The sequence below is a fragment of the Neolamprologus multifasciatus genome, chromosome 12 (assembly GCF_963576455.1).
Source record: "Neolamprologus multifasciatus chromosome 12, fNeoMul1.2, whole genome shotgun sequence".
NCBI classification, from domain to species: domain Eukaryota; kingdom Metazoa; phylum Chordata; class Actinopteri; order Cichliformes; family Cichlidae; genus Neolamprologus; species Neolamprologus multifasciatus.
The window spans coordinates 10,316,624-10,597,684 of record NC_140450.1 but is presented as its reverse complement, the minus strand read 5'-3'; the positions used below and the strand labels follow the sequence as shown (position 1 = coordinate 10,597,684).

At 39.1% G+C, this 281,061-nt stretch overlaps 21 protein-coding genes, 1 long non-coding RNA gene and 1 other non-coding gene across 35 annotated transcripts; 10 read left to right on the top strand and 13 right to left on the bottom strand.

Moving 5' to 3' along the window:
* Positions 1-2,312: 2,312 nt before the first annotated feature.
* trnar-ucg (transfer RNA arginine (anticodon UCG)) lies at positions 2,313-2,385 on the bottom strand. Its single transcript has one exon. It is a non-coding gene; the product is annotated as a tRNA-Arg (tRNA).
* An 883-nt stretch (positions 2,386-3,268) lies between these two features.
* Positions 3,269-4,586, bottom strand: LOC146506466 (uncharacterized). Its single transcript, XR_014877251.1, has 2 exons — positions 4,371-4,586; positions 3,269-3,610 (listed from the first exon to the last, which is right to left on the bottom strand). It is a non-coding gene; the product is annotated as an uncharacterized LOC146506466 (long non-coding RNA).
* A 29,390-nt stretch (positions 4,587-33,976) lies between these two features.
* lipg (lipase, endothelial) lies at positions 33,977-39,550 on the bottom strand. Its single transcript, XM_085180789.1, has 10 exons — positions 39,103-39,550; positions 37,977-38,167; positions 37,576-37,755; positions 36,711-36,822; positions 36,401-36,619; positions 36,035-36,277; positions 35,684-35,804; positions 35,005-35,232; positions 34,800-34,904; positions 33,977-34,690 (listed from the first exon to the last, which is right to left on the bottom strand). The coding sequence occupies exons 1-10, from the start codon at positions 39,191-39,193 to the stop codon at positions 34,678-34,680; spliced, it is 1,503 nt and encodes a 500-aa protein (XP_085036915.1). The 5' UTR covers positions 39,194-39,550; the 3' UTR covers positions 33,977-34,677.
* A 3,416-nt stretch (positions 39,551-42,966) lies between these two features.
* Positions 42,967-58,858, top strand: LOC146506464 (E3 ubiquitin-protein ligase KCMF1-like). Its single transcript, XM_085179890.1, has 7 exons — positions 42,967-43,264; positions 45,042-45,209; positions 47,803-47,942; positions 49,629-49,730; positions 51,422-51,602; positions 52,963-53,281; positions 53,706-58,858. The coding sequence occupies exons 1-7, from the start codon at positions 43,030-43,032 to the stop codon at positions 54,031-54,033; spliced, it is 1,473 nt and encodes a 490-aa protein (XP_085036016.1). The 5' UTR covers positions 42,967-43,029; the 3' UTR covers positions 54,034-58,858.
* slc20a2 (solute carrier family 20 member 2) lies at positions 57,928-106,084 on the bottom strand. Of its 9 annotated transcripts, XR_014877168.1 has the most exons (12): positions 105,761-106,081; positions 79,772-80,354; positions 74,379-74,519; positions 73,749-73,834; positions 72,927-73,023; positions 72,632-72,751; positions 71,271-71,504; positions 70,477-71,095; positions 70,137-70,322; positions 67,139-67,223; positions 65,711-65,795; positions 62,700-62,814 (listed from the first exon to the last, which is right to left on the bottom strand). XR_014877168.1 is itself a non-coding variant. In XM_085179884.1 (11 exons), exons 2-11 carry the CDS (start codon positions 80,058-80,060, stop codon positions 62,650-62,652), a joined length of 2,022 nt encoding a protein of 673 aa, XP_085036010.1. In that variant the 5' UTR covers positions 80,061-80,354; positions 105,761-106,084; the 3' UTR covers positions 57,928-62,649. The 9 variants fall into 9 exon arrangements, 8 of the variants coding, with proteins under 8 accessions (XP_085036010.1, XP_085036007.1, XP_085036009.1 ...); XM_085179884.1 differs by lacking the exon at positions 67,139-67,223 and having other exon boundaries at positions 57,928-62,814; positions 105,761-106,084; XM_085179881.1 differs by lacking the exon at positions 65,711-65,795 and having other exon boundaries at positions 57,928-62,814; positions 105,761-106,082.
* A 5,925-nt stretch (positions 106,085-112,009) lies between these two features.
* mthfd2l (methylenetetrahydrofolate dehydrogenase (NADP+ dependent) 2 like) lies at positions 112,010-125,291 on the top strand. Of its 2 annotated transcripts, XM_085180841.1 has the most exons (8): positions 112,017-113,000; positions 114,218-114,402; positions 114,660-114,782; positions 115,280-115,432; positions 117,819-117,926; positions 121,675-121,767; positions 124,831-124,956; positions 125,091-125,291. In XM_085180841.1, exons 1-8 carry the CDS (start codon positions 112,858-112,860, stop codon positions 125,204-125,206), a joined length of 1,047 nt encoding a protein of 348 aa, XP_085036967.1. In that variant the 5' UTR covers positions 112,017-112,857; the 3' UTR covers positions 125,207-125,291. The 2 variants fall into 2 exon arrangements, 1 of the variants encoding a protein (XP_085036967.1); XR_014877285.1 differs by lacking the exons at positions 124,831-124,956; positions 125,091-125,291 and adding an exon at positions 123,345-124,824 and having other exon boundaries at positions 112,010-113,000; positions 121,675-122,699.
* Positions 125,292-127,883: 2,592 nt separating this feature from the next.
* On the top strand, positions 127,884-130,625 carry epgn (epithelial mitogen homolog (mouse)). The gene is made up of 5 exons (XM_085180712.1): positions 127,884-128,131; positions 128,383-128,511; positions 128,808-128,928; positions 129,055-129,210; positions 129,302-130,625. The coding sequence occupies exons 1-5, from the start codon at positions 128,098-128,100 to the stop codon at positions 129,354-129,356; spliced, it is 495 nt and encodes a 164-aa protein (XP_085036838.1). The 5' UTR covers positions 127,884-128,097; the 3' UTR covers positions 129,357-130,625.
* Positions 130,626-130,734: 109 nt separating this feature from the next.
* On the top strand, positions 130,735-137,548 carry LOC146506460 (proepiregulin-like). Its single transcript, XM_085180711.1, has 5 exons — positions 130,735-131,030; positions 133,985-134,068; positions 134,679-134,805; positions 135,330-135,476; positions 136,050-137,548. Exons 1-5 carry the CDS (start codon positions 130,856-130,858, stop codon positions 136,114-136,116), a joined length of 600 nt encoding a protein of 199 aa, XP_085036837.1. The 5' UTR covers positions 130,735-130,855; the 3' UTR covers positions 136,117-137,548.
* Positions 137,549-137,664: 116 nt separating this feature from the next.
* On the top strand, positions 137,665-153,749 carry areg (amphiregulin). Of its 2 annotated transcripts, none has more exons than XM_085180709.1 (6): positions 137,665-139,958; positions 140,634-140,804; positions 141,015-141,243; positions 141,561-141,731; positions 143,158-143,271; positions 144,423-153,749. In XM_085180709.1, the coding sequence occupies exons 1-5, from the start codon at positions 139,922-139,924 to the stop codon at positions 143,249-143,251; spliced, it is 702 nt and encodes a 233-aa protein (XP_085036835.1). In that variant the 5' UTR covers positions 137,665-139,921; the 3' UTR covers positions 143,252-143,271; positions 144,423-153,749. The 2 variants fall into 2 exon arrangements, with proteins under 2 accessions (XP_085036835.1, XP_085036836.1); XM_085180710.1 differs by having other exon boundaries at positions 140,634-140,780; positions 144,423-153,748.
* Positions 153,750-153,823: 74 nt separating this feature from the next.
* On the bottom strand, positions 153,824-159,025 carry LOC146506458 (granzyme A-like). The gene is made up of 5 exons (XM_085180708.1): positions 158,603-159,025; positions 158,277-158,418; positions 156,913-157,051; positions 155,860-156,129; positions 153,824-155,775 (listed from the first exon to the last, which is right to left on the bottom strand). The coding sequence occupies exons 1-5, from the start codon at positions 158,664-158,666 to the stop codon at positions 155,623-155,625; spliced, it is 768 nt and encodes a 255-aa protein (XP_085036834.1). The 5' UTR covers positions 158,667-159,025; the 3' UTR covers positions 153,824-155,622.
* A 4,388-nt stretch (positions 159,026-163,413) lies between these two features.
* On the bottom strand, positions 163,414-167,009 carry LOC146506457 (granzyme K-like). The gene is made up of 5 exons (XM_085180838.1): positions 166,823-167,009; positions 166,496-166,637; positions 165,724-165,871; positions 164,603-164,872; positions 163,414-164,077 (listed from the first exon to the last, which is right to left on the bottom strand). Exons 1-5 carry the CDS (start codon positions 166,884-166,886, stop codon positions 163,916-163,918), a joined length of 786 nt encoding a protein of 261 aa, XP_085036964.1. The 5' UTR covers positions 166,887-167,009; the 3' UTR covers positions 163,414-163,915.
* A 2,823-nt stretch (positions 167,010-169,832) lies between these two features.
* LOC146506456 (granzyme A-like) lies at positions 169,833-174,889 on the bottom strand. The gene is made up of 5 exons (XM_085180837.1): positions 173,137-174,889; positions 172,812-172,953; positions 171,805-171,943; positions 170,457-170,726; positions 169,833-170,321 (listed from the first exon to the last, which is right to left on the bottom strand). Exons 1-5 carry the CDS (start codon positions 173,198-173,200, stop codon positions 170,160-170,162), a joined length of 777 nt encoding a protein of 258 aa, XP_085036963.1. The 5' UTR covers positions 173,201-174,889; the 3' UTR covers positions 169,833-170,159.
* Positions 174,890-177,941: 3,052 nt separating this feature from the next.
* LOC146506455 (granzyme A-like) lies at positions 177,942-180,470 on the bottom strand. The gene is made up of 4 exons (XM_085180863.1): positions 180,407-180,470; positions 179,928-180,069; positions 179,515-179,647; positions 177,942-178,761 (listed from the first exon to the last, which is right to left on the bottom strand). Exons 1-4 carry the CDS (start codon positions 180,468-180,470, stop codon positions 178,453-178,455), a joined length of 648 nt encoding a protein of 215 aa, XP_085036989.1. The 3' UTR covers positions 177,942-178,452.
* Positions 180,471-181,341: 871 nt separating this feature from the next.
* LOC146506454 (granzyme A-like) lies at positions 181,342-184,635 on the bottom strand. Its single transcript, XM_085180836.1, has 5 exons — positions 184,461-184,635; positions 184,097-184,238; positions 183,633-183,771; positions 183,122-183,397; positions 181,342-183,026 (listed from the first exon to the last, which is right to left on the bottom strand). Exons 1-5 carry the CDS (start codon positions 184,522-184,524, stop codon positions 182,865-182,867), a joined length of 783 nt encoding a protein of 260 aa, XP_085036962.1. The 5' UTR covers positions 184,525-184,635; the 3' UTR covers positions 181,342-182,864.
* A 3,943-nt stretch (positions 184,636-188,578) lies between these two features.
* LOC146506453 (uncharacterized) lies at positions 188,579-193,068 on the bottom strand. The gene is made up of 5 exons (XM_085180452.1): positions 192,325-193,068; positions 191,441-191,809; positions 189,937-190,245; positions 189,670-189,762; positions 188,579-189,577 (listed from the first exon to the last, which is right to left on the bottom strand). Exons 1-5 carry the CDS (start codon positions 192,368-192,370, stop codon positions 189,474-189,476), a joined length of 921 nt encoding a protein of 306 aa, XP_085036578.1. The 5' UTR covers positions 192,371-193,068; the 3' UTR covers positions 188,579-189,473.
* A 2,500-nt stretch (positions 193,069-195,568) lies between these two features.
* Positions 195,569-208,155, bottom strand: LOC146506451 (cell division cycle protein 20 homolog B-like). The gene is made up of 11 exons (XM_085180455.1): positions 207,315-208,155; positions 202,853-203,069; positions 201,099-201,208; positions 200,487-200,538; positions 199,862-199,978; positions 198,838-199,049; positions 198,606-198,700; positions 198,130-198,358; positions 197,795-197,920; positions 197,584-197,707; positions 195,569-196,364 (listed from the first exon to the last, which is right to left on the bottom strand). The coding sequence occupies exons 1-11, from the start codon at positions 207,369-207,371 to the stop codon at positions 196,267-196,269; spliced, it is 1,437 nt and encodes a 478-aa protein (XP_085036581.1). The 5' UTR covers positions 207,372-208,155; the 3' UTR covers positions 195,569-196,266.
* Positions 203,805-206,348, top strand: gpx8 (glutathione peroxidase 8 (putative)). Its single transcript, XM_085180453.1, has 3 exons — positions 203,805-204,034; positions 204,186-204,447; positions 205,739-206,348. The coding sequence occupies exons 1-3, from the start codon at positions 203,828-203,830 to the stop codon at positions 205,900-205,902; spliced, it is 633 nt and encodes a 210-aa protein (XP_085036579.1). The 5' UTR covers positions 203,805-203,827; the 3' UTR covers positions 205,903-206,348.
* Positions 208,156-210,891: 2,736 nt separating the features above from the next.
* Positions 210,892-214,550, bottom strand: mcidas (multiciliate differentiation and DNA synthesis associated cell cycle protein). The gene is made up of 7 exons (XM_085180450.1): positions 213,550-214,550; positions 213,396-213,468; positions 213,212-213,291; positions 212,668-212,722; positions 212,304-212,530; positions 211,813-211,923; positions 210,892-211,672 (listed from the first exon to the last, which is right to left on the bottom strand). Exons 1-7 carry the CDS (start codon positions 213,631-213,633, stop codon positions 211,229-211,231), a joined length of 1,074 nt encoding a protein of 357 aa, XP_085036576.1. The 5' UTR covers positions 213,634-214,550; the 3' UTR covers positions 210,892-211,228.
* A 528-nt stretch (positions 214,551-215,078) lies between these two features.
* Positions 215,079-217,534, bottom strand: ccno (cyclin O). The gene is made up of 3 exons (XM_085180449.1): positions 216,767-217,534; positions 216,196-216,381; positions 215,079-216,116 (listed from the first exon to the last, which is right to left on the bottom strand). Exons 1-3 carry the CDS (start codon positions 217,118-217,120, stop codon positions 215,505-215,507), a joined length of 1,152 nt encoding a protein of 383 aa, XP_085036575.1. The 5' UTR covers positions 217,121-217,534; the 3' UTR covers positions 215,079-215,504.
* A 180-nt stretch (positions 217,535-217,714) lies between these two features.
* Positions 217,715-230,758, top strand: tut7 (terminal uridylyl transferase 7). 3 transcript variants are annotated; one of them, XM_085180448.1, is made up of 29 exons: positions 217,715-217,847; positions 218,783-219,208; positions 219,328-219,482; positions 219,602-219,718; positions 219,839-220,016; positions 220,114-220,202; positions 220,611-220,662; positions 220,779-220,848; positions 220,989-221,115; positions 221,236-221,355; positions 221,493-221,627; positions 221,803-221,980; positions 222,465-223,165; positions 223,309-223,459; positions 224,346-224,432; positions 224,547-224,647; positions 224,926-224,983; positions 225,249-225,352; positions 225,442-225,531; positions 225,628-225,741; positions 225,975-226,049; positions 226,151-226,328; positions 226,467-226,514; positions 226,628-226,719; positions 226,820-226,935; positions 227,043-227,242; positions 227,329-227,396; positions 227,489-227,555; positions 229,003-230,758. In XM_085180448.1, the coding sequence occupies exons 2-29, from the start codon at positions 218,803-218,805 to the stop codon at positions 229,059-229,061; spliced, it is 3,936 nt and encodes a 1,311-aa protein (XP_085036574.1). In that variant the 5' UTR covers positions 217,715-217,847; positions 218,783-218,802; the 3' UTR covers positions 229,062-230,758. The 3 variants fall into 3 exon arrangements, with proteins under 3 accessions (XP_085036574.1, XP_085036572.1, XP_085036573.1); XM_085180446.1 differs by lacking the exon at positions 229,003-230,758 and adding an exon at positions 228,636-228,924; XM_085180447.1 differs by lacking the exons at positions 217,715-217,847; positions 229,003-230,758 and adding exons at positions 217,861-218,187; positions 228,636-228,924.
* Positions 230,759-231,422: 664 nt separating this feature from the next.
* On the top strand, positions 231,423-236,242 carry isca1 (iron-sulfur cluster assembly 1). The gene is made up of 4 exons (XM_085180454.1): positions 231,423-231,551; positions 233,237-233,290; positions 234,427-234,532; positions 235,215-236,242. The coding sequence occupies exons 1-4, from the start codon at positions 231,471-231,473 to the stop codon at positions 235,361-235,363; spliced, it is 390 nt and encodes a 129-aa protein (XP_085036580.1). The 5' UTR covers positions 231,423-231,470; the 3' UTR covers positions 235,364-236,242.
* A 64-nt stretch (positions 236,243-236,306) lies between these two features.
* kiss1rb (KISS1 receptor b) lies at positions 236,307-245,506 on the top strand. The gene is given in 10 exon segments (XM_085180456.1): positions 236,307-236,418; positions 236,519-236,579; positions 236,990-237,449; positions 238,020-240,232; positions 242,139-242,150; positions 242,510-242,716; positions 243,371-243,395; positions 243,397-243,598; positions 243,694-243,861; positions 244,583-245,506. Coding segments are annotated over 7 exon segments (1,071 nt in total). The 5' UTR covers positions 236,307-236,418; positions 236,519-236,579; positions 236,990-237,449; positions 238,020-240,012; the 3' UTR covers positions 244,820-245,506.
* Positions 245,507-250,188: 4,682 nt separating this feature from the next.
* psat1 (phosphoserine aminotransferase 1) lies at positions 250,189-259,313 on the top strand. The gene is made up of 9 exons (XM_085180876.1): positions 250,189-250,376; positions 252,227-252,287; positions 252,635-252,704; positions 253,191-253,396; positions 254,937-255,109; positions 255,378-255,547; positions 255,652-255,780; positions 256,525-256,662; positions 257,085-259,313. Exons 1-9 carry the CDS (start codon positions 250,320-250,322, stop codon positions 257,185-257,187), a joined length of 1,107 nt encoding a protein of 368 aa, XP_085037002.1. The 5' UTR covers positions 250,189-250,319; the 3' UTR covers positions 257,188-259,313.
* Positions 259,314-281,061: the final 21,748 nt, after the last annotated feature.

The following is a 281,061-nucleotide window of genomic DNA, read 5'->3' as shown; positions in this document are numbered from 1 at the left end:
AAAAAAAAAAAAAAATTTTAAGCGTCTGCATGACTATGCTAAACCTCCCTAAAAAATTTCAATTATTATGTTTGATTGCACCTCTTGTTCTGACTGCACATGACAGACATTTACCTCAGTTTGATTTTAGCTTCATTACATCCTACTCAACCATTACATCCTTTCCATTCCTGCAGAGGTTTACTCACCCAGAACAATCAACACAATGAAGTTGTGTTAGAAAAACCTGTATAACTGTATTAGGCTTTTAACACCTTTTTTTTTAGGTCTTTTTTTCTTGTTTCAAACCCAAAGTTTTAAACTTAAAAAAGGGGCTTTTCTTGGCAGCATCACGTGATCAGATTGTCATTCATATTAGGTCATCTCTTGTTGGTAGAAACAGTACACCTCGTTGGTCTGGAAGAACTCCGCCCCAGCCCATCACCTGATCCTTCTTCTTGTCCAACTGCCGCTCGTTCTCTCTATTTCACCATGTGTGCACCACTCCCTTCCTCTGAATTATTTGTTTCTTACAGTAACTGTCACTGATTTCCAGTTGGCCCCTCTGAATTATGTAATCTGTGTTCTGGGAACATTTTAAAGAACTAATTTGAAATGTTATTGTTGTTTCAAAAAACTACGAGATGCTAGGCTGATGATTTTTTTTTAAATTTCTTTAATTTACTTGAATATAAAAGTTTACCTCCAGACAATAGACACGAGCGCTTGCAACTATATTAAAAGGAATTCTAAGTCCAGCTATTGTCCGCAACCACATGAGGACAATGATGACGCTGTTGTCTCAACTGTGGTTACAGACTGAGTCAATTTCTGAGAATTTAACAGTGATACTAGCAAGATGGGGTTTTTTCTACACATAACATCTCAGAAATGCTGGAGGAGCTTGAAGTTTCACAAAATTAAAAACAAAAGTGTATAAATATTTCCAAAGAGGCATTAAACGACATGGGCAGATTAAAGGTTTAATGAACACAGTAATCATCATAACAAAAAAACCCACAAGAACCACACCATGTAAATTGAAATCAATAGTTTCAGGCTGGTCTTATCCAGAGGGTCAAGTACAAAAGCAAAGCTGTGTATTATTCATCTCTGATATGTGTTGTAGTACAACGGCTCAATACAGTGGTGCAGCTGTTGGTGGGGACTTCCTGACTTCCAACTGGTGAGAGGTGGCGTGATGTGGATGAGGTGACTGCAGTGTGTGTATGTGTGTGTGTGTCTGTGTGTTTGTTTGGAGTTAGCTGGAGTTTTCAGGCGGGCTTTGCATTATCTAATTAAAGGGCAGACAGAGACAGTGGTGTGATATCAAGCCTATCTTTCAGATGGGTGAACACACTCACACCCATTTGCTTGCTCTGATAAACAGCCTCCTGGGAACTCTCGTCCGAAGCCAAACTTTTTGTTGCACAGAACAAAAGTGTAAGCCAGAACAGTCTGATCTGATGAGTACATTCCTTTCTGCTGCGGTTACTGCCTTCATTGTATTACTGAGGACAAATTAACTTATAAAATTTAGCAGTGTAAATATTAAATTCATCATCTTTTTTTCTGTCTACATATATCTTGCTTATCTTTAATAATGGAGACATACTGTTATCGGAAATTCAAGCAGAACCCAAATGCAGACAAAAAAGGCTGACTGCAAGGTTGGAAAATGATAAGCTTTCTTTTTTTGAAGTACAGAATAGATAATAACATGTGTATGGAAGGTTAAGCTGACTTATATCACCAGATGATTATTCAGCGACGTGTTATAAGAATAACACGTCTGAGGATGCTACAGGAATGTGTTACGAGGTCAGTGAGGGAGGAACAAACCGATAACAAGCAACAAGGTAAGCACTGAATAAGAACACAGAATATGAAACAAATAATGAACCAAGCAGCAGCTGCTGGGGCTGAAAAAGTGAAGCCATTCAGTGGAAGTGTCAAAAACTGCAGTTCCTCTAGTGGATACATGGCTGAATCTAAAAATGAGTCTGTTTCTGTTTCCGTTTTGCATGGTGAAATTCTACTGCTGCATTAGTATGTTACTTAGCACTAATTAGCAGTTATTTAGTGTTTGTGGATTGTGGAATGCTCTAACCTTAGCTGATTACGCCATTAATTACATTGTTCATTTACATTCACTGTGAAAGGAGACACATGAGCAAAGTTTTTAAACAATTTAATCACAAAATAGAACAAGGAACTATAGACAATGATATAGAAGAGTACGAGAAAAGAGAAGGAAATGAACCCATTAAATTTGATAAAGTTTTAATAATGTGTCGGGTGGGTTCCTCCGGGAAAATTTGTAGACATATAACTAACCACGAAGGGACTCGAACCCTCAATCTTCTGATCCGAAGTCAGACGCCTTATCCATTAGGCCACGTGGTCTGCTTTGGGTGAGACGCTCTTCAATTAGACCACTTGGTCATTGACACAAAAACAAAGGACGGCTGACTCTAACACCTCTAGCTATTGTGTGTTTATATATATTAATGCATTTCATGCCTCTACAAGAGAATTCTTTTTTTAAATACACTGTCTTATATTTTATATTTGAATGCTCTCTTTTTAGCGCAACTAAGTCAGTTCCTGCAAGAGCTGAGCTGATAGCCTGAGCATGGTTGTTGCATCCCTTTAGTGCTGCATTTTTCCTGTTTGTCTTTAGTCTCCCCAGGAAGAGGACAGGAAGTTGATTGGGGAAAAGGATGTTTGAGCTTTCTCAGCTGTGTTCCAGGTGATCTAAAACCAAAGTGACTGTCCTTTGGTCCACATGGCAAATGTCACCTTTCCTTCAGGCGGAAGTAGCCAGGCATTGTTTACCATGCAGTTATTGTGAAATTTCTCTCCTGTGTATTATAGCACTGAAGAAAACACCAGGAGCTCAAAGTGCATGCATTAACCTTAATGAGGTCTGTCGCCTGTATGTTTGCATTTTGGTTAGATCTACCTGCATGTGATAGTGCATGATGTAAGAATGAACTCTACACTTCATATAAACCCTCTCAGTTTATCTCATTCACTTCTAAACACGTGGTGACATTTGTAAAATCAACATGGATTAAAATGATAATACTTCAAACGTAACTGGTAACATTCTTTAACATTGTGAATGTTCGCAGGTTTGTGGTTGTACATGTGAATGTGTGCTGAAAGATTTTTTTTTTTTTGTTGTTGCACATGAAGATCCAGTGTTACTCGCTCTGCCACTATTTTCAGTTAGTCTTTCGTTCCAGTTAAACATTTGCTAACTTTTTTTACTCATGACTTTGAGACAGGGGCGATTTTAGCCCATTTTGGGGGGTGCTTCAGCACCCCCAAAATGAATCAAAGCACCCCCAAAGATTTATTACTTTTTTTTGACAATATTTGCTGTTTGTGTGACACACTACTAAAAATATAAAAAGCATACAGTACTGTACTTGTTTGAGACGTAACATTTTAACAACAAAAGTATAGATAACCCCTCCTCCCAAAATGGTTTGTTCCAGCTCTCCCCTGCTCTGGCTCTAGCGCTCTTGCTGCCAGAGCGATGGTGGCTGAGACACAGCGGAGCGAAGGTGTAAGTGCCTGGCTTAAAACAGGACATATTAGCTGCATTTAACCTTCAGTTACTCTTTATATCGTTAGGTAGGAGTCAGACCATGTTTCTTTTAGCTGAAAAACATTACACCAGGTAACCTGCAGTGTTGAAAACGTGTTTTCCGACAATGTTTGCTACCCTACAATCCGTCCTGCTCTGTAGTAAATTCAGCGACATTTCACCGTCCTGTTCCTCCCATTGAAATGTATACAGCCTATTTAAAAATCTAAAACTTTAAATTTTCCGTAGCCTAAAGTTGTTACCACTGTCCTGTTTTAAATGGATACTAACTAGCTAACTGACTGGATGCCCATTAACCTTATAATTCCTGTTGTGCGTGTGTGCGTGTGTGTGTGCGTACAGAGAGACAGCCAGGTTCATAATGGATATGAGGAAGTTTTTTCAAAAAAAAGGAGCCACATTCAGGTAAAAGTGTAAAATCAAATGATCCGTCAATCAAGAATAATGTTGGATCAGTGTTTCAATATGTATATCTTTTATTAGATGTTCATGTGGTTTGGTTATTTGCCTTTTGGTTGAAAGTACACTGAGAGAGGACTTTTTTATTAGTGATCTTAATAGTATTTTTTCATATTAATTTAATTTTCATCTAATTGAATGCAATCTATTTGTGTATGATTGTCAGTCCAAAGAGGGAGAGAGGAAAGAGGGGAACGTGAGGAGAAAGGGCAAGGTCAGGAAGAACCAGGTAAGAAAACAGACAGGGAACAGTGACGGGCACAACAGAAACTGTTAAACTGACAAAGAAAAAAAAAACTGATTTTACTCACACAATCTGGAAGTTGTGTCCTCCCTATATTAAAGCTGCTATACAGAATCTGCAAAACAAACTGGGTTGAAACATTTTGACCCTCTTTAACAACATTCCAACATAACATTATAATTGATTGGGGAGATTAAAAGTAATGATATATTTTTACAACTTTACAACTTTACTAAAACCTCAGCCAGTAATAGGTAGGCCAGCTTTTGGACCGTCCAGTTGTCTGTATGTCTGTCGCAGTACGTACATCACATTTGCACGCTATCAGAAAGTGCCAAACAGCCCTGGTGGAGTGAGGAGCTGTAAAGAGAAGCAGAGTGCTCTGTTTATATTCTAAAAATGTTTTAAGCTTGTTTCAAAGATTCTGTACAGCAGCTTTAAATGTTTTCCAAAAGCACACATACACTTCTCAGTGTTTCTCAAACTTTTTACAGTGTGTACCACCTGATAAAATGTCAAGCTCTCCTAAGTACCACTATGAAAGCATGAAACTCATAAATCTTACAACAGAAAATTAGTATTATTAAATTAGTAAAATTAGTATCTGCATACATTTTACACATTGTATACATTCTACCACAGGCAAAGTTGCCTCCATTTTTATAGTTTTTATTAATATTATGTAATAATTTATTTGTAACAATTTATTCTGTTTCGGGAGTGTTTTTTATGTATCTGTGTTATATTATACATACACATTAAAAGTGAATCTCTGTCCAAAAAATGCACTCAGTTTACTTCTTACTCACTATGAGCATCATTCATTATTCTCACCCAGTAATTAAGGTTAGGATATATATTTTTTTTATTCCAATCCAGTCTTCTTTAGCAGCATTTAAATAATCTTGATCAGATTTGATGGTTTTGTTACAGACGTTTCAAAAAAGTGTTTTGCTTTTCTTTCACAAATGTGGGGATTCAATTGTGTTAAAATGTACAAAACAGTGATGTCATGTTTTGTGACGAGGACCCAGGCACAGAGAGACTTGATGAATTTAAGAATCTTATGATTTAATAAAGAAATTTGCAGACTTACACAGAGATGGTAAAATTATGATGACTGATAATGGAGATGAATACAACAGACGATGAGGACAGGGAGGAACAGGGGTTTAAATGCACCAAAGTGACAGTCAGAGAGAACTCGGGACAACATTTAAGGATGCAGGGACTGACAGAGACAGGTTTATCTTGCCTGGCTGGGCAGCTCTCTGGGTGCTCAGCACCCCCAAAGCTCTGATTCTAGAATCGCCCCTGCTTTGAGATATTTCTGTCATTTACAAGCAGTACCTCTATTGGAATGGAAAATGAAGCCAATGCGGACATGCCAGAAACTACTTCCTCTAGAGGTGTTCAAGCATGCTAACAGATGCAGCTGGTCTGCTAGCCCTGATCTCTGATAACTGGAGTCACTGAACTGGATCCCCATTTCGGATCATCTCATTTTGGAGCAGTTCCTTTGAATTATCTGACGTCTGATATGGCTTGCTGTGAGTCAGCCTGTCTAAAACATTTGCATTTTATTTTGGTTTGTTTCTGTTTTAAATTACATAAAACTCTCTATACATATAAACTTGTAGTGTTTCACTAAACAGGGTGGATGAGTTACATTCTGTGGATTTACAAAGAAGCCAGAACATTTATAACAATCAAGTTTTTTTTACATGTTGTTATTACTTGAGTATTTTGACTGTTGTTTCTTCTCCATGCAGCTAGGAAGATGGCAAAGTTAGTCTAATTCAGTAGGCATTCCAGTAATGCCTATTACTTTTTCCCCCCAACCCTTTAAAATGTTTTAAAATGTTAGCAACTTACTGATTGGCCATTATCAATTATAATAATCCCCATATTCACACATATCACACAACAACTGTATTCATTTGCGTTATCTGGGAAGCTTTCTGTTAATCGTTAATTAGAAAAGGGTGTTTATTTTCTGTATCTGTGGAAGTGATTAGAACTGTTAATGGCCATTCAACGGCATGATAAGGACTGAAGCGCTGGTTGTGTATTGACCTACAGCTACACTAGCAGATAGGAGTGACAGGGTTTAAGTACCTGATGCAACTTCAAACTAAAGTGGCCCCTTTCATGACAAAAGGCTTTTTTGAATAGAGCTTTGACACCTTATTATGTGTTTGTTTGCATTCTTGGACAAGTTAAGACATCTTCCTGCAATACTGGCTCCCGAAGTGGATCCAAAGGGCTGTGAAGTCCAAGTCTGTGACTGAATTGCTCTCAAACAAAAGATTTCTGACGTCATTCAGTGTGTTTAAGGGTCTCCCCATTGTAAATGAATGAACAAAATGCTGTATGAAGTTCAGTTTCCTGTTCACTGACTCGTTATCCCACCTAAGCAGCTGTGAGTGTAGCTTTATTTCCTTACTATGTTTCTTTTGTTGCATACATGGGGCTTTCACGGTAAAGATGGATGTAATGCTAAAGTAATGCTTTAATCATGTAAGAACATTTCCTTCTGGGCATGCAGAAAGCTCAGCTAGTCCCCTTTCCACATGCCCAGGAGGAAAGCTGCAAATAGCTGATCCTTTTTGTACTGCTTTTTTTTTTTTTTAGCACCATCTGTTTGTTGAAGTGTGTGTTCGTGTGTGAAATGTGGGGATCATTCATATGCAGAGATCGGCAGCAGCAGGCTGTCTAACTGTGCTGTCTAGCTCCCCCTGAAAGGTCCTGCAGCTCTCTCTAAACTTCAGATGACATCCTGACATCAAACACTCTTCGCATTTTCACACATAGGTGTGTTGATGTTTGAATCACTGGGTATGCGTGCTACACTACAGGATCACGTTTGCCTGCACGAGCCCAGTCCTTGTAAAGACATCCTGTTTGTGCGGGATTCTTGTGTATCATGGGAAATACCCCAGACCAAGATGTGTGTAAAACAGTGATTTTCTTTGGTAATTTGAGGAGGGGGGCAATAAACCAAATTATGGATTATTTCAAGGGTTATCTTTTTGGATTAGGGTTTGTTTATTATCGAATAAAAATAAGCCTTGGGTAAATTTGAGCCTATGCTTCAGTGTTCGCTTTCAGTTTTGAAGGAAACATTGATGTTTGATATTATGGCTTCAGGCAAGTAAATTTTTTCTTTACAACTGTTGGCACGATTCAACTTGCATTGAAGATTGTGTTATTTCAGAGTCATCTTACAAGCATCTTGGAGAAGATCCATCTGAAGTGGACTATGTTCCTGTTGCTTTTGAGACATAGTCCACTTCAGAGTCTTCACGTGTGAAGCGTGGTCAGATAAGCTTCACTTTTTAAGGATTTGAAGCCTTCATAGACATGTCAGGAAGTCTGAAAATCTGCAAACCTGTGGTTTAAGTTCTTCCCCTAACCTGAAGTTACCCAATCAGTTTAGAATGCAGCACAGGTGTTTGGAAGAGATCCACTATCTATGGCTTACACATGGCACAAGTTTTTACAAACGGTCACGTTAAAAGAATTGTGAAAGCGATTTGATGAGCACCACATGGTCACACCTAAAACATGCCTGTAACTGCAAATTTATTGACTAATAGTTCCGATCTGAGATAATTGTGGGTAGAATAGCACGGCATCTTTGGTAAAGATGTGCTGTTGGATAATGGTGATCTCGCAATTTGCAGAAGAATGTAGCTGCCTTGCAAGGCAAAAGCTTCACCCTATAATACACCACTGAGGTGTTTCTCAACAGTAGAGCTCCTATTTTGCTTTGCTTGTTCAAGCCCCCCACATTGCAAATGCACGTATATGTGCACACAGCTGATGCAACACAGTTTCTCACCAATAGTGTCGCACAATTTCTGTGGCATCTGGCACTGCATCAAAATACAACACTGTGCCAGTAGAAGTAGGTCAGAAGAAGGCTACAAGCTAGTTCACATGCAAGTAAACAATGCAGGTTTCAACTGGCAGGAAAACCAGATTTCCAAATATTTTTTAAGGGCACCTTTAGCCAAGGATAATTAGAATCTTATTAAATTATCATCACCACCAAAAAACAGAAAAACACTGTTTGAGTAGCTACTACTGTAATCTAGATGTGTGTGTAGCTTTTTTCTGACTGCAATCTTTTGCTACCCACCCCCAAACCCACCCCTACCAGAAAAACAAGGAAGAAAGAAAAAGCCACACAACAAACACAGCAAGAAGCCTTTTTGATTGTCCACGTATCATAAAGCACTTCTCAAAAGGATGAAAAGACTGACAACAGATTCCTTACAAAGTTCATAAAACAATAAAAATATATTTTCATATAATTTATATATTTATAAAAAGGCAGGCAGGTTGATGGGCATCAATATCAACATATCAGGACATTTTTTGTTTGAAATGTGTTTTTTATTTTAGTTTTCAGTGCACATGTAAAGTATTATTTTTTAAAGAGTAAACAGCATTATGTTGTTATTTGGATACTAGCTTGCCATCTGTTTTTCTTATGTAGTAAAGTCAAGTCATTGTGGTCTCAAGTGTTCACCATCTGCAATATAAAATGATCATATTTCCATTGTTAAAAGGTCCCACAAAACCAACAAAACAATGTGCTCAAGAACATCTTGACAACAGCTGACGTCTTTCTCAGTAACATTTTTTTTAAATCATATTCTGCCGTGCTGTTGTTATATGCTCTGTTCACAATGTGAGCTAAAAGTTTAACGGCCGAGGACAAAGGTTTTACTCTGAAACAGTGCCCAGTGATTCATTGTTGAACTTCTTTCTCGAGCAGTCACGCTACATTTTTCTGTAAGTTTTGAGATAAAAAAAAAAGGTTTGGTGGGGAAATAACTGATCACAGCCACTTTCCCACCACGCACTCCAGTTAGATATAACACAAAGTCCCTTTGTTTGACCAAGTGCCACATATTCAATGGCTAACATTCAGAGGGAGCACGATGTCACAGCTCCCGGATTAGGGTCATTTCAAAAGTTGGATGGAGGAGCGAGAGGGTTAAGGGGGTTAAGGTTAGAATTGGCATGGGGGGTTGGCTCGACTACACAGAGCAGGAATGCGTATATGCCTACAAATGAATTTAGCCTGAATGCTGTTTTTATGGTCCCTTGGTAGTGTTTTCCTAGTGATTAGCTTCCTTGCCATTGCTGATCTCTCTGACACATGGTCAGTCACGTTTGAGTGCCTGATAGGGCAGATGAGAGAGAGGTTGTCTGTGAAACAAGAGAACAGGGGGCATCACACTGTCTTAATCTAAAGATTAATGTGATTTTTTTTATTATTATTTTATTACTTAATCAGAGTTTCAGGAAAATAAGTAACTGTTTGTACTGGATGTATGATGAAACAAGACGGGCATATAATAGTGAGTAAATATTCAGGTATGAACTGATCAACGTTTGCACATGCCACAATGATTGTTGCTTATGAGAATGGCATGTCTTTGTAGTGAATGTAGGTTCTCAGCCACACCAACACACACGAAATCTCAATGTCAATGAACTGGAGTAACCCTCTTTCAAGGTGAGGCCATACCTCTCAGCCAATCACAGCGGGTCTAGGATCAGGCACCCTGCACTCAGCCAATCAACACACTTGTGTTTTTTTCTCTCCCACTTTTCTCTGGTTCTTTGTCATTCTTTTAGAAATAGTATTTTATGACTAACAACTAAACGCCCTAGCGGAAATCGTTACCATTTTTTTGGTGTCTGCCACTCAGGCAGTTTTTTTCCTCCTTGTTCTTATGCCTCTTAAGCTTGCATGCCATTGTATGGTCTCTGCTACTCATTCATTGACAAAGTAGACAATACAAAGGGGAAATCCCTAAGTCTGTTGCTGATGACCATGTCTGTGTTTTCAGTGGACAGACATTTATTCCATTTGATCATTTCGTTTTTGGAGAAGTTTAGGAGCTGTGTGTGAGTGCGAGTGTACAGAGGCATGTGTGCAGACGTCCTTAGTAAGGTGTAATTTGAGGCTGGGACACCGTCATCTGACATCAGCCGTTGCATAAACCATGTCAAGTAAAGACAAGACTGCTTCTTACTCTGCACAGATTCCCACAGAATACCATAACATGCAGTGAAAGCTCAGGTGGTCTGTTCCCATATGTCAGGATGATGGGAATGTTGTAAGATGAGCTTCTCCTAATAATAAGTCATTGTTTTAGTTGAAGGAGCTCTTTGGGATAAAATAATGTTTTTGTAATAAGTATTTTAATCTGATACAGATGCAAGAACTTGTGGTGGGGAAAAATAAGAACAAAGAAAAAGCCGAGTCCGGTTTACTTAATGAGATTTGCAAGATATACATTTGCCTTATAGCTTTACAATTTCGAAAATACATCTTGCATTTGCTTGTATTCATTCATAGTTTACTTTTTAAGCATACTGTATAACCTTTGGTAATTGTGATCTTTTCCAAAAAGATCACAATTACTTTTCCAAAAGTCTACATCCTATTTTCATTTAAGTTAACTACAATGTTTTTTCCACACCTTTTTATTTAATTTTTTTTTACTGCAGTTTTAGTAAACTATAATGACCTTGGTGTACTGCTTGGGTGAGTGATTTCTTTTTTATTTTAGTTTTTTTTTTTTAAGTTAAATCTAATCTGATGAAATTCTTCAACTCGGGATGCACTGTTGGATACTCTGGTCATGGATGAGCACAGTAGAGAAAGAGATAATGCTACAGGGTAGAAAACTGAAGCCTGCAATAAAATGCCAAAAAATGCAGGCTTTGTAGTTTTTCTCCAAAGCTAGTCAAGCATTGATCCCATCCCATGTTACAGAAGCTTTACAGCAGAAATAAACAAAATCTGATAATAATAGTAATTTTAAAAAAAGGTCTTTGGTCTCTGTATCTTATTTCCATTTCATGACAACTTTACTGCTGCTAGTGAAATGAATTTTTATACACTTTTTCAACTGTATTTCAGCTTTGATTTATGCATAATAATAGAAGGCGTCTGACCTTTGAGTGACAGATGGGTATTGTTTTGTCTTGCCAGTTCCAACCACGATCTACAGACTCCTCCAAATTGGACATTCCTTTGAAACTCATTAATTAAAAAACTGCATGTGCTGGCTGCCGGCAGAGCCCGCGGGCACGTCACTGCAGCCCCCCTCTGGCTTCTGCCCCATGGCTGCTGGGTGACCCATCGTCTGAGGCTTTCCTCAGCTCTTCCCAGGAGGGTGGCACGGATGCCCCTCTGGTGGTCCTCCTTGGGCTCTCACACTCTGGGGCCTCTGGATGTCTGGGGACTGGATCTCCTCCATTAATGCTTCATGTCCTGGGGGCATAGGGGTAGGGAACTCCAGGCCTCGAGAGCCGGTGTCCTGCAGGTTTTAGATGTGTCCTTGATCCAACACAGATGATTTAAATGGCTAAATTGCCTGCTCAACATGTCTTGAAGTTCTCCAGAGGCCTGGTAATGAACTAATCATTTGATTTAGGTGTGTTGACCAAGGGTGATATCTAAAACCTGCAGGACACCACCTCTCAAGGCCTGGCGTTCCCTACCCCTGCTCTAGCAGATAGTTACATGGAGAAACCTTTTGAATACAAGCGCGCTGATCCACATGGGTGTGCACACAGGTGTTCACTGTTCATAGAAACAAACTACATTTTTCTTGGCTGCTACCTCAAAGCACATTGTGCGCTGTCAGTCTTGCGTGCTGCACAACAACATTCAATATTAAGTATTTACTGTTATTTACACTTAGCTAGATTAATGCAATGGTGTTGTGTTTATTATGTTGCACTCTTTTCTTGCTTGTTATGATCCACTTGTTAAAGCAAATCCGTTGGGTATCTTTGTTGGCCTTCAGACGTCAGTTCTGATGCATTTTCAATTTTTCTTTGCTATCTGGGCTGATTGGGACCTGATGAATATAAAAACAAAGAACTACCAGATTTTTTTTTTTTACCTAATTTTTTGTTTCTGAGAAAAATTAGATCAACATATGAGGACATTTGTTTTAAATTTTGATAGAACAGTGGCAGTATAATGTCCTCGTAAGTGGATATCAGGCCCTTGTAGAGAAAAATTAAGTATTTTGGTCTAGACATCCCAAAATGTGATGTCCACATATGTGGACGCCACGTCCTAGGAGGTTAAGACATACTGGGACAGTGAGAAAATGCTTGAGGAATGGAGGAGTGTACTGGTACCAGTTTTTGAGAACAAGAGAGATGTGCAGAGCTGTAGTAACTACAAGAGGATAAAGTTGATGAGCCATACCATGGGCCATAAGGGGAAGTCTTTTTAAAACTAGGCTAAGAAGAGTGCTGACAAGCAGTAAGCACAGTATGGCTTCATGCTATAGATGTGATGTTTGGGTTGAGAGTGTTGATTGTAAAGTAAGAGAAGATCAAAGGGAGTTATGCTGTGACTTTGTGTATCTGTTTAGAGAGCGCATTTGATAGGGTGCCAAGAGAGGAACGGTGGGAATGCATGAGGAAGTCTCGAGTTGCAGAGAAGCTTGTGAGGATGTGCAGGACATGTATGAGGTCAGTGAGACAGTGGTTAGGTGTGCAGTATGAGTGACGAATGTGTTCAAGGGGAGGGTCAGCTTACGTCAGGGATGTGCTCTGAGTCCCTGCTTATTTCCAATGATCATGGACAAATTGACTGGGGAGATCAGGCAGGGTGGATTATGTGGATTATGATGTTTGCAGATGATCTGTAGTAAGAGCAGCTGGAAGAGGGCTCGGAGAGGTGGAGATATACTCTGGAGAGAAGAGCAATGAAAGTCAGGAGAAACACAACAGAATGAAAGTTTCCCTGAAGCAGCAAAGGTAAGGAAGGTGGATGAGTTGCCAGGCAGGAGGGGAAAAAAACACCACAGATGAGAGAAATGAATGTAGTGAAGGAAGAAATGCAGAGGGTTGTTGTAAGGGTGAGGTGGAGTCAGAGGTTGCCACATTTTCTGCTTCATCCCTATTCCTTTTCACTTTTGATGTGTATGTCATACCATAAATAGTTGGTGTCAGAAGGAAATGTAAGAAAATATCACTGTAAAACTCCATATATATGTTTGTTTTTTGGTGTCTTTTCTTCTTTGATAATTCACAGTCATCATTACAAAATACCCATTTACAAAAATATTAGTGTATGTAAAATGCGGCTCTAAAATACGTTGTGAATATTGATGAAGAAGATTCACTGGAAAGCAAACAATGAGCTTTAATTCATCTTCAAAACTTCAGCTTTTCATGTCAAGACAGCTCCAAAAATGCCACTCTTCCATGAACTGAGTTCCAAAACTGCAGTGTCTGCCCTCCTAGAAATGCCTTAGGTTAAACTGAAAATTCGTTTTGAATCTCGTAAAAACATTTTAACAAGACAACAGATAAGACAGCAAATTCCACAGTTTTTATAGGGTAAGTACTCAGTGTGTCTGTGCTCCATTAACAAGGTTTGAGTTTTGTGTGTTCATGATTTATTTTTGGGTTTATGAAGTCATTTATGTTCTACTTCTATATCCTTTCATTCTTTGAGTATATGAGTATAGTACTATTTCCCAGCACTTCTGAGTTTTGCTAATTGCGTTTCTAGTTCTCAGTTCTTGGTTGATGTGAATTCTCTTTTGTGTCCAGACTGTCCTGGTCTTATCTCTGTGGTTGAACCTTATGTCTCCTGTATGAAGTCAGTCTTGTCTCTGTGTGTTTTACTTTCTGTCTTTGTGTCAAGTCTGCATTTCTGTTGCTGTGTTCTGTTACTTCCTATTGTATTTTGGCAGTCGGTAATTAGATTCTGTTCACCTGTGTCTCGTTTTCCCCAACTGTGTCTTCTCTCTTTAAATACTCATGCACATATTTAACCCTCAGTTTTCTCAGGTTTTTGTTGTGTCCGAGTATTCTGGTTTCCCCTTTAATTTCCTAGTGTGTCTTCAGCCCAGCTTTATTTTGATAAGTTCCAGCAATAAAGATTCTGAGTTTAGTTCTGCTTTGGAGTCCTGAATTTGGGTCCACACCCTGTCTGTCTGGAGTTTGTAGTGGTTAACATCTTTGGACTTTTAATGACCTGGCTGATGGGTATATATAAAAGAACAAAAGCCTGAGTGAGCAGCACCAAGAATTGTGTTTATAATGGAAAAAACACATTTTGATCATAAGTTTCCCACATGTTCCTATGCTTCTGATTAAGGCAAGCAGCCCAGGAAATACGGGATGATGGTGATTAATTTTTGGGGGAGAAATTTAGAGCAGATGTTTTTTCTTCTTCTTTAATTCAGTGATAATTGTTACCATTTTATCATCAAAGGTACCCTTTACATGGCCTTTTCCTTCTTGTTTGATCTGCTGTGAAACCACCAAATAAGATTAAGTTCTTGTGAAACTGATACCAATGCTAATCTTGTATTTGGCTGTTGGGCTATTGCTCATCCGTTATGGACTAATAAGAATTACTGTTGGTAAAAGATATGACCTCACTTCACGATAAGAGGATGTTTGGAAAGACAGTAGTTTCTTTGGGAGAACAGAAAACCTTGTATCTAACATCCCTTAGTAAATTACTTTATTTTACATCTGTTTAAATTCCTCGCACAGAACAGTCTGAACAGACAACCTGTTTTAAAATGTCCTAAATCAGTTATTAATTAGTTTGAGACAAAAACACAACCTCAGGGGTCACAAGCTAGTCTACTCCTCATGCTGGTCTCAAGCCTGACTCAATGGGTTGGTTGTGTCAGGAAAGGCATCTGGGTAGAGGTCTGTGCCAAAACAACCATGCACATCAGTCCACTGTGGTGACTCCTTGGGAAATAAGGGAGCAGCTGAAAATACCCATCTGTCTCTGTCTGCTGATTCACATGTAATATTTGTTTATGTGTTTTTTAGTTCATATGTTTGCTGTGAGGATTTATGCAAGTGAGTTTCTATTGCATTTTGTGAAATTTAGCCTCAATAGCTTAACTTTTTTTTTTTTTATGACATTTCCACTAAATAAATACAGTGTCCTAACCTTCATATGTCAGTTTTGATCAACCTTCATAAACAGACTCACACTTGCTACTTCATTGTGTACACATGTTAAAAACTGATTGTTAATGCAAATATCCAGTCAGCCAATCACATGGCCATGAGCTGGAGTTCTCGGGGTGAAACTAAATGCCTTGTTGATGTCAGAAGAAAATTGCCAGACTGCTTCGACCTGATAGGATGGTTACAGCAATTCAAATAACTGCTTGAATAACCAAGAAGAGCATCTGTAAATGACTCTATGGCGTGGTGTGGTTTGTGGCTCAGCTGCAGGGGAGGGGTGGAGCAGTGGGTTGAGGGTGTGGTGTCTGACTCACACACCTGACCCCATCATCTAATCATGTCTCCCCTGTCAAAGATGTTGCTGGCACCTGAGAGCTTTGTGTTGTGTCCGCCACAGAAGAGGAGCAGCTGGAAAGCTGCATGTTGGAAAGCCAGCCAATAAAAATGTGTAAACCTGCAACACTGCTGTTGTCGGGTCCTTTCCCACAGACTCTAAAGGACAACACTGACTTTCCCATAGTTTTCCCGAAAATAAAACTGGTTCTGGGCTGGATCTGGATCTGGATCAACTGTGTGAAACCCAGTTCTACCAAAGTGTACCTAATAACGTGGTTAGGCAGAGCATTTGTGTAGCTTTTTGTCCTACATAAGTCTAGCATTGCATAGTGTAGTTTAGTATAGTTGCTGTGATGTAAGAACCACAAGGCATTTTACTGACTCATTACAAATTCCCCCATAATTTAAGAGTAATTATATAGTAATTGTTAGAAAACAACACTATATATTGTAAGGTCTGTTATGCTATGTTCACTCAGAAGGACGCTGAAACAAAATGTAAAACGAACTGTACAAACCTAAATAAACAATAGGAAGGTGGAGCCATGCATTAAAAATATAATGAAATCCTTGATTTGAGTTTCCACATGTTAAGGATTTTGCCTTTTATAGATGGATTTAGTGCCCCTGCGGACTGTCTTCCCCAAGAGAAAAAAAAACGTGATTCATTGGTATTAAAAGATTAACAGTAAATCCTCATTCCACAGCAGGGCAGCTCTGATGAAAAGTGACGCTCCCTTTGAGGTTGGTTTTGTCTGCTGCTGCAGAGAGCTCAGCTGAGACAGTGTAGTGTATTTGATCTACTGTACAAATCAATCTTCAAATCATATGATTCAAACCATGTGACTTCAAAGCCAAATACCTTCACATACAATACAAGGACTCGGCTCAGCAACAACACGATGGCCGAAATCTTTTTTTTTTTTTTGGCTGAAATCTTTACAATAAAACACCAAAAAGCATTTTCCAAAATGCTTTTTTTTTGTTTGTTTGTTTGTTTTTAATATAGAACAATGCAATGCATGTGTTATTTAACTTGTCTACCAATGCTGATTATATTAAAGTAAAAAACTAAAGGGTATTTTAGGTGTCATGTTTGATTGTGTTATGCAGGCAAAGAGGTGTGGTAATCATGTAAGCAGTGAATAGGTCATGTGCACACAGCTATTAAAAGAAGTGACTGGTCTTAAATAACCCAAGCACTGTTGTATAACTATATAGCAAACTTGTGGCATCAGTGACATTATTCTACGAGTGACCAACAGTTAAAAAGCTGTTAAGGCTGATGTATGGATACACACCCACTTAGATAAGTCCAACTGCAGCTTGTCTTCCCAAAACTACAAACAAGTATATAAATCTAAAAAATTCCCAAAAACCTTCAAAAGAAAAACCATGAGTATTGCCACAGTCAAAAATAATGATTTTGCCATGTAGTTTGATTATAAACGAAACTAACTGCTTTATCATATCCATATGTCATTTGTGACTTTAACTGTATAAACCAATCCCAGACGTTGTCTGAGAAATAAGGCCAAATCAGAATGTTGATTCTTAACATTCAGACCTTATATCCTTTTGTAACATGAAAGAATTACATAAGTCCCATTGTCTGCAGATTATGGTTGTTTTTCTACGTTCCTTCAGCTAGAAGGGTATTTTTGTGGCTCCGTCACACTTGTCTGGCTCATTCCCACGAGAACTTGTGAGCCTACACTTCTGACACCATAAAATATGGGAACACAAGAAACGACCAGCTTCAGAGGCTATTTGTGTGTCCCAACAGAGTGAATCTGTGTTTTTAATCAAATATAATTCAAATAACCCTCTCAGGCTCAAATTAAATTTTTGTTGCTAATGCACAACCAAGTCCTGCAGTGGTACTACTGACTAAAACAAACTCATAAAATATGTATGTGGGGTAATCAGGTTGCAAATCGGCAACGCCTGCCTTGAGAGGGTTGAAGTGAAATTCTCAGAAATAGAAATCGAAAGAAAGAAGCATGTGTGTTCTGGAGAAGACCAGTTTAACTGAAATATATTGTCTTACTGATGCAAATCTTGAAAGGTCAAGATCTGCACTTGTACTTCCTTCTTCAAAAGGCTTTTCAAAGGTTAAGACCTGGTTAAATTTAAGATGATTAAGATTAGAATTCCACTAAGGTTAAAAAGTTTTTAGTTGGACCTGTACTTGCAGTGGTGCGGTAAAGGCTTAATCTTAGGCAAGGCAAGTTTATTTGTATAGCACAATTCAACAACAAGGTGATTCAAAGTGCTTTACAGAGACATGAGAAACAAAAACAAATAAAAAGCATGATTTAAAATTGATTAAAACAAGCAAACAAACAAACAAACTAATTAACAAACAAACAAACAAACGGTGACGTTTGTTTGTTTATAAATATCAATAATTACAAACAATAATATTAAAAAAAAATCTCTACTTGGTCGGAGGACGTTTAGTCAACCTAAAAGGCTTGTGTGTGTATTTAGACTCTTCAGAATATAATATAATAGAATAGTCATTTATTGTCATTGATGTTGTCAAGTTCTTTGCAGTCTGAATAGCCTAAAATGTTTGTGAGTCTGGAGGTGTTTCATCAAAAGAAAAATTAGTTCCAAAGTTTATCAGATGCAGCATAACGGAACGTGATGATGCTGCTCGACAATAATCATAAGCATCAAAATAAAACTATTGCATAATGGCGGTTAGACCGCAAACATGAACAAAAACAAATCTAAATCAATTAGCTGTTCATCTTAGATGTCCTAAAAATATGGCTGAGATGAAACAGATTTGTAGAGATTCCTTGTGAATGTTGCACACGTCTCATCTGTAGTTACTGGAAGCGGTTTGCGGCCAGAAGAGCTAAAACCAGTTTTCAAATTCAAGGGTTCACTATCTTTTATCAGCAACACTGGTGATGGTGTGTTCAGTAAAGACTTGAAGGATTATGTGTAAAGAGTATTTGATTTAAATGTATTTGTGTTAATCCTACAACATCATGCTTTGGTTGCTCTTACTATGACTAACTGAATGTATGAAAAATAAGTGATATGAAGAAAGATAAAGTCTACATCATTTCTGCAGGCTCCCACTGACATTTTAAATAACTATTAAAGTTACTGTTTGAAATCTGGACTTCTAAATCTCAGTGTGTCCTTGTGTAACAATTGTTGTTTATTTATACATGTTTGCTTAATGGCTGTGTGTGTTTTGCTGACTGTAGAACAATTTGCTGATCTGTGATAAAGATATCACTGATCCTTGACCCATGACATTATGATGAAGTTGCCACAGAGAAACAGTTGAAACATGGGACTTTACCCAGAAGCACATGTGGTGGTTGGGGTTTCTGTTCAGTGTTAAACCAAAACTAAAGGCTCAGATATTTTTAGACTACTACATTTTTCTCTCCTTTTCCTTATTTTAGGTTTTCATTCACAGTTTGGCTAGATTTAGACAACAAAAGTATTTCTTTTGATTTGGGATAATATCGAGGTTTAGATTAAATTAGACTCTTGCACAAGCCACCATGTGTTAAGTATTACGCACACAGGACTAGTGTTGATTCCAGTCATTTGTAAAAGATTTCAAATGTCATTAATGATATTAACTTCAACGGAACAAATGTTATGTAGCAGATGTAACAGCTATGCTTGTAACTACCAGTCACAGATGTCAGTGAAATAAAACACAGATTTTTCTTACTTCATGAGAATTCTGCTCATGAGAGAGTCGTTCCCCTGGTAACACTAATCCTGTGTGAGTAAGGTTCAGAAATATTTCTATCAGAAAGGATATGAGGCAGATAACCCTGAAGGTTAACTACACTGACTCACAAAGCTCTGAATAACATACATTATGAGCTGTAGGAACAACATTAACACGCATATTGTTAGCTTAAATGTGTGTTTGTGTGTATGTGTGTTTTACACAGATCACATTACAATTATTTTCCATATTCTACTCGGGTCTGGTTTAATAATTGAATCCTTATAAAGGCAACATTTGAATTGAGAGATGTTTTCTGGCAAGTGCTTCATCATATCGAAACATTGCCTTTTAAAGAATGTTTTATGAATGTTTTGTGAATTATTGATGAGACTTCTGGTACATTGGACATGCTTACTACAAGTACTGTGCAGATAAAGTTAACTTTCACATTTTTCTAAAGTCCATCCATCCATCCATTCATCCATCTATTTTTGCCCTGTTGTTATAGGGTGAAGGATGAGGTACCAAAGGTTTATTTTCTAAAGCCTGTTTACAATGATTTTCCACAGTTAATAGTTAGTTATTGTTTTGAGTCCATTGAACTAATAATTTGGTGAGTACTAAAATGTTTGCTGGGTAAAATAATAAACTTTTTTAGTTGTCATAGAACTACAAATTCAAGTTGTAAAAAGTGTCAGTAGTGTCAGTAGCCTCAGATATACTCAATGACCAGGCAAGCTGATTTTCCTTGCTTATCAGTTTTTATGTTAAGCCACACCAACTAATCCTGAAAGACAGATATGATGATCTAAGTACACCAATTCAATTCAATTCAATTCAATTCAAATTATATGGCACCAATTCATAACAACAGCTTTCTCAAAGTGCTTTATATTGTAGGGTAAAGATGCTACAATATTAGAAAGAAACCCAAACAATCATACAACCCCTGCAAGAACCTGGTGACAGTGGGAAGGAAAAACTCCCTTTTAACAGGAAGAAACCTTTGGCAGAACCAGGTTCGGGGAGAGGCAGCCATCTGCCATTGCAGTTTGGGAATGAGGGGGAACAGAAGACAGCAGGGAGAGAACTCTTTAAACGAGAAAAGAGAATTGAACTTTATGAAGATGTGCAAATCAGCAGAAATAAGCATACAAAAGATATAACTTCCTGGTTCATTAGAACTCTTGAAACAGCTTTGCTGACACTGAGCTTTAACAGTAAATAACCTCTGATGTTGGATTTCCCCTTAAAAAAGAAAGGCCTGCAATTTAGTTATTAAGATGTTTCACTGTAAAACTGATCCAGTCCCATAGTTTATTATATCTTTCCATTGTTCAAAATCCTGTTTGTAAGATCATTTGGCACTACTTCAGAAGTCGTGGCAAATATGTGACATTCAGACACAGCTGATTATTATTTTCCTTCCAACGGGAGTTTCCATGAGAAAAGGGGATGAGAACTGAAGCTGATTCGGCTCACAGTTGATGAGGTCGGAAGAGTTCATTGATGTCAGTTCCAACACCGCTGGCTCACCATTTTTGCTTATGCTGGCACTTGATTCTAAATTTCCTGAGAATGTAAGTGGCCAATGGTTGTTTGTATCTATGTGATAGCCATGTAACTTATCACTTCAGGGTTATTTTCCTGCAACCAGGATAAAGATGGGAGGATTAGCTGTTGTAGATCCATTTGATGCTGAACATTATGTAATATGAAGACAACATGTAGTATATAAGTGACCAAGTAGTATTGGGGTAAAAGTTATTGAATAGTGTTGAAATAAAATGACAAAATTGTGAAGGATTAAAATATTCCAAGAGCTCAACTTACTTCATCTAAACATGTTTCAATCGCATTTTATGAACACAAAATGCACAGGTTTGTGAATACGAAAAAGTTATATTGATTTAACTCAGTTGTTTAAGTTTCTGCCAAAGCAAAACATTTGTGTGCAACCAATGTCCACTATTGAATTAAGTAAATCCAACATGGCCTTTTTTTCATTGTAGGATCATGGTGATAACTGCACATTGTTTATTTAGTAACTCATCATCTGAGAGGGCAGTGAGGACACAAGTCCAGCTGTGTTGGAGCTCTGCATTAGGACAATGACCCGAAGCCTAACCTGACCATCTTCGTCCATTTCCATTTCATATAACTGATGAGTGATGACTACAGAAATATGTAGTGCTCAAAAACAGTTAAGGGAATACTCTGACAATCTAACCTTGACTTCTGGTGGGATTTAGAATACAGCACTCTGAGGATAGATTATTTTGGTATCCACTGGCCATTGTTATGGGATTTTGTTCTTAACAAACTATAACATGCACGGCAGAAAGATTGTCAACTTGATTATTTTGTTCTTCAAAATCCAATTACTGATTTGAGTGTTCTCTTAATTGTTTGCACTAGTTATTGTTTGCACTAGTTTGCACTAGTATATATATATATATATATATATATATACAGTGGGGCAAAAAAGTATTTAGTCAGCCACCGATTGTGCAAGTTCCCCCACTTAAAATGATGACAGAGGTCAGTAATTTGCACCAGAGGTACACTTCAACTGTGAGAGACAGAATGTGAAAAAAAAAATCCATGAATTCACATGGTAGGATTTGTAAAGAATTTATTCGTAAATCAGGGTGGAAAATAAGTATTTGGTCACCTCAAACAAGGAAAATCCCTGGCTCTCACAGACCTGTAACGTCTTCTGTAAGAAGCTTTTCTGTCCCCCACTCGTTACCTGTATGAATGGCACCTGTTTGACCTATCATCTGTATAAAAGACACCTGTCCACAGCCTCAACCAGTCAGACTCCAAACTCCGCCATGGCCAAGACCAAAGAGCTTTCGAAGGACACCAGGAAAAGAATTGTAGACCTGCACCAGACTGGGAAGAGTGAATCTACAATAGGCAAGCAGCTTGGTGTGAAAAAATCAACCGTGGGAGCAATCATCAGAAAATGGAAGACATACAAGACCACTGATAATCTCCCTCGATCTGGGGCTCCACGCAAGATCTCATCCCGTGGGGTCAAAATGATCATGAGAACGGTGAGCAAAGATCCCAGAACCACACGGGGGGACCTGGTGAATGACCTGCAGAGAGGTGGGACCAAAGTAACAAAGGTCACCATCAGTAACACACTACAACGGCAGGGAATCAAATCCCGCAGTGCCAGACGTGTTCCGCTGCTGAAGCCAGTGCATGTCCAGGCCCGTCTGAAGTTTGCCAGAGAGCACATGGATGATACAGCAGAGGATTGGGAGAATGTCATGTGGTCAGATGAAACCAAAGTAGAACTTTTTGGTATAAACTCAACTCGTCGTGTTTGGAGGAAGAAGAATACTGAGTTGCATCCCAAGAACACCATACCTACTGTGAAGCATGGGGGTGGAAACATCATGCTATGGGGCTGTTTTTCTGCCAAGGGGACAGGACGACTGATCCGTGTTAAGGACAGAATGAATGGGGCCAAGTATCGTGAGATTTTGAGCCAAAACCTCCTTCCATCAGTGAGAATTTTGAAGATGAAACGAGGCTGGGTCTTCCAACATGACAATGATCCAAAACACACCGCCCGGGCAACAAAGGAGTGGCTCCGTAAGAAGCATTTGAAAGTCCTGGAGTGGCCTAGCCAGTCTCCAGACCTCAACCCCATAGAAAATCTGTGGCGGGAGTTGAAAGTCCGTGTTGCTCGGCGACAGCCCCAAAACATCACTGCTCTTGAGAAGATCTGCATGGAGGAATGGGCCAAAATACCAGCTACTGTGTGTGCAAACCTGGTAAAGACCTATAGTAAACGTTTGACCTCTGTTATTGCCAACAAAGGTTATGTTACAAAGTATTGAGTTGTATTTTTGTTATTGACCAAATACTTATTTTCCACCCTGATTTACGAATAAATTCTTTACAAATCCTACCATGTGAATTCATGGATTTTTTTTCACATTCTGTCTCTCACAGTTGAAGTGTACCTCTGGTGCAAATTACTGACCTCTGTCATCATTTTAAGTGGGGGAACTTGCACAATCGGTGGCTGACTAAATACTTTTTTGCCCCACTATATATATATATATAGGGATGGGTATCGTTTAGGTTTTATCTGATACCGGTGCCAAACCGGTACTTTTGAAACGGTACCGGTGCTTAAACGGTGCTCGAACTGGTGCTTAAAGAATGGAGAACACAAAATTGGTCCAAAAACCTCTCATGTTCAGCTGTTTTTTTTGTAAAAAGATAACAATGTTAGCCTTTTCTGCAGCTATAGGGCATATATGGTATCACTCTTGGCTGGAAGCAGTGCTTTAACAATGGAAAAAACAAAAACTTTATCCAAAAACCTCTCATGTTTAACTGTTTCCCACTTTTTATTTGGTCATTTTTGCCTTTTTGGCCAGGGTGAAGGGAGTATCTGCCATCAAACAAGAAGACAGCCGCATGTAGCTATGATGGTGTTTGCTAGTTCACCTTAGATACATTAATGTAATAACGTGGTTAGCCTACTCAACGTAAATTATACACGAACAACATTAAGCTACTCACGCAGAGAAGAACGGCTGCTGCTGCCATCATCATCCTCATCATTTCTGCTACACTGGCAGGGCTAGGGGCCAGGACTCTCCTCTTCAGCTTTTTGGGGGATGTTGCTAACTCTTCGTCCGATAACAGGCACCACACCTGCAGTAGATGCGCTCGGTGTGAGGTCTCGCAGCAAGCTATCAAATACGGCGCATTTTTCGGCTTTTAAAAAAAACGCTATGCGTCGCCAGGTGTTTCATCGGATTTCAGGTGTTACCTCCTTTCCACAGTATCACCTTAAAGCACTTGTTGCAGGCTGCTGAGTTTGCATCTTTTGCTGTGAAGTACAGCAAGACTTTTGACCGCTTCGCCTTGGGCATTTTTAATCTGTAGCTCTGCTCTAAAAGAACGTACGTACCTGGACCCGCCTACTATCCCCGGAAACGTAAAATGATTGGCTAGAATTCAAAGTGTATCACATCTCAGGAAAAAAAAGCACCGAAATAAAGCACCGAAATGTGCGCTGCTTTTCGGTCTGGTTACTACCGTTTATGTCAGAACCGGTGCCATCATGGCACCGGATACCGGTACCCATCCCTATATATATATATACACTACAAATCTGATTACAGAATGATTTTAGCTAAAATACACAATACGACTTGTAGCGACAACTGAATTGTTGAGGAGCCAAAATATTATTTCAAGCAAAACGAACAGAGTGCTGTTAAAAGAAGTGATGATGCAGCACAAAATGCCACTTCACAATTTCTTTTGGATGTGCTGCTGGTATTAAATAAAAAGTGAGCATATACTATAAAGTACTGGTCAAAATCCTTGAGCCATGTATTTTTCTTAAAAAATAGGAAAAAGTTGCAAACATATATCGAAACATCTGCAAACATTAAAACACAGTACATAAGGCAATATCAGAGTTTGCACAAATGTAACAAGCTTAAAAGTCAATATTTGGTATGATGACCATAATTCCATCAATTTTCACAAGCTCTCCATGTGCACCTGGCTGAATTACATCTCCAAACAGTAGAAAGATCAGTTGAAGGGCCACATGCAGCTTTTAAGCTTTGTGTCAGGTATTTGCTGGATTATTTCCTATTTCTTAAGGACATGACTTTGCAAATAATACAAGTGTTCTCCACTTGTCCAGTTTGCAAAAATTGTTTAAGGACACACTGCACAACATACAGAAATATGCCAAGTTTTCAGCTAATAGCTCTGGGGAAATCAATTTGCTGGTGCAAAAATACTATTAGAAACAAAATATAAAGAAATGGTGGATGGCTCAAGACGTTTGCGAATTTTGTATTTTAAAAAAGGAATATGTTATTGGTTATTCTGATTTTAACCAGCCAGGCCATGTCACAATCCTGGGTCTGTTGACCCAGCGTTTGGAGTTTTAGTTTATTTTCATGTTTTTGGTTTATAGTTAAGTCCTTTAGGTTTTTTGAGTTGATTCTGTTATGCCCAAGTTGCCATTATAGTTTCTTAGATTCCGCTTGTGTCTTCTACCCCTGTGTTTAATTTTCCCTTTCCCGTTATGTGTTTCATGTCTGGGTGTCTTATATTGTCGAGTTTGTGTTGTCATGTCTGGGTTCCATGCTGTTTCCTGTTTTATTGTGAAAGTCCCTGTCCTGTATGCAGTGTCTAGTTTTGCTTCCCCTTGTCTCGTTAGGTCTGATTTGTCCCAGCTATGTTCCCACCTGTTCCCCATCCCCGTATTATCTTTCTGTGTACTTAAGTCCTCTGTCCTCCTTTGTTCAGTGTCAAGTCGTCTGTTGTCTTTTGCGCTATGTCTCCATGTACAGGGTGTCTTTGTAGCCACGCCAGGTTTCATGTTTAGGGTTTTGTTTATCTTTAGATTCCTCACTTTAGATTATTGTTTATTCTCGTCTTTGCTTGCCTTATGCGTTATTTTGTATTTCTGCTTCAGGGACATTAAACGGCTCCCTTTTTGCAAATTCAAGTTTTTGTTCCACGTTCCTTCGTGTCTGCATTTTGGGTCCACTATTCACTATTCATTTTCTCACACCACTACTCAAAAAATACATCTTGAAAAGTATTTGATATATGAAGCTAAAATTTCTTTGTAGCATAACATTTTCATATAAATTGGAGATGGTTTCATGGGGGAAAGCTCTCAGAAGTGGACAAAATGATCCAAATAAGATTTGAATAGTGTGCAACTCACTTTTATTTGAAATTAGTGAGTGTAAAAACATCTTAAAAAAGAGTAAAATGATCCTGGAGATAAAACCTGCCCACATAAATTTACTGAGAATCACTTGAAATCCGTGCTGGGGCTCTGGCTGGGCCTTGGGGGCTTCGGTCCTCGTCGGTGTGTCGCCGAGGTTGTGGGCGGGTGGGTGCACGGGGGCTCAGCCCTGGTGCAGGGGGCCTCTTGTGCATCGGCCTAACCGGGGGGCTCTTGAACTGGCAGGGAGGTTGTTCCATCTTTGCAGGAGTCCACTCTGCAGGTGGGGGAGAGACATAGGAGAGGTGGAGAATAAACTTAACCTGGGTGTCTGTGTCTTGTGTAGTCTGGGAGATGATTGAATGTTGGGGTGGGTACAGTTTCCTCTGCGGTGGGGTGGGGTGGGCTGCCCCGGGTCCTGTGGGGCTTGGCGGTGCTGCTGCCGTAGGCCCCGGTCTGGATGGGCCTGGGCTCCCTTGCCTTGGTGGATACCAGAGGATGGGGGTGCATATTGGGGTCAGCGGGGGAGCTGGCCCTAGGGAGGGACACCCTCCCCTCCCTTCTTTTCCTCCCCATCCCCGGCTGCCTCCCTCTTCCCGCTCCACCACACCCACCCACACAGGTAGGGCTTTGGGGTGCGGGTGTGTCACCAGGGTGCAGGGGAGACATTCCCCCCCCCTCTGTCCTCTTCTGGCCACCTGTGCCTCAATTTTATCTCACAACTTAGACATCCACATTACTTACACTCTCATAACACACACACATATATATATATATAGGGCCTTGAGGGTGGGCACGTTAACGGCGTCCAGTAGACGGTCTGTGTATTCAAACCTACCTCTGGCGCCGGTGCCCACCTCTCAATTTTAAATCCATGTAGACATTGAGGGTTCTCGGGAGGGGCCGTGCTAACACCTGCTGCTCTCTGGCAGCAGCACCATGCTCTCCCTTGTTTTAAATACACTTTAGAGCAACACGCAGCAACACTACACTTGAGCGGGAGGAGGGAGGTATGGGGTCTTAACACACCCCCGTTCTCTGCTAGCCATCGGGGCGGGGGGGCTGGGAAGAGATGCTGGCTGTCCGATTGGCCTCCCTGCTGCTGCGGAGCCTGGGGCGGTCTGCTTGCCTCCACCCCGGAGGGAAGGGTAACATCTCTTGGGTCTGGGTGCCGTTTCCATCTCTGGGGGTGAGGATACCTGGACCCGGGGTATAGAGTATGTTTGGGGAGTGTGATTGTGTGTACATGTCCATTTACGTTTATTCCTACGTTGGGTGAGTGCTGAGTGTTTGTATATGTGTGCATGAGGGTGGGAATGCATGTCTGTGTCTGTGTGTGCCTGTTTGTCTGTGTCTATATGTCAGGTCGGGTCTTAGACTCCACCTCTCTGGGAACTCCAAGGCCCTCCAAAGTGTGGAGGCCTATCTCCCCTCACCACACTCCCTGCCGGTGACTGATGCCCTCAGGGGTCGGTGCATTGTTGGTTCTTGGTGTCCAGGGCTGGGCGCTCAGGTCATGTGCCAGCTCACTCCCGGTGGCTACTTGGCGGGGCCTGGCGCCTGCTGCTCGGTCAGGCCTCTTCCGGGGCGCGGGGGGCCCTCGGGCCTCCGGCCTCTGTGCCTGCGGCTCGGTTCACTCTGGCACAGCTGGCTGCCGGCGGAGCCGGCGGGCACGCCGGTGCAGCCCCCTCTAGCTTCTGCCCGGTGGCTACTGGGTGACCCCTCATCTGGGGATCCTCAGCCCTTCCCATGAAGGTGGCACGGATGCCCCTCTGGTGGTCCTCCTTGGGCTCTTGCACTCTGGGGCCTCTGGATGTCTGGGGCCTGGATCTCCTCCATGCCTGCTTCATGCCCTGGGGGACGGGGCTATGGCTCTCTACATCCTCTAGCAGACCATTACATGGGGAAACCATTTGAATACAAGCGCGCCGATCCACACAGGTGTGCACATGGGTGTTCACTGTTCGTAGACTTAAATCACACCTTTCTTGGCTGCTACTTCAAAGCACATTGTGCGCTGTCTGTCCTGCGTGCTGCACAACAACATTCAATATTTAGTATTTACTGCTGTTTACACTTAGCTAGATTAATGCGATGGTGTTGTGTATAGTATGTTGCTTTGTTTTGTTTTTTTTGCTTGTTTTCTATTCTTTTTCTCTCAACAGGTGATCCCGGAGATATTTTTTCTTCCCCCCTTTCTCACTGTCCCTCTCCCCTTCTGTTTTTCTTTTCCTTCCTCTTTCTTTCTCCCTTTCCTATCCCTCACTCATGTCTGTCCCGTCTGTAACAACTGAAAATAAAATAAATAATAAAAACAAAGGTCGATCAAATGGACCAATACGGCAATGCCATGATGATCCATTTGGCAAAATAAATCCATTGGGTATCCTTGTTGGTCTTCAGACAACAATTCTGACGGCTAAAGAACCAAATGGGACAGGCGGGAGAAAAAAAAAAAAAAAAAAAAAAAGAATCACTTGAAATCACAGGTGACTAATAACCCTCAAAATGCTCTTGGTCTGTCACAACATGGCATAACGGTGCTGATGCCACCCACACATGCTCAAGTACTAGAAGGAGACTTGTGGAAAATTCCCCCCATCACACCAGCCCCATCCTACACACACACACACACACACACATATCAACATAGGGACCGGGGTATATACTTACAGCCTCTTAAACAAACTTGTTATGTACCTGCAAAGCATAAACACTGAACTTAAACCATGTAGCCCCTGGGTGCTCAGGCAATTTATGATAGGCATAGTGGGTGGCACCTTCCCACCCACAAACAACACTTTCCTCTTGTATGTGAACACGTTTTTCCATCTGACGTCAATATATTTAGCATGTGCACAACACGCACCACTGTCCACGGGCAAAACAATAAATACAGCAAGAAGATGATTTTGGGGAAAGTAGCTTTGTACTTATTGTCACCACAATTCTGCTGACTGTCATAATGCTCTAAACTGGAACCAAGGAAGATCACATTTATTATTGAAGAAGGAGAAAGAAGTAAAAACACTTTATTTATCACAAAAGTTGGGAAATTACTGTTTTACAAAATTTTAAACATAAAAAAATTTATCCGATAAATCTCAATGAAAACAATTTACAAATATTCACGTTCTCTTCCAGCATTAAAGATATGATCATATGAAGTCCTGTACAGTCCTGTGAAGAACACCACTGCATGTTAATTTGAAAGTAAGTAGAAGCCGGTTGCTATGCCACATTGCTCCTTGCACTATAAAAGCAGAGGTTTTTGGACTTTGCTGGTCTGGGGCATTCATGTATGACAGTATTGCAACATTCCTGGGAGTGGACATTCCATCAAATTTGTCGTTTTTAAATACTAGCAGCTAGATGACAGTAAGTTTCTGTAAAAATAATTTACAGCAACTTTTCTGCAATATCATTTACATCAAAAAGTGTTGCTGTTAATTCGTTTACAGTGAGGTTTTTGTAAATAAAATTACAGCAGCCATTATCGTAATGCTAATAACCATGTCATTAACTTTGACATTAAACATGTCGATCCTAGTATCTACTACTGTAACCTGAAGATGGCACTACATGCAAAAAACCAAAGGTCACTAAAATCATAAAAGACAACCTAAAGTCTGGACCACAGTCTTCATAATCCATCTCATAACTACAGTGTCTATGTCACCATAGAAACAAAGATGGTAACGATCTAACACAAATCAGCTTTGTTGTGTTTGCAGTGTCACTTCAGAATGTCAGCTTTCTATCAGGTCAACTGGCAGCAAAAACACAAACAAAAAAATAGTTATTTGTGTTGTACATTTCAGCAACTTTCTCCATAACCGCTTCTTGAGACACAGTAAGGTAATTGTCATCTTTCTGGGGTTGATCTGGGATTTGGTTCAGGGATATAAGAGTTCATTGTCTCTTTGAACCTGCAAGCACACTGTAATAAGAAAAGGGGTTAAAAGCAGTTCAAAAAGCTGCAATGAACGCTCAGTCACAGCTTCCCCTCATTGCTTAGTCAGCCAGAGGGCTGACTAAGCATAGCACTTGAGAATAATCTTGATTTTCTGTTTGATAAGGTGGGAAAATAAAATTTAGCCTATTTCATAACAAACAAAAAAAATGTGTCTTTCATACAAGGCACCAGCTGTAATCAAGTAAATATCCCTCCATCTTCACTTCACTTTGTTGTATTATGGCCAAAAGTGAAAACAAACTGCAAGTTTGTCACAGGTAAAGTAAAGAATATTTTATGGCTGTCTAATCCAGTTTAACCTGCCAGCCTCTTATTATAGCATCTTCAACAAAAAACATTTTTCTCACATTAAATACGTAGACAATTACTTGTTCGGATATGGTACAGCTTTAGGCCCAACTTCACCAACTTTGTAACATCTCCTAGAAAATGTAGCAGATGTCTTCCTTGGAAACAGAGTTAGTACATGTGATCTCAGAGTGCTTTCCACTCATGCCAGGCTGGCTTGCCAAAACCACTCAGCCGTCAGCACACTTTGTACCGTAAACCCAGAGAGGTCAACATTCATTTCTGCTCAAAGTGTCTCTAATTGACCACTGTGATGTCATTGAACGCCCTAGAAACAAGGTTAAAGTGGTTCCTCCCTCCTGGCTATAGGATCGTGTGAGGTGAACTCCCCTGCTTCCCTCCACCACTCTGTGCTATTGATCGCACTGCAGTCACTGGTATAGTGCCAACAACATAACATGTGGCAATGTACGCACAGCCACCCTTTAATCTGCAAGGCACGTGGCTCCAGGGCAACCAACAACACAGGACAGCTCATGTTGTGTTGCTGGGAGAAACTACAGAGCCACTGCTTGCAGTGCAATAAAAATATTTAGATTTAGATTTTCCAGGACATGCACAAATGAATTACAGCTGGACTGCAAATGTAGGACAAGTTTGCCTAAAACCTATTTTAATCACATTTCTGCTTCAGAGACCAGGCCCCGTTTAAACAAGCATACACTGGCGAAATATAAACACACACATAAAGCATGTGGTCTGTGGCTGATTATTCATCTTGTTCTGCTATTTCTTGTTGAGTCTTTTAATTTCATGACAGTAGAACAGCTTTGTATTTAAAAATGCTGTGAAATTTGGAAGAGATTCCCCCAAATCCCGCTGACTTTGGTGATCCTCTGACTTTACGTTCAAGGTTATGAGTGACAGTTTTTAATAGTTAGAGAGTGGATAAACACAAACTTGGTGCATACATTGATGTTCTCATCCAAATGCCGGGAAACATGCCAACATGCTTAATAAGGTATTCACTGACATAACATTAACCTGGTACCACTGTCACTGTGATCATGCTTGGTTACATTTCTGCACTTTTGAAGAAACCAGCTTGATATCTGTCACCGCTTAGATGTGACAGATATCAAACCCAGAGAAGGTATCTGTCATAGCATAATGTACTTAGCTGCCAATCACATTATTTTGTTTTGGTGTAGAGGAGAGGAGGTGTATGAGGAAATGAAAAGCAAATTTTAATTTTTCATTTTCTCGCTACTTTAACCAGTTAAAGTGGCTTTGTGAGGTAGTATGTAATCTGCCTGTATGCTTATTTGGAAGGCCATGTCCGATGTCAAATAGCTGTGGGGAAGCTGTGTCTGAATGTTTCTGTAACTTATACTTTGTGGAAACAGTATGGATCCAGAACTTTTTCTCAATAGTCCTGTATAAAGTCTCAAAAACATCATTGCAAAACACTCACTGCATGGAAGTGGCTTATTGGGAGTTTCGTGTTCTGAGAATAATGGTTTCAGTTTTGTAAGTGGAAAATCCCCTGAATTGTGGTATTTATTTGACGATATCGGGTACAAGCATGCTAACGTTAAGTACATTTCATGGAAATTGTAAACACTTGATACTTTCAGAAACAGCATCTACAGACAAAGATGATAAAGTTCGAAGAAAAAGAAAATCTCTTTTTTGCTAGTTGGCACGTGCATACACTCACAAGTGCATTATATGGTAGCAGATTCACTTTTCGAAATGACTTTCGTTTGCAAATTTCTCATAACGAAGGGTCGTGCAGGAGTTTCAAATGTGCGTGTGAAGTACTTGTTTCGATGCCTTAATCCAAACATTCAGTAAATATCTGGATTAACTAAACATCAAAGAGAATCCTCAGGTTCAATTGTTTTAAAACTTCTATATCACGGGTTGTTACGGCTCCACCATTCCTCATGTGATGGTGAAAATTGGCGGACACAAAATGACAGAAATAAAACTGACAGTTTTTTTAATCATTAAATTAAATTAACTTAAATAAAAATTGAATAAAACACATCAGTTTACAAAACACCAAGAAAGCTTAAAGCTTAAAGCTTAACCGCCACAAGGTTTGTTTGGCATTTTATATTTAACCATCAGAGGTTTTGAAAATGTTCTGTCTGTACTGAGGTTAAGATTCCTTTGCATTTTCATCATTTCTGAATAAGTCAAGATGCCAATAAGTTCCAGTTATAGAAATGACATGTTTCAGACAGTGGCTAAAAGCTAAAGGCTATGGCTTGTTTTCCATTCTAGAGGCAGACGACATTAATGGCATTAAAATACCCTCTGACTATGAAACTGGAGTGAGTCACTGAAACAATATTGTGCGGTCAGCTTAGCGTGGTGGTAAAACCAGCTTCATGCCTTTAACCACAGACATTTTCTAAGCAGATGTTTTTTGTCTTGGTGAAAATGGGTCAGCAGAGTTGTACACGGGCAAAAGTAACCACTGAAGATAGCGATCAGACAGCAGAACAGGAAAACAATTCAAACTTTGACAGAGATAGAAAGTCTTGATATAGATTATACGTAAATAGCTGCCAGACAGCAGTGACAATCACAAGGACCCATCTCACGTTACATACAGCACAACTGAAAGCATTACTAGACCTAGAAATCTTCAAGTATACTATTTCACACACACCTGTCAGCTTATTACACTCTTTTTCCATGTTTAGTCAAGGCAACCGAGCGATATCAAGTGTCTAGATGTATTCAAAGAATTTCAGTGAAACATCACAGGATAGCAGTTGTGACGTAGATGTTTGTGAAGGAGTAATATGAGGGGAAAAAAGTGAGTGAGTGAGTGTGTTTGTGTTTGTGTTTGGGGGCGGGTCCTGCTCCAGTAAATGGAGGTCTCATTAAAGACTGGGAAAGCTTGTTGAAGGAACACATCCAGTTGGATATTAACTGCGTGTTGTGTTACAGCAGAATAAAGTGAATCAACATGTATACAAGAAACCAACAGAGAAAAAAAACTCCGCTCAGCTCAACCTATGCCATGGTTGAACCATGCCACTGTATGCTATGAACCATGAAGTATCATAGGTTTTCCTGTTTATTCAGAAACTATAGCTTAGAGGAAGCAATGCTGAAGTTTCTCCTGACATCTTTCAAGGCCTGAGAAGAAACAAATTTTACAAGCAGAGCAGAAATCAGAGTGTACTACACTGCAAATTTACCCCATGACATTCAACCATTTCTTCTAGTTTCTCAGAATAGCATCAAACTCATTTTGTAATGAAAGGTGTTCAGCTTATATTTCAAATATAAAGTGCATCCTCACAGGAGGTAACAGGCGCACTTGAAGTTCAAGCATCAGTTGCAGTGTGAGCTGTAAAAGCATGTTCTCACAAGCAGTAGTGGAGTCATTTTCAGAAAACATTCACTTTCAGCGTTCTCCTAAAGTTGAGTCCTATAGAAATTTCACATGAACATGAGGGTGTGACAAATATACATGCTCAGATTACTGAAAAATAAAAGTGAATCTTCAGGTTAAATAGTTTCACCTTCTATGTTGTGAGTAGGCCACAACACCGATTTAATCGTGAAATGATGGACAAGGCACAAGCTGCTACAAACAAAAGGTGAATTTATTTCTCCAAAAGAAACAAATGTATTTACATTATGTACAGGCACATCCCCTCAAACGTAAGCCACATACAGTAACTACACACAAAAGCACAGAAAGGTAGGATCCAATAAGACTGACATCTCCTTCAATTAAACAGTGTATCAGTAATCTCTTTCAGCAGAAAGGCACACTTCACAGGTACAAACACGCACATATTAATACACAAATACTGCATCTCGAAGAAACTCATTCAACATGCGCTCCATTATGGGGTGTGCTCTGATAAATAAGGTTGGTCTTGCAGTGCTTTCATTTTTTCATAAATAAATATTTTGAAAATTGTACAGTACAGTGACTATAACTGCTGGTGTGTCCACTGGCAGAAATCTCTACTTCACTAGTCCACACAGAGGAACTTTCTGTAACTTCTCAGGCAACCCACACAGTTGAGAGTGCCACCACTTCCAGGCTGTGCACCATTTTGCAGCCACCGCATGCTGAGAGAAACCCATCGTTCTTATTTTCAGAAGTCAGTGGAAACCTTCCACTAGAGCTGAAGCCCCCCGCCCACTTCCCCCTTCACCACGTGCTGATTAAGCCTAAGTGCTCAAAGTGCTCAAATACAGAGGGCACGGCTTCTTTCTGATTCATGTTGGATTCCCCCATGGTGATGGTGCATTGGTTGTTGGGAGAGCTGAATTGTTACATGGGCACCCTGTTGATCAGAAAGAGCAGAATAATTACATACACCATAAACACAACTTTAAGTTACAGGACCAGGTAATGATCAATTTGAATTTTTCCAGTTTTTCAACTTTTCATACCGTTTTTTCGGTTTTGCATCCCAGCCATCAGGGCATTTAACAAAATTTATGTATTCCCCTGGAGAGATTTCTGTTTTTGAAGAGTCTTCGGCACAGAAAGCATACCTGTAACACCACAAAGCATTAGTCAGTGTCTGTATAGATTAATTAAAATTAATTCTGCACCATTAAGACTGGCAACTGCAGTTTTGACCCTTCAGCTCACTTTTTCTGTGATTCTCCAGCTTTCACACGCATCCGACGAACTTCAAGCACGGGTTTGGAAGGGTTGGCGTTCCAGCCCCAGAACTTCTTCTTGATGTTTATCCACATAGAGCTCCAGGAGTCTGATTCTCCTTCCCAACTCAGACGGATCCTGAGCACTTCACCGATCTCTTCCTCGGCAAAAACCAGGAAGGTGTTTGTCATGTTCAGACCAATGGCGTTATTGTGGCTGCACAAATAGTAAGAAAAAGGTTTTTGGTTTTTTTTTTCGTTTTTTAAATAACACGTTAAAAGGAAGCTGTGCTCAAGTCCACCATTTTTTAACATCAAGCATTTGCAACTAAAGTAGACATCTAAAATAAACAGTCTTCAGAGAGCTGTCATATTGCCCTGGCACGCTTGTATATTTATGAAAACTGCTGTTCGCTTCAGTCTGCCACCGAATTTGTTGTACAACCCAAGACCACTTTGAAAAAATTCAGAACAAGCACTCGAGTTGAAAATCCAAAATATATAGAAATAATCTGCTTGTTTCTCAGTACAACATTCAGTCAAACACAACTACCGCACTGTGCATACAGAAGGACTTTAACTAAGCCGTTAGCGATTTACACGTCGTCATGTTGAGACATTGTGAAAGAAGACTGGTTTGGCAGGAAGGGTTTAGGTTTTGAACTTACACGTCAACAAACATATCAGCTGTGTCCTTGTGCTCGCCATACAACTTGACATTAAAGATGGGATCAGCGTCATCAGACTGTTTTTTGTTGAACACGTGCATCTTCATCTGGTAGTGGTAGCCTTGAACAAAAAGCAAGAGTTAATATTTGATCTAGTGTAGGGGTGTGTACAGTAGTAGTTTACACTGCAACTGTAAAATCATAAAACAAGTTAGATATAGAGGTTAAAGATATGAAAACAGATTGGGTTATAGTACTTGCTTATCACTTTTGCTCTAGGAAGTACACGTCATAATATTGGATAAAATTGACTGCAGTGCATTTGCACATTTCATTCTTCTTGTATCTCACCTGCGAAAGGTGTGTCAGCCCGGGTTTTCAGATACATTTTACTGTTACGCCTCTTGCGCATTTTTGTGGCATTGTAGCCAATTTTGTTGCAGCGGTTTTTGCGACAGCTCAGGCAGATTCCCTTCTTGAAGCGGTCGGGCCCAGTGCACTGGAAGGCATAGCTCAGGTGCTCCTTGTTCATCAGAGAGTCCACAAACAAGTGCACAGCACGCTCGTGTTCACACTTCATCACCTCCATGAAATCTAGAAGAGTTGAGTATAGTAGATTATAGTTTAAAGGTCAGTAGGATTTTTAAAAAAAAACAAAAAAAAAAACATAGGGGATACATGCAAAAGTAAAGACTTTAAAGACTTTCAGCCACTTACTTCCTGCCACTGCCAGCACGTCACCAAGTCCACAGCCCGGCTGCACGTCACCGCCATTAGGATAGATATCAATGTCCCCAATTGGCTGCTGGATTCCAATGCTCACACCCAAAGCCTCCCGAGTGTATGTGTGCAGAACATCCACAAAGTCGGCATCATCTGGTGAGAGGCGCTTCTCCTTCTCCACGCCCTCAAACATTGGTCCTGCTGGGTCTAGACCTACGAAGAACAAAGATTACAAAGGTCAAGCAAATGAGGCAACCCTCAAATTAAAGGGTTAGTTTTCTGGCCAATATTGCTTCCAACTTACCAGTGATTCTGCCAATGGTTCCTTGTACATGCATTCCTGCGTAGCCTGCCACATGAGCACCTAAACTATAACCAATCAGGTGGACATTCTCCAGAGGGAGCTGGTGCTCATCCTGTTTCAGGAAACAATAAAAAAAATAAAAATAAAGATGTCAGCTGCTGCCACAGTGGCCTACAATGGACAGAGCCTGGATTTCAGCCAATGATGAGTTCTGCCTGCAGCTGAGCCAAGCTCAGTTAACCCGAACAGAATCCACTGATAGTTCCTTCCATGGAGCAGCGCCTCCACCATCTGTCTCAGTGACACTCTTTGTCTACATTTACAACTACATGGCAGGATGCCTGAACTCTTTCTGAATTGCCTTTCATTTACTGATAAAATTTTGTGACAGTCCCACTGAATGGGAATTGTTGTCTTTGCCTTAGAAGTGCTAAATGCACTGATCTTATTTGGAAACTGGGAAAACAAACCATACAAAAAAAAAAAAAAAAAAAAAAAAGTACTCAAAGCAAAAAACAAAAACAAGTATATTACGTTAAAAAAAAAAAAAAAAAAAAAAAATTCAGAAATGGAGCGACCATGTTGTACTATATCAGAAGCACAATGTTACACTTTAAGGCTATGATGAAAGCCATTTATACATCAGTTCTGCAAATGAAGCCATTTTGCCTTTGATAAAGTTATGCACGAGTGCACCTTGGTGTCCAGTGGGATGTTACAGTTAAGTAGTTGCACATCAGTTTTCACTTTCTATAGTTTAAAAAAAGAAAGGCTGAATAGAAACCCACTGAAGCATTACTAATATTTGAATGTTTAGTTTTGGTACTCTGGGTGGGTGGGAGCTTCTGTAAATTACTGTACATACCTGAAGCCAGTTGAGCAGTGCTGCAATATCAAGGCCAACACCATAAGTGTGGTTGACTGCATCAGGGTATAGCTGCTGGGCCCTTGATATCCAATCAACAATCACCACGTTGGCTTCACTTTCACGTTGCATTAATGCAGAGACGAGCTTGTGCATCCAGTGTTCAAACATCCCGCTCATCTAAGAGGAAAGGACAGCAGAAGTCAGTCATTGGTCAGACTGTTAACTATGCAAGCATCTTTCTGCTACCTCCAACAATCAAAAATAAACAGTTAAAACATTTAAGCTTGCTTCACTCTGAAGTCAGTGTGAAGAAAGTGACCTAGGAAGCCAAAGAAATCAACCTAAACTACACAGAGATGCTTATTAACAGATAGATATAAATTATCATTCATATGTACCGTCCAGCCATGGATGATGAAGATCGTCTTGGCTGTAGCATTGAAGCCACATTTCTCTAGACAATCATTCTTGCCAGTTTTCAGGTAGCAGCCCTCCTGCTCCAGATCTAAGCTCTTTCGCATGTTGTACTTGATGATGCCAGCAACAGAGTGGCTGTCTGTTGAGAAGTCATTCTGCCCACTGTCTTCACCTGAGGAGAAAAATGCACAATGAATATAAAAATTGACTGTTTATATTGTCTTTGTTTCAGCCTTTAGGGGCTGAACAACAAAATAAACCTGCTTTTGCTGCCAAGATCTGCTCTTGAACAACGGTTAGGTGCAAGCTGGACTCAAGAAGCAGTAAAGTCACCGCTATGCTTCTTCAGTTCATCTTTTTCACAAATCTGCAGCTACAGCTCATAATTATGCCACAACTTAGCATACCTGTCTCAAGCCTGAGATTAAAACGCTGCAATTACATGTGCCTGATGAAAGAAGCTGACTGTTTCCAAGTTTAAAAATAATTGCAGCAGTGCTTGATTTTAAAGATGTACAGTCCGGACTGGTTTTGAATAGGACTTTTAATTTAGTCTCATTGCGTTACGCTCTTAATGAACCGAATGAAGTCTGGTTTACCCTCGCAGCAAGTAAAGATCAGTTTTAGTTATAGCCAACATCGCACATCTGTGTCAAGGAACTTCACAGTGTGCTCAACATGAACTCAACGCCCCACACAGACCAAAATGATTTCAGCTGAGCTGGGTAATAAAAACGATCTCGTGAGGTCTGCAGTAAAACGCGGATTCAGCAGGACATCCATCGCAGGGCAGCGCACAGACGTGGCGTTGTGTCCTGGCTCTACTCGAAGACTCCTTCCAAAAAGGACACGTCGCCCTCGTGTCCCTTAAGTCCATTCCAGTTTTTCTACTTTGCTCTGCCCGCGACACTTGTTCACATGTGTAATTTAGTCTAAAAATGACGCGCATTAATCAAGCAGGACGTGGGAGAATTTTAGATTTTTCTCAGGCGTATGATGTATACCCCGCTGTATGCTAGACGTGAGGTTTTCACCCTCTCCCTTTATTTTAGAGAGCAGTTAGCGAATGAATAGACAAAAAAAAAAAAAAAAAAAGCAATTTCTTACCTTTAAGAACGGTGTTTTCCTCAGTTGCTGATGAAAAAAGCGGATAAGCACATAGTAGGAAAATCCTGATCAAAATGCTTTTATGATTCATTTCTCAGCCACAGATGAGTGTGGACGAAATGGAAGCTTTCTTAGGATATAAAATGTTTTTTGGTAGTACTGCCGGGAACGAGGTGCGCTGGTGAGCGATTGAAATTCAGTGGTAACAAAAGAGCCGGTGGTGCGTTTTCGTGTGCGCCTGTTAAGAACCGGCTCCAGAAATGTGTAAGCTGTGAATGAAGCGTGTCATTACAGTTTTAAATAGTTTCTCCTTTCGGTCATCTGATCATCGGCTGATCTATGGCGGATCTTATTGGTCAAGCCCCCATTTGTTTACGTTGAGGGCGTGGAAAGGTTGAATGAATCGTAGTAGCCTATCTCACTTTAACCCTTAAAGGGTGTGTAGGCGTCAGACGCAATTAATTGTTTTGTATTGGTCTGAAGATCATACAATTCGTGTCTTTGTTTTCTTACCGGACGGATGAGGGTAAAAATAGGCAACATATGACAAAAGACGCGAAAGGAATATGCAGACAAAAATTCAAGAAAACTCCAAGATACCCAAAGAGAATGCTAAAATACACTTTCTTTTTTTTAAATTATTTTTTATGTTTTGCTCATCCAGAGAGCACTTCAAATAGAAATGTTCCAGGAATCCAGGAGGCGCTACTTCTCAAAAAAGAAACAAGCAAGCAAACAAACAAAAACAAAAAACTGTTGAACGCTGAAAGACGTACTGAAAGGAGAGGGCGTGTTTACAATAACAACATAAAAAAAAATCCAGTCATACAAAGAATATCCAATGGGAGCTCTTATAGGAATATTTAAAAGGCTGCTGGTTGTATGGAGAAGGAAGGGGTCTCTCTCCCCCTGCCTGGCATGCTGCCAAATCATCAGCTTAGCTCGCAAACCAGTTTCAGTTGATGAGACGAAGAATGGGTGCACTCACGCAAAGGTCCCTGTTAAAGTGACACCACTGTTTTTGTGTGCACACATCACCAGCTGGAAGTGTCATCTGCTACCCCAACAGCGCCTGATATCTGACATCTAAACAGCACTATAACTACACAGATCCTATCTGTCTATCTATCTGTCTGTCTGTCTGTCTGTCTAAGATGTCACTGCGTGTGTAATCTATCACATCGTGCAATCAAATGAGGGTACACACAGTACAGCTTTACATTAATGAAAAACTAACAATGAGCCATCAGTGCACTGAAACAAGCAGTGATGGATGCCAATGCCAATAACCCATATTCTTCATAGTGCTTCACTGCACTAATTGACCAAGAAATTATGTCCTTTTAAAAAAAATTTTTTACAATTTTGAAAAAAATCAGAAGACACACTAAAATGTATTCTTGAATGGAGGAGCGTGACACTGTGTGACAAAGGGCAGTCCAAAGAAACTTTTCGTATTTTTTACACCCATTTATATAAAAATGTATAGGAAAGTGCATGTTTTGATTTCAGTAGGGCACTAAAGTTCAACTGATAAGATGAGACAATGCACCTGACTGACTCAATACTACATTACTTGATCTCCTGAGGGTCTAGGCCACTACTCCATCACAGGGCATGTTGTGTATTCACAATTTTGAAACACTGGAAAAGCTTTGAGGAAATAATGACAAAATTGCAGATAGGGAAAGTCAGGTGTTGTTCCAACATGCTAGGGCCAAGACTAACTTCTTGGGTCCAACATGAATTAAATGTTATGAAATATAACTGATGCAGATTAGTCACACTTTCAGTAATAAGGTTATTATATATATATATATATATATATATATATATATATATATATATATATATATATAATAGTGTTTCACATTATTAGATATAGGGAATCCTTAATGAAATGTAATCATACCGATTATAATAAATGTTGTGCTAGGTGCCTTTCAAAACATTCAAGGTTACCTTATAACAAAAAAAAATTCACTGTCTTTGTGAGTCATAACCTGGAGGTGGCAAAGCTGAAGATGCTAAGATTTCACCTGAAAGTGACAAGAATGGACAGGATCAGAAATGATTATATCAGAGGGCTAGCTTAAGTTGAGCGCTTTGATGACAAAGTTAAAAAAGACAAGGCCAAAACGGTCTGAAGTTTAGGAGCAGAATCTTGTATTAGATGCGTTCGGGAATGGGGAGCCAGCAACGCTGGATGTGAATAGATATAATATGATTGGTGGACTTCAGGTGCATGTGATGAGTCTGGCTGGAATTATGTTGTTAAGTTGTTTGGTAAGACTGGAGACATAGATATGCAGATCTGCAAAGTATTTATTTACTTTCCAGGCCTATACACTGTGCTAATATAGATATCACACTGTGCTGTGTGCGATCTATGTGGAAAAAAAGGCGTGGGTCAGATGATTACCTCTGTGACGTCTGTGCATGTTTGGAAACTTTCCAGTGGTAGAGCATTGCCCTGTGTTCTTTCACCTCTGGCAAATAAGTAAATATGAGATACAATTTCATGGGGTATTATAGAGTTCCCCAAGGTGTTTGAGGTCTAAAACTAAACCTTTCTCTGTATGCTGTGGAAATAATAAAATTAGAAAGATTGTAGTTTAGAGGTCAACATATGTTTTACCAGATAAACTTGTTTTTTTCTGCTTCTTATTAAAAATTTTAAAAAAAGAAAAGAAAAGAAAAGCTTGTGGACTTCCCAGAATCAAGCTGATGTTGGACATTTGCGTCAAATTTAAAATAGCTTTGCATGCACAATTAAAGTTATTCTTTCCATCCACATACCTCAGCAAGCTGCCAAATGTGTGAGCCAGTTTGATTCTGCACTTTGCTGACCTGTCTTGATTTCGCTCTACAAGGTCTGCCTGGCAAGAAGCAACAATGAGGCACTGTGAAATACAAAAATAATCAGCAGTTCTCCAGTATAATTTAAACATCTTCATCTAGTGCAGCCGTCACTCCTTCCTTAAATTACTGTCAAAAACTTCAATTTTGAGCAATGAAGTTAGAACAAAGCTTGCAGTGTTGGCAGACCACTGAGATGACATCCTGGCAGCAGCAGCTTCTCAGCAGAACTCACACACAAAGCTTTTAGATGTCTCATTCTTGGTGTGTTGAATAAAAATAAATGACTAAATAACAAACTTCCAAGATTCAATACCTTTTGATGTTATGCGTGGTCATCCTTGGTTTGGTCTGGGGAGTAGATCCCTTTAGAGTTGCATCAGGAACAACACCTGGTGTATAAACGTCTGCCAAATCATCATGCTGAGCAACCCGCTGTGGTGACCATTTGTGAATAAGGGAGCATCTGACAGTAGCTGACATGATCAAATCAAGCCTCCCGACTAATATTGTATGTATGATCTGGGGGCGTTGGAAGTGGATTCTTTGAGATTTGGATCTGGTTTTGTGGGAGCAGATTATTCCACCTGATATCCTGACCCAGCATAACATTTCATTGTAAGGCAATGATGAAAATTCACCTAATCTGTCAGTTATTCTAATGCTGTGGCTATTTGATGATGCTAAAAATTAAATAAAGTGGGTAGAACTGGGATGGGCAATAATTAGAGGTCACCACACCTCATCTGCATCCATCTCAAACTATCCCTAACACCCAGTAATCTGTCACACCAACCCGCTCAATGTTCTCCTTTACTACATTCATGAACCTGCTCAACCGGAGCTCTCCCTCACTTTAATCCCGTCCTTCCTGGTCACACAATGAAAATCTCATTATCTTCAACTGTTCCAACTCCAGTTGCACCTCCTGTTTAATGATTTAAAAAAAACACTTCTGAGAATTTTCAATGCTGAAATTCACGGTAAATTAAAAACGTGGGAACTAAGGTCACTATAGTTCATCCACAAGCGACCCAAAGCAGCGTTTGCCGTAAAAAATAAAATAAAATGGAACAACAGCGCCACCGTGTGCACAGAGTGACAATGCACCGGACAGTGACACAGCAGGAGGCGGAGGGAGAAGGAGAGGGAGGGGGAAGCGAGCCAGACCGGATCCTTCATGAGGGAAGAGGCCAGGGAGAGCCAGCCAGCCCCGGCTTCTCTTCTCTTCACTCATATTATTTTGCATTGCAAGGCGAGGGAGCCCGAGCAAGGGGCTGTGCTAGGATGTCCCGTCATGAAGGTAAGAAGGTGCTTTAGCACGGAGGTGGAAGCAGAGACGGGATTTGCTATTAAAAACGATGACAGCTCACCGCTAGCTAATGTTAGCTAGCCGAGAATTCCTTAGTTTGCAGCTCATCCTAGCTAACGTAGGCTAGTGTTAGCAGCGAGGTTGCAGTGAAATTTCGTGGGGGCACATTATGGCTGCCGGGAGAATTGGTGTCTTATCATAACGGACTCTTGGAGTTAGTCTTCTCTCTTCAGAACATATGCACTACTCTGTTTTAGCTGACCAAAACAACGCTGACATATAAGCGGAAGGAGCTCATTATCTTTAGCTAAGTGTGCTAGCTAGCCTGGGAGATGGGTAATGTAGGTTAACCTTAACGAGCCGGGGAGCGAGGGGAGTGTCGAGAATAGGAAACAGAAGCGTGGAGCGCGACCCAGATGGCGTTATGGGTTTGAAACTTGTATGTCGTTAACGTTAGCTAGTTTCAGCCTCCTTCCTGGTCATTGCTGGCCTGCTGAATCAAGTTTCGCAAGCTAACATTTAGCAAAGTAACATTCACGTCGTCCTTGTGGCCAACCTTGTTAGTTATTAGTGTTGAGTAGATGTCTTGCAGTGTTGTTAGAAGACGTTTCTGATCACAAACAGGCAAAAAGTTGACTTGGGTAAAGTCTACCATTGATGACTTGCCTGTGAGCTAAGAGTTAAGTTGTTAAATTGTTAGCCGGTTGCGAAGGTTAGGCCGGGCGGCCTTTACATGCCATGCCTGTGTTGTTGTTGTTTTTAACTTTGCTGTCAGTCAAGGTGTTTGTGCCTGAGTTATATAATGAAGGGTTACCGTTATCGCACTCGTTTATATACCTTTTTACAGCTTCATAGTTATGAATGGAGATATTAGGGGGGTTACACAAACCAGTGTCATGCCATACGTACACGGTGTCTGTACGACTGTCGTAGTCAATCAAAAAGTGCCCGGACTTGACCACAGTCCATCTCACATGGCGCATTACATATATGTAGGTACTGAAATGAAGACAGTGGTAATTAGTAAATGGAGGAGCTCACTGTTGTGAATGGAGTTTTTACTTAAACATTGATGGGACTTGGACTAAGTGTAACACAGTAACACTTTATTTATAAATTGTGCAATAAATAAACACTTGTAAGGAACATAGCAAAAAATCTACTCCAAGTCACCTATGCCCACCACAACACAAGCAAATATTGAACAAAACGCTTAGCCAACTACAACAAAACAAATGCACAAGAAAGTAATGCAATCCAGTATGTTACCACAAGAGTCGACTTCTCTCAAAGCCCCAGTTCAGACTAAACAGTGCTGTCTGTGCACTTAATATTTATTATAAATTATCTTAATGAAAATTGAATTATCTCGATTGTGTTAGTTTTAATTATAATGTTCAGGCAGGAATTCTGTAGCGATCTGCGATATTCTGGCTCAGGACTGAAAAATCAATTGAATATCCATTAGTTTAAAATCTTCCAACCAGACAATATGTAGTGGTAATGTTTCTGTAAATTTCCAATGTAGGTATGTTTTGAATATTATTCACTGCAGTTTAACTGAAGTGAACATACAAGGAAAAAATATCAGTTGTAATCCAGTGAACCTAATGGCAACAGAGAAACTGATAAATTGTATCCAGTAATAAATCTGGCAATCCTTAAAAGATGAAGTTTTCGATTACTTGATTTTGAAAATTAATTAAAAAGTTGATTAACTGTCACATCTTCTAACTTTTCTCTTTTCTGTTCTCCTGTCTTCACTCAGGTGTGAGCTGTGATGCATGTTTAAAGGGTAACTTCAGAGGACGACGTTACAAATGTTTAATTTGCTACGACTATGATCTTTGCGCATCGTGCTACGAGAGCGGCGCAACTACAACCAGACACACGACAGAGCATCCCATGCAGTGTATATTAACCCGTGTTGACTTTGGTAAGTAAAGATGATATGCATGTCATCCATGTCAACAGACAGTCAGCTAAAACCAGGAAGGAGAATGGAGTGTAGTTGAGTTTATGAACATTTCTCCATTAGTTGAAATACTGAGCCTCAAACTACAGACAGTGTCTGTAAGCCAGTTCTCATAGAGGGTAATTGCCTGTTGTATTTCACTGTCGAGTCAACTGAGGGACTGTAAACTGTCAAGCAATCAAACATGAACTTATCAGCTGTTAAAGAGGGATGATGTGTATGCTCATATGGTGTGTTGAGTGATAGTCCAGGTATGGGCCAGGTGTATGAGGGAAAGGGGGGGGGGGGGAGGCGACAAAAGATGGAGAAATTTTGAGCTGCTTTCAAACTTGGTGCAGTGGTATTTTTTTTTTTTTTCCTTTAAAATGTGACAAATGCTAAAGAACTGAATTGTCTTGGGATGGTCACGACTGCCAGTTAGGGCAGAGCGGTAATACTGGCAGTTTTTTTTTTTTTGTTTTTTTTTTTTAAACTTCCCTTCACTAGATTTTATAAGATTGCAAAAGTGCAATGTCGTATGTTATCTTTTCCTGGCACTGGCTCTTGTTTTCAGATGGGAGGGAAGGCTGCTCCCAAATGGCTTAACAGTGACGGATTTGACTCAGCCTGAGGAGTTTTTGGGAGTGTGTTGTTGGCCTTCTGGGTTTGATTTATCACTGCATAACTGGAATATTTTATATTGGCAGCATTAAGGATTAAACGTCTCCAAATCTTTTAATATTTTTAATTCTTTAATTAAGCATTCGGGTAAGCATGGTACAATCTAAATATAGTATAATTGTGGTTTTTTGTTTTTGTTTTTGTTTTTTTTGATTAAATGGGCCATTTGTCTTCTTTTTGGATGACTGCTTCTGTTATTACTTCTTGTCTTGGTGTTGTGAAATATGTTACCGTTCAGCTTTTCACACATTGAAGATGCTCTTTTTCAGCCTGGTGAAAAAACAAATACAAACAGCAACTGTTGCTGAAAACACAACAGAAGGTGCAAGCTTAATAAGAGGTTTTCATTTTTTTTGGCAGTGATATTTTATTGACTTTTTGCAAGCATTTTCAGTGAGCCTGCTGGTTTTCCACCAACTGAGCTATGTCTAAAAAAAATAATTGATGATTAGAATTATTTTGATTATTTGGGGAAATGAGACACCTGCCATGAGTTGTTGTCATACATGTAGCTAGTAATAGGTGATTTCATTCTCTTTAAAAAAAAAAAAAAAAAGCGATTTGAAAGAAAAGGTGTGCTATAAATTGGTCTCTGTGAAATGACCCGTATCAGCAGCTTTTCTCAGCACCTCTATAGAACTATTCAGGGTATGTGAACATTTAAATTTTCTGGTATCGTTTTAGCGTTGTGCTCAGTTTCTTTTTCTTTTTTTCAGAGCTGAAACTTTCACACCAGGTCTAGAGTCAAATCAAGATGGTGGGGTTTTTTTTTCCCCACACATGTTTGTAAAGACCAAATTTAAAAAGAAAAAGCTTCCAAAGATAATTTAAAAACCAACATAATCAAGAAAAAGCGATGACTTATTTGCATTCAACCTAGTCCAGCTGTCATGGGGCAAATCCTGGACAGGTTGCCAGTCTACCACAGGGTTAACACAGAGACAGGCAACCACACTCACATTAACACCTTGAGCCAATTTGTTTGACGTGTTGCTGCCCAATTCAGGCCAGTGATGGTTTTTCTTCCAGTCACAGTTTTTAAGTTTACTTGCAAACCAAACTGCCTAAAGCAGCTCAGAAGTACCTTTTTTTTTTTTTTTTTTTTAAATTTAACCTATGCTCACATTAAGGAAGAATTTGAAGTAGCAGTGGTGTTGCTGGACAACACAAGTGTTGATTTAAAAAAAGATGGTATTATGGACTGTAGAATGAATATAGATGAGCATGCATCTATAAATGCATGTTTTCATTGCTTTTCATTGATTATCCCTGAAGACTCGTGGCAAGGAACACATCTTTAAAATTTTTAGTTCAATAAATATCAAATCTTTAAGTTTATGATTAGCTGTGTTAAACAGTTGACATTAACCAATATTAATCAAGGTTTATATATTAATGAATATTAACTGTATTAAACACCATTTTGAGGGGGGAGGGGGTTTGTTATTTGCGAGTGTTAACTATGACAGTAGGAAAAGTGAAATTTGCACTTATATTTAACTCAAACATAACCCCAAAGTTAATGCTAATGTTGTTGTATGTGTTTTTTCTGTTGTTGTTGGTGGTGGGTTTTTGTTGTTGTTGTTGTTTTGTTTTTTTAAACAGCTAATCAAGTGCTGAGTAGATCTCTCATTAGGAGCGAAATGTTCTTCTTAAATGGACTGTTGTAGTTTGTGACTATGTCTGTAGATGGCCTACTTGCTGATGGTTTCATGTGCATGGGTTTATTTGTTTCCTGGTATATGTAAAGGGTAAAAATACTGTAGTTAACACAGAGTATCTTTAATTGTGTTTACACTTTATAACATACTTATAGCTTTAACTTAAACTCTTGCATTTAAATGTTGCCACATAACTGACACTACATGGAATGTGGGTGTTTATTCCCTCCCAGACTTGTACTATGGTGGTGAAGCCTTCTCAGTGGAGCAGCCCCAAGCCTTCACATGTCCCTACTGTGGCAGAATGGGCTACACAGAGATGTCCCTGCAGGAGCATGTGGCTGCAGAGCATACAGAGACCTCCACAGAAGTGGTAAGTTGGTGCTCCATGAAATTTAAACTTGATGTTTGTGCAGATATTAACAGCTGCATTTCCTTCAATATTATCTTAACTAAGCAAACTGAATCAGTGTCTGAGTGGGCCTCACATTGCAGGATCTTGTTGGGTTTGTCAGCATGCATTTATGTCATATTTATTGTCTTGGTTCACAGTATTATAGTTGAAAGTCCTTGAGTCAGTTTCGGAGTCTGAAATAAGAATCAAATTGCAAGTCATGGCAGACTTTGCAGCTCTATTTATAGCTTATTCTTTTTGTACAGTCAATGAAAACACCACCACCACTGGCTTATACGGCTGAGACTGTACGTGAGCTTTCCAAGCTGTTGACTTAAAATGATTTTTCAGTTATGGCTTTATATTTGTTTTCTCATTCTAAGAAGGGGAGAACTAGTTTTCTATGTGTGCAATTTGTGAGAAAGGCACACGAGCAGACAGGGAGACTGAGAAAGTACCGGCTAGGCACAATCTGTCCAGGAACACCAGATGAAACTTAGTATATTAATTGTTAAAAGTCATACAGTCCCCTTAGATACCATATAAGGCCAAGAACATATGTAGCTAAAGGTGTTCTCAATAAGTTTTTATTTGAAAATGAATGAAATTTAACAGTATGTATTCCCCACAGGTGCAGACAGCCATTGTGTAAAAACACTGTTAATGTCTCCTTATGTTTGCAAGTGACACAAAATCCTTGTTCTTTGAATATATGAGGAATTACCTACCTGCTCTGGTTAAATCAACACTGCAGCTTAGCTTGGATAATTTGAATTTTCTTCCTTTTTAAATGTACAAACAAAAATTTATCACATTGTGGAAATTTCTAATGTGATTACCTTGTGAAAAACATTTCCCTGGGGGAAAAAAAATATCACAACATTGAATAAACAAATTTTTATAGATAAATTTTAAAGATAAATATAACTTAACAAGTGAGGAAGATGGCACTGTGAACGATTAGGAGTCGTGACCGGGCACTGGTGTCTAAATTAATACAGAGAAACCTTCGTTCGTTACTGGTCTATCTTTAGAATCACCAGCCAAATTCTGATTTAAACCCCCTTTTTATAATGACTGTAAACACATCTGATACACACACACACACACACAGATAACAATCCTAGTATGACAGCTCTAGGCTGGGATCATAGTGGGTAAATATCTCTGCTGGGGAAAACTGCTTAGTGCAACACCATGATTGGCTCTTTGGGGACAGAGCTGCCATTCTTTCTGTCATGAAACTCTCCCATAGATATCTCTCATTATAAAGTCTCAGGTGTCAGCTCCTGTCAGACGACAGCGTGAGAAAGCACAGCAGGTATTGGCCTGTCACTACTGCAGAAAATTGGCATTGAAACCTTCTTAAATAGTCAGAGTTTACAAGGTATTAAAATATTGATGTTTTTATTAATATCATTGTTACAGCCAGTGCTGTGCAGCATTCTGATGTTTTGATGGCAGTCTGTGCCTTTTAAATTAATTTCTGTTGGATATTTTCCTTTCACATGCAGGTTTCGCTTTACTGATATTACATTTCTTCGTGTTTAAGCACAGTGTTTGTTTAAGAGGATTTAATACCTCATGGTGATTGTTGAGTGTGAGGTGAAGTGTGTGTGTGTGTTGTGAAAACTAATGTGCACACTCTGTTTTTCTGTCATTTAGATCTGCCCCATATGTGCAGCACTTCCTGGTGGTGACCCAAATCATGTGACAGATGACTTTGCTGCTCATCTAACACTTGAACACAGAGCACCCAGAGACTTGATATCCTTTTGAAGTACTTTAAGTACCATCTCTGCAGATATGAAGTGACATTAGCTGCATTTTAATGTACAGTTTAATGCTTTGTGAAAGAAATGCTGCGTTTCATGTCATTGAAGTAGCCTTGTCTATTTAAAGATCATTGCACCAAGGAGGCATCTGTTCACTGGAACTGACATTTGTTGATATTTTGCTTACAGTATTAAAGCCTACTCTGCATGACAAGCCATTTTAACATTAACATTTTCTTTATGTTAATAAAATGTTTAGCAGTTTGCTGGTGATCTGGTGCATAGACAATGCACGACAGTGAAGGCACATGGACTAATTGTCATGCCTGAAAAACAAAAAGATGAACACATGATTAAGTGGTAAATTAATAGCATGAGGAAATGTGGCTAAAACAGACCAGTGGCACTTGTGTTTTTTTCCCTACTTTTTTTGTTATTTGGCTGTTTCAGGTTGTCATAGGGTTTTCCACTGATTTTGATGCCTAGTGGCATTGTCATTGATATTTGCTCAGGATGTATCAATATAATCTGGATCCTTATTGATACTGATATTGTAAATTCTGTACTGTACTGTTTTCCTCTACTGGTTACTTTTATTATGTCTCATTTTATATAAATCCATGGAGCCAAAAGCTGTAGTTTTTTCTACTCTTGGCTCTGTAAGATGCCAGAAAAGAGATGAAGAAAAAAGTGCTGATGGACAGAAATATTACAGTAGATTTGTTTTATGAGAGAGGAAAAAATGTGCAATGGAAACACTGATTTGCATTGTTTTATCACCTGATTTAGATTTTTGTTGATGATATAACTGCAGAAGGCAGTAACATGTTAGTGGATTAGAAATCAGTGCAGGAAATAAGACCAGAGTACTTCATTCACTTAAGCATTATCTGGGAAATTTCTCTACTCAAAAAAAATTAAGTAGTCTTAGGAGTGCTCTTATCTGATCGGTTACTTGATTGCTATTAAACTTTGCATAAACCCAAGGCTCTGTGAAGGCATTTTAGCTAATTAGATTCCAGAAATGCATGCTTATCTCCTTCATTCCTTTGAGGATAAAAATGCAGACACATTGTAACTTAAATGAGTAAATGACCACTTGTGCAAAGGTCAAAGAAGCTCTCACCTCCTCCCAAAAAGGGACATTCATTAAATTGAGCTAATTGTCTAAATGGCTAAAATGTGATTGTGTACTTAGCCTGTCAGAAATCAGCTGAAAAGCACACTCGTGTATAGACTTGGACTGACAACAGCAGTCTGGCTGCCTATTTATAGCGTACTTTGAATGGGTGCAGTGAAGAAAACCACAAATGCAAAAATATAGTTGAATGAAACGTAGCTCAAACAAGTCCTTTGACAGCTTCACAGATGAGCCGTAGCTTTTGATTGCGGGTCAGCAAAGTTCATTGTCTTCTGTGTTCATGTTGACGTGAGAGCTTTATGCAGGTATTGATTGCAGATGGCTCATTAAAAGTCCTGGGAAGCATTTAGAGGCGTGGCAGCGATAGTTTTGAGCTACATCTCGCTTATTAACTGTTAATTTTAAAAAAAGCAATTTTATAAGAAAGAAATATCTGTTATTCACAATCAGGCACATTTTGAGGTTTATGGATTATTTTTAATTTTGACTTTTAGTTGTAGCAATATTATGCTCTTGTTTTGTTCCTTGACGGCAAGCATCACGATGAGTCCAGTGGCGTGCGGCATGTGAGGAGGATGTTTCACCCTGGGCGTGGGTTAGGGGGCCCGCGAGCCCGCAGGTCTAACATGCATTTTACCAGCAGCACCACAGGGGGGCTTTCCACCAGTCAGAGTTCATCACAGAGCTCCAACTACAGCAGAGAGGCCATGGACCCCATAGCAGGTTAGTCACACATACACTCATACTGAAGAAATCATCAGGCACTTTCTGAATCCAGTAAAAAAAAAAAAAATATATATATATATATATATATATATATATATATATATATATATATATATATATATATATATATATATATATATATATATATATATATATATATATTTTTTTTTTTTTTTTTTTTTTTTTTTTTACAACAATAACATTTTATTTTTACTGGATTCAGGAAGTGCCTGATGATTTCTTCAGTATGAGTATGCAAGAACGGTTCCAGTACCCAAGCCGTTTCAGGGTAATTTTTAGTTCCTCTTCCATGATGGGTAATCTCCCAGCACGACAGTAAACAATGAGTGACGTATGTTGCGCTGACTTAAAATGTAAATGCCGCACCAGAAACTGTTTTTTTTTTTTTTTTAAAAAAAGGGGGGAAATATCCTGGTAGCTCTGTGAACGATGTGTTTTAACTTTACGAAAAGCCTTGGAAATCCAGGCTTTATTGAGCTTAACTTTACTACATTTGATGCAGTTTTTAAATAGTCTGAACCCACCAACCAGTAATGTCACCTCACCAAGGTTCAAATGCTGCTCCCCAGTGTGTAGTTTTCCCTTAGTCCCCAGTCCCAACCACCTGTTATTACAGGCTTCCTGTGGGGCACATAATTGTAGAGCAAGAAGCTGCAGAGCCAGGTACAAGTCCGATTAAATTAAACAAATTATTACAGTAAGACACAAAAGGATTAATTTATCTTTATTGTTATGTGCATTATCATATAGGTCTGACAGGGAAAGAAAAAGTGTGCTCAATACTAAATCAGGTGTGGCATGTTTATTAGACTTTCTTTAATATATTTTCCTCCTCACAAAAAAGGGGTAAACTAACTGCTGTAGCTTGGGTATTACAAACCATTGCTACTTGTGTCTGCATGCACTTAAATGTTGTGTAGATGGTAAAGAAATGTGTGGGCAGAGTTGTTGCTGTAGCAATTCCTTGATTATCCTGTTCCCAATTTGAGTGTGGTTCAGTGCTTGGCATTCGCCATGTCAGCTCCAGCTGTGCCATAATGAGGGACCCTGTTCAGTCTGCCTCACACACGGGCACCAGCCGCCTCTCTAATGACCCACTATACCTGCTGAGCCCTTGATCCAGCTCATCGAGTTTTAGCCCTGAAAATCACATTTGTCTTTTGATTTGGTGTGCTGGTGACAGTATAACTAATCAGTGCATATTTTGAGGGATAAAACGCTTGACCGACTTGATATATTATTTTGAAAATAATAAAATATTGCCATCTTTTAAGTGTAGTTAGTACGATCAGCTTTAATGCTTTACACTGATCACTGTTGTTTTCTGTTCCTCCAGAGCTTCTGTCTCAGTTGTCGGGAGTACGGCGTTCAGCAGGAGGTCAGCTCAGCTCGGGCCCGTCTGCCTCCCAGCTCCAGCAGCTTCAGATGCAACTCCAGCTGGAACGCCAGCAGGCCCAGGCAGCACGTCAACAGCTGGAGACTGCCCGAAATGCCACCAGAGGTGGCGGCCGAGCCAATGCAATTCTAAATACCAATTCAGCCGCTGCAAACCCCAACCCAAGCGCCAACCATAATACCAACCCAAGCCCTAACCCAGGCCCACCCGAGCCCAACACACAGCATACTGCACATAGCTCCCAGTTTCTACTCAGCAGGTGTGCCAGTTTTAAATGTTTTTATTTTCAAGTTTCTCTTGTTTTTCTTTTTTAAATGCGTTTTACTTATTACCTGTGTTTAGAAATTCTTTCTATGCAGAGAACGTGGAAATTGAGTGGAAAAATTAGCAACAACCACGTGCATGCTCGTTTGAGTATGTATGTGTGATCCACTCTTAAAAACATTGCTTCACAGCTTAACATGTGATCAGAAACTCCTTTTAAATCTTAGTTTAAGGCAGTTATCTGCAAGCATTACGTTTGGCCCCTTTGTGGAAATTTAAAAACCTCTAAATCTTGTGTCCAGTAGTAGACGTTTTAATAAAGGTCTTGGATTTTTCAGTGCGGAATAAGTAGTAACAGGATTTTTATGTTACAAATAAATTTCTTATTCTCATCACTCCTTCTGTCTCTCTCTGTGCAGGCTGAACGAACCACGGCTGTCTGAGGCAGAGCGCCAGGCGTGCGAGGCCCAGTGGGCCGACAGGAGCCTGTTCGTGACGGAGCTGCTGCTGTCCACACTGTTACCAGACGAGGACGCCTCAGCCTCCTCCTCCGAGGACGAGGATGACTGTCACGGTTCGTTGCGGAATTTCGCTGACTTCGAGGCCATGGGTTGTGTTGAGGTCATGACCTTAGACGTGGCACTGGAGAACCTCAACCTGAAGGAGACGACCCCAGCTACCAAGACGACGAAGACGACAACTAAAACGGCACCAACGAAGAAAGAGCCTCCTCCGCCGCCTCTTTGATGACATGGCCCTTCCCTCCCCTCAAAACCACCATTGTAACTGGCTGACTGCAGCGTCAGTCCAACTGCCAATGGATGACAAAAAGACTGCAGTTCTTCTTGGCTTTTTTTTTTTCTCTCAGTGATCATATGTCATTTCAGCTCTGTTGCTCCCCACTCCACCCCATGTTTTATGTTGTGTCCATGGAATAAAAGTAGTGAGACGAGAGAATGTGAAAGCAAGAGTGGTGGCTGCGTGAGAGAAAGGAAAAATAACTATATAAATATATTATAGAAAAATCTATATGAAAGTTGATAATCAAATCCACATAACCCGTGTTTCCTTTAGCAGATGAGCAAAGCGTAGTTAGCCGTTTTAAGAGACAAACTTGTCACACACTCCACTCACCAAGAGAGAGGAGCAGACAGAAGCCTCTCTGGTAAAAACGCTGCTGTGTATTTATAGTTATAAATTAAAGAAGTGCTTGGATGGTTTACCACAACTTAAGCATGAGCTTAAATCACCATGTGCCCATTTTTAACTGCACAGTCACTAGACGGGGAGGTCTTTCTCTTTTTGTTCGTACACCTGAGTAACTGTACATTAATGGTGCTGAGTGCCGCATCGCCGGCACTTCACCTCACACACTAGACACACACACACACGAACACACAGACTGATGATGGCGTTTGGTTACCTTCAAGTCCAATCTCACCCTCCTCCCTCCCCTTTGTGTGACATCACCTGTTTTGGGTCATGTGACCTTGCTTTCTATCAACTGTGGGCACTTTGGTTTTGAATTGCATATCCAGTGTCCATTTGTGTACACTACAGATGCTCTACATAAAAGCGATACACAACTTGGAGGCAACCAGAGATGAAACAATCTCAGCAGTGTGACCGTTTTCAGGCCTTTTCTAACATGGAAGAAACACAACCCTGTTCTTCATGTGGTTGGATTTTTTTGTTTGTTTTTGTTTTTCATCTTCTCCCTCCTTTCTCTCTTAATGAAGATCAGATGCTACTTTCTCAAGCTTCCAGTGATCTGAGATTAATCTACTCTCCATTACTCATGAATGCAAAGATTACTCATCATGTGACTTGAAGGAGAGAATCCTGTATTGCTCTTTCCATTAATTTCTCTCACTCAAAACGATCTTTGTATGCCTCCACTGCTACCTGAGGAAATGCAATGTATGTTTTTTGGCTTATCAAAGAAGCCAAATCACAGGGTAAACCTTTCAGTTTGGAGGACAATAAAAAATGTTTTTGGATGGAAATGAACTAACTCAATCCTGCTCTCTGGTTTGTTTGTTTGTTTGGTTTTTTTACTTTCTTTTTTCTCAGTTGCTAACTTCTTGGCGAGCATGTACAGAACATGGTTACAAAAAAAAAAGAAGAAAAGAATAAACGTATATTACAGGTCAAGGCATTCTCAGTCGGTCTTCTCCTGTCCTCATTCACAGCAGCAGATTGACACACTGGACTAAACTGAGTGTGGGTTATTTTTTTTAATAACAAAAAAAGATTTCACCTTGAGTTCTGACATTGTGTAACTCACAAAGAGTGAGGCACATCTGTCAGTGTGGAATGGCTTTTATTACTGAGCTCTCTCTGACAGAAACGAGAACAAGGGTATGAGTCTCTTCGGTTATCCTTGAGATTATAGTGGCGCTAATGAAATTGAGTTTTATGCCCTGGTTTTTGACTTGCAGGCCAGCTCAGCTGTTCTTGTATTTTCACAGTTAAATTAAGTTTGGGAAAAATAAACAGCATGATAATTTCAAATTTACAAAAATGATCTTTATAAAAGTTGATTTCCTTGGGATTAATTACCTACCGGGGGGTGCATGTGCACAGTTTGACAACCACTGGACTAACTTGGGTCATTAAAATGTAGTGGAAGCTTAACTGGGGAAAATTTCCCCAGTTTTTCTATGCACAGTTAGAAAAAAACCCAACACATTAACTATTAAAGGCACAAATACTCCAGTGTTTTTTTGCTCACATTATGGCAGCTGCACTTTCCTCCCCACATGAACACGCACAAATCCAGATGAATATCTGGTATGCTTCACTGTGAACTTATACCAATACCAATATAGAACAAAAATTAGCCGTATCTCCAGCCTGTCTGCCATGTGTCATGTGAGCAGACCATCTAGGGCCAAAGAATCTCAAACATCAAGGGAACAGTGGACAATATGTCTGGAATAACACACAAAATAAACACGTCTTGGTTTTTAAAGCACATAGGTGTCATTCTTAACCTTTGTTTCTAAATATAATGACGTCACTGCTGCAGAATGGAACAGTGGACAATTTTTAGCATCTAAAAATTCCAATCGATGGCAATGCCAGGACTGGGACTTTTTAAGAATCATGTAGTTGAAAATGAAGGCTAATTCTTTACAGCTTTACTGAAAAGACTGCAAGGTACACACACTACTGTGACATACTTTCATCATCGTCATCTGGAAACATACAGCGTTTCAAGAACAACTTGAAAACAAGGTCTTTATAGAAAATTGATTCACAGAAAGACACATCTGCAACATACTACAAACAAATTATACTTGGTGTTTGAAGTTAAGCATTCAAACCAGTGGTTGAAGACAGAAAGGAGAAGGTCAGGGGCTTAAAATGAAGTGAACCTCCACCCTGAACCCTGATGAGATTTTTACTGCAGTGCAGGAGCCACATTTCATCACAGCTGAAGGGTTGTCTGTTGTCAATTAAGATGAGGACGAGAACCACACATAAGTGGACAAATACCATTCACAAAGCACGCAGGCTGTGTGTTACTGAAACACTGCAGAGAGGTTATGGTTTCCATTTCTTGTTGGTTACTGATTTAACCGATGTGAAATGGAAACCATTATCCCTCTGAACGCAAATGGTGTCACTTGCTGTGTGCCAGCATCAAACCAGCATTTTTCATCGTTACTGTAGAGACGTATTAAATGAAACCCAGCTCAGACAGCAATGCTGCTGAGAACTTAAAGTGCAATCTGAGCCAAGTCAGTGAATTATTATTCCAGTTCAAAACCCTAAATAAGAGCAGCCTGAAAAGATCTGGCAGATTCATTTGGTCTTTAAAGAGGTCGGTTGCTGCAGGAAACCAAATGCATGCAAAGTGGGGGGAAATGAGAAGAGACACAGCATGAGCAGAAGTTCATATTAGATGCAGTGGAAACTACACATTGTATAAAGCAAGTTGCCGTTGTTGGGTTCATAATCCCAGAGATGGATAAAAAAACCCAAAAAAACCCCCACTAACTGTATATCAAAAGTTGGTTTTTTTTGTCTCTTTATTCACTTAAATAAGCTAAATAAGGGGTGGGGTGTTATTGTTTTTACCTTGTGAGTTTTGTACTGCAACAGGAACTGCCACAGAGGTGGTTTTTGAATACTTTATCAGGTGTTTCTGTCTCTGTGGTTACATTTTATCAGCATGCCATGATAACGCTGGACCTAAAACCAGTCACAAAACTTTACAATGTTAACTACATTCCTGTAATCACAGTCAAGAGGTTGGGTGTGGTCTAACACTACTAAATGGAAGTAGGGGCCCAAAGGTCCTGTGGCTCCTTTCCACTGTTGGATTTTTAATCCTAACATGAGACATCTTTATCTCGTATAAAAGGAAACAAAATGGTGTGGTTCAAGAACTCGCTAGCATCAACGATGGTCTGATCCCATTGCCAGATGTTCTCTAGCTTACCCATAATGCAAAAAAATAAATAAACACTATGTGAAATAAACAATGTGGTAACTTGTCTTAAATATGCGTCTCTTGTGCCTACTATGCAATAAAGCCATTCAGTGTTTAATTATACACTTTCCCAGCTTTCCTTATGCAGCATACAAACACATACCACACACCTTTACAAAAGTAAGACACAACTCAGTGGATTTTAGGTACTCTTTGTAATTTTAATTCCCATAATTTAGTTTAAATGCAGACATTTTCTCACTAAATCTTAAATAAAACATTATAGTACGATATATGCAAATCAGAAGAGCTTTAAGATTTTGTAGAAGCAGGCTACAGTTTCTTTAGATTTTTTTTATTTTATTTTTTTTAATTTATTCATTTGTATTCATATATATATGCATCTTATTTCTGAAGGACCGGACAGTTAAGTAGCAGTAAACAGTAAAGAGACATCACAGAGCTGTAAAACCTGCAGGCCAGCCAAGGAGCACATTCTATTACAAAACAGACCCGACAACTAGGAGACAGCACGCCACATCCAGATGAAAGTCTGAGCTGATGCCGCTCCGCCTTTGGGAGGCGGTGCTAGTCCCACACACACAGGAGAGGGCGCTATTACACCAGGGCAGGTGGAGCTACACACGACCACTAAAGTGACGGCAATGTAGTTGCACCTTCACGAGAAACGGCTTGTATTGCACATTCAGGGAGAAAGAATTGGCACATTCTGTTTCGTTTTTTGTCTACGAAAAGGTTGATAAACAGTTGAAATGCGGCAGAAGCACAGCAGCTCCCTCAATGGCAATTCAACCAATCGTTGAAACAGTCCGTCTAAAATGCTGTCCCTCTCTACGGGGAGGGAACGTGTCAAACTGCGCCCTCTAGGGGCCGTGGTCATCCCTACGCCCAATCTTCTTTTTTTTTTTTGCGTTTGTGATCAAATTTGAAAGTGTTTGGATTTTACAGGGAACCACGTTAGATGTATATATTTCCTGTTGCCGGCTCATGATGTAGCCCTTTCTCTCAGATACTTAAAGCTGCCAGCAGAAGGCGATTTTCACTTTCCCTCCCCATCTTGAGCAGTGCATCCCTTTTGGCCTATCAGGACTGAGAATGCATGGAAAACAATAAAGAAAATGACAGTGTGAGTTACAAAGGGGGGGCTGCAGCAGAGGATGGTGACGCTGCACAAATCAAACACGCGATGCATGCCGGCTGACCTCAGTCCATTCACAAATAAACCTCCTAATGCATGAAGGAAATAAAGTTTTTTTTCCGGCTCGTTATATTGTTTAGTAAATCTTGCACCAGAGCAACAAACTTCCACAAGCCTCAGAGTAGAAAGCTGGCCAATGAAAGAGTCTTTCTTCAGCTTCTGACTTCATATTATGAATATAGATTTTTAAGGTTTAAACTGTGCTTTTATTTCAGCAGTTATAAATGCCATAGTATAAAATGCTAACTCTTCGGTCCTAGAATCCAAAGAAATAAAATAGCACAAAATGCTATCTTCACGACTGCATGAGAGATTTAAAAAATTTTGAGGCTACCGTCTGCTTTTGCAAATTTTTGTCATTTGGTGCCATTTGCTTGAGGCCAGAGTGCCTCAGCTGTTTAGCAATTAGAGGTTGGCCGTTACACTGGCTTGCTTTAAAGACAAAGGGAAAAAAAAACATCCATGAAAACTTCAGATCTCTGCTGCGTATTTTCCTGGGTGGGGGGGAAAGGCTAAATGTTTTGTGTCATCACAAAATTCCTTTGAAATATTCTTCCTCCGGGCATCAGAGAACAAACGCAAGAGGATTTGAACACACCGGCTCTGTGCAGCCCCCCTGAACAACACACAGCCTGTGGAAAAGTAGAAGGCCATGAGCTTCAACAGCGCTAACCTGCCAAAAAACAAGGAAACAAATTTCCTCACAATCAAGTTTCCAGATACCACTCATTGCATTCATCTTCATCAGGGCAGTCCTACACAATGGTTTTCTGGCACGGTGCTGTGCTGCTCTTGAAGCTCGTGGCCAAAGCAGTAGGGAAACAAAATTACAAAGTGTTTTCATCAAAAATTCAAAAATAAAAATGGTAATTTAAAAATCTGATCTACTGGCAACCGACACATCAGTCTATATGTTAGAGGAACCCACCGGGCTGAGAGGAAGTGTGGCACATGGCACCCTGAAATAAGACCATTTCTCAGTATTGCTGCGATTACAGTCTTACAACAACTAATCCCAATTGGCCAGAATTTACCATCAGCCCCACAGAGTGTCCTCCAAAGTGTCCGGAAGCTCATCCCGGTTAAAACTCAGATATGGTAGAAAAATATAGTTCTGATGAAATTTCTCTAGTTATCCTCTTTATTACTGAATTGCACCCATACATGTAGTGTTAATGCATTGTAGTAGCAGTGTAAGGTGACGGGGGTCAGGATTAGCGCTACCGCTACAAGAAACAAAATGAAAAACGAGTCACTGCGCACACACTTGCTCTCGCTCTCTTTCTCTCTAGACACTTCTGGTTATTTTTTTATTTTTTTTTACTTGCACTTAAAAACTCACGGTTAATAGTTTGTCTTTCATTGGCATCATTAGGCAACAGTTGTTTTTTTGTGGGTTTTTTGTTTTTCAGATAACTCTACAATATGGTTACGATGTAAACACCACAGTACATAATTAGTTTACTTTTTCTGCACAAAGTAAAACACAAAGTTACAAGGCAAGTGGCTACTTAAGCATAGATTGGTTCATGAGAGAGAGAGAGAAAGAAAACAAACAAACAAACAAACAAACAAACAAAACAAGAAATGAGGAAACACACCACAAGAACAAAAACAACTTGCGACACCTGGCATCGAGTTTGTTCAAATTAAAAGAAGAAAAAAAAGACTTTGTTCATCTACAGGTCAGGTGACCGTTTTAAAAAGCTGGTGATGATCAGTTCTACCTCCGAATACAACCTTAAGTCCTAAGACAAAAGTCTTGTGATATTTTTGTGGCATGAGCAGCCTTGAAACCCTCACCGGGCTGTGATTCACACACCTCATGACATGGCGCTTAGACTGAATCAGAGGTGATTGAGAGACTAAATGCTTCTCTGCTCCAAACAACACCTGCCCATTTTGAGGAGCTACTCGTGTGGCTTGGATTGAGTCCTCTTCCTTTCGACATCTGCATAACGTTTTACAATTTAAGTATTCGATATGACAGATCACAAGGCCTTAGCTTTTTGCATGTCTCACTCTGTTAGATTTGAAACCTGGACTCGGATAATCTCGGATAACCGCGGTGCGAGATCTGTAATGATCTGAATGTGAAAAAAATGTAAAGGTTCATCAGTGAGCAGGGAGCCTTTGATATAAGGAAGTGACTCCTGCTTTATCCAAAGTCAAAGGCATATGGATGATGATATGCAAACATTTTTACTAAACTTAATCAGTGCTTTATTTTTTGTACATCTGATCAGTTTTGGCATCTGCTGTACCTCATTTATCTGGCATACAGACATGGTGACAACAACTTACTTTGGCATGGTTCTGCTCTCTAAAGAGCAACCTCACTCTCCCTCGCTATCTGCGTATCTCCTCGAGGAGGGAGCCGTTAACGAAAGAACCTTCTGTCAATACTGTTCAATTCACCCAGGCAATAAAACAGTGAATGCAACGGCAACTCTCACTTCCTCTGCTGTGGATGGGTTTGGTAAAGCAAAAACACTTTGTTCTAATCAATATTCTTCTGCCAACTTCAGAAAAACCTGCCAAGTGTTCATCGGTGGGAGTTTCCTATGAGCCGCGGGGGTTGAAACTAACCGTGAATTCTGACATCATTATGAGGTGAAGAGGCCCCCCCACCCACCCACCCACTTTTCCGAAACCATTCACACTCGCACGCACGCATCCCCAATCCCCCATCCTAGACCCCCACATCCAAACTCTTAAAGGACATTATTTACAGTACAAATTACAGTATAATACATCATTAAAAAATATGAGATCTCTAAAAACATACAGGAGCTCCTGACAAAAAAACCCAAAAAATCAACTCTTTAGTAAATTAGGTTCCTATGGTATCATGTGAAAAATAATAATAATAAAAAAACAAAAGCAGAGTGACAGTCTCACCGCTCCTCTCTGAGGCGTCCGTTCCGTTTGGCCCCAGTTGTACCTGGCTAGCATGTTGAAAGTGAGATGACGGATGGGTTTGGTTGACCACGCGCACATCTTTTCTTCTTTTGTTTGAAAGCAAGCCGCAATACAACGAATCACACTCGACCCAATATCACAATATGTACAGTTTTGTTTCGTTTTTTTGTTGTTATTTTCACCCCTGGCATTTTGGAACAATGATAACGATAATAAAAAGTAAGCACTTGACCGATTGTGCTGCCTAGAATTTCAGGCAGAAGGATATGGATTTACTGCAGGCGAGTCTGCTGGCTTATGTTAGCAGAGTAAGCTGCTTTTTGATCATTTTTATTTCTGTATTTTTTATATTTACGTGGTTTTGTTTTTTTTAAGGAGACTGTCACATGTTTTGTTAGAAGTTACCAGTAAGTCCCCTGTTATTGTCTTATGTACAGCAGATTGAATGGTACACTAGTTACACTTTTGTTTTTTAATCAATCCCACCAAAAAGAAAGAGAATAAATAAAAACCGATTGGGAACTCAAATGAGTCAAAAAGATCTCTGGACTACGGAGCCAGGCAGCATGTGAACCAACCCTCCTCACATCTACAGTACAACCAAGTCCACCTGTAAACCATCCTCCCTTCTTCCTCGTCACCCTTGTGCGTCGACTCTCTTCCTTCTCTTCTATCTGCAACCCACACATTCGAGATATGACATCTACCCAAGTTTCCCCTTCTCTCTCTCTCCCCCCGACTCTCTTTTTCCTCCTCTGCTCTCCCTCCCGGCGTTGCGCCCTCAGACGTAGGGCAGGATGCCGTAGACAAACAGGGCCATGACGGCGGCGCTGAACAGGCCGGCCACAGGCACCGTGACAAACCACGCCAGGAAGATGTTCCTGAAGAGGCGCCAGTCCACTGCTTTCTGGGAGCGGATCCAACCCACAGCCACAACTGAGCCCACCTGGAAGCCGCAGCAAGGAGGGAAGAAAGAAAAATAATCAGCAGCAGCACAGAACAAAACGTTCAACGCAGCAAAGCCAAAGTCAGTATAAAGAGCTACAGGTTGTCCACGCTTTTCTCTTGATGGAAGTTTCTCCAAGATTGTTTTGCAGTCAGATTACGTCAGCTATTTTTAAGGCATGTTTTGCAATGCTTAACTCTTCTCTTGTGCATTAAGTGGTTAATTGTCTAATCAACCCTATTGGACAGAAAAGATAACAGCAACAGCTGATTAATTAAATTGCAGATGGTGATTGGTGGAAATTATGTGTTAGTCTCCTCTAACAGTATCAGTCAGCACTTGAAGAAGTCCTCAAATTCTTCTGCAATAACAACAATAATAAGTTTAATATTAAATATTCTATTTAACGGCACCTTTTATGGTTTTCCTAATTTGCTCCCACATAAAACACTGCATGCTTATTTAGAACACGAGCAAAGTTTCAAAAAACGAGGACAGCGTATGTAAAGATAATCTCTATGAGCTAAAGCTCAGGCTTCAGACTACGTTTTTTTCTACTCTTGTCCTGAGATGACATCACCTCGGCATGGATGTCCTTACATGGTCATTTTAAGCACAAACAGAAGCACTAGGTTGAAAACATGGGGCTAAAAAGAATCAAATTCCTGTTTGTGGAAGTCGGGCAAGAAGAAGCCAGTTAGTAGAGTGTGGTCAGCAACTTTTTAGACAGGGGGCGAGCTAACATGCTTCACAGAGGGACAGTATAAGAAAAATATGTACATACATACTCAATTCCATTTTCATACTATATGGACTCTTACAAAAAATACTTTGATACTTTGAATTTAATGTAATTGATATTGATACTGGTAGTAATTGGTATATTAATTGTATCTAAAAGTTGTACTGAGCAACAACAAAAAAAACTTCCACCAAAGAGTACGGCCAGAAAGACACACGAACAAAAGGTGATAACATATCAACAGGTCAGCAGAAAGGCCATGTGCAACCTGCAGCTCTTCAAAATCAGATCAGTTTTCAGTGTCTGTGTTAGTGACTGCAAGCAGATTATAGAGGTTATCACAGAATAAATTAAATTTGGTATCCGTGGAAGCCTGAAATCAGCAGCTCTAGAGTAGCAACAGTCTTTTATTTACTTATTATTAGCATGTAAATATCAAAAAGCACTAAACCTGAGAGCTAGTTAGCTTTTGCGAGTCTGTCTGCAAATTTCAGACTTCCACTTCTTTCTTTTGACAGAAATAACTTCAGAATACAAAAGAGATTTTTGACTAATCCATGTTCAAAGACTCAAAGCGACACACACACAAGCGAGTGTTGGAGTAACGTGCAGTGAGTGGTTTCAGCTCTTAGTGACGCTACAGGTGGGCGGGAGTTAAACCGCGTTTCCCTGCTCTTATATGGCCGCAGCAACATGAGACACCGTCTGTCACACGCTGACTAAATGTGGAAAGTCGGGCCAACAGAGTCCAGCCTGTTCTTTTGGTTTACTAGTCAGTCTTAATAAGACTAAGCTCTACTAGACTCACAAAAATATCTCCCAGAAAAGACATTCAGGTCATGTAGCCTCTCTACTTAGACGCAAGATACTTTGATGTAGCATTTCTTGAATTCTCCTCTTTCCAAAGCAGGGTGTGCATGTGTTGAACAATATTTAACTCAGTGGTCACATTGTTTGTTTGATGGTTTTAGTACCTCAAGCACGGAGCAACAAATTCTGAACTCGGTGTGACCTCAGTGTTCGTATTGTTTTTGAGCTTTTGAAACGAGTCACTGCACATTACCATACCACACCGACCCACACACCCATCCATTCGGTTTAACTTCCACACCCACAGACACACACAAAAAAGACCTGAAAAGAAAAATTATCACTCATACACAACAGAACTTCACTGAAACCGAATGGATGCCAGTGACACAAATACAGACTCTCTCTCACACACGCACGCACACGCGCACACACACACACACACACACACACACAGTGAAGATGTTGACAGATGTTGCTGGCTACTTTCTGAAAACCAAACAATTTAAAATGTCAAAGAGCTGCAAGTCTTGCTAGTGTTTTTTTTTTTTAGTCCAGCATCATCTGTGGACCATCTCCATATTTAAAATAAACAAATAAATAAGAATCACTAAATCATTCAAATCACCACCACGATTATATACCTCTAACCATCAGTAGATTTAGCATTTTAGCAGAGCAGTTGATTATCCAAGGCTTTTAGGAAGGAAACGCGATGGCATTTGGAGGTGAGAAATGAAGATAAGGTATGGATGGCGATGATATTGATGTTTAGACAAATAGATCACCAGTAACTTAAACCCAGTTTTGAGTCTTGTGCAGTTTCCCTTCAGTGGAGCTAACATTTTTGCGTTCCTGTTTTCACTGATTATTGCACGTATGATCTTATATAAGCTAAAAACAAACATTTCAGGTGTTTCATCCAGCTTCAGCTTTACAAGTAGCTAAGAGGCTAACGGCAATAGCTTAATATTTAGTGATATCAATATTATCATCAAACTCTCTACTTGTGTATTTGTTTAACAAATATTCCTAGTTTTTCATCTATTAAAAAAAAACTTTTACTACTAATTTAATAAACAAAAAACAATAAATAAATAAAGATGATATCTATGTATTTGCTGTATGTCTAATAAACATGCACGTAACTGCTTGATAACATTCTTTAATCTAACAAAGCTACCTTTCAGTCAAACTTGGGGTTGTGTTGCTGAAGGAAAACTGCACGAGAAATCAAAACGTCAACTTCGGGAGTTGTGATTGGCTTTGGCGATTGACAGCTACAGGTGAAGCGATGAAGGCGAGCTCCCGGAGGGCTCTCTAGGATGACTTCACTACCAATACCTTGCAGTGGGTGGAGCTTATTGGGATGCCCACATTTGATGCAACAAGCACTGTTAGCGCACTCATTACTTCAATGCAAAATCCGCTGTGAAGATAGATGAGTAGAGAGACAGACAGAGAAAGATGGAGAGGTAAAAAAAAGTGGAAAACAAGTGCGACAGGTTCGGGGGGGGAGGATGGTAGGTATTTGGGAGGTTGAGGTCTGCTTGCGGACAAGCACAGCAGGGTCGAGAACCCACACACCAAACCATGCCAGTGCTAAGAGGGCAAAATGGAAGAGACTTGGTGGAAATGAAACAGAGAATGAGACACCGTGTTGATGGGGGCGGGCAGGGGAGGATTGGGACTGGTGGGGTCCGTCTCAAATTCCTGCCTCGATCTGCTGTTCCTGAAAAGAGCAGGGGAGAGGGGCTGCACACTGCTGCCTGGGGCTGGTTGTAGCGGGCTGGACATGGATTCGTTTTGATCTTCTCATGCACCTCAAAGATTGGTTATCAGTTCCTGCGGAGGATAAGTCTTGTTTATGAGAAAATGAGTGGTATTTACATCGTTTTGACAACAATTTCTACTAACGATGCTGTTACTGTGATCACTGTGGGAAACACTTTACCAAAAAGCAAAGAACTTTAATAATTCCCCTGACTCGTAACTACAGAACTGGAAATATTAGGGTTCATTTTTCATACTCATGAGGATGGAAATGATAGGAATGGCAAATCGGAGCAAAAACAATTAAGCAGAGCTTCTTCTGCTATTTGAAAAGCTGCCTGGAGCGCCCTGTAATAATTAAAGGCAACTCCGACTTACGAGAATTTTTATCGCCTGGATTTCAGTAAATCAGCTAGAGGATAATGTTTAAAGAGATTTTAATGATAAAATTAAAATGTAACCGTAAAACTGGCATTAGGAAATTTAACCGAGTCAGGCTCCCTGCTGATTTCCACAGGAAAATACTTTCTTGCTTTTTTTTCCCCACAACACACCCGACAGTAGGGCCCGTGTTACTGACTTTGTTGGACTAATGTTGCCGTGCTCACGGCTTTCAGCCTAGCTTGTACAAGTGATCACAACAGACAGAAAAGAAGGTCAAAACTAATAAATAAGACCCACATTTTCATAAACTGCAATTATCCTTTTTGTTTTCCTGCCAAAATAATCTGAGCTTTGATTTCTGTGGAGAAATTTAACTAAGAAGCAGAGCACTTGTAGGGAGGTAGGCATAAAATTATAGTAAACTAAAACAGATTTTAGCTAATTATCTCACAACATGACTAAGCACTAATTATAGCTAAAGTGGTGTGTGTGTGTGTGTGTGTGCGATTCTAGCTCAGTCCAGCCCGGCGGCCTGGGAGGCAGTGTGAGGTCCCTGTCCCCTGGAAATGCCTGAAAGGGAGTTGAGAGGCCAGCTGGAAGGCCACTCAGTCATACCTTGCAGTGTGTGGTACTGACAGGGATTCCGATATTGGAAGCGAACACGACTGTGAGTGCAGAAGCCAGTTCAATAGTGAATCCACTGTGGAAGGAAGGGAAGGGAGAGGAAGGGAAGGGGGGAGGGAGCAAAGAGACATTCTTCATTGTGATGTCTTGGATGTTGCTCATGATGGCACGATCTCACTGGCATCCACATATAAAACCATTGCAGAGCGTTCAGCAGTTCTTTAAAGTATACCCAGCACACATTTGAAAAACAGAAATAATATTAAATATCTGACAATGACACACACACACACACACACACACACACACCATTTCTACCAGGTATTACACACCACCAGTGTGTTATTCATAAATGATAGTTTCAGTATGTGATATACAAACAGGCCTTTGTGTTGGTGTGTTTCTGTGCTGCCTTGTGCTTACTAAAAGACAGTTTTTCTAAAGCCACCAGCTGCCTTCAGGACACACACAGAGAAGACATTAGACAATAGAATAAACTTCCAAATCATGAAAGAGGGGAAAAAAATTAAACTAAATGCGTGAAAATACAACTTAAAAAGAGAAAAATGTGGCCTTTTTCTTACTAGATGGCAGCCAATAACATTCGTCAGAAACACTGAGCTAAGGTTCCAGATGAAGATACGACTGAAATTTAAATGTCACTGCAGGCGGAGTGCGGAGTGGTCGAGCAGCAGGAGCCAATCTCTAAGACAGCAGAGCACCAGTGATGTCACCTGATTAATCTTGAACCCAATGGCCACTTGGCCCTAACTCTGTCTGTAGACATGGCCTACAGAAACTGATAGCCATTAGGCAAATGTTAACTGTATTACTTAGACCTGTGCTTTCCCCCAGCTCATGTCAGAATGTAGGAGTAGAGGGTCTTGCAAGAAAGCTACAGAAAAAATTCCCTCCACCTCTCAACAGCAACAATAAACTATACACAACAGGACAAGTGTGCCATATCGACTCATCACAAAGAGATGATGAGTGTTTCTCTATGTTTCTCTGAGTGTTTCTCTGAGTTCTGCTGGTTAAGCTTTGCAGAGCCTGCTAGATCTCCAGCAATCTGTCCCCGTGGTTCTTCAACACCAGAGCTGGGCAGAAGGATGAAAATCCATACTTCAAGTTTCAAAAGTTTTTTTTACTGCTGTGATACATTGCACTTTTTAGGTGTTCGCTGCGGCTGCTAAAATATATTCCCGGGCACATAGACCGCAGACACACATATAAACACTTCCGTGTCCTTGCCCCAAACAAACTTCTTTTCAGAGTGATGCATGGAAACAGACACTGGAGGAAATCAAATCTTTAGAATGGTGAACCAGTGCAAATTTGTCTTTGGGTCCTGGCAAAAAGTCTAAGCTGGTGATGGAAGGAGGGAGATTAAGAGAGAAAGGAGACAGACAAAGAAGAGAGAGCACAAACAAAAAGAGGAGAAATGAGGGAAGGGAAAATAATGAGATGGCGTAGGCGTGAGCGTGAGAAAGAGACTTCAGGGAAAAGGGGAGAAAGAGAAAGAGAAAGAGAGAGAAAGCTCTTTAGGTGAGACGTAAAAAAAAAAAAGATGTAAAGGAATGAAGAAAAAGAAAAAAGCAGGGCACTGAGAAGAAGAAGAGGGTTAACCACAAAAATAGTGATTTACAGGAGTGGGTAGGAAGGAGAAAGGAGGACGGGAGGAAAAGAAAAGTGCAAGAGTCAGACTGGCGTCCCTCCCTGCGGTTGGAGAAGAGAGGCTACGGTTCCCACTGTGGCCCTCCCTCACCCCTCCTGCTCTACTTCTCTTCACCCAGAATGCCAAACAGCTTCCTGCAACCCTGTGTGATGTTCCTGCCAGGCAACAAAACACAGCCACACACACACACACACACACACACACACACACACACACACACACACACACCTCAAAACGCCTTGCTGGAACAATTAGACCCTAATGTGCATGCATGCTCGGACACATACAGTACATTCAATGCAGGGTGACTTGCAGAGTTCGGTTTCCTCAGCACACAAACAACTCTGTGGTATGCACAGACACACACGCGGGCACGCACGCACACACACACGCAAACCCTTCATCTTATGCGTGGGAAGAGAAGAGAGAGAGGAAGAAGGAGACTGAAGTCAAGGACAGAGCAACAGCACGGGTTTGTGGATGTGAGACGTCTACTGCTCAGGTTATCAGACAGCCAGTGTCCTAAGGCTTTGTTTGTTGTGGTCCGAAAGTCTACTTGTTTATTCATAATCTTTATGTAATAGGTCAAAAAAATCTGAGAAAAAAAATGCACTACTATTTCACTCCCCAGGCACCATTAAGATACTATTATTAAAGCAGATTTCTGTAAAAAAGTAGTAAGAATTATTTCTAGCAAAGTCTGGGATGATTCCCAAAATCATAAATAGCGTGCTTAATGCTGAGATCAAGATTTATTTATCACCAAATTTTTATTTATACGTTTATAGCAGGAAAAAGTAATAAAAAAAAAAATCCATTCAGTCTTTGTATTTTACCTAATAAACTCAAACGTAATGGATTTGAACACACAGATCTTTTCACTTAAACGATCTGTCTGACCTCTGATGATAAACATGAGTACACATCAACACTGTGTGTGCAGGTCACTCCCTGGCAGACAGTGAGGGAAAATCAGAACATTCATGAGTTACACAACAGACAAACTGCTTTATGCATTTTGCTGTCTGCACATGGAGTACTAAGTATCTTCTGATTGTTCATTTGCCCTTTACTGCCCTTAAGACATTGTGCATAAGCATTCTAATACGGCTGTGGGAAAGTAAGTACTCACCATGGAGGCTGGGAGCCCTCTATGAACTTGTTTGTGTCAGCGGGTTGAGGCTCTTTGGAGCGCGTAAAACCCAAGCATGGTGGATAGTTCACCTCTGCAGCACAACTCTCCTTCAAACGCACCCAACCGCATCCACAGACACGCACATGTGCACTCACTCTCCTGTGAGGTGACTTTCTCACCTTGAGGGGGTGATGGGCGTGAGGTCCTTCCCCATGGTCTGGATGACACGGCGGCCCCATACCCACAGGCCGGCACAGATGCCTATACCACCGTAAAACAGCAGCCAGATAGGAGTGGCAGCATCCTGCATCACACCGCCCTGTTCATAGATCATCCACAGTGCCACCAAAGGCCCAATGGCATTACTACAAACAAGAAAATAGATAAAAACCTTATTCGGGCATTATATACTCAAGTCCAAAGAGCAGCGTGAAGATGATTTTTATATTTAGTTGACAGAGAAATGTACTCTGGACCATAAAGGTCGCTATCTGTCATGCAACACGTAGGGGGCAGCACCTGACATCGTTGCCTCCGTGGGCGAAAGAACCGAAGCAGGCGGTGAGGATCTGCAAGAAGTGGAAAAGCAGAAACACCTCAGGTTTGTCCTTCTCCTCCTGATCCTCCAAGTCGTCTGGCCCTGGAGGTGCAGCCCCTTCTTCCTCCACCCCTTCCAGGTCTGTGGCAAGCTTCATCTCCACTCCGCCCTCCTCGGCCTCGATCTCAGCCTCGGCCACGGCGTTACAGTACGATGAGTAGCTGTCGTAGCGTATCCGCTTTTTGGAGTAAGACACGCTGTTGCTCCTGCCGCCTCCCTCACCAACCAGCTTTTCACTGTCCTCGCGTGATTCGGAGCGCATCGGCTGGACGGGCATGCCGCATATTGCCGCTGTGTAGCAGGTGTAGCTGTTGTTGCGGCGCAGCAGGCGGTAATTGTTGTCAGGCGGGCCGGCGTTGGAGCGCTCGCTGTCATCCATGCGGCCCAGGTGGATTTTGTGAAGCAGGTCTTTGTACAGACCCGAGTCTTTGTGCACCGTGTGGTACACCTGGCCATCGCTACGCATGTGGCCATCGAAGCTGAAGCTGCCGTTAGAGATGGGGGATTTGAGGCTGCCGTTCGTCATTGAGTGTGTCCGACCTGGAAGACAGACGGTTAATGAAAAGTCTGCGTGGGAGCAGGATATTAATGATGATGACCGACGAGTTTGATCTCCATTAATGGCAAGTTTATTTATGCTAATAAGTATTAGCGTATAAATAAAGCTATAGTTACTCCCCTCTTATCAAATATTATTATAAATGTCCAGTTGTACCATACACCCTGCCGTTTGGCAGGATAGTGCCTCCATTCGCCAGGTTGGTGAGCTCGCTGCTGGATTCGCGGGTGACCCGGTCACTGCTGCCGCCTGTGAGCGGCATCACAGCCTCATCTGTGCCCTTCGCCCCTGGTAACTCTTTGAAGACGGGGCTCTCCTCCTCCTCTTCAGGGATCTTGTCCAGGCTCTCATCAGAAATCCTCGACAGAGCCTGCTCTTTCTTTAAACGACCTGGAGGAGATCAAGCAGCAGTTGAAAGAGCACCGAGTTAGGACATTTTTGAAGGTTGTTTTAAATCCATCATGAAAGGAAGGCCACAACTGTATTGTGGCAGCCTTTTATTATTAAAGGATTTCAAGAAAACCAATCTGGATGGCAGCCAGTTAAGGAAGCAAAAAAGGGGAAAAAAAAAAGATTAGAATTTATTTGTAACTTTTCACGCTTAAAAAAAGCTGTTGCTTCTGCTTTCAGGTTCAGGAGACAAAACTTCTGACAAGAAACAGATGATCTAAATTATTCCAGTGCCTACCCGACTCTTTGAATACCCTAGTGGAGAAAAAAAAAACCCAATCAGAGTTATGACCTGTTTTATTTAAGTGGATGCAGTAATATCCAGATTAGCACCAATAATTTTACCTGTAATCCTCGCAGGCATTAGGGGGTTCATGACACGGTCACACAAACCATGAGTCAATGGAAAAAAACATTTATTTTTTTGGCCTAAACATAGATATTATTTTTCATGGCTTATAAATACCACTCGGCTTCTTATTAAATTTTATTTATATTTCTTTATAGTGCAAAGCATTTCTGACATCAATCAGATTTTTGGATCAAGTGTTTGAGCTCTTACACAAAGAACCTTTTATTTATCCAGCACAACGTTAAAATAAACAGAGCTGTGCCTTGTCTTTAGCCACCACTGTCTACTTTTTCCAATGTTTTAATTTTCTGTGTCATGAGTTTTACAGCGCTGCCTGCTTTGCTGTGGGCTGGTTTTCCCATTAGGGAAACAATTCCCAGCCCTGATCCTGAAAGCTTTCTACACTGCAGGCCACGATCTTAGCCTCTTTCATCTGACCAAGTAGCTCTACGCCCAAAATCTAAGTGGAGCACTGGAGAGTTCACAGGGATTTTTCTGGTGGCTTTAGTGCCTCTGGCAGAGGCCAACAAGAAAGCACATGCCCTGGCTTCCGTTGTTTGGTGTCAGAGCGTTTTCACATGGCGTGAGAGAGACAGACTGGACACACACACACACACTTGTATGGATATCCTTGTGAGGACATTCATTTACATAAAACCAAAAGCCTAAACACAACACTTACCCTAACCCTAAACCAAATTTAACAAATACTTACTTGCAATCTTTCTCCTCATCCAGGGACAGACCAATATCCAGACCAGAGCTGCGCAGACCAGCGAGCCAGCTAAAGTGATGAGAAAGATGGCCCACACCGGTAGCATCTCCAACCCAAGTACTGCAGTTAATGAACACACATTAAAATAAATAAATAAATAAATCATGTACTGACATCACACATTCAAGAGGAATTTTGAGCAAACTAACAAGCGCTTCCATCCCCGAGGTGATAATTTGATCATACACTGGTGTCAGGTTAAATAATCAGAGATATACTGGGAATAAGCACTTACATGGAGCTCCAGTATACATGATGGAGAATGTGTTGATACCAATGGTGGAGGCGTAGAAGAGGGGCAATGCTCGCAATCCGTTTGGAACAGAGTCATCCTGTGAAGTCAAAAAGGAAATGCAACAATAATGATAATAAATCATAAAACAAAACATGTACAACACAATAAAATATTAGCTAAAATGAGAACACGATCATATGCAGTCAACGATAGGAGAGCATCTTCTGGCTAAAAGTTTAGCTCAGGTCAATTTAAAGGTGTGGAGTAATATTCCATCTTGCACAACCATGGCTTGCTTTTATCCGAAGGTTAATAATTAATATGACTAAAGAGGCAGGTGAAATGTAAAATGACACTAAATGGGATGTGGATTTTACAGAAGTAACAAATCTCAACCCTGCAAACACAAAACAGAAAGATTGAATATTCGGATGCAAATAGCCTGCAGACGCAAAAATGAACTCATTCCTAATTTGACCCATCTATGCAGTAACACCGGCCCAAACGGCAAATCGTCCCGTGACTCACTCATATATAATCCTGCAGTCGTGACCCTCGGATGATCTGCAGCACTTCCTAGTCTGCCAGAGCTTTCCCATTACATAACAAATACGCGGGTGTTGCCATATCAAATGGGTTTTTATCTGTGCTCAAGTTCTTTCAGACAAGTTGGGCGTACACGTGTAAGTCTGTCTCCAATTTCTTATATTAAAATTACCAGATTGGCAGCTAAGTGTGAGTGCGGACAGTGCAACGGCTGCAAATGCAAGGGCAGCGTCACAAAACTGAACACAGCATTAGTTGAAAGTGATGTGCGCCTACCTTGTTGAGGATGAAGTGTCTGATGAGCATAAAGAGAAGTCCAGACATGATTCCAGAGAGCAAGGGGGAGATGAACCAAGATGCCACTGAAGAAGAATTGAAAAATGTTAATGAGGAAACGACAGGAGAGCCTTGCCAACTCTCTACAACTAGAAATTCTGTGTTTTAATAGTTTTTTGTGTTTTTAGCCATCAGTTCTCTTCCTAAAATGAATTCCAAGTCATTTCATTTATGCGTTATGTATTTAAGTATGACAATAAATCCCAATAACCAGTTTTATGGTGACGTGAGAGTTTATTATTCTTTAAAGTATGCATTATTATTGGATGCTGAGCTCGAGGATGCTGTATGATGTATGACAGAGGCTCTTAACAAGGAAGAAATAGGTTTATCTGCCTAAACTAAACTCAATAAAGTACTGGGTATAAAGTGAGTCATGTACTTGGAAACACAATCTGAAGATTGTTGTTTACTAAAAACCTAGAAACCTTTCTAAAAATCTAACTCCACTGGGCATATCTCAGAGTAGTTTCTATTCCATCAGGTTTCACTGGAAAATGGGGCAGTTATTATAGGCACGCACACAGACACACAGACACACACTACTTTGATACAATCTTCTGTCATTACCAATCTTGACAAGCTGCATCCACTGTACTCCCTTTGTGCCGATGGCTACCATAGAGAAGCCGATGGTGGCGCCAACGATGCAGTGAGTCCCAGAGATGGGGAGCTTGAGGAAGGAGGCGATTAGCTGCCAGACGGCTGACCCTGTGACCAAAACAGAGACAAAAATCTAACGTTTAGCTTAGTTTATTTATTTGTCCGCCTCCATGCACAAAAACAATCTCTTAGGAAAATTAGCAGTTAATTCCCATCTGCAGTTTGTGTGACATCATGTAACATCTTAAATGAGGGCCTGAGAGTGCCATTGGAAATTCCAAATGACTCCCTTAAGTTTGCAGTGTTTATAGAAGCTGGGACAAAAGTATAATCTGAAAACTACACTAGGCTTTGTTTACCCCTCCTTTAACAAAGACTGCTATTCAAAAATTGCTCAATGATGTGAGTAATTGCAGTGTTTGTGACATAGAAGATTATATATATTTAAAAAAAGGAATATTTTAAGATCCAGTCGTGAGAAAAAGTTTCGAAATAATCACTCAAATATGTCTTCTAAATCACTACATTCATTAGAGACAAATATTTTAACTAAACCAATAACACAGACAAAGTTCAACACAGAGAGTAGTTACTCATGGCCCAAGCTGGAAACCCGAAAAGAACATCTGAGACTAAGACTTTAAAAAGCTCATTAAAATCAGGAAAAACTGGAAGTGTGGGTTTATAGAGGTACCTCTGTCTATAAATAAAGTCATAAAATGTGTGTAGTGAAAGAGCACCCCGTCAAATCACTGAGGAAACAGTGAATTTGAAAATTACAAGATAACTTTAGGGGCAGCAGATCATGACCTGCAGCTCTGGAGATTTTGGGTGATGTAAGCAGACAAGAACCCAAAGCGCACAGAGTGAAACAACAACAACAGAGCTGCTGAAAAAAGAAAATTTGTTGCCGAGGCTAAGCCAGAGCCTTAACCTTAATCTAACTGAGATGCTGTGGCATAACCTGAAGGGGGCTGAGGACAGGAATTAAGAGGGGCTGAAACAGTTTTACAGCAGAGGTATTATATGAGGGATGACACAACCTGCCTCCAAAGAGCCAGTCAAAAGCTGAACCAGGAAACTGCACTGACTCATGCACACAGCTGAGGTTCACAACAGTTTCAGCCGAGTGGCGCTAGGGAATGTGTATGTGTAGAAAAATGTGTACCATTTCTCTCGGCTTACATTTCCATAAATTGAGTTAGCATGGTGTCTGTTCAGTGCTCCGGTAAGTAGAGCTAGAAACACTCATTGAGTTAGCTGTTAAGTACTGTTTTGGGTGTACATAGTACACTTATAACCTGCAGGGGGGGGGGGGGGGGGGAGGCAACCTTTTAAAAACTTATTTTGGCTGGAGATTTTATACATGCGGTTGTTTTCATTATCCTAGAGAATAATAATAGGACAAATCATTGTCAGCCCTAAATTAGACTTTAAACTCCAGCAAAACACCAAAGCCTCCAGTACACAAGAAGCACTGGAGGAAGTTTTAACAATAGGTTAAAACTTCTTTAATTATGCATGAACAATATGCCAGTTAAAATGTTTCTCCAACAGTGACCTGTGGCAGCCAGCCACACCTGAATTTTCATCTCCTTGGGAATCCCCTGTGCATAATGCTGCCCTTTTTAAATCAACATTTGCCAGCAGTCTGTCATCAAAATGGTATTGTCCTAATGGGAGACCCATTGTTTTCTGCTTTTACTGAAATGGTGGTGTGCGAGTCTCCAGTTGATACTCAACAATTCCTCTTTATGTTTCACTTCGAGAGTTTTGTTTTCCTGCGGCTCTTAGGAAATACTTACAATGCTGCAAGGTTAGCTAACATTTGCAAAGCCCCAATAAAATTTGATCTGAAAATACATTAAAAAAAAAAAAAAAACTTTGTGCAGTGCCTTTCATGTACAGTAAGAAAGTGAGTGAGGTGCACTGCTTAATAACAGTAATTATGATACATACATGAGGATTGGTGCATGTCACAAGTACCAGCTGAGCCCAGGATAATATATAGAGCTGGGCGATATAAGATTTTTTCATATCACGATATGTTTTTTTCATTTCAGGCGATAACGATATATATTGCGATATAAGCCAAATAACTATATTTGTAAAATTTAAATGTGCCGTTGCTCACAAGTAAAATGTGAAATAATCTGCAGCTTGTTTTGATTTAAATATTTATTTCCCATAATACGTTTACAGTGTGCGCTACTCTGTTTTTTGTCAGGCTTGAAATAGCCGAAATACCTTCACACTACGGAACTTCTATGGCTCTTCCGTTCGACAATCTCTCCGGCAATGGAATCCGGCATCATCTGTTTTCTCTTCGGTAACCTTTGGTCACACTCTCGGTTGATTTTCCTCTAGTCGGCACACTCATTTCCTCCATTACCCGGGTGGCACGGTGGCTGGCTGCTTCCCAAACAAATACACATGCGCGGCTTGGCACTTGTGCTGTACGTAACAAGTCACGTGACGTGACGCTGCGGCTGTGATTGGTTCGGCTCCGCGCTACTTAATTTGGATTGGCTGTCCTTTTTTTTTTTTTCTAAGAGGACAAGAGCGGCGAGGTCTATAGTAGTGATGGTAAATTTGATTCTTTTTACTGAATCGAGTTGTAATGAGTCACTCACCAAAGTGAATCGGGTTTTTTGAGTCATTTGATTCACTGAGTCAGTTGACCAGAGAGTGCAAAAAATTTACATTTTCACTCAAACTTAATTTGTTTCTCTTTTCATGTAAATCCCACTGCTAAGATGAATGATTCTAAAAAAACAACAACTATTTTATAGAGCAAAAAAGAGCAAAAACATTTCTAAAATTAAGCAATTTCCTATCAAAATTGCTTAATAAACATTTATTTTGTTTATTTGTATTTTATTAGTATTTTCCTTAAATGTGTTAAATATATATTTTCTCATCTAAATGTCCACTGAGCTGTGAGCCAGGGGGCGGTAATGCACCTTAACATTGGTTGCCAACCAAGAAGAAGAAGAAGCTGTGAGCCAGGAGGGAGGGGGTGAGTGAGTGATTCGTTCGCTCGCTCTATGATTCAGCACAGGAGGGAGGGGGTGAGCGAGTCCTGAGTGATTCGCTTACGCTTACGATTCAGCACAGGAGGGAGGGGGTTAGTGAGTCCTGAGTGATTCGTTCCTCTATGATTCAGCACAGGAGGTAGGGGGTGAGCGTGTCCTGAGTGATTCGCTTACGCTTACGATTCAGCACAGGAGGGAGGGGGTGAGTGAGTGAGTGATTCGTTCGCTCGCTCTATGATTCAGCACAGGAGGGAGGGGGTGAGCGAGTCCTGAGTGATTCGCTTACGCTTACGATTCAGCACAGGAGGGAGGGGGTTAGTGAGTCCTGAGTGATTCGTTCGCTCTATGATTCAGCACAGGAGGGAGGGGGTGAGCGAGTCCTGAGTGATTCGTTCGCTCTATGATTCAGCACAGGAGGGAGGGGGTGAGCGAGTCCTGAGTGATTCGTTCGCTCTATGATTCAGCACAGGAGGGAGGGGGTGAGCGAGTCCTGAGTGATTCGCTTACGCTTACGATTCAGCACAGGAGGGAGGGGGTTAGTGAGTCCTGAGTGATTCGTTCGCTCTATGATTCAGCACAGGAGGGAGGGGGTGAGCGAGTCCTGAGTGATTTGCTTACGCTTACGATTCAGCACAGGAAGGGAGGGGGTGAGTAGCTCAAATGTGCTGTTAGCATGTTAGCAGAGCGATGCTACTGTGAACCGAGGAGCTATTTTCTTGATGTGAGCTTCTACTCAGGGTTTTTTCTTCCAGTTCAGAGCAGAAATGCTTTTGTTAAGAAACTGGCTGTTGTTTCCCCCCCCCCCCCCCCCCCACAATTTTAATTATAAGCTAGATATATTTCTACTAAGCGAATTAGTTTGCTAACAGAAACAGGGATGAGTCAGTGAGTCAGTTGGGCTTGTGAATCATGATTCACGAGTCAGTAAAGTGATTCTCGAGTATTGAACGATTCGTTCACGAATCGAACATCACTAGTCTATAGCAATAGTTTAATTTTTCTATCAGAAAAAGTTATTTCGCAATACATATCGTTATCGTTCTATCGCCCAGCTCTAATAATATACATAACATTATTGTTAAATTCAAATTCATTTCTAAGCCTTTTATAAAGTTCTATGTCTGCATTAAGCTATACAGAGTTTTTAAAGATCAAAAGTGGATTTCGGGAGGATTAGCAGGGCCTAATTTGTGACATGGTAAATATTGAACAATACATATCAAAGTAGTTTATATGAGGTAATAAATAAGACATTGTTGAAGTTTAAAAGTTTATTTTACAACTTGACAGGTGAAACTGAAGCATTTCTTCTTTAATATATACCATATATTACTGCAATGTGCAAATCTTTTAGGCATGTGAGAAAGATTTCTAAAGTAAAGAGCTTTTATTTATTATTTCACTAGGAAAAAGCATGTGTTGTTGTAATCCTAGACGGACAGGATGATGTTGACATCAGGAAAACTGCTGTAGGAATACTTGATCGTGTGGCTGAATGGCTGAAAATAGATCTTTGGCTCTGTGTGACCCTTCGCTGGATAAGGATCTAAACTTGTAGTGCCTAAAACACTGGAGTGATGGGGGGAGGGGGGCACCTTTGGTAACACATTTTTCATCTATGGAGTGAAAGTCGCAGGAGTTTCTCTTGGCTGCAACTAGCATCACAACTAATATTAGCAAATGAATCAACTTTTAAAGATTTCTTTTCTCGTTGAAAATTTTCAGGAAAAAAAAGATCGCCGATGCAACAAAGTCAAATGTCTCTCTTCCATCGTGGCTCATTCAAAAGCCTTTTAACAGTCTTAGAAGACAGAAAAGAAAAATACATTTAAGCATCTCTAATAAAAAGCATTTACAGACTGTTTTCAGAGCTACTGACAACTATTATTCTTATTTCCAGTCTCATGGTTGTTTCCTGTTTGTTAACAGTTGTTTAGCAGCTATAACATCAAAAAGTCAAACATGTTCTCCACTTATCGTGTTTGTTACAAGTTTTGATGAAGTCTGATGTGATTTGTAAAGGATTAAATAAAATAATGAATCCTAAATTTCATCAACATCCAAGTTTTTTTTGCACATTCAAGTTACTTCAAACTTCATTCAGACATGCGACAGGTTCCAAATATTACAAAAAAAAAACAATCACTGGGTCTATTTAGTAGAAGTGCTATTGTGGCTTTTACATTAAATTGACTCTGGTGCTTATTCCAGCATGGCCTAAAACTGTCCATCAGATAAACATAAGGATTTGCATGTCTAAAATGAGGCTTAAGACATTAGCGGCAACTGCATCACTCAGTGGATGTAAGAGCAAATTCAACTTACCAACCATGGCGCTGACCTCGCCTGCCATGAGCACGGGCACCGTGTCATTGTAGAGGCTGACATCTATGATGCCCTTCCGAATCGTCTCTCCCACTTTGGCCCCGAGCAACATTGAACCCAGCGTCTCAAAGATGGATGCCAGGATGCAGGCCTGCTTCAGAGTGACCACGCCGGATCCCACTGCTGTGCCAAATGAATTGGCCACATCATTAGCTCCAACTGAAAATGCCAGGACGAAGGCAATGATGAAGCCAATAACCACCATCCACAGATACGACTCCAGATCCATCTTGATATGATTTCAGGTGAGAAAAATATGCAAAGAAACAAAAATCCTGCTTAAAATATCTACAAAAAAAGAAGAAGAAAAAAAAAAAAGATGAAGTGCTCTGTGCGTTTTTAGCGGAGGACTTGGTAAGCCCACACCTTCTCTTCGTCCCCTGGTTATAAAGAGTCTGAGGGGAGAAGCACAGCCGCTAACTAAGCGTTTGGAGCTCAGTCCAAAGATTGGAGGTTAGTGATGGTGGGAGCAGAGAGCATTCCATAGCTTAGTGTGAGACAGTCGGTCTGCACGTTCTTTCACCTGCCGGAGAAAAGAGAGAGAGGAGAGACAGAAACAGATTAGTGTCATAAGCTATGATTACTCTTTTTCAACACCTCCTGACAACACCTCCCTGTGACTTCCTCAGAAAACCAAAAACAAAGAAGTCTGGGTGGGACTAGGAGAGAGGGGAGGGGAGACGCACATAAATGAAAGATTCAGGATAGATGATGATGAAGCAGAACTGGCTTTGATGAAACAATGATAGCACTCCAGTGCACTCCAGTGAGAAAAGCTGAGGACATCTCAGATATCTACAATAGGAAATCACAGTCTGCACTTCAAAGGAATCAAATCAGATCGTGCAGAGGGTTTGCTGTCAGCACTGACACTATAAAAAGATCACCGTTTCCAGAATGAGACATGAGCAATGCTCCGAACATTAGAAAGGATAGTATCATTTTATCACCGCGCACCAGGGCAGCTGACAACCTTTGCCACACATTCAGACAATCTCAGATAGGAGTTTACAATTTACTTAGTTTTAATGTTCAACCACACAAAAAAAGAAAAATCACACCATCTGTTATTATTTTAATCCGACACAGTGATGCCAACAGTGAAAACAGAATTTTTAAGTATTCTATGAAACGTAGAACCCATTAAAACAGAAATGTTAGTCATAAAGTTGCTTCCGTGGCAGCCCCGTAGATGTTTTCTTGCCAGATTTACATTATAATTGGCTTCCAATCTGTGCTCCTTTAGCCTCAGCGTCACTATAGTTGTGCTTGCCGGGCAACACTGAAAGGTACACGAGTTTTGTAACCAGCTTTGGAGTACAAGTTCAAACAGAACCAAATGCTCTGGTGCAGCGCAAAAAAGAAAAACGTGGTGCGTTTAAGTTAAGACTGCAATGCAGCAACAGCATCTGCGCTGATGTTCTACTGCTGCTCGAGGTGGGAGTAGTTCACAACATTGCACCTTTGCAGGTCAGATAGCAATTTATAATACATTTCTTGAGCGGACTTACAAGACTCTTCTTTTCTGATGTGAATAACTATAAAATAAAACTATTAAGCCCATATTTCCTAATTTCTCTCTAAAATAAAAAGTATCGTTCTGGGGGTGAGGTGGGGGCGGGGTGTTTTCACAGTTAACCTCAAACAGTCTGGAACAGTTTCATTTTTTCTCTCTTCTGTTTTTTTGTAGCCGTAACAGTTTTAATTGTGAGCTGTATTTCAATAATTGGATTTGTTACACTACTAAAAGTCATTTAAAAAGAATTTTTGTTTGTGGATGATCAGGTGCTGATGATGTTTACCTGTTAAAAAGCCGATCGCATCCACTTAAAGCTGGCCTCACCACTGTTCCCCAAGGCTTACACACAACAACAACAACAGCGACATGCTTTAAAATCAGATGATGAGGCCACCTACTACGAAGCCTCCTAAGAGGCCTCTATGCCGCAAATGACTTTGCTTGGGTTTTTAAGTTTGTATCTTCATGGGGACCAATGACAGCCTACTTCCTTCTATGGTTAAACCTGGGGGGGGGGGGGGGGGGGGTGTTCTTTTATGGGGAAGCATTAAATGTAAACAGCTCTTGGCATAAACCGACTGCATTCTCCTTGGGTGGGGGGCAAGCAGCTCCTTTCTAAATAGCCTGTGGCCAGTTACGGCTCCCTCCTCCCGACCGAGAACTCCATCTGGAACAGTCGGTGTCACGCACTCTTAGCCTTTATCCTTTGCAGAACCACAACAAACACATAAAAACATGATAATTTGTCTTTTGATCAAGACCTCCTGGAATAGGGATCCATTAGTGACACTAAAAATGATTACGTCGCTGCTGATTTGAAAAATAAGTGGACACATTTCTTGGTTTTCTCACAGCAAAATCACAGAAGTGAAGGTGAGGAGAGCTCAGAGGCTGCCAAATCTCAAACATAATGAGTAAACAATGACTTGATGATGTACTGACCCCCGAGGTGAAATCCTCTCCAGTGAGAGAAACACATCTGAGCACAAGTTCAGTGCGTCTTGGCCAAATTTTTATGTATTATTGTAGGGTCTACCTTACAATATAAAGTGCCTTGAAGTGACTGTTGTTGTGATTTGGCGCTGTATAAATAAAACTGAATTGAATGAATTAAAAAGTTAAAGAAACCAAGCTCGTGGACTTGTGTCCATCGGCATAACGAATGAAAATTAATAATGAACGATAAAAAAAGGCAATATAATGTGGGGCATGATTTTATCTCTGATTACTTAATTGCTTCCCGACTCATATCTGCTGCTTGTAATTATGTCAATTCATAATAAAAGGCAGTTTAATAAAGGCCGCACCAATATGAAAAGCTACCCTAAACTGATTTCTCACCGAATCTTTATTGAATAAGTTAAAGAATCCATGTGTGGCAGCTTGTTTCATGCCATTGAGTAGCGCTCTCTAAAAATGTTTTCTGCAGTCAATGTATTGACTCTGGCAAAGTCTGCAGGACTAACAGGAGACTGTGTAAATGTTTATTCCGGGGAGCACTGCTGCCACAAGACGACCACATCACACACCAGAGTCAAACACGAGCGTCCAGCAACACACAGAGCCAGGCAATGCTCAGAAGAGATGTGCAGCCAAACACATCTGCAGCAAAAGCAGACTGAACGTCCTGTGCCTTAGGGTGACATGGAAGAAAGTTAAGAGAGTGATTTGAGCGCGGGTGTGATCTCTAGGTCAGCTTGTCATAATTTTATTGAGTATGTTCTAAAAGAAGAAACTCAACATGACCGACCCTTAGACTGAAGTTCACACACAGCCACTCCTAGCTGTGTATATAAAATCTAAAAACAACGACACTTTGTGATGTCCGTGACAACACCCGCTAAAAATGACCAAAGTACAGCGCATTTCCAGAACAAACACCTCCCTGTTGCTCTCCATGTCTGATTTCTCACCTGTGACATTTGACGGCAGCGAAATCTGCACTGAACATCTAAGACGCGGGGCAGGAACGATCACGCTTTTTCCCAGATGACCCCACGTCCTTGAACACAACTCAATAATCCTACCACGACCTGGAGTATGCATTGATTTGGACCCAGCCACTTCAGTTTCATATTCATGTGTGTGATTCAAGCTAAATGGACTGTCTGGCTACATGACCTTCAGAATGAATCTTTACAGTTTTTGCCTGAAAGCAAAATAAAAACCGCTGCACGGTGTGTCATACAACCTGCTATCTTTCCATTTCATTGCCATTTACCAAGAGCGGCCCTTCGGTAATTCACTTGTAACAATCAATGAATAATTCATGTAAAATATGCGCTCAGTATTAGCGGAATAAAATAGAAGCAAGGACGGAGCAGAACCACAATGCAAATTGATGCACTGCAAATGTAATTGCAATTGCTTTTTGCTACCTGGATAAGAATGAACTCCGTGACGTTTCTATTTTGCAGGTCATTGGGATGCAGGGAAGTAACTAGGTGATGAAACAGTAGCATACAGAATTTAATTTGAAAATTGGCAGCAGAGACAGGAAATCATATAACTGTTCAAACAACTTAGAAGAAATGTTTGAGATAAGGTGCACACAGGAAGGAGTCTGACCCGCTTTGTTAAGGAAACTAATGCACAGGTGCCATTTTGATAAAAACACTGAGTCCGTTTAAAACAACAAAAACTTGGAAGTCCAGCTCATATTTATATGATGTGATTTTTATCTGCCAAAATGAAGCATCCTGTTTCCAACACAGCTCAGGTGAATCATTTAAAAACTTTAAAAACTGTGCCGCTGCCGCTCTCCAAGGTGCTGATCCTGAGACCACCAGGGATGACTGAGGTGACTTTGATAGGTTTTTTAAGAGCAAGAGCAATATTCAGGTCACGATTAATGTGCCTGAGAAATGCTGGAATTATAAGGGAAAATTCGGGATACAGTGGCCCTGAATAGTTTCAGATGAGTATGAAGAGTTGATTAACAGGCACCATTTCCACAAAGGATGTTGTATGTTCGATATAACGATATATATCGGATGACGATATAAAAACATCTATCGTTTCATTTTACGCTATGTTTGTTTTGTGGTGTCGCAAAATAAACTGTTTACGGCAATATTTTTTCATCGTTTTTGATGGTCACTGTAGTGGCTATATTAATTTCTTAAAGTTCTCTCTTTCTCTTATATTTTATATAACCACACTATGGACGGACAAGCGCCTGCTTTTGTGCGTTGTGGTTAGCAACAACCACAGTAACAGCATCGCATGTCCGCTTGTTTATGTTCCCCATAAACCTTTCACAATAAAGCTCAAGATCCTGTTGAGACTTTTCAAAATAAACTGAATCACGCGAAAGAGCAGATAATTTACGGATGAGAATTAAAAAAGAGCCGCCAGGTGCTAAAAAATAAACCTTAGACTCAAACGTTAGAACAGGCTTTTCCCCGCAGCACACCGTGTAATAAATACTCACAAAGAAAACGGCGGTCGTTACAACTTATGTCTAAAAATGTATAGTTTCATGCATCGGTTAAAACACTCGACTCCAGCTACAACACTTCCCGCAAGTCGAGCTGCCCGAGATTCACAGAATTTACAGGAAATGTTACATTTTTGTGATTTATATCGTAATTGGACGATAGAATTCTTATATCAGGATATGAGATTTTGGCCATATCACACAGCCCTATATCATATGTATAATACCTTCATTTTGTTTGTTTTGTCTGTTGAAATTTATCATTTTTTGCATCAAAATGTTTCCAGTTGGTACATGGCCATACTTAAGCCTAGTTTATGGTCACCCACACTCACATTTACCTAAGGGCAATTTAGAATTACCAATTAACCTAACTCCACTAACTAAAGCCAGAGAACCCACACAAACACCGAGAAAAACTTCCCACACAAAGACCCTGATGGTGGAAATGAACTGAACAGTCAGCTACAGTGCTAACCACTGCAACACTTTCATACGCTTGAAAAATATCTGAAATAACTGAAATAACAAGGACATTGGTACATTTGGAGACACTGCCTTAATTTTCAAAAATACATCACAAACTAATAAGAGTTCAGATATTTTTCTGGATCCAGGGTCAGTCCAAGGAGATGAACCGGCAGTTCCTCCTGAACATGGAAAATTGGAAATTAATAGAATTTTTAAATATCAAGGTAAAATATTCTTTAAAAAAATAAACCCCACACTCCACATCTTATTATAAACAACACCAGTTCTGCACTTCAATCGTCTATTTAACCTTTATTTCCAAAATCTGTTTGTAAATTGGGGGCCTTCCTTGTTTGTCCGCTAACAGTTTGAGGTTTTATCTTTGAGCGACTGTGTAATTGTTCCCAAAGAGCAAACCACAGCCTTGCACAGCAACGGTGCGCCAAGAGTACCTAAGAAAGCAACACTAAATAAAAACACTGGAAAGTGACTCCGTAAAGCAACCTGCTCTTGAGGATTATTTCTGGCAGACTCATTTTCTTCCTGTGGATGTGGGTTGCCAAACAGTATCCATAATGAGAGCACTGACACAGACACACATGCACAAACTCAGAAATGACACAACATGGGCAAACAAGGCTAAACTGGGTCTTCGTGTTGTCTGTGCAGAAAAAAATTAAGCAAAGTAGAAACATTTAAACCTGAAAATGTTTTTTTCTGGAATATTTATTTTTAAACCAGTCCAGCAATTACAGAGCAGCAGCATCATTCTTGGGGAGGCTAGATGCCAATTCACTCTCGCTTAGCTCCACTTCTTGGCCTCTATCAATTCTTGACACCTAATCTTACATTTGCAGGTGTACAGTGGGTTTCTATTCAATAGCTGCCATCTGTAGCCAAAACTGTACTCCTTCACACATCTGATACATTCTTATAAACATATGGATGATAGCTGTTTAATAAAATATTGATTTTTAGACTTTTTATTGACCCCAAAAAATGCAGAGACTACCAGCTAACCTGTAACACTACTAGAGTGTTTCACCTGTTACAGCATCGGCCGCACGTGTTGTGTGCCATGGACTGTAACACGAAGCCTCTGTGAAAACTACTTCTAGTGATTAGTTTAACTGTTTGTTATCACTGCTGAACAGTGATCATTAATCCGCCGGAGATGCCAATGCACCACAGCCACAGCTGGTGCAAAACACTGTGTCACGAGCTACAGTCTGCATTGACACGCGGCTCCTCTATGCTCACACTGATTCAGCCCCCTCCCCTTCCTCTCATCCTGTCTAGGCACATGCTGAATGAAACAGAACTAGAACATACATCTAGTGTCAAGATGATGACTCACAGCAGCATCCTACTAGCCGGCTAATTGTTATACCTGAAGCATACGCAACTGCAGTGCCTCCAAGGACACCGGATGCTCGCATCTACCAGATGGCTCAGTAAGTTAAGAGAAGGAGAGAGATTGTATTTAATACCACAGAACTATGAGAAACAGGAAGCCAAGTACAGAAAGATCAAATCCTTTAAAACAGCACCACTCACCTTCATGACTCTTCACATCAAGAGGAGATGGGACAGTGGTGGAAATGAATAAACGTCAAAGACGAAATGTATTTTTTTGAGGAGAGGTAGAGGGGGACAGAGGGAAATGGCAGTATGGAAAAGAAAACAGACTGGGAAATAGAGTGGCGAGTGATTGATCAGAAATAAAATTACACAGAGAGATGGGAAGAAAACTGATGATGAACGAGGAGAGGGGAAGAGAAGGAGCAGAAGAGTCTTACTGAGGAATCGGCAGGTTGTGGTGGTGTTGCAGGAGAGAGGACGGCACGAGCTAACCACCAAGAGCGAGGGAGATAAAGAGAGAGAGAGAGAGACAGCAGCACAGCCAGCTGAGTCTAGACTGCCTCTTAAAGGAATTTATCTGCATTCACAGCACACATCAACCAATGACAAATGTCGTAGAAGAAGAGGTGTACCACTGACTGGTTATCTGAGTGCAGAGAGGATGGACAGACAGGAGGGAGGCGGCCAATGTCTGTGGAGGAGGACAGCCAGCAATAGGGGGGGAGAAGAAGAGGAGGTGAACCTGCGTGGATATGTTTTACAGCCAGGAAAAAGCATTCAGACAGATGAAGGGCATTCAGAGCACTTCCCTCTCCTTCATCACTCTGATCCCAACGCAAGTAGCAGACCGATTCATATAATCATAATAATATTATGCACGCATACTAGAAAACGATGCACAGATGAACGCACACTGTCATCTCTAGCTGTTGTTATTGCAGAATAATCAGTATAATGAAATGAACTAAGGCAGGACTACTTTTCTTTGTAATACAGAAGCCTATCACACAAGAGCGCACAGCATTTCAGCACCATTATTTGGCTGGAGCCCACCCATCACTTTCTCTGCCTTTCTCTCTCTGCCACAATTGTTCCTTTCAAAGACACGCCGAACAGTGCGTCTTTATGTCACTTGACTTGTGCGGGCAGAGATAGGGGCTCTCGTCGACACAATGAAGAGCCCAGGCCAGCGCTGATGTAGGCGACAAAATGCAAAGCCACAGAGTTCGCATCTCTTCAGCAGTTCCTCAACACGTCACTGACAATTAAACAAGAGGAATGGCAAGAAAAATCCTATACTTGAGATGACTTTACAGGGAAACAAACTCTAATTGGCTACGACCAGCAAGGTTTTTGTTCTAAACTTATTGGAGATTTGGCTCGACAATAAACTACCTGCTTCATAAAAAGTTTCTCTTTTAACCTTCACAAAATCTTTTGTGTGGATTTTTTTCTTTGTTTTTTTTAATCATTACTCACATGCGCCATTGAAGCCAAGAATAAGTCAGATGCCTCCACAGCACACTCTGGGTCCTGTTCCCTTCCTCCTCACATACTGTCCAAGGGCTAAAAACACAGTGACCTCATCTATCCAGTTCTGTTCAAAGGTCTGATGTTGTATTTGTTTGAGCTTTCTCTTCTATCGCCTCTCAGCTCATTCTCTCCCTTTCTGTCCCCCAAACTGGCCCTGCCTGCTAAAAGCCAATCTGCGTCAGCTGCACCTGCTGCCTCTGACTCTGTACTTCGCAGCAGGGAGGCGCTGTCTCTTAGAACCCAAACACGCACACATACACACACATGCTACAGTCCTATGATCAGTCAGCGTCGATGGGCAGGAGGGGGGTCGCTTAAGAATGACAACAACAGCGCATGTCGCTCTCAGCACCATCTTCAAAAGGTTCACCACACACACACACACTTTCATAAATCCTCTCACTAAGTCTATTTATTTTCTCCCCTGCATTGCAGCACTAAGTCCGGTTGTTAAGAAGTGAATAACTCTTCAGATTGCTTCTGATGAAAACACACGGGCAATCTGTCAAAAATTTAGGCAAGCACACAGCTAAATAAATAGTCTCCAGTAGAGATTTTTGCTAGATTTACTTTTGTAGAGATCCTGCTATCTCCGCACAATGACTAAAGTCTCAAGATAGACTGCTTTGAAATAAAATCCCCTCTTAACTTTGTTTCTTTCCAAATGTAAAAATATGTTCATTTTCTCTTTATTTCACTATTACATAATTACTCGGTTACAGTAAAGTATTTTGTTGAAAGGGGGACTGCTTTTATGGGGCATTCAACACACTGCAAAGATGACTCATGAATGGATTTTGTGACATTAACACAGCGTTGCCACGAACAACAAAAAGTCTATAGTAATAAATCCCTCAGAGTTAACCTTTAACCTCAATTGAATGTGGATATCCGCTGCAAAATGTACCACAAAACGATTACTCCAACGATTTAGCACATAGAGCTATTTTAAATGCTGATAAGCCTTTTTTTTTTTTTAAAGTGCCAAAATTCTTACAGCAGAACCAACGATTCTCCACACATTTCTTCAATGTCAAACTTTGGTATTTAGGTTTCCCGCAATGCAACCAGGAACATTTTCTGAACATTGGGTGTGCTATCCTCTAGCTAATGGCTGTAGTCTCAACCCACAACCATCAAGCAGAGATGAGACGCACGCTAAAGAGGTCTGACAGACCTCTTTTTGCACTTGGTTTTAAAATATGTATCTGCGGACAGCAGAGGCACATCGTCATTTAAACCTGTGCCACTTGTGTTTGGATCTCATTAATGTCAAAGGGTCCAGTGCACCATTATTACATGCATCTGTCACCAGTGAAGAAACAGATTATATTTTAGCAAGTGCTAGCACAATGTTTCAAGGACTAATATACATGTATGAGGTGTTTCAGCTGTTGAGAATGACAGGGCAAAGTCATTCACAGGTTGCAAAAAGGGTAGAGGACAAGATAAAGGACCATGTCCTTTCTCGGGACATCTTTTCTTCTTATGTCCATGTTGACGATGCATTTGTAGTTTATACACCAGGTAGTCATATGCAACAACTTCAGCAAGTGTTTTGACTTCATGCGCTGAAATGAGTCAGGGTGGTCATTTACACTTATTTAGCACTTTCCACTGTAATCTGATATCCCAAGGTGTATTTTAAAACCAGGTGTAAATAGGAACATACAGTTCTGTGCAAAGGTCTTTAGTCACCCTTCGTTCCTCTATATTTTGCCAGGAAAATTGGAAACAGGTGCAGTGAATTATTGAAACATGTCCAAACATACATAGAAATACAATAAATACGACAAAAACAGAGTTTCTACAATTCTATCAACCTTGAAAGTTAATATTAAGTATGACTAACATTATCCCTCGACACTGTCTGAACTTTCCAAGGCAGGCTTTCTTAACCCTTTAAGACCTACCATAGAACCAAGTCCGCCAGAGCTCTTTATATTTTTACATGCTGTGGTGCCATTTTTGGGAGCATTTCAAGTTGCTATACATCAATACAACCATTATAGCCCAAATATTAATAATATGTATGCATTAAGTCAATAGAAACTACATAAATTGCAAAAGAATGCAATAAACTACAAAAACGACCTTTTCCACGAAAATGACATCACTTCGGTTTCGGGCAGGTAATGGCGGACATACGATAGTTCGCGCTGATGTCTATTCCAACCTAGGAAGTGTTATGAACAGCTGATCTGATTGGCAAAGCGTGTTTCTGGAATATTATGTTTTTGTTGCTGCAAGTGCTTTTTAGGCAATTTTTGCAAAGCTATATGTGGAAGGAAACCATGACCTAGGACAAGCTAATGGCATAACATGTAAGTACAACTCCTCCGGTTTCATATGCAAAAAAAATAATATTGCGCTACCTTAAGTGGTTCCAGTTCTACAGAGATTTAAAAATAGTTACGCAAAACGGAGCGTGCCCGCTCCGACCGGTTTTAAAGGGTTAAACTAGTCTTCATTAATAGTTCTCCAGTCTTCTTGAAGGACTTTAAAAGATCCCACAGTGCTTCAAAAATGTAGAGGTTCAAGCTCTGGGGAGGCCAGTCCATGGCTAAAAGTGCACCATTGTGTGTTTTTCTATCCAGGTGTGCTTTACTGCAAAGGAAGGGTGTTTGGGATCATTGTCATGCTGGAAAATAAAGCTGCTGTCAATCAGATGCTTTTCAGATGCTATTGCATGTTGGATCGAAATCTGACGGTACTTTCATGTGTACATAACATAAATTTTGACACAATCTCCAACAACATTGTTTGAAATACAGCCGCATTGGAAAGACCTGTCACCACTGATTTTCAGTCTTGTTCTTGCATAATTTGGGATACCTCAACCTTTTCTCTCCCTTCTTTAGGAATGCCTTCTTGATAGCGACCCTTCTTCCGCCAAGACCATTTTCTGATGAGGCTTCAGTGAACACCAGATGGAGCAACTGAAGGGTCAGATACATCTGCCAGGTCCTGTGTCAAGTCTTTGCTGGATTTATTCCTATTCCTTCAGGACATGGCTTTCAGATATTCATCTACAATGGATATTTTATAGTCTGACATTTCAGTTTTTGTCCTCCACTCCACTGTTCGGTTTCCTTGTTTAAGGACACACTGCACATCATGGGGATTTGCATTTTTCATAGATTCGTCTAAAGAAATTGGAACAAATTTTGTGTTTTTGTGACTGACTGATAGTAACAGAGTACCTAAAGATACAATTTGGGTTCTTTGCCAAGTTGTCTGCTATGTATGGGCACAAAAAAAGCCTGGACAACTATTACTCATGTGGTAGTACTGAGACTCTCAGACCAATTACCCCAAAAGTATCGAATACATTTCCTGCACTATCAGAAGAGAAAGAAACTAAATTTTCATCACAGTCTCTAATAAGGCCTCTGTTACCGTTGGATTTGGATCTGTGTTATGAAAGCTTTTGCCGCTTAATTACCTTTGGCTAACCCTCAGACAGCAATTATCTTCGATACAGTTTTAAAATGACATTCTCATGCACCTAACAAATATCCAAGCCTTTATCAATGCTAAACTGAGCTCTGGTGCAAGAGCAAACAATTGAGCCCCACTGTGGCTTTCAATGTTGTGTAAGGCTTAGGTTTAAATACTCTTAAGGTCAGCTCTCTCTGGTTTCAGTGGAGACTATGCATGGGTTTGACACCCTTACTGAGAAATGGCAAACCAAGTAAAGCGACTCATCCCTATTTAAGCGTCTGTATGACTGTTTTAAATATCAGACAGACACACTGCACAGAACCTAACACTGCTCGCCCTTGTTGAGGTTTTTAAGGCATCCAAATAAGGAAATTAACTTAGATCAATAAAATCAGTGTATTTAAAGGAAATACTGACTGAATGCATAAAAAAAACTAGAAAACGTCATAATAACTTCAATAATTATACTTTCTATACTTGTTGAAGTTCATAAATTTGGGACTTTAAAGCCAAGAACACACACAATAACCCATGTACCCAATGCCCAAAAAGCACCAAGGCTAAAATAGCAGCTCACAAAGGATGGAGTGCTCAGAATAATGCTTTTAGGCAAGCAGAAACTATTAGTCACCTCTGAGAATAACCCATGCACACAAGTGGGATCTTAGTAGACCAATCAAACAGTGCCGCAAAGAAGGAAAAAAAGAGCCAACAATTTATTACTAACAATAAGAGGGCCAGTTATTCAGGCAAGCCCTCCTATCATGTGACTGACACAATTAGGCTTGGTACCTACCAACTATTTGGGGCTTTTTTGAGGCTGCAGTCTGGCTTTTTTCACTTTCTGCCATCTGTGTCCAAGTTCCTCAGTGTAGGAGTCATCTTACCCCTGACCCTTTCTCCGTTTTCCCCTCCTTGCTCCCTCCCTTCCGTACTTAGTTTTGTCCAAACAGCTCCAGTTCTTTTCCACGAATCAGCATAGGTACCCAAATGCAAAAAAACAATTCCCCTTCAGCCCTGTCCTTGCTTCCTTCTTCACTCCTGTGCCGACCCCCTGCCACCCTCTCCTGGTGTGGAAGCAGAACAATTTTGATCTGGCTCTGTACTCACATAGTACTGCCAGGACCTCCAGCCTACCTACCTTTTTCTTGACCGCTGAGACTGATAATCTACTGCTGGCATGTTCTGTGGTATTAAACTGTGTTACTGGGACAAAGTGGGTGCCGGTATTAGTGAGTGCTGGAAATGTAGGGCAAAAATGGCAAAAGAGTCCAGTGAAAAATGAGACATACCAACATGATTAAATTATGTTTTGGTCCATGTTTACACCAGTGGGAATAAAGCATGTTGTCGCCTCAGTATTTTGTCTACACTAAAGCTGCCAAGTGACCCATGAAACTTCAAATGGTCTCCAAAGTGGAGATCTAAAACCTCTGGGATTGTTATGTAATGCGAAAAGACAAATATGAGGCCTTTTAAGCAAATGCTGACATAGGATTTCGTGGTCCTGAGTGCCACAAGATCCAGAACAATATTCACTATAAAGCTCTTTGCTTGGGAGGGGAGAATGATTTTTCCCTCCAATTTTGTTTACCGTTTATGTTTGAATTTCTCTTACTTTCTCTGTGTCCTAATAAAAAGTATGAGAACATATGTGTAGAACACAAGCACAACAAAATGATTCACCTAACATGCTCATATTTGTGATGTTTTTGGTAGTGCTAGCTGTTCAGGAAAGTTCTATGTGGTGCTAGTGTCCCGCCAGTGGAACAGTGTGTGGTAGAAAGGTTAAAGGAGGACACTATTGGATACATAAACAGTACGTGTACGTGCGGATACTTTAAGCTGTGGGTACTTTTGTTTTTAGCAAAAGGATTATGAAAGCGCTTTGTTTTGTTTCACATTAAATCTATAGTATTTGTAGTATAACACACTTCAGTGACCTTGGATGGCTGCAGCCACCGCATGTGAGGTTAAACGTAAGTATAAAACAAAGCCAGAGAGAGACAGAGCAAAAAGAGAATGAGAGAGAATGGCTCCTACTAAGCTGCATCTAGTGGCCGTGCCCTCTTGCTCTTAATCCTGGCTTCCAGCACATGACACAGCTAACACTATTACAGAGTGCTTTGATTAGGCCTGCTGCTGCGCGCACGTAGTGACAGACGTAGCGGTGGCGGGGGTACGTGGGGTCCTGTACTTTGGCACCACTTTACAGGAATGCGAGGCCTCTGCATAGATGCATGTACAGCCACACAGTGTCGACCCAAGCGTACACGGCTTACACACAATCGAAGAAAAGGCACGAGGCCTGACAGATTACATCTGCAAGTCAGTGAATTGGTGGATTACCCTATTACTGTCATTCTGAAAACTGAGAGTAATGCTCAACAATGTGCTGTTAGCATTAGCCATGGCTAATGTCTTTGTCCTAAGAATGAGTTGCAGCAATGGCACTTAGATTGTTTACAACAGGGAGGGGATTTTCACATGACGACTTCAGCAGCAGGCTTTAATCGCATCAAGGGGTTTAAAAAAAACTATTTTTATAAACTAAGAGGAAAAAAGCTAACTGAGGACGTAACTTTTAAGTTTGCAGACAGGAAAATAAATGCTAAATTAGAGAAAAAAGGTCAGTCCATCATCAGTCGAGAATTTGCAGTCAGATTTATCAAAATCAGATTTCTTTATTTATGTCTGAATATTTGGTTTTCTGTTTTTTAAATACATAAATGAAGTGTATCCTCACTAAAACCATGGCGATATATTAGTGACTGCACTGAATCTCAATTGTCTTAGTTAAGGGGAGCTGAGGACACAGCAGATCCAGACTCAGACGTTTCTGAACTACAAATACTCTGTTTATCTCCTGGAATGATTGATGACAACAGAGACGGAACAGTCCACAGGCAGGCCGCTGCCAGTGAACAAATGCGTGCATAAACAAAATCACAATCACGAATCCAGGACTGTCAACAGAGCACTGCATGGCAGGAGATGTTGGTCTACGTTGCTACGTCTGTGAAAGAACAAATGGCTTAATCTGAAAATTACACAGTAAACACAGTGTGGCCAGTGTTATCACATATTCAAGCTGCACCGCACATTCATGGCACATGGCGTCCACACACAGACACAGTGCACTTTTCAACTTTAAGGAGGTGTGTTCAATTTTGCAATATAAGTGAAAGAATTTCAGCCCTAGCGTTCTGACTAAATGCAGAACCTGCAATCAAAACTGATAACAATTCGCTACACAAATGTGCAAATTATCCATCTGTCCTGATATGCGCAGCCTTCTCAGAATATTTCACACAATATTTTGATACAGCTGCCGTGCACACTCCAGGGAGCGATATTTTTGGGGGCAGCATCCTTGGAGGCTGTGTGTGACATGCGCTACTTTCTCTGTGTGTGAATGCTGTCACAGCATGCCTGGTGCTGAAGGAAAGCCATTGTGACAAGTGGTCTGCTGGTGTTTCGGTGATGGAGGGTAGGATGGGGAGGAGGGCCGCTCTGCCTGGGTCACCTCTAATCTTGTTGGTATAACTCATTTCTTCGAGACTTTTCCATCCATGGCTTCAGATTAGAACATCATCTTGCCCAACCAGTAGGGGGTGCAATGAAGCTGAAATCCCCCCCCCCCCCCCCCCCCCACTCTCAGTTTTCTTGAGTAGGAGAATTTTAAATACTTTGAGTAAGTTTTTCAACTACTAGCTTCAATGGCAACTTACCATGCTTGTGAATCAGGGATTTCAGTTAAACAAAAGTCCTCTTGACTATACACTTGACTGAACAAATATAATTAGGTTATAAAATTGCCCAAGTAAGAACGCCAAAGTGCTGATAAGTCCCATTTCTGCACATTAACTGTTTAAGCAAACATCTCCCAAACGCCAGCAGGACTCAAAAAGAGGGCTTTAAAGGAGCTGATCTCACAGCCATGCTTTGATGTGTTTACAAGTTTAACTCTGACATTCAGACATTTGTATCAGTGGTCTATTCCTTAAAAAGTTGCCTACCACCTTTTAGGAAAAAAAAATATAACCCTGTCTTTTATCAAAATCAAATATTCTTAAGCTCAAAATGTACTTTAGATTATACAGATTATATACGGCCCTAGACACCTAGTAAACATTTTATAATATCATATACGGTATTCTGAAAGATGCCGTGTTTATGTGTAAAGATTATGTAGACAGGTTTGTTGATGTAAGCCTTCTAAGTATTAGTAGGCTGCTGGCCATAGCGGTTACTTGCTGTATACCCAGGGCAGGGCTGGAATGTGATAAACATTAAGAAGATGTCATCACCTGTTCAGTATAGCGGACCCTCCGAGTTGTTCAATCACATTTAATCCTAACCTCCTGTAGTTTACTGCAGCGGTCCCCAACCCCCGGGCCTCGGACCAGTACCGGTCCGTGAGTCGTTTGGTACCGGGCCACGAGAGTTGAGGCTCGGGTGTGAAATGTATGGTTTTATCGGTTTTCAGCGTTATTTTGTTATCGTTTTTATCGTTTTTATCATTAACTCGGTTTTCCTGGGTCTTTTCACGTGTGTTATGAATAAATCTTCTTTTTTTTTGGTACCGGTACTAGTTTTATTTTGTTGCATTTATCCGCGACACCTTAAAGGCTGGTCCGTAAAAAAAATATTGTCGGGCATAAACCGGTCCGTGGCGCAAAAAAGGTTGGGGACCGCTGGTTTACTGGACTGATATCAGGTTTACTTCACAATAGGAGTGTATTCTGTGCCCACACTCTGTTCCAAAATTATCTCGTTTCTGTCACACATCTAAAGAAGACCCAATTATACAACTAACCATTATTAAAAATAACAGACTTGTATTAGACCGACAATCATATCCTCCACTCCGTTTGAATACTCTGATTAATTCGTCCGTAAAGTGTACAAAATGCCACCTAACATTGTAATGGGTAGTCTCAGCTTGTGAGAGCTTAATGGTATGATTCAGTGAAATTATATGTGATCACAACAGTACTCCCTCGGTACTATTTTAGACTTAAAAATGATGCATATGGCAGTAAATTGGTGCTTACCGTGGAACAAATCATTGAGTAAAATGACTGGATAAAAATATGATTAAAATTTGGGATTTGTTGATAATTTTTGTCACTACTAGACTTGCAACATGCAGCTTGAGAGTCCAGTTAACTCACACAAATCCTCATCGTTTTCTATACTGTACCAAGAACACCTGTGCATGAGCAAACACAGGAAATTTTGCATTTACCATCACGTGAATGAAATGCAAAACATAAACAGGAATCACAAGATGACAGCAAACCTTAATGGCACAATGTGCAAAATATCATTAATAGATGTCAGTTGACTGATCGGAATCAATTGAGTTCTATTTTCTAACATCTTACAATTCAAGTACATAATTAGAATAAACAACTCTGGCCACCATTCATCTCAGTGTGACCGTCAGTCTGCTGTTTACCTCAGCTGTAAATATGCTAGGCATACAAGTCTATTTATGCTGGAGGAGGCTGCAAAACCTTATGAAAGGAGCCCAATAAGAGTCAATGAAGTTTACTTCTGTCCGATGACAGTGATACCGAGGTGAACTGTGGAAGTTATCCTGAACTTTTGTGTCCATAAGAGCTGCCTTTTTTGCCCCTTTAAGCTACTGTTAGTTATTTTTAGCTACTGTTAGTTATTATTAGCTACTGTTAGCTACTGTTAGCTACTGTTAGCTGGCATTAGTGAAACTTTCTTTGAAGTTGATTCAACATCGTTTGATTTCATCTTCATTGGGAATCTAATCAAACTGTTTATCAGAGGGAAAGTGTGATTGTTAGGACACTTGACCCTAACATTAGCTGGCATGATGTTAGTTTATAACCAGCTGTTTGTGTTTAGCTGGCTGTCAGCTATCGAGAGAGAGGAGGGTCACATCTTATCTGCTGACAGTAAGTAATTACAAAAATATCGGGAATAAATAAGCATGTTTATGCATGTTTTCATGTATTAGAGCCCTGGCTTCAATTCAGGAAATGAGGCTAGGTGAGAAAGAAGAGAATGAAGTGGACATGAGGTAAAAGAGAGAGCAGTGGAGGAGGAGAATGACATAATGAGAAACACAAATCTTTTGTACAAATGTTACAGTCATATATAGTTTGAAAGATTGATTTTTGAGATTTAAATTTATAGTAACTCATAAGGTACTACTTATGTGGCCGGTCTCTAGCCACGTACATAAAGCCCCATTTGGCGCTTTACCATGGCTACTGTATTCAAGATAGCAACATGGTGGCTTCCAAACCAATGTATATGTAGTGTATTGTTAATGGATTAGTTCTAAGCTTATGAGAATCCAGCTATTAAATGTAAATATTGAATCTAATATTGCTGTCTGTGAAAGACAGCAATATTAGCACAGAAAGCAATAAATGATGAAGCATCTATTAAGACATCACATTCAATACAACAACCTATCCAAGTGGCACTGAAGTTGAGAAATGACATTGAACAACAAACAGACTTAGATTCTGAAAGGTTTTTTAAGTAAGCAGCAGAAGTGATCAATCACCTTATATCTTGACATCTTCCCAACAGGAACGTTGGATGTGTGTCAACCAACAATTCATGTGTTTATTTCCATCGTGCCCAGTGACATGTGCAATCGCTGTCTGACAAATTACAACTTTGTGGCAACAGTCTGAACCTGTTCCGACCACATACCTTTACTTCAGTCTTCTACTGAAGACATTCAATTGGCCATCAAGTCACGTCTTACCTAGCTTATCCCCATCCCACAAAGTGGCCTCTGGATAGATACCACTGGACTATGACGACTGCCCCCACCTTCTAACCTCACGGCTTCCTGAGGTGTCACGTATCCACCACTTGCTCTTGCACTTGCTAGAGGCAGCAGGGAGGAGGAATGATTTGGCTAGAAATAGCCGTGTCACATGAGCGTATGCAGTAACCAGTCTGCCAGCTGCTCAACCTTACATGGAGCCCTGCCTCATTCGTACAGTCAAATACAAATAAGTGGCAACATTATAGACACAACAGCAATAACCAGGACATGTACACGTTTCTCATTCATATCTGAGACCTCTTACACATTTCGCCACACAGTAGAGTAAAATGGAGAAAACTGCAATACACTACCACAAGAGGTGACCTGTTTAAATCAAATACAATATGCAATACAATATAAATTATTTAAAATAAAATTGTGCAACCAACATAAATCTGCCAATTCTCAATAATTTTACCCAGTTTGTCACAGACACATTACCTCAAAATAACAAAAATAGATTTCCCTAAGCGCTGTGCCAACAAACATTTTCCAAAATTTCAAACTGGCCTCCAGGCTTAGTGGCAAAATGATTTCACATTAATGTCAAGCAAGCCCCACTGTGCTCCTGAGAAACATACATGAGTGAAAAGAAGAGAAAAATGCATACTTTCCATAAATAGAACCGCAAGGCCTCACAGTTTAGCAGTAAGCCTGTCATGCTATGCCATTAGCATAGTTAACACAAGGCCAACATCCGAACAAGAGAAGCTCTGTGTGACGCCGCTTTGATACAGACCCTGCCGCTTACAGAAGGCCACCAGAAAGACTACAAAACTGCTCTTATGGGCAGAGTGGAGTGCACAAACAGGGCCAAAAAAGCACACAACAGGACTGAGGAAAATGATACAGCTATCGTAAAATACCAGAGTGTAATATATGGCTAACTGTTTTGTTGTTTGATGGAATGGCTTACATTTCTCATGGGAAGACTCTAAAGGTTCAGGAGGCAATAACTTCTTGTAAGCACCACCCTTAACAATTTAAACGAGAGATTCCAGCTTTAAAGAAACCAAAACAGGAAAACTAACAGGAAGCCTACGGCTGGCAGCACGATTAAAGAAGTGAGTCAGTAAATGCTGATATTTGTGAAGAAGACCGAGGAAACCTTCAAAAATACCACAATCGTCGTGTTACGAGTTCTCGGAAAAAAAATTTCAGCATTAAGAGCTATTAAGGTTAACTTATGGTTTCTAAGAATGAAGGTCTACATGACAGCAGTAAAAGGCGAATAGATGAGCATTATGGCTCTAAACTTGGCAGGAGACAGAAGTTCCCTGAAACCAGCTGCATACATATACATGTGTACTAGCCACAAATATTTAAACGTATAATTGCAGCCTCAAGTATTTTTGCGTCCTGATAGTTAAAATCTGGTTAAGTACTGAGGTAAAACCGAACTGATGGTTGTAAAATAGTCCAAGAGCTGAAATGGTTTGGGTTATTATCCCAAGCTTTAATGGCCCCCTGACCCTAAGGCACAGCTTAAATTAAACAATTTAAAAAAAGGCAAGTTTGAAGTTTGCTCGATCTGTTTTTGTCTTCTTTCTCCATTGCTGATAGCTAGCAGATTCCCTAAAGTCTGCTTTGCTCTGTGTCCACTTAAAACACTTGCATGCAAACCTTTCCGTCATCTTCTGTCCTACGCATGTTATGACCTTAGCTAAAAAAAAATAAGAAGACACGTGATTGATGATATGCTTAACCAGGTTTTTAGCAATAACATGGATTAAGCAATACTGGCATAAGCAGGCATGTAGTGCACGCATACACACACACAGCATGAAGATTCTCGCTCTTTCAGTGCTATCATGTGATGTTGCCATGGCGAAGGAGGGTTCAGACATAACAGGGTGATTGTGCTCGGAGGGCGAGGTGGGCTGATCAGAAAGACAGACTGTTCTCTGACTGTGAAGCTGCCAGCCCCGGTGCCAACTGCCCTTCTGCCCACAGCGACGCAGACACACCCACTGGCAGAAGGGCCGGACTGCAAGGTGGGCAGCCATCGCTGAAAGGAGGCGAGCACCTTTTCCTATCATTGTCTTTTATTCCAGGTCATCTTGACACACAAGGTCAAACTAATTTAGTCTTTTTATGTAAGAAAATCCAAATTAAATCTGAGATAATTCAGAATTCTGATAGCTGTGTGTAACTGTCATCAATGTATACAATATTAACACGGTACATTAGGGCTGTTTGATATAACGATATATATCGGATGACGATATAAAAACATCTATCGTTTCATTTTACGCTATCGTTTGTTTCGTGGTGTCGCAAAATAAACTGTTTACGGCAATATTTTTTCATCGTTCTGATGGTCACTGTAGTGGCTCTGAGACCACCAGGGATGACTGAGGTGACTTTGATAGGTTTTTTAAGAGCAAGAGCAATATTCAGGTCACGATTAATGTGCCTGAGAAATGCTGGAATTATAAGGGAAAATTCGGGATACAGTGGCCCTGAATAGTTTCAGATGAGTATGAAGAGTTGATTAACAGGCACCATTTCCACAAAGGATGTTGTATGTTCGATATAACGATATATATCGGATGACGATATAAAAACATCTATCGTTTCATTTTACGCTATGTTTGTTTTGTGGTGTCGCAAAATAAACTGTTTACGGCAATATTTTTTCATCGTTTTTGATGGTCACTGTAGTGGCTATATTAATTTCTTAAAGTTCTCTCTTTCCCTTATATTTTATATAACCACACTACGGATGGACAAGCGCCTGCTTTTATGCGTTGTGGTTAGCAACAACTACCGCTTGTTTATGTTCCACATAAACTTTTCACAATAAAGCTCAAGATCCTGTTGAGACTTTTCAAAATAAACTGAATCACGCGAAAGAGCAGATTATTTATGGATGAGAAGTAAAAAAGAGCTGCCAGGTGCTAAAAAATAAACCTTAGACTCAAACGTTAGAACAGGCTTTTCCCCGCAGCACGCAGTGTAATAAATATTCACAAAGAAAACGGCGGCCTTTACAACTTATGTCTAAAAATGTATAGTTTCATGCATCGGTTAAAACACTCGACTCCAGGTACATGATGCGCAGCTGGAAACACTTCCCGCAAGACGAGCTGCCCGAGATTCACAGAGTTTACAGAAAATGTTACATTTTTGTGATTTATATCGTTATCGGGATGATAGAATTCTTATATCGGGATATGAGATTTTGGTCATATCGCACAGCCCTACGGTACATCTTTATTTTATTCTAGTAATAAGAAATTATAATTTCAAAAAATTTGGGTTAGATTATTTGTTTAAGAATTTTAATTTAAAGTTTTTTCCTTTGTCTTCTTTGACATCATAATAAAATAATAAAAACTGCTTGGTTTCAGACTGCTATTAACAATGTGCCACTGGAGGCCCTGCAAAATTCTGATTCACTATCCTCTGCAATACATATGAGCAAAAACATTTCTTGGGAAAATAACCTTCAGATTAATTAATAATTAAAAAAAATATTTTGCTTTAGTTGTACTCCAGCTGTAATATTGCTAATCATAGGGTGAGGTTCTTGGAAACACTCCTTATCACAGTTTGTCAACCAGAGGACACTGACGAATCTTAAAATGTCCCAGTTAGGACATTTATTGTTATTTAGTAGATGTTTTCCCCCAAAGTAATTGTTAATGACATGTAAAATATGAGGATTTTGCTATTCTGAACACTTAAACAAAGTAACTGTTATAGCTGAAACAAGCTGTCAGCACAACAGTGACAACTCTGCAGCAATTTGTATATTAACCAAGACCATTGTGCATCTCAAAAGCAGTCACTATTTTAACAAGATAAGACTTCACCTAAATTTTTTTAAAAACCCCACTTGATTCAAATTTAGTGCTTCTCCCCTTCAACAACGCCTCCTTGTGCAGCCCTGCATCACTACCAGAGCTGCCACGACACTTAAATCACTCCCTCTAGGTTCACTGTTGACCTCAAATATGTACATAAAACAAAATCTCAAATGTTGTGTCACTCTGACCCAAATTTAATATAAAATGTCATCATTAGTGACAAGAATTGGGTCACCAGTTGGTGGCCAAACATTAGTAGAAGGATACTCAAAGTATCCAAGGTAAAAGAACACACAAGTCTTTTTCTACTGCGAATGTATCCACCAGGCAGGACCGTCAGTACCGATTAACCTGTGACGCACTGAGGCATCGGACAGAGAACATTCAGTCCAAACAGCCTTAACTTTATCACATATCATTAGGCTTTTTTTGGCACAATTCCTCTGCTTTGGCTTCCTTTGACAGCACCTAGCTTCCCCAATGAAATGAAATGATAAGAAATGTTTTTTGACACAGTTTATTCACATCCTGTGAATATCCCTGCAAGTGGGCAGAGTGGGACTTCAAGTGAGCGATCCTAACAAAACAGGAGCAATCTGAACGTGCATTTCTACGACATGGAAGTACACTTGAAGGGAAAACCAGCCAAATTTAAATCAGGTTTGGTTTTTGCTTTAAAAAACAAAACAAAAAACAATCTAACAAAAAAATCTCAGAGTTTTATCACACCTTCAATCAAAACACATGAAGGTCTCCTCCATGAAGAGAGACTATAATATGAAGTGCTGTAGCCTGCCTGCTGACAGAAAATATTTTTGTGTAATTGCGAGAGCCCTCAGGGGAAAATAACATTGAACCGGAACTAAAAGCAAAGTCGCAGAGGGCAGAAAGTTCTTAGAAACGACAAACTGTACAGAACACACACTTTAAAAGTACAGCCACGAAAACCAGTCTGCTCACTCAGCGTACTGTTGAACATGAAAACATTACGCAATGTACACATACCTCTTCCATGCATAAAAACTCGGCTCACCCCCCGCCCTCCTTCACTGATGGCTAATTTCCACACAAAAGTTCTACTAAACAAGGTTTAGCTGCAAGGCTTAAATATGAGGTGCTCAGTGTCTGTCATGGAGCATTTGGGTAACCATTAGAAGAGAGACTATTGAGCATGTGGTCTAGGCTGTGGTTGCACCCTGTCACCACGGAACTGGCAATTTAGTGTGAATCATTTTGGTTTGATTGGTTTTTTTTCTCAAAAAGATTACACTCACAAAAGGCAGGTCAAAGTACAGTCAAACATAAACACAGTGGACCGTAATGTTTCCGTGAACGCACCTTAACTCGACTAGATAGTGGTGGAACTCTTTAATAAAGGCTTCGTCAAAAGAAGTCCAACCACACTAACATGTTTTCTTCTCTCCAAAGCTGTCAAGTAAATAAGTACAAAAAAAAGAAAGAAAAAAAGCTGACGCTCAAACACAGAAGTTGAACTGAAATGTTCCCTGTGTCAGTAAATCAGACTGCTTTAAAGCAGCAGATTACCCACAGCTGAAGGTGTAAGGACTTTACGTTTTAAAATCCCTGCATAACTGCGCGAAAGCCAGTGAGCCCAGCTTAGGTAGACTGGCTACTGTTCATGTTATTAAAAAAGTTAATCCAAGACACAAAAATGGCCGGATGGTGTAAAGAGAAGCAAACAAATTCTACTACCATTTCATTATTACCATATGGGTGCAAACGCCCTGAACAGCAAGTCCCAAGCCAAACCGTTACCTAACACCCTTCCCTGCTCTGTACCATATTTGTTAGCATTCTCCACCCTGTAGTTAAGAAAAACAAACAAACAAATAAATAAATAACTTTAGCTCACTACAGGGACATTTAGGTTGGTTGTGCTTTTGTTTACAAACAGGATAAAAGTGTAGAAAAACAGGGAGGTCATTAATCTGCGTATCTTATCATTCTGCACTTCCATATCTGTCTTAATGCCGATAAAGCGAGAATAGACACAGCAATCAAAGCATTTTATTCTCCCAGGTTACAACCCCTACTGTGCGAAGCACTGATCTAATATTTTATTACCAAAAACATATATGAGAAAAAGCAGAGAATGGAAAACGCGTACGGTAGTGGCAGATCCTGATATTTTTGCCCCTTTCTCACCACTGCTTATCATAGCACGCAGACTAATGATTAACTAGAAAACTGCATCGTGGGTCCATAAGTAATATGTGACTTCCACTTCCTATGCAAGCAGTAGGAACAGATATCATTAACGTAGTGAAATATTGTTAAAGAAGACAAGATGACAACTGGATTTGCCTAGAACATGACAATCAGCACTTTTTATTAACTATGAAAATAGCTAAGTGCATACACTTTGGTGCCCAACTTAGGTACTTGAAATTTACTTGTATTTGTTTTCACATACACTTAAAATAGTTCACGTAAAAAAAAAAAACGAGCCTAGCCAAAATATATTACCAGGGACTTTTTATTTGGCACTCCTACCTCTGAGTATTTGCATAATGTTTGCTTACTATCTTACTTTGACTTGCGTGACATTTCAGTACTTTTGTGATGGCGTATTTTTACACTGTGATATTTTTGTTCTGAGCAGTCTGTAGCGTTTTGCCCAGTTCATTCTGTTATTCTTCCCACACCCCTGTGATATTTCTCTTTGGAAAATAGTCATCATGGTGACAATGAGGCTTGCCCTGAGCTACAGAGCTTGCCATCACAGATTCATTTCTGCTTGTGAATAACAGGATCTGCTTTATTTGCTTGTGCTGCCCGACTCACTCGCCTGATGTTCCACTCAATAATCGTTCTGTCAACAAACCGGAGAAGCGACCCGATGCTCTTTTGAGACGTGCAGGACAGACTACTACTACTCTCAACTGATTAATATTATAGGTCAAAGGGGGCGGTAGTGCGCATGCCCAGTGGAGACCACCGTTGTCCTCAGCGTTTGGTCTGCTCACGAAAAGCCCTGAGAGAAATGCGCGCGTGTGATTAACAACTAAATGATTTATTAGGCACTGAAAGCAGCTCTCGGATTCAAATTCAAGCAATGGCCGGGTACGATGGTTCAGAGCGGACAGTCAATAAGCTGGTGACTCTCAGATGTGGAGTCACACACACGTGTAGCTTCATTCACTGGTTTTGTCGCGTGCGATCAGCAGCAACAACAGGAACGAGCGCACAGAAATAAAACAAAAATGTTGCCACTCACGGTAAAATGTGACGTTCACGGCGCTGTCCGTTAACGTAACACGAGTACAATTCGGATTCACCGTAGCGTGCCCGTGAGCTGCTGCAGCCCATTTTAATGCACACACATGCCTCTTTGCCGTTATATTGCTACTTACCAGGCCTCTTCTTCCTTAAACGCAGCCGCGGGGACGCAGACCACAACAAACGCGCAGGGAAAGTGGCGAAACGAGACACGAGTCCCGTGGAAGAGGAAAAGGCACATGTGCAGCGGTTTTTTTAATGGGCAAAATGTACTTACCAACGAAATAGGACACCGCAAGAGGAGGGGGGGAACGCGCCGCTCCTCTTCGCCTCCACGCCTCTGTCTCTGTCTGAATTTTTCCCACAGCGATCTACGTGGGTTGCGTCGAAAATTTTCAGATTCCTGCACTCGCTGTCGTCCCCCCCGGACTGGTTGCCTTCCAGTCGGTCGACTCATGCGACTGTGTTGCCCTGAATGTCGCCTGCCGCTCTCATCCGGGCGTTTAGGGATTGAGCCGTCGACTCAGTACCGCTCAGGATGACAGCTTTTAGATGAAGGAGGGGGGAATAACGTGAGACAGGGAAGGAAAGGGAGAGAGAGAGAGTGGTGGTCAGTCTAGTGGTGGTACCATATGAGGGGTGAGAGGGGGGAATTACAACAATACGATTAATATGCGCATAATTTACATCTCTAAATGTGGTTTAAAATGTTTTTTTTTATTCAGAAGATATCCGAGTGATCATCCAATCGCATTCATTTTTTATTTTATTTTTTTAATTAACATTTTCAACTAGTGTATGAACTTTGCTTTAAATCAGTGTTTGCTCACTGCCCTCTTGAGATAAATGCCAGGAGCCCCATCGAATAATGCCCGTTCAATGCATTTTTCCTGGTAAGGATGACACAACCAACAACCGGTCACGCTGAACTGAGTGTACCCTCAGATCGAGTTAAGAGCAAACACACTGTCCTGTTCAGTCCCTGGATTGGTTTTTATGGTCGGGACTGGACGGATGAGTGCGAGCTCCTCGGTAGAAAATCGATTAATTGGCCACAGCGTTCATTGACCCCACTCTTATCCTGTGCCTTAGAGGTGAAATGCGGACTGTTTGGTTTCAGGGGTGGATGGTAATGTTTAATCCGTCCACATATTGTCATTTATAATGACTGTAGCCACGTGCGCAAGGCATAAATGTGTTACATAACCGGCCAAGCCAGTCAACAACAGTGGGTGGAAGAGAGGGGGGGGGGTCGTTTGGAGGGTAATTAAACCTCAATTCAGGGATTTCTTAGACACATGGATATATTGAATATTTAGAAAAATTGAAAAAAGAAACTCCTCCCAATGTGATCTCTTGCACCACACCTTCCCAGTTTATACCTTTGAAGGGTGCCATCAAAGTTTTATAGAATCACACTCTGAGTTTCCAAAATCCCTGTAGCCATGATGTCTGAGTAGCGGTGTGCATAATCTGAGAAATAATTTCTCTTTTCATTTATACAAATGCTGGCTCTTGCTGAAACATGCTTCTGCTTCATTCAACCTCTGTTGGGAAGGGACAACTGACTCTACCTTCTCTTCAGTTTCACCCACACCTTGTTATGTCAGCGTTATTATTCCACCCATCTCATCTTAACCCCATATTAACTATGAGAACCTACACAACACCACAGCCTGACAGACAAAACCAAAGCTTACTGGCCAGATCCTCCCATAGATACTCCTAAGGACACAACAAAATGGGCTTTTCCTGTTTTCATCCTTTGAATTATATAAGGTCTCAGGGCAGCTTCACGGAAATACAGCCATTTATTACTTTATTAATACTTAACACAAGATAGAGATTAGATTAGATTAGACAGATTACAGTTGTCATAAATGAAACATTGTGGTCAATGTGATGAAAAGGTCATAGCACTGGATGGTGCTTTATAGGATAAAGCAAGTTATCTCATGTTTCACCAACTTTTTACTGTAAAATTTTAAACATTTTTGTTATTATCCCTAGCATCCCTATTATATGGTGGTACTGTGGTTTGCAGTGTCACCTTGCAGCAAAAAGTTCCTGTGTTTGACTCCAGACAGGGGCCTTTATGTGTGGAGTCTGCATGCTCTCGATGTTTCTGAGTGGGCTTCTTCTGGATACTCTAGCTTCCTCCCACCACCCAGAGACACGTATGATTGGTTAGCTGACTATTCTAAATTGGTTGTAGGCATGAATGTCTGTCTCTCTCCATTACCCCTGCAACAGACTGGTGACCTGCCCAGGGTGTACCCACCATGACCTTGAACAGAAGACAAAGAAATTAATGAGGATTTATATTATATTATATTATATTATATTATATTATATTATATTATATTATATTATATTATATTATATTATATTATATTATATTATATTTTTTCTTTTAACATTCTATTGTATTCTAGTTAGATTTTTTAAACTTATGGAACACCATCTTTTTTCTTCTTAATAAACCACTTTCTTTTACCATATTTTATTTTAGTGAGTTATTCTATTTTATTTGATCTAATCACAGCAATTTCCCAGCTTAGGGGCAATTAAAATATATTTTATCTTTTAAAATGGAGTTCGTACTTATTTTATGCATTGGATTAAGTTGTGTTTAACATGAGTCATCCCAGTGAATGATACCCATGTCTTGAGCCTTTGAACAAAGCAACTTTAATGTTGGGGTTATTTTCTTCATTTGGGTTCACGCCACAACTTGTCATCCTAATAAAAAGCAGTCATCCTCTTGTGCGTCAGCTGTGCTGTCTATTCTTTAACTGTCACATATCAAATATAATGTCTACATCAGAGTAATATGATAATTGAACCTTTTTGTTTAAGTTATATTTGGTTAACAACCAAACAGTCTCAGTTATTGCAGTAAAAAGAATATAATAGCAAACTTCAGGATTCGCAAACAGATCATGTACGTAAAAGCCAGCGAGTAAACCACAGCTTAGCGTTTGTCACACTGGATATTGTGCACATTCTCACAAGTCTCATGTCCAGGCAGGCTTGGTTGGGTGTGGTGTTTACCACATTGTCTGAATTCATTCCCACCACTCACACAAACCTTTATGCTAAAAATGCGTCATGCGTTGTGTAATAGTCATGTTTTCTCCAAATAAACAACCTGTTTTCGTAATATTAACAGCCATACTGATCAGTGTGACTCAAGACTGCACGTTATACATACAGTTATCTTTTGTTATAAGCCAGGACTTCCCAAAGTGTGGGGCCCCATTGCGAGGGTGAAAAGGGAAAAAAAAACAACGCTTGGACACTGCTAGCAGGCCACACAAACGCAAAGCAGGAGATAAAGCATAGCTGAATATGTTTCCAAACCAACTTCATTCTAAGCCAAAGACTAGAAAATACGGTGAAGCATATCTTCCCTTTGGCTTCACCGGCACAAGTGCCAAGGTAGGTCTCCCCTGCATAATTGGTTTTCCCTTTGTCGGGAGCAGCGCTGGGCTTTTGGAGATGTCAGCTCTTTATACAGTAAAGTTACAGCAGGATACAAATAATATCAGGTTGATCCTGCCAGGATTTGTTCCCTCTGTCTAAATCACGGACAAACAGTATCCCACAGCTGTTTATGTTTTTAAACCCATTTTGCACAGAGAGGCATTTTTTTGAAAAATGTATTGATAGCAATGTTGAATATTATTACACAGGAAAAAAACAACTACATGTAAAATAATTACACCGTGAGGCCTCTGCCTTTGTAAATAGAGGGACATTAACTGCGTGTGTATGTAAGCGTGTAAAACCTGAAGATAGTCAGATTAACAGTATTTTGTCTCTATCTGCCATTCTGCAATTCATCTCACGTAAACAATAACGTGGCGCACAGCTGACGTGAAAAAAGGCACATAAATTTGACTTTGCGTGATGAACTCTGTATTCCTCCTCCACACGTAAACCAAAAAAGGAGTTTTAAACAAATCTCCGTTTTCGGTGATTCGAAACGCCGTTTACGTGTGGACGAAACAGCTGCGTTTTCAAAAGGTGTGGACTTAGCGTAAAACAGTTAGTAGTTTATTTCCTTACTACCTGTAATTTATTGCATGTTTACTTAATGTTTGAGGTGTGAAATATACCGCAAAGTTTGGGAACCACTGTTATAAGCTATATTTTGGTTACTTTAAAAAAATAATAAATTATAGTACCAACATGCTTGAATCCATTTGTAGTATGCGCACTAAAGTGAACTACATTTATTTGAATGGTTACCATAGTGTTGTCAGGTCACACACTGGAAAGATTATAATTTTTTTGTGTGTCTGAGAAACAACACAATAATAAAGTTACCTCTGACATGATACCAATATAAAGATGTTAAATAAGAGTAGCATCAAGACTATAGACTGGAAAATTGGTCACCTAATGTTGGTCTAAAGAGCACAGTTCTGAGTGAAAAATCACTGGAATATTATATGTTAAATATTTGCACACATCCATCATACATGTATGTAAATATTTATTCTTTGTGTTGTATTTTTGTATGCAGGAAGTTTTATGTATTTATGGTCCTGGTAACGCTGAAGTGGTGTCTCAATCCTGCAGCAAGGAAGGTATATAATGTAGCTGCTCTCACTGTGGTGTGTTTGATGAGGATAACTGACATGAGACCACCACCATACTCCAGTTACACTGAATATATATTTTTATATGTAATTGTATTTGTAATCTTTCTTCCAGCAAGGCAAAATGTCATGGAAATTAGTACTGTGACATCACAGCAAGGAGGCCCTGGGTTTTAATCTGCCTCTCTTGTTTACATTGTCCCTGTATACTCCATCTTTCCCCCACAGTTCAGACATATGTAAATGGTCTGTATTTGTGTAGTGCTTTACACATCCAGTCATCCACCCATTCACACACACATTCACACACTGGTGATGGCAAGCTACATTGTAGCCACAGCCACCCTGGGGCGCACTGACAGAGGCGAGGCTGCTGAACACTGGCGCCACCGGGCCCTCTGACACAATGGGTGACGTGTCTTGCCCAAGGACACAACGACCAAGACTGTCCAAGCCAGGGCTCCAACCGGCAACCTTCCGATTACAAGGCGAATTCCCAACTCTAACCCAACAGGTTACATGTTGGGTTAATTAAAATGTAAGTGGCTGTGCCGTCCAGGGTGTATTCCCTTCCCCCACATATGACAGTTGGACAGCTGGGATAGGCTCCAGCCCCACCATGACCCTGAATTGAATAAGTGCAAGAAAATGGATGGATGTGAAATGCTGGCATATGCTAAACGTCCACTTCTCTGCTGTTTATGTTGCAAAACCAACATGTGCTTTAGGACAGCTGATAATTATGGTCTTGAATAAATACTGCAAAAAGTAAACAGTAGCATAAAGCATGGGGGGGGGGGGGGGGATGGGAAAACCCTTAGTGCTGAAGTTATGTGCAAACACTGTACAATGAGCACCTTTATCTTAGCGTCCTCTCGATTAAGAGCAGACAGTGAGGCTTTCTTCTTGACTACTATGGACTCTAGACACCTATCATCAGTTCTAGATGTTCATACTGTCAGGTACTGCACACAGATTGGACAATTTAATTCTTACATTTTTAGCTATTTTAATTTAACAAAGAGATAGATTAATATAGCAGATATTTGCTGCCATCTAGTGGAAAAACAGGACATATTTCACTGACGATGGCTGTTACAAAAAGTTGATTCAGTTGGCTATGTTGTGTCCAAATGAACAGAATCAGCTTTTTGGGATTTCCTTACCTGGGATGATTCAGCATGCATCAAGACTAACAATGGTTGCTTATCTTTTTTGGTCATCATTTCCTTTATTGCACTATCTTCATAGCTGTATGTGTACGGTACCTGTGGAACCACACACCTTTCTTTTGACAAGGATGTACGAAATAGAGATTTTTATCTATTCTGGGAATGTAGAGGCACTACAATGATTTTATAATTATGGTAAATGGACTGGTTCTTACATAGTGCTTTTCTACTCTTCTGAGCACTCAAAGCACTTTAGACAACTTGCGCATTCACCCAAGTACATTTTCTTAGTGCTTTCTAACTAACATTCACACACACATTCATACTCCGATGGATGCATTGGAGAGCAATTTGGGGTTAGTATCTTACCCAAGGATATTTGGCATGCAGACTAGGGGAAGCCAGGAATCGAACCACCAATCAATAGAAGACCTGCTCTGCCGCCTGAGCTATAGCCACCCACAATTAAATGATGCCTCACAGCAAGAAAGTCGTACGTTCGTATCCACTTGATGGCTGAGGTCTTTCTATGTGGAGTTTTCATGCTCTCTCTGTGCCTGTGCAGGTTCAGGACAGACAAAAGACCAGCCTTTCCATCATTTCAAGTCTTTGTGTTAAGTTAAGCTACTCAGGTGTTGATGGTAGCTTAATATTTACCATACAGACATGAGATTGGTATGGATCACTTCACCTAACAGCCAAGACGGAAAAAAAAACCCCAAAACAAAACAACTGAACAATTGTGAACACCTGACTCTCTCTAGAAGCATGTGGTCGAAAAAGAGATGTGCTGATTGATAGTGTGGAAGATGATTACCAGAGTTTGATCTGTTAAAGCTCTACATAAAGGGCTCAGTGCTAACGGTGGTTAGCACTGTTGCTATCACTGCTGCCTCACAGGAACGAGGTCCTCGGTTCAAATCTGCCATGTGGAAGGGGCCTCTCTGTGTGGAGTTTACAAGTTCTCACCCTAGCAGCATGGGTTCACTCCAGCTTCCTCCCACAGTCCAAAAACATTCAGTTAGTGGGGCTAAGTTAATTGCTGATTCTAAAACATCTGTCTGTGTGTTAACCCTGTGGCAGACTGGGCTCCAGGACAGCTGGGATAGGCTTCAGGCCCCTGTGACCCTGAACTGTATAAGTGGAAGATAATGGATGGATGGAATATGAGTGTACAAAGACTATGGCTTGAGACTATACATACTTTAGCTCATATGTGCTTATTGCAATCAGATAAATTACAGCATATTCGTTTTCCCTATACTTAAACTCTAACCTGTATAACTTTTGTGAGCTTTTAGCCAAACATTTATCAAAATTTCAGACTACACACACCACTCCATTATGGCACAACCACACTCTTTGACCCTCATCTAGTTTATTGGGCTCTGGCCTTCCTGCTCACATATGGGCCGTGTTTACCATTACAGTTGCAGCTCATTTCATGAATGCATTCCCAGGCAGTGCACACAATAAAGGAGGCCAGCTCTTCCTCATAAGCCAAAAGATGTGTAGTGTGTAATGCAGAGTATCATTCATCATCGTCTACACGTTTCCCTGCCCCCTCTCGCACACACACACACACACACACAAACATGGCGGCCTCTGTTTCACCGCTACGCTCCTCCTTCAGGATTTGTAGCCCATTAACGTTACACCATCACTGCTGCCGGGCCAAACTGCGGATGCACAGAAAATGCGAGAGTCAAAAGAGACATCTACACGAGTCGGCGACGAGGTAAAACGCAGCACGTATAAAACAACGCTGGTTTTTCTTTTATTATACGGCATTACTTTGCGCAGGGCTGAGCGACGCTTCAGGTCCGGCGAAGGCGTGCGCAGCGTCACGTGTCGGTGGGTGGTGATTGACAGCCTGTTTCGCCGTTCACGAAACCTGCGAGTGTAGATTACGGTACAAATTGCAACCATATTTAAAGGGACTATTTTTTTCAAAAGACGTGACAGAGTTACATAACCGTCTCACAGCCTCGCCGGCTAAACACAACGCGCTCTATGTAATGTGGACTGTAGCTGATGGAGAGGGCTGTCACCTATGGTTATACCATATTTAGCATATTTATAGCACATTTAAGAACACATAAAATTGTAGTCAAAATAATAAGTAGAGATTTTGCTTCATATTGACCGGAGAGCATCACAGAGTTGCTGCACATCCATGATGCAACACTCCTCATCTCAAAGTTGCATTATTGGACTGAAAGCAGTGACTGTGGAGGCTATCTGGCTATCTGAGCCACTGACTCACTGTCATGTTCAAGAAACCAGTTTGAGATGATTAAAGGGTAGTTACGGATGTACATAGTCAGCAACAATGCTCTGGTTGGCTGTGGTGTTTAAAGAATATTCAGTTGGTATTAAGAGGGCAAAGTTTGTCAAGGAAATATCCCTCACACCTTTACATCACTGGAAGCATTCTGAACTGTTGAGACGAGGCAGGATGGATGCATGCTTTAGTGTTGTTTATGCCAGGTTCTGACCCTACCATTGACTGTTTTCAATCTACAGTTGTCCAATTTTGGTGAGCCAGTGTGAATTTCAGCCTCAGTTTCCTCATCTTAGCTACAGGAGAGAAACCGGCTGTGGTCTTATAAGCTATGTTACCGGAAGTATTCACTCACTTAGCCAAATTACTAAATTCAGGTGTCCCTATCACCTTTGTGGCGACAGGGGTATAAAATGTCAGGTCATGGGTAGTAGCTGTCAGTAATACGAATTTAAAACCAACAATATCCAAAAGTAGATTCTGGTCTTCTGGATGAAGCGTTTTCAGTGGGAGAAACGTTTCGTCACTCATCCAAGTGAGTTCTTCAGTCTCAGCTGACTGCAGGTCAACTTGAAAAGTGAAAAGTGAATTTGTCTCTGTTAAATTCATCTTTCATCTTTTCCGCAGTGTATTAGTGCATTAATTCATGTGTTTTCCCTTTATCTTTCCAGGCATGCCGCTGTGGTGATTTCCGGAACAGAGTTAGCTCGTCAGCTCCACAGAGAAATCCAGCGTGATGTGGAAGAGCTGGTAGCTCAGGGCAACATGAGACCACACCTAGGTGTGGTCTTAGTGGGTGACAACCCAGCCAGTCACACCTACGTTAAGAACAAGACCCGCGCAGCCAGCATCCTGGGTCAGATATGAGCAGCGCATGCATTCTTAAACGTGTATTCATAAAGTATTACATGCATATCTAAAAACAATAAATATAACTAAAGTAGCACATATTTTATGCATACACAGATACATATGTTCAGACGCACTTGCTTAAACAAAAGCAACATACATTTAAAATAATCAAAAATAAAACAATGTGTATTTAAAATAATCATGCAAAAGTACACAACTACATCTTCATGGTTTAGGTATATGTGTTTATGTGTTCTCCAGGTATTTCCAGTGATACAGTGGTGCGGCCCAGCACAGTGTCTCAGGAGGAGCTGCTGGAGCTGATTGACAAGATGAACCGTGACTGGAGGGTCAGTGGCTTATTGGTGCAGCTCCCACTTCCAGGTGAACAAAGGCACCACTGCTCCAGAGGTGTCCTCCATGACATCATGTTAACTGGTCTTTATAGTTGTGGTGATTCTGCTTCCATAGTCGATGGATATTGTGTGCATAAAATTTTATACATACAGAATATGTATTGGAGTGATTTCTGGTGACTGTGGAGCCCACATGACTGCAGTGAAGTCATTATCATTTTTAAGAAACTAGTTTGAGATTATTTAAACTTTGTGACGTGACACATAATCCTGCTGGAAGCAGCAATCAGATGATGGGTACACTGTAGTCATAAAGGGATGGTCAGACTACCCAGGTAGGCTATATAGTGTTTAAACAATGCTCTGATACTAAGGGGCTCATGTCGAGTTCTGACCTTATTATCTGAATGCTGAACAGGTGTACCTAGCAAAGTCACTTGTGAGTCTATTATGTTTCAGTTCTTTGTACAGTTCTTCACATGATATACAGTACCTGAGCTTATGTTCTGCTCCCTCTGATTTTAGAGCACATAAATGAGAGAGCAGTATGCAACGCCATCGCTCCAGAGAAGGATGTGGATGGCTTCCATATTGTGAACATCGGTAAGCTGTGCCTGGACCAGAGATCCATGGTGCCAGCCACTCCTGCAGCTGTCTGGGAGATCATCAAAAGAGCAGGTATGCCTCCCAGTATTCTCCAAAGCATTTACTCAACTTAATATCTATAAACGTTTGTCATGGCTATTTTTAGCCTTGCCATTCGCTCTGTTTTTTGAACCTACGATGGCATGATCCCTAAATTTGAACTGAATGTTCAGTTCCAAAGAATGTAAAGTTAACTCTAGAAGCAATAGCAGAAGTAGGTATTATATGTCCATTTCTATGCATCTCAGATCCACTAGGTGGCGCCCAATATCCTTTCTTCCATTAAAATCTAAATTTCATCTGTTCTTTGACTTTCATTAGTTTTAACATGAAATAAAACTATAATGTTTCAGAGTTTTCTGAAAAAGTGTGAAAGTTATTTGAAGTAATGTGTGTAAAACTTTATATTTAACAGATGTTGTTATTAAAACATTATTTGAATAAAATAGTAGGACATTGGTTCTTAAAATAAAACTATTACTGTGATGTGAGAACAGTGTCTAGAATGGCAAGAAACCCCTTGGTTAACATACAAAAGGAGTGGGGGATGGAGGTGCGGCTAAGCCTTGGCTAGGAATGCTTAAGGGTTTTATATCATCATGAAATCAGCTTATCGGCTGTGACAGAACTTCTGGAATCCTCCATCCTACATAGTGCTGAAGCAGATATCCCTTTATAGATTACATTGAGAGCTGAAGGATGAAGGGTTTGGTGTAATTCATTTGTCTGTCTGAATGACTGGAATGTTTCAAACACTAAGTTATGGAAATACACAATTCTGATGAACTTGAACACTATACACTATGTGTATATAATTATTTGAGCTTGGTTTTGGTTTCAAAGGTGAAAATGGTCTGAGACAAGTGTGACTGAATTCTTTAAGCCTTGTAACAAACCTTTCTGCTGGGTCTATCGACCTGGCAAAGGCAATGCAAGCGAAAACAGATGCAAGTTTTTAATAATTACTGTATTCATAGAAGCTAAAATATTATCCAGTGCCCCAAATCACCGGTTTAAAAAGTAATGGCTCCTGTTAAATAGTTATCCATAGAGTCATAAAAAAATAAGGTTTTCACAGGACTCTATGCTGTCATTAAATGTGGCATTGTGCATTTGCCATTATTCCAGAAATCTTGTGGTTTGTTGACAAGTAAGAGGCTTTCTCCTGATAAACATTCCAGACAAGCTAGTTATGTTCAGTCTTTTGTTAACTGAAAGGTCATGAACTTTAACATTTAACACAGTAACTAAAGTCTGTAGAGCCTGAAATGCAGGTCTTGAGTTTTTACAGTTTCTCTGAGCACTGCATGGTCTGACTATGGGGTGAATTTACTGGGATATACTGTGAATAATGTGGTATTATACACCTCAATTCTGCTTTTATAGAGGTCATCACACTTGTTGATGAAGTGCATTTGATTAGGTACCTGTTTGCTATTTACCTTCTTAATTCCTATTAAACCAGTGGGGATGCATTTAGTTTATCACAGGACTGCAAGGAGTCCTTCAGAAACAAGTCATACAATATCAGAGATGTAAAGCTTGAGTTTTTATATTCTTCTGAAAGGTTTTAGGGATTTCAAGATACATTATTGCAAAATTTGGAGAAGCCTTGAGGTTTCTCTGGAGTTAGTAGTGTTTTTACTTGCCAGCCTTCTGTGCACATCATTTACGCCCAGTATCTGTTGGATTGTGGAGTTACCGAAAGAGATACTAGATGACACAAAGACCAAGGAAGGAAGGAAGGAAGGAAGGAAAAAATCCCATGAATCTTTTTCTTGTAACTTTTTTGACATCATAGGATGATTCATTGTTGTACTCTTTGGGATATTTTGAAACTCTGGAAGGATTTCAAACTTTATAGACTTATCTGGCTTAATATTCTTCTTCCTTGTCACTTCTGAAATTTCTGGTCGTTACCACATATTGTGCTGCTGGTAATTCCTTTTAGGCAACTTCACACTTCTGAAAATTGTTTTTAAGCCATGATTTCAGGCCTGGGTGTGTCCAGTCCAGCTGCAGACGGTTATCAGCTTTTTTTTGACTACGAGGGCAAAAATCTTTTTTTCTCACATATACTTTGTAATATTAAATATTCTTTCTCCTTCTATACTTAGATTTGTTATTTCAAACTATCACTACACAACAAGCATGCTCAGGTTGACTTTTTAAAAATTGGACAGAATTTGGTATGACATAAAAAAACAAATAGAAAACAAGAAGGGTTTAGATCAGGTTTAGCAGCATAATTGGTATTTAATACAAATTTCATCAGTACATTGTGATATTGGCCTAATTGATGACACCTATATTAACTTTTTAATAGTTTTTGCATGACAATTTAGCTTCAAGGAGAGTCAGTTTCTCTCTACTTGAGCAGTACAGTGAATCTAGCATACTTTATCATTTCTCTGTGCAGGTATTGAGACTGTGGGGAAGAATGTCCTTGTCGCTGGTCGCTCCAAAAATGTTGGAATGCCCATTGCAATGTTGCTGCATACTGATCGCCATCATGAGCGTCCTGGAGGTAAGAAAATGCATTTGGATGTCTGTGTGGCTTTATCTGCAATCTGAGTCAACATTGTAATAAGATTGGCGTGCTGCTCTTTGTAGGACTGGTGTTTCACCATTGTGGCTTTCCCTGAAGGATGTTTGAGCTTTTGCCAGGATGTGAGCAATAAATTAAAGCTTTATTGTTTCCTCACCTTTTTAATCAAACAAAAAACTGCTGATGAATGTCCTGCTGAGGAAGAAAGAAAGAAATCTGGGAGTGTGAACGAAAATCACAGGGTGAGACTTTTGGCACTGGAAGACAGATCAGCACCTTATAAGGGTGCAGGAAGAAGGGATTGGATTTGGAAATGTATTGCATGTTCAGATGAAGCAACAAGATGTGCTTAACATTTCAAAGTAAAGTGTTATTGCAGGTCAGAACAACACAAATGGGAACATAACTCACTCAAAGCTGCATACCAAAGAAAAATTAGGAGATCAAAACACTGCAGTTGTCCCTAAAGTCATCGCTAAAAGGACAAAACGTTCTTTATTCACATCAAATTAGGTCAGGGGACTGAAATATGCTATACAATTTCTGAAAGTAAATGATTGAGACCCAGTCCATGTCTTTCCAAACTATGTCGTGTGGTACATATTGCAAATTGAAAACCATTTTTAAGTTTTTGAAATCAGTAAAAGAACACGCTATTTTGAAATTTGAGTCTTTTAAAAGCTCTTAATGGCTACTACTGACTTTGTAGCTGAAATTGGTTGCATTGTTAAAACCTATGAGTTGTAATGAGTTGCTTGGAAACATCTATGCCAGGGTTTTAGTAATGCACTATGCAAAAACAAACTTAAAAGCAGGTATAACTTTATGGAAATGGTGTTTTACAGGATAATAAGAGTTATCTTTTGAAACTGTACATATTTGTTTAACTTTACCTTTTACCTTTAGAATCACTTGGAACTGCACCAATGCTATTTGTTTATTTAGTTAAACATAAGCATAATCCTAATTAATTTCAGGTATGTTGTGCCATCCTTATGTAAAAAATCTTTTAGTTTTACATTATATTATTATTGTAAAGCCCATAACAGAAAACTGTATTGTTTATTCTATTGGTAGCTGCGTCATCTATTACCAAGTTTTGTCAGTTTATTAATCATCAGTGATTCCTGGATGATGGATGGTGTAAATAGTTAATGAGAACTTATAATCTGTAAGAACTTGTTCTTACAGATACTTGGCAATCTTTAAGATTGAACTTATGAACTGGTGCAGCCAGTTCCAGGTCTTCTGAGCCTTACACCCAGATCAAGATTAACAAATATTTGTGAGGCACGTGACATGGACAGAAGAAATAGAAAGTCCTTGGTCATAAGACGATATTAAGGAGAGGAGAAGAGAGCAAACATCAATGTATCAATAACTACTCATATGTCATAAACTCCAGCTTCCTCCCATGGTTCAAAGACAATTGGTCAGTAGGGTTTGGTTAACTGGTGAATCTAAATTGCCCATAGGTGTGAATGTGAACGGTTGTCTGTCTCTACGAGTTACGCTTGTGTTTCTGTTTGGAAATCTGATCAATGAGTCTGGGTTTTGCGGTTGCGAGGAGAACGGTACTTGTCTGACTGCTTTGTGGTGTGCGATTGTTTTTCAGGAGTTGGGCTTGGCCACTTAGTTTCAGTGAAACGCTTTATCATTTTGTGGGAACAGTTTGGGGATGGCTCTTTCCTGTTCCAGCATAACTGCGCACCAGTGCACAAATCAAGGCCCAGAAAGACATAGATGAGCGAGTTCGATGTGGAAGAACTTGAATGGCCTTCAGAAAGTCCAGACCTCAACCCGATAGAAGACCTTTGGGCTGAATTAGAGCGGAGACCCCAAACTTGTCCTTCAAAATCAGTGTCTAGAAGCATAAATGTGCAAAAATGTACATGCACATATCTTCAGGTAATGTCAGGAATTTATAAATCATTTCAAAGAGTCAAAAAGAAGCATGGAGAGGCTCAGAATCTATGGTATTTGAGTTCCATTGGAATGTTTGCACAGTGTGGGATGACTTGAGTTTCCCTGTCTTACCTGAAACACAAAGAATCTTTTAAAGCATTGTCACAAGGAGGAAGAGACACATCCGGCGCAAAAAGAAACTGATAGTCTCCATATAATACCACACGGATGCCTTAAGTTGTGGTAAAACACTCCCAACCAAATATTGAGTGCATAAATGTACAGATTTTTCAGAGGTTGGACATTTTTGTATTGAAAATGTTTTTTTAATGATCTTATTTTAATGTTCTAACTATTCTGATAATGCCAGATACTGGATTTTTGATTTTGAAGAGCTATAAGCCATAGTCAATAAAATTATAACAAAAAAAGTAATGAATATCTGATAAATGAAAAAAAAAAAAGAAATTTCTGAATCAAATTACAAGACTTCAAAAAGACTAAATCTGGTCAATGAGGTACCAGAACTTTTTCTGTAACTTTAAAAATGTATTTCTTACAATTTAAGTCAGATTTCTTTCAGCAGCTTTTTGTTTACCATGTAGAAATACAGTTAAATATGTAATTTCTTTACACTGTCAGAAAGGGGAGTTTCACTAGGCCGAAACACTGAAGATCAAAGTCGGCTATATGTGGCCCGCGACGCTCCTCTTGTACTTGTTATTTCCGGTGTATGCATTTTATCAGAACGTGACACTAAGGTGGACTAACTAGTTCTTGAAAACTAAGTTTGCAAAGAATGGCAACTGAATGTGTGCTATGTAACTGGATATTAAACTGCAAATATACAATAAGGCTAAAAACAAACTTTCCTATTTTAAAAATCTTCAGTCCCCAGTGTTTTTTTTTTTTTTAATTCCAAAGGGAAGTAGAATAACCACATTGTTCATAGGTTTATTTCCCACAACACGAGTTGTACAGCTTCACACACATTTCTTCTGGTATGCGATATGCAGGTTTGATGTGCTGTGACTTGCCTTTTCTTCCCTCTCGTTCTTATCTTCGCAGAATACCTCCGTGGATTACAGCAACAATACTGGTCCTAATACAGTTATGACTTTGCAAGTTGCTCTGACACACCTAAACGGAGATTAAAGTTACTATCACGCATGCTGCATTTCCTCATTGTGTAATGTCTGACTTAGGGTGTCCTTCCCCCACCACTGTCTCATCTTTTTTTGTAAAGCTGTAAGAGAACAACAGGTCTCACAGTAATGAAGCAGAAAGAAGAGAATATTTACACTTTAAATGTATAAAAACACTGCTTAGCAGAATCAATATTCTTCATTCCCACAGGAGAACCTTAATTGAATTAATTAATTGAAGGTTAGGTTTTGGCCACATTAACTGTTTGCTGATGATTAACATTAGCACTTATTACCCCCAAAATGCACCTCCTGTCAGTACCTGAAGAATGATAGACTGGGTAATAACTTGAAATATTCATATTGAGTAAAAGAAATCTTGCTTCTGGCACTTTGAGCATGTAGAGACACCAGCCTTAGAACAGTTTAAAGGAATGTCATTGACAGGATAACCTTCACTATCAGCATTTTTAGAAGTATTGAAAGATGTCCTTTCATGGTTCATTTGCCATGTTTTGGCTACGTAAGTTTTTATACATATTTTTAAAACCCTGATGTGGCATTTTATTCATATACATTGAATGTAGCAGGTGATGTAGGTGATAGATATCTCCGAGACCAAGAAGTGTAAACCAAGAAGTGGTGGATTAACCACAACGTGTCCTTTTTCCTCTTAGGTGATGCCACAGTGACCATTACCCACAGATGTACTCCAAAGGAAAGGCTCAAAGAGCTAACCCGCCTGGCTGACATCATTATTGCAGCAGCAGGTAAACGTATCAGGGCAACAGTAAAACATATCTGTCAGTTTTTTCCACAACTAAAGAACTACCGAAGTGACATATGTCATACTGAACAAAAACGTCTTTCAAATTAATGGAGTGACACGTGCAAACTGGTTCAGGCAGGCGGTTTGGGTTGTCCTGCATCTTGCATTCATGGGAACTCTCACGTTCGTCACATAATTCGTCACATAATTTGTCACATAATTTGTCACCATTTACTTCATTCAATTTAAGCGGAAAAATTTCCAGTGTTACCCTGTGTTGTGTCACTGTCACTGCTGCCATGCATCACTGGCTGTTATTTCATCACCAGCGTCTAGCTGTAGGCTCCAGCGTAATGTTTATGAGCTGCTGCTGTAATAAATCAACAGTTCCTGGTGTGAGTTGTCATACTAACTGTATTAAGTATTGCAAAACAATTCATAGGAGTTAACATCACATCAACTGGCTGTACGGTTACAACCAACCATTACTGTCATAATTTGCTAATCTGCCAAGGCATTTCTCAGTCAAAGTTTTGGTTGAATAATGTCACTGTTTTTGAAAAATTGACATCGGTGATGTCATTTTTGTCCAAACAAGAGTCAAAACTAGGAACTTGGGATCACCTGATTTTCCTCAAACAATTAGTACATTTTCACTCATTATTCAAGTTGTGCTATTCGTTATTTTGCCCACTAAAAATTGTACAGCGTGTACTGCAAAGAAATGTATCTACAGTCATGTGAAAATTAAAGATTTATAGGATTTGCAATCCTGTGAGAAACCAAGTACGCCCTTAGTGCTTCCACAGGAATTAGTACTAATCACTTGCTCATCATCATCAGTGTGATCAGCTCTGTAAAAGCAGAATTGATGAGTGTAATAACAGTGCCGCAATCGTCACAGGAGTGCATGTCCCAGTAAATTCACCCCAAGTTCAGACCATGCACAAAAGAAACTGCAAAACACTACAGAGCTACACCTCAGACTCTGCAGGTCTCAGTTAGCATGTTATATGTCATTGTTGTACAATTAGAAAAAGACTGAACAAGCATGGTTTGTTTGGAAGGGTTGCCAGTAGGAAGGCTCTTCTCCCTGAAATGAACATGGCTGCACAGCTTAGGTTTGCAAATCTGAATCTGAACAAACCAAAAGGTTTCTGGAACAATGTTCTTTGGACAGATGAGACTAAACTGGAGATGTTTGGACATAATCCACAGCAGAAAATTAAAAGAAAACCTAATCAGCACAACACCTCGTATCAGGTAGAGGTCTGATGATTTTGGTTTGTTTTGCAGCAAAATGACCTGGGCACATTATAGTCCTTGAGATGACCGTAAACTTTCTATACTAAAGTATTCTAGGGTGTATGAAACCATCTGGCTGACCGCTAAAGCTTTGCCCAAACTGGGTATTACAATAAGACAGTGATCCCAAGCACAGCAGCATATCTAAAACTGACTGAAAATGAAAATAATCAAGGTGTTGTGTATGAATGGTAGTTAGAAAGCACTTCAAAGCATAGAAGACATTGCCTTTATGAATGGGTGAATGTAGCTTGTTGTAAAGAGTGCTTTGAGTAATCAGGGAGAGTAGAAAAGTGCTATATAAGAATCAGTCCATTTATCAACTAAAGCAATGTTGTACATAAGAGTGGGACAAAATTCTGACACAACAATGTGAGAGACTGAGAGTCATTCAGAAATAATGACTTCAAGTTACTGCTACTGATTGTAGTTCTACGAGCTACTGAATCATGAGGTGTACTCACAGAACTGCAGAGAGTTCTATGAAAACTTTCCTTTTCACATACTGTACTTTGGCTGTTACTTACTATACCTAATCTGTAATAGGCTACTTGTTTGTATGCAGTCATTATTATACAGAACTAGGGTATCATTTAGTTTTGCTTTAGAGAAACTGGATTAACTCATTTAAAGAGAAGAGTTTAAAATATATTGAGAGCAAACATCCATATTTTGTGAATTTTCTTGTTAACCCTAGTTTTTTGGATAGAAAACCCTACATTAAGAAAAACAGTGCCAGTTATATGGCATTACTAAAGAGGTTCTACCCTCCGGTGTGCATTCCTTTCCGTCAGTTTCAGATTACTTTTCATGTGTTGGAACAGGTGTACGTGGATTTATGTTGGCTGATTATGCAAAAAGGAGGAGAGGTTGTGAAAAGTGCTCACCAGCCCTTACTTGAAGCGAGCTTCTTGGAATCAAAATAATAAAAGGTGACATTTCCGCCTGTTACTCTGCCCCATCTGTAGGCATTGATTAAAACTTTCTGGAAGAACAGTAGTGGTTTGTTTGTTTTTTGCGTGCTGGAATGTGCAGCCGTTAATCAATACAGGGCTGTAATATTAGATGAAAGATTCTTTATTAACGCAATGCAGTGATGGGTGCCATGTCTTACTCTGTTTGTCGTAAATGGGCTTTTTCCTGATGAGTCACACCTCAATTTCTTTTCATGCTGCAACTGTTTGGTTTAGATTTTGACGTACTAACTGCATATACATAATCTCTTTCAGCTGTCTTTGTGTCTTTTGGGAAACGGCACGTGTTTTGGTTGTGTTAAAAGCAAAATGTATGCTGAGGGATTAACTGGTTGTGTAATCTGTAGTAATTGCAGTTAATAGGCTTGGCATTTAGTTTTGTTATACCCTGTCATGGAAGTTTTATGCTGGCTTTATATGAGCAGTTCTAGTTTAGCTAGACAAACCTGTTATTTAATTGTTACCCAACTGAATTTGGGGCCCATTTTTAATTAACAATAATAAATGTGTGAGGAGATCAAATTGATTGTTATCAAATATGATGCGATGATTATTTGAATATTTGTGTTTTAATTCAGTTTTAATGTCCATGGTTAACCCGACAAAAGAACAATCAACTGTGATTCCAAAGATTTTTTTTAGATTTCATGAATAATTGATCTGTTATTGATTTCAGTACTTCCCCTAACACAAGAATAGGATTTAAAAAACCATTTTAAAGCATTTAAAGAAAACGTTTCAAAGTAGTTCTCGTTTGTCACCATAACCTTGGTTTCTTTACGTAGGTGTTCCTGAGCTGATCACAGCAGACATGGTGAAAGAAGGTGCAGCAGTCATTGATGTGGGTATAAATCGCATCAAGGATCCAAACACAGGAAAACTTCGGCTCATTGGTGATGTGGACTTTGAGGGTAAATGAAAAAGAAGTTAACTGTGTCACAGTTTCTTCTATACTGCTGACATTCTGAAAACAATGTATACCTGTCTGTCGACTTTATTTTTCTTGGGAAACTGTCTCCAAGTCAATTGTTGTGGCATGTTGTAGGAGTGAAGGAGAGAGCAGGTTTCATCACACCTGTCCCCGGAGGGGTGGGTCCAATGACGGTCGCCATGCTGATGAAGAACACTGTGACTGCTGCCAGAAACGCACTGATGCATTAAACACACACACACACACACACACACACACACACACACACACACACACACCTACATACCTACACCTAGACACACACACGTGCACACACAGTATAGAGATATTTATTTTAACAAGGGCAGACATCATGCAGACATGCAGATATAGATGCATACATTTATATAGGCACCCGCACAGGCAGACCACCTGCCAAACATCTAACACAGTTTTATTTGAACATCTGTGAACTCAAGACTCAATACCTGCTGGGAAATCTACTTGATATGTATTGCGTTTATAATATTTATTTATTCATTTATTTATTAAGTTATTTATTTCAGCTTTCACTTTTTAAGAATTTATATTAATATTTTTTCTACTGCAGTAAGTTTGGTTCATTTTGAGCATAATGAAATAAAAACATTTCAGTTCCAAAGTTTTTTTCTATTTAGTTTTTTCATGATTTCCAAAAGTAGTTTGTTGTGTGTTTGTTCTGCTTTTGAGTGTAGTGAGACAGTAAAGCTCAACCATGATTAAGGGTTATGCATCTTAAACATTAGGCTGCTGATTCCTGATCTAACAGCTTTTCATTTCCTTATCACATCCTCTGCAATGCCTCAAATCCAAAAATAGGAAAGTTCTGAAAAATGAATGTAACCAGTGAAAGACATTTCATCTTTTGATCGTCATAATAATTAGATAATTAATCTCTAGATTTCTGTATGGCTGTCCATTTTCCTAATGCTGGCACTTGGTGCTCCACTGTCTTAAGGCTAGAGGCAGGCCATCTTGGACTACTTGTCAGTTTTGCCCCCTTCCTGATTTCTCAGTGTTTTTTCTCTCCATATTTGTCACACTTACATGTATCAGATGTTAACACGAATTTTAATAATAGTCAAAGATAACTCATGTAAATAAAAATTACATTTTAAAATGATAACTTCATTTATTAAATAAGAAAAAAGCTATCTAAAGCTACCCGGCCCTGTGTAAACACATCTTCAGCTAATTCTGGACTCTATGGCGGATAATTTATATTTGAAAATGATATCTCACGCTCCCTGAGTCACTCTTATAATTAGATTTAGATGAAGCAGCATTGCCATCTAGAAATGTGCCTGTACTATAAAAGAAGAAAAGAAAATCTACTGATGGAAAAGCCTGGTGATTGAGTATGTTCAGGCAGCCGCCTGACCTCAATATTTTGGAACGTAATATTACGGAGCCCCGCAGGGGACATGGGAGAAAAAAAAATTAAGACGGACTTTTGCGAGATCTCGCAAAACAAACTCGGGATCTCGTACAACTTTTGCGAGATCTCGCAAAACAAACTCGGGATCTCGCAAAACTTTTGCGAGATCTCGCAAAACTTTTGCGAGATCTCGCAAACGTTTTAGCCGCATTCTTCCGCTGTGTCCCATTTCAGGAGCTGTGTCCCATTTCAGGGGCTGTGTCCCATTTCAGGGTCTGCACGCTTGAAGTACGGGCACTACGCGTACTACGTACACGTACGCGTACGTTCCGCACTACGCGTACTGGAAGTGAGAGGCTTGTGAAATGGGACGGTATATGCTTCGTCGCGCTGTTCAGGTTGCCTAGTCATAATCATAATAATCTGAAAGTACTATAATATTGGCCATATTATATTTACATTACCATAGTGAGATGACTTTAGTCTCATGAACAACATTAACTAATTATTATTTACTAGCTAATCTTAAATGACTGTTCAGTACAGAAATGAAGCCCAACAATCATGTTTTACAGTCCTGTGGTCTCAGCCTCAGATACTCAACTAATCAAAGTGATGTCATGACAAAAATGATTGACCAACAAAACAAATTTCTCCTTCATTTATGTCAAACAAAACTGTATATAACGTGTCTCGCGGTTAGTATCATGGTTGCTAGGCAACCTGAACAGCGCGACGAAGCATATACCGTCCCATTTCACAAGCCTCTCACTTCCGCACTTCTCGTACTTATAGTACGCACCGTACGTAGTACGCGTAGTTCCCGTACTTCAAGCGTGCAGACCCTGAAATAGGACAGCCTTCGGACGCTGGCTTTTGCGAGATCCCGAGTTTGTTTTGCGAGATCCCGAGTTTGTTTTGCGAGATCTCGCAAGACTTTTGCGAGATCTCGCAAAAGTCCGTCTTAATTTTTTTTTCTCCCATGTCCCCTGCGGGGCTCCGTATAATATAGGTAGCTGTGGGACAGTAAAATATAATGGTGGCTCCACACCATTTTACAATGCTGGACGCCCTGCCTTATGCAACCCCCAAAGGATTTGTGTTTTCTCCCCAAAATGAAGCGGTTGTTTGGTTGTCAGGTGAAAGTGTAAACCATATCACTTTGGAGCCACCTCCTTAAGGTGATAGTAAAAAACAACAAAACAAACAAAAACAGTAAACACATAATTGAAGAGTTCATCTATAAATGCTTGGCCCCCTATCACATTTTTTGATAAAACTTTTAATTACATCTAATTCTAGTGTGCTGTAACCTGGCTCTATCTAATTCTCTCTTCACGTGTTAAGAGGCCAAAGAAAAATAAAGCTTCCATTGTGATCATGCCGATGAAAAAAAAGAGAGGATTTCCCAACATCCGCTGTCAGTGAAGCAACTTTACTGGACTGTGAAACTAATTGAAAGTCACCCAGTCAGTGCTCTTAGGAAGTACTTGCCTCTGGGGATCTCGTGCCTCCCCCATAGGCGTTGTCTCTGCATGCCTATGAAGTAAATGACTTGATTCAAGTCGAGTTTCAAAAGGAAATACTTTTAATTTTTCAAAATAAAAAAAGCCTTCAGTGCTTTGATTGGCTGTGAAAATCTGGATAAATAAGCTCAGCGCAGACCTGTTGGTCACACCTGTGCAGGCAGAAGGAGCTGAACACATCACATCACCAAAGGACAACATGGTCACACAAAGACAGACGTACCTGGAGAAACGTAAGTTTCCAGTTTGTTCTGTGATAGAGCCATGAAGAAAAAAAAACAACAACAACAAAAAAACAACTTTTAAAATAAAACTTTCATAAAACTTAACCTAGGTATTTTTTATGTATAAATGATAATAGTAAAGGAAGAAACTTGTTAGGAAAACTGAAAAATGCTTTGCTACATAGAGTAAAAATAAATAATCTATATATTTAATATTTAATATATTTTTTTATTTTTTTTTTTATTTTTTTTTTTTACAGCGTTTCTGCCGGCAGTGACGGTGCTGGTGCTTTTGGCTGCAGCAGGACATTCTGCAGTGGTGAATGATAATCTCCAGACCAAAGCACCGCCTCTGTCAAACTCATCTCTGACCACTCAGTTTAGCAACAGTGAGTGTTTTAAGTTTGAGTTTGTGACGGTGAAGACACATGGCATTACAGTGCTTTATCCCTGACATATATCAAATCTACAGAGCCCCAAATGTCCCCAATGACGTCACGATATATGCTTGTTAAGTTGTGCGCACAAGGTTTAAGGTCTTATAACTGAAGCTTATCTGCAGAAGACCGGTGTCAAATAATGCCGCCTGTTAATCAAGGAATTAATAATAAGAATGAATAATTAAAGTCATATATTTCTGTTAAATTTTTGTTTATGTTGATTGTTTTATTCTCCCTCTTTGCAGGTAGCATGGAGTTGCCTCAAGTCCTACCTTTACACAACCCATGTAGAAGCGAACATGCTTCTTATTGTGTAAACGGTGGCAAGTGCATGTATCCGCAAGACAGTGACAAACCTTCTTGCATGTAAGTTCTGCAGTATCAGACAGTATCCACAGTGGATTTAGTTAGTAATGATATGTATGAAATTCTTTTACGTGTTTGTTCGTGTTCACTTTTGGAATGCGCTCACATATTTTCTCCGATCTGCAGCTGCGAACCCTCGTACAGCGGGCCACGCTGCATGTTTGCGGAACCAATTCGTGGTGTTACTTTGCTTGATGTAGAGCAAGTCATTGGCATTATTTTCGGGGTGTTCATACTCATCATACTTCTGGCGATCGCATTTTACTTCTTTGTCTACAAGAGGTGAGTATCCACAGGTTTTCGCGGTGTAATAAAGTATGCAGGAATAGTGGCAGTTCCATTTCTCATGTTGTTTTTGTGTTTCTGTTTTCAGGTGTACAGAATCGACGGTGCCAATAAAATATGCACCTGCTAAGACCTCGGTGTGAACTCTGCAGCTCACATTTGCTCATGCACCATCATCTTCAACACTTCCCCTTTCAAGAAAAGACAAACCACAGCATTTCATAAGAGTGAATCGTTTGCAAGTCTACAAAACAAATAATATGATGTATAAAAAGCAAAAAAAAAAAAAAAAGAGAAAAAAAATCCCTTTGACAACATTTAAATGGAAACACTTGACTGTTACAAGAGGTTATTAACAAGGAAAGAGCAAGCTCTATCAAACCTAACGTTATTTTTTTAATGATTGTTTTATTTTCATGTAAAGAATAAGAATGAAAAATTATATATATTTATTGCAAAATTATGTTAAGTAAATTATTATAAATTATTATTTTCTTGTATTTAAAAGATATTTGTGTTATTTGAATTTCACTTTTTGCTACAGCCTTTTTACAATAAATATATTTTTGCTTTGATAATTGTGCGTGCCAAACATTTGACAGGAGATACTCCATTACCATTTTGATAAGGTAAAGAAGAATTTTTAAAACTGCGTAATGCCTGTTTGAGTTTCACTTATTACGCTTTTGAAACGATAATGCTCACTGATCCCCAGACAAACTGTAAATGAGCCATTTATTAAGCCTAAAAAGGCTGCCCAAAGTCTAATTAAACAACAGGTTAACTTGTAACACGATGCTGTGAAAGGCTAAACATGCTTGAACGGCATATTTAGCCATGAAATATGATGATAAACTGGTCCCATTCTTAAACGGAGTAAATAAGCCCAAAGTACAGTAAAGGGTATAAGAAAAGTTCGGTAATTTTAATTAGCAGTGATTAATGCTGAGATTAATATACGAGAACAGGAAAAAGAAAATGAAGAATAAAACTATATTTGGACTGCATAGTTAATAAATGTTCAAACAGGCGACCTGGCCTGGACATCTGCCAAATCAGTGTACCACCTAACTCCTTTACTCCAGATAATATATTTGCAATATATTTATAATGCAGCCTTCACATATGTATCCAGTTACCTATGCCATGTACGCTATATAATAGCCCTATCCCTGCCATGTTACAGAACAGTTTTCCACTCACGCAAATAAGCTTTTATCAGTTTGGACGTTTCATGGGGTGTCTTTCTACTACTTTTCAAATGATATGGGATTTTAATGGTTTGCTGACAGCTTTTTGTTTAGTTTATAGTTTACTGTGTCCACACTTTTGTCGATAATGATACTTACAAACGCAGCAAGAGCCAGACTGCAGAAGAACAACATATTATAAGTGTTTTTTTCTGCTGCGATTTATCGATCTACATAAAAAAAATTAGATGTATCTATAAAAAGTCACTTTGATTGGGGCATTTTTTTATTGTGCTGTTATTAGCTTTAGTCAGTTATCTGAAAATTTCTATTACAATCCGCCTTTTATTATCAACAATAAAAACTCCTGTTTTATGGAAACCGGTAAGGACAGACATTCTCAGGTCTGTCCTTTCACTGAAACCGCTGAGAGGTGAAATGATCTAAATTACATGAGTCTGACACCACACCCAAACCGCAGGAGTAAAAGCCCACTGGTTTCCTATTTTCAAAAGAAACGTCACCTGCACCTTTACCTGACAGTTATTACTCGTCCTGCTCGTCCTACCAGCGAACTATCGACTGAGATGGGGATCAGCAAACTGTCTGTGCTCCTGTCAATTATCGGTAAAGTGTGTGTGCTTTTCTTAATGTTGACGTCTTGAATATTATTTTTATTGTTTTATTATTATTGTTTGAGTTTGACGCGTTGACGGTGAATGGCAGGTATGTTCAGGTATGGACTGAATTTAAGTCATCTCAACGAACCCGGAGCGATGATCCCCTTTAAATAGACGAAAAGCTCTTTCAAAGTTAAACTTAGCATCTACTGGAACGGAATGTTGAACTAAAAAAATAACTAAATGCAGTTACTAATGGTTGTAGCCACGGGAACACTGTTTAACAGCGTCAGTGAGTGACTCCATAGTGGAAGATTACATTAAGGCTGATGTGGGCGTGTACCCATTTGGGTACGCAGTCTGACTTTATCTGTATGTATTTTTAATTTGTAGTAGGCTACAAGTAGAGTACTTGCACTGTAGCTGATGTAGTTTGATATAGAGGGTAGCTAATTTAGTTAAATAAAAATGAAAATTTGTAAGCTGGTCACCTGTTATGTGCAAATCATGATTGGATGATTTGGGGAAAAAACAAAACCCCCTTAATAACAATGTGTTGAGAATATAAACTTCTGGAATTCTGTTGTTTTTACTTTGAAATTCATTTTAATACATCTGTTAAGTACCATGTACCAGTACAATATGCTGCTATCCTTCTGGGTTTGACTGTTTCTGATGGTGTTATAGATGTTAATAGCAGATAGCAGTTGAAAATTGAACAAAGTAAGGTCTATTAAAAGATAATAAGGTGATACGATGTTAAGTTATATAAAATAACTTTCCATACTGATGATTACTTTCATTATTAAGACTTTAAGTACAAAGTCCACATACTATTTCTACTGCATCTTATATATGTCATCTTATATATGTCATCTTAGATATGTCTTGGTGTAAGATGCAGCTAATATGAAGGATTTCTCTATTCATACTCAAAGCTTGAAAGCATAATCACCGCAATATAACATTAAAATTTAGCATTTAAATTTAAAAAGAGTAGTTTTAGTGTTGATCTTCAGATTTCCTTTGCTGCTAATATTTTGGCATTCTTACCAAACTGACTTTTAAACTGGTATTTGGCACTTGAGTCAAAAGCTGAGTTAACTCCAATTATAGTGTCTCTAAAAACCCTTTTTTGGCATGCCCCAAATCAGCCAAAAATGTTTAAAAATTCAATAAAATTTACGTGATTTCCATTCCACTCAATTTTGGTCAGTCAATATCAGTAAAAAAAGGGATCCAGTGTGTATATGAAATCGTGGTAACCTAAATAATACGAGCAAAACTTTTATTTCGTTTGATTTACCTCAGTTTTTTTTCCTGCATGGCTATGCATGCCACACATGCAGTGGCTTTATGTCCCACTGGTGGGGCCCACAGTTCAAAAACCACTGGACTAAAAGTAATTACAGAAACCATCCAAAGTTTTTCAGACAAATGATACTCTGTGGTATCTGTAGAGCCTAAGGGAAGCTGAAGGGTGTTGGCTATTAGGTCAGGCAAATTTGAAAGTATGTCATTTTCCATTTCACATTCACTCTTTGCACAACAAAGTATTACAAACTTAGGAAGGAAACAATGTAGAAAATTCCAATTATACTCCTTTGTCCGATCCTTCACTTATTTTACTGATACTGAGATATAAAATGTATATTTTTAATAATAAAAAAAAAGTCAAGGTGTAGTTGTCTGTGACTAAAGTTAAATATTTTATATTGTGGTCTTAAAATTTTAAAATTTCAATAATAATTTAAAACAAAACACCAGCTAAGAAATAGTTACATTTTTATGTATAAATGTATCATGTAAAATTTTGGAAAAATACAATTATTTTCACCTCAATTAATGTCTTGAGGTAGGCTGGATGCTAGGAATGTGCAATTAGAGTGAGTCATTGGCTAATGATATAAATGATCTGTTTAATAGTGATTAATTAGTAATACGGGAAAGCTACTTCATCACTTCCACTGTACTTTACACCAGTCAACCATGTCAGAAACACCCAACAACCACCCTGAGCTCTCTAACTGAAAACAGAGAAAAATACCTCTGCAGCCACAACAACAGACAGGAACAGAAACCCAAAAAGGGAGCGATTTTATGGCGAGTATTACCAGATTCATAACCAGTCCTAACTAGACACATCTTGCATTCTGTTTGAAGTGTTTTTGCATCCTGTCTGCTGGAATGTGGGCGGCTGCTAGTACTGTCCATTATAAAGTTGTGCAGGCTAGTACAGGTATTTGATCCACGTAACACAAGCTATACCTTCTTGTTATCACCTAAAACTGACAGGCATTCTCACAGTTTCTTTTATCCCCTCGCATATTTACAGTTTCTGAATTTTTCTTTAATGCTGGTGCTATGTAAATAAACTCATTCATCCCTTTTCTTAACCGTCTTCCCAAATCAGGTTTCAGGGCTGGAGCCTTTGCCAGCTTTCACTGTGTGAGAGGCTGGGTACACCCTGCAGAGAATGCTAAGCAAAACCAACAAAAACATGAATCATTTTGGGTTGTTGTGAAGTAATTAAAGGAACAGTCGTTCCTACATATAATTTTAAAAAATCACAAAACATATTGCTGTTGACTGTACATATCTTCTCTGCAAGTAAAAATAACATTTGCAGCTGTGAAAGGTTAAATATATAAGAACCTGGGCAGCACATTTTTAAAATGTCCATTTTCAAATGACTTTTTTGATTGTTTTACCTTCTCAAGGCCTCGCAAACTCTTAAATAAAAACACCTGAAAGTTGTTACCCTGGACAGGGGGTGGCATGTTCACCTTAAAGGTGCACAAAAGTTTTTTGACCAGCTATTCTTAAGGTTGTTAGTAATTAGAAAATGCTATTGGTCAGCATTCTTTAGGAAAAAACTCTTACAAAAGGGCTTGCGTAGCTCATTGTTCATATCAGACTTATATCCAGTGTGAATAACGAGGATTTGTTTTTATCTGACAGGTGTCATGATGATCTGGCCGTATGCACTCACCGAGAGTGCATCACCCAGAGTGCCGTCTGCAGATAGTGCTTCTTTGCCTGCAGGTATTCAGCTCTACAGCTGCTGTGAAGACATTTTATCTGCCTTTTTATAGCATAGTAAATCAGAAGATTTCAAAATTAAAATGAAACACTGAGCACCTGGAGTTGAAACAAAGTCGGGGCTATGAGGATGAGGTGTTATACAATTAGTCAGCTATTGTTTTTTTGATTTTTAAATGTTTCCTTAAGTTAAAATAAGGTGAATATATCTGCATCATTGACTGGTAGTATGTGATATCACCTTGGCACAATAAAACCACACAGATAAATGTTACTTTCTTTACACTTCATAGATAAAATGATTGATTGATGGCATTAACTGTCAATATTAAATGATAGATGCAGCCCCAAAATACTACTTACTTCATTTAATGTATTATTATTAATAGAAATGATATAATGTTAGATATAATAACCTTCAGAAGCCCTTTACATTAAAAATAAGACAATGAAGTAAATTATTTAGATAAAACAAATGGAGGATATTCAAATCTAGTAAACAAATAAGACACAGCTCAGGTAAAAAGTAACATCCACAGTACTGTCTATGTACACAGATTCATGCAGGTCTTATTTTTAGGAAAGGTTTCCAACGGCTTGTTGTTTGTTTCAGGCCAGGGAGAAAAGCAACAGCACGTGGTTAAGCGGTCGATGCAGAACTGTGAAAGCGCATATGACAACTACTGTTTGAACAACGGCCAGTGCATACTGCTCGTGGACATCAATGAACAGCACTGCAAGTACGATCGTGTGTGTGTGTGTGTGTGTGTGTGTGTGTGTGTGTGTGTGTGTGTGCAAGGGTCATGACAAATAATGGGAGGAACACCACTCAAACCAAAATTTACACACTAAAAAAAGATAGTACTCCATGAGATGTGTCAATCATTGCTATCAATCAGCATGTCAGTAGTTGGATGGGTGATTGAATGTTCAGGATGCATACTTTCATGTGGTGTAAAACCTAAAAGAACCAGGCCAAAGCCAAACAAACAAATAACATAGTGCTGGATAAATGGAGCAATAAGAAAGAGAGCCCAAGCGCTGAGACAGCCAGTTCTTAAATGCTCCAGGGAGACTGACCAGGTGCTCTCAGTTACACGGATTAACCCCACCTACCAGGAACCTGCACACACACAGGTACAAACAGAAAAAGCAGCAGGCCATGGCAGAGGGCTGTCACATGTGGCTATTTGGGTGGGTAAGTGAATCTGTGCTACTTTGTCATCATGAGTAGTTATGCATGACTTGTCTGTTTGTGTTGCAGGTGTGAGACAGGCTTCATTGGTTCCAGGTGTGAGAAACTGGAACTTGTTTTGGGGCCAGAAGGTGAAAAGCAAATAATTATCATCATTTTCTTCATGATTCTGCTGATTATTGGATTGGCTGGAGCTCTATACTTTTTCTGCAGATGGTAAGGCTTTGGTATGTGAATGTATGTGAATATACGTGTGGTTACTTAGTAGGCCTCAAACTAAAGCAATGTGATTTCTTACAAAAACTGAACGCTGAGAACAAAGAAGAGCCCAGAGCAGAAAAGAAACAGACTTTTGGCTCATGTGGAGTATTTTAACATAAGCTGACCTCATTTGAAGCCATGTTGAATATGAGCTTTGACTGTTGCAGCAGTACATATGAAAAAGAAAATAATAACATTTTGTCTCCATGGAATATGTCAAAAGTAGCCTGCACATAAAGCTGCTAAAAGTCTACCACTAAAACTCTGAGGGTATTCGTGACACTACGGCTAAACCTACAGATCTACATTTTACTTTAAATATTGAAGTTCATGAAATAAAATCTTGCCCTCAGCATCCTGCTCCATGCACACGCACCAAACCACAAAGAACGGCTATGACCGAAATCCCATTTCAAGTTCCTCAACTTTCAGTGTTGATTATATTAAAGCATGAAATGGTGAAATGCTACATCACCAAGACAGGATTTGTGTATTTTGAAATAAAATCAATATGTGTTATTTTTGTAGGTATAAGAAGAATAGTTTTCGACGTCAGCTGAAGCGGCAGGGTTACAAAGGAGTCGAGATGGCTTAGAGCACTTCACGCTCTCTTGCAGCATCCACTGCTGGAAAAGACAAATCAAGATTTCTCCCAGTTTTCTAAATGAAAAGTTCAACATATCAAGAACATCCTGGCAGTTCAGTGGCTAGCTTAGTAAATTGTTCCTGCCTCCTTTACACTGTACGTCACGTGGCTTTATCAAGCAGGCACCACAAAGAGGTTATAATGGTCAGCTTTGTGTGCGGTGGGATTGTTTTCCAGCTGCACTGGTTCTAAAGTTGCGGCACCTGTTACACTCAGTTTGAAAAGATGAATAGTTAGGCACACAAAAACAGTTTCTGTGGGTGACACCGCCCACACGATACTGAAAAATTAATGGAAAATAAACAATTGTGAAGCGGTAACTATAGTAACTTGTAACGCAACAAAAAAAAATGTTGCTCCGAATTTGCTGATAACTAGCAGAATTGATCATAATCAATATAATAATGTAGTTTCCTCACTTTGGGATTTCTGTTTTTTTACTAGAATGCAAGTCTAATTTTAGAATATGAAAGGCTTTTCTGTGGTTCAGTGAGGCTGTGTTATCTTTTGAATCAACGCACTCTCAGATCCTAAAATAGAACTGGTTAAAGATGTTTTGTTTGTCTTCCAGTCCTGTCTACTCTGACTTAACATCCTAAAAAACAGATTAGGACTGTTTACACTGTGGTTTGAACTTTGCCTTTAATTTATGCTTGTGCCTAGCTTTTAGCTTTTATTAGATATCATTTTGTCTTGCACAAGTATCAAAATGGCCACTATTACTATTATATTGATGTTACTTTAAATTGGCCAATGAGTGTAAAGTTTTGAGCTTTAACGCTTGAAACTTTGTGTAGTGTGAAGGTTTCCTCATTCTTATAAGTTCAGTTTATATACTCTACAATCTCTGTCTGTGTTTGAAGCTACAAAGTATTTATTTTTTTTACTTGTTTTTTTTTTTATTCTTGTATCTTTCAATGTCTTCACTCATTCTTCAGGTGATAAGGCTGCAGCGGTGAGGCTTCAAATTCTTCTCAAGCCTTCCTGCAGTCTCCACATTTTTCTTACATGTCATCAATATCTCTCTTTAATATATATATTGATATGTATTGTGTGTGTTTTTTAAAAAAAATATTGAACTTTTTTTTTTTTGTCCTTTACATTTTATACACATGTAAGAATACTTTTTGCTGTACAGTTTGCAAAATAATCTTCTTTGGGCAGTGTTATCTGGACTTGTACCAGGGGAAACATTGCTGTGCTGATGGTGATGCTGGCTTTTGCACTTCTGCGGGTTTGCCACAGAAATGCTTTGCAAATGGAAACCAGGTGGTAAGAGCCTTGGCTCTTCTGATAAAACTGTGAGAACGCCATCTCCAAAAAGCTTTCCTTTGAGTTCTTCTTCATTTGAGTCTAATAAAAGACTGACAAATGACTACAAGTTACGTGTACTGTGTGCATCCAAACTCCCCCTATTAAATCCAAATAAATATGCATGTCTGTGGTCATCATCTGACCTACCGAGTGCAGTGTCAGATGTCAAGTTAATCAATAGCTTCATTTTACACTCAACCAGAGCCAATGATCCATTTTAACACCTCGCCTGGATCCGCTTTACACGTTCTGTATACCAATGAACAGCGGCGATGACACGTAAACATTAACTCACCTGCAGCTGCTGCTCTGTTAAGACATACTTAAAAACACATTAGCATGCGCTTACACACGCGATGACCCACAAACACACCCACTCTGTGGTGGCCATTTTGTTCTAAACATAAAACCCGTGGATAAAGATATTCGAAATTCAGGAACTGCTGCTCTAATCCCTGCACTGTGCTATTACTTATTATTGCATAAGTAATAGTAGGCTACTCATGCAGTGAGTAATACAGTGGGGGAAGCCCCACTAAGCTGCATCTTCGTGTGTTCTTTAACAAACAAGTCTCGTGTCTATCACGTATGCGTTTGTTTTGCTTCTCAAGTCAGGTTTGTGTTTTAGTTTCTGTTATATTTGTATTATTTGCTGTCATTTATGCTCGAAGAGTCGCTTTCTAGATGGAAATGCCGACTATTAAGGCTCCAGATTGAAAGACCACATACATCATTTATGGGCACTCAGCGGAGAGACATAATTAAGGTGAAATTTATAGTTTTCAGGAAGATGCTGGAGTTGCTTTTCTGCCATTAATACTAGTTGGTAAAGTTGCAAGAATTCATCTTCAGGGCAATAAATTTAAGAAGCAGATCTAAATAAACCGAGAACTGAATCAGCTACAAAAGCCACGGTATAGACAACAGTGTACATATACATTAAAAAACTTTAAGCTAATACTTCACATGGGAAATTATGCTTTTAACGGAAAAGTAGAGATTCAATATCAGAAGCTAGTAATATTGTAACAGTGTTGTGAAGATGCACAAAGATATCTAATTGTATTTTTGTGTTCAAGTTTTCATCCTGCGTGCCTTTAGCTTGACAGCAGTGTGTTTACTGTGGGTGGCTGTTATGAGGTGCTTCTCTCCTGGCTTGTGGCAGACTTTCCACACATCCATATCTCATATCCTCAATGTCATTACACATATCCAAACAAATTCCATTGCGTGTTTATCCTCAACAAAGCGTGCCAGGAGCTCCAAGTCATTGTTACAGAATGAGATGGAGTAGTTCCCTGCATTCCTAGCAGGTTTGTGTTTGATTCCACTAGTGCATGACCGATGGGACAACCTGTATCTGCAGACACAACAACATAAACAACACACCCTTGTGTGCAGCTTCCCCACCCAAGCCTTAAGGTCTCCTCTTAGTTACAGTGTACAGAAATAGTAACACTGAGTATAATTTGATAAAACACACACACATAATAATTCAGACAGAACCACAACCCGTCGAACAAAACGAAACAACAATAAAACAGAGAGCGCTCATTGTTATAGGCAAATAAATAAAAACAGGTAACAAGTAACACACACTTAAAAAGATTATGTTAAAAAAGTATCTTATATCTCAGAAAATAAGACACATTCAGAGGTGTATTTTCTAGAAGCCAGCCACAATTCGAAACAAACACTCATAGATACTCTTTTTATGACCCCTTACTGCTCTCACTGTAATGTAGCATTTTTTTTTATTTTATCTTTGTACCTTGACTAAAGTGTAGCTATGACTTGATTACAGAAAAAGGTGTGTATAGTTGCTGTCAATTAAGAACCCAGTAACTTTACTTTTGTGGTTTGCTTATGATTTTGTCTAAGATTAGTCAACACTTTGGCCATTCAATAAATGACACATGATGGCCTAGAAAGTTGTTTTCAAGTTAATGTTGAAAAGCTTTATAATATCCTGGTATGTGTCTTATCACTACAGAAGGTATAATTAAGGCCATATAAAGTCAGCCCCGCGGAAGTAATAAAAGTTACCAAACAGGTGATAAAAAGCTAAGAGCTTGGTGACCCAGTGTCGCCCACGCTTATTATTCCCACCAGAACGTGAGGTGCAAAATGTATTGCCTGGGGCAGATGAATTAGTAGACACACACGAATAAGCCACACACACACAAGCACAATACGTTTTTTACTCTCTCTCTTTGCTCTCTCTTTGCCTCATGCACACACACTCACAAGTGCACACACACACACACCCATCTGTTTCCTTCAAGTTGAGAAGCAGGCGTTGGTCTATAAAAGCTGCACCCAGTGGAGGTGAAGAGAGCAAAGCACACTCTCGATCAGCGGGGGACAAAGACACACTTCGACACCTACTTACACACGTTAGTGCAGGACTATCATACACAAAACACTTGCTTCCTGGGATATGAACCCTCTCATCCTCACCTGTTTCTTGTGCTTCGGTAAGTCTGAACTTGTACTTAAAAGTGTCTGTGTGTTTGTGTGTGTGCGCAGATAGTTTAAATGACTGAAATGAAAAGAGAAATGCAAATGGCATGGCAGCAAGGCATGGGTCAGGGGAGAAAACTTGTATCCACAGGCGAGGACTTGTCAGAGAGGAGAGAGGTATTTGAGAAATTTATTTTTTGTCAGAGATGTTTCTAGAGACCAAACTATTACCAGACATTGTGCAGGAGACACACCAGACGCACAGAAAGGTCATCATATTTCGAATACTTCATTATCCTTTCACTGAATCCTATTCATCACTGGTGCAATACAGTCCTCAATGTGGACTGGTTGTACTGGTTTAAGATTGTTCCCAGCAGAGGAAGGTGAAATAATGAGTCAGAGGTAAAGCTATATGAGCACAATTTCTAAAGAAAGTAACTCACACAAAGTTCATGGTAAGAATAAAAAAGGAAAGAATGAAAAAAAATGACCGCCAAGACTGATTTCTAAAATAGTTTATCAGCAGATCGGCAACTATTCACGTCCTTTTCTATTTATAGCTCTGAAAGAGTGTTTTTCACAATCCAAGATGTTGATCTGGATCAAAAGAAGTAAACTTTGACTTAATTGTGTATTTCTATGTAGATTTAATGTCTTATTCATTTCTGTTGGCTTTTTTTTTGTAGTCTGCAGTGCTCTAAGTGCTCAGGGATCTACAACCACACAGTCAGGTGACCAAGTTGGAGTGACTGTCGACCTGGCCTCAGGGGAAGGCCTCCAGAATTTGCACAGCGATGATGAGGGGTTGGAAGAGGACGTGATTTCAGGAGGAGGTGATGAAAATGTCAGCTTCCATGGTACAAGGGAATCTTTTATCTGAGTATATAACTGTGTGATTTGTATATCTCTGTTTCTTTTAAGAAAGATGAGTATATAAAATTGTATGAAAGTGAAATTCTCTTGACTTTAACAGCTTCAATTGATTAAAAAAAATGTTTTCAGCCTTTAAGTCCAGGGAGTTAAAATGGCACCCTAAACAACTGCGGATGCTTCCTTTCCTCCTACAGACTCGAATCCCAACAGAGATGAGAAGAAGAAAAAGAAGGCCAAAGACAAGAGGAGGAACAAACACAAGGGCAAAAGCACAACTCCTTTCAAACCCGAGCACATGGTCTTCACTAGTGGACACACATCCACTCTCAGGACCAATGAGGATCCCTGCAACACCTCCCACCTGGGCTACTGCATTCATGGATACTGCAAGCACATAGACGGCCTGCACGAACCAGTTTGTATGTAAGTACAGTCCTGGCCCCATTGTATTTTTGCATGAGAAAATATGAGCTCTATGGTTGGTACAAGCATGTGGCCTTCTCTGAATCGGAACTAAATCATGTTTGGGATCATTTGCAATCATCAAAATGAATGATGTAGACACAAAACAATTATACTATTAAAACCACTGCCTCACCTGAACACGACTAATAGGCAGGTTCAGACAGATTCAAGTTATTGGAACAACTTGAAAAAATCATTCAAACACTCATCAATATCTGATATAAAAGCCTCTTCATTGAGTCATTACACTGATTTCTTAACTCTTTTTTCTGCAGATGTATGAAGGGTTATGATGGAGAGCGCTGTGGGATCCAGACTCTGGGGACAGTGAAAAATGAGCCCACCGAGACCGACAATGCTGAGCTGGTGCAGACGGTCTTAGTGGTCATCGCCGTGGTTCTTTCAGTCATCAGCTGTACTGCCATACTGCTTATGACCTGTGCTTAGTGAGTTTGAAACTGTCACACAGCCAAACACACAAAAAGACACACAACAAGACACACTATTTGGTGGTAAGGCTGAAGCAACCAAAGCCTTAGTTTCTGGCTGAAGGATTTTAAAGTAAGTGGATAAAATTCCAAACATGAAAAAATTAGTGGTAACATAATACATATATCAGAATATGCCAATTGTTATATATGTTATATATAACAACATTTTAAAAGAAAAGAAAAGCCTCTAATTTGGCCTTAATTAATGGTGCCAAAATTTAAAATTTAGCCTTCATTTAACTTTTCTCTTTTCCTAGATATAGATAGGTCTGGGTTAACTGAGTATTTTATTGTATTAGTATGAGTAACCCATCTTCAATTCACTGATGAACTCTTAATAGTAAACTTAAATCTTTCTTTTGTTCCCAGTTGTAAAAGCAGTCAAAATACAACTTTACAACTTGAAAAAAAAATCCTCATAGTTGGATAGTGGGCTTATTTTTACAGCAATAAACCCGCCATTGTTAACTGAGGAGAATGAGGTGCAGAAAAACCTAAATGTAATGTCCCCACAAACTCACCACTATCAGACCCCAATATACCTGCTATCAGTGTGGCCAGCTTCACCAAAGCTAGAACAACATTAAGACAAAGCCTGATTGTGGTGATTTTGTGAAAAAGTAATCTTCTTCTTCTTTTTTACATTTAAAGTATTGTAGAGAAGATTATCCAATAAACCATCCACACCCCATGAATCCCAACAGAACAAAGGTTACGCTACCAAGATCCAGGCCAGAAACACTTCCTGGCATATGACCACACTGACACATCAAAAAGTACATTAACACACCCAAACACACCCAGACTTTAGAGTTATTGCTCACCACTTTGCCAAGATCAACTCAAATGACTTCTACAGCTCTAATGGTCATTCCTGTTCCTACAGCACCATCAACGGTGTCACCTCACTGTTGTTTTATCAGAAAGGCTGTAAGGTCTTTTGTATTACTCATACTTTTTTGAATCTAGAATTCATGTAATGGTATGACAAGCAATGTATTACATAATCACAGTTTCTTATCAATATGTAATGAAATCAAAGGTATTATTTGAATTGTGGACAGGGTCAATAGTCCATGATGGTGCAAATAAAACAAGCAGACATGCAATTAAAGCTTTACAGCCACGGGTCGTTATACTCAGTTGGAGAAAACGAGAGAAAGTAGGACTTATTTCTGTGAGTCTGAAACTTAAATAGCCATATGCTTTTTATGTGCACAGCCCATAGAAATGACAGTGAAAACGTCACCATAAAATGTATTTATCTCTATAAGACCATTACCATGTAGCTGGCACTGCAGTCCTGGCTTTCAAAATCGCTGATTCCTTCACTTATCTGAGCTGTTTGGGCTTTTGATACTAATGTTAAAGTCTTGTGTAGTTACAGGTCACATAAAAACTTCCTGGCTTCCTACCTTGGAACCGTGTCAGAGCAGGAGAAGCTTCAGAAACACCCTGGTGACGTTGTCGTTTGAGGGCATTAAGTTACAATGAGGTAGGTGCTCCTGAGGTTTTGACCTCCTTATGTGCAAACCAACACGTACTCACTGTACTTATTGTTTATACAACTCAGTGTTTATTGCACCCATAAAATAACCCATAAAAAAAAGAATAAAGATATAAAACAATACATACCATGAAAATGACAACTACGACCTTTACCAAGCTGGATAATGTGTCAGTGCTGTTGCAGTAATGCCATCAGTGCAGCAACATTGATATAATCTTCTCGTATTTCTGGCGCTGTATGGTTTCGTGATGTATTTTTCACCTATGGTCTTGCTTAACTCCTTAGAGGAGTGTGTCTAGCCACTGATCACATGAGTCTAAGCCAAACAGGAAGGAGTGGGCTTACTGAATGACAGGAGCGCACGTACGACTGTTGTTGTTGTTGAATACATGCATCATGCAGATCAAGAGAGATCCCTACTAGAGGCATTAGTCGGGATTAGTGAGGGGTGTCTCCACTTGTTCCATCAATGAAGTGAATAGCAGCGTAAAGAGAAACCACACGCTCATTTGTACACATTCACCTGCGTGTCCTGAACAATTAGAGTATTGACATACTGACTTTGCACGTGATGACCTATAAAGAGATAATTACTCATTAAATCTTACTAAGCAACACATGCAAACATGCATGATGACTTTACATGTTTGGAAACAAAACACTTTAGTTTCAAGATATACACAGTGTGGACATGCCGTATTCTCTTCATAAGCTTTTTATTGTGGCAATTTAGGAATTGCTGAAATACGGGATTTCTGTTACACTGCCACAATGAATTATGAATGAATGATGACAAAAATGAGCGACTAGACTGAGGGAAAGTAATTAAAAGGGACAGTAAACTGTCCAGATTATTTAACCCTGTTTATTTGCGGTTAAAAAATATTTTTATTACTCTTTATTTGTTTTTAAAACCCCAAATAACATAAAAATCTACAAAAAATAAAACATATCTGCACCGCTATATTACTCAGTCATAGCAAAAACACCACAAAGTGCACTATCAGAATTGTAGAGTTTTGCTTTACATAGCTAAAAAGGATTGTATGTAAGTTTCAAAATGAAACTATTGCATAGATTTCTACTAAAACATTAATTTATGTATTTTTTGACCTTGCATTTCTGTCTTTCCACAGCAATGCTAAACAGTTCAAAGAACTTGGCTCTGACCACCCGAGAGACGAGAGAATAGATGGCTTCAATAGATGCTGTGTAAAAACACTGTCCAGAATTTATTAGAATGTAATTTATTTAGTACGATTATTTATTGTTAACAGCTATATACGTATCTGTATGTTGGACTACTATTATAATATCTTTTATCTGTGAATGCTGAGGATGCAGCCTTTTGATGTTCTCTAGTTTTGGTTTTATTTATTGTACTGCTTTTGTTATAGGTCAGAAAACACTCTTCATTTCACTCTGGAAAAGGGATGGAATATGATCACCAATAAAATGTCTCAGTGTTATGTGAAAATGATATTTGTTCGCTCATTTCTGCCTTGGATTTATATTTACATTCCTACCTCTGGAAGCATCCACAGTCTCAGCAGCTTCTTTACATGAACAAGGAAATCTTGTGGACAAAGTAGATAAGAATAAGCATGAAAGTACTTCTCCAAAAACTGACATCATCAAGGTAATCAGACACACATGAGGGCAATACAAAAGTAGGAGAGACTGGAAAGTTGCCTTTGGTATGTGTTTGTGTTACAGGCTCAGATTTACCATTTCAGTGGTAAATCTTGTAAGACCAACATATTTTTAATATATAAAACGAAACATATCAAATATAACCTTATTTCACTACACCTACAAGCATATGAAGCATTTCCTTTGCAAAATTTACAACTGTGAGAGAACTTTTGAATGAATGTTGAACGTGCTCTTGCACTGTCTAACTGATAAAAAGAAACAGGGGTGCGTCTAGTCTGAGCTATTTTTATGTTTCAAATATCTTTTATTAGGAGCAAGTATCATAAGTCTGAGCTATTTTTAGAGTGCTTGGGTAATTTAAAAGTCTCTCACAACACAAATGTAGGAAAATAAAACAACAAAAAAACATAATTATATGGCTCAGGACAAAGAAGACTAAAGCACATTGCGTAAAGAAAGACCAACTGTTTCACGGGCAGATTTGGTTGCAGTCACAATGAACTCATGTCAAAAGGACAAATGTTACACAAACTTATCTGGATAAGCAGAAAATCGCTGGAGTTCATGCTTTATACTCAACTTTTTTAAAAAAAAGAGAGCGTGTTAGTAATGATGAAATTTTCAATTCAATCTCATCACTATAGTGACACCAGGTTACAGTGGTTACATATCATTTTTCCACAAGCAGGTGAGTCTGATCACTCGCACACTCGTCATATAAATTAGACAATGAAATCTCAGGCAAAGGTTCAATGTCGTGAGAGTTTTTATTTAAACCTAAACCATGATTTTACCTTTAAACATATCCTTTCAAAGCCTTAACTTAAACATTTTAATACCTAAACCTAACCAAACCCAGCAAAAAAGTTACAAATTAAAGTAAGACGAAGTACAAAAGAGAAAAATATTAGACACATTAGTATGTGACAAGTTGCTGTGAGAGTGTGTTGAGTTTGAACGTATGAATCTTGCGTCACTTGACTCAGTTCCGGGAATAGTAAGGGAGTGATCAGCAAGGAAACATTTATGACTGAAGACCTTACTTCTGTTACTAAACACAGATACTTTAAATGTTCATATCTACTGTATTTCAGGGGTAGAATCACAGTCGCTTTACTACATGTTTTGAAATTGATTTGTTAGATAAAAACTATGTGGCATTGCTTTTTGAGATCACAATATCTGCAACCCCATTAGGTTTTCCCCTATCTTAAAACATGGCCTTCGTTTACATTAAAACTACATACCTGCAAAGTTTTAGAACTAGATTTTGTAGTTTTTGTGGAACTTTGTTGACAAAATTGCCCACAGACTGACAGAGCTGATGTAATCACAGACCTAGCCCTGGGTGGCTGTCAGGGATGAGACAGTGCAGGGTAAAGACTGTGCATTGAGTGGAAGATTTATGTTGTCACATTCAGCTCTGTTGGGTAATGTCTAAAAATGTTCTTGGCCATACAGCATGTATGAAAATTATTATACATTATACAACCTCAGTATGCAAAGCCCTTTTTGTGGGAGTTACCACTACAGTAGGTGTCTCCTGCAGGATGGCATTTTTCTGTGATGACATAAATACACACAAAGGCAGACAAACAAAATGAAAAAGATAACAGGGCCATCATGGCAGGTAAATACTGCTCAAAAACATTAAAGGAATTCCAACTGGGCTCCACCTTGAGTGTCAGTGGCTACAGGGCCCAGTAGAAGACGTTGGCCACCTTCATGAAGTCTGTTTTCTGATGATTTGGTCAGAGAAATTCATAACAGTGGCCATTGGCATGTATTAATGTGCCATCCTGGAGGAGCTGGACTACCTGTGCAACATCTGTAGGGTCCAGGTATTGCCTCACTCTACCAGTAGTGACACTGATCGTAGCCAAAAACAGTGAGAAAAGATGAAGAGGGAAAAATGTCAGTGGCCTCCACCTGTAAAACTACTCCTGTCTTGGCATTGTCTCATTGTTGCCCCTCTAGTCCATCTGTTGTTAACTGATCACATCAATATCCCAGAAGTTTGAATGACTTATTACTATACTTTGATCAAAAAGCGCTCTATTTTTTTAAGCTGCGTATAACTTATTTATGCACCAGATAATAAACCTTGATGAAGGGAGTCATAAAAATATCACAACTTAAACTGAATGTGTACAGAGGCCAGTGTCCTATTGGCTGACCTAGTCTGGTATTCCTTTGCTCATACTTGTTGGTCAGACCACATCCATCTTTAGAACTTTGCCATTTGAGCTCAATTTTCCATCTGCAAAATTCTTACTGTAACTTGTGTGAAATTAATGATCAGTAAGCAAATATCCATATAGACCAGTGGTTCCCAAACTTTTTTTGCTAGGCCCCCCTTTGTTTTACAAGAAAATTTTATTTTGCGATTTTCCCCTTGTGGGACTATTAAAGGTATATCAAAATATCTTTGCGCCCCCCCCACCACCACTCAACACCCCCCACACAAACACAAACACATCCTCCAACCACAGACACCCATATTTTGTTTTAAAACTCCATTGCGGTTAATTTCACACCTCAAACATTCAGTAAACACAAATAAAAGTAAACTGCAATAAATTACAGGTAGTAATAAAATACACTACTAACTCTTTTACACTATGTCCACACCTACACGGGTATTTTTGAAGATATGCTTCACCATATTTTCTAGTCTTTGGCTTGGAAGGAAGTTGGTTTGGAAACATATTTGGCGATGCTTCATCTCCTGCTTTGCGTTTGTGTGGGAGCCCCGTCAAAACCTGTCCATTATGCTAGCAGTGTCCAAGTGTTCTTTTTTCTTTTCTTTTTCATACCGCGCCCCCACTGCAATGGCTCTGCGCCCCCCTTGGGGGCGGACCCCACACTTTGGGAACCTCTGATATAGACTATAATATAGACAGTGAGTTTAGTATGTCTGACGTTTGCATTCTAATGTGTTGCTCTCTCATTATAATTAGAATATACAGATGGAAACTGTCAAGGAATCAGAGGAAGGAAAAAACAGAAAGTCCATGTGGCAGGGTGTCAGTTGCAAACACACAAGAACACGCGATTATAACAAAGTTAGTTTACATTTTGTGTTAGAACATTTTTTCTTTGTCAAAATTTGTAGCTTTTTTATGCCATTTTATAGACGGACTTTAAATAACTTTTTACTGTTACTTAATCCTGGTACTTGTCAGCAGCTTCAGTGTTACATTGTGTTACACTTATATACAGGTGGCAAAAGTACAGATATTCTGTACCTAAGTAGAATTACAGATTTGTGTTAAAATACTCTGGTAAAAGATAAAATACTGATTCAACTTATTTACTCATGTAAGAGAGAGAAAGTAAAGCCTGTGAAAATGTACTTAAAGGAAGAAAGTGAAATGTAGCTTTTTTGAGGATGTTTCTATCAGCTATTTTTTGGCAAAGTGAACTGAAAAACATGCTATATTAAAATAATAACATCATATAAATATTTTTAAAGTATGTTTGAGTAATTTTTAATTCTGGTTAATTTACCCTGTTATGTAGAACATGAGCAGATAAAAATACAGAGAACCAAGAACACCAAAGCCACTGTGCACCACTACATTACTGGTAAATTTACCAAAATATGGAAAAATAACCTGCTTATACTGCACTAAATTTCATGCAACCTTTATATAACGCAAAGTTAGTACGCTTCAGTTTGTTTTGCAATATGTTTCACGATCTGAAAAATCAAACCTTCCCATCACGTACATATCCAATGTCTGATTTGAGAAAAAAAATCAAACAAAGCAACAGAACATCCTTTACATCTTTGTAGGAGGGCACAGGTTTTAAAACGGACTTTAGTCATCTTATCTTTGGGCCATTGCGTCAAAGCATATTTGTTTGCACTTTAACTCACAGATAAAGATGCTGAATCACCTCTTGAGATATACGAGCTTCCAGTTTCAGTTATAAAACAAGGCTTCACTCTATGCCTGCGGTGTTGCGTCACAAGTGAAAAAGGGCAAGGCAAGGCTCCTCCAACTTGGACATGTACCCAACTCTAGGTAAACATTTACTCTGATTTTATGTGTGTGGATATGTGTGTATGAGACAGAGAGAGACTGTGATAGGGAGGGCTATTTAAACATGACAAAGACACACAAACACTGACAAGATAAGTTTGTATGGGTGTGGCAAACTTTGATAGTTTCACCCGCATCGAGGTGGGCCTGTGAGCTTTTGTGGGTGCCCATGGAAACAGAGTAAACACAAAAGCAGGTGTCTGGTCAGTTTAATTCACTAAGAGCTCAAATAAAAGACATGATGGAATTTGATAGGTGTGGTATGTTTTCCCCCTTCACCTGTAAAGGAACAGGACTGATGCCAAGGTAAGTAGATTTTATCTCTTGTTTTTAATTTCTTACACAGACTTGCGTTTCAGGTAACGTTTTAGTCAACTGAAAAAACCAAAAAACCAAACGGATCAAATTAAATAAGAATGACTGTGTTTTAACACAATACAGAGATTATATTTTGAACCTTAGTTTTGTGAATGTGGCCACATTCTTTAGCACACCCAGCACAAATAAAAATTGTTGCATGTTTACTGATAAGATATTGTAAACTAACTTAAGCCTAATAAATGAGATAACATGAAATAAAGTAAATAAAAATAATAATTAAAAAATGTGGCCATATAATACTAATCCTTTCCTCTTGGAAAGATAAGGCTTAAAATTTGCAGGTAGTTTTAAAATCTATCTATAAGTAACTACCTGAAAATTTTATGATGCTGCCAAGGGCGTAGATTTGGTTTTGGCATTGGTGGGGACGGATGATTCAACCACCGAACCCTGCCCTGGTTTTTTTTGGGTTTTTTTCCTTTTTGTCTTTGCTTCTTGATAAAAAAAAGGAGAAATTTACTTGCCTACATATGCTATTCTACATATGTAGGCAAAACAAACTCGGGATCTCGCAAAACTTTTGCGAGATCTCGCAAAACAAACTCGGGATCCCGCAAAAGTTTTTGCGAGATCTCGCAAAAGTCCGTCTTAATTTTTTTTTCTCCCATGTCCCCTGCGGGGCTCCGTACTTGGCAACAGTGAGATTGAAAAACTCCCTTTTAACAGGAAGAAGCCTCTGGCAGAACCAGGCTCAGAAAGGCCATCTGCTACGTCTGGTTGTGGGTGAGGGGAGGAAGATGGGAGAAGTCTGGCAGGGCAGGCAAAACATCACAATCACAAGACCAGTAAGTGTTCAGCTGGTGGTGTGCTCACCTATTTGGTAAAGGTGAGAGAGTTAAAGGGCTTCACAGAAAGGCGCCAGCATCCTTGTGATAACTACAGCCACACCTTCACAGTGCTAGAGCATAATGTAAGGTGTGCGGTTAGAGCTGTCACCCTCCTGCATGGAGTGAGAGGATGGGTACTGAAAGAATGTGCAAATCAGCTTTCTGAGGCCTTCACAAAGACATGAAAACCAGAAACTCCTTGACTGTGCACTGCTGTTTTTAGAGGAACTTTTCAGTTTTTCCTGTCCCAGCAGAGCCGCCAATATCATGAAAGAGCGTGCAAACCCAGACATGACATGTCAAAGCTGCTGCTCTCTGGAAGACAATTCATGGTCATAAACAGATTCAAGAACAGATTCTAACCCCAGCCCATTTTCACTCCCGAGGCATAATATACTGACGATTTGTCACATCCCGCTGCATCCCTGAGGAACACCAAAGTGTGACCTTCTGCATTCTTATGCTACGTGCCAGGTTATGGATAAATCCAGTAGAATGACACTTCCAGAGTAATAGACATTCCAGCCATGTATTCCAGCCCTAACCATAACCATAACTTTTCCCTAACGTTAACCACGACTTTAATGATGTTAGATAGTGTTTTCCAAAGCGATTTAAGTAAAATGAACGTACATGTGTAGATTCATTCCAAATGGTTGTCATGTGTCCTCATTTTTCTGATCTCCTAATATAGGGACGTGTTGGGTGCCCAGAAGCGTAATATACCACCGATTTGTCACCTAGAATAAAATGTTTCGCTTTGGGAGTGAGAACGTGTTGCTCACCCAGAGCCTTGCGAAAACTGAACAATTCCAAAAGTTTAGTTTGATGGGGTGAGGATGGTCTAAAACTTTTGACCGGTAGTGTAAATGTTCCATATTGTATATGTACAATATATCCAAATGGAGTAACTCAGCTGCTTCATTATACTGTATAGTATTATATTTCATTTTACTTGAATAAAATGCTTAGAAAAGCTCTGAGGTCCCCCTCATTTTATTTGTGATGTTTTTCATACGGTGTTTGTACTACCACATTGAAAAATTCTTGTGGACTGGCATATTTGTTTAAATAGTTATGCAATTGGTTTATGTTTGTATTGAGGCCAGTGTGTATTTGTGATACGCAGATGCACTGTGCTAACAGCCATTGCACTTTTTTTCTTGGTCTTCATGCAAAAACTATTCTGCAGTTGTAAGGTGGTTGAAAGATTTATGCCTAATTTATGTTTCCATTTGTAGAGGGATTTGCCTATGGACAGCATACAGAGAGGGGTATTAAACTAATGCAAACATGCCCCTGTTCAGTCCTACAAAATTCCAACATTGCGTTGCTTGTTGTGAATGATCCTGTGCATTGATTGAATGCGGTCTGGAGGACTAGTGGCATGCATTAGGGAAGGGCTGGATAGCTGAACTTACCAGGAATGGGAGAAGAGGGAATCAAACACCATTCATCAAAAAATACATAATAAAAAGTACAAACAGTGGCTACCAAGGAAACGTTTTGTTGTTTTTAACACTTGGTTTCACTTCAGCTATTATAACTTTTCTCTTCTATTCAGCTAGCTGATTGACCAAAAATAGCTCAAACGACAGTAGTCTACAGACCAGTTGTACCACATATTTTTGACACAGCCCCATCGGAAAACAGACACTCTCTGCAGGTAGACGTCCATAGCTACCCACCAACTGCCAATATACTGCCAGTGTGCGATTCATATTTTGGACATTAGTTGTGTTGTTTTGCAGTGCATACACAACTCTACATCACTATTTTCATATGAATTCTTCTTAGTCACTTGCACTAAAGCCAGAGTGTATCCAAACAATGCTGATCATCTGTTGCTTTTGTTTGCTTGGCTTTTTGCTGTACATCTGTCTTTTACAGACTGTTTTCCTTTTCAGGAAACTGCAGCATACAGGAAACATGGATGGATGCAGGCACATGGTAAGGTGCTGATTGAAGGAGCACTTGATTTGCTTTTACTTTGCCCTTTAAGTAGTAGTATTGATCAAATCTTGCTAATTGTGGAAAATCCCAAATACTGACTAAATTTGGTTTATTGTGCACTGCAGAAAGATGTATTAATGTTGCCACAATAGTCAGTGTTGATCAAAAATAGCATTAATCAGTTTAACCACTTGTTCATATGTTTTTAAATGATTCGTTTTCTAGTTTCGTTTGCTAGACTGAAGGCACACAGTGCTCAAACCATATGGCAGAGAACACCATCTAGTGGTGTAGTATGGAAACTGAGAGTCAGTGTCACAGTGAGTGCAAGTTACCTGCATGTTTCATGTTATGAATCACTGTGATTAAACAGGCCACAAAAATTCAGAGCCCACGTGGTGTGACTGTCTCTGATCAAATGCTCATTATGAACATTTTACAGCTGTGGAAGAAGTATTCTAGTCTAAATGCTATGCTAAAATATTAACACTACAGAATAGGACAATTCTGTATAAATAAGCTTTTATTAAAATAAAAGTTTAAATGTTCTGCATTAAAATATACTGAATACAATGGGCCTCAAAGACAGTTAATATCCAGTTGGCACGATGAACAGATTGAACTCCGTGGGAAATTAACACTTGATTAAAAATAATGGTTTTTTGCACACAGACATGTTACATGTTTACAGATCTGTAGAAATTCTTTTGTGGTCTTCAGTGACCACAACTAAATTCAAGATTCAAGATATTCAAGAAGTTTATTGTCATATACACTGCAAAATACAAGTGGTTACGCAGGGCAATAAAATCCTTACTTTGCAGGTTCCCTTCACACAAATAAAAAGACAACTAACTAAAATAAAGAATAACTGAGATAGAAAATAAATAAATAAATTAAAACAAGTGCTTATGTAGCTTGTAGTCAGAATTTAGTAGGTGCAACACTGTCACAGTGGTAATATATACAGAATATGCAATATTAAAATGTTTATATTGTATGAAGTTGTATTATGTTGTATATAAATGTACAAAATTGCGAATTACAGGTTAAAGATAATTACAACAATTAGTCAGTGATTCAGTAGCCTGGTGGCCTGTGGATAGAAACTGCTTTTTAGTCTGACTGTCCTTGCTTTCAAACTCCTGTAGCGTCTGTCAGATGGCAGGAGTGTGAATTGTGTGTTCTGTGGCTGGGTGCAGTCCTTAATATATTCTGTTCCCTTTTTTTGATCTGGGTGTGCTAAATGTCCTGAAGTGGTGTGAGGGGTACTCCACAGATGAATTGTTCCGTTTTAATAAAACGTTGGAGAGCCTTCCTGTTGTGGTGTGTGGTGCTGTTCCCTATGATGGAGTTTGTCAGGATACCCTCCACTGTACATCTGTAAAAATATCTGAGTGGTTTGGACGTTAATCCAAATCTCCTCATCTTCTGTAGGAAGAAGAGTCGTTGTTGAGCCTTCTTGATGATCTGCTGTGTGTTATGGGTCCAGTTGAGATCCTCACTGATGTGGGTGCCGAGGAACCTCGGGTGGAGAGGGTGAAGACCTCTCCACCCGAGGTTCCTCGGCACCCACATCAGTGACCTCTCCACCCGAGTCCCGTTGATGTATAGTGGTGAACCTGAGGGGTGTTTTGTTGTTGGACTTCTGTGCAAACCACAGTTTGGCCATAACAAACATAAGAGTGTCCATAAGTGCACATGGCACCAGGACACTCTAGGCCGTAGTTCAATGATTGAGTTTGCAATCATATCACCAAACGTGCAAGCATATGTTCGAGACACTGGGGTAAAGAGAGGGGCTGAGCTGTCAGCTGATCACCACCTGGTGGTGAGTTGGATCAGGTGGTGGGGGAGGACGCTGGACAGACCTGACGTGCCCAATGGGTTGGGAATTCCGGCTCTTTTTAGAGAACGTTGTTTTGTTGTTTTTTTATTTATATATGTTTATTTATCAAAATTTATTCCCTGCTTTCTTCATCTTTTTTGTATTTGCTTTTTTTGTTTGTGTATTTTCTTGTGTTATGAATTTTAATTTTCTTCATAATGTTTTTAATTCAGTTTTTGGTAAATTAAGTGAAGCACCTTCTAACTTTGGTTTAGAAAGGTCCTGTCAAAATAGATTTTATTATGAATAAAATTATCATTGTGCTGCTCTCTACTGCAGTCAACTTGTCCTGCTCTTCTGCAAATGTATCAATACTTATATTCATGGGTCCACATAACACATCACGTTTTGATTTGTAGCTATGTATCACATGGTGTGGCACCACACATGAAACAATAAAACCTTGAATATTAATTTAACACCTGTGGTCAAATGTATCATAATGAATAATAACTACATTGTGTTATTTAGGAAAAAAAGAGGGCTTGAAATGATAATTGAAAGAGTGTTGGGGCATATATGATATATATAGATCATGAACGTAGTACTGGCATGTCCTCTGAAAATGTACACGCTAGTCCTAGTCCTAATCCTAGTCATAGTCTAGTGGGCTTTGGGAAAATTGTGCACTCTTCCTGTATAGAAACCTAGCATTTGTCTGCTGTGGTGTATGTATAGGAGTAAAAAGATGACAGAGTTACAAACAATGAAAGAAAGAGAGAAGGATTAATGCCTCCAGCTTTATTATGAAGTAGAAGGTTTATAAAAATATCTTATTGTCATGGTCCTGGGTGTTTCTTGATGTTATTTGCTGTTCTGGTTTCTAGTTTAAGTCACTGTCTTCCTTGTGTTCCATGTGTCATATTCTTTCAGTCTGTCTCTCAGTGTCAACTCCTCGTCTTTTTAATTGTCTCGTTTCCTGTTTTATTTTGATAGTCCCCGTCCTACATGCAGTGAGTGTAGTTTTGCTTCCCCTTCTCTCGTTATGTATAATTTACCCCAGCTGTGTCTCCCTCCTGTTTCTCATTCCCTGATCGCTCCTGTCTGTATATAAACCCTGTGTTTTATCCTGCTTGTTACTGGTCTGTCTGTCCGTCCTCCCTGCTTCATTCTGTGTCTCGGTCCCCATGTTCTCCTGCAAATTTAGGTTTGAGTTTTGTTTTATTAGCTTTCTCGGTTGAGAGTCTTTCTTAGTTCTGTCTTTTGCACCCTCACTTTTGATTGTATGTCACCTTCCTGCAATAAAGTTCACTCACATCTCAGCCTTGCCTGCATTCAGGGTCCTTATGTCTCCTCCACAAGGCTTGCCCCGCAAACCGCAAACTTATGGGTTTTTTTAAGCAGAGATAGATGGAATAAAAAATCAACATAAAAGAGCATGCTCAAAAAAATATTTTTCATAGATGAAAAAGAATTTCATCAAGCTAACAGAAACTGAAATATCAGAAAATAGAATATGAAATGATAAAATGGATAATGGTCAAGTAAGCAGACTACAATAAAAGCATGGACATTTAATATCAAAGAAAAGATTTGCTTCTTGCTCAGCTTGTATAGACTGACACCTGTGGGTTCATAACATTTATGAGGATTGCATTGTTTTTTTGATCCACTTGAGGCGTTTCTCTGAGAGAAACGAGTAGACTCCAGGTTTTTTAATGATACCACAACCTCTTCCAAAAGAAGTGACGCCAACCAGCACTCCATCGCACACAAAAGGTCCTCCTGAATCCCCCTGACAAAAGAACAAAAAGGTGTTGAGTTGGATGGATATTTTAATATAGATATTTACTTCCTTACATACTTTCTATATACTTACTTGACAGGTATCAGCCTTTTTTTCACTATTTGAACCAGCACATATCATGTCACTGGTGATAACTGGGTTGCGGTTGTAATAATCACGAGAGTTGCATGTCTGTCTACTGACCACAGTCACGTTGACAGACAGGAGAACATCTGATGTTTTGTTGTTTTCAGTTTTTCCCCATCCAGCAACCAGACACTTGCCTCCAGCTGGAGGGTCCTTGACAACTTTGGCTAACTGGAGACATTGTACTGTCTTGGTTTGCTTTACTGGTTTCTTCAACTGAAACAAAATGAAAAACAAAGATATTGATAATGACTATATTAACTTTAGAGAGCTGGCCTTAAATTTTGTATATATACAGCACTGTGCTACAGTCTTGAAACAGCACTCATTTATTTTGTCATGGTCGGCCCCCCGCAAGGCTACATGTGTTTTGGTTTTGCTCTCTCACTGCTCTGCTGGGTGGATCTCACTCCAAGCTTCTGCTTTTGGACCACACACCTGCTCCTAATCTCGGGCCACTTCTTACGGCAGTGGCTCTGAGCTCCTCATCCAGGACTATTGAGTTTGATACGTTAGTGTAAATCCAGCTCGGTGAATTCTAGTGTGCTTGTGTATGAACCTATTTGTGACTTTCGTCTCTCTGTGCTTAGACTTCCTGAACCGTGGAAACTTAAACGTGGATGTTGGCAGTTTGGAGTGGCGTGCATGTGGAACTCTCAAACAGAGCGAGTGAGTGAGAAGGATCTGATTCTCTCCCTTAAACCTACCCGGTAGACCACTGGAACCCCTGGCTTTCCTCCCATCTATATATATATTCTGCACCTGGTGTTTTGTGTAAATAAAAGAACTGCTAACTTGTGATTCCAGTCTGAGCCTGAGTCGGATCCATTTGCCGTGACATATTTGTACATTTTGCTTGGAAAATGTATAAATAGGCACAGCGATTTATTGATTTATCCATACACACACAGAAATACATCATATAAGATTAAAAACAAACGTATTCACATAAATGCATTTTTTTTTTACTTGGTTTCAGACAATGAATGATCACTTTACCTTGAGCAACATGAGGTCATTCTCCCTGGATCCCTGGTAATAGTCAGGATGAGGAAAACATTTATCAACCTTTTGGACCTGCTTAGAAGCTTTTTCTTTTTTCTTGATCGAGTGTGCTCCCAGGGTCACCTTACTCATACTGTAGAAGAAAAAAATGTATTAGCGAAAGTTCACTTACAAAAAAGATTAATAGGTCAGATTAACCCTTTTAAATAAAACAATTATAACATTATCATAGCTGCACAGTTATTTCATTATATGTGTATTATTGTATATAGTTGGGTTATGATTATTTTAGAGACGTAGATAAAGCTGCATGGTGTTTTCCTCCAGGTGAAACATTTTTAACATTTTTCAGTTATGAAATTTCTAAGTGCAGTCTCTTTCTGTGACAGTGATTACCACACTGTTTAGACAAACATTTAATCTTTTTTTTCTCATTTGGATTATGGCCAACATCAATATTTGATTGATTGATTGATTGATGGAATCTTTATTTTGAACATGTTAAAAAAGTACAACAACATAGAATTAAAAGAGACAAATAAACAAAGCAAAACAAAAAGAAAACGAGCAACCACAACTACAAATAACTTTCATGTTCAAAAAGGAGCAGGAAGAAGCATAAGCTTATTTAATCCCGCCCCTTTTCCACTATCTAGTAATCTATAGACTACAGAAATACCTCCTTGCAATTATAGTATATGTCATGTGTATTTTTTTTTATTATTATTATTATTTTATATATATATATATATGTGTGTATATATATATATATATATATATATATATATATATATATATATATATATATATATATACATATATGTTTCTATCTATCCATACATATCATTTATATAAATAATAAATAATTTTGGACCCAGTACACAGCCTTGTGGAACACCACAAGCAATGTCCAAGCATGATGAGGAATGGACACCCAGCTTCACAAATTGTTTCCTGTCACTTAAATAATTTTTCACCCATTGCAGTACAACCCCCCTGATCCCGTACCGTTCCAGTTTATTAATAATAATATTTATGTGCAATGCAGTCAAATCTACTTGTGTTTTACAGGCTTTTCTATAAAAACAACAGACAATATGTTTGATGCCAATTTGATTTGTATCTATGATAAGGAAATGAAGAAATTCTAAAAAATAAAAAAAATATGACAATGATTAGTGCAAAATTCTCTGTGAAGATATTAATACCTACAAGAATATGGACAAACATTTTTAAATTAATAATTATAATAAAGACTTTTTCCTTCTGATCTCTTGTGGAATCTCTTTATGTATTATCTTTCACACTGTCAGTTAAACATAAATATTACAATATTGTGATTTGAAAAGCGTTCCTACTCTTTGCAGTGGGCAGCTGTCAGGACCCATTGTGGATGGATTAACGTCCCTCCACAGAAAGATTTTTTGCTTTCCACATAGGCCATGAAAGGCAACGAGTGTGGCTCGACTTCTTTCCCTCCAATAATCTCAGACCCACCACCTAAAACAAAAAGAAAATATCCATCACATAACAAATTCAGCAGATGATGCAGTCAAAAACAGATGAGTGAAACAAATACCCTTTACTAACTGCTTTTGTAATGCCGAGTATGCATTCTGCTTATTTAAATGAATGAGAAAATTGTCTACAAGTAAATTAAAGTACCACATAAAATATTAATCACCTGGCTGGATGATCACGAGGAGCATGCATGAAACGAAAACACTGAAATAACTCTGGCAGAACATTTTGCCCTTTGTCTCTCATAGATGTTGAATGCACTGAAACCGTGACGCTCAGCTTTATACAGAGAGCTGAAAGGATGTGGTCTGACAACTGAAATGAACAAGTCAGCAAAATGGGCTCCTAAACGATTCTAAGGTTGTGATCAAATATATCATTACCAACCTTACCCCATTCACCATTACCACCACCACCAACAACAACAAGAACACACACATATACTTACCCACTTTTTGACCGTGAGAAATTTAACTTGGTGTATTTCCCATGGATGAATACTTCATTGTCCTTGGCTTGACTGTTAAACTAAACTTAGATTGTTGTAATTTTCATTCTGTGCTTTAAAAACTTCCATATTTCATGACATAGTGTCTGTGGTGAGGCATGGTCAGCAGTGCCGTGCGGACGCACCTGCATGGCATCCGCAATCACGCCCGCCGTGTTAAAAACACGGGGAAGCAGGGGTTGTTGTGAGTTGTGGTGTGATGAATGTGCGGCGGACAGCTGAGAGGTGCAGCCGCGTGTGCAATAACGATGGCTTTGCCTAACACTCTCTGGACCTGCCGTGTCTCTATCACACACCACTCATTCAAACTTATGGGACAATTGAGAGAAATGTGTAGGCTGGTCAGCAGGATACAGCTGAGACTTAATTTTTTTAAAGTTACAATTCAAAAACCATGTTTGGACAATGTGTAAAGCAAACTAAAAAATAATTAGTTTGTTATGTTTGTACTGTTTACTAATAATTGTTCGACACTGTATTGCCAACAGTATTTGTTTGTCTACCTTCACACACATATGAACTTGAGTGACAGTAAAACAGTAAAAATATGATGTCAGCCCACCCTCTGCAGGTATAACAGCTTCAATTCTCTGGGGAAGGCTTTCCATAGTGTGTTTACAGGAATTTTTGGCCGTTCTTTCAGAAGTGCATTTGTGAAGTCAGACACTGATGTTGGACTAGAGGCCTGACTCGCAGTCTCTGCTCTCATTCCTCCTAATGATGTTCTATCGTATTTAGGTCAGGACCTTGTGGAAGTTCTTCCACACCAAACTTGCTCATCCGTGTCTTTATGGACCTTGCGTTGAGCACTGGTGTGCAGTCATGTTGGAACAGGAAGGGGACATTCCCAAAGTTGTGTATTTGATACATAACTAACATATTTTTAAAAAGGCACTTATTATCTAGTTAGTGATGGCTGGTATTTATGGCCGTTGGCCATGGCCCTACATTGCTCCATCTGTGGCATGTGATCGTATGCAGGAGGCACTGATGGAGGCCACAACTAAATTTAACTCCACTTTGACTGAAGTGGTGAGTAGGTGAATGAATTACAGGGTTTTTTGAGAATTAGAATCAGAATACCTTCATAATCTCTAAGGAAATTATGTGGGTTAAAGTTGCTCCAAGAGAATAACAGTAACTAACAGTGACTAGTGACTAAGTAGACTAATTAAAGTAACTAATTAAATAATACAATATATTATAAAGTTACCAAATATAAGAAATAGCTCTAATATATACAAATAGCTCAATTATAAATATCCAGAATATTACAAAGGTGAGACATATATGATTGACATTTTACTCTAACCTTGTTATTGTACTGTAGAGCATGTGCAAAAGGGTGTAACTACTGCACTGTGTACTGTGCATTAGATGGAGGAGTTGTACAGGGAGATGGCCACAGGCAGGAATCATTTCCTGTGTCATTCAGTGGTGCATTTGGGTAATCTCAGTCTCTCACTGAATGTGCTCCTGTGATTAGCTAGCACGTTATGGAGTAGGTGCAAGGTATTGTCCAGTGTTGTCCTTATGTTGGAAAGCGTCTGCCTCTCTGACACCACAGTAAGAAAGTCCAGCTCCATCCCCACATCATTACTGGCTTTGCCAATCAGTTTATTGAGTCTGTTGAACACAATAAATATGTCACAGTGGGGTACGCTGGTGTGCAAGCCTTCATTAGGGCTGATGACGAAAAGTGCAAACAACATGAACAGTGACGAGAACTAAACTAACACCTAAACTGGAAAGAACTAATACTAACTATGAAAACAGTGAAAACTATGAAACCACAATGAAGACTATGAATACTAAGATGCAGGGTTTTAATAGTTTTGCAATTTTCATTAGTTTTTATTTTTATTTAGTTTTGACTTCAGATTTTCAATTTTATATCAGTTTTAATTAGTTTTTACCAATTGTTTGCTAGTTTAGTTTAGTTTTTATTTTTTTGAAAATCCTTAGTTTCAGTTTAGTTTTGATTAGTTTCAGTTATAGTTTTAGTTGTGTTTGCAATAATTAAGTGTAACAAAATCCCAGTTTCATCATATCAGTCATTCTCTTCTGCTTATCCTTGGGTATGTTGCTATTCCAGCTACCATACCCTGCACCCTGGACAGGTCGCCTGTCTGTCGCAGGGCTAACATGCAGAGACAGACAACTCACATTCCCACCTATGGGTTCTTTAAATAAATAAATAAAGGCAGATGAACAACCATTGATACCAGGCAACTATAAAATGTATATCTTGGCCCCAATGAAACTATTAACTCTTGCAGCACCGGGTGTTCGTAATTTTGGTTCAAGTGAATTGATAAACTTTTTGAAGGTAATTGACTCACACAGTTGTGTAGATATCCCCGTCCTGTTGTCTCGGGATGCATCACGCTGCCTTGCCTGGGGTTAGCTTCTGTTTTCTGGGGATGAGGGTTGAGTGTGCTCCCTTACCCTCCTCAAGGTAAGCTAGGTTAGCCTTCTTGTGTGAGCTTTTTAAGTGCACTTTAAGGTTTGTGGGATTTTTTTCCCTTTAGAAATGTCCCTCATAATTTGTCTGTTTCCACTACAAGACACTTGCTTTATCCAAAACACAGTCATATTCAAAGTAATCCCAAATTGGACTCTGGCGCTTTCTTCCGACTTTTCTGACATGATTCTGCGCGTGGACGGAGCAGCAACACAGACGACTCGACTAACGTACTGCCACCTGCTGGCATAATGAGACACAGCAAGAAAAAAATATGGAAACTAAACTTCATTTTCACCCTTGACTATTGTATGACACGCACACATCAATGAAAACTAAACACATTTTTGCTATAAATTCAGTTAATTTTAGTTAGTTTTGTGAACACTCATTCCAGTTTTAGTTAGTTTTCCTTTTTTTGTTTTTGTTTTTATTTTTATTTCCGTTAACGAAAATGTTTTTTCACTTCTAGTTTTCGTTATTTCGTTAGTTTTCGTTAACGATAATAACCTTGCTAAGATGAGACGTGGATGGTAAACAGACAACCTGACAATCAACAAAGGAAGACAGGGGACTTAAATACACACAGGAGGTGATCAGAAGAAGTGGAAACACAGGGGAAACAGCTGACTAGAACGAACATAATGACGCCACAGAGGAAGTGAAATAAAAAACAATGACAAAGACACACAAGACTCTTTCAAAATAAACCAGGAAACACTGTGAAAATAACAATGATCAAAGAATAAAACTAAAACACACAAAACACTGGATCGCAAACCCAGTTCCGTGACAAAATAGACCGAGTGGGTCCTGGGTTCCTCCAGGTGAACCACAATGCCTGGCCTCATGTAGCAAGAGATCCAAGAGGATGAAGAAACTGATACTGGCCCCAGTGAATTTTGGTTAAAGAGAGACAAAACCTAGCGCAAAAAAGATGTAAACACAAAGCGCGCATCCGCGCTCTGTGTTTACGTTGTTAAAATAGTTTTGTGAGCTTTAATCTGAGATTCTGGCCTTTCTGGCAAAATACATTTATATTTAAAAGTCAATTCAGGATTTAATGAATTGATTTCTCTTTATTCAAGCTACTCACCTCTCTCTATCTGCCTGCACTTTCAAACGTACACACGAAGGACTACAGGAATATCAGAGTTGCAGAGGCTTTTCTTTCTTTTTTCGACACTGCAAAGAACTCTAACTAATGGTATAGTAAGAAACTGAGCGTCAGTGTCACATAAAGCTCACGGTCTTACAAGTAAAGATATTATTTATAATATTTTCGGACAGTTCATGTTACAGTAATGCTGAGATGTATTTAGAGGGCTAAGTAGATTGGTTACTTTCCCTTTAGGATCAATAAAGTTATTCTTATTCTTTAACTATTCTCTAACTTGCAGTGTAGCTAATTGTTTGTCATCAGCAGACAGCAATGAAAGAATAGCAGCATTTAAGGTAAAACGTCTAACTAACAAATTGAGACTGCCCCTTGTCATGGATGACACTTGTGGTATGTCGTGACATTTTGCAGTCTTCCTGTGCAGGGTCTTAGCATTATTTTTTGTGGTTTGCTCTTAGTCAGAGGCTCATTATGCTTGTTCTTCTAGAAGTGAATGTCTCTTGTGTGTGTGTGGGGGGGGGGGGGGAGAGAAAGAAGAAAAGAAATTACAAGATATCATCTTTACTGTGTAAGTGATTTAATTCCACAGCCATTCACTGGTATCTGGTTACAGTGACTCCAGACATGCTTGCAAAAGTACGGGACAAGTTTGCCAATCATATGGACATATGTCACATGTCTGGAGAGAGACATATTAAGTTCAAGTACTGTATTTATAACTTTTATTAACTATGTATCTTAAAATGTAAGTCAAATGTAAGGCTCTATGTCCATTACTTTGAAGAATGTAGCATTCTAAAATCAGATATTTTTTATATGACATATATTATGTTTGAGAAATTGGAAATTTGAAAGAGCTATAGTCAAAACAATGAAATAAACAGTGATTCCTTTTAAAATTTTGCTTTATTAGAAAGTAGAAAAAGAAGAAAGTGTAGTCAAAAAACAATACAGAAAGTAAAGTAGAAACAATGCAGATTTAAGGCACTTTTACATTTGCTTATCTTTTCAGGTGTGAAAGCTATGTACCCATGTTTATGTATGGTGTGCAATGACAATTGCTAAAATACTGGACAGTCAATCTTTTCCTACACAATACTAAAAAGACTGGTTATAGATATCTCACCCAAGTTCCTGCAAGGGAAAGGGTGATGAACCCACTTCCAGTTATATTATGTTTAAACAATGCCTGTTTATGTAATAGATGTGCTGATGTTTTTAATAGTCTGTAAAGATTATAGCAAGCAAGGAACCTACTCTATAAAAGATGAAACAGAAGCTATTAAATGAAAAATAATAGATCAAGTGGACGCAGCAGTGGCATGTTTAACAGCATCAGAGATTCATATCTGGCTGTTAGCTCATATTTGCATTGATGTCGGCATCACATTTCAGGGGCACCCATTGTGTTCTTGATCCACTTGAGTTGTTTTTCTGAGAGAAAAGAATAGACTCCAGGTTTTTTTATGTTACCACACTCCTTAGGTCCAAAAGAAGTGACTCCAACTAGCATTCCGTTGCACAACAGTGGCCCTCCTGAATCCCCCTGCAGAAGGAGCAATCACTTTTGAATTATTTACAACTTTCAAGGTGGCAGCGGGTCTTTAAGCACAAAAAATATGCATGATCCTTACCTCACAGGTATCAGTCTTTTTTTTACCCTTTGAACCAGCACATATCATGTCACTGGTGATAACAGGGTTTTGGTTGTAATAGTCACGAGAGTTGCACTTCTTTCTGTCAATCACAGTCACTTTAACAGACATAAGGACATCTGATGGTTGTTTTTTTTTAGTTAGTCCCCATCCAGCCACCAGACACTTGCTGCCAGCTGCAGGGTCTTTGACATGTTTATGTAGCTGTTGTTTTTCTGAGAGAAAAGAATAGACTCCAGGTTTTTTTTATGTTACCACACTCCTTAGGTCCAAAAGAAGTGACTCCAACTAGCATTCCGTTGCACAACAGTGGCCCTCCTGAATCCCCCTGCAGAAGGAGCAATCACTTTTGAATTATTTACAACTTTCAAGGTGGCAGCGGGTCTTTAAGCACAAAAAATATGCATGATCCTTACCTCACAGGTATCAGTCTTTTTTTTACCCTTTGAACCAGCACATATCATGTCACTGGTGATAACAGGGTTTTGGTTGTAATAGTCACGAGAGTTGCACTTCTTTCTGTCAATCACAGTCACTTTAACAGACATAAGGACATCTGATGGTTGTTTTTTTTTAGTTAGTCCCCATCCAGCCACCAGACACTTGCTGCCAGCTGCAGGGTCTTTGACATGTTTATGTAGCTGGACACAATTCACAGTTTTGGTTTCCTGCACTGGTTCATTAAGCTGAAATAAGATTAAAAAGAAACATAACATAGGATATAAATTGTGTATACATATCTTTACAAAGATTTTTCTTAATAAAAGAACTATATGCAGTAATGCAAAAACCGAAGCCTCATTTCTGTATAATTTGCTTCAAGGAGTCAAAGTGATCTTTTAAGCTTTATCAAAAAGGAAAGCTTTAAGACTAACCTTAAAAGTAAAGAGGGGGTTAATTGTGAATTTAGTGACATGAATTTAACCAGCCAGAGTCAGTGAAAAATGTTAAGTGTTTCCATTTTTTGGCCTTAAGGGGCTTGAGTATGACTGGATACTTTCAGGTAACCACTTGAAAAGCATGCAGTCTATGCAATGGCCAGATTAAGAATTCAATACCCTGTTTACTTTTCCGAGTAGCATCAAAGTGTCTACAATAGCATGAGGGCTTTGAAGGTTGAAGATCAACAAAACTGCTATTTTTTAGTCACAGCAGAAAGGAAGGATGTTTTAATGAATATGGGCTTTTTATAAAATTTGTCTGATACTCAGAATCAGTCACAGAACAGATTAGAATAAATTACAGTGTTTGCAATGAACCTTAATTACAGCTACTAAAAGTGTTGATATTGTTAAAACAACATAGAGATATGCGAGAGCCTTGGAAGAGTATAACAGGCACACAAAGTGTTTGATTAGCAGCATTTTGAACAAACAGCAACTGAAAAAAAGAAGAAAAGAGACTTGATTTTGATTTTGTTTGATTTAGACCATTTCTTATCTGAAGCTTCAGATATGTTATTTTCCTTTTTTCCTTTTTAATTCACATTGCTGCATCTTTGCTTTGCTCACTGTTGGACATTCAATTATCACCTTACCTTCAGCAACATGAGGTCATTGACTTTTTTGTCTTTAGAAAAGCTGGGATGATGAACACATTTCTGAACCTTTCGGACCTGCCTTAAACGTGTCTCTTTCTTTTTCTTTTTCTCAATGGAATGCACTCCCAGGATCACCGTACTTATACTGGAAGAGAAAAAAAACAGCAACAACACTTTGTGGTGATGATAGTTTGTTTATAGAAGAGGTTAATAAAGATTTATAGATCATTGGTTGGTTGTTATTGCTTTATAAATAAAATTCCTTACAGCATCTCTGTGAAAGATCTATTTTTGTAAAATGTGTAAAATGAGATTGTTTAATACTATGCTGTTGATAAAAATAAACCTCAAAGTATGGACATTAGCTCTACAGTTTCTATATCTTTCATCTATAATACTGTAGACACACTGGTCACATAAGCCAAACAGAGTAAATATGATGTCATCAGAAAATCTGTCATAATTCTGTAACTCAGTGTGTGTTTCCATGTGTATGTGTGTGTGTCTTTTTAAAAAGGTCTGATAGTTCAGTAAGAGAGGATCAACTGTTTATTTAAAAGGTAGATATACTGAATGTGTGTGTGTGTGTGTGTGTTTCCATAATGAAAGCCAGATGCGGCAAAATTTTTATCTTTTGTAAATAAAGTCCATAAGCATCAGAATAATAAATATATTGTTGACTGGCATATACACAAAACAATTCTATTAAATTGCATTTTAACGTTTTAAATCTTGAAAATTGTAATAAAAGTACGATTTAGTTTCCTACTTCGGACAGTGAGCAGCAGTCAGGACCCATGTTGGATCAATTAATATTCCTCCACACATTGGTCCATCACGCTCCAGCAGAGCCATAAAAGGCAGCGAGTGTGGCTTGACTTCTTTCCCTCCAATAATCTCAGAACCATGACCTAAAACAAAATAAAAATGTCCAGTCACTGGATGTTGAAGTCAAGAACAGATGAGCAAAAGAAAGAAGCACACTGCACCTGAACAAACTGCTTTGTAAGACTGAAAGACCTCAGTAATGTGAGTTTGCATTGTGCATGTTTACATAATGGAGCAAAAAGCAAATTCAAGAGAAAACACTGCTCACCAGACTGGATGATGAAGAGAATCACACATGTGATGAAAAGACTGAAATCTCTCGGGCAGAACATTTCTTCTTACCTCTCCTTATCAGATGCTGAATGCACTGAAACCTTGATCATAGCTGTAACGCACAACTTATGTTGAGCTGAAAGGATGTGGTCTGGCTGCAAAAGAAATTTACTGCTTCAAGCTTTCATCATTTCAAGAACGCTGGTTGAATTTACCACGAATAATGACCATTTACTGTGCGATGGTGGGTTTCTTTACGTGATTCAGAGAACGTTGTCACTGGGTGCAGATATGTCAGTAAGTCACTGACGCTTTCACATTTGCTTTTTAAAATGTCATCTTATTAACCAGAAGAAAAAATGATTTGCAGAATAAACAATGAAAAAAGACACACTGTTCACAGACATGTTGAAATCATAAAACCATGAATGGACTCAAACATAGTGAATAATTGCAAACAATGCTCTGGAACTGTGTAAAACAAAAACTCAGTAAAACATTTGAGGTTGTCTTTTTGTGAAGTTTACGTTACGTCTTTTAAAAAATTCATTATCACAGAAAAAAGAATCATATCATTGTTAATATTTGTATTTTAATATTATTTTAAAAAACAAGACAAGGACAGAATAGGATAGAAAATAATGGATGTATTCAACTCTCTTCTGTGGTAAAGCTGGTATTTAAAAAAGAGGGAGAACAGGAGGAGAAAATAAATAAATAATTATTGTCACAGTCGGGGAAGTGGGGAATGAGGACCCAAGTGCCGGACTCCTTATGCTGAACAGTGCGTTTATTTATAGTGCAGTAAATAATCCACAGAATAAATCCCCATGCGCTCCCCTGACTCCTGTGTCGTGTCTTCTCCCAAAACATCCATGTTCTGTGCTCTCCACTCCCGTGTCTCTGCATTCCCCATGCTTGCTGCTATCTGGCGTTCCGCGCTCCTCCTGAGACACAATAGAAGCAGCCATCAAGACACCACACAGTCTCACGCAATAATCCCACGCCAGAGGGAGCTCCATCATACTCTTAAATAGCTCCCCCTACGACCCTCATCAGCAGCAGGTGCATGGCATGGTCTTCAGGTGTGGCCAGCCCCTTACCAGGGCCACACCCACCAGGCCTGCAGGTGCCTGTCACCCAGCCTACAGGAAACAGCGCCAACCGCAGACAAACAAACATCCCAACATACACCTGCCTATTCCTACAACTTGGGACACAGCCGGCAGCTCAGTGCAGCTAAAACACACAATAATAATAATAATAATAATAATAATAATAATAATAATAATAATGATAATGAGTCCACACTGCTCAAGGACCCTGGATCCCTCAGACCCAGATCCCTGACAAATATAAAGAGTGCATATACACATACAAGCAAGTGTAGTAAAGAGCCTTCAATATCAGTATCTTGTGGATTTTGAGGGGTCCAGAAGAGAGATTTTGGATGCCTCAGTCTGCATTCTGGACCCTTCCATGGTCAGAGAATACCACCACAGCTACCCAAACAAGCCCGGGAGACTCACCGAAGGACTCACCTTCACTAGAGTCCTTCGGGTGCTTTAGACCATCGAACTATCAAAAAAGACCACATCTGGTCTAATGAAACAAAGACTGGGCTGAAACTGAGCTGAATGCCAAGCATCATGTTTGGAAGAAAACAGGTACTGCTCATCACCTGGCCAATACCATTCCTACAGCAAAGCACGGCAGTGTCAGCACCATGCAGTGGGGATATATTTCTGTAAAAGCAAAACTAGTGGGAGACTAGTTAGGATCAAGGCAAAGATAAAATCAGCAATCCTTGATGATAACCTGCTCCACAGCACTGTACTTTGTACTTTGGGGAGGGTTCATATTCCAACAGGACAACAAACCAAAGCACACAGCCAGGATAACAGAGGATTGGCTTAGGGACCACTCTGTGAATGTCTTTAGTGGCCCAGCCAGAGCCCAGACTTGAGCCTGATTTAATATCTCTGAAGAAAACAGAAAATGGCTGTGGACCAACACTCCCCATCCAGCCTGATGGAGTTTGACAGGTTCTGCATACAAAAATGTGAGAAACTGCCCAATAACAAGTATGCCAAGCTTGCAGCGTCTTACTCAAAATTACTTGAGGATATTTTTCCTGCCAAAGGTGCTTCAACAAAGTATCGAGCAACGGCTGTGAATACTTAAATGCATGATATATTTTTGTTTTTTATTTTAATACATTTGCAAGAATTTCAAGCAAAGTTTGTCCCCTTTTTCATGATGGAGTACTGTGTGTAGAATTCTGGGAAAAAAATTAATTTGATCCATTTTGGAATATGGCTCTAACATGACAAAGGCTACGTTCACACTGCAGGCGAAAGAGCATCAAATCTTTTATACTTTTTTGGTATGACAGTTTGAACAGCACAAATCCGATATTTTCAAATCCAACCTAGGTCACTTCGGTACGTGGTACTGAATCCGATAAATATCTAATGTTTTAGAACGCGACTGCTTTTTGAATGGTCATATCGCATTAAATCAGTCTTTTACGTCACTGACACAAGACAGACGCCAATTATCAGTGCTGGAGAAGACAAACAAGAAAGCATGGCGGCCATTGTTAAAGCACGGGCTCTCTTTTTTCCTCAGCGTCCTTCTTTCTCTAATTAATTTGTCAAAATTCTGTCGGTTACGACTGTGCAGAAATCAATAGACTGCTGCAGCAACACCTACTAGCTCTGTAGCCGCCATTTTTACTTTCGTAAACAGAGCGTATTGTGTGTGACGTCTTCTTTTGCGCATGCGGGCCGCTTTGAGGGCTGTGAATGCTTTTTGGATACACTGTAGCTGGTTACTATTGTTTTGTGGAGCATGATGTACCAAGTTCTTCTGCATCTGTTCACAAGCCTCAGTTTCAGTTTCAGTATATAAAACAGGAGCTGGTGAATCTTTCTCACTGACAGGCTGAATAATTTCACTTTGTTGTTTTACTTTCATGAGTTTTGTATGTACATTGAAAAAAACAAAACAAAAAAGATTTGTATGCTTTTATTGCAGCGGTAGACTTCAAATGCATCAAACAGGAGTACTCATATTCTTGGGGTTACTTGGAAAATGACAAATTAAGTTTGATTGAAAAACAAAGAAAAGGAAAAGTTTGTGCAGTGATAAGGACTAACAATAATAAGGATCTGTCATATATGTGCAGAGATCAAGAATAAAAATGTAAAAGAATGAAATGATAACATTGATAATGCTCAAGTCAGTGGTCTACAGGAACAGCGGTAACAGATTTAACAAGGAAGATGCTCGTGTTCATTAAATTGTGTGGACTGATTCCTGTGGATTCCTTAAAATTCAGATGACTTCATTGTTTTTTTGATCCACTTGAGTTGTTTTTTGGAGAGAAATGAGAAGACTGCAGGTCCATTTATCTCACCACACACTGCAGGTCCAAAAGAAGTGACTCCAACCAGCTCTTTATTGCACAGCAGTGGCCCTCCTGAATCCCCCTGCAGCAAGAACAAATGTTTGACATTTTTTGGGGGGTGTTTTAACTAATCTGGAGATTTAAAAAAGCCAAAAAGGTCTTGCCCTTTATTGCAATTTACAATTCCATATTACGCAACATACTAATATATACTTACATTACATGTGCTAGCCTTAGCGTTTCCATTTGAACCAGCACATATCATGTCACTGGTAATAACAGGGTTGCGGTTGTAATAACCACGAGAGTTGCACTTCTTTCTGTCAATCACAGTCACATTGACAGACAACAAGACATCCGACCTATTCTTCTTTTCAGTTTTCCCCCATCCAGCCACCAGACAGTTGCTGCCAGCTGCAGGGTCTTTGAGAGTTTTGCCCAGCTTGAGAAATGTCACTGTTTTGGTTTCCATCACTGGATTGTTAAGCTGAAAAAAAGAAGCTTTACATATTGATAATGATTATCTATGTATTATGTTTATATAGTTTGCTATAAAGTAAGTAAATAAGACAGAACATAACAGCAGAGTGCATACAAGGAATGCCCTAACTAAGCCGCTGGCTTAATATACAGGAATATTTGTGCTGAGTATGGCCTGGATGTCTCAAGGTCAAAAAGGAATACACCCCCTAGGGTGGTTAAGAATGATCAAGCTAAGATCCTGTGGGACTAAGTAAAGAAAGAAGGCTATAGTGATAGATGTAGCTATATCAAGTGATAGCAACATCAGGAAGAAGGAACATGGGAAGCTTGGGAAATACCAAGGGCCGAGAGAGGAACTACAGAAGATATGGAGGTTGATTCAAAAGTTGTCCATGAGGTAATTGGAGCACTTGGAGCAGCTCACCCCCAAACTAGGTTACACTTCCTACAAGTGTCATTATTACTAAAACTAGTAGTGTGGCCCACTAAGCAGGAAAGTGCCAGAGGAACAGGGGATAAAGCATGATGCTAGCAACATGGCTGAGAGCTAAGATAGAAAATCCCTAAAGATAAAATTAATCAATACTTTAAATATAATTAGCTGGTAATTTCAACAGTGAGTGTAGTGTCGTGATACTGGACTGCAGTGAGCCAACATCAAATGAGAGTCAGTTAATAAACAGATTGCTAATTTTTAACAGTCAGTTATTACTCATTGGTCAGTACTAGTTTACAATGTTTTGACTTTAAAAAACATGTTTCAACTATGTAAGAAGAGTAAGTAAAGAAAAGAAGAAAAGTAAATGTTAGGTCCTGAGCTGCCTAACATTTCATATTATTCATATTGTTACATATTTCAATTGTCTTTTCACAAATAGAAATGTTTTATGTAACATAAAAAACATGTAATACTACATCAAATCTCATGTGATTAAAAGCTCTAAAAAATTGTGCATTTTAATTTACTGCCCCATTTTAAACAAATTCCTCTAAGTGGGTTTTCTTGAAAAAGCATTTAAATTACTGGGTTGCATCTTTGCTTCATTTAGTATTGTGAATTGTACAGTGAATATTGACCTTACCTTGAGCAACATGAGGTCATTGCCCTTTAATATATTACAAAAGTCAGGATGAGGAAATTGTTTCTTAACCTCTCGGAATTGTTTCGAATCTTTTTCCTCTTTCTTGATGGAGTGTGCTCCCAGGATCACCTCACTAATACTGTAAAAGAAAAAAAATACAGAGTAAAGTTAACATATATAAAAGCTTCATAGGGGAGGACTACGTAAAACAAAGATAAATTAACTCTATATTTTGTTATATGCATATTATTAGAGGTGGTTGCGTTATGGGTTTTACTGAAAAATTACTTTCATGGGTGTAGGGTGATGATGGCTAGAATATGAACAGATTTTGTCTATTGTCATTTTTTTGGAGCGTTATCAACCTCTATTTTCATTAATGTGCAAAGCAGTCAAACATACTCGTGGCTTACAGGCTTTTTTCCTGAGAGCTGAAGCTTTTCCTTAAAAACAGCAGAAAAATCTGAGGGATTTTTAAAAGCAATGCTGTAGTGGGGCGAGGTGGACGCACCTGAGCGTCATCAGCGATCACGCTGCGCCTGCTTTAAAAGGGTGAACTAGGTCCTTTCTTAGTTGTTGTAGGGGAAGTGAGCAACTGCGAGGTGAAAAGCTGAAGCAGGGTGTGAAAAATGACAAGAACCGAGAGTAATAAAAGACTGCTGAGAAACACTGAAATGTGGTCGCTTCCGCTGAGTGGTCGCTGAGTTTATTCAAATACATTTTTAAGGAGACGCTGATTTGATTGTGCCTACTATTAACATGATAAGTAATTATGTAAATTATTTACACTGAAGACATGAAGTTTTAGCATGTTTGTACTCACAGTATCAGTGAAAGGATTACTGACAGTATTTTATATGTATACATATGTTATATGTATATATTATTTTATATTATTATGTATATATTGTAAAAATGTATAAAAAAACCACACAATGTGTTATTTTTCACAGTCTGTCAAAAATATTAATATATTTTGATTTGATGTCAGAAGAGTAATTCTGTACTTAGTGCAGTGGGCAGCAGTCAGGACCCATTGTGGATGGATTAATATCCCCCCACAGAAAGACTTTTTACTTTTCAAGTAAGCCATGAAACTCAGGGAGTGTGGCCTGACTTCCTTCCCTCCAATAATCTCAGAACCATGACCTAAAATTAAAAGAAAATATTCACTTAAATAACAAAATCACAAGATAATCAAGTCAAGAACTTAAAAATGAAAGAAGGAACAGATGAGTAAAACACAAGAAATGCCAGCGGCTTTGTAATACTGAAAGTAATGCCCTTGCATTCTGTGTAATGAATGAATGTGCAATAGAAAATATTACTCACTTGACTGGATGATGAAGAAAATCAAACATGAGGATAAAAGACTGAAATTCTTCAGGCAGAACATTTTGTCTTACCCCTCTTTGATTAGATGCCGAATGCCATGAAATGTACCTTGATGCATAGCTTTATACGCTGAGTTCGAAGGATGTGGTTTGATCATGGAAAATAATGAGTCAGCAAAACTGACACATGCCAGCTGATGAACTGGTGATATTGTTTCAAAGCAAGTGGTCAGATTTATCATAAATAATAACAATTTTCTGTAGTTTCTATATGAGAGAGGGGATTAAATTGAACTTCCATTGTAATTTTAAGGTTTTTATTAAAAGTCAAGAATGGATTAACTGAATTCAATTTAATTTTATTCATATAGCTCCAAGTTAAAAAGGCACTTATATTGGTGCCAAAGTATAATTCAGTTTAATGCAGTAATCTGAATTGTCAATCAAAGCGACCAATCACATTAGGACCCCATTTTGTTTATGCTCTGCTCCCCAAACAGTCAATAGTCAGTTGATTTCAGTTTCCAGAGCATGAAGGAGAGAGGAAATCTTCTGCAGCGCTTCCAAAGCACACACTCTGGTGTGCGCAATGGCTTCTTTGTGGCCGTGGCTGCTGAACTCTTCACATATGGATTTTTGAATTTCTGCACAAGGAATTGTGTAAAGTATCAATGAATACTAGTGTTTGTAAAACTAAATAATTTGCTTGTTATTTTGATTTTTTTCATACAGAACTTTTAACATAAATATAATTCCAAATCTTTACCTCCAGAAAAAGTGAGCACCGACAAACACTTGCTCCTGCGACTTCACTTTGGATGTCACTCACCTGCACTCTGCTGTTCCACAGACTTTGCCTGCCTGCCTGCAGTAACCTCTCCTCGTGCTCATTCCAACAGCATGGCAAGAAGTCCCACTTTCACTCCATTCAGTACTTGTTGCCTTCTTATAACATTTACTCTTCAATGGAGTCTTACATGGTGAGCGTGTACATAGGTCATGGCGGTTGAGTGCATTACTTATTGTTTTTCTTTCAAACAATTCTAACTACAGATTCCAGGTCTTTCTGTCCACAATTGGTTCTTGGCTCTTGGCTCAGTCCTATGTCTGAACTCTTGCTGGGAGCATCTGGTCGTGGTTTATGTGAAATGATGCTCTTTCATTTCCACTTCCAGATTATGGCCCCAGCAGCGCTCACTGAAACCTTCAGTAGTTCAGACGTTCTACTGTAACCAGTGTCATCAGTATGTTTTGCAACAATAAGTTTGCAAAGGCCACTGATTTTGTCCATTATGACATGTTTCTTATGTTTCTTCTTCTTGGTAATGAGCCTCCTTTTTTACAGGCCATCAGTTGGGACTTACCCAGCTAATTTGAATTTTCCCTTTCTTTACATGCTCAATACTTTTTTCCCCCTGTGTCCATTCTCATTATTACATACAACATATGGACATTTATGGTTTGATTTATTTGCATGTGTGGACTGGATGGATTTTTACCGATATCTGGCGAGAATTTCATATTCATATGCGCCTTTTTTTTAGGAAATTGGGGAGATATTCAGTACTTATTTTACTCACTGTATATTCGTACATTTGACAGTTGAAATGAGCACTAAATCTGTTCACAATGCACAGGTTTATTCAAATTTACAGTTGAAATGCTACATCTCTTCAATCCGTGCACATTCTACACTTGGTAATCTGTCTATATTAACCCTATAAAGCCCTTTGTATCATATTTGATACCTGAGTTTCTGAGACTTCTATCTCATCAACATGATCAATACTTGTTATAATTTCAAAATGTTAAGTTTAGTTTAACATTAACATTAAATGTTAATGTTAAAGTTTATGGACAAAACTCTTTTTTTTGTCTAACATTAACATTGTTGTTAACAAAAAGTTGAAAAAAAGCCCAATGTATCAAATGCAACACAAAAAATATATTATAAATATATAATAAAAATATGTCATGAACAACATGATATAGCAAAAAAAAAGTGTATTTTGTTATAAGGGTTAATAAACATCTAAGTTCCCCCCAAAAATGGGTTGGGGTTGAATGGGATGAGTCTTACAGGGTTAATGGTAAAAGCAAAACTTTCATCTTCCTGGTGAAACTGAACAAACGCTGATTTTGGATCGTGTTATCAGAATTACTCAAGTAATACAACAAATTATAGTAAAGAGAGGTACTTGGTAAGGGTCACAAATTTAACAAATATTTGTGTCTATCATAAACTCTATGGTGGCTCCAGTGGTCAAGGTTTTTCAGGCAGCAGTGTTTTAATTGTTTACTAAAGTTTAATTTTATATGTTAATATATACCAAGACTGACAATCATATTTGACATATCACTTGCAAATTTGGCAACAATATGACAAATATGGCCTGTCACCAGTCATATACATGCTTGACTTATGCACATTTCGTTTATTCTTGTTTTCTAAACAGGCAAGTGCACATAGACCAGGGGTGTCCAAACTTTTTTCACTGAGGGCCACATACATAAAAATATAGGAGGGGCTGGGCCACTTACTAGAAATTAGGTATATAACCTTAACTTTAGTGTATTAAACTTAGAAAAATCACTTACAAGTGGTCGAATATATTATATTGTTGAATATAATTAAAGACAAAACTGCCTTCATCACAGCTTTCCATAAATGGATCTTTATTGATTTATTCAGAAAAAGCTTTGGTAGCTCATTCTCAGAACAGCAGCCTCAGATTTCTTCTTAGACAGAAGATTTACAGCACAGAGAAAAAACAATAAAGGGGAAAATGGGACGGGCACATTTCAAGTTTGTTATTTAAGTTATTAGGCTTAGCAACACACCTATTAACGTTCGTTTGAACCGTTATCAACATTAACAGACTGAACTGGACTTAATAACAGGAGTGCATATAATTTTAGTAAATTATTCTGGTGAGTATCAGCTGCGCTGGGTATGTAAATCGGGACATCCAGCCGCGGTGCTGATCGCCACTCGTGCCAAAAATCCAGACAAATGTCACTTGATCAAGGAGCAAATCTGCATCAGATGAGATCAGCTGACTTTGCGTGTACGTGGGCAGTGCACAGCGGTGTGTACTCATAAGAAAGTGGTGTGCAAAAGCAGGGTAGTGACAGAATTGATGCGCATTATTGATATTTGAAGCATGTGTACCTGCACATTAACACACGGGTACTGTGGAATATATTTTTTACTCACCTAAAGTGCTCGTCCACTCCCCGCAAAAAAATAGCAGCTGTGCGGTGTCTGTGGCATCAGTGCTCTCATCGCATGCGATGGAGTAAAGATCAAAAGCACAGCTTTATCAGACAGTTGCAGTTTAATGTTGGCTGACAAGTCTTCAGCAACTGGATTTCTGGACATGCTGACGTTGTTGACGGGCGCATTATTTCGGTGACTTTAACGAGGCCGTGTTTTATGAGGTCTCCATCTGAAAAAGGCTTGCCATGTCTTGCGATGAGTTGGGCGACCTCATAGCTGGCTATTGTAGCCTTTTCCTGGACCTTTTGAGCACGAAAAAAATTACTGTTGCTGACCCCGCAGGAGAGATACCCTTTGCTTTAATTTCTGCTCTCGCTCAGCACCAGTGTAGGATGCATAGGCCTGATGTTTGGTTTCATAATGACGTCGTACATTATACTCTTTCATAACTGCCATAATTTCAGTGCAGATCAAACAGACACACTTCCCCTTGAATTCTTTGAAGAAATATTCACTCTCCCACCATGTCTGAAATTTTCTGCATTCACTTTCTACCTTTCGCTTCTTTGGTTCTGCCATGTTTAGTAACTAACTTGGGCTAAATTTCTTCTGTGATTGTCCTTTTTGGTGGAGCAACTGCCTCGATCGACAGTAGCTCCCCCTGGTGTTAAAACTAAGAAGTGCAATACACTCAAGCAAAAGTTGAAGTGCGGGCCATATTCGATTCTATTTATAAAATTACAGTTGGCCCGCGGGCCGGAGTTTGGACACCCCTGACATAGACTATTTGAATTTGTGTTTGATGGTCTAGAAAAAAAATTAACTCCAGTTACACTTGCTTGCCTAGATGGCTAAATGGTGAAGAGGACGAGACTGTAATTCTATTGACACTTTCCAAGATGACAATGAGTAAAGGACCATGTGGTGACATATCACCATTCATATAAATGAGTGCAAACGTCACTTTTTTGAAGCTGAGTTGCGGTCACTGCACAAACCATCATGGTGGATGATCCTGACCACTATCATTAGACCCCCATTTATTGGACAGGCACACGAGGATAGAAAGAGGAAATTTTTCATATCACATGACATACCTTTGTCTTCAAAACATGCACATCTAGCAAAGAATCATGCACTTCTCATTTTCAGCAGCTTGATTTCAGTTCCTTTCAATCCCATTTCTTTCTTTTACTATTTTTTAATAACGTTTGGACCACTAGTTTTTGGCAGATATTCAAAAAATGCTGAATTTTATAGCAAAAATACAGCTTTCCAGTCATATTGATTCAATTTAATTTCACCCGATATTTTCCCACTGTGCCCCATCAGTGGGGCCTGCTCCACTGTTTGAGAACACTCATGTCCAGTAAGACTCTTAGAGAAATCTTATCTGCTTTAGCAAAATCCTTTAAACCTCAAAATATAGACACATATAAATGCAGACCATTGGTGACAAAAAATTGTATTTAAATTTATGCAACAAAAACAAATGTTTAACAGATAGTAAAGGTTTAAGAAGGAAAAAGACTCAGAGAGAGATCTAATTTTGAGTCATAGTTTTTTTGATCCACTGGAGTTGTTTATCTGAGAGAAAAGCATACACTCCAGGGTGTGTTTTGTTACCACACTCCTTAGGTCCAAAGGAAGTGATTCCTGTTAGCACATCACTGCACAACAGCGGTCCTCCTGAATCTCCCTGTAGAGAGAATTATAATATGATGGTCACTGAGTGTTTCTTCATTCACTGTGTGTTTATACATCAATCTGCATTTAATTATAAGTTATTAATAATCTCTGCCTCTCGTCAACAGCATTTCTTTTTCCTGTCCTTCTCCCTCTACCTCCCACTGGTCGAGGCAAATGGCTGCCCCTCCTGAACCTGGCTGTGCTGGAGGTTTCTTCCTGTTAAAAGGCAGTTTTTCCTTCCCACTGTCTCCAAAGTACTTGTTCATAGGGGGTCTTCTCATTGTTGGTGTTTTTTCTATATTATTGTACAGTCTTTACCTTACAATGCTTTAAGACAACTTTTGTTGTGATATAAATAGAATGGAATAGACTTGAATTTATTTAGTAGTTTATTTTTTCTGATCATTAACAGTTAAAGTGGTAAAAATGATTATCAGGCATACATACCTGACAGGTATCTGCTGTCTCTGAGCCAGCACATATCATGCTGCTGGTGATAACAGGTTTGAGGTTGTAATAGGCACGTGAGTTGCACTTCCCTCTGTTAATCACTGTCACATTGACAGACCTCAGGACATCTGACATTTGCTCGGCTTTGCTTTTAGTTGCTCCCCATCCAGCCACCACACAGATGCTTCCAGCTGCAGGATATTTGACAGCGTTGCCCAACTTGCGCCAATTAACCGTCTCGGTTTTCTTCACTTTCTTGTTAAGCTAAAATTTAAGATATAATTACTTAAGCATAGTGAATTCATCATTGCCTTAATAGAATTTTTACAATAAATAAATAAGATAAAATAAAAACAATTAAAAAAAACATATTTATTTTAAATGAAACTACTTAAGCTGACTCAACATGAAGTCAGTCTTTAATCACAATCAAAATTGAGAGACTAAAGTCGTAATTCTATTTTGAACAAAAAATTCAAAATACCATAAATTTTCAGGATTGTGCAGCTTACACTTACTGTTATATCCTATACAAAATCCACTCTTCCAAGAGGGCATGACAAATGTGGCAATGTGCCTTGACACAACAACTGTAATCTCCACTTTCCCACTCTTTTCTTGAAAAACAGTTTCAAGATTTAAAGATTATCTTGAAATTTCCACTTTATTCTCAAAATGATTAGTAATACTTTTGTTCTTAAAGCGGCCCAGATGCTCTGTCGTACAAACATTAAATGAAAAAAGAAAAATTATGTACATTTTGCAGAAAAGCATCTTTCTCTTTCTGGTCTCAGGTGGAATTTGAGCTGTTGAATTTTGAACAGATGGGAAGATGAGAAAGGCCGTATTTTACATCTGAAGTTAAATAATCATAAGTGACAGCCTGGCTTTGCAGTTGTGTTTATTTTGATTAAACATTTGCTCTTCTTGCTTAATATGTATTATGTAATGTTAGCAAACATAAATTTTATAGAAATCGCTATGGATTGTTTTTTCATTCTGTTATAGTCACCTTACCTTGAGTAACATGAGGTCATTGACCCTGTCTTTTGCATCAAAACAGGGATGAGGAAAACTTTTTTTCACCTTTTGGATCTGCTTTTTTTTATCTCTACTGATGGAGTGCACTCCCAGCGACACGTTCTTAATTCTAAAAGAGCCAAAACAATGCAGTGTTAAATTAAAGTTCAATTATGGCATAGGTTTACTGGCCAAGAAAGTGTCAAATACAGAAGAAATGAAGATTTGCTTTCTCTCTGATTACTGAGTGGTTACATGATAAAAAATACTAAGGTCAGGATGTGGCATGTAGCTGATTGGAGTATCATGAAGCTTAAACATGTTGACTTGCATGATATTTTAAATACCCATGATGAAATGGATTTTTTTGTGATCCAGTAAAAACATAAACAAATGCTTCAGATTCCTACTTATCACAGTGAGCAGCAGTCAGGACCCATGCTTCATCAATTAGTATCCCTCCACAATTGCCCTTGTTACCCTCAAGCAGAGCCATGAAAGGCAGTGAGTGTGGCTTGACTTCATTGCCTCCAATAATCTCAGAACCATCACCTAAAATGACAAATATTCAAAGAGATCACTAAGACAAATGAGTCGACAAGCACTTAAACCAAAGACAGAAAACTCTCTGCACAACTTACTTTGTAAGCCTATAAGACATCTATGTGACACAGGTCACAGAATCTATACACAAAATACCTGAAGCACATCCAAATACAAATTCTAACATTTATGAAACCTTTAAAATTCATGTAGGAGTGATCAGAAAAAGTGAAATTACACTCCAACTAAGAAACCATAACAAATTTGCTGAAAAACATTAATATGACTTAGACATATGTACATTAACTAACCACTAAATAAATCAAAAGCAGAAGAAATTACTCACTTGACTGAACAATGAGAAGAACGACACATGCGATCAAGACACTGAAAAATCCAAGGCAGTACATTTCTTCTTATTTTGCTTTGACTAAAACATACTCTGGTGCACACTCGTCTTTATGTATTAAGCCCAAAGGAAGTGGTCTGAAAATTCAGCATAATGGGCTCAAGCAAGGTGTGGGAATGCATTTGTTTCAAAGATAGTGGTAGCATTTACAAGTATTCATAACCATGTCTTTTTTCTATGTCGTTGCTGAGGTTTGTTCTGTCTGGTGTACTATGAGTCATCCTTGAGTGTACGTGTCCATAAATCTACTTGTATGAAAAAAGCTAGAAGAGTGTATTGATGTTAAAAGAAAAAGCACTTTACAATAACTTTACAGCTGGTGTATTTCCTTATCAGACATGTAGCTTTGAAGCAGCTTCACATGTCAACTAGTGCCAGTAAGAGACAATGAGGCATGTCTGTCCGCAGACAGTCCACAGATACATCCTGAAGGAAACATCTCAAAGGTAGTGCCCAGAAGAAGAAGGAACTGATTATTTTCAAATTATTAATTATTAATTACTTAATTGAATGTATAGTCATAAAGTGGATGTTTTCTATGTTGACATTACTGTAATTAATACTACTCAGAATGAGAAGTCAACAACCAAGACAGTATGTGCAAGAAAAAGTTGTTCACAGCCCTCTCGTTTTTAAGGCTTGTAATACGGGAAGTGGTGAATCTTTCTGGCTAACAGGTTGAATAATCTCACTTTGTTGTTTTACTTTCATGGGGTTTGTGTGTCCACAAAAAATGTTTTTTATCTCATGTGTTTCCAGCAAATGTGATTGACCAAAGCAAACAGGAGCACTTATATTTCTCTTGGTATTTTATGTAATTTGGAAAAAGAGAAAATTAACAATTTACAATTAACAATAACAATTAACAAATGTCTTTGTTCACAAAAAAGAAAAAATGAGGGGAAAAGGAGTAAATATGTCATTTTCCACTGCAGGAACTAGGTGATTGTTTGTTTGTTTTTTTCAAAGGAGTAATTCTCTGTTGGCCAAGAGAAAGAATATAGGTCTGACTTTTCATGTCTCAAAGCTAACATGTCAACCTATATGTGCAATCTGCAGTGAGAGCATCTAAAATATTAAATTGTAATCCATCACCTATCACAGTGGCTGTGTCCATTTTTGGTAAACAGAACGGCCACAAAGGCAGTTATCTTGCAAATATTTGACTCATCTGACTTCAGTTCCTGCAGTGGAAATGTCTAACCACAGCAGAACTACGATCACATGTGTGTATAAGAAGGAACGAGAGAAGCTTGAGAAGTATCAAGGGCTCAGAGGAGAGCTGCAGAAGATGTGGAGGGAGAAGGTAACAGTGGTCCCAGTATTAATCAGAGCACTAGGTGCGGTGACTCTTAAGCTAGGCGAGTGGCTACAGCAGATCCCAGGAACAACATCAGAGATCTCTGTCCTGAAGAGCGCAGTCCTAGGAACAGCTATGATACAGCGTAGGACCCTCAAGCTCCCAGGCCTCTGATAGAGGACCCGACAGAGACCGCAATGACAACAAGATGTCAAAGATTTCCATCTTGTTTATCACGTTGATGCCTCTGGAGTCATGAAATTTCAGTTTGCTTAATTTATTCATGATTCAGTTGAGTTGTTTTTCTGACAAAAAAGAGTAGACACTAACTGAAGTTGTTGGTCTTGAGGCTGGGTCTTGTTAAATTAATATATATATTTAACCGCTGACAGACAAGAAGTATGGTTATAATAAAAAAAGTTAACATATATTTACTGTTAACTTTTTCAATTCGTGATTGTGGAATATTCATCATTTTCAGCTTCATTTCAACTTTTGATTTTGTGTTTTTTTTTTACTGTGTATTAAGTTGTAGTAGCTCAAAGTGGCTGCAAACTGAGGTCAGGTCACTAAACAAATTATAATGCATCATGGATAATCCTAACCACCATCATTCAATTCAATTTAATTTATTTATATAGCACTCTTCACAGGGTAAAAACCACATTGTGCTTCACAGTAATATAAAAACAGAAATACATTTAAAAAAAACATTTAACCATAAAGTACATAAACAGGACATAACTTTGTCTTTGCAAGACATTTATCTAGACACTCTTATCTCAATATGGCATCTGATTCTTGGTGTGCTTGCTTTTTCTACATTTAGTAACCCAGACCATTGGTTACTAATGCAAAACAAAAGTACATTACAGAAAAGTACACTTCTATCAGTCAACTGAATTTCACACCATATTTCTACAGGTTGACAACCACTGATTTACAACAAACCTTCAGTAACACTCTGCTTTAACATCATCCCTAAAATCATAAATATAGACAGATATAAATGTAGACTTGTGGTGGCAAAATAACACAACTGAACTTAGTATCCCTCTTTAATTTAAAGATGGAAGCAGGAATGATTCAGAGAACTCATTCTATTTTAGATCCTTTCATTGTATTTTTGATCCACTTGAGTTGTTTTTCTGACAGAAAAGAGTAAACTCCGGGTTTTTTAATGAGACCACACATCCGTCCAAAGGAAGTGATTCCAGCTAGCACACCATTGCACATGAGAGGTCCTCCTGAATCCCCCTGCAAAGAGAGCAATAATATGAGGTTCATTTTTTCATTTATTTTTCGACTTGTTTACGGTTCAAGTAGCGAAGTGGACGGTGAGGCGGACATACCTGACAGGTATCAGCTGCGTTTCTACCATTCGAACCAGCACATATCATGCTGCTGGTGATAACAGGATTGAGGCTGTAATAATCAGCTGAGTTGCACTTCACTCTGTCAATCACTGTTACATTGACAGACCTCAGGACATCTGACATTCGATTGACATTGTTTTTAGTAGTTCCCCATCCAGCCACCACACAGACGCTGCCAGCTTCCGGCTCCTTACTGGTTTTGGGCAGCGTGAGCCAGTTTACAGCTTTGGTTTTTTTCACTTTCTTGTCCAGCTGAAATTTAAATAACACTTATTTAACCATAATGGGTTCATCATTGCTTTTAGTAAAAACAAACAACAAAACACACACATTTATCATATTTGAGAGAGTGCATGTATATATTTGAGCTTATATGTAAAATTCTGACTTAGAGAAAATTTAACAAAAACAAATTTTCTATAAATTCCTCTAAATATAATTATCAGCAATCTTGGATCACTTTTCCATTTTTCTGTAGTCACATTACCTTGAGTAACATGAGGTCATTGACCTTGTCCGTGCCATCATAGCAGGGATGAGGCAAACTTTTTTTCACCTTTCGGACTTGTCGGAAATCTTTTTCATCTGCTTTGATGGAGTGCACCCCCAGCAACACCTTCTTAATGCTGTAAGAGCAAAAACGGTGCAGTGTTAAATTACAGTTCAGTTATGGAATAGGTTTACCGACTAAGAAAGTGACAAATAGGGTAACAGTGATGCAGAGCAGCACTTGTTCCTTGTAAAGAAGTGTTCAAACCCCTGAGCTGTTGTGGTTTCTTTAGTCACTATCTGCCAGATTATAGCTGCTATAATAAATGCTGAGTGGAGCATCATAAAGAGGAAATGTTACTGACTAGCATGACATTTTGAATAATCATAGTGCAACATCTTTGCAAGATCCAACAAAAATTAAGATTGCAATTTTCAAATGTTAATGGGAAAGATTCCTACCTAGGACAGTGTGCAGCAGTCAGGACCCATGCTTGATCAATTAGTACCCCTCCACATATCGGTTTGTCAGTCTCCAGCAGAGCCATGTAAGGCAGCGAGTGTGGCTGCACTTCATTACCTCCAATGATCTCAGAACCATGACCTAAAGTGACAAATATTCAAAGAGGTCATTGAGATGAACAGATAAATTCTCTTCACACCTTCCTTTGTAAAACTAAAAGACATTCAGATCACACAATCTACATGCACAACACTAAACAAAGCATAAGAAACAAGCAGAAACATTACCATGACTTAGGCATATTTACATCAATTAATTCATTAGTATTAAATAAACAAATGCACAACAGATGAAATAACTCACTTGACTGAACAATGAGAAGGACAATACATGAGAGGAAAACACTGAAACCCCTGAGGCAGAGCATTTCTTCTTCTTTCGCTTTGATCTAAATAGACTGAAACACACTATGGTGCACAAAGTCGCCTTTATGTAAGCTCAGAGGAAGTGGTCTGACAAATGGAAATTCATGTGTCATGAAAAGCGGTCGCGCGCATGAGTTGAGGATGCATTCATTTCAAAGCCAGTGATCCGATTTACAAGTAAATCTCGTGATCTGTGTGGCACAGTACAAGTCATCAGTGGGTGCAGGTGTCAATACATGGACTAGTGTGAAACAGTTGGAGGAGGACATTATTCATGTTGAAAGAACAAGTCCTTTACAAGAACTACACTACCAGTCAAAAGTTTGGACACACCGTCTCATTTAATGGTTTTTCTTTCTTTTCAAAGCTATTTTCATTGTAGACTCATATGGCATTAAATTATTTGTTTACTACCATATATGGTAGTAAACAAATAACTCAAAACATATATTTATATTTTAGATTCTTCAAAATAGCTACTCTTTTATTCGATTACTGCTTTGCACACTCTTGGCATTCTCTCGATGAGCTTCAATGAGTCAGCTGAAATGGTTTTCCAACAGTTTTGTAGGAGTTCCCAGAGATGCTGAATATTTGTTGGCCCTTTTGCCTTCACTCTGTGGTTCATCAGATCCCAAACCATCTCGATTGGGTTTAGGTCAGGTAACTGTGGAGGCCAAGTCATCTGGTGCAGATCTCCATCACTCTCCTTCTTGGTCAAATACCCCTTAGACAGCCCGGAGGTGTGTTTGGGGTCATTGCCTGTTGAAAAATAAATGACGGTCCAACTGAAGGCAAACCAGATGGAATGTCGTGTTGCTGCAGGATGCTGTGGTAGCCATGCTGGTTCAGTGTGCCTTCAATTTTTAATCAATTAATCAATCCCCAACAGTGTCACCATCAAAGCACCCCATCACACCTTCTCCTCATGCATGTTTCTGCGTCGTACAAAAACACGGTGGCTGGAACCACAGATTTCAAATTTAGGCTAATCAGACCAAAGCACAGATTTTCTCCGCTCTAATGTCCAATCCTCATGTTTCTTGGCCCAAACAAATCTCTTCTGCTTGTTGCTTTTCCTTAGTAGTGGCTTCCTAGTATCTATTTGAGCAAACCCACAAAGGAACCCTGACAAAGCCCATCTGTCATGGTCCGTGTGAGCAGCTGGGTGTGGCTGGTGTGGATCCCGGCCTCCTGTAACACTAGCGTTCCCCCTCCTCGACTCAGAGATGGGCTTTCCCTTTTCCCTTTACAGAGGGTACATCTTTCACCATCTTACAATGCTGTGATTGCAGCCATTTCCCAACTCTCTGTGAATGGTACTCATGGCCATTGATCAGTAGTCTTTGATCAGTGGGTTTTGGTCAGTGGTTGTTGATCAATGGTCATGAGAATTAGCATAATTAAGATTAAGGAACTGACCTCCCAGCCTATTGTTTATAAGGTTGGGGAAACCTGTAGTCAGCTGAGACTGAAGAAGTCACTTGGATGAGTGACAAAACGTTTCTCCCACAAAACACTACGTCCAGATGAACAGAATCAACTTTTGGAGATTTTCTTACCTGGATGATTGAGCATGCATCAAGATATTTAGTTACATATATGTGCTTCATAATTCCATATATTTTTATTCATATATTTGATGGATTCAGTGAGAATCTGCAATGCAAATTGTCATGAAAATAAAGAAAACCATCAAATAAGAAGGTGCGTCCAAACCTTTGACTGGTAGTGGTCACTATGGTCACTTTTTTTTCTCTGTAAAGGTTCTTTTCTGTTTTTCTTATCAGACATGTGACTTTGGAGCAGCTTCATCTGGCAGCTAGTGCCACTGAGAGTCAGTGAAGCATGTATGTTAGCTGGGACTCCACAGATATACCCCGAAGGAATAATAATCTCCTGTAAAATAAGTATGGAGCTTAGTATTTAGTCTGTAGCCTTTTCAGTTATTTGGAGTCTGAAGTTAGAGTGAACAAGGTTGGAAACATCGTCCTCTAGTCAGGTATCCTTTGTGATGTGGCAAAATACCATTCGTGTTTAGAGTACCCAAATGGTTAGTGTGGGATAGCAACTAGCTATACAAGTAATTTAAACTCTCAATGCTATTGACTAGGCTAGAAGAGAGCACCTTCTTTCTGTATTTGCATCTGTTGCTCCAGCCCCAGACACATCTGACCAATAAGCAGACTAAATGTTCTCATGTGGTTTGTAGTGACATGTTTTTCACTTTGAGTTTTTTTTCTGTGTGAATTGAGACAAAACCACAGGAAAACCTACCCCCCGACCCCCTTCAGTCTAGCCCAGTCATAGACTGGAATTTGAGCAAAATTAATGACTGAGTCGGTAAGTTGGTGGAACATAGTCATAGCACTGCGTAGCATTTGTTCCACTGAACACTATGCAGTCGTTTCAAAAAGTAAGTATAGGTCTTGATTTAACACCTTGTGGAACCACCTTGGGCAGCAATAAGTTAAAGCTCTCATATTCTGTATTACTTTAACACTTTTTGTGGCAGAATGTTGGTGAACTGTTCTTCTCTAGACTTAGACTAGATCACCGTAACAGCTTGATTCCTTTTTTTTTCAGCCGTTCTGCTGCTGTTGGTATGCCTGCCATCTTTCTCTTGTTGCAGGGCCCAGTTTCAGCCAAGCTTTAGCTGTCAGACAGATGGCCTCACATTAACTTTGCATTAACTTTGTATATAGATGAGTTCATGGTCGAATCAATGACTGCAAGGTCCCCAGATCCTGTGACTGCAAAACAAACTCAGGTCAACAAAGCTCCACTACTATTTAATGTTTGACAGTCGGTATGAGGTGTTTGTGCTGTGTGATATACTGAGTTTGGTTTTCTCCAAATGTGGCACTGTGCGTTAGAGTCATTGTTCCAAAGAACACTGTTCCAGAAATCTAGCTGTTTGCTCAGATTCTACTTTCATAATCGTACAATTATGAACTTTAACATTTAATATGCTAACTGAGGCCTGTAGAGTCTGAGATGTAGCTCTTGGGTTTTTTGCAATGTCTCTCAGCACTTCATGGTTTGACCTTAGGGTGAATTTGCTTTGACATACACTCCAGGGAAGAGTTTGCCTTTCTATAACACTGACACCTGAGTGCTCCAGACCAGCAAACTGCCAAAACCTGTGCTTTTATATAGGTGGTCACACATGCTGATGATCAGTTAATCAAGTGCATTAGCAGCACATGGCTGCTACATACCTTTTTACTTTGCTATAGAAACAGGAATAGAAAAGAACAGAATGGAATAGAATAGTCCTTTATTGTCATTGTACATGTACAACAAAATTACAGGTGCTCCATACCAACTGTGCCGGGAACAAATATAAATAGTAGACAACAGGATTAAAAAAAACAAACAAGATTAATATAAAAAATTATATAAATTATAGAAAGAACAAGTTGATACAATCCCAAAGTCTTTTTTCTTTGTTTTTCATTAAATGTGCGCAAATAATCAATAAACCAACAACTTTATTGAATATTTGTATTTATGCCACTCTTTGTAAATAAGCTTGTCAGCAGAGTATAGTAAGTAATCAACTGTTTATACTACTATTCAGTTAAAGGCAGCTTAAAAACTACACCTAAAGGCCTGAGAACCATGACATCAGCAAGGTCTTTATGTAAAACACATTGCTTGTTTGTGTAATCACTACTTTTTTGACCTATGTTTGGTTCAAGAAAAATATCTCACTCTCAATCAAGAATACTGGTAATGTTATTTTCCGTCTTTGAAATGCTAATGTTTCATTTGGGTCATGACATTCAATTAAATGCACTGCCATTGAAACTATGAAACTATTGAGAAGACCCTAAAAGTTATGTTTGTCTAATTCTAATTTAAAGCAACAAGTACATTTTGAAAGAAGCTTTATAATATTTCGTCCAATATCAATGGGCCCTGTAATAAAAAAAATCTTGTAATAAACAAACAAATGAACAAAAAACACTAAAAAAAATATAAAAGAAAAAAGAAATCCTAAAAGTGAAGAATAACAACAATAAACATTTTTTAAATTTTACAGTTTAAATTTTCCTCTTAATAGTTTATATTTTTATGACGTATAACTTCTAGCAGCACTGGATGAAATATATTGTTCTTTGCTCATTTTTCACATTTACTGACTTTCTTGCTTTTTTAAATAAACTAAAGGTGAGTACATCAAGAAAAAGGGGAAAAACAAAACCACAAACAACATAATACATAATAATATGTGATTTCTTCCTACTATTCATTAAAATCAAATGACGGTTTCATCTTGAGGTAAAAAGGGATACTGCAGTGGTCCATCTGACACTTCACTGCAGTGACCTGTGCTAATACTTCATAACTCAGACTGTGATGAGTCACAGCATGACACATTTTGTGGGAAATGACTAACAGGTAGTTTTAGTTAAAAAAATAAGCATAAAATGCTTTTAACAAATACTCCAGGGACTACTTTTTAAAATTTTGAGGGTCACATATTTTCACATATGCTCACTAATCTGAATGGTACAACCATACAATACAAAACAACAGTGTAGCTGTCTGTTTATAAAGATGAAGCCAATGTGAAAGTGCCTTAAACCTGCATCCTATGTGAAGGGCCGCTACAATGCAATATCTGTGGCTGCGTAAAGGCTTTCGGTACCATGAGTCTGTGGGTAAACGGCAACGGAAAACACAATCCTGTTGAGTTCGTGGTCTTAGTCACTCATTTAGGATCAAATTGAATAAAAATTTAAATGTATTTTAGAAAATTTGGTCATACCATGTTTCAAAAAAGAAGGTTTAACTGTAGTATTTTCTACTCACTGGTTAACGATTCATTTGCAAATGAGAAGCAGTTTATTTAAAAAATGAATCTGTCTCCATGTATTCTATATTCATTGTGTTGGCATTTTTCATTTGAAGAGATTTTTCTACAAAAGTCTTTTTCCGTGTCTTAACCCATGCCTGGAGTTTTCTGAGGGACCAGATCAACTACTGTGTCTTCAGTTGAGAGCAACACTGGAGAGATGTAATGATTTGATTCTTCAAAACTACCTGCTGTTTAAAAAATCAAAATCAAAATTATGTTATATGTTATGGAGATTTTTTTTTTAAATATATAGATTTTTTACTGGAGAAAGAAGACCTACCTTTTTTAAGGATATGATAAAGAATCCACAGTAGAGGAGCAAGCAACATGAGTTTAATGACCATGAAAACAGCAAAGATGATATCGTGATCTACTGAAGTAGAGAGGATACAGAGACACAGATACAAAAGAGGGAGACGAGCACCAGTTTACAATGATGAGTAAACGGGCTGAATATAATAGAATATTTGAAGTTGTTGTCAGTTATTGTACACAGTATCTAGGAAGCAAGCCATGACACAAAAATAAACAATAAGTACTTCCTTACCTGTTTTAACTTCTACTGTTGTAGGGTTACTCTGCAGGATGATGTTTCCGCCAGTAACACTGTCAGGCCGCACAACAAAGGCAGAGATTTGTAGCAAATACTTTGTGCCTGATGTTAAGTTGGAGATGCTGATGCTCATCACTGCAGAACCATTGATGCAGGAGTAAAGGACTGTCTCACATCTGCTGTCACATATGGTCACATTGTAACTGTGTGGTGTTGTCTGCATAAAGGCAGAGATATTCCAACTAAGATTCACATGTTCCGCACCCACTGAGTCCACTGTCACCGACTGAGGGGAATGTGGACCTGTGGGAAGAAAAACAGTCAGAGTCGAGTAAGAGCTCAGGATCATGGATCATAAAAAAGAACATGTTATCAGATAGGTTCGATGAAAAATGATGGAGAAAACAGAGATTTAAATACCAGATGATGGGTTATTATATGAGCAGAGCTAGATAGGTCAGTGAGGGGGCATCTAGCCAGCAGCAGAACCAGTATCTGCTCTTTTGTGGGGAGGAACAGGAGAATCCTGGTAAAATACTAAAAAATGAACTCCAGCATGAACTACGGTGGACTAGTTCATCTATCTAAATTGGTTGGAGGTGCTTTTGTTACTGTGCTTTTGAGCAGGGATCTCCAACTTCAGTGAGCTGCGGGCCACTGCTGGCACTGTCATCTCATTGTATTATTTCAAATATTGTATAACAAGACAAAACTACAAATGTGAACACAATTTTTTTCTCACTCTTAACTAACTGAAGCTTTTCATTGAACTACCAAATAAATAAATTGGTACTCTCTTTCTGGCCAGAAACATTGCAGCACTTTGCAATCATTATGTTCATATTTAACAAAATAAAAATGCAGAGATAAGTGTACACATTAGTTTTTTACTGCCACTGAAAAATGTTTTCTTTGCAAATAACTCTCTCGCTAAACTAACGCAGCCAACATGTTTGTACTGTCTGCTCATATTGCCTTCATATTAAATATTTTTTTGTTTTTTAATGAACTTTTTAAGGAACAACAGGAAAGAAATCCTCCCTAACAAAAAGAGTCATTTCAAGGGCCAAACTGCATTATATTTCGTCACCTCAACATATGGGCCGCAAGTAGGGGTGACACGGGCTGCAAGTGTCCCCAGGCTGCGAGTTTTAGAGCCCTGCTTTAGAGGTTTAAACCAGCAAAACTATTTTAATAATGATTTTTTTTCAACTGCGACCTAACTAATCTGTTATAAATAATAACAGGCAGATGGATGCAGGATATAAACAAAGCACCATAACATAACCAGTAGAGGATGGGATCATTTTCTTGTGGCAACACACTCACCTTACACAGGTAGAACAGGTTTTTAGGCACTGCATCATGTTTCAGTGAATCTGACTGTTTGCATTTTTTTAGTTGTGTGCCTCATCTTTATTGAGTATCATATTTAGACTATGTAGTTACTATATTTGTAAGTTTCTAACTCCAAAAACAGCAAAAATGCATTACTTACCCTGACAGACAACCATGTGTGGTTCCTTACAGTAGCGAGCCAACAGGTTCTTGTCTTTTTCCAGCATGGCCTCTAAACTTGCACAGCAGCCTTCATAGTTTCTCCTGTACCAGTGTTCATATCCCAGTTGTTCCCCATTCACCCACTGCCAGTCACTGGAGACACTCTGGCGTTTCAGACCAAGCCAAAAGCTGACTTTTGTGGCAGGAGTAGCATTCAGGACACTGAAGTACTGCTCCTCTGTGGTCAGGACAGCAAGGTCCACATAGTACTTCTGACAGAACTCCTGGGCTTTGACCCATGGCATAGGTCTTTGGACTAGGAAGTAATAAGAAGAGATCTGACCCACTGCTAAGCCATGACATACCACTGCGTAAGGGAAAAAAAAAACATAGATGAAGGCAGAGTAGTTAACAATAGCTATGTTTGGTTGTTGGATTGTAGTATAATCTATTAGACATGTTTTCATTATATACATTTAAATAGTGTGTTGCAGTATTTAGTAGAATAACTGTGTACAAGTGTTAAATATACTTAAGTATAGCCACCATTTTTCAATCTACAGAAATGCCCAAGTTGTAAAGACAGACATTAACCTTAAAGACGAAAATGCAACTGAGAGATTTGAGACTACATTTGTATGTCATTGTAGAAGAGCATGGAACAGGGGGGCAAGGGTCTTCTCCCTCTAATAATCTGTCCTCGTGAGCAGCTAAGTCACATTTTAGCTAACATTAACAGCAGCTAGAGTATGCAGTCAGAACATAAGTACTAATAAAAAGCATATTGCCACAGATGTTAGACTCATTTTGACATTTACGGACAATGAAACATGGAATGACAACATGCTTGACTCATGTTAAAGAAGTTTTGTATAATGTTACCTAAAATCGCCAGCTGTTGCAGAATTGCCGTCTCATTGCCAGACATAAAGTAGAATCTGTGTAGTTTTCTGGAAGGTGATATATATGTTTTTATTTCTTTCCCATCAGACAGCTGACCATGAGCTGTCTGGTGTTTCTCAAGTGCTCCCTATAGTCATCCCATACTCCCTCCTTCTCATCTGCCCAGGACTCTGTTCGTGTGTAAATTTATAAAGCCAGCTAAAGCCTCAGGGTGATGCAAGAGGTGAAAAAATGGGAGTGTCTAAAGCTCAGTGCTTACCTGTATGAGGACGTTTTCAGGAATTAGTTACACAAGATATTAAAATCTATATATGCATTTGCTTTACATTGTTTGTTTTCCTAAACCTTTCCAGTATCAAATATCTTAAACATTACAATCTGCTTACTAACTGCTATTTGAATTTTTTTTTTATCTCTACTGGAAAACAGAAGATTGTGCTTGTTGGCAGACAAAAGTGCCTGGAAAAGCTCAACAATGCCACTGTAACTGAAGACTAGGAGAAAGCTGCCTAGCTTTTATAAGGGGGTTAAAAATACGGCGTAACTAGCTCCACCCTGCAGTCTATTTTTAGAACAGCCTGGTTGATAATTTGTCAGTTAGAGTGTACTTTTTGACTTTCAAATATGAGCCTGATTAAATATTTGCAGAACAGCAAACAACATTATTCAGGTTTCAGACTCTCTTGTCTGTCAGGTCTCTGTATTACCCATATGGAAAATTATGCAAAAAATTAAGAATGATGTAAGGTTGAAGTATACATTAATGGGAAATTGTTAAAAAAAAAAATGTTTTCTATTTTTCCCCCCATATGTTTGCACTTCATCACAGACAGTAGTTTTTGTAGCATAAAGCAAACACTAGAATTGTAAACACTCCCCCTAAGTCACATCTAGATTCACATACTTGCCGAGTGGTGGATACTGTAGTGAGTATACTGAGCTATAGATACAGTGGCTTGCAAAAGTATTCGGCCCCCTTAAACTTTTCCACATTTTGTCACATTACAGCCACAAACATGAATCAATTTTATTGGAATTCCACGTGAAAGACCAATACAAAGTGGTGTACACGTGAGAAGTGGATTGAAAATCATACATGATTCCAAACGTTTTTTTACAAATAAATAACTGAAAAGTGGGGTGTGCGTAATTATTCAGCTCCCTGAGTCAATACTTTGTAGAACCACCTTTTGCGGCAATTCCAGCTGCCAGTCTTTTAGGGTTTGTCTCTACCAGCTTTGCACATCTAGAGACTGAAATCCTTGCCCATTCTTCTTCTGCAAAACAGCTCCAGTTCAGTCAGATTAGATGGACAGCGTTTGTGAAAAGCAGTTTTCAGATCTTGCCCCAGATTCTCGATTGGATTTAGATCTGGACTTTGACTGGGCCATTCTAACACATCGATATGTTTTGTTTTAAACCATTCCATTGTTGCCCTGGCTTTATGTTTAGAGTTGTTGTCCTGCTGGAAGGTGAACCTCCGCCCCAGTCTCAAGTCTTTTGCAGACTCCAAGAGGTTTTCTTCCAAGATCGCCCTGTATTTGGCTCCATCCATCTTCCCATCAACTCTGACCAGCTTCCCTGTTCCTGCTGAAGAGAAGCACCCCCAGAGCATGATGCTGCCACCACCATATTTGACAGTGGGGATGGTGTGTTCAGAGTGATGTGCAGTGTTAGTTTTCCACCACACATAGCGTTTTGCATTTTGGCCAAAAAGTTCCATTTTGGTCTCATCTGACCAGAGCACCTTCTTCCACATGTTTGCTGTGTCCCCCACATGGCTTGTGGCAAACTGCAAACGATACTTCTTATGGTTTTCTGTTAACAATGGCTTTTTTCTTGCCACTCTTCCATAAAGGCCAACTTTGTGCAGTGCACGACTAATAGTTGTCCTATGGACAGATTCCCCCACCTGAGCTGTAGATCTCTGCAGCTCGTCCAGAGTCACCATGGGCCTCTTGGCTGCATTTCTGATCGGCGCTCTCCTTGTTCGGCCTGTGAGTTTAGGTGGACAGCCTTGTCTTGGTAGGTTTACAGTTGTGCCATACTCCTTCCATTTCTGAATGATCGCTTGAACAGTGCTCCGTGGGATGTTCAAGGCTCGGGAAATCTTTTTGTAGCCTAAGCCTGTTTTAAATTTCTCAATAACTTTCTCCCAGACCTGTCTGGTGTGTTCTTTGGACTTCATGGTGTTGTTGCTCCCAATATTCTCTTAGACGACCTCTGAGGCCGTCACAGAGCAGCTGTATTTGTACTGATATTAGATTACACACAGGTGCACTCTAATTAGTCATTAGCACTCATCAGGCAATGTCTATGGGCAACTGACTGCACTCAGACCAAAGGGGGCTGAATAATTATGCACACCCCACTTTGCAGTTATTTATTTGTAAAAAAATTTTGGAATCATGTATGATTTCCGTTCCACGTGTACACCACTTTGTATTGGTCTTTCACGTGGAATTCCAGTAAAATTGATTCATGTTTGTGGCTGTAATGTGACAAAATGTGGGAAAGTTCAAGGGAGCCGAATACTTTTGCAAGCCACTGTATGTCAATTAGGAATTACTTCCTTTCAGTGTACAACATTTTACATAAGGGACGCAGAATATGTTGACCCTTTTTGTGCAGCCAGTTTATGCTGAGTGGAGCCATCATGACTTTGACCTGGCGTTAAAGGCCAGCATATTTGTAAAGCATTTGGGATGCAAGCTCACAGAGAAACACAACTTATGCAGATTTCTTCTCAGTTCTTTTTTTAAAAATTTCAGTTTCTTTGCTGACTGGGCTTCATTTCAGACTGCACTTGAGGCATGTTGCTGCTTTCAGTTGAGTGTTGACATTATTCATCTTGACCTTACATATCATCTTAGTCAAAAGTGGAACAGCGTAGGCTAGACTTTGCAGACATCTGAGGTTACAGGGACTATATAAACCAACCTCAGTCATTGTACGTTTGCTCCGACATCTCAGTGTGACTTTGAACATATAACCTATAAGAAATAACTCATGTAGAGGGGGGTGGTTGGGGGGGGGGGGGGGGTCTTGCTCTGTTTTTATAAAGGAAGTCTTCACCACAGTGCTTTTGCACAAAGTGTTCTCTTAAGTCTTCTCTGGTCACACTCTTGCAAGTCAAATTTTGCAGCACATATGCTCACACACAAAGTCTTTTCAAGCAGAAATCTATTCTGCTTCATTTTACATTTAACTTAAGTCTAAGTGATTTAACTACTAAACACATAACTTTTAAAACAAACCACAAAGCTTTCACTCTATTTCTAGGTAAAATAGGTAGTGGGGATGTTTCATATCATGGGGGCAAGAATAAAAGCTACCTCAGGCTGACAGAGTGTATTCTATTATTAGGTTCCTAAATTTGATTTTAATGTGCAAAATACAATTAAAAAAACATTTCAGGAAGTCAAAATTTACAATGAAGACATATCAGAATGTAATATTAATAAAAACACAACTCAAAGTGAACTCACATACAGAACAAATAAATGCTGATGAGCCTTAAGTCAGCAGCAGCAGATTGGCACTGTTGGTGCTGAGTTATTTCATATATGTGTACACTAAAACATGTCCCATGTCTGTCTTTTGTTACCTTTCATATTATAGTAGTCAGTATGGCATATCTGTCATATCATAACTATATAAAAGATTCATGTTGTCTAGCTATTAAAACAGGAAACCTGTGCTACCGGTATGCACGATGCATGACAAAAGGTGTGAGCTGGTGGTAAACTGGCTTCGAATTGTGGTTGACATCATGGGAGGGAAATGTGTGGTCTCTATGACACAATTGCCAAGAAAGCAGCAATGTGCACTTATGTGGTAATCAATTGTATACCTATTTCTAACCAGATGCTAAAGAACTTTATTATCAATATGAATGTCACGGTTCCATGACGCTGGTTACTACAAATCCCAGATGCGAAAGCGCTGGTCCGCACCGGTGGAGAAGATCTGAGAATTGTCAGGGTTTAAGGTCAAGTGAAGGACTCGATCCGAGTGACCTGGTTAAAAAAAGAAAAAAATATATTATTTAAAAGAACTGAAAATCAGTTATTGTTGTTGGTATAAGTAGTAAGAAAATGCCACATTAACAGGGAATTAATATTGAATTGTACTACCTTGATTATAATCCCTTTTTACATTGATTTTTATAGATAATGAAATAAAAGCAACATGAAGTTAAATGTAAAAAATAGATAATACCAAAAACTGAACAATATAAGCACTCTGTTCCAAACCTCACTGCGCACATATTTGTCTGTGATTCAAACAAGCATCTCATTCAGTAACAACTTCTCCTTGTTTGCCAGTACAACTGAGTCAATCAGAGCCTTATTGGCAAAAATGAGAAGGGGGACTTTATGACTGTGGTTAACCAAGAAAATGGTGACTAAAAATCTGCCTACAGAATAACGACCTGCATTGGTGCAACTCAATAGGAGCTACACTATTTTGTTTTTGTTTGTTTTTTTCCATTATGAAAACAAGTCAATTTCCCTCTCTTATCATAACCAGTATTCCTATGGGAATAGGACTTTACCACAAGGGTTGATATCAGTAATTACACTTCTGAAAAATAGCGCTGAATGACTGTCAAGTTTTCATTTAAAATATAAAAGTACAAAAAAACTTAAATTAAAAAAAGTAAATTTTGAAAATTACTTGATAATTTTTTTATTAAGTTAAATTATTCAATATTACACGTTAGTGGGTTTTCAGTAAAAGTGTCTTTTGCATTCAGTGCTTGGTTTGAGCCCCCCTGACTAGAAAAAACAGGAATTTAGCATTTCTGTTAGCGGTTTATTTCTCTTTTTTTTCCCCTTAAGCCGTAAGTATTGGTTTTCTAACACCAGCTCACAATACTACAGGACAGTGAGACAGCTCATATTAAAACTAGCAACCTTAGTTTCATATTCACTAGAGGGAAGCCCAGAACACGAATCACTCAGCACACGATGGCCATTAAAGACATTAGTGGTAGGTGACAGAGCTGCTGCACTGACAACAACTGCTTCTGTGAGAATATTACTCACTGTGTTATTGACGCAACAACATTTGTTCCTATGAGTGTGTTGTCATTGTGTTGAGACTAAGTTGAGATAGTATCAGACAGCAGTGCTGATACAATTTAACGTTGCATTAAACATAATTATTTACTTTATTAATAAAAAGGTTGTAGTAATGTAGAACAGTCTTGTGGGGGTTTTTTTGTTTTCTAACCTGTGAACTGGTAAATGGGGCTGAGAGAGTGAAACTCCCACACCCAAGATGTGACTTTGTGATGAGGTAGGCCATGACCTGTAACCAGATATCTCTTCTTTTCAGCCCATTGTAGAGAACAGATCTGCAAATGAGGGTAAATAGTAATAGTTTATCCAGCATTTATATACAGCAAAACAAAAATATCCACAACACTGTAATTCTCAAGCACCTGTGAATTTGTTTGGACAGAAGTAACACAAGATGCTGATTGTGTGTCCCAGATTCTCAGCTCACCATCTTTCCATCCCCCTCCTGTAGCAATAATGTTTCCCTGCCATGGGCACCACCCCATTGCCTAAAAAAATAACACACACAAAGGTGGATACATTAACAGCATTTTTAAATCTCTGTTTACTAACCCCAAATCCGTACACATTAAAACCATTAGCCTCTTATTCACATTTAACTGCTTTGACGTCTGCTCAAACTCTGTAACTCTGGCTGTGTCAGCCTTTAAAAATGCCAAACAGTTTACTTTTAGCCTCCAAATCCAAGTACACAGACCTTGACAGCACTGGGCTGCTTCACTGTCATTATTGGCTGACTTGACATTTTTTTTCCCATGATGTCATCATCCCAGATATGGAGAAGGCCATCTGTGGAGCCGCTGGCCAGCCATTTGCCTCCTGGTGACCACTGCAGACTGCAGACCCCCTCCCTCTGGGTGGTTGCACCTACCAGAGGTGTGAAAGCCCGTGGGTCAAGGTGACAGATATGTCCAAGAACAGATCCACTGTCAGAAAAAACACTGCTTTTATGGACACTTTTATTGATTAAGTGTCTCCTACCCTGTCCGTGACTAATTCATCTACATTTCTTCCACTAAAGAGATAAAGCTGTATGACTTTAGCTCTTATCCGAAGCCTATCTATCCTATTTATTCATTCATTTATTTAGCAGAATTTCCAAATTGGTCAATCTTTTCCATTTCATTATTAAACAGCACATTCTTTAAATACCAGAACAAACCAAATGGGTACCTGCTAAGTAACTGCTGTTTCCAGGAAAGAGCTCTCACCACAGCCAGGTGTGACAGCAGAAACCTCATGTTCTGCTTGTGTTCGACATCCCACAACTAAAGAGTCAAAGAGAGACAAAGACACCACAAACAGTCATCCTGCTGATTCAGTAAATATGACACTTCCCTTCTCACAGAGCCCCCCATACCACATTTGGTCTGAATAAGTTTCCAACGTCTATGAGCTCATTTACCTGTATCTCCCCTCGTCTAGTTGCGATACTGAGGGCTCTTCCATCTGTGCTCCAGCACAGAGACGAGACCGACTGACAATATCGGCATCCTGATTGTGGACTCAGGTCCAGATGTCCAACCAGACCACGAGTTTCTGAATTCCAAATGTAAACTGAAGAGCCGAGTCCTAATGCAACCATGCCGCTACAGCTGCAGTCGAGAAGGTTAGTGTCTGAAATGACAAAGTTGCAAAAACAAAGCACTACAGAGGACTATATCGTAGCCATAAATTATTGATGAACAGAATGAGCCTTAATTATAAACATTAGATTTTTTTTGTTAAATCTATTATATCCACCAAAGTGTTTTCAGTAAGTATTTTTCAGAAAAAAAACAAGTAGCAGATGTTCCAAGTTGTATTTTTGTTGCCCATATGGCTATGCTATTTAAAATAATGAAATTTCACCAGCACACCCCAACACAACCACCATTATTCGTCAAACATGATGGAAATGTTATAGCACAAAGATGTGCAACTTCTTAGTGGCCCAATACTGATAGAAGAAGAAGTGTCACCTGATCCTAATCCAGAACAGCATGCTTATCAGTTGCATGCAAATAAGCCCACAAATAAGCACCAACCAACAGTGGTGAAGTAAAGGCCCAGCAGAGCATCTCAAGGGAGGAAGCACCACATTTAATCATGTCCATGCATTCTAGACTTCAGGCAGAATTAATGCAATGCAAAGGATTATTAGTTTGTTCAATTACTTCTGACCCTTTAAAAATGAGATTATTTATAAAAGTGACTATAATTCCTAAACAGCTAATGCAAAGCATTATTAACCCCAATGAATTTATGCTGAAAACTACATTTCAGCCACATTTGGATTGTTTTACAGTCTTCTGTGGTGTCTGTGAAGGCTCTCGGTCACCCAGGTCATTGTAGTCTAAGGAGCTTGGAAAGAAACATTTACTGTGGTGGTGTACAGAAGCAAAAAAACAGTATTTGTAAAAGTCATTTAGGGCTTCATTTTCTCTTACAGTAGTCATTCAGCAGTGATGGTGCACCCAACTTAACCACTGACTTCCCGTGCAGGCTCAGAGTGGCTTTGTTCAGAGTGGCAAATGGCTGAAGATCATATTTTCTTTCATCATAACCTTCAATGATAAAATATAATTTAAAAGATATTGTTACAAAACATACATTGTACATCTGCTGTTAATCCATTAATTTCCAAACACTTTATTTGTTGTGTCGTGTTTTTGACATGAATCAATAGTTGCAGCAAGCATCCACAATGATGTGCATTAAGCACTCGTTGCATTAAACTAGAATGTGTTGAAACTAATGATGACTGCTAAAGTGCCTAAATGTGAATAAAGTCTCAAGAGAATTTAACACGTGATTTCTTTCAAACTTTTCTTCCTTATTGCTATTCCAGATGTCATCTTTGTTGTCTTTGTACCCTACCAAATTTCTCCAGACTTCAAAAACGGGTGTGCAGTCTGATAAAGTAAACCTATAATTACATCATCCAGCGTTCAAAAATCAAAGCGAAAAAAAACTGCAGCGTGATCAAAGTATGTATTTTGGTTCCCCAATATGACATCATGTAGTACCAGTCCAGGGATCATTCACACAATCATTCATAGAAACATGATCTACCTGAGCGATTGAGATTTTCAGGTTCTTGAACTGCAGGTCTCCACACCCATCGCTGTAAAACAAAAACAAAAAAAGGGAAAAGAATTATTACTATTCAAGTTTCAAAAATATCTCACATTAGCATATCATTGAAAGTTAGCTTTAGCAATATATGCAGATTTACTTTTTTATATGCTTTATACATCGATCTGTTGCAGGGCCATAGCACAAGACAAGAAAAAGTATTCACAGTTAAAATCAATTCAGAATAACCAATCACCCACTGCATGTCTTTGGACTTCACACAGAAAGGCCCCAGACTCTACATAAACCCAGGACCTTCGTCCTGTGAGGCAGATGACCTAGCCACCACACCACCATCTCTGATAGGATAATAACATTTTATTATTCTTATATCAAACTGATTGTGTTCTTTTATTTTATTTCACTTCGAGCAACTTTTGGAAACCACACACATACAAAACTCTCTGACTTTTTTCACTTTTAAATGAAAACTTCTATGTTCGTGTATGAGACGATGACTTGCAGAAGTCAGTTTAGCATCCCCCTCAAACAATTACATCGTAACCACACACAGACACAAACGAGGAAGTGCAGCTTCCTTAAACAAACCTCTTGTGGGGCATTTTCTGCAGCAGGCCGTGTCTTGGCAGCGATCGTGCACTTTGTGTTCACCAAGTTAACAGACTCAGAGTGAGACAAGCCTCCCACCAATGCTGCCTCTGGTGAAATCAAATGACATCATAGAAAACGTCCAACAGCTCTCAAGTAAAAATGTATGCAATGTAAAAAGAATGAATATTGTTTCTAGATATGGGCCTAGGGGAGTGCACACCTGTGCATTTTAAAATCAGCAGTGTCATATAAGAACAGTGTTACCCAGCTGAATCATAAATAGGGATGGGTATCGTTTAGGTTTTATCCGATACCGGTGCCAAACCGGTACTTTTGAAACGGTGCCGGTGCTTAAACGGTGCTCAAACCGGTGCTTAAAGAATGGAAAACACAAAAGTGGTCCAAAAACCTCTCATGTTCAGCTGTTTTTTTGTAAAAAGATAACAATGTTAGCCTTTTCTGCAGCTATGGGGCATATATGGTATCATTCTTGGCTGGAAGCAGTGCTTAAACAATGGAAAAAAACACAAACTTTGTCCAAAAACCTCTCATGTTTAACTGTTTTCCACTTTTTCTTTGGTCATTTTAGCCTTTTTGGCCAGGGTGAAGGGAGTATCTGCCATCAAACAAGAAGACAGCTGCATGTAGCTATGATGGTGTTTGCTGTTCACCTTAAATGCATTAATGTAATAACGTGGTTAGCCTACTCAACGCAAATTACACACGAACAACATTAAGCTACTCACGCAGAGAAGAACGGCTGCTGCTGCCATCATCATCCGTCATCATTTCTGCTACACTGGCAGGGCTAGGGGCCAGGACTCTCCTCTTCGGGTTTTTGGGGGATGTTGCTAATTCCGGGTCCGATAACAGGCAACCCACAAGCAGTAGATGTGCTCGGTGTGAGGTCTCGCAGCAAGCTATCAAATACGGCGCATTTCTCGGCTTTAAAAAAAAACACTATGCGTCGCCAGGTGTTTCATCAGATTTGAGGTGTTACCTTCTTTGACAGTATCACAGTATCAGCTTAAAGCACTTGTTGCAGCTGCTGAGTTTGCATCTTTTGCTGTGAAGTACAGCCAGACTTTGACCGCTTCGCCTTGGGCATTTTTAATCTGTAGCTCTGCTCTAAAAGAACGTACGTACCTGGACCCGCCTACTATTCTCGGAAACTTAAAATGATTGGCTAGAATCTAAAGTGTATCATTCCATACCAGTTGGTGGCGGTAATGCACCTTTCAATTGTTTGCCAACCGCCAATACAAATGTAAGGAAGAAGAAAGTGTATCACAGCTCAGGAAAAAAAGCACCGAAATAAAGCACCGAAATGTGCGCTGCTTTTCGGTCTGGTTACTACCGTTTATGTCAGAACCGGTGCCATCATGGCACCGGATACCGGTACCCATCCCTAATCATAAATATGTTGTTCAAGTGCAACACCAACAGCTTGGGTACAGTCCCCAGTGGTGACTAGCGTCTTCATGTGGCAGGACAAAGTTGGTTGGAGTTTTTTAAACCAAAATATTTATCTAAATTACGCAAACATTGTTGCATTTTTATGACATACACATTATGCTTTAAATCCTGAATCAGTCGTTTTTCCCCTCTTCTAAAAATCAGTCGTTTAAAACCTGACTTCGGGTAATTTTTGAGTTTAATCACACTTTTAATGACCTAACTTATGTGGATATGCCTGGCATCAGTATTGCATTATTATTATTATTACTGAACTAATGTGTGTTGTTTGATACCTTGGATTTTTCCTGGTAGGACTCCCTGTCCCGGTTCATGCTTTCTCGGTGGAGAATCGAGCTCCAGCCTCTGACAGATGGTATCAAACTCGAAGCTTGGCTCACACTGCCGCCCAGGGGCCAGTGGGGTACTTGCAACAGGGCCTTCTCTGCAGCGCCTCTGGATGATCCGCCTCCTGAAGCATTTGTATGTGACTTCATGGGCCTCGTATTGTCCCTGAGCAGAAAAATAACAATGTTTTTTTTTTAAATACCATCTCAAAATAAGGTTATTTAAAATGTACTAAACAGTAACTTTATATCATTAGAAACTAATCTATTAAGAGCCTAACTTCCTGTTAAGATTTTTCAAAACCTTTCATAGCAGATGAAGATTCTGTAGTTATTTAAATGCTTTACAGTGATTACTGAGGAAACCACTGGAAAGTTTGTATGGTTAAGTGTTTGCTGAGGTTCCTCTAGTGCTAATAATCTGCACTGAGCATTCAGGCATGTTGACGATGAAATTATTATTATTATTATTATTATTATTATTATTATTATTATTATTAATAATAATAATAATAATAATAATAATAATAATAATAAGTTCCCGATCTCTGTTTTTAATGTTTTCCAGCATTAAAAACAAGTGACATCAGTCTCAATATTCATTCCGTCTTATGCTTTTTATATTAAACACACCTAACAAAAACTAAAAGATAAGACATTGTTTGTTTGTTTGTTTGTTTGTTTGTTTAATATTTTCAGCTGACCCTGTAGTCGGCCTATATAGGATTCTGTAGTGTAGCTGAAAGTCGAGTATTTACACGTAAAGTTCACTTATTATTAGTTTTATTTTGCTGCTGAGTTTCCGGTATAGTCGCCTGCGCCGTTTCTCCGTCCAGCTTAACGCGACTATTTCCTCTGATCCGCCCCAGAACTTCTGGAAGGAGAGCCCCAGTTCAAGCCACGGTTTGTTCTTTCCCCTCCAAGATGGAGGCTTTGGGAGGTTATCCTACCAGGTCCTCCAACCCAAAAGCGAAAAAGTTAACTGTGCTGTTGAGCATGACGGTGGGTGTGGGGTGTTTATTTCTTCTGCAGACCCAGCTGGTGAAACCCAGAAAACCGAAGGATTTCTATTCTTTCGAGGTGAAGGACGCGAAAGGGAGGACGGTTTCTCTGGAGAAGTACCGAGGAAAAGTATGTCCACATCATCAGCCGTCATTTCAGACTGAGAATAAATCTGTTTAACTTTCCCCGTGTCAGTTTAGACTTGATTTATTTGCAGAGTGCGTATTTTTAAGAGCTTTTTAAAATAACTGTGCACTGCTCCTAATCCCCTCCTTTGCAGGCGTCCTTAGTTGTAAACGTGGCGAGTTACTGCCAGCAGACGGAGGCGAACTACAAGTCTCTACAGGAGCTCCACCGGGAGCTGGGCACCTCTCACTTCAACGTCCTGGCCTTTCCCTGCGGACAGTTCGGGGATACGGAGACCGGAACCAGCCGGGACATCGAGGTTTTCGCCAAGTCAGCCTACGGCGTTACCTTTCCTTTCTTCAGCAAGATCAAAATAATGGGATCAGAGGCTGACCCTGCTTTCAAATTCCTCACAGGTTGGGAGAAAGGCTTTTAACGAATATCATGACTGTGGGATCACTGAGTGAGATCACAGAAACGCTGATTACATATTTATACCTGCTCCAAGTGCAGGATGTATTTAAGGATGGAAGGAAGTCAAATTTGGAGCTGTCACCAAACCTCAAATACTTAACAATTGGTCTCACCTGTATTCCAGGTACAAGTGTTGATAGTCTAAAACCAAACTAGATTAGGCAAAGCCTACTTTTACTTCATCTGAGAGGAAAATAATCTGTTACTGTTGCAAAATGTGGAGATGAACGTAAAGTTTTGTATTTTTTCAATCACCCCAGGGTAATTTAATGAGTTTTTATGAACATGATGCACCTGAAAGAAGACCTGCAGAACAAGTCTATGAACTCCAGAGGTAACTGGAATATAAAGTATGGTTCTGATCTATTCTGTGATTACAAGACTTGATGGTATAAAATTGAATCAATTCAGTGACATATCTGCTAAGTAACAACTTCATTTATGTTTGTAAAGCAGCAGAACTGACATTCTGCTCCATGCATTAGAATCTGTTTTTATTAATTAGCTGTATTTTTACAGTTACAGTTAATATTATTAATATACAGTAACACAGCAGTCGTGGTGAGCTATAATGATTAGCAGTAGCCAAGGGGGATGTATCATTTGAATTAATGCTATTACAGCATATGAACATAAGTATGCACATTTGAGTTTTTTAGTATTAGGTTTTCACTTGATTTTCAGTTACAACACATACATTTTTCACTGCACTATCAAATTATATAATATTGAAATGATACTATAGGATTGTGTAGCTATTTTCTTTTATTCTTATTTTATTTATTTAATATAATTTTTTTATGCATGTATTATTTTGATTTGATAGTGTCCACTTCTGTTAGGAAGTAGCTAAAAGGAGTTATTGGGGTTCTTTTTTTCTGTCGTCGTGGTACTCTGCTATTAAGTTATTAAATTAAGGCATTTGGTATTTTTGGTATTTTAGCATCTTATTTTAGCATCCTGTAATCTACCTAACTGTCAGTGTTTTTAAGCATATTTTAGACCCTGATGTGTCTGTCTCTGTTTTATCCTGGTTTTACCTTTGAGGAATATTTTTTGTCTTCAGTGTGTAAGAGTTTGTTTCACTATATGGAAACTGAATTACTTGTTGCTGCCCATCTTGGGTAAACAACTTTAAAGATTGCTTAAAAATAAGATACTTTTTTTTTTTTTTTTTTAAAGAAAGAAATGTAGCATTAACGACTGTTCTGCGACAACTTGTTTGTTTTTCAGATTCTGTGAAGAAAATTCCAAAGTGGAACTTCTGGAAGTTTCTGGTGAACCCAGAAGGGAAGGTGGTTCGATTCTGGCGAACAGAGGAGCCCATGGAAAGCATCAGAGAAGAGGTCACAGCGATGGTGCGGGAAATCATCCTAAAGAAACGAGTGGAGCTATGATGGCCCCTAGTGATCGGTACTGGACATAGCACTGCTTTATGTCTGTGTTTCCTGAGCTGTGGCAGCCAGGAAGGACTGAACTGTTGACAGTGAGTGTTGCTTGGAGAGGGTTGTCGTTCCAGAAAGATGCAAGATGAAAATATCAGGCAATCACCGTGATGCAATGCAAGTCAGAGTGTGTGTGCGTGTGTGTAAATGAGTGTATGTGGGGGTGTTTATCCTGTGGTCAGTGATGAGCATTTCTTATAATGACCACTGCTGCAGCTGCAGTGGTTATTTAGCTTTTCGGTTGTTGGCATTTTGAAATGTTCAGCTTCCCTTCTTTTCATCTCTCCAGTGTTTACATTAAAATCTTTTTAAGAGGAAGCAAATTAATTGAGCCTGATTTGACTGATTTGAGCCCAGCAAACTGTGCAGCATCTATCCAACAATAAAATGCTCTCATAAGTATTTGATTTAACTAATGACTTGAAGATTTTTCATTTAGATGTCCTGTGTTGTGGGAAACAAGCGTCTTTCTTAACTGAATAATTAAATCACATTACACATTAGCTGCTAATGTTAATGCATTGATATTAAGGCCATCTCCTTAAATATGGTGCTGATACTTTCCGTGCTGTAGATGATTTTTCTGAATATTTATGGCTATGAGAAAATAATATAAAATAGACAATAGAATCAATAAATCACATCTTAGTACTGATAGCAGTGAAGGGTGACTATACAGACATCACTGTTGGTGTGGATTAAATGGACAGTTGGAGGGCAGCAGCAGGTGAGCTGGCACAGGAAGAAACTACCAGCTAACAAGACACTGCCTTCAAGCCACCCACAATTCAACAGCTTCACTTTCATCTAAACTGTCCTTCTAATAAAAAAAACGATATTTTCTTTGCAGAGTTTGCAAACATTTAAAAGTCATATTGAATGGCTTTTGAGCCATTAGTGTGACCCACAGTGAAATGTAACTGTTAAAGTAGCAGAGCAGTGTGAGCTGGCTGAAGAAACGTCAGCTAACATTACACTGCCACCCAACCAGCCACAACACATCTGTTCATGTAAATGCAAATGCGTGGATTTGACTGCGCTGTACCGACGTCCAGCTGCTCATTTATCAGTATGCAAAATGTAGAATTGTCTCCCAGCTTTACTCTCGGCTGACTTCTTATAATATAATATAATATAATAAGAAGCGGGTTACGTGGCAGTGTCGGCAAACATGTTTCAGGTGAGTTGACAGTAGCAGTGAGGAGCGCAGCTGACAGCTGTCAATCAAATAGCACAGCCAGCAGCAGTACACTGCCGCACTGACACTGCAAGATCAGCAGAAAGAGGAAGGAGGCAGCCAACAAATGAAGCGGGAACATTTATGATTATTTTAATGCCAGTTTCACTTTAGTTCCCCCTCTTACCTTGAAGGGAAAGTGCCGCTTTCCTGTAAAATCTCGCAACATCATCCTCCTGATCATAAAAACAAAAACACCACAAGCTCAGCTCATCATTACGTGAAACTAGTTTCTACCATCTTAGTCTGTGCTTTCAAAGAGTTATTCACCAAGGTGAGGACTATTTCAAGTATGCTGCAATTAATATAAGTGACTGTGTGTTTTGGATTTTTTTTTTTTTTTTTTTTTTTTTTACACCACTATAGCACATGCTGTGGTTAGAAGAACCCAAATAGGAAGAGTCCCTGTGTTTAGTGTTTGAGTTGCCTGGTAGCAGCAACAGCAACCGATCCTAAGTAACATATAACATGTCTTGACTGCTCTACTGAGGCTATTTTAATTGCCCGCAACTATGTTATAACTTACTTACCCATCTGCGTGAATCTTCACTCCAGTGTTTCAGGCGCATCTTCCATTTCCTTCATTTAAGCATGCCCCAGTCCCCACTATCTCAGTCCTCCCTATCTCAGCCAAAGTGAGGACACTGACCGGTCATGCCTGGTGCACCTGTTGTCTCCTCTCCTATATACTCTCGCTGGGCGGACGCGGGAGCGGGAAGCAAAGTCCTCTGCTGTGCTATTGGCTGTTAGGTCCATTTCCCCCCTGTTTTTAATTAAGCGGCCTATAGACTCGCTCCTATTCAGGGATTCCCTTCGCGTCCTGGTTTCTAATGGAAACAAACAGACAAAGAAAGAAAAAGAAAAGAACAACGCGGTAATGTTATAAAGGTGGAGGTGGTTGCGTGTTATCAGTTGATGTCCTAACTTAGACAAGGACAAACTACTTCACCTTCATTTCTTTAGGGTGGTGTCAGTTTGCACACTTAATGACATGGTTTACAGATGCAGGCTTTTATTCAGCTTGTTATGTCGCTGAAGAAAGCATAATTTTAAATTTAAAGGGTAATGATGATTATCGGCTATAGTTACATTAGGAAAGAGGTAGGATCGTGCAGTTTGGCACCTTTAAAGCACACGAAAATTTATTGTAAGTAAATCATAAATCACAAATCCTGAAAACACGCCAAAACTAGAACTGAGACCCTAGAGCGAATAGCCTTAAATATTTTGCATATTTAGAAATACAATTATTATTATTTATATATTTATTTATTGCTAAATTGTAGGCCTAATAAGTTTTTTTTAGATGTTTGGAAGTGAATTCAAACATGAGCAATTTTTTGACAACACATACTAATAAACACTCCGCAAACTGCAGACTTTACTGATTGGATTTAATGCGTTGTCATAAACCTGTAACAGCTCCTCTGGTGGGCAATCAGTGGCCGTGTTTTGCGGGTAAAGGCCCTGTATCCGCGGGCCACACCGTTTAATGAGGAGCTGCTCTGGCGCTAAGTGGGCCGAACGGCGCGAGAGCACGCACGTTCTCGCCACCTGCCACTTCCATATGCGCTCGCACCTCGAGTGCGAGCCCGGGACAGTGCGCCAGGTGCTCCATCAGGCTGTCATAGAGTCCAAATGATACACATAAAAGGTTAAGCTCTCAAGATAACCCACAGTAACCTTTAATTTATCATCACGTCCAACAGAAACAACAACAACAACAACAACAACAACAACAACAAACGGCTCAGTGTTTGTTATTTTTACTTTTAACCTGGAAAATCCACAAATCTGTGGCAGAGCAAACAAAATTACCACATAGGGTACTATAATTTAAATCCATCCAGTTCTCATTCATAAAATAAAAATGGTTAAACTAGTTTTGTTTTGTTTTTTTCATCAGTATAAAATGTATCAAATTTAAACAGCCTGCATTTTCATGTAATATTTTATTTAGCCAGTTCATTTAAGTTTTTTAAATGAGTTAAATGTGAATTAGCTTTCATGTGCCCAGAACCTTACACGTCTGTATCCCACCACAGGATCAATGCGTATTTTTCCCGCTGGACTCCGTCGGGCTTGCAGCCTCTCTCCAGGTTTGAGTTTAGTCACCTTAGAAACGCATTGTGTCTGTATTTTCCTTTCTCCTCCCGCATTGTTCCCAGCAGTTTGGCGGTAGCTTAACAGGTCAAAAGTGTCACAGCCAGCTTATACAATGCTTTGCCCTGTGCCATGCTCTCACCAGCGGTGCTGGTCAGATACAAAAGCATTTGTTTGCGGTAAAAGTGGCTCAAGGCCCGGCTGGATGTCGAGCTCAGCACACGTGCAGAGGTTTCTATAATAAAGTGGCTGAAATTTGACATTAAACATCAGATTGTGGCCAAGGTTGGCTAGTATGTAACAAGGGAAGTAGGATGGTTTAACTAGATAATTATTATTGGGCTATCTGCATCTATTTAGAAGCAGCTGGACAGGTCAGATGTAAGAATCTGCCATACTGACTTGCTGAATGACAGATGTTTTGTAACACTTCTTCTCCTCATCCTTTTACTCATCCTCATTACTTTCTCTCTCTCCTTGAACAAAAGGAACACAGCTCAGCTTTTGTATGTGATCATTAAATGTCACTGTTATGTGTAAAACCTCAATCTCCTCATCATTAAGTTTCTTCTTGAAAGTTAAACACCACATTTCTTTTGCAATGACTAAATTGATTTAAACTGGCTTTGCATTACAGAGAAACCTTTTAAAGCTGGATTAAAAAAAAAAACATCAGTCAAGTGGTCTTTAAGTATAAATTTGCTATGAGTTATTTATCGGTTAAATGCACCTCAACTTCCCTTGGTGGTGTAACTTTCCATGGTCTTTAAATAAATAGTCAGGCCTGTGTTAATCAGGTCTCCATCTCGCTATCAGGTTCTTCTTATCTGCACTCGCTGTGTTAAATGCGGTGTTCATGACAGCAGGAGTATCAGTACTGTAAACTGTCCCCAGTCAAGGGTCTGCACTGTTGCCTTCACTGCTGTAAAACAAACAGGCCCTGGTTGTGGAAGTTTATACAGGTGCCTGACCTGAGATTGTCCAAATGTCTTGTGTACCAGCCAGGTTCTTACAGCTAAAGATTTCAACAGTGAGGTGGAAGAAAGATTTTCAAAGGTCAGAAGGTAACATCCTCTTTAGATAAGTTAATCTCTTCATCTTGGTTTAATTTCCTTTTTGTTTTGATTTTGTCTGGTTTATGGTGGTTTGGGTTTGTTTTTTGTGTGTTAAATCCGATTTTCTGTTTGTTTGCTTTTTTAGATAAATGACACAGCTAAAGTCTTTCCCTCTGGGTATACTGTTTATACAACTATTGTGTTAGCAGTCAGGTTCATAAGAGTGATAAGTCAGGAAATACAGCCCCCCAAAAAGAGAGAATCTGTTTAAATTTCCAAAAAGGATATAAACAAGGATGTTGGCTGCACTACATCAATGCTCTGTCCACTCTTTCAGGCCACACAGTCACTCAGACAGAGAGAACGCTGCTTCTTAAAGTAGGTCTTAGGGTTACATTTGTTTCACTGCTCAAACAAGGAAAGTTCACAGTTTATTTCCATTTGCCTAATTATAACCTAAGCTCCCTTATCATCTTAAAAAAAAAATGAGTCAGCTACATGAAAATGTACACATTGTTTTACAGTTTTAAAAACATTTTTATTTCCAAATATGTAAAATCACTGGCATTTTCCAGGACAACAAATATATAGCGAGATGCAAACATGAACAAATATTAAACTATGTAAACCAAAACGCAATGTAAACAACAGCTTGGGCAGTTTAATTTCCTTTGTTAAGCACCTTTTCTCTGAATGATTAGCTTTCAAGCTACCTGAGGAAGACATCAATTAATCACTTACAGATATCACTATAGATTATAAGTTAAGCATTAACAGTTGCAGCCCACACATACACTTCTGTCCACCCAACAGAATTAGGGCATCTGCATATGACTAATCAGAGCCACATAACAACCCAAGCTTTATTTGCTAATCTCTCATTTCAGCTTTGTTTGGGAACCCAGCGAAAGCGGTATCCTCCTTGTTGAGTCCTTGAGGTAAAGGCATGTCCATGAGGAAAGACCTGAGTTCTTATAGTGCTGTGTTCTCTGACAGAGGTCCTAAAAGATGAGACGCTCTCTCCAGCTTCTGCTGCATCCACAGTCATATTGCTGTCTTTAGCTATGATTGTCTGCAGGCCTGAGAATGCACCATACATGGATATTGTCTTTGATTCCTGTAGCAGCCTTGTTTCTGTAGAGCTGCTATGAAGTACAGCATTGCAGCGTGTGCTAATATCCCTCAACATGTCCTCCACTGAGTCAGAGGATTCAGTTTCATATCCTTCATCCAGTCGCTGGCGCTTACAAGGACTCAGTGAGGTTTTATCACCACCATAAGGCATTACTGGTTCTTTTACATTTGAGTCTCTGACTGTCATCAACTTCTGAAAGAAAATGATCCAAATTAAAGACTAAAAAGTTTAAAGATGAAAAAGTTTGAAACACAATTTACGACAATACAACCAAGAGGTTACATCATATACATGATAAATACTGATTTGACTTCTCACAGTTCTGAACTTACTTCAAGCACAGAGGCTAGGTGCTTTGCTCGATTAGCCAGCTGCCTGAGGTGAACGTTTCTTTCTTCAAGACAATCAATCTCGTCTTGTTGCCTTTGGAGGGACTCATGGAGCTGCAAGCATACAAAGCGAAATATTTTCTGTAATGTGTTCATCTTTAATAATTATTTTATTTTTTAATGTTGGGATAACTAAGTTTGTTTTTAGATGTGGACAAACAGTTATTTCAAATGTACCTGTAATTTACCTATGCATGTAGGTTTTCCACAAACTCTCCATTGTATACCTTTTAAACTAAACTGGGTTCTGATCAGGATAAGGTCTTGGATATTATAGCAGGTAAATAGGTTTATATAACTAAATCATTAATATAGTTATAATTTTTAACAATTATAATTTCACAATTTAGATCCATTATAGTCCAAATTACATCAAACGTTGTATCACCATTTACATCATTTACATTGTGCAGTAATGCTCCATAAGACCTTACCTGTTTGTTGACTGCTATGCTATGTCCCAGTGCCTTTCCATGACACTCTGCTATCCCTTTCCAGGAATCTCCATCCTGGGCCTCTGGGTTGCCTGTTTCTGCAGATGAGTTAACCAGACTGTCTTCTGGTGAAAGGTTGTGCTGAGGGGTGAGGGGAGGTATAACATATCCTTGAAAAGGTACCAGCTCAGCTGAAGACAAACTGCTCTCCAGGGTTGTAGGCGAAGCTGACAGAGAAGACAAGAACCCAAGGACTTAGCCAACGATTTTGGAGGTGCACGATTTTAACTGTATTCATGTCAATATAAAAGTAACAATAGTGATGAGCAGCACCCCAGCGGTGTGGAAGGTTTAGTTTTCTCACCTGCCATGAAATCCAGCCCATATTCTCCAAAATCCTGGTCATTTGCATCCAATTCCTGTGTGGAAATAAAAATGACGATCAGCATTTATCAGTATTTCATATAAACAATTTGATTTAAAATAACGAAAAAGAAAAATTAAAAAGTGCATAGCAGTTTTACCTGAAAATCAAACCAGGAAAAATCAGGGCAATACGATGTTAAAGCAGAAAATGTATTAGTTGACATTTCAGTCAATATGTTTTCGTGTTGTCGCGTTATGTGTTCACGCTTGTCTGCGTCAGCTCCTGGAAAAAGACTGGACCATTTTCTAGCGTGTGTGTCATGAGTTAAGTACAATGACATTCGTGTAGGATTCCAGCACATCGTGTCAAACATTAACAGAGTGATCCAGACCTGCAGCTCTGCTCACCATCCTACATCTCCATCCGTCGGGAAGGCGTTGATTTACATTGCTACATTTAAGCTATGCCATTTACGTGGAGATGTAACAAAACTGATGTCCATTTTTTAAAAGAACATTGGTCTTCGGTGTTTTTTTCTCACCTGACAGCCGAGGGAGTCTCTCTCCTGTCTCATAGAGGGCACACCCTCTTCCAAATCATCCCATGCAATTGTTGAGAAAGCTGCGACAGAAGAAAACAGTGGGACCCCTGAATGCATTTATGCGCTCAAAGTGACTTAAAGACACTAATCCTGAAATTCAGCCATTGTGTCAGGGTGAGCTTACCTTGTTCGATGATACATGGAAACTCAACATACACAGTGACGGGACTGCTGCTTCTTGGCACAAGCACTTTATCCTGTGGGTAGAAAACACTATAAAAGTCTTTCCCACTGCACAGAGAAGCTCTGTGTTTTGTGAAAAGGCAAATATTTCAAACCGTTTTGTTTGTGACAGCGTTCGTCCATTTTTGCCTCACTTGGTTGGGACAAATACCATCAAACGTTTTTCCGTCTCTTTGCATCTCGATGAGCTAAGCTCCGTTTGCAGAACTAGGAGGGCATGATTTGATTTAGAGCTGATATACTCGACGTTCTCCCGGTCTGCGTTTCTTCATGCCGCGGTTTCACACTTTCGACCCAATCAAATGCACCTATTTGGTCTCCAGGGAGTAACAGCGTCCTCGGAGATTAAACGGGTGCAGACTAACGGTTTTCTGGTCTGAAGTGTAACAGTGGTGCCGCGCGTAACGGCGCCATTAGGCTACAGCAGGTGTTCCTTGTCTCAGACCTACTTTCCTTGAGCATTCAGCTAGATAGTCCCTGTGCCAGATGCTGGCTATGGTTTCTTTTGGACATACTGAAATGTTTAGAAAAATGCCTTAGGCTCATGGGTTATTGTATGGCGTACATAAACAACAGATGTTGTGCAGGCTGAGCGTCACAAAATAAAGTCGCCAAAACATATTATTTTATAATTATATATCGTAATAATTATTACATATTTTATGTAATTATAAATAAATACTCATCAATTTATTTAATAGCATTTTTGCGACCAGAACAGTCAGTGCGTAATTTCCATTTTACTGTGCGTAAAATATCTAATTAGCTTAGGTACAATCCTTCTGCTACAGTTAAAGAGCAGGGGAAAAGGAAAAGGGCAATTACAACCGACAGCTCAGTAAACAGTCGTGACAAATGCCTCTATTAGTAAACAAACAAGAGTACCCTTAATGCTGAATACACCTGTGTGGTCGACACTGTGTCAGCAGGTCGAGCTGCCACGCGTAATGGATTATCAGATAAAGCCCCTCGATTGACCAAACTGTGTTGGTACATAATATAGCCAAGGGTAAACAAAAAACGAGGGTAAACGGACTTCCAGGCAAACAAGCACAATAGCCCCTGTTGGAGAGCCACAAGAGTCAGTACACTGAAGAAAGTAATGTTACACACAAGGTCTTATTCTCACATTTACAGCACTTTCATGGTCGTGTGTGTTTCTGTCTGTGTGTGTGTGTGTGTTTATGTGTGTGTGTGTGTGTGTGTGTGTGTAGGGTGGGGGCTATTAGATTTATACTTGTAAAAGACGTGCTTTCTGGGGTGACATTTTGTCATCAGTCATTTAATACTGCAGTGCTGTGAAAACTGAGACTCCACTTCCACGTCTATTAAAACACAAAGAATTTGCAAACAGACATTCAACTGCTTTTTCTCAGGTGTCATGATTACCTATGTATGTAATCAAGGCAGATTTGTATGTTTTTGACTCACATGTATTCTTTAAGTTGTCATTTTAATTAATTTTATTCTGTTTCATATGAGAGTCAAAATTATTTTAACTGCATTATTTGTGGTAGCTCACACTTCGTGTGGCTTATAGTTGATTTATTTCAACAGTTAACATAAGTTGCTTTGAAAAAAAACTTAATTTTTCACAATAAGTTTAGAAACCGAGACAAATGCGTTTGAAGATGATTTTAATTAGCTGTAGCAATCAATTCATTACAACACATTTTTCTTCATTAAAGATGTTCCAAAACTAACAAAACTCATAAACCCGCAACAAATAAACTGGCATACAGAGGATTCTGACTTTTTGTTAAAAATAATGAAAAATAAAAATTATATTTCAAAATACTTAATAATTATATAGTAAATTATCTTAAATAAATAAAAAGCAATACTAAATCATAAGCATCTTGTAGCTGTAAACGGTTGACTGTCTATGAGGTATGTATAAAAGTAGGTCTGCATAAACACAAGAATTCTGAGCACCAAAACCCCCCAAATAGATATCTTTTCTTCACTTCTTTGTTTAAGATATAACACTATAACCCAAAATTAAAGGGGAATTTAAATTGCTGTTATCAAAATAGTCACACTCATGTAGTCACATAGTAGACATCACATCCAATGTCTCCAGGTTTAATGACACCAACAGCTTCAGGTTGTCTTTGCATTCCTGCACTAGACTCTGTTTGTAGCTGTCATCCTTCACTGCTAGTGAGTCTCCCTCATAATGCTGAGAATTGCCTGTTGGCTGAAAAGAAACTGACTGTGTGCATAGTTCATCCACAAAACTGTCCCACTGATCTTCGTGTGAATGGATGGTTTCATGCTCAGGAAGACCTCGTTTACTTTTCAGTAACTCACTAGCTACTCTCAGTGCACAGCTGGCAGTCAGTGATGGAGGGTATTTGTTGAAAGCATAGTCTGCAAGAGTCAGCTCACAAACATTTTGTGCAAGGTTGCTGCACTGCCTGGGCACTTTTGTGTCAGGATTCATCCTTGAAATCCTGTCATCACCTTTGTTCCCAGTCACTAGCTGTGAAGCCTCGATGCAGTTGGTGTAATAGTCTAGAAAAAAGGCCAGGGTGGGTGCAGAGAGGCGGAAGTTAAGACGAAGCAGGATGAGACACTCCAGGTTGCAGAGCTGCTCTTTGGTGAACACATCACAGCACAATGACAAGAGATGGCTGATTCGTGGTGAGCAGACCTCCACCTGCAGAGGACAAAGAAAAGGATAGTAGAATGATATCCAAAAACACAAACCGTCTGCTCCTCGAGCATACCACACAAACCTGTTTACTGGCTAGGAGAAGTGCGGTGACACCAATGAGCTGGAAGCAGTCAGCAGCAACAGGTGTGGAGGCTAGGAACCTGTCCATGATGTTCACAGCCAAGCAGCAAGACTCGAAAGACAGACGGAAATGTTTGTGCACAGGGATGAGCCAGCTGACCAGCTTACAGCGGGCCTCTGCGGTCAACTGTAAGTAAAACACACACTCATCAAAATAAAAACTTTTAGTGACCTTGGTTCTTAAATATGATGTGCTCTTAATGTACAGCAAGGTATATATTTTCTGGCATTTCACAGTACAGTACCCTACATATTATCAGTAAATGGTCCTAAAATTGTCATGTATTCTGCATCTCAGGTGTTTCTTTAGTTGAACAATAGAACTAATTAGTATCTGGAAGTCACTCTCACTGGAACATTTAACTATCTGCCTTTAAACAAAAGGAGTGAATTACCAGTCCAATTCATATGACAACAAATATATTTTAATTTTTTTAAGTAGCCTAATAAGTCAAGAAGTATAAATATACGTATAACACGGTTCATTTAGTTACAAGCTGTAAGTGTCTTACTTGCGGTTGGCGTGCCAGGCTTTTGCAGGGATGAAACTGCGCCTCTTTCTCCCTTTGGATCATAAACCCGATGTCTCCGTACTGAATGTACCAGCTGCAGACTTGCCCTGCAACAGGTTTTTGTGACATGAGCAGGGAAATCTCATTCTTAGCTGAGGATGAAATCGGGGAGCATGCCAAATCTTCTTCAAAACCAGAGTCTCTTAATTTGGACACGAGTTTCTGTTTTCTATTCCGAGCAGTTTGGCGCTGTTGAGCCAGTGTGAGAGTTTCTGGAGAAGGAGAGGCGACGTTCATTCGGCTCCTTTTGAAAACACTGTCGAAACCACCTTCACAGTTCTCAAAAGACACCATCTCCAGTGTCTGACTAGAGCCGGTTTGCACACACGCTGTTAGGCCAGCGACTGCGTATTTAGGCTACTGAGAGCAGTGCGTCCACAGCAGCAGTCTCCTGGATGCTGGTTTCTGGATTTAGTGGGGAGTTCTCTCTGATGACGTCAGTTTTCGCGGGGTCTTCCCCGCTCAGGCAGCTCGCGGCTCTCCTGTGACCCCGGGCAACCAAAGCTAAACAATCACTGGCACCATCTAATTAATATATCCTGAACCATATGTTATACTCTTAAGTCTATTACACGAGAGAGAGAGAGAGATTAAAAGACAATGGATGCCTTGCCCTTTAACTTTTTGCAGAAAAAACATCAAATTACTTGGGCTTATTATTTTATATAAAGCCTACATATGAAATGTTCACATGTGAAATGTATATGAAAAAGTACCTATAATCATGCTAACAGCAGAAAATTATTAACAACAATAACAACATTATAATTTCAATTCTACTACAAAAATGTGAGCAGTGTATAAAGTTCTTAATATTCACGACCCTAAGTATTAAAAATTTAATTTTTGTGCAATATATCAGTTTTTCTTTTTCTTTTTTGCGGTGGGCGGAACACGGCCGGTGACGACTAGAAAATAAACGGCTCCTATGTCACCTTTCAAACTCTAGTGCAAGACAAGAGAGCGTGCCAAGTCAGAACTGAACAAGGCTTCAACTATGTCCTCTGTGCACTAGCGGGAGGTATTTTGATTCATTTAATAATACACGTGTATAGTACAAGCTAGCGTGTAATTAATGGCTGCCTTTATCTCAGCTGTAGGCTGGGCAGCTCGACAAAAACTGCAAGAAACAGGGACGATAGCCGCTGCTAGCTGTTACCCTTAAGTGCCTGTGCTAGCAAGCTAAGTATGTGTAGCTAACGTTAGCATTGCTGTAACTGTGTTGCAGCAGGAGCTAACAAGTGCGGTTACTAGCACTTATTTGTTGACGAGTTGTAAGGCACTGAGGTGGCAAAGTTATAAACCGCCAGCTCGAGGAAGTAGAAGAAGTAACAGTCAAATAATAACGCTGCTGAAGCTAGGTAAGCTAGCTAACGTCTACACCATGTCATAATCTCACAATCCTGTAGTTTGGGTTAGCCTTTACGTGTGTGCGCAAACTATTTCAGCTAACTAAGCGGCTGTGTTATACTAAAAATAGTGACGTAAAAATGTTGACACTTAAAACAAGTTTTCGTTTTTTTAATTTTTATTTTAGGAATGTCAGCGTTCATGGCCATTGAAAAGGGTTAACTGTTAACCCGAGTTTACAGAATTCAGCCAGTGTTTTAGAGAGGTTAATATTACCGTTTTTATCACCCGCTACCTATTGGCTCAGCATTTTCGAGTAGGTGCTGAGCTGCAAAAAAAGAAAAAATGCGGCATCGCCTATATAAGTTGTGCAACAGTCTGGTATGGATTACATGGCAAGTTATGAAAATTGTGAGCAGTTACAACCAATATACGTTTTTCTACATGCCAAAATAAAATGAACCTGAAATGAGACACTGCTTCTTCAAACAAGAGACTTCTGCCAAATGCAGACGTTTGGCAGGTCTCTTGTAGCACAGTTTGTGTTTGTGCTGTTTTGATTACATAAGGACTATTACCACATTAACTGGACATTTTATCTTGCAGTTTTATCACAGCAGTGTATCATGGAAAACTCTGGCAGGCCTTACCGGGCTAAGCAAGGCGGCAGGGAGAGGGGGGCGGCAGCAGCGGCGGCAGAGAAGGGAGAAAACTGGTGGATGCAGGACCAGGTGCGAGGACAGAACTTCAGATCAGATGGAGGCCAGCAGGCCAAGAAAAATCAAGGTGGGCCTTACAGGGCCAGCCCTAAGAAGGGAGGACTGGGGCCCCTAAGCCACTCTCCTAGTGGATTAAGAGGAGGCCACAGCCCCTCACAGAGAGATGATGTCCGGTGGTTCTCAGGTCCTCAGGAAGATAACTGGAGAGAGCGCCCGCAGCAGAGCTGGAGGAGGGGTATGCAAGGAGAAAGTCCAAAGGAGGACAGGGAACAGGGAAGGAGAGAAGCCACGGATGATGGTTTTCAAAAATCAGGTAAGGGTTTGGAAGTCAGTCTCTGCAGAAGGAATGAAACACTTTCAGCTTTATCACGAAGTCTATGTTGAAAACAAACTAGAAATTCATACTTCCCCCTGCATTTCTCATTTTCAAAGGTAAAAGACGGCGTAACAGAAACAAGAAGAAAGCTTTTGCTGAAGAGAACAGGGGCTTTGTGATTGAAGAGTCCACACTCTCAAACAAAGAGCTGCGCAGCCTACGGCAAGCAGAGAGGCGGCTTAACAGGGACGAGATCTACAGCCTAAAGAAGGTACAGACCCTAAAAGCCGTAAGAGGTGATGTAATGTTTGAGTTGGTTGGTGCAGGTGATTTACAGATATTTCTAACGGTGTAATTTTTTTGTGTGTGTGTGTTGTACAATTGTTTTAGAGGTCCCACAGCAACCCTGCTGCTCTTTACAACTGTGCCCTGTGTGATGTTCTCCTAGAGTCTGTGTCTGAAGCTTACAAGCATATTCGGGACAAACGGCACAAGAGAAGGGCCAAGGTTATTTTACATTTACCGTATATAGATTGTGTTACTGTGTTGCTATTGTGGAGTAGTAGTTTTTATGCATTAAAGGCTGTGATCAAGACCCCTTTCCTGTATTTGCATGTTGGCTTATAGGAGCGACAAGAGCAGCTGATGCTGACTGAGATCCTGCCTCCTAGTCCAGAGCAGATCAGTGCCATAAGTGCAGTACTAGACGCTGTTGTCCAGGAACATGGTCTGAACGACCTGGACGTTGAGAAGAGACTGTATGTTGTCTCCACCATGCAAGATCTCCTCCTGTCTGTTCTGCCTGGTAAGACACATAAAGAGGAAAGTTCACGATATACAACTGTACTCTTTCAATATTATTAAAATCGTAGCAATATTTACCTGCTTTCTCTCATCTATAGAGGTCCGACTCAGGCTTTATGGATCATCTTGCACTAAATTTGGATTCAAGGATTCTGATGTCAACATTGACATTCAGTATCCAACTCACGTGAGTAACACAGTGTGAGTTCATGATGTGTGATACAATTTTATTGTATTTTTATGTTAATTTTATATATGTTAATATTTTAATGATATTAATGTTAAAAATTAAAACTGGAGGCCTGTCAGGAGAATAATAGCTAGGGGAAGAAGTCTTTCATCTGCATGTATATGTTACAAGTTACGTGGGTTTAGGGTGACATTATTTAAGGGAACAAATACAAGAGATGACAGCAAAAATATTAGTATATGGCAAAGGTAAGATGTGTGGGTGGGGGGAAAAAATATAATTTCACTTGATTTTAGATTTCACAAGTTGTGTTGTGTATGCTGTGCTTGTAGCATGCACCATAATTATGTTCTTTTTAATATTATATTTATGCTGTATAAAGACTGAAATGGAATGTATTCACAGATGCATCAGCCAGATGTCTTGATGTTGGTTAAGGACTGCCTCTCTGTGAGCTGTGAGTTTTATTTTCATTTTAGACTTATGAGTCTTGAATAAATCTTTCAGACATGGTAAAGTCAGTCATGTGCTTGAGTGTCATGGAAAGTTTAAATTGTGTTGTGCTATTCTCAGCTCTGTTTGTTGAGATGGAGGCGGATTTTCATGCCAGGGTGCCTGTGGTCATCTGTAAAGAGAGAAGTAGGTCTGTATCATTTGCAGTTACATGGGTTTCTCTTGCATGTGACAAGAGAATATTAAGAGTACTCATACCACAACAGCATAAAACTCCAAATTAAAATTAACTTATTTTTTGTCCCCCCCCCCCCCCCCCCCCCTCAACAGTGGTCTAATCTGCAAAGTTAGTGCAGGGAATGAAAACGCGTTCCAAACCACCACATATCTTTCTGCCCTGGCGACTCAGGAGCCTCTCCTCATGCCACTGGTTTTGGGCTTCAGACGCTGGGCCCGGGTATGTTTCTAGTAGAGAAAGACTCGTTCCTCACATTAGCAAAGGCATCAAAACTATTCACTCATTTCTTTTTTTCAAAGTTGCATTTGTTCTTAACATCATTTTTGGCTTTCTGTTAAGATCTGTGAAATTGATCGCACAGAAGAGGGGAGTCTACCACCATATGTCTTTGCCCTTTTGGTTATCTTCTACTTACAGAAGCGCAAAGAACCTCTCTTGCCTACCTATTTCAACCAAGATGTAAGTCTTTTTTTCATTTCCATCCTTAAAAAACAAACAAACAAACAAACAAAAAAACATATTAGTTTGCTTTTCATTATTGGCTCTTTTTAGGAATTTTTTGGAATAAACTGATGCAAACATCTGCCCATCTTTAGATCAAAGTGTTTTCTCTCAGCCGGCTGTCAGACTTCAACCTTACTCATACAGAGGATGGGTATTTACACTGGGCCTACACCCCTTCCTCCAAGGAGTCATCTCAACCAGCAGAAGGCAACTCCATAAAGGGGAAGGTAATCATGAAGATGGACACACATAAATAAACTGAAAGACTTCCAAAGAACAGAAAATATAATTTTGACTTTTATTTGGAGACAGGTTTTTTTTTTTTTTTAAAAGGCTGTTGAATAAATTGGAAACTTGAGTGATAATTTTTCAGACTCGTAGTAATATAAGGCTGTCTTGCAGGTTCCGCTGGTGTTTCAAAGTCCTCATCCACCAGTGGAAGTTGGACTTCTCTGGGTCGAAATGCTTCGCTTCTATTCCCTGGAGTTCATCATGGCTGACAATATAATCAGTGTGCGGACTGGTGCTGTCCTCTCCCGAGAGATGAAAGACTGGCCTAAAAAACGGATTGCTGTAGAGGGTCAGAAGCTTTCTTTTATGTTTGAATCATTTTCATGTCTTGATACTTCTGTAAGGAGAAGTGGTCACACAGAATCTGTTTTATTGTTGCTTATTTCTCTGTTGATTCTGTCCAAACCTAGATTTTTATTTCTGTTTGATTCATGGATTAACGCAGTGGTTCTCATACTTTTTCTTGCATACCCCGTTTCAGAAGTTGGAAAAGTTAACAACCCACAGTTTTGTTTTTTTTATCAGTCATTAACTATTAATTGTAGCTTTACTTGTAATACTTTATTTTAAAGTGTAATTTTGCTTAAAGCTCAGTGCAACATAATCAACAAACTATTGTATACCCCTTATCCCACCCTTTTAAAAGTTATTAATTCAATTTAACCCCCACCTCCCCCTCCCCAAACCTGGTTGTTTGTGTCCAGTTGCAGTGGCTAAGGTTTGTGAACCACTTCTTTTATGTGTTCTAATGTTTACAAATGGTTCTGTTTCAGACCCGTTTGCCGTGAAGAGAAATGTGGCCCGCACAGTGAACAGCCAGCAAATGTACGAGTACATCCTCCACTGCCTCAAAACCACATACAAGTACTTTGCACAGTCACTCAATACACCAGCTGCTAATCACAAAAGAGGATTGAAGGGAGGATATGTTCAAGGGGCCAATGCTAAGGCTTTGAGTGACGAGAGTGTGGGCTTGTCAGATTTCAGTAATCTCAGCATTCATTCAAAATATACGAGCCAATCTAAATCTGTAGAAAATGGCCCTGAGGACTCTGATTGCATTATTGAGGAAGAGGAGGAAATTGAAGAATTCAGTGACTCAGATGAAGAGCGGGAAAAAGAAAAAGTGGACTTGGGCAAAAGCAGCCTTTCGGAGGATGAGGATGATGAAGACGAGCAGGATGATGACATAAATATTGATGTCGACATGCATAACAGACACCACCTGGACAGCTTCACCATGGAGGATGAAGAGATTTTCCTAGTGGACGAGATCTCAGGGGAGGAGCTTTTGTCCGATGAGGAGGGTCCAGATTTGGACACACCTGGTTCAATGGATGAGGAAGAGGAGGAGGAAGTGGATTTGGCACTTGTCAGTGTTTCTCAAATTAAAGATGAAACACCAGAAAATAAAAGTGAAAAACAGAGCAGACCATCTTATGAGTTCACCAAGCAAGCTTTCACCAGAGGAAAGGTAAGTTTTCCTTCAATTACTGGCAGCATTTGCAATTGTGTAATTTGATTAAACAAAAAACATAACATTTTAAAGTTGTATGGTAAAGATTTAGGTTGTAAGTGAGGAAAACTATATGTGTAACTCCTTTCAATATCACATAGTCCCACATGGTCGTGTGCAGCTTGTGCAAACGTGATGGACATTTGAAGAAAGATTGTCCAGAAGATTTTAAGAAAGTGCAGCTTGACCCCTTGCCCCAAGTAACACCAGAATTTCTCAGTGTCCTCAACAAAGTCTGTGAGCAGTGTTACAGTGAGTATTATGGGACATGTAACCCTTACCTGCATTGTGATGTCATATTTCTACTCTTGCAAATTTTAGTAATACATACAATGACAAAAATATACAAATGTATTTAAAATGGTTGAAAAAGAAATTGTTTTTGTCGATGGTATGGACAAGTTTTAAAAATGAGGCTCATGCAAACATTTTCATACTGTTGGACTCAACAAACTCTTAATTATTGCAAGTTCCTCATTTCAACTTAATGAAGTCCACCTGTTCATGTTTTTTTGAGTTCTAATCATTAGCACTTAAGCAAAATTTTATGTAAGATTTAAAAAGTGCTTTGGAAGAAAACACAGATGTATCAGTGGTTTTAGGCTTATCTGGTAAAATGTGTGTGAGTTTATGGTTTAACACGTGGGATGAGAATATGTTAAACTTTAAAGTGTTAAAATGTACACAACTCTAAAAAGAGCTTAATGCAGGTGCATGAAAAGTGTAGTATAGCATCCACTGGGTCTCAGCTTATGTGACTGTTTTTCACAAAATAATTTTGTATAAATAAATAAAATTTAATTTATATAGCACCTTTCTAGACAGAGTCACAAAGTGCTGCACATAAGATAACAAATAATAAAAAGGTAAAACAGGCAAAAATTAGCCAAAAAGTTTTAAATAGGTGAGTTTTGAGTTGTTGTTTTTTTTAAAGTTGTTTCAAGTTGTTGTTTTGATATACTAGTTAATTGTAGTTAGTTATCATAATATGTCTAATTGGCATGTTCATATAACGTTATTTCCTGAGTCCTGTTGTAAAGCCAGTTATTTAAGACCACTTTTGGTGGAATAGTGCTTGTGTCCAGTAAATTACTTGGTCACTAAATATCATTCATTCATTCATTCATTCACTTTTAAGGTGATTTCGCCCCAGATGAACTGGAAGTGGGTGTAAGAGAGCACATCCTTCAAGACCTTGAGATTTTTGTGAGAAGACAGTTTCCTGGTGAAGTTGATCTTTTAACTTTATTTTTAATTTTTTTTAATTGAATTGACGTGATGATGCATCTGAATGATTTGGTTAACAAATCATGTGTTGATTATTTATTTTAAATCACAGGTGCTCAGTTACAACTGTTTGGCTCATCCAAAAATGGCTTTGGATTTAGACAGAGTGACCTGGACATCTGCATGGTGTTGGAAGGACAAGAAACCATAGATGTGAGTTACCAATAATTCTTTACCATGTAGTTTTGGTTCTGTTCGTCAGGGAACCAGCTGCAGTTGATCTTTAATTTACACCAACTTGATTTATCAAGCTTCTAATGACGACTTGAAGTTGATGCGTGTTTGATTTGCCGATATGCTTGAAGAATACATTGGTAATATTATTTTACTTGGAGGCAAGTTGCCCTTGTTCCTTTTCATTGTTATGGTTGAATTACTTATTATCTAGCAGGAGTTATTATTAAATCATTTTTGCCTTCATTCCATCATAGGATATTAACTGCATCAACATCATTGAAAGCTTGGCAAGATCGCTAAAGAAACACCCAGGTAAGACATAGTAGCTGTGGTACGAAACTGACATTCATGCACTTTATTTTGTCTGCAACCAGCGACTGTCACTTTTGATCAAATGACAACAAACTGTTCTGGTTTTAAGAGATTCTAAAGTTCTAAAATAATTCACCTTAAAAAAAATGTTACCTACCCATTAATTAATTAATGGGAAATCCATTAAGTTGAAATAAATTATGATTTAATAAAGTTCTTAATCTTCCCCATAAGTGCCTGTAATGTCATTATGTATCCACATCAGGTCTGAGGAACATCCTTCCAATCACTACAGCAAAAGTACCCATTGTGAAGTTCTACCATGTTCGCACTGGCTTGGAGGGAGATATAAGCCTCTACAACACACTGGTGGGGCTCTTTTTGTCTTTGTATGTATTTGAAAATAAGAAAATGTGCACCTTTTGAAATTTGCAGTTTCTGTTTGTTTTTTTTCTCAGGCCTTGCACAACACTCACCTACTAGCTACGTATGCTGCAATTGACAGAAGAGTGAAGATCCTCTGTTACGTCATGAAGGTTTTTGCCAAGGTGAACATGCTTTACAGACTTGTGACTAAGACATCTTTAAGTGTTCTTGCTATTGTATTGTTCAACGTTAAAATGTTGTTTCCACTTCCATTACAGATGTGTGACATTGGAGATGCTTCACGTGGTAGCCTCTCGTCATATGCCTACACCCTCATGGTGCTGTTCTACCTTCAGCAGAGAGACCCACCAGTTATCCCTGTGCTGCAAGAGGTACAGATGTCTGTTTGAAAGAAGAGCCAATTTTATTCTCTTTACAAACAAGTTGCACATAGATGTGTTCATTTGTCTATGCGAGTGTTGTCTCAAATACATTTATCCCCTTAAACTAAAACAACAAACTTATACCTCCATTTGGATGAATTTGTCAACAAGTCTCTTTGTAGTGGTTATTTAATGTATTTCACAATATCATGTGTCAAGCTTGACTGCTTGGTTTCTTGCAGATCCATGATGGGAAGAAGCCTGAAGTACTAGTAGATGGTTGGAATGTGTACTTCTTTGATGATTTTAAAGCACTAGTAAGTGTTTTGTATTTGATTTGTGCCTAAACAATATGGTTAATATAAATGTAAGACTGTGTCTTAGTAGCTCATCAATATTGTCTTTTTTCCACCTTCAGGCCAGTCACTGGCCACACTATGGGAAGAACACCGAGACTGTGGGGGAGCTGTGGCTCGGCCTACTCCGCTTTTACACTGAGGACTTTGACTTCAGAGAGCATGTTGTCTGTATCCGACAGCATGCCCGCCTCACCACCTTCAACAAGCAGTGGACATCCAAATACATAGTCATTGAAGGTAGCCTTGTGTGAGACTATTGCTGCAGTGTATTGTAACTAATTTATCCACAATCAAATGTGTAATTTTTATTTGCTGAATCAAAGTAATTGTATATGTCTGCTTGTGAAGATTTTTCAAGTTCCTTTTTTGTCACAGATCCATTTGATCTCAATCATAATTTGGGTGCTGGTCTCTCGAGGAAAAGTAAGATGGATATAGATTTTTATTTTTTTCTCCCATTTCTGACATCTCAATGATTTTTCTTGCACTTTTCACTACTTAAAATGTGCATGTTTTTATTTTGGTCATCAAAACAGTGACAAATTTCATCATGAAGGCTTTTATCAATGGCAGAAGAGTGTTTGGCACACCCATCAGATACTTTCCTCCTGTGTATCCCAGTCAGATGGTCTGTATTTGTTGTCTGAACATTACATTTTTTTTTTTTTTTTTTGTGGTGATATTATCCAATCAGCACTAAAACTGTGTTTTACCTGCATCTTTCCCAGGAGTATTTCTTTGATCCTGAAGTACTTACTGAAGGAGAAGTGGCTCCCAATGATCGCTGCTGTCGCATCTGTGGAAAGATTGGCCACTTCATGAAAGACTGCCCCCTGCGTAAGAAGTGGGTGCAATCTCAAGTATTTTGTCATAATATTTACTTAAAAGTCTGTTAGCACCTTGCGTGCCTGCCTTAATGTTAGTGTTACATCGTCAATGATTTTGGATCAGGTCTAAGCATAGAAGGGACTCGGAGAGAAGGCCAGAGTACCCACAAGACAAAATGGATACAGCAGAGGAATCGAAGGATCAGGTCAGACACAAAAGTGAACACTGGCGGAAAAGGGATGGAGTGGATATCCGTTGCTGCTACCTATGTGGATCAACTGCCCACATTAAGAAGGACTGTCAGCTGTACAGAAGCCCTGCTGGTAAGTACCTGCAAGGTCACTTTACGTTCTTTGAAGTATGAAAAAAGTCACATACTTACTTTCAATGTTTACTTGTCATTTGGCAGGTAATATGAAAATGGAGAATTATTCTTCTTCACCCCACTTTAGGAATTTGCGAGAAACAGAGAAACAGGTATGTTATGTTTTCAGTCAACCTAAATTATAATTAATTCTGCTTTGTACACTTCTACAACTGTACATCTTTTGAGATGTCTTTTATTTTAGGGCATACCTATACAAGAAGATAAGAAGAAGAGAAAGCAGCAAAATGTGATATTAAGTCCACAAGCAGGTAATTTAATTTCCTATACTTTTTATGCATGGAATCAGATGTCTCAAACCTATACTATTAGCACTATGTAGCTAATTTTAACATGTATTTCATTTATTGTGTTTTTAAATTGAAAGTAATTTAAATTATTTGGGCCCAACTAGTCCAAAATAATCATAGCAACTACAGAAAAGCATACGGCTATTTATTATGTTACATCTTCATTAAGTTCAGTTACACTGCATTTGTACTTAATCGTGGATTGTTAGCCCGCATAGTCATGTATATGTCTGTGAAGGTTCTCAGTCATCCAGGTCATCGTAGTCAAAGGAGCTTGCAAAGAAAAGCGTCTGGACTTCTTTAAGTTACTTGAAGACGTTTCACCTCTCATCCGAGAAGCTTCTTCAGTTCTAAGGTCAAATGGTGGAGAGTCCCAGATATAAACCTAGTGGGAGTGTCCCCCCACAGAGGGACAAAAGGACCCCCTGATGATCCTCTAATCGCCTGAGCCAAGGTGTGGAACTGGGTGTGGGTCCCAGTCTGGCTGAGCCAAGGTGTGGAACTGGGTGTGGGTCCCAGTCTGGCTGAGCCAAGGTGTGGAACTGGGTGTGGGTCCCAGTCTGGCTGAGCCAAGGTGTGGAACTGGGTGTGGGTCCCAGTCTGGCTGATTGGGACCCACACCCAGTTCCACACCTTGGCTCAGGCGATTAGAGGATCATCAGGGGGTCCTTTTGTCCCTCTGTGGGGGGACACTCCCACTAGGTTTATATCTGGGACTCTCCACCATTTGACCTTAGAACTGAAGAAGCTTCTCGGATGAGAGGTGAAACGTCTTCAAGTAACTTAAAGAAGTCCAGACGCTTTTCTTTGCAAGCTCCTTTGACATAGTCATGTATAGTAGCACTATAGTGAGCCTTTGATTAGATGTACAATTAGCACCCAATTTAAAAATGCTTTCCCAACATGTTCCCAACTTTTTTTTTTTTTTTTTTTTTTTTAAACGAGAATTATCTGTAATTTATGGAGACAAAGTGCAATTTAAATTTTCAGAGAAATTAGACTTGGTTGACAGTGTATTTTTGCATTGGGTCAATTGTCTAGGGCTCATAAAGAGAGACGACATGATTTCTATGCAGCAGGCTCAGATTCATCCATCTTTTCCTGGACTCTGGAGCAAGCACTTTCTGATCTCTTTCCTCAAATGTAGCATTCTGGTCCTTATTTCATCTGTTGTTTTCCATGTGGTCTTAGAACACATTCTCTGAGTTATTGTACCTGGTATTGTTGCCTGAATGTGTTTTTGTTTTTTCTTGGTCAATAAAGCAATGTTCAGTTTGTGTGGATCAAGCAGTCTGCTTAGTTTTGTTACCATCTTAATATACGGGGGGGGGGTTGTGTTAATGCTGCTGTTAAGTTAGAAAATTGTGTTTGTAATAAATGTTGATGACTGCTTTCTGGTTTGTTTCAGGTAGTTTAACCTGCCGAAATTCGGGTCGCTCTGGTCAGAGGAAGAGCCCAGTGGAATGAGAAGCGGCTGTGAATAAAAAAAGAAATAACTACCAGATTCTACTTTTGTCCAGGCAGACAGCAACCCAAAGTCCAGAAACCCTTAAATCTGAATGGTACTTTTGGGCCAATAGTAGCCCGTTCAAAGCCAAAGCCAGGACATCTTGACTTGAAGCCAAATAGGGCCTTTTTATTGTTGTGGGTTTTGTTTTTGTTTTTTTTCTCCCCCCAAAGCTCTCCCCTGAGAGTTTTTTTTTTATTTTTTTATTTTTTTTTTTTAAAAGCTTTCATTTTAAAAAAAAGAAAAAAGAAAATAAGCAAGTAAGCATGCATGTGATGCATGTGATGTCTTTGCCAGTCAAGAGGTTTTCCCTTGTTTTTTGTTTTTTTTTGTATATATAAAAACTTTACATTTAAAGCAATATTACTGCAAATTTGGTGTAAAATCTCTTAAAATTGGAATGTAAATAACTGTCTCCTAGACGACTAATAGCTTAGATCTCAGTAGGGTATCTTTTGACATCATACTGTATCTTTAATGCTAAATTTTATTTTTTATTTTTTGGGGGGGGACACTTGGAGGTTCAACCGTCCTTTAATTTGGTAGATTTGGTTAACCAGTGTTTATAAACACTGTTACAGCTGTGAGTCAGATTGAAATGATAAACTGATTATGATATTAGTCTGCTACTCAACATCAAAACGTCAAGGCTATTTTGCATTAAACCAAAAAGGTTTCAATTCATATGCGTTCTTTTTTTCCCTTAAGTGTTGTTTTAGAGATTGGGGAAAAGAAGATGTTTCTTAATGGCAGTATACCTTTTTAATGCCCTGGATCTTTATTTTTTATTTTATTTTTTTAATTGTAAATCATGTGTTTGTCCTCTGCACTGATGACCATCTGTCCATGTCTCTGGTGTTCTTGAAGACAGAACTACCTGCAAGGTGTCTCCATGTTTGTGTGCCTTTTTGTTAGAAAAGCCACCATGTAAGATATGTTTCTCAGGATCACAGTTTTATTCTTAGACTGCTGGTCCACTCAAGCTTCATGGATATATACTGCCCTAAAACTGCCTGCAGATGTTAGTAGAGGGAAGGTAAAAGCTCATTACCTCTCAATTTTCTGTATGTCTTCACACTGCTAGGATGTGTTGTAACGATGGTAGAGGATCAGATGCTTGAAGGAAGTTGGGTTAAAAAACTTCCTGTGCAGACTCTTAAAATTTATATTTTAAAAAGGAAGAAGGAAAAAAATGAAAAGTTCTGGCTGACTGCACACACTGCGCTCCAACTAGAGGTAATCTCAGTTAGTTCATTGGAGAGAGAAATGTATTTATTTGCCACAAAGGCTTCATTTCTTTGTAATGTTGCCACAGATTGGTAGCTGCACTGTGGGGTGGGTGGGTGTCCAGGCCCTTGGATTATGTTGCTGCTAGTTATGTTTCAAAGGCCTGCTTATAATTCAACTTATGTGGGGTGTCTGGCTTTATTATATCTTACTCTTACTGAATTTTATAATAAAAAAAATGTTGGTATTGTAATCATATTTCTTATTTTAAAGGATGTGTGCTTCAATTGCTTTAATACCAGCTGTATTTTTATTTTTACCAGGATTAAATGGAGGATTTAATTTGGTGTCAGGGACCCCCTGATTGTGTTAGGAAAGGTTTGTTCATGGTCCAGTTTGTCTCAAAGAATTAAACTGAAATCAAATTCCAGTGTGCTTTTTTTTTTTTTTTTTTTATGTATTTTTTTATTTATCTCCCCTCCCCCCCCCCCCCCCCCCTTTTCTCCTCAAAAAATTTTAAGTATATGGAGCAGTAATGCCAGGAGTCTTCAAAATGTGTTAGATCATATACTGGAAATCCTGCAGGTGTCACCAAAGCTGAAATAGTTTAAAACGATAAAATAATTTCACTGTTTTCCCTTTTTGTGTCGTACATTGCTGTAGCAAATGAAAACTCGTTGCACTGTCAGTAATATGTCAGTGGAAACTTATACGAACAGCTGGTGGCAACAAAAAATATAGCATAGTAAAGAGAAGATGTATTTTTCTTATAAAGGCTGATTAGACCCCCCACCACCCACAACTTAAGTTCTAGAAAATCTAGAAAGCCTGGAAAACCAAGCTGTTTGACGGTATAAATAACTATTTAATAACAATGGGTGTAAATAAGGTGAAAATTGTCCACGCATGAGCACCGCCGCAGAAGTACGTAGTACCTATGGATTTTACACAAGGCTCGTGTCTGTAATAGAAGGTTACATAACAGTGACATCCCGTCATTTTAACCCCTAAGCCTATTTGCAGCCACAACTGTCCGTCGCAATAGTAGCCAATCAGATGGACGGATATTTCTTTGGGGGCGTTTGCTAAGTTTTTATACGCTTGCGCAATCCTATGTTGTGATTTCAACAGTCGCGAGCAACATGTCTGCCTCCGTGGTGCGAGCGACCGTTCGAGCGGTCAGCAAAAGAAAGATACTGGCCACAAAAGCGGCGTTGACACTGGTATGTTGATAATTTTTTGGTCATACATGCATGTGAAGCACTTTATGTGCGGTGAGTAGTTAGTGCTCGAATAAGGCTGGGGTTAACGGCTGCGTCCGGTATGATGTTAGTTGTGTAAGTTGGCTAAGCTAGCTAATCATCTGTTACACGCAGATCAACTTAATTTCAACTTTTCTTAACCGTTATTGTAACGGTGCATTTTTTCATGTTGCATTGGCATTCACAATATTTAGAGTAAACACTGTGGCGGTTCTGCAAGCACGACTTTAGGCTCAGCTAGATGCTAACGCTGATAAGTGGCTAGTCAAGACGCCTTTTGTTAGTGTGCTACTGAAGTTTCTGTACCTTGACAGCAAACTGGACGTTCGTAATATCAAGCAGAGTCACCAAGTCATACGGTATAACGTTAAGCTTCTTCTGGGATTTAGAAAAAAGTGTCTGACCTTAATATGTTGTGGATTATGGAGTAAAAGTTGTAACAGGTTTGATTGCAGCCTCAGGTTTGATTATTGAGGCTCGCAAAGAGTTGGCAGCATCGACAGTAAATAAAAACCACCCGAATCATATCCCGTATCAGTCCTAAAGAACACTGGACACATTTCCCATAAGCCTAGTGGTAACACTGGTTCGTTTGCTGTGTAAACTCTACATGCTCAGAAAATAGATGGGTTGAGTCTGGTTTCACTGTTTTTGGCCAATAAACTTTATGTAGTTAACTAATTGTATATTACTTGTAAAATTATTATTTTGAAGTAGTTTTCAAAATAATTGCAATTTTATAGCTATATTATGGTGGCTCATGTTCTGGTTTTTGCTTGCATTATATACTGTAACCAAAATCCCCCCCAAAGCGGAGGATGGGTTCCCAGACTAGGTAATTGTACATAAATGTATGACAAATTTAAAGTATGTAGTGTGATATTTAATGTTAATGTAAATAAAATTCTGAGAGTGCACTTGGCGTGTAGTAAGCTCTCAGTACAGGCCAGAGTCATTACTTGTTTTCATGCTTGGGATGAATATGCTCAGCTATTGGTGTTTCAGCTGATGAGCTCTAGTAACAGTGCTGTTGCAAGATAATGTACTTGCATGGCGGTTTCTGCTGATAACATTAGTGTACTGAAGTGTACTTAAAATAGTGGGACATCCTTCAGTGATGCAATTGCAAATGGTGCCTTACATAAGGGGACTGCCGTTACCCACAAAACATAATACAGCGTATTTACTGTATACATTACTATGGTACGATGAGTTATTTTTAACCTTGTGCTGGCGTGGTAATAAATACACTCTACAAGGACCTATAAGTACATAACTTTGTATTTTAAAAGAACTCTGGGTTGTGACACAGCAACACATGCAGATGATCACAATTTAATGGCATACAGAAATTGGTATTTTGTCTCCCAAATGCCTCTACATTAGAACTCACACACTGGCATTGATACTTTCAGCAACTACTGCTACAGCTGAGGTTGCAGAAGTTCTGGTTATTTCAAGACAGTGCTGTTGGTCCTTTTGTGGGGGGGGGAGAGTGGATTTTATTTCAACAGCAGCTAAACAGACAATATTCTTTTTCTGTGTTGTTTTTAGAAACAATCCTTTGCCAAATTGTTTCCATCTGAATGCAGTGTAAATTGTAGCTGATGCCAGTAACGTTTTAACCGTCTATTGTCTCCTTTTAGACTCCAGCAGCAGTGAGCAAGATCAGATTGTTGTTGCAGGACAGACCAGAATATGTAAGTAATGAATATGGCCAATAAAACCTCATCCAATCAAGAAGACAAAGCTTCTTTATACATTGATTAAAAGTGTTCCTTTAGTATAGCACCAAATCAAATAAAATTCTGTCATATTGATCTGGTCAGTTGGGTAGCAGACAGGGTTGTTAATCAGTTTCAGCTGCTTTGGTGTTAATGAAATTAACAACAGGTGGACTAGAGGAGCAACAATGTTCATTTAACATATGTACTGATGTAAAAGGGTTTGAGGAAACCATGGAGAGCATTATGCTGCTTTTTTAGCATGTCTGGTTTGGCAGTCAGTTAGTTATTGTCTGGGGAGGCACATCCATCCTACACTGTCCAGGAGCTCAGTGATGCCCTGTCCAGATCTGGGATAAGATCCCCGGGAGCCTGGCGCGACGTTGTCAAGCATGCATACAAGCTTGCTGGGGCAATACAAACTACTGAGCAGCATTTTGAGTTGCTGCACTGAAATTTCAGCCAAATGGGCTACCCTGCCGTATAATTTTTACACTTTGATATTCAGGGTGTCTTTGAATTCAGTCTTCTGTAGGTTGATAATTTTCATATCCATCATGTTGTGTGAAATTCTTTTCTTCCTAACACCGCACACAATCCATATCAGTATAGATACACCCCCATCCTTAAATGAGCTTTGTCTGTATGGATTAAAAAACAACATGTTCACCTTAATTTTTCATTTGCTAAAGTTTCTTTCTTTTTTTTATGAATCATTTGACTTAAAATTAAATTTAAAAATGTTATAAGGAATATCTGTGGGGAGTAGACTACTAATGTCAGCAAATTGGTTTTCAAATTACAGCTCAAAATGTCAGTTATTTAATTAAAACAGGGACATTGAAGCATTCAGAGCGAGCTTTGCCTCTGTAGAAAGTATCATTGCTGCCATTAAATTCACAGGAACAAAAAAAGCATTTTGAGATATGAGTAGTGTCAAGATGCTTTACTAATTAAACTGCAACATTTTACTGAGAAGTATAATAATGTTTAAAAATAAAACTATGAAGATGTATTTTTTTCTTGTATCATTCATTCTTCCTTTAGTGCATATATTACAAAAAAACAGGAGAAAAAAAGTCTATGTTAACATATATTTGGTTCTCCATCAGATTGGTTTGAAGGTTGGCGTGAGAACACGTGGGTGTAATGGCCTGACTTACACACTGGACTACACCAAGGAGAAAGAAAAGTCTGATGAGGAAGTAGTACAGGATGGTAAGCGTTGTTTTATAATGAATCCAAGCTGAGAAAGGACTTTGTTGTAAGATTGTGTTTGCCACACTAGGTTCTTGGGTACTGTAATTGATTGAAAAAGTTTAAGGTTTTTATGCGTTTCCAGGTTCAGCAAGTGCAATTTTTAAAATGTTCCAGGATTAAAAATAAGATAAAAAAAAAAACAACTTTAAATTTAGATGATCTCACATTGAGCTCCCATTTATCTTCTTTGACCCCTCTCGACTGCTTTCAGCATGGTTTCTGTTTGTAAGTCTCTCAATGAAAGTCCCATTTTGACTACTTGTACTGTGCACACTCCAATTTCACCACGTACAACTTCTGTTTCAAGCCAATCCAAATTTGTTGTGAATAATCATCACACAGACTGTGGTGCATGGCAGCAACTCAGTCATTTACAAAGGATTTATTTTTTCTTTTAGCCACATTAACCTGGGTTAATGTGGCTAACATCAACTCCACAGCTTTCCTTCTTGAGATGCAGGGAAATCTACATTAGGTTAAGTTGAGCATTTTCAGAAGACCATTTCTGTAACATTATCACAGATTGTAGTATTTGTGTTTCACTGCCTGTAAACAATCCAACCCTAAACTTCTTAGATAGCGGCTGACCATAAGGCTGAAACCTGACAGTAGTGATGACATTGTTCTGACCTTTTTTCAGGTGTAAGAGTGTTTATAGCAAAGAAGGCCCAGCTGACCCTTCTGGGAACTGAGATGGACTTTGTGGAGTCAAAGCTGTCTAATGAATTTGTCTTCAACAACCCTAACATCAAGGGCACATGTGGTTGTGGAGAAAGCTTCAACATATGAGCACTATGAAGCCTCAGTCTCCCTTCCCTGCTCCAGACCCTGTCTCACTGATAAAGACTGACAAGGAAGTTTGATGTAAGGGAATCTTTGAGATGTTACTACCACTGCTCTCCTGCAAACCACTCGTGCATATGTAGTCATGAAATCCATGTATGCATATTGATGCTTAGAAGATTTTAATGCAATTGATGTAGTCAGAACCATCTTGACAAAAACGATTTTTAGGTTCAGATACCTCTGATGTAGACTACTGTTTATACTCGGCTCTGCATCTTAAAACAAATCTCTTATGATCTCAAAAGAAATGACTTTTTAGGTTAAAGCTATGTTATTCACACTGTTTTCATAAATTCAGTCAGGTCCTGCCATGGCTTGTGTGAGGAGAAAATGATACATGTCCTGAGAACATGTTCACTAAAGTTGAGATCGGATGGGATTTACACTGTTAAACAAAAGGATGAAGCATGATGTTTCAACATTTGAATCCGTCCTCCAAAAATTGCAGAAAGCCAACAATCAGCTGTTTGACAAACACGCCTTTAAGGTGTGCTATTATCCAGGGTCATGTACCAGTAGTATGCAGAAGTGGAAGAGCTTGAGTGTCTTGAAACTGTTTTATCAGTTTGTAAAAGCTTTTTGAAAAGTATATATTTATCTCTGTGTGTAAATAACTAAGATTGTAAATCCCTTGAACAACAACAACATACGCACAAAAGAAACCAACGCACAAAATATGCATCCCTCAAGTGAAACATGAGGTCTCTGTTTTTTCTTTTTGCTTGATGAAAGCCAGGATGTTGTTTCTATAGATGCTCTTAAGATTTGTAACCTGTGCAATATGTCAGTGTATATATGAAAGAATAAATAGATCACACCGCAGCCTGTGCTTCATGTTCTGTTTGCACCTGTTACTGTCAGAATCATCACAGTTGTCATGGAGATGTGATTCTGTCTCACTGTTATGCCACAGAGTCCAGTTATTTGAGCCTGCTGCCCACCTGGCTTTGGCCTTTTTTTGCCTACATTTTGCAACCAGGCTGGAGACAGAGAGGGAGGTACTGTCATTGTGAAAGATTCAACTCTATTTTAGAGCTTTAACAGTGAAATGATGCAATTTCAGTTCACTTTATTGTTGGCGATTTGCTTATATTGTAGGTGTTCTACAGTCATGGACAGTCAAAACAAGGATGGCAGCAGAGAGTCTTATGAGCTCAAGGTATTAAAAATCAGAGTATGTGTAGAAAGCGTTTTTTTTTTTTTTTTTTTTTTTTTTTTTTTAAATCTAGTTCTAGTTTCCCCTGATTTCTCTGAGGTGTTTCCCAAACACCAGCATCAGTCTATGATTTTTCATTAACCATTGCCAAATCTAAATGGTCCTAGTCTTAAGTGTTACTTAAAATAACGTGAACACTCAAAACATTTCCGAAACTCAGGAAACGACTGCTAACAGGTCTTTGTCAGAAAGACTCAAGAACAGCTCCCAGTAAAGTTCTACATCACAAATGAATTGGAACAGTAGCTGGGATAGGCTCTAGCTATGGGTCATGAATGATGGCTGAAATATTTGATCGCCTTGTGCATTTTTTGTGAAACCCATCATGTACCAGTGCCTTTTGTGTGTCTTAGATTTCAGAGTTATTAAAGGGTTTAGCTGAGAGGAAAACATCACCCAATGAGAGCATTCATGCTAACATCAGTCTCTCCATCACTGAGCCAGGAACGTCTTACAACCATGGGAACTTCAGATCTAGAGCTGTCCTCCCTAAAAAACTCTGTCAGCTGTCCACGTGTCAGTATAAGAGGCAAGATCATCTGAGAGAAAGCTTCAGTGCTCCGGTACTCGTTCTTTCCTGCATCCCTGCTTCTCAGGCGGGACAAAAGCAACCCATGTTATCATTCCCAGATCCAGTCCTCTTTGCACACCTGGTGGAAAAATCAGAGATCCCTGCCTCTGACTCAGTCATTCTTATCAGAGAACAGCTTGAAAAGCAAGAGATATATCCGTACATCCTAGGAGTGCATGCTTGGAGGAAACGGGAGCAACGTGAACCACAGTGTCTGCTGCCTAAACAGTTTCCCCAAACTGGTCAGTAAACAGTTGTAGCTGCAACTGTCACATGTAGGTTAGGGTTAGGGTGAACTAGGCTGAACAAGTTCACTGCTCTTAACTGCTCTAAGGTTGAATAGTAGCCATGGCTATTATGCAGTTACAGCTTAGTTAAGTGGGTTTTATATCAGTATTAGTTGGGTGGACATCTAGATTTTGAGAAGTCAATTTTTTAATGAAAAACTGCAGGAGAGCAGTTTTTATAACTTTCCATACGCTGACATACATTTGGTTAGCCACAAACCTAGGCAAAGATGCATACTTTATTGAAACTGACAAAAGAATATCTAAGATCTGAAAACTAATTTCTCATGGATTTTTCATGAGCAAATATTTTTTGAAAATCATAATAAATAATAATAAACGTGAGATGTTAAAATGTTTGTAAATTCCCAGTGAGATGAAGAATGGGAGATGATTCACATGATGGAACTCCAGACTTATCAAAAAATTGTAAATTTTTTTAATAAAAATTGTAAATATTTTGATACATATAATTACTAGATCAGCGATAGATCCTTCACTGACTGTTGCTTCATCCTGGTTCAGGGACAACCAACAAATGGTTCTTCAAGGACTTACTGGACCTCCAGAGGAAGCTGTTTTTGGGTGCCTCAAAGAAATCTGGAGCCCTGAGGAAATCTCAGACAGCTTGCAAAACTTCACACCACCAGTCAGAATGTTCTTCTTTAATGCTTAGGAAAGTTCAAGACTGACAGAAGAAATAAACTGCAAATGAAACTAGCGCTAACACTCAGTGGCAGAGTGGTCATTGAGGCAAGAAATGCATAATTACATGTCAGAATGGTACCATGTTCCATAAAGCATTCTGAGACTTGAAAAGCATAGTCCTAATAATATGAAATATCCAATAAAATCATTATTAGATATGCAGGGAATAAAGTTAGATATTTTTTTCACCCAAAAAATAAAAATAAAATATGCAGATTTATAAAGACATCTCAGCACAAACATGTTTCTTATTGTTTCAAGCAAAAATAATTTTAAAGTGTTTAGTGGCCAGGTTAATATGTCAAACAACAAAAACAGACTTTGATTATATACTCAAATGCATCTTTTTCTGTGTATGACATTGTGAAACTGGCAAGGTTTACTTGTTACTTTTCAGCCAAGGCTTCAAAGGTTCTAATGAGAGCTCCAATAACGGTTAATTGTACTGGAGGTGGCGAGAGATCAAGCTGTGCAGATCTTGTGTAAAGTGGCGTACCTCAGCATTTTCTCCCTGTTTCCCTTCCTCAAGAGTGGCTTCTTAATAGTCACCTGTCACCTGAGGATGTTTCTGGGTTTTTTTGTTTTTTTTAGCCCTGCTTCTTTTTGTCCTCCGTTTGTCCGTTATTTTTAAGCACAGTACACACCACACCAAGATATGCCATATTTTTAGCTAATAGTTCTTCAGGAATCAACTTTTTGGTGAATAAGTAATATTACATTGACGATCAATCTGTATTATCGTTTATGTTTTTGCAGATTTAACTAATGAATTGGAAACAAGTTATGTAATTTACAGTAGGCTGCTAATAACAAAGAACCTAAAGATACAATTTAAAATTGTACTTATCTATTGTATGTAGAAGCAAATTACTTTTTCCATCCCTTTTTTATATATTTGAATGATTCATAGGTCAGTGTTTAGCGGTTTGAAAACATTAGTAATAAAAAGAAAACTGAAAATGGTCAGATTTATCAGCTTGACTGAAAATGTGTGGCAATATCGAAATTTTTTGAAAGACTTTCAGAAAGTTTGATAATGATAGATCCATTCTCTTCCACTTATCTGGACTCAACAGACTTGCTCATAAGACAGACAAATTTTGAGCATAGTGACTCTTTTCACTTGGCACAGAGGCAACAGCTTATTAACATTAACCTGATGAAGAAATATAAACAATTTTAGCTTTTACAAGGTCACCCAGTCCTGGTTAATTACAGGTAATGATATTGAGTCTCTCTCACTCTTACACACACTCGCACACACACACACACACACACACACACACACATAAATGACGCAAAGCAAAACAAATCACCCATCATTTCCTATATGCCCACCCACCAAAGTCTAGTGGTGTATAACGGTCTTTTCATGTCAGACCTGCAGAGAATCTATCGACAACAGTGCTGCACCTTGGTTTAGAACGCAAAGAGAGGAGCACTGCCGAAGCAAATAAGCACATCACAGGTAAGAGAAGCTTATTGTTAAAAAAAAAAAAATCACTAAATTTGCTTATATATTAGTTTATCTTTACTTGATGCCATACAGTCCTGTCCAATTATTTTCAGTTTTCTAAAAATGAATACAAATGTATAAAAGTATCTCAAATGTCAAAACATGTCATCTAATACTTTTGTTAAACCACCTAAATTGAAGCTGATAGTTTTCATTCACGTCTTGTTTATTTGATTTAAAATCTCTGTTGTCTTTGTTCTTTTGCGTTTCTTGCACTCTGCTTTTATATTGAGAATTATACACTGATATGTTCTATATTTATTGCAGAAATATCATTGGCTTTGATGCGTGAAGATGATGGTGGAATCAGACTCTGATCACGGTCCAGAGTGTGTGTCTGTATGCAACAAGTCTGCAACTCTGACAGGCCAAGGGCCACCGGTGCTGGTTAATGCCTGGCTGGTCCCCACTTTCTTTGGCTTCATCATGCTGGTCGGTCTAGTTGGGAACTCTTTAGTGATCCATGTTATCACCAAACACCAGAAGATGAAGATTGTTTCCAATTTTTTTATAGGTAAATATCTCTGAAACACTGCAGTTTTTAGAAAGAAGCTCTCATATGTTTGCTTGTTTTAACTGTTCCATGAAATGTTTTATTTTTTCAAATGTAAATAAAACAAAAATTTGTTTAACATATGATTGAATAAAAAAAAACCACAGTAAATCTGCTGTTCTGTCCCTTTGATTCCTTTAATTTAAATATTTACCATGAAAAGCCATTAACAACAAATAAACATAAATGCTAAGACATTTAAAAGACTTCTTCAACAAGTGAGATACACTACACAGAAACTATGACAGGCTGGAAAAATGAGAGTGGCAACAGAATTGAAACAGAATATCAGTCACCATTAACTGTTCAACATTAACTATGTTAATGACTTCAACAGATGTTAATTCAAACACCATGTAAGTGTTCTGCAATAATAATATAATTGAAAAGTCCAGTGAGACATTAGCTCATTATACAAAGTACATCAGATAACTAATGTGCAGCTTCCCAAATAATGCAAAAAAAAGAGAAAGAAAAATACTGAAAAAAAATAATACTTTTTTAAATTTACACTTATGCAATAAAAATATATAATTTTTTGCACTTTGATAGCTGGTACACAATAGCAGTTGTTACGGATTCAAATATTGGGGATGGATACAAGAGGAAAACCAAAAATAACCACACTGGTCCGGCCGGGTCAAGTCAAACGATGATTTAATGAACACACGCGTGGGAGATGGACACCATACAGCAGACAGCATCAGATCTCAAAATGGTGGAGCCTTGATCAAACTCTTATAGCCTCTAGTGGCCCCCACCTAATCATAAAAGCCTAAACATTCACATTCTTTCTCACACACAGCGCCTAAGCTACGACCTTGGCTCCCTGTTTATCTGCTCCTGATGAGATGGGGCAGTATGCTCTGTTCTCCTCTAACCAGACAAATAAGGCGATGACTTTCTGCAAACAGTATTTCTTATAACTCAGCAGTATAATGCATCATAAAACAATATCATTCATTCACAATAAATCAGCAGTCTAATGTAATGCAAATCAGTTTACCAAATGTAATAGTTATCACCTTCTTCTAATTTAGGAGCATAATGCAAACTAAAACTACATAATAATTCACAATCTTTAATTAGGGGTCTAACATGGCATAAAATAATATTATAATCCGACACAGTTTAATAATTGGCTAAAATTAAAATATTGCTAATAAAAAAGCACTGCCATAACATCCAGGTTAACATCAAATTAATAAAAATAATAAATAAGGCTGTCAAAGTTACATTAAAAATTCCTGGTTTATGTCCTTTTTGTTGCTCATGCAGTTGAAATTTCTGTGAAAGATAAGTCTTCCTTGACAGATTTTTCAAGTTTAAAAGTTCTTTACTTACACAAGCTGATGAGGAGCACAGCTTCATGCTTGTTAGTTCAACTTCCTTCTGTCTTTGAAAAATGCCCAGAATCACCACTGAATGAAAAACCCATAACTATCAGTTATGTAGCGTAGCCATCCAGTCTCTTTGGCAATGGCATTACTATCTGTAGACATCCCCAACTTTCTAAGACACATCAGATGATTACACATGAGGCATCTGATTAAACTACATAAGTAAATCATAGCTGTAAATAAGCTTATACCACTTGAACCACTTGTTAAGAAACATCCTACCATATAACCCCCATTTGTGCAGCATAGCACGGCTCAATCAGCTTGTGGCACTGCTGAGGTGTTTTTTTTAAGCCTGTGTTGCTTTGATGGCAGCATTCAGCTCCTTTTTTGGGGTGTATATTTTTCACGTTCTTCCTGACAATACCCCATAGATCCTGTGAGGCCAGTTAGGCCAGGTCAGGCCAGTTATCTATCAAATCAAGCAGTAATAACATGGTCAGCATGTTATGTTATTAGATGTTTAGTACTGTTGGCAGGTGCTGCTCGAAAAGGAAAACTGGATCTCCATAATGCTTGTTAGCAGATCAAAGAATGAAATGTTCTCCTGGCTGAGACCAGCTCCAACATCAGAAGACGACATAGCATGCTGAACACCTTGGTTTCTGGGCCTCTCTACTCTTCCTCCAGACTCTAGGACCTTGATTTCCAAATAAAATGCCAAATTTACCTTCATCTGAAAAGAAGACTGTAACATTGAGCAAAGGTCTATTTAGTGCCCAGATAAGCTCCTCGATATTATGAACGCAAATACTCAAAATTCCCAACACATTATATAATTGCATATATTTCTCGTGTTTTCACTTTCTACAAGATATAACACAATAAAATACACCAGACACCACAGGTTTAAAAATGTTTTGTTGCACAGTGATAGTAACAAACATACCTTGTGTTCCTGGTTTTCAGGTGACTGCACAGGCGCCATGTATCACTCTGTCAGCAATGAGTGTCGACTGCTGCTATATGACTTTGTATCCTCTGCAATCTCTGAGACATCGGACGCCTCTGAGGGCTCAGGCCATTTCCCTGTCTATCTGAATAGGTATCATACAAACATACCATGCACACGTGCACCCACATCACAAATAGGACTCTAGTTATTTAATCCATGAATTGAATGGACAATTAATCATCCAATAATTGATCTATTATCCACTGATGCATGTGTGCTTGTGTTTCTGTCTATAAACACCATCCTCAAAAAGTTTTTAATTAATTCTGATAAAACTTTGTAGCAGTGTAGAGTGGGGTCATGTTAACAGTCCATTATGATTTGGCTTACATCCACCAAGGTCATCAAGGTTGGCTGATTAATTTATTTGCCAAAAGTCTCAAAAAGTTTTATAATTTAGGACCCAAAACATCTTATAGGATAGAAAAGAATGAAAATATACTACGGGAAAGAGATTACCTATTATCCATTATCTTCTCCTATATAAGATTTGTGTAATCAAAACAAACATCTGCTACACTTATATGGTTTTACTTGGATTACAAACATCTTAAAGTACATTTAAAAGAACAAATACAACAAAATTAATATACAGAAAATGCAGTACTGTTCCCTCAAAGGTAAATCCTGTCCAAAGAGTGAGCTGCCTTAGCGAAGGTTTGCACTTCTCTGAGTGCTTCTTGTTATTTTTTATTTGCCACAGTATAAGAAGGGAAACTACATGCCATGTCCCCTGTCCTCCAGGCTCCTTGATTCTGTCCATCCCTGTCGCTCGAGGTGGGATACTGCTGGTTCGGTCCTCAGACATACTGCAGTGATGTTTTTCCCTCTGCCCACCTCCAGAGAGCTTTCACCATCTACAGCTTTCTAGCTGTCTACCTCTTACCCCTGCTTACCATCACTGCGTGTTATGCCATCATGCTCAAGCGGATGGGCCAGCCCAGCATGAATCCCATTGGCAGTGGCTACCAAGTAGGAAATTGTTTATTTTTCACATATTAAATCCACAGAGAATTTCAAATATTCCTTTTAATTACAAAGACCTGGCAATGCCTCCTTTATTCCAGTTAAATCGTGCAGTAGCAGTACGGGCGCGAGTCTCTCGTATGGTGGTGGTGATGGTGTCTCTATTCCTCGTCTGTTGGGGGCCGATCCAGATTTGCATCCTCCTGCAAGCTTTTGGCCTCCAGAGTTACATCCTATATAAGATGATCTCTTTTATTACTGATTAGATGGTCATCGTTTCATTTTTGTTTTATATGTAACACCAGCAAAATCAATATCCTACAGTATTAAAAAGAAAACCCAAACAACCAGCTGTCAAGCAGGGTGATGGGGAGGAAGAGCTCCCTTTTAACAGGAAGACCGCAATTTTTTTTTATTGTTGTCAAGGTTTTGGGAAAACTACAACTACAAAACTATTACTCAGATGTTTGGTTATCCCATTGAAGTTTGTTGTTGTGAAACTATCTAGCGAGAAATGACAAGAAGATCCAGATGTAGGGAAGTTTGCAAAACCCCTAACAGGCGTCATCGCTGGTGCAGCTAACCCTTGGTTCCTCGCTAGAACCTCAGAACAAAGTCAAATACACCCAGAATTTACTTTTTTCCCCCTCAGGATCTATGTCTATCAAATGCCAGGGGTGGGGAGTGCTAGGGAGTGTCATTTTCAGGGTGTCATTAGGTGAGTATACAGTCTTAGTGTAGCTCTTAAAGGTGTGACAGTGAACAAAAGTACTGTGATGACAGAAACTGATGCTGTCGCTTTAAAAACAGCGACTACGTTAAATTATTTTCATCTGCCACAGGTTTCTTCCTGTTAAGAAGGAGTTTTTCCTTCCAATAGTCCAACATTATTGTAGGCTCTTTACAATATCAAGCACCTTGAGCTGACTGGTGTTGTGATTTGAATTGAAAAACTTGAAAATCGAGTGCGCCTTAATTTTGCATTCACAGCTGAAGATTTGGGGTCACTGCATGTCTTACTCCAACTCCTCTGTAAACCTGTTTGTGTATGCTTTCACGGGCAACAACTTTAGAAAGGCTTTCAAGCATGCCTTCCCTGCCATTTTGCTGTGGCGCTCAAGAGGGAGAGTCAGAGTGGGAAACACAGACGCAGAGGAAGGAGTAGAGACGGATCATCAGGCACCCAAAGGAGAAGCAGAGATGCACTTTCTTTCATCTCGCCCCTAAAGGCCATGCTGAGCATTTGGACACGGTGCACTCATTGTTTATTTATACTTTCTCCTGAGATGAGAGCAGTCTGATCACTGTAGTGTATGTTTGCTTGGACATGCACACACCCACACACACACACACTGAAACATTGTATAATTCCATGTGATCTCTAAAAAGGGACAAACTGGTCAAGCGAGTCTCGTGTGTTTCACGAGCTGCTGAAATACAATTATCTCTGTCACGCTTTTCTAAGTTACGGTTAAATTAATGCTGTCAGCCTGACTGCTAGAGCTTCTGGTTTTACCTTTGTTACAACTTCGTAGAAAAAACCCAAACTGTGCCAACAGCAACTGCAATGGACTATTTCCATTTGATAGAAAATTGTCTTGCTGAATCTTTGGTAACACAACACTCTGTGCAATACTGTGCAGTAAACACTCAAACTGACTCAATTTAGTCTGTTGTGCTTACATTTTCAAACGTTTGTTTACTTTCATCTCATCCTTTTTAAAAATGCCCACGTTCACACTTCCACCTTTGACTGTATCTTGCAGCTTTTGTTCCAAATTCTTCTTCTTGTCCCTCTGCTGTGCTGATGTGTCATATTTTACAAGTTACGAAAACAGAAATGAAACAAAGCTTCTGTGTCCTTCTGTGCTCTTATGTAAGCAATCTGTACTTGTGTTATATTTGCAGTGGCGGTCCTAGCCTGTTTGGCGCCCTGGGCGAACACTCCCTCTGGCGCCCCCCCCCCCCCCCCCCCACACACACACACACACACAAAACATATTAAGGATTGTACATTAACATAAAACTGTTGTGTGTGTGTATATATACACACACACACACACACACACGAAGAGAAAGAGAGTATGCAAACAGCCATCATAATTCGTCATACATTGAGAACAGGACAAATCAACAATTGACAGTGACTAGGGATGGGTATCGTTTAGGTTTTATCCGATACCGGTGCCAAACCGGTACTTTTGAAACGGTGCCGGTGCTTAAACGGTGCCCAAACCGGTGCCCAAACCGGTGCTTAAAGAATGGAAAACACAAAATTGGTCCAAAAACCTCTCATGTTCAGCTGTTTTTTTTGTAAAAAGATAACAATGTTAGTCTTTTCTGCAGGTATAGGGCATATATGGTATCACTCTGGGCTGGAAGCAGTGCTTAAACAATGGAAAAAACACAAACTTTGTCCAAAAACCTCTCATGTTTAGCTGTTTTCCACTTTTTCTTCGGTCATTTTAGCCTTTTTGGCCAGGGTGAAGGGAGTATCTGCCATCAAACAAGAAGACAGCCGCATGTAGCTATGATGGTGTTTGCTAGTTCACGTTACATGCATTAATTTAATAACGCGGTTAGCTTACTCAATGTAAATTACACACGAACAACATTAAGTTACTCACGCAGAGAAGAACGGCTGCTGCTGCCATCATCATTTCTGCTACACTGGCAGGGCTAGGTTCATCGGATTTAAAGTGTGACCTCCTTTGACAGTATCAGCTTAAAGCACTTGTTGCAGCTGCTGAGTTTGCATCTTTTGCTGTGAAGTACAGCCAGACTTTTGACCGCTTTGCCTTGGGCATTTTTAATCTGTAGCTCTGCTCTAAAAGAACGTACGTACCTGGACCCGCCTACTATCCTTGAAACGTAAAATGATTGGCTAGAATCTAAAGTGTATCATTCCATACCAGTTGGTGGCGGTAATGCACCTTTCAGTTGTTTGCCAACCGCCAATAGAAATGTAAGGAAGAAGAAAGTGTATCACAGCTCAGGAAAAAAAAGCACCGAAATAAAGCACCGAAATGCGCGCTGCTTTTCGGTCTGATTACTACCGTTTATGTCAGAACCGGTACCCATCCCTAACAGTGACTAATTAATATTAAAATCTGTAACATAATGTATTGTTTGGAGTTTAGTCTGTTACTGTTGCTATTTTTACCATTTCTTCTTGGAGCAGCTGTAATCCACATAATTTCCTTAGTGATTAATAAAGTATTCTGATTCTGATTGTTTCAGGATGACCTGCCATTATCCAATCACACATCTGCTTACCTGTATCTTTTGCTCGTTTCTCCTCCTCTTCTTTTATCTTTTTTCTAAACTGAGGACCTGATGGCTTTGAACTTTTCTTGTCCATCTTCCATTGGTTTTAATTTTGCACTCCAGTATGAACACAAATCCCCCAACTCGAGGATCACCACAACATGATCTAACACACCTACACCTTAGTTCACAGATTCACTTTGTCTAGGGTGCATTTCTGAGATTTCAAACAACCCAGGATTCAAATCATGAATACATAATGGACTTGGATTTACAACATTATAAATGAAATGTGCTCTATTTGGAAGTATTAAACCCCGATTCTTTTGTCCCCATGACAGAACAGAGAAAACCGACTCATAGTGTGTTAAAATATTGATATTTATTTTATTCATTCATCTTCCGGAAGAGAGAGACCTCTGCACAGCTCAAACGCCAGTTGCAAGAGCTCTCTAGCATTAGAATCATAAACTGTGGCTCATATAGGTGTTATTTTGGTACTTTACACGTCACACAGTCTCAAACATTGCTTATATGGCAAGTTCCTCATTTCAGTGTCTTATCTATTAATATGCCTGTGCACTAAAACTTCCTGTTTTTCAGTCTGGCTGAGCACTTAATTTGTGAGTTAAAAGTGGCCTTGCTCTACAAGCCTTTATTAAAGTACATAAAACAATATAATGAGAAGATACACATTAAAAATATTTCTCTTATCCCTAACAGAAGCCGGCCCCCCTCCCCTTTCGACGGCTTGTGTGTGAGACTTTAAATCATCAAACTGTAGATTTTAAATTGTTATTGATCCCTTTACCCCGAGTCCTAAAGTGTATATTTATTTTCTTACTCTTCTTATATTTATTGTTTGTTTACTTGCACTGTTGTAACTGGAGCCTCGTCGTCTCGTCTCTCTATATACTGGACTGTAGCGGAGATGACAATACAAAGTTTGCAAAGTTTACTTTGACTTCAGCAGCGAGCAGGCGCACCGAGGGCTCTCGTGCTCACTTTTCGTGTACAGAATTTCGAAAAAACATCGGTGCAAATTATAAGTCTGTATCATAATGTCTGGTGTTTTCGTGTTTGTTGGTTTGTTTTTATTTTGTTTAACTTTGCGAGTTGGTTATTAGATGCTGCTACAGCCGCTCAGAAAATCATCAGCCGCCCCGCCCTCTCCTCTCTGCGCCGCAAGCAGCAGGCGCACCTCGCAAACGAAGGGCGCCCTTGCTCCCAGCAAATGGGCGATAGAAAACCGATTGGTGCTTATGCCGTTCCCAATATGCGCTGGCATGACGTCGGGGCAGCATGAGTACGAGCATTTTTTTTTTTTTTTTTTTTTTGCCGATGCCCGTGATGCCGTGATGCCGCCCCCCACCACGATGCCGCCCCGGGCAACTGCCCGTGTCGCCCGTATCTAAAACCGCTGCTGTATATTTGCATTATAAGTACTGTGAAAGTTTACTTTTTAAATATATCTTTAAACTGTAGCATGCTAATGCTTTTCTCTCTGCTGTTGTTGGTTGGGAATGTGGAGCAATTTTAGTTCATTTTATAGGAAATGTTGTTATTTTGAGGACAAATATATAACAAATATATATCAGTCTGCGTTTGAGTTCGGTTAGGATTAAGAAGAGATCAAAGTTTAGATTCAAATAGTGAAAACTGTGTCTTACAGAGTCTGTCTGAAATGAAAGAATTGTGTGTGACAAGGTGGTACAGTGTGCAGCTACTGGTGAGAGTGACTTCAAATGGAGGGCATTTACATCTTTACATCCATCCTTACAGAGAGCAGATGTGTAAAAGACACTGTGGGATGTTCATTTTCTCTATCGTTGCAGATATTAGACAGAATCAAATCTGAAGGAAAACACAATATGTTGCGTTTGTTTGCTCGGATATATTATATTTTGTTGTTTTTTCACGATGCTACCCTATGTACTCTTTTGATGTTGACTTTTTGAGGAAGCAGCTGTGAGCGCATGCGACTTGTCTCCATTAAACCCCTTTAATGTTCTGCTCTTCAGATGTTTCACTGTTGTGGGGGGAAATAATCTGTTCAGTGGTATTTAGAAGTGGAAAGTGTGTTTTTCTCCTTCTATAGTGTGCAGTTAGACCCAATACATCAAAATAGGAAAAAAAAATAGAACGCTGAAACATAGTTCTATGAAAGGTAATCAGAAGCTATCAGGATAATAAAGAAACATTTGATCAAAATGTGTCTAAATGTTGAAACTCTTTCTTTCTTATCCAGCACAGACACAATATGAGAGGTTCCATATAAGCTCTATGGGATGTTGTTATTCCTCCTCTTCTCAATGCCATAACTTTGCAGAATCAATTCATGCTGGCAAGCAATATGAATTTGTCATTTCCAGAAATTCCAAATTCCTGCAGCATTGATTAATTGATCATTGAATAAACAGGATACTGTGAAAGAGCAACCAGTGCTCTTCCTGCTATACGTCTAAAATGCTTTCAAATTACTTGAGACTTAAAGTTTTGCTCGCTCAAATTTTCGGTGGCGTGACGGTGCACTCAGCCAGTCACGTGACAACGGGTCCTAGTTTGGGTCCGGGTGGTGCCTTCAAGTGCTGCCAAGTAAGTAAGTAACTTAGTTGGCGTAAACTGGTCAAAAAAAAAAAAGAAAAAAAAGGCAAGCGTAAGATCTATGTATAGTTTATTATATATGTGAAATAATTGAAATGAGGAAAAAAATAATTTGATCTCAGTTAAGAAGTTTCTGCATGATCTAATTTAATAAATAATTTAAGTTAAATATTTTACAATTTTGTAAATCTTTTAAAATCAAGTTGTTACTGTACTTAAGATCAAAGGGAAAAAACAGTCTGGGAAAATTTCACAGTAGTTATTTCACAATAGTTTAAATATAATAACACTAACCCAGAGTACTCTTACTCTAATATTGACTTAAGGGAACATTTGAGTACAAGGGGCTTTGAGAACAATGTTTAATTATGCTTTCAATTTAAAACAGGAGCCACAGAGTTTTTTTTAATAAAATAATTGTTTAATATTTGAATCAGAGCTTATCCACTCAGACATCCTAAAAGGTTAATCCACCTGTTTGAACGTGTGACAATAACTGCTAAAAATAATTATAATCAGTAATTACTGGAGTTAACGTTAACGTTTTCCGAAAACGCTGCGTCCATATGAACAGAATGAACTTTTTGAGGATTTGAGGATGCATCATGCATTAATACTCCCTTACATGGTCAACTATGCATTGTAACCTAGATTGACCCTATTTTGTCATTTGAGGCTACAAATTTACGAGGCGTTCCCAAACGCAACATGCTAATAACTGGCATCCAAGCCAACCAATGCTGGAGGAGGAGAGCAGGGACACGGCCGAAGCTGAGGCTTTCACAGCGCTGAATCTGGTAGAGACAGCAGGCAGGGACAGCATCCACCAGCCGGAGTTTCGAGCTCGCTTTACATCATGGAGCACAAACAAACCATCAACTTTGGACCCGGACCTGCAAAACTTCCCCCCTCTGTAAGTTGCTATCCCTCTCTTGCTTGTGTAACGTTAATAATGTGCAGAAACGCAGAAAAAAAGCGAGCTAATTGCAAACTGCATTAAAGCAAATTGCCACTTTATAATTTGTTTAACCGCAGACGGGTCGCGGACGCGATGGCCTAACTTTCCTTTCATTTTCGTAAAGAGAGACACTGTATGAGGAAAAGGACTTCTGGTTTAATGCCATTGTCAGCTTGGCATTTGTCAACAGTGTGTTGAGTTGCATCAGCCTCATTCATTCATGTGGAAACCTGCTCCTTTGTGGTTCACTGGCAGCGGCAGAGAGAACCTCTAGATGGCAGAAGAAACACGCTTAGATGAGAACAAATCACAGCTCCCAGATAACACTGACGCCTCCCGCGAGGTCTTTTCGGTTGACTGCAGACTTAATGTACTCTGAGTGGTTTGTACTGCTGCCTGCGGGGCTTTGTAGAGCCCAATAAACCCAGTGAGCTGTAAGGATTTAGTCATGAGGCGTTTAAATGGTCAAAATAAAAAATCGTAAAACGGAAAGAGACTGACAAGTAAACTCACTGGTGTACAGTTGCAATGCTGATTATCGACTGTTTTAGTGCATAGGCAAGTTTGTTTTTTTGCTATTTTGCAGCCCACCAATATTTTGGCTTTCCAACAGTGTTTCAAAATGTGGTTTAATTTACTCATGCTCAAAAACACTGTAGTTTATCAAATGAGCAGAAACGGCATATATACAAAACACATGCACAAACTTCTCTTAGCAGTGACTCTGCATTAGTCATTTACTAAAAGCCCCTTTTCTAGACTAGAAAACCCTTAATGTGATAGCAAAGTTTACGTTTAGGAGCATCAGTTGGTCATTTTATGATTTTATTTTATTTTTTTTATATTTTTTTTTAGGTCAAATAAGATTTGTGAAGCTAAAATGTGTATTCATTAGTTATTAATAGCAGTCCTATTTATAAGATAGTGATCTGAGGTGCAACACATTTTTAATTTTAATTTACAAACCAACATGTTGGTTAGTAACAAAGACCAAACACATCTTTGTGGTTTCATTAACAGCTGTTTTCTTGTTGCAGTCCAAACTTTGTTTTTACTGCAATGGAAAAAAAACAAAAAAAAAACGTGTCCAGCTACCATCATAGTTTTTGAAGACATATCCAAAAGTTGATTCTGTTCATCTGGACGTAGCGTTTTGTGGGAGAAACGTTTTGTCACTCATCCAAGTGACTTCTTCACTCTCAGCTGACTGCAGGTTTCCCCAAATCTTATAAACAGTACATTTGCATAATGACTGAAACCAGCCCACTGAGGAACAATGGGCTGGGAGGTCAGTTCCTTAATCTTAGTTATGCAAATTCTGATGACCATTGACCGCTCAATGGACCATTGAGTGCGGAGTCATTTACGTGAAAAGGGAAAGACCATCTCTGAATCAAGGAGGGGGCCTAAGGGTACATCTTTCGCCATCTTACAATGCTGTGATTGCAGCCATTCCCCAACTCTCTGTGAATGGTACTCATGGTCTTTGATCAGTGGTCTTTGATCAGTGGGTTTTGGTCAGTGGTTGTTGATCAATGGTCATGAGAATTTGCATAACTAAGATTAAGGAACTGACCTCCCAGCCTCCTCCTCAGTGGGCTGGTTTCAGTCATTATGCAAATGTAGTGTTTGGGGAAACCTGCAGTCGGCTGAGACTGAAGAAGTCACTTGGATGAGTGACGAAACGTTTCTCCCAGAATACGCTACGTCCAGATGAACAGAAGCAACTTTTGGAGATCTACTTTCCTGGATGATTGAGAATGCATCAAGACGTTTTGAAGAGATACTTACACGATGTGTTGCAGGTGCTGCTTCAAGCACAGAATGAGCTCCTAAACTACAGCGGCACTGGCATCAGTGTCCTCGGTGAGTAGAAAAACAGATCAGTACACAAACATGTTAATGTATTGTCTCTAGATTTTTCAGTAAACGATGACTTTGTTGAGATGGATCCTTTGCGACCTCTTGTTAATTGTGGCCTGTAGCTGACATTTCATACACAGTGTGTGTTTACTGTACTGTGTCCAGATTAATAAACCTTGAGAGATTTCCAAACGTCCAGATATTTCATAGCTGATCACTGCTTCCTCAGTCTCTAGAATCTTAAACATCACAAACAATATTAAACATCACAAATATCACATTTTCATCAAAGGTGCGTGTACGTCATATACAGTGAAATAAAATCCCCCCAAATGTTCTTTTTGTACTAGAGATGAGTCACCGATCATCAGACTTCAATAAAATTATCAACAAAACAGAGAGCCTCCTGCGAGAGCTGTTGTAAGTAACTTTTGTTGCTCTGTTGTGTTTCTTCAGATATGCTGCACTATACTCACGCCTCCTAACAAAGGTGTTCATTTTTTTTCTTGTAGTTTCAGCTCACAGTACATAATGTGTTGTAATCATAGTCAGACTTCTTTTAATGCACAAACCCTCGTACCCTTTTTTCCTCTTTCGTACAACAGCGCTAATGACAGGCAAACCGGTCAAATGAGATGGTTGTGCACCTTTTCTTCGAAGTTATTCTTAGACAGTCACATTGCTGTCAATCCGATGGAGACAGATGTACAAGAGATGGCTGCATATTTTACCTGTCACATTTAAACCACACTAGTGTATCAGCTGAGTAAAGAGATGCTGTTTGCTTTCAAACTGTACCTTTGCTTGGTTTAAGAATCAGACTTCCTGTACGTTTATGTCTGCACGTGATTATGTCTGGATTGCCTTTAACACACACTGGTGTTTTTTTTTGTTTTTTTTTCTCAGAAATATTCCAGACAACTACAAGGTGCTGTTCCTGCAGGGTGGTGGGTCTGGACAGTTCAGCAGTGTTCCTCTCAACCTGATTGGTCTTAAGGAGGATAGGTGTGCCGATTACCTGGTGACGGGCACGTGGTCCGCCAAAGCAGCAAAGGAAGCAGAGAAATATGGCAAAGTGAATGTTGTTCACCCAAAACTGGATAGTTACACGAGTAAGTGTACAGACTGGCAAGTTTTTTTCTTTTATTTTTTTTTTCCTGCCATGACATTAAAATGGAAAAACTAGTATAAGCTGAAATAGTCAGTAATTGTTATTCTGACTGCATCAGGACAGTGAGTCTACAAAATCTGGCTGTGTACCCGGGCGGTTGCATAATAAACAATAGAGCCAAGCACCAGTGAAAGACTCTGGTATGCAAGTGGTCATTTCCACATGGTTGGGCGTAATATTTAGAATCAACGCTATGGTGCTTTGAATTACAGTACTGTGCAAAAGTCTTAAGCCACCCTTCATTTCTTTATATTTTGTGCCAGGAAAACAGACTTTCTTCTTAATTTTTGCAGTGGTTTTGAGAATTAGTTTTTCAGGCTTTCTGAAGGTCTTTCAAAGATTTTTTTTTTTTCTTTTGAAATTGGCGGCTTTTTCACTTATTTTCAATTCAGTTACTCCACCTGACCATTTTTAGAGGCGTTAATCATTCAAACCTTAAAAAAGCCATGTAACTCCAGGGATTAACCAGTGTTGCGCCTACACAAAGCAGTAAAAGCTGACAAAGAACAATTTTAATTGAATTATTTTTAGACTCTAGCTGCATATTGCAAACATGCATTTTCTCCCGTTTCATTAATTGAATCTATGGGAAAAAACAAAGATAACATGACCTTCTTGGGGACACTCCCATACGGCTTAAAATCTGGGACTCTCCACCAATTGCTGTCAGAGCTGAAGAAGCTTCTCCGTTGAGAGGTGAAACGTCTTCAAGGAAACTTAAATAAGTCCAGAAGCTTTTCTTTCCGAACTCCTTAGACTACGATGACCCGGATGAGTGAGAATCTTCACAGACAAAGAAAACACTGTTTGACAGGTGTAAAATTGTATTTTTGCACCAGTAAGCTGATTCCCAAAGTGCTATTATATTGTTATGTCTCGCTTCCAATATAGATATTGGCATATCTCAGTATGGTGTGCAGCGTGTCCTTTAAAAACATTTAAGGAAACTGGAAAAATCTAGGAAAAGAAGTAAGAGGCCTAAAAATTATCTACAGCAGCAAAATAGTATCTGAAAGTCATGACCTCAATAAATGGCAGAAAATCCAACAAAAACCTGAAACGAGGTTCAAGAGATACATCTGGCCCTTCAGCTGATCACTGTTCACCAAAGCATCATCAGAAATGGATACAGTGGAAGGGTAGTTTTCATTTTTCAGCATGGCAGTATTCCCAAACACATTATTGAAGCAGTGTGGGATCACCTTGAAAGTGAGCAAAATAAAAGGCAGCCAACATCTAAAAAAGAGTTTTGGATGTCCTTTCAGGAAACCTGGAAAACTATTCCTGAAGACTACTTGAAAGAATTACAAGAAAGCTTGCTTAAGAGCCTTCTTACCTGATACGACTTTCTTCACATTCTGCTGTCGCCATAAAGTTTTATTTTAATAAGTTTTTGATTGCTCTCACTGTGCTGCTAGCATGGCTATAGATGCTTTAAGTCGTGTTTTGATTTTTTTATGCTGGGTTTTGTGTGTGTGTAGAAATCCCTGACCCCAGCAGCTGGACCCTGAACCCCTCAGCCTCCTACGTGTACTACTGCTCCAATGAGACAGTCCATGGTGTTGAATATAACTTTACCCCAGAAACCAATGGGGTGGTCTTGGTGAGCGACATGTCCTCCAACTTCCTGTCCCGACCTGTGGATGTCTCTAAGGTGAGCTGGAAAAATGCAACTGAAAAATGTATATATTTAACTCTTGTGCCTCTGGGACCCTGTTCTTAAATATGTATTTACGTTCTGTATTGCCATATTGGCTACTGGGGAATTTTGAGTGGGGAACATGTCCAAAAGTTCTTAGCTTCCTTTTGAACTTATAAGTTCCCTCTCGCCAAATCAAAGGCTTTTTTTTTTTTTTTTGTCTCAAAGTAGACCCGTAGTTGTAGGCAAGGCTGTATTTATTGTGCTCTCCTGCAATCTGCAGTTTGGGCTCATTTTCGCCGGGGCTCAGAAGAATGTGGGCTGTGCCGGTGTAACCGTGGTCATTGTGCGAGAGGACTTGTTAGGTCACGCTCTGAAAGAGTGTCCCATTGTCCTGGACTACAAGGTGCAGGCTGAGATGAACTCCCTGTACAACACACCCCCATGTTTCAGGTAAAAACTCACCAGTGTAAGAAGTTAATCTTTATCCTCCAGACTGAAGATGATCAATATGTCAATTTGTCACAAACTTTAATCTTTTTCGTCACTGGGTTCAGCATCTACATCATGAGCCTGGTTCTGGAGTGGATAAAGAACAATGGCGGCAGTGCTGCCATGGAGATGCTCAACAAGCAGAAGTCCTCCATGATTTATGACATCATCAATGCTTCTAATGGTTTCTATGTGTAAGTATCACATCGGCATTTAAATACAAGAATTCAGAAGAAAAAGCAAAATGATAATGAACAAATGGGTCTGGAAGTAAAACTCTACCAAACCTATATATTAGTAGTGAAATAAGGAGTTCAAACCAGAGCTGTGTGCTGTGTTGTTACGCCCCTAGTCTAGGCATGTAGAGACGCACATAAGATTTGAGGAGAGAGAAGCGAGTACCCACCCTGGGTCCCAAACCAAACATCCGAAAACAGCTATGAGTAAAAAAAGGTGATTTTTATTTAATGTCAGGAAGCCTTGCCAGAGGAAACTAACTAAACCCTAAGAACGAAACGGAACAAACAAATGACAATACTATCCCTCGCTTCCTAGCCCAGAAACAGGAGAAAACTGTTCAAAAGAAAAGGCGGTTCACCCCTTCAGTTTCAGCCTATGCACGCATAAGCACTGAGTTTACCCACAAGCAGCGGCTCTCACAGAGCATGCTTACACAGATACAAAGTAACCCAAAAAGTTGGAAGCCAGGTCCGTGTCTGCAGTCAAAAACTGCTCGCTCGCTTCTCTCTCTCTCCCCGCAGCTGTCAGAGCAGCTTTTTGAACGCAGTCACGTGCTCCACGGTCCAATCAGCAGCTCACTACTCTTCATTAGGGGAAGGACCTGCAGAGAGTCTTAAGACACAGTAAAGAGACAGAAACACAGCAGCTCACACAGACTTCTTATGGCCATGGGCTGTAACATGTGTCCACCTGCTCAGGTGTCCTGTAGACACAGTCTGTCGGAGCCGGATGAATGTACCATTTCGTGTGGGGAAGAAAGAGGGAGATGAAGCCTTGGAAAAGGAGTTTCTGGATGGTGCTTCCAAACGTGGCATGATCTCACTGAAAGGACACAGGTTAGTTTGACAAACATTTTGTGTGTATAGTGTTGCTCAATTAAATCTGATTTTTAGATGTAGATTTTGCAACCTAGTAGAATTAATTTCCCTTTTAAGGTTATAGAAACAGGGTGGCACATTGGTTAGTGCTGGTGCTTGGGACCTGGACTAACTGACAATTCAAAATTGGGGTTTGGTGTGAATATGATTTGAATGGTTCTCTGTATTGGCTCTGCAATAGACTGGTGATCTGTCCACAGTAAAGCTTGACTCTTACCTCATAACTACTAGGATGGATCAAGCAGACCCCATGGATGGAAGTGGAAGACAATAACTTTAGCCAGGAGCACAGATGTTGGATTTGCTTTGTAATTTTGTAGACAGAGAAGGCAGAGTATGAAACATACTTTTTTTTTTTTTTTTTTTTTCTCACTCTGCAGGTCAGTTGGAGGAATTCGCGCATCACTTTACAACGCTGTAACACTGGAGGACACTAAAGCACTCGCCGACTACATGAAGGAGTTTCTCAAAGATCACCAATGAAGCCTCTCATACTGAATGCTGCCTGGTCCCAGAGGGGCAGTTTCATTATGTTAATACAGTTTTTCAAAGTTTTTCAAAAAACAACAACTTGTAACTCTTCTTTTAATCTCGTTGAGATCCACGTTGGATGTGAAAGTTGCACCTTTTTACATGCCTTTTATAACAACCTGGCATTGTTCCTAATAAGCTACTGCCTTTGCTAGTTATATATGTATGTAACATAGCCAGTAAACGAATTGAAAATAGTAATTCTAACAGGACTTATGTGTAAATGTTCAAGGTGAATCTTGTTATTTGTAAAAACTGTACTTACATTCCAGTAAAAATTAACTTGACATTACTTTCATTTTTCATTTTTTCTGTTTGAGGAATGTTCAGGGGAGAAGGCAGAAACAGAAAATTGGAGTACATAAAGCAAATTAACCTTTTGCATATCTAAAAAGTCTTAATCAGGGGCAGCCTATATCTTTTTACACTTCATCAGTGAGAGATTAAGGACAAAAGAATGATATCATAAACACATATAAGCTATATTAGCCAGGAAAGAATCAGCTGTGAATCACCCCTGCAGTGAAACGAGGTGTGCTCTGGTGCAACAGACTTAACATTTTCAGTCAAACAGTGCAGTAAAAGTTTAACCTTGCAACAATTTACTCTTAAGTAACAATGTGCAGTGCAGCCATAAGCACAGTTACTCTTTTGCCTGTGAGGTTAAACAGTCACGTACAACTAACTGGCTGCTGAAAGCAAGAGCAGCTCTGTATGTAGGAGTTAACAGGTCTGTATAAGGACTGTGTCAGCATCAGAGAGACTGTGCTCCATGTGGGTGTCCAGAGGCCTGTTCATTGCCGCCTTTGCCCCGCTAACGTCTATCGGGACGGCACTGCAGTGCATTTCACCCTGACCTTTGACCTATGGGAAAATGAGAATTATATTACAGCAATAGATTGTATAATGTATCAGCACTACATTTAAATGTAGTCTTGGTTTACAGTCTTTATTTTTAGTTGAACATGAATTGTGTAAACTGTGCATAGCTAGAATGTACTATGACTGATGTTTTTAACCCATCCATAAAATCTGCAAACAGCAACTGTGACCTAATAAGCCCTGTGAAAGCTCACCAAACAAGAGAGGAAAAACACAACACATTAAGAAAAATTATTTGCAGTATAAGAATAAAAACAAAACTGATTTAAACAGATTCAGCATTAAGACAAACGGATTCTAGTATTTTTCAGTGGCCAAGTTTAAAGCAGACAGTTGGACTTTCTTTCCACTTGTACTATTGACTCTTACAAAAGGGTAGGGGATAAAGATTTCAGGAGTAGGTCTCGTAGATGCACCCTGGATATCGTAGCCATCGAACTCTATAACACTAAAAAAAGAAGAAGAAAAATCTCAAATAGGAAGGAAGAAGCGATTTTTAAATAACTGTTTTTTCCTTAATATGTTCTCTCACCCATGTGTACTGCTCCCTATAAGCGTCAACAAAATAAAACTAGATGTTTTAGCACCAATTATCCTCTAGGTGGAAGTGTTCATCAAGAAACTTATTTTGCATAACCCAGGCATGATTGAATGGAGTCTTTCAAGCTTTGCCCATCCCATTTAATTATTAGGCTTTAGTGATATGTTATCTTGTAATCACACAGCCAAGATTGGCATATTACACAACAAAAATTATAGTGTTAGTATGATATTGTGGCACAAAAGAATAGAGACAACTGAAACAAGTAATCTCAGAAAAAGAATTTGGATTATAGTGTTGTTCTCCTGTCTAGACACAAACACATGCATACGTAAATGCATATTCAAGGTGTTGTTTAGTCTCATAGGGTCAACTGAGCATCATAGGTGAAGCATTCTCAGCTGAAGAAAGAAAGCATACATCTCTACTTCATAGTGCATGGAACCCTGAAAGTAATTCAATTCAATTCAGTTTTATTTATATAGCGCCAAATCACAACAACTGTTGCCTGAAGATGCTTTATATTGTAAGGTAGACCCTACAATAATACATACAGAGAAAAACCCAACAATCATATGATCCCCTATGAGCAAGCACTTTGGTGACAGTGGGAAGGAAAAACTCCCTTTTAACAAGAAGAAACCTCCGGCAGAACCAGGCTCAGGGAGGGGCGGGGCCATCTTCCGCAACCGGTTGGGGAGAGAGAAGGAAGACAGGATAAAAAAAAGTAATAAGTTCTCCAGGCTTCCTGAAGAAAAAGTACATCAGTATTAGATAGGGGTGGGGGAAAAAAATCGATACTGTGTAGTATCGTGATATTTTGTTTGCTAATAATGTATCGATACAGGGACAGCAGAAATCGATATTTTGTTACAAAAAAAGTTTTTGTGGACTGGAACATGCTCTGACCTCAGAGCATGTTGATCAGCTCCTTTTTCTGAGCAAGAATCCTGACATTCCTTCACTGTCCAAATGTGTTTAACTTTTTTTTTGGCAGCAATAAACATGACAGTTTACTTATTTTAATTTAAGACATGTTTTATTTTAATTAAGTTTAAAACTTTTTATTTAATGTAAAATTATATTTTGTTTTAATTTACTTTCAAATTCTTCAGTTGCTGAATGGGCTGCATAGTTTTCATAAATTGCATAGTTCAGAATAGCTATAATTGTACCAGATGGTTGTGTTCAGTTAAGTTGGACTAGACTGTAATACAAACCGTTCAGTTTGTCAACAGTAAAACTGACTAAAATGAGAGAAAGACTGAGTGTGAGACTTTGTTATTAGATAAAATGAATATTGATAAGTTTACCTTTATGTACAGAATCTGAATATCGCAAAATATTTTTAAAAAATTGCAATAATATCGTATCGTGCATTAAGTATTGTGATAATATCGTATCGTGGGATGTATGGTGATTCCCACCTCTAGTATTAGACACAATAAACGTGTTTATTTACAGTTATTGCTGTAAGATGCACAAGATAATTCATATTCCAGGAGGTCGGATAACTCTCTCTCCTTTTATTCTAAGTTACATTTATTACATAATGATTGTAAGGTTAGTACTCTTATCTTTGTACTTCAAAAGACAGCCTGCTTATGATGTGCACAATACTGCAAACTCCTTTTTGTAAAATTAAGATCATTTAGATATTTTATGTATTATATATATATATATATATACTGCACCTTGCAAATTTTTTAAGAACAAACAATAATTTTTTCTTAAGTCTAAATCTATTTCTTATTTGTATTTTTAATGCAGAGTCAATTTCAAAAACCAAAAAAATATATATTTATAACATCACTTTTTAAAACATCCTCACTTTAGTTTTAGTGCCTTGAACCTTTCCACAGAACCCTATCTCTGAAAGCTATGGAGGATGAAGTGCAAGAGCTGAAGCTGTGTTTCAGAGTCCACCTGGTGACCACTGAAAAAAAATCAACTTGCCATTTTCTTACTTTCATTTTGAAATGTAATGAAACACAAAGCAAAGTTGATCCAGGAGTTATTATTTTATATAACATCCCAGGTGATTCTTTCCAAAAAGTAATTTTGGCTGTTAGCAAATATCAATACCAAAAGCAGGGGAGAAAGTCTGAATGCTGCTGTTGACTGTGGCTCTCCGGGGTGGGAGATGTTGGACCTGCTGCTAAGGTTTGTGTGCTGAGAGGTAAAAATTATCTACCTGAGTGAGGTATTGCTTTAAGTCAGCCCTGTCAGTATAATAGGAAACTGCCTTAAATCATTCTTTACATTTCCACCTGCAGCTTAAGACGACATAAGTCTTTCAGCTTTTTATAATTTACAGTTATTTTCAATTTTTGCTTTGAACATCACAGTAATGATGTCATGTCCCCATTAGCTACAGGTATCATCCTGGTTTTTCTCCAGAGATCAAGAGATCAATTGACTTTTGCTAATTGCAGAGGCCATCTAAGCTCTGACACTTGGTGGCTGAGCATTAGTGTTTAATTAGGCTACTTTTGTTTTCAGCATATTTATTGCGTGATTATGTTTCTAGTTCTACTTAGGTAATGGCTGTAAAAGGAAACTTAGAGGCACACATTTGAATGAAACATCAAGATATGTACTATTCTTGAAGGCAAGCTATCACATAGCTGCCTGTATATCAAGTTTATGCTATATTAAGAAAAAATGAGCACAGAATGCAGGACACAGGAGGCCACACCGCAAAAACAAAAGCGAGCTTTAACGTAAAGCTGATTTAGTAGAGGTGGAAAAAGTGCAAGAAAACACAAAAATAAGAACAAGCACAAGGAAGAACAGTGGTAAAGAACATGGGTAAGTATACACACTGACAAACAAGGATGAGAAGGGCAGGGCTATAAATAGGCGATGCAGAAAACTAATTGACTCAACACGGGGGAAACTAATGCGGGCAGGGCAGACAAACACAAAAGGCTGGAAAGAAATGACGACAGAGTGTAAAAGACTGAGACAAGCAAGGTAAGAGAGAAAACAAAAAATAACCAAAGTTCAACAAAAAAACAGACACAGTAACATTATAATTATCAAACAGATGCTGAAAAGAGGTTGAAATACAAAATATTACTGATTTGCTTGGAAATTGATATTAATTTGCTTAGAAAGGAAAGGAAAGGAAATATGAATATCTATATGAATGCAAGTGTTTGGTGAAATATTTGAAAGTCCATGTGATTGGGTTTTAAATTTCTGTTTGGGCTCAAGTACAATAATATCAACCATTGCCTGAAGCAAGAAAGGTAGTGTAAATAATGCAAAGGGATCAGTGAGAGACATTTCCTTTCTGTATTTGTGTGTCTACAACATGAGTTATGTTTCCGAAATGAAAAACTGAACAGGTCTCTTATTGCAAATCCAAGAGACCTTTAAACCTTGCAAAGCACTTGGGACTAAAGCTTTAGGGGAAAAAAATGAAACAAATCCCGAGATGTAAATTCAAAAAGGGATGAGAAGGATTTCCCCTTGAAATCCCCTGAAAACACAGCCAGTGATGGACATACACTCACAGGACAGGTTTTTAGGTACCCATTCAGACACCCTTTGACCTTCTGAACTGAGGTAATTTTTTAGATTCAACAAGGTGCAGGAAACAGTCCTCATTTGACTGCTGAGTGTCATCTTGAAGAAACCAGTTTGAGATGATCTTTATGAGCTTTGTGACATGGTGCGTTATATACATTGATGCAAAGCAGGATGGATCCATGCTTCCATGTTGTTTATGCCAATTTTTTTACTGTTCTGTCAGAGTGATACAATAAAAGTTGAGATATTTTTAGTATCAGAGTTTTCCCAGTTGCATCAGTCGGAATTCTCATAGGCTCATTTTCTTAGCTGACAGATACTGCACCTTGTGTGGTCTTCTGCTTGTAGACTAACTACTTACAAGTTTGACATGTTGTGTTATTACACTTCTGTATACTTTGATTGCAATGAGTTACTGTTGCCCTCCTAAAAGCCCGAAGCAGTGTAGTCATTTTCCTCTGACCTCTGACATCATCAGGACATCTCGGTTCATTGGATATTTTGCCTTTTTCAGACCACTCTGTAAACCCTATATATGGTTGTTTGGGAAAATTCCAGTAGATCAACAACTTCTGAAATATTTTGACCAGCCCACCTGACACAAACAACAATCAGTATAATGTAATATAATTTATGTCTGTGAAGGCTCTCAGTCATCCAGGTCATTGTAGTCTAAGAAATTTGAAAAAAAAAGTGTCTGGACATCTTTAAGTAATATAATGTAAATCACCTTTATGCCAAATTCTTATGATGGCCTTGAACTTTAGCAGGCCAATATTACTGTGCCTACATGGCTAAGTGCACTGAGTTGCTGTCAAATTACTGGCAAATTAGGTATTAACGAGCAGTTATATGGATGTAACCTAATAAAGTTGCCAGTGAGTGTATCCCCAGTTGTCTGAAAACTGACGCTATCTATCTCAGCTCAGGATCACTAGTTTAAAAAGCTGAGCCATACATCATATTCTGTGTAGGACTCTAGGATTGCAAGTGTAGAGTGTCTAAAATGAGCTATATTAATTTGATTTTCTTTCCACAGGAATACATAAATATATACTACTACTATAATACTACTTCAGTCATACTTTACGAAAACCAGAATGTATTACATGTTGCTAAATTAAGCTCATTTCAACAAATCATCTATATCTCTGTAAAACTATATCTGAAAAGAGATGTTTGAGCTAGAACATAGCATTGTGCCATATCGTCTTTCCAGTGAAGATTCTGCTCTTTTGTCTTTATCAGGTGACAGTTCTTTATACTTTGCCTTCTGCCAAGATGCCACAAAGATTCTGACAAAATACCTAACCTCTCAGTAATTTTCCTAAAAATATTGTCCATGACCCTGCTGCAGATCCACCTGAAAGCTGAAAAAAGCAAGTGAGAGATAAGAAGAGGTAGAGGGGCTTTGAAATGCCAGTAGGGTTATAGCAGAGATGGGAGGTTGTGACAGGATTGTGTGGTGATTCTCGTCCTGTCAAGCCCACTAATGTCGAGGTAATGCCGCCGGCAGGCTGCAGTAAGACGGTGATAATGAAAAACACCAGGGAAGACAATATCAAATGGCTCTTCTACATCCTACAGTGCAGATTAGTCGACACAAAAGTAGGGTGGTAGCAGCAGAGGAGGCAGAGGCAGGCTTTAGTGCTGCTGATTGAGTCTCATGTCAAGAGCTCCATGCTTCTAGCATGAAAAGTTACTGTGACTGACATTCTTTATACAGTCAGACCCACACATACACACTCCGTTTGCACTGCCTCAGAATCTGTTTTCTATAGATACTGTATATGCTGCCTGCCTTAAGAGGAACATCACTAAATTTCGAATGTATACTTGAAGTTTATTCCTTTTCCTTGGATCTGCTCAGTGTGCACTGCAGAACCTTTAGTACAATTTTAAAGATTGCGTTTCTCCCCAGAATTTATGTTGCCACAACACTGCACACAGAAGAAAAAGTCTGCTCAGGTAGCTGATAGCTGGAAGAGAACAGAATAGAGATTTTATGTATGTATTTATGCTTTTGATTATTTGTTGTTTTGTTTTTTGGCAGGGTGATAAGTTCAAGAAACAACACTGATATATAAAGGTTAAATGAAATATTTCAAACACTGGCCATACTGTTTTCTTGTTTCCTTTCCGATTCTCACGTACACCAGTGCAATTCACAGGAAAGACAATTGTCTGCATATTTAAAATGAAGGAGTTTGTGCAAAATTGTTCCTGCAAGGTTGATAACAACACAAAACACGCTGGTGTTTTAATGATAAAGTTCAAAGTTTGAGACCAACATTCAGAAAGCAGCTGTAATTTTGAATTGGGCAAAGGTTTTTGATGATAATGGGACATCTGCCACCACTCAGATGCCACAGAAAGAAAGGATTTTCATTTCTAATTTATTTTAATGCTGCACAACAAACCTGGACCTCAAACCTGTACAAACTAAATAAATTTGCAGGGGGAAACAGTATTTTCTCTTTTAATTTCAGTTACTTTAAAGGCATAGCAGTGTGTGACTATTAGTTTTTCTACTGCTTTGGTGCTTAATGAACTACGACAACAAAAACAATTGTACTTACAGCTTTAGAATGACTCCCATTATCCCTTTTGTTTTTGGATGAAATGTCTCAAGAACTTCTAGGCCTTGCACACGTGTTTACATTTTTAGCTAGTTAGCTAGTTAACTAGCTAGCACGATTGTACAGCACACCTACCATTCTGGTAGGTGTGCTGTACACCTCATCTAGCCTACTGGAAATGTAAAGGGACTGGTGGTGATACAGGCAGCAGAGCTAGAATTTTTTGGCTTAAAACTTGGCCAACATAGCCTGGTTTAAATTATTTCAGGCTACTCTTAAAAACAGCTTTTAGACACCAAGTACCAGTATTCCTTGTGCTAATTGCAGTTACATTACATTTTTTTATGGTATCATTCCTGCACTTCTAGGAATCATATGAACCATTTTTATGTTAGACTGCACACAGCCTGAAGTGATAAGTCTGCCTAAATGGAGAGAGCTAATAACCACTGTTGTGATCATCTTTGACTGGCGTTTAGGTTTTGTTCAGCCAGCTAAGGCAAACAATGCCCAACCATGTTGAACTTTATTTCTGAGATACCCCACAGGAATTCAGAATTTAACCTACAAAACACAACAATTCAAACCTCAAAGACAGAAACGATAAGGCGATAATGAGCTGGTCCTGATGTTTGGTCCAGAAGTTTAAGCTATATTAAGGATGCGTTCATACCAGTGTTGGTCAAGTTACTTGAAAAAAGTAATCAGTAACTAATTACTGATTACTTCCCCCAAAAGTAATCCAGTTACTTTACTGATTACTTATTTTCAAAAGTAATTAATTACTTAGTTACTTTTTAAAAACACGATTTACAACCTGAATAGGTGATAAAGCGATAGGTCTTTCAGCCCAATTCTCCTTTTTCTGCATAATCTATCATACAAAATGTAATCAAATGGAAAAGTCTCTTTTTTTTAAAATTGTTTTATCAGTTTTAATCTTTTAACTTTATGCATAAAGCAAAAATTAAATTATATGCAACATTCTCTGACTTGAAGAAATTAGTTTAACATTTAAACCTATTTTCTGCACATTCCAACACATAAAATAAAATATTTTTTGTGTTTACACTCACTCTTTCAAATAGATGCAAGTAAAACACAGCAGAAAATAAATAAAACCAAAGACTAGCGGTCCTGTTGCTCTATTTTCACCTGTAAAGCAGGAGCGGGTTAGGCGGAGGTGTTCTCTGGTGCAGGTGTGCCGCAGCGGTCAGTTGAAGAATCCGCGAGTTTCTCTGTGAATTTCCCATTACGTCGTTGCGCACTCGGTGCTTGTTTAGGGGTTTTTTTTCGCTGTAAAAAGAAGTTTTCTTCCCACGCACAACGGACGCTAATGTTTTTGTCACTTTTTATGGAATCAAACTCGAAGTAAGGTCAGTACTTCCACGCTTTAAACGCTGCACGCTCATACTGTCTCCCGCACTCGATATATTATCCATTGTTGATCTGCAGACAGCTGTTGTCACGAATGTCGCACTCGCTTACGTCATTGTCATGAGACATTGTTGCAAAAAAATCACGGTTTTAGTAACGCAGTAACACAGCGTTCCTACGGGAAAGTAACGGTAATCTAATTACCGTTTTTGCAATAGTAATCCCTTACTTTACTCGTTACTTGAAAAAGTAATCAAATTACAGTAACGTGTTTACACTCACTTACAAGTAACGCGTTACTGCCCATCTCTGGTTCATACATACTTCAGGATGTCAATGCGACATTTTGAACTCTTGTTGGCAGAGTTGGGACGACATCCAAGGAGGTGAGAAATCATTTTTGTGAGCAGACAGCAGATGTGTAGCTATTTGTCTGAGGTAAAATAGTATTATTTTAACCCTCTGGTTTCTAACCTGGCCACTGGTGGCCACTTCACTTTTCGGTTTTCAACCATTTTTGTTCTGTTAATGCAAATGGAATGAAACTTTCCAAAGGTGTGCATTTTATTAAATTTTTTTAATTTTCAACATCAGCTCCTTAATAATGTCAATAATATTCACTATACACCACATTGTTCCCGTTTTACTGATTGTGGCCACTTGTGGCCAATTGAAACCCATTATAACCACCTTTTTTGATTCCTTGTTACTGGCAGTACTATAGCATGCAATTTAGGTAAAATTGCTTTCATTCTAAACTCAACACATGAAAATTGTAGTTTTTCATTTTTTCTACCACATGACATCCTTGACCCATTTTCTGCCAAGCAAGCAATTTCATGTAATATTCTTGGTTTCCACTAGGGGCGTTTGATGGGTTACCACACTCCAATGGACCAATATAATGAAACAATTTTGACATAGGTTTGGTTTTAAGGATCTGATAGTTTGTGTTTGTGCATGACATTGCAGCACAAACATGTATTTGCAAGATAGACTGGAATAAATAATGACGCATCAAACATTACATAGGCTGCAGTGAATTCCTGTGGATGCAGGATATTGAGCTTTGAGGTTCCCAGTCAAACTTAGCTTTGAAGCACATGTGAAAAGCACTTTTACTCTTGTATTTTTCATAAAAAGAGACCATACCCAAAATATTAACTCTAGAAACAAAAACAAAAACAAAAAAAAAACCCCAATCACAGGACATTTTGCAGAGTTCAAACCTGCAGCTGCAGCGCAAACAACAACAAACACTGTTTGTAAACGTGTCCTGGAGTTTATGCAGGTGCAGACGTTGCTACTGCTGTAAGTCAACCTAACAGCTTTCAGACCATTTATTCTGGCAATATGGCAAGAAGGTGGGAGTGTCCCCCCCCCCCCCCCCCCCCCCCCCCCCCCCCCCCCCCCCCCCCCCCCCCCCCCAGAGGGACAAAGGGACCCCCTGATGATCCTCTAATCGCCTGAGCCAAGGTGTGAACTCTGGCTGATTGGGAACCACACCCAGTTCAAAGCGTATAATATCTAAATTTGAATTATATTTTGGTTTTCATGACTAGGACTGGTGCTAATTTAAAAAATCAAGTCAATGAAAGTAGAAAAATGTTTTAATATATATGAATTTTATAGTATTTTGAAAACGTAAACAGGGGTGGCCATTTTTTGGCCACGAACAAAATGAGAGGGATTTTTTTTTGTTTTTCTGTCACTGCACAAAAAACCAAAGATACATAAAACTCATTGATACTTTTAATTATTGCTATGCATCTAACCTCCATCATGGTTAGAAAATAAATCAGTTTGCATGTATTATTTAGGAAAAAAATGGGGATTTTATGCTTTTATCCCTTTATCCCTTTATCCCTTTGTAAATCATTAAAATTATGTAATTTAACTGGTATTTAAAGGGTTAAAAGTCCTGGATTTGAATTAAATTTTGGTCTTGATGAACAGCGCTGATACTAATCTAAAAAATCAAGTCAATGAAAGTAGAAAAATGTTTTAATATATATGAATTTTATAGTATTTTGAAAACGTAAACATGGGTGGCCATTTTTTGGCCACGAACAAAATGAGAGGGATTTTTTTTTGTTTTTCTGTCACTGCACAAAAAACCAAAGACACATAAAACTCATTGATACTTTTAATTATTGCTATGCATCTAACCTCCATCATGGTTAGAAAATAAATCAGTTTGCATGTATTATTTAGAAAAAAATGGGGATTTTATGCTTTTATCCCTTTGTAAATCATTAAAATTATGTAATTTAACTGGTATTTAAAGGGTTAAAAGTCTGGATTTGAATTAAATTTGGTCTTGATGAACAGCGCTGATACTAATCTAAAAAATCATGTCAAAAAAAGTGGAAATTTTTCTTAATATATATGAATTTTATAGCATTTTGTAAATGTAAACATTTAAGTAAGTTTTTATGTTTTTCTGTCACTGCACAAAAAAACAAAGATGCATAAAACTCATTGATACTTTTAATTATTGTTATACATCTAACCTCCATCATGGTTAGAAAGTAAATCAGATGGCATGTTTTATTTGGAAAAAAATTGGGGTTTTGTGATTTTTTTCCATTTATGAGTTCCTAGGATTATTTGATTTAACTGGTATTTAAAGGGTTAAAATTATGAATTTGAATGAAATTTTGGTCTTGATGAACAGCACTGATGCTAATCTAAAAAATCATGTCAAAAAAAGTGGGAATTTTTCTTAATATATATGAATTTTATAGCATTTTGTAAATGTAAACAGGGGGTGGCCATTTTTGGCCACGAACAAGCTGAGAGGAAGTTTTTATGTTTTTCTGTCACTGCACAAAAAAACAAAGATGCATAAAACTCATTGATACTTTTAATTATTGTTATACATCTAACCTCCATCATGGTTAGAAAGTAAATCAGATGGCATGTTTTATTTGGAAAAAAATTGGGGTTTTGTGATTTTTTTCCATTTATGAGTTCCTAGGATTATTTGATTTAACTGGTATTTAAAGGGTTAAAATTATGAATTTGAATGAAATTTTGGTCTTGATGAACAGCACTGATGCTAATCTAAAAAATCATGTCAAAAAAAGTGGGAATTTTTCTTAATATATATGAATTTTATAGCATTTTGTAAATGTAAACAGGGGGTGGCCATTTTTGGCCACGAACAAGCTGAGAGGAAGTTTTTATGTTTTTCTGTCACTGCACAAAAAAACAAAGATGCATAAAACTCATTGATACTTTTAATTATTGTTATACATCTAACCTCCATCATGGTTAGAAAGTAAATCAGATGGCATGTTTATTTGGAAAAAAATTGGGTTTTGTGATTTTTTCCATTTATGAGTTCCTAGGATTATGTGATCTAACTGGTATTTAAAGGGTTAAATTATGAATTTGAATGAAATTTTGATTTTCATGAACAGAACTGATGCTAATCTAAAAAATCATGTCAAAAAAAGTGGGAATTTTTCTTAATATATATGAATTTTATAGCATTTTGTAAACGTAAACAAGGGGTGGCCATTTTTGGCCACAAACAAGCTGAGAGGAAGTTTTTATGTTTTTGCTCTCCCTGCACAAAAATAACAATGCATTATAATCAATGTTGATGTGGATCAATTACATGCCCCAGACTCTACTATTAATAATACAAGAAATTTCAGTAGCAATGCAATTATATAAAATTGCGAGATTTGAGGTTGTCTTCCAGCTAGTGCAGTGGACAACCAAACTGGTGTTTAAAGGGTTAAAAATGTAAAAAGTAATAATTATTTTATATTTATGAAAAGAACTGAAGTTACTTAAAAGCTTTATGCAGAAAAAATGGCAAAAAAACATAAAAATAATAAAAATTACAGACCTAATCTGTTGGTGGCCACTTTTGGCCACGAACAAGCTGAAAGGGTAGTGATTTTTAACAAAGCCAGAGGTTTAATATTTTTATATGTCAGTATTTGCGTGCGTTTTAAGCCACAGGGTAATGGTTATCAAGTGCAGTGGTCTGGTTGGTCAGATCTGTTTATTTGGAGCAGAACAGCAGAAAAATCAAGGCTTTAGACCATGAACCTTTGTACTTTTGTAGTAAAGAAATCCCTTGAAGCCTGTCACACTACTGTATAACAACATCCATGTGACTCACTGGCGGATTGAGTTCCATTTGCCAATTGTTTTACCTATAAAAAAAGCTGTCTGATGAATACATGCAGGACGACTTTTTTTTACATCTTGTATTTATTTATTACTTCTATAAACTTGCTCTTACAGCCTCAACCATGCCTGATAATTAAACATGACCAGAAATGCACGTCTCTTCCCTGCCTGTTATTATTTAGTGAGCCCATAAAGCTGAATGTCCTTTATGCAACAGTTAATTTAAAGGCCACGCTGGTAATGAAAAGGAAAATGAAGGAAAATAAAAAATAAAAAAATAAAAACTTGAAACTGAAGGACACCATTTTTACCACCTGTGACAGCGTGGCTGTTATTATTTTCAGCTTGTGAATTTGTGTGTCTGTTACTTTAACAAAAAGGGGTCTTGGAGACACCAACTGTACCAGGAACTACACAAATAAGATTTTCCTGTAAATGGATTTAGCGATATTGCCGGAACCACGCAACATGCTGTCATGAAACACTTCAGGTAGTTGCCGTTAAAATAAAGGCCCACCTCATGTCTCTCATCTTGAGTGATCACCATAGAACCTCTACCTCCCTTTCTTTCTCTTTAACTATTGTGTCTTCAGTCCATTTAGTTTCTTTTTCTTGTAGTCCATTCTTTATTTAGGATTCTTTGTTGTTTTTCATGTCTCTGCCTTCCTACTCTTGTCTAATCGTAGTCTTATTTCTCTTCACTTTCTTTTCAGATCCTCATATCCACACCATCTCTTCTTCCCTCCAACACCATCTAATATATTTCTGTCTTAGCTGAATCTCCTTCCCAGCTTTCGTTTTATGTGCCCGTGTGTGTGTGTGTGTATGTCTGTCTCCCTCGTAAACTCATTGCTCCACAAGGCTAATCTTGTTAGCACCAAATGCGCCATGTTCCGCTAGCTCCTCTTAATTGCTGTTGTGTTATTAATGAGTGGGGAGCGGGGAAATCACTCTTAATTAGCTTGTCTCATTCGGCAGGCATCTCCAGTGAAGCAGTGGCGACGGCGCTCAGGCACAAACACACTGGGGATAATTAAAGCACTTCACTTGTCGGAGTATTTATCTAAACCAAAGAGCAACAAGCCGTTCCTGCAATTAGCCTTGTCATTCATTACCAGCAGAGTGCCATTCATTTGAGTGTTACATTGTCATTTTGCCATTCATCCAATCTGAACCATCTAGGTGCAAGTGCTTAACTCATTCAAAATCATGGCATGGCCTCAATGCACATTTGGCTTGTGCTGAGTCACTCGCTATATGTGGAGGCCACATTACTGTGATAAATTAAGTTATAGTAATGCATGAAATCAGGTTATGAATGTATTCAATTCTGATTATTCTTAATTAATACATTTTTCCTATTCCTTTACTGTATTTTACCATTGTAATCCAAACCTTTCTGCTGAAAAAAACAAAAACCAGTTTACATGAACAAATAGCTGTTTGAAGATAGATGGTGATCTGTCCAAGCTGTACCTCACCTCTTGCCTTTTGATTGCACACCTAAGGTAATCGGGTTTCCATAAATTCTTTAACCAAACGTTAACTCAAAGTGATAACATTGTGCAAATAGAGACCAATGAAAACCAAACCCCTGAACATATTGTGTCATTATAAAACATGTAAAGGTAGCTCATATGGTGAATTACAAATACATTACAAATTAAAGGAATGGGCCCACTGGTCCACTTTCTCCAATAATCAATAGGTCAGACTATACCCATTTTTAAGCTAGACTTTCATTTTAAGTTTATCTGTACAGCTGCTTTGTGACCATCTAATAAAGGTTAACTAAAAACCCAAAATAAAACAAAAAAAAAATACACTAATTTAAAATGTAAAGAAGATTGAACGAGACTTTCTCTCTGGAAGTCTGGCTCTGATTACGCCCTCATGTCCATCTGTGATCTTACCGCATTTATCTGCAGAAAGCAAACATTAACTTCAGTGTCCGGCGGTTCCCAGACACTGAGGACTCTTTAGTGAAAGAGTCCTCAGTGTTACATCTCGTGTCCTCAGAGGAGTTTTTTTGGCCTCACTAGCACCTGATGCTCTAATAAGATTTAGTTTCCTGTGACTTTAACCTTTTTTGCTAAAATGACATCCTAATTAAATAGTTGCCATTTGATACAGTGGATGAGTTCCAGCGCACATTGCAAGTCTAGTGCACGCAGTACAGGATTGCCAAATGAAATCATTTATAAAGGAAAATCAGAAAAAATTAGACCAACTTTTAACTTTTATTCGTAGAGTAGTAAGTCTTCATGCATTTTGCTTGGCCATCTGACACCAAACTTCACTGAATTAGCTCCGATTGTCTTCAAGAAAAAAGTCAATAGTTTGTCCCTAAATGTCCCCTAGATTTTAAAGTAGAGTGTGCGCTTTGTGAAATTGGTTGCAAAGAGATACAGGGTGCTACATAGAAACCCGATTCATGTGACCGATTTGGTCGGTAACAGATTTCTACGATTTACAGTAGTTTGGGTGAAAAACACTTGTCAGCAAACGCTTGGCAAGCACTAGTGAAACTGTGAAAAGTGCAATGCAAACTGAAAACGCATACATTTAGCCCTTTTTAAAGCATGTTAGTTGCAGTGGTGAGGCACATAGCTTACTTTGAAGGCGAGTACTCAAGTTTGCATTGGATGTTTTCAAGTTTCACTACCTGTGTTATCTGTGTTGCCAGCAGTTTACGTATTCTACAGCAATTTTCTGCCGAATACATCCCTGCTCTGGCCTGGTGTCACGTTTTCAGATGTTTTGTTCGCCGCAAATGTGTCTTTAAACATCTACTCCAATGGACACTTCTCTTGTTCTTTTCATTATTCCACACATCTCATGGCTTGAAAGCTTGTTCCCTTGTTGAGTCTGGCCAATGAGAACCAGTGAAGCATGAAAGGTCCTGTAAGCAGGTTTTGCTGGAAAATGGGGCTGATCGTGTCGGCTGTGACTCAGGACTTTGAGCTGGTTATCTGCTAAAAGGCAAGTCAGTGGTTTGTTTCTCAGCTCCTCTATTCTGCTGATTTCCATTCATGATAGGAAAGGAGCTGGCAGTACTTTATGGCACAGGTTAGTCTGTTTTTCATATTTTGCTATTTTAGCATTAGGTTTCTTACACCCACTTGACCTGTAAAACCAGCTAGTTGAAGCCTTCTCTACAAATTCGAAATACTTGATACTTGCTTATTTCACCCAGTGTTAAACTGTGCTTGAATCTGTTGCCCTGTAAGCTACATATCATACAACTTGCTGACTCTGAAGCCTCTTTTCTGACTTTTGTGGCTTTAGATTTGCCTGACCTCTTCCTGTCAGTTTTCCACTCTTTTCAGAAAATATTGTGTTTAGGACAGAGAATAGGTTTTCTTTAGTATTCATCTAAAGGAAAGGACATTTACACGGGCAACGTGTTAGTATAGGGTTATGTTAGCAATAGATACGACTCTATCCAGACATATAGTGCCCATAATTGGTTCACAGACTATGACACAAATTTTTTACAGTCTGGGATTTTTAAAGCTATTAGCAAACACTGGTGCACTTCAAATAATTGTGTGGATTAACTTTAAAGGCTTAATGTACTACCACTGCTGCAAAAAAAAGCTCCAAGCTGGCTAACTGAATACAATTTTGGGGGGTATGTGTAACCGATCAAAATTCTGGAGCTATTTTCCTCGATTTTACAGCTTACAGCAGGAAAAAACAATCTGTAACTGTGTCTATGAGTGTAAATGAAAGCACCTATCTTTGTCTCCGTGTGACCCTGACATGTTCTCGTATGATGAAAGACCAGTGACAGTGCATTAAGACAAATTTAATTTGCACCTACAGCTGAGTGAGATGAGGGAGGGAACTCTTATTGGGCACGACTAATTGCTGCCTGGGGATCTGTGTTCGTGTGTACCTGTGTCTGTATACTGTGTGTCCCCGGCTGCGTCTCTGCCAATATAAACAGTTTAGTGAATATTTAATGCATGTGTTTGTCTGTGTGTGCCTGTCAGTGTGTGATAACAGAATGTCAGCAAAGACAGAAGAGTTAATGAGGCCTTTTTTTGCCATGAGGAGTGGATTGGACAAAGTGCACAAAGCTCTGTGAGCACTATTTCTGTGTATAATCATGACTGCTGTGGGTAATCTCTGCAACCATGGTGTAGAGTAAAAGAATGGATACTCAAATTAATCATCAACATGATAAACTATTAGTCTGTTCAACACATATAGTGTTATGTATTCTGAAAATGAACCTAATCTTCATATTTACATGATTATTATTATTACTGGTGACAACACATGAACTGGAGACCATACGGCAGTCTAACGAAGGTGCATTGGTTCTATGTTTTACTGACACTGAGCAGGCACCGGTCTCTGAGGGTAGTACTGTCAATTTCAACTTTAACTATAAAGTCCTGAGGAAAAACATTTAGGTGCAAATGACCTGAACTGTGGCCTGTACCATTATGTGCAAGCACATTATCATTCATCACCTGCAATATTTGCTAGATTTGGCTACCCATGTCCTTTTCCTCAAAATGAAATTCCATCTAAATATCACCTGTAATAAATCAACTTAAGTGATGTGTACTTGGCTGTCACTAAAGTTGCGGTCAGATAATGTGATCACCCTACGGCACCAGGTGGTTTCATCATCAGTGAACTTCGTTTTAAACTCTGCACTCGATGTAACCATAATACCTTCAGACAGTAGTAGTGTTGTCTCTTGATGTGTGCTTCTTCAACAATAAAAAAAAAATGAACACAAATAAATCTCAGTTATATGTGCAATATTATGTACCACACTGCAGTCCTACTTATTTAATTCTATTCTCAAGGAAATTGGCATCGACAAACACCATTAGCAATATAAACAGAATAAACTGCAATCCCACATATAAAAAACAGTGCTAACACAGAAAACCCATTATATTAAAATATCTAACTATAATGCACAAAATCTTTGTTTGTGAACTCCTCTTTCAGGATCAGAAGTTGGGCAACTAAAACTGGTCTTAAGCTCCTGAAGGTTCCTACCTATATCACATCTTATTATGTCATCACGTTACCTAGCAACCAGCTACCTAGGGAAATGACCCAAGTAGCATTTCTGCACCTACAGCAACTTATAAAAGCATAGTATGAATTTAATTTCAAGATATTAACATGTAATTAAACCCAGAGAACCTTCATGTATTATGATCATTGTGTTACCTAGAAAACTTACTAAGGATTAAAATTACACACAAAACATATGCCTTAAAATCTTAAATTATATCAGAGCATGGCTGTGTGGGAATGGCGCCATCATGATTTGTGCTACATCTGCCTATTTGCTACGTACACAATAAACAACATCTTTGAGCAGTGCCTTGATAGGAGCTCCTTCTATATGACAAGAGATGACAAATATAAAATACAACATTTCTAGATGTACATGAAACAGTTTATGATACACCTGCATTAACTATATTTAATAAATGTGGAGCTATACTGGGTAATTACTACATAAATTATGTCTCCCACATGCAACAAAATGGATATTTTTCTTTAAAGAAAATGGAAACTTTCTTCTCTGAGGACAAGCTGTCACTATCCCTGCTAGGCAGTACTGACCTGTCACCTGATGCTCTCTGGAGCAACTTAAAAGGAAATGTCTGCTACAGTTAACAATAACTGATAGGCTAATTTTAACCTATTACCGTGGACTTAAAAAATAATTGTAAACCATGGACTTTAGTTTCCTATTAATGAAAACTAAGGAAAAGATGTTATGAAAAGATACTAAATCTTGCATTGCTATTTTAACATAGTGGAGATGTAGTACACTGCCAGAATAGTGTTTTCAGGGAGCAATCCAAATGTAGCAAGGTTTGCAGTGAAGCCTCAAACTTAAAAGGAATGGAGATCAAATTTTTACTTTTCAGGAGACGGTTTTGAATCTTTTTTTGATTGAACCAGCATATATAATATGTACATAAATAAAATAAATAAATAATCCTTATCCAATAATTCACTTCAAGGTGCACTGTGAATTTTCAAGATTTTCAAAATTTAGGGAGCAGTTGCCACGCAACTTTAAGAAAATAAGACCAATCATGTATTTAATTTAAACATGTTTGCTGTCTAATTGGATGCAAATTTGAAGCGAATGATGATGTCAACTATTGACATCAATCAACACTTGCCTCCTTACATACTAACATTTGATCTAGTAGATCCAGGATTATGTGCTTAATTACCTATTACTTTCTTATTATTATGTAGAGTAATTACAGTAGTTTGCAACCCGTTTTACAAAAACAAAATCTGCAAACATTTTCTATGTTAAGATTATCATTTTTTACTTTAAATAGTATTGCTAAAGCACTCTAACAGATAATGCATTAACAACCACTTTTCTGTTTTTTAATATACTTGAATGAAATGCTTTTTTTTATTAGAGCTTCACTTTGCATATTTTTTATAAATGTGTAATGGTAGGGCTGTATTTTAGTTGAGAGCTGATCCTTCACTTATTGTAAGAACAGTCTAGCATTGTGTGTTGTGTTTACATTTCTGAATAAAGCGAGAGGAAAAAGTAGGCTACTGTCAGGGGTAAAACTTTTTGTTCCGTGTAATCTCATCTGTCGTAGTGCTGCAGTGTTTCCTCTGTCTCTGCACACTCATGTCCTCAGCAGGCAGGCTCATAAATTGGGCAGCTAAGCCTTTCATATAGTTTAATAAAGCGCTGTTTCGTGGCTCAGGGGAGCTGGTATTAGTGACGAGAGCCACTGCTGCCATTCCAGCAAATCACATCATCATAATGAGGCTGTACTATGGGAGTAAGACACCTCCCTCACCGCCTACACATCTACCCACCCCCCTCGACCATCTTTGTTTTCTTTATCATTCCTCTGACACAATATGATGTCTTCACTTCACAGCCTTTTCCAATGGGAATTTGGGGATAGCGTTGTTTAAACGTCGTGGCCAGCTTGGACAGGCTAGGGTTATTTCTCATTTAGTAAAGATCACAGACGCTGTAAATGCTCCGGCGGCATGCCGTGAATGCCAACACCGGCGTGATTGGCAGCTTGACGGCAGCAGCAGCATTTGCATGGCATTTAGCTGGGCGGGCGATGGCCACCCCTAACACCAAGGTGGGTAAATAAGATGACTTCTCTGTTCACACAATGTACACACGCACAAACACACACACACACACACACACACGCTTATGCACTCACGCATGCAATCTCGCTCCTCAACAGCCCCCAACTATCTTGGCCTGCCAAACCTGGAGTAACTCATAATTGTGTGGCATTTAGGCAGAGGGAAGGGACATCTAGTCGTGTGGGCGAGTGGTCCACTGAAAAGTCTGAGCCACCCACCGCTCAGTTCTACATTTGAGGGGGATATTTTAGAGTGATTAGGGACAGCTGAAAATTACCCAAGCTAAAAAAAAAAGGTGCTTTATAAGTGTTGCAACCCTGAATAGAGCTCATATTTTTTAAGATTACTACAACCCCCCACCTCCACCTTCTTCTTTTTTTTTTCAAAAGATAAATTGCTAAAACTAGAAAAAGTAATAAAAGCACTACTGTAGCACCATATAATATACATAGAGTGATGCAGCTTTTTCAATTAATTACTTAATTGAAGTATCTTATTTATTTTAACTGGATGACTATTGATTTGCCATGACATTAATAAAATAAAACACTATTAAGTACTGCAAAAAACGTGATAATCTCTTTGGTCAAATCAATCAATTCTAGTTGGGATTTTAACCTTTTTTGTGTTATCAGGCTCTGATAATAAGCTCTCTGATCCAATCATCCAAGTGTTGTTTAGACAGTTGCTTTCCCTGGACAGGATGAGCAAAACAAACAGCTGGTTGCATAAGCACGAAGCAGGCTGGGGGCAGATACACGGGGCCTCCTGTACTCAGCGGTAGCAAAAGTATGAAGAGAAAAAAGCTCCCAGGTCTAAAATGAGGTATCAGTGAAAGGTGTCCACTGACGGAAATTAAATGCAAACCCTGCAGTGCAGATATGGATGAACTAACACTATAAACTAGTAGGAAAAGGCCAGTAGTTGCTATTTCCCTAACTACCTTCTTTTGCAGTATTTTATTCATTCTCAACTTCTGAAGGGAAATGGCTGCCTCTTTGTAGCAGCTTTGCCCATCTGATACTGAGGATGCAGAGTGAAGTAGCTTTGAGGAGCTGTTTTCTCAAACAGGAAAACATCTACCTTCACAAGAATAACAGGAGTAAGAAAATAAGTTCATTAGAGTCCAGCTGGGATTGGCACTCATACTCATGCACATTTGTTGACTGCTGTATTGATATTTGACAGTATTTTAGGGTTTATTTAGAAAAAAAGGAAGATGATGCAATCATTGTTTATTGGCTTTCCTGTAGTACCTTTTTGTACAGCATGCATAATGATAAACGTTGGGTTTGTAAAGGTCTGCCCTTTGTTTTGTAGTAGTTTTGTAGTGTTCTTTGGTTTGGTCTTGGTAGACGGGGATCGGTTCGCCAGGACCTCCACTCCTGGCCGCCGCCCGGCTCACATTGCACCCAACCCCTACGGTACTTCTTGCAAGTGGTGGGCCTGCAGGAAGGTGGGCCCATGTCCCTTTTTCAGCCTGTACCCAACCGGGCCCATGGACTAAGGGCCAAAAGGAGGCAGTTGAGGTGGTTTGGGTATCTGACGAGGATGCCTCCTGGGTGAGGTTTTCCGGGCATGTCCCACTGGGAGGAGGCCCCAGGGCAGACCCAGGACACGCTGGAGAGATTATATGTCTTGGCTGGCCTGGGAACGCCTTGGTGTTCCCCCAGACAAGCTGGAGGAGGTGGCTGGGGAGAGGGAGGTCTGGGCTTCTCTGCTTGGGCTTCTGCCCCCGCGACCCAGCCCCCGGATAAGTGGAAGAAAAAGGATGGATGGATGGATCTTTGGTTTGGTAGCCTTGTGTGGTTGTAATTAATGAGAAAGGACATCTGGACAAAAACTATTTTAATCAGTAACATTTATACAAGCAGTGGCGTCATATAGGATTCCTAATTAAATCCCTTTTGTGGAAGTAAGTATCCACATAAGTTTCTTACTTCCACACCATATCCATACAAATCTTGCCATCTACGTCTCACCCCAAATAAATTTTCCGGTGAAGCAATTTAGTTTTATTTTTTTCTATTCAAGTAATTTTATGGTGTGATTTGATATTCTTCTCAGTCGCACCGTGTGTATTGGTGTCAGCAGACGTGGCAGCAGTGAAGAATCAAAACTTAAGACTTGTTGTTTCCAACTTCAATTTATCATTTATCTTCTACTGTTTTAAATCCCCATAAATTAAAACCCTTGCATATGTTCACATACCTCTTTTTATTCCCAGAGTAGGAGATTTATTTGTCAGAAGTCATATTAACCTCTCCAAGTCATCTTATTTTCTAATAATTTATCCTGGTGCAGACGCTCACATTTACACACAGTCCCTCAACTTTTATTCACCTGCAATGATTCTGAAATGACATTACCAGTGACAGCCAGGCAATAACAAAAGTACAAAAACTTCTTTGAAAAACAATAAATCAATAAGCCTTGCCAACAATTCCTGTTACATTCGCGACTCCTTGACACCTGAAGCTCATTAAACACAGCCTAATGTCAACTTAGAAGAAGGAGAGTACACAGAGGCTCGCCTTTTCACAACCTATCACAATAAGAGCTGCTGAGCAGCCTTGATATATTGTATATACTAGAAATAAATATGATTGTCCTTTAATCTGATTTTATTATACTGGGGACTCCCGCTGGCAAATCTACTGAGGGCTGATAGCCTGTAATCTTATTGCAGGGAGCGCGGTGTATTTCATATCCCCTTCCTGATAGTTTTTTATCATGTCAAGACTATTATTGTTCCTATTGGTATATGTATTTCTCCATTTATATGCACTCGTGTATATAACCTAATAAATCGCGTTATTGCACATTCTTGAGCATCTGTCTCTGTTTGCATATGTATGTGTGCATGTTTGCGTGCATCCAGAAGTCTCTCCAGCTCGCATGTGGGTGCTAATTTTGCCCCTCAGCATGCCGTGCTGCATTGAGGGTTCTGCTCTGTTTATGAACCAGGCATATTGACCCAATTTAAGGCCTTGGCGCTTTCTCTCTCATCTCTTTCTCCCTCTGTCTCTCTCTTTGTCCACCTGCCGGCACGTATTGGGAGCCTGCACGGTTGGCGAGACGGGCTCGCTCGGTCTGAACTAAACGGCACCCGCATCATTGAGCAGCATTACCAGCCTCTCCCGACTCATCACTCCCACTAAATGCTGCAGGTCTGTGTGTGTGTGTGTGCTGATGTCTGTACAAGATGTGTTCGTGTAGAGGGCCCGTTAACTAGAAGGTCTAATAAATCAACCTGTCTGTCCACAGCCTCCGCCCATTCTTTGCTCTTATCTGTTCCCCCTATTACTCCTCCCTCCTCACAGTCCTCTTTTTGCTCCCTGCTTTCTCTCTTTCTTCCTCCTCTGCTCTCTCCATTGCTCCCTCCTTTATGTCCTGTAATTCTTCTTTTAAAGCTCAGAGGGTGGTGTTGGAGGCATTATGCGCCTCCTAATAGATCACTGTCTGCGAGCAGAGCAGAACAGTGAAAAGTAACATGGCCATCGGCAGATCAACTTACTGTTGCATATGTGCATGTGGATATTCTGACAATGCACAGTATTGTCCCAAGTATTTTACCATTGTGCCCTTGTGTGCATGATCGCGTACACGCGT

Coding starts and splice junctions, on each gene's coding strand:
- isca1 (XM_085180454.1), top strand. CDS start 231,471: ATGTCTGCCTCCGTGGTGCGAGCGACCGTTCGAGCGGTCAGCAAAAGA. Junction 233,291..234,426: donor TGCAGGACAGACCAGAATAT/GTAAGTAATGAA, acceptor GTTCTCCATCAG/ATTGGTTTGAAGGTTGGCGT. Junction 234,533..235,214: donor TGAGGAAGTAGTACAGGATG/GTAAGCGTTGTT, acceptor ACCTTTTTTCAG/GTGTAAGAGTGTTTATAGCA.
- mthfd2l (XM_085180841.1), top strand. CDS start 112,858: ATGGCGGCCTCTGTTTCACCGCTACGCTCCTCCTTCAGGATTTGTAGC. Junction 115,433..117,818: donor GGAGATCATCAAAAGAGCAG/GTATGCCTCCCA, acceptor TTCTCTGTGCAG/GTATTGAGACTGTGGGGAAG. Junction 121,768..124,830: donor CATCATTATTGCAGCAGCAG/GTAAACGTATCA, acceptor TTCTTTACGTAG/GTGTTCCTGAGCTGATCACA.
- LOC146506464 (XM_085179890.1), top strand. CDS start 43,030: ATGGAACAACAGCGCCACCGTGTGCACAGAGTGACAATGCACCGGACA. Junction 49,731..51,421: donor ACAGAGCACCCAGAGACTTG/ATATCCTTTTGA, acceptor GGCAAGCATCAC/GATGAGTCCAGTGGCGTGCG. Junction 53,282..53,705: donor TCCCAGTTTCTACTCAGCAG/GTGTGCCAGTTT, acceptor CTCTCTGTGCAG/GCTGAACGAACCACGGCTGT.
- LOC146506453 (XM_085180452.1), bottom strand. CDS start 192,370: ATGTCTGGCAATGAGACGGCAATTCTGCAACAGCTGGCGATTTTAG. Junction 190,246..191,440: donor ACACATGGTTGTCTGTCAGG/GTAAGTAATGCA, acceptor TTCTTCCCACAG/GTCCACATTCCCCTCAGTCG. Junction 189,578..189,669: donor TTATCATATCCTTAAAAAAG/GTAGGTCTTCTT, acceptor TTTTTTAAACAG/CAGGTAGTTTTGAAGAATCA.
- LOC146506454 (XM_085180836.1), bottom strand. CDS start 184,524: ATGCTCTGCCTCAGGGGTTTCAGTGTTTTCCTCTCATGTATTGTCCTT. Junction 184,239..184,460: donor CCTTCTCATTGTTCAGTCAA/GTGAGTTATTTC, acceptor TTGTCACTTTAG/GTCATGGTTCTGAGATCATT. Junction 183,772..184,096: donor ACTGCTGCACACTGTCCTAG/GTAGGAATCTTT, acceptor TTGCTCTTACAG/CATTAAGAAGGTGTTGCTGG.
- ccno (XM_085180449.1), bottom strand. CDS start 217,120: ATGGTGTCTTTTGAGAACTGTGAAGGTGGTTTCGACAGTGTTTTCAAA. Junction 216,382..216,766: donor GCCTGGCACGCCAACCGCAA/GTAAGACACTTA, acceptor TTTTACTTACAG/TTGACCGCAGAGGCCCGCTG. Junction 216,117..216,195: donor TTCTCCTAGCCAGTAAACAG/GTTTGTGTGGTA, acceptor TGTCCTCTGCAG/GTGGAGGTCTGCTCACCACG.
- LOC146506458 (XM_085180708.1), bottom strand. CDS start 158,666: ATGTTCTGCCAGAGTTATTTCAGTGTTTTCGTTTCATGCATGCTCCTC. Junction 158,419..158,602: donor CCTCGTGATCATCCAGCCAG/GTGATTAATATT, acceptor TTTTTGTTTTAG/GTGGTGGGTCTGAGATTATT. Junction 157,052..158,276: donor ACAGCTGCCCACTGCAAAGA/GTAGGAACGCTT, acceptor TTTCTTCTACAG/TATGAGTAAGGTGACCCTGG.
- LOC146506451 (XM_085180455.1), bottom strand. CDS start 207,371: ATGATCAGGAGGATGATGTTGCGAGATTTTACAGGAAAGCGGCACTTT. Junction 199,979..200,486: donor TGAAAATCTCAATCGCTCAG/GTAGATCATGTT, acceptor TTATCATTGAAG/GTTATGATGAAAGAAAATAT. Junction 199,050..199,861: donor ATCACTGCTGAATGACTACT/GTAAGAGAAAAT, acceptor TTGTCATTTCAG/ACACTAACCTTCTCGACTGC.
- LOC146506455 (XM_085180863.1), bottom strand. CDS start 180,470: ATGTACTGCCTTGGATTTTTCAGTGTCTTGATCGCATGTGTCGTTCTT. Junction 180,070..180,406: donor TCTTCTCATTGTTCAGTCAA/GTGAGTAATTTC, acceptor TTGTCATTTTAG/GTGATGGTTCTGAGATTATT. Junction 178,762..179,514: donor ATGACCTCATGTTACTCAAG/GTAAGGTGACTA, acceptor CTTAAATTTTAG/CTTAACAAGAAAGTGAAGAA.
- LOC146506460 (XM_085180711.1), top strand. CDS start 130,856: ATGAGTCTGACACCACACCCAAACCGCAGGAGTAAAAGCCCACTGGTT. Junction 131,031..133,984: donor TGTGCTCCTGTCAATTATCG/GTAAAGTGTGTG, acceptor TTTATCTGACAG/GTGTCATGATGATCTGGCCG. Junction 135,477..136,049: donor CTATACTTTTTCTGCAGATG/GTAAGGCTTTGG, acceptor TTATTTTTGTAG/GTATAAGAAGAATAGTTTTC.
- epgn (XM_085180712.1), top strand. CDS start 128,098: ATGGTCACACAAAGACAGACGTACCTGGAGAAAC. Junction 128,929..129,054: donor AGTGACAAACCTTCTTGCAT/GTAAGTTCTGCA, acceptor TCCGATCTGCAG/CTGCGAACCCTCGTACAGCG. Junction 129,211..129,301: donor TACTTCTTTGTCTACAAGAG/GTGAGTATCCAC, acceptor TTCTGTTTTCAG/GTGTACAGAATCGACGGTGC.
- LOC146506456 (XM_085180837.1), bottom strand. CDS start 173,200: ATGTTCTGCCTGAAGAATTTCAGTCTTTTATCCTCATGTTTGATTTTC. Junction 171,944..172,811: donor ACTGCTGCCCACTGCACTAA/GTACAGAATTAC, acceptor TTTCTTTTACAG/TATTAGTGAGGTGATCCTGG. Junction 170,322..170,456: donor CTAAGGCTAGCACATGTAAT/GTAAGTATATAT, acceptor TTCTTGCTGCAG/GGGGATTCAGGAGGGCCACT.
- tut7 (XM_085180446.1), top strand. CDS start 218,803: ATGGAAAACTCTGGCAGGCCTTACCGGGCTAAGCAAGGCGGCAGGGAG. Junction 223,166..223,308: donor AAGCTTTCACCAGAGGAAAG/GTAAGTTTTCCT, acceptor AATATCACATAG/TCCCACATGGTCGTGTGCAG. Junction 226,050..226,150: donor TTGATGATTTTAAAGCACTA/GTAAGTGTTTTG, acceptor TTCCACCTTCAG/GCCAGTCACTGGCCACACTA.
- areg (XM_085180709.1), top strand. CDS start 139,922: ATGAACCCTCTCATCCTCACCTGTTTCTTGTGCTTCG. Junction 140,805..141,014: donor TGAAAATGTCAGCTTCCATG/GTACAAGGGAAT, acceptor TTCCTCCTACAG/ACTCGAATCCCAACAGAGAT. Junction 141,732..143,157: donor CTGCTTATGACCTGTGCTTA/GTGAGTTTGAAA, acceptor AGTCTTGTGTAG/TTACAGGTCACATAAAAACT.
- LOC146506457 (XM_085180838.1), bottom strand. CDS start 166,886: ATGTTCTGCCCGAGAGATTTCAGTCTTTTCATCACATGTGTGATTCTC. Junction 166,638..166,822: donor TCTCTTCATCATCCAGTCTG/GTGAGCAGTGTT, acceptor ATTTTGTTTTAG/GTCATGGTTCTGAGATTATT. Junction 164,873..165,723: donor ATGACCTCATGTTGCTGAAG/GTAAGGTGATAA, acceptor ATCTTATTTCAG/CTTAATGAACCAGTGCAGGA.
- mcidas (XM_085180450.1), bottom strand. CDS start 213,633: ATGCAAAGAGACGGAAAAACGTTTGATGGTATTTGTCCCAACCAAGTG. Junction 213,469..213,549: donor ACGCTGTCACAAACAAAACG/GTTTGAAATATT, acceptor TTCTACCCACAG/GATAAAGTGCTTGTGCCAAG. Junction 212,723..213,211: donor GAGACTCCCTCGGCTGTCAG/GTGAGAAAAAAA, acceptor ATTTCCACACAG/GAATTGGATGCAAATGACCA.
- lipg (XM_085180789.1), bottom strand. CDS start 39,193: ATGAATCATAAAAGCATTTTGATCAGGATTTTCCTACTATGTGCTTAT. Junction 35,805..36,034: donor GGCTGACACACCTTTCGCAG/GTGAGATACAAG, acceptor TTTTTGTTCAAG/GCTACCACTACCAGATGAAG. Junction 34,905..35,004: donor GCTGGAGAATCACAGAAAAA/GTGAGCTGAAGG, acceptor GTGGTGTTACAG/GTATGCTTTCTGTGCCGAAG.
- gpx8 (XM_085180453.1), top strand. CDS start 203,828: ATGGAGGCTTTGGGAGGTTATCCTACCAGGTCCTCCAACCCAAAAGCG. Junction 204,035..204,185: donor TGGAGAAGTACCGAGGAAAA/GTATGTCCACAT, acceptor CCTCCTTTGCAG/GCGTCCTTAGTTGTAAACGT. Junction 204,448..205,738: donor TGCTTTCAAATTCCTCACAG/GTTGGGAGAAAG, acceptor TTTGTTTTTCAG/ATTCTGTGAAGAAAATTCCA.
- psat1 (XM_085180876.1), top strand. CDS start 250,320: ATGGAGCACAAACAAACCATCAACTTTGGACCCGGACCTGCAAAACTT. Junction 255,110..255,377: donor GACCTGTGGATGTCTCTAAG/GTGAGCTGGAAA, acceptor TGCAATCTGCAG/TTTGGGCTCATTTTCGCCGG. Junction 255,781..256,524: donor GCTTCTAATGGTTTCTATGT/GTAAGTATCACA, acceptor CCACCTGCTCAG/GTGTCCTGTAGACACAGTCT.
- slc20a2 (XM_085179884.1), bottom strand. CDS start 80,060: ATGGATCTGGAGTCGTATCTGTGGATGGTGGTTATTGGCTTCATCATT. Junction 74,520..79,771: donor CGAGGTCAGCGCCATGGTTG/GTAAGTTGAATT, acceptor TTTTGGTCACAG/GGTCAGCCGTCTGGCAGCTA. Junction 71,505..72,631: donor GATGAGGAGAAAGATTGCAA/GTAAGTATTTGT, acceptor GATCTCCTCCAG/GTCGTTTAAAGAAAGAGCAG.